The sequence below is a fragment of the Monodon monoceros genome, unplaced genomic scaffold, assembly GCF_005190385.1.
Source record: "Monodon monoceros isolate NGI ecotype Baffin Bay Population unplaced genomic scaffold, NGI_Narwhal_1 Super_Scaffold_15, whole genome shotgun sequence".
Classification (NCBI taxonomy): domain Eukaryota; kingdom Metazoa; phylum Chordata; class Mammalia; order Artiodactyla; family Monodontidae; genus Monodon; species Monodon monoceros.
In genome coordinates this window covers 45078165-45343188 of record NW_021703771.1, presented here as the reverse complement: position 1 = coordinate 45343188, position 265024 = coordinate 45078165, and the positions used below count along the sequence as shown (strand labels likewise).

Genomic DNA, 265024 nt, shown 5'->3' with positions numbered 1-265024 from the left:
TTTTTTTTTTTTTTTTTTTTTTTTTGCGGTACGCGGGCCTCTCACTCTTGCAGCCTCTCCCGTTGCGGAGCACAGGCTCCAGACGCGCAGGCTCAGCGGCCATGGCTCACGGGCCCAGCCGCTCCGCAGCATGTGGGATCTTCCCAGACCGGGGCATGAACCTGTGTCCCCTGCATCGGCAGGCAGACTCTCAACCACTGCGCCACCAGGGAAGCCCTGTTTGTATCATCTTTAATTTCTTTCATCCGTGTCTTATAGTTTTCTGCATACAGGTCTTTTGCCTCCTTAGGTAGGTTTATTCCTAGGTATTTTATTCTTTTTGTTGCAATGGTAAACGAGAGTGTTTCCTTAATTTCTCTTTCAGATTTTTCATCATTAGTGTATAGGAATGCAAGAGATTTCTGTGCATTAATTAATTTGGTATCCTGCTACTTTACCAAATTCATTGATGAGCTCTAGTAGTTTTCTGGTAGCATCTTTAGGATTCTCTATGTATAGTATCACGTCATCTGCAAACAGTGACAGCTTTACTTTTCCGATATGGATTCCTTTTATTTCTTTTTCTACTCTGACTGCTGTGGCTAAAACTTCCAAAACTATGTTGAAAAATAGTGGTGAGAGTGGACAACCTTGTCTTGTTCCTGATCTTAGTAGAAATGGTTTCAGTTTTTCACCATTGAGAATGATGTTAGCTGTGGGTTTGTCATATATGGCCTTTATTATGTTGAGGTAAGTTCCCTCTATGCCTACTTTCTGGAGAGTTTTTATCATAAATGGGTGTTGAATTTTGTTGAGAGTTTTTTCTGCATCTGTTGAGATGATCATATGGTTTTTCTCCTTCAATTTGTTAATATGGTTTATCACATTTATTGATTTGTGTATTATTCACTAGGTTTTCAAAAAAAAATGAAAGAGGTAAACAAATTAAACTTAACTAAAGTCTAACACAAACTTGCTTTAGCCTGATAACCGAAAGGGAGACCTATTTCCCATCTACCATCTTAAATCTGTCTAGGAAATTTCATCAAAAAGCCCCTATATCCAGGCTTTGGGTTTGGGTTTCCCCTTTAACCTTCTACCTTTGGCATTCTGTATATCCTCTCTGTAAAGAGAAGAGCTAAAATTAGGTGGACAAAGCAAATGACAGAGGAATAATCTCCAAAATATACAAGCAGCTCATGCAGCTCAATATCAAAAAAAACAAACAACCCAATCAAAAAATGGGCAGAAGACCTAAATAGACATCTCTCCAAAGAAGACACACAGATGGCCAAGAAACACATGAAAAGATGCTCAACATCGCTAATCATTAGAGAAATGCAAATCAAAATCACAATGAGGTATCACCTCACACCAGTCAGAATGGCCATCATCAAAAAAATCTACAAACAATAAATGCTGGAGAGGGTGTGGAGAAAAGGGAACCCTCTTGCACTCTTGGTGGGAATGTAAAGTGATACAGCCGCTATGGAGAACAGTATGGAGGATCCTTAAAAAACTAAAAACAGAACTGCCATATGACCCAGCAATCCCACTACTGGGCATATACCCTGAGAAAACCATAATTCAAAAGGAGTCATGTACCACAATGTTCACTGCAACACTGTTTACAAGAGCCAGGACATGGAAGCAACCTAAATGTCCATCGACAGATGAATGGATAAATAAGATATACTACATATATACAATGGAATATTACTCAGCCATAAAAAGGAATGAAATTGGGTCATTTGTAGTGATGTGGATAAACCTAGAGCCTGTCACACAGAGTGAAGTAAGTCAGAAAGAGAAAAACAAATACTGTATATTAACGCATATATATGGAATCTAGAAAAATGGTACTGATGAACCTATTTGCAGGGCAGGTAAAAAGACACAGACGTAGAGAACGGACTTGTGGACACAGGGGGAAGGGTAGGGTGGGATGAACTGAGAGAGTAGCATTGACATATATACACAACTATGTGTAGTGGGAAGCTGCTGTATAGCACAGGGAGCTCAGCTTGGTGCTCTGTGATGACCTAGAGGGGTGGGATGGTGGTGGGGAGAGTCGGGGGGGGTTGGGGGGGGAGGCGGGGGGGATTGAGGGGGATGGGAAGGCAGCTCAAGAGGGAGGGGGTATATGTATACGTATAGCTGATTCATTTTGTCGTACAGCAGAAACTAGCACAACATTGTAAAGCAAATACACTCCAATAAAAAAAAATAGGTGGACAGGTTTTATGCTAATTTTATGTACTTATTTCAATGTACATTAGAAAAAACTATAACTATCACATCAAACCTGAGATTTCAACAGATAAATTTCCTGTTTAAAATACATTTAAGTTTAAAAATAATTTAAAAAGAAAAGTAAATGGATAAAGCAAAAACCGTTGAAGGTGGTGCCTGAATGACTAAAGTTTGGAAGATGCTGAAAATGGTGAGTGAAACAACGGCCATTAAAGGCTAATGAGTTTACCAAAATGACCAACCCTGACTCTCTGGCTCCCCCTACCACAACACACACACACACACACACACACACACACACACACACACACACACACACACCCCTTGCACAAATTAAGTCTGTACTTTCAGATGTCTGCAGATGATCTCTCAAGCCATTCTCTCCCTAGTTCATTGTCCTGCAAACACGGCAGAGTGCTGCCACCTCCCTTAAAACTTTAAGCTGCCCTTGGCCCAGTTCAAGAGCACGGAACTCTCAATATGGCAAAATCGTGAGCTCCCCTCAGCAGCTGCCTAAGAGTACACAGTTTACCCATAATTCAATTCTCAGGATGGTTCTGAATGACCCTATTAAGGCCTCATTTCCCCTAACAGTCTTCCTCTTCTCTTCTCCACTAGTTTTTCTAATCCAGTTTTCCTTCTTATTTTTTGGTCTCACTCTACACAGCTTAGAGAGCAAAACATTCCTAAATTTTGACCTAATCAATGAATACAGTATAGTTGAGATAATTCAGATAGCAATTTAATCATTTCTCTGCTTGCATGCCCTACATATATCTGCAACAGCTCAACTGGCATTATGCTAAGGCCAAGCCAAATAATGCAAAAAGGACTTAACAAACTGACCGAATTCCAATTATCTTAAGTAGGTCCTCACAAAGCAACAATAAGCCTAAAGTTGTTTTGCTTTAATTCTGGTTCCAACAAGCCACTGCAGCTATTATGATTGCTGACACACAGAGAAATTTTGTGTGAAACGCTCTTCACGTATTTGATCTTTCCCTTTACAAAAACTCAATGTGGTAAAGCAGTATTAAGAGTTAATCTAACAACATCTTAGCGTAAACTTCAGAGGCAGAAAAACAACCTCAATCTCCCAAACCCTAAACCAAGGTTCTTTCCTTTAGCCAAATTGTTAACATTCAACAACATTAAAGGTTCCATTTTTGTCATCCTTACACAAAGAAAGCACAGAAAGAGTATGCTGAGAAGGATCAAGAACTGAAAGCTATACGAGTACATCGAGTTTCAAAAATGAAATGGGTTTCCAAACAGTCTGGGCGATTTATAAATGAAACATACAGTAGTACAAAAGTTCTTTCAATTCCTCTGGCTTTAGAAATATACAAAGTATAAGGATAGAGGAAATCACCCTATAGAAAGTAAACCATGTCCCAAATTAAGATGGATTAAAAAGCCCCTTATAATATGCGCCAAGTCTAAGGAGCACAGCATTATGATTAACGTTATGGGCGTGGAGTTGCGCAGGCATGAGTATCAGTCCCAGCTCTGCTGTCTACTAGCTTTGATCAACTGAGTCCTGCTCTCGGAACCCCCGTCCTCTCATCCGTAAAATGGTCCCAACTTCCTGAGGCAAAATAAATATTATGTGATGCACTTAGCATAGAACCTGACATGAAAGGCTTCATAAATACTTGTCATTTTTAATAAAAGGGAAGAAGTTTCAGACATGCAAGATGATACTCACCTACCCGTAAAATATTTTATTTGAAAGAAACTAAATATTATAGTAAAAGAATAAGAACTAAAGGTATCCACTGACTAGGGCAAGGTCACGCCACGTGTTAGAGACTTAGCTGAAACTAGAACACAAGGCTCCTGACCCTTTAAGGCATCATTCACAGTAAGCTCCACACTCACTAGACAGGAAAGCATATGACCCTTGAAATTTTTCAAGAATTTGTTGGGGGTTTTACCCCCAAAGAAAAGCATAAACATTAAATAAACTATTATCTGAATCTGATTGCCTTCCAAGGCCAGTTATTTATTCTTGGTGTACAAAAGGTGACCGCTGCTTACTGTATTCTTTGGAAAGAAAGGCCCAGTGATACAGTAAGTGCTGGGAAAAACAATCTCTGGCTGGGGAGCTGTTTCCTAGGAACAAGTTGATATTATGGAAGGAGTACATGAGGACTTGGAGGACATCTGCTGCCATTGCCAGAGATGATGATTTAAACTCAGTCCAGGCTCTGGTCTTGGGTCAGTCTATGTCATCAGCATCTCAGCTGATCACCCTAGGAGATGCTATCTGATGTTAATGAAACTAAAACCCTCCTCCCTCCACATATATAAAACCAGAATGTCAGTGCACTCATTTATGAGAAATACAACTATCAAGCAGATTAGGAAATATTTTCTGGCTTCATCAGAAAAATACAAAGGAAGTAAAATTATTAGACAATTGCCTGGTGTACAAGGAATCAGAACAAAGGCAGTGGGAAGGGCCCTGGGCCTGGAGCAACTCAACGAGTAGAGATCACCACCATAGCTGCCCTTGAAAGGAGTCTGTGTTGTCAGCATGTCACAAATGCCCCTGGGACATCATTAAAAATCAATGTCTAGGGGCTTCCCTGGTGGCGCAGCGGTTGAGAGTCCGTCTGCCGATGCAGGGGACACGGGTTCGTGCCCCGGTCTGGAAAGATCCCACATGCCGCGGAGTGGCTGGGCCCGTGAGCCATGGCCACTGAGCCTGCGTGTCCGGAGCCTGTGCTCCGCAATGAGAGAGGCCACAACAGTGAGAGGCCCGTGTACCACAAAAAAAAAAAAAAAATTGAATTGTAGTGAATATTTAGGAAAGAAGAGCAAAATGTATGCCCCCCACAGCTCCTGCCACCACCTCCACCAAGCCCAGCCCAACACCAGCTGTTATGGTTTGCCCAACCCAATGGATAGGCCCAGTAGTTAATAATATGACTAGGACAGCTAACCCTTCCACACTAGATCTGGATGTGCCCTTATCCATGAAGGGCTGAAACAGCCCAGCAGACCAGACAACTGAACACCCCTGACACTGTACCCTCTGCCCTGGAAAATGAGCAGACCCTGCAGGAGTTAGCAACTACAACTCCTCCCTCGTCATGCTTCCAGACTAGTGGAGTACTGAATTTTGCCTGCAAAAAGGCTCAAAGACAAAATGAAATGGTTATACTTTATAAGACAAGCTATGAGTAAATTCTAGTTTATCTAGCAGTCTAACAATTGCATATCTTCTGAATGGTACTTTTTGTTACAATTTTAATCAATTTTCTTAATGATGACATCGGACGATAATATCCTATTTTCTGAATTTTTTACTCATATTATTTTCAGGCTAATTTAATGAGTGTATTTCTTTTTTGGTATTCTGAATCTTTTAAAAAGCAGTAACTTATGCGTATTAAGTTTTCCACTGCATTGTTTTCCAGAATTGGAATATCAGTTCCCTATCGATATTGGGGGTAAGAGTTTCTTACAAATATTAATTAACTCAACTATGTATTGAGAAGCCATTAAATCCAGGAACTATATACTAGGCATGAGGATACAAAATGAAAATTCTTCCTTAGCCCAAAGCAATTTATTTAACTTATTGTACCTGGCCCCAAAAGACAGTTAGCAATCTTTTAATTTTTTTTTTCCAAAATTTTTCTAAATAGTGAGTAATCAAAGATTTTTCTAGAAGAGTCTGAAAAATCAGCTCTGGCTTTCTCAGCAATCGCTTTAACCATGAAAACACTCTTTTCTGGCATTACTGACTAAAAATATAAAGCATGAAAAGATGAATAAAGATAATGAAGCCAAGAGCTAAATATAACCTTATACAGTTTCTATAACAGTTAAACTAAACCATGAAATGCCCATGAAAACTAAAGTAAAATTTTTCTTCCTGCCATAGATTCATGAGGGCAGACCAGTGAGGTAGTTAGGAGTGCTGGCTTGGGGGTCAGAGTGGCTTTTTTCACGACTGTATGACTTTGGACAAGCTAACTCTCTAAACCTACTCCCTTACTTAAAATGAAGATAGAAATGATATTCGTCTCACAGACTGCTTGGGGGATTAAATGACATAACACCTATAAAGTACTTAACGCTTTCTGGTAAGTGTTCCCCCAAATGCTGGTTCTCATCATTCACCTCTGAACCTGATTAGCAATTGAGGGCACAAGCTGGAGCCAGACTTCCAGAGTTTGAAACCCGGCACCACCACATTCTTAGCTATGTTCCTGTTTCCTCCTCTGTAAAACGGATAAAATAATACCTGCCTCACAGGGTTTCTGTGATCTTAAATTAGCTTCAAGTATTAAAAGGGTTCCTGGGATTTAGAAATAGTTCAATAAATGCTAGCGGTTGTCATCACCTTGTCAACAAGAACACCAAAGTCAGTCCACATAAGAGGAAGTGTGCCATGACACTACGAGGAAGTGCTCACGAACTATCACTCACAGAAAGTTATTTTTAAAATAGGTACAATGCACCGGGTACTCAAAACCTTGCAGAATCTTCAAGAGCTTCAAGATTTCAATCTCTATTCGTTGGCTGTTTTAAACTATAACCTGATTTTAACAGCTTTTTGAGTCCTTCTAATGAATCACTGAGCCCAACAGTGGTCTTGGGGACTCCCTGACTTCCTTTTAGTTCAGTCATCTAAATTCCTGTTCGAATTCTGAGAGTCTCGTCATAACTCTTTGTCCCATTAGACAAGAAAATGTCGTGATACTTTTCACCAAATCTTTTTCTTTACTCAACTTCTATTATTTTTCCAACTTCAACCCAGAAAAATGACTCTGTCCAAGGATGTTGCTGTTAAAGCAAAGGACACAGCAGGATACACTGGACTCAGAAACTGCTTAAAAGCTTTAGATATTGTCTAAAAATGAAATACATGATGTTAGGCAAAAAGCTTAAAAGCCTTTCATTGGAAAGTAATTTGCTGGCATTAAACATACAATTCCAGTTCATTTGATTAAAATTAAACTTTCATTTATTGGATGGGTACATATGGAGTGACGCTTTTATCACAACACACAAGCTCTATTTTCATTTCTCACTTATATTCAAGCATTCTTCCATTTTTTAATCTTCAAATACTCACCAATGATAAATTTCACTTTCTTTGTTGTTGCCTTTCACATTCTCAAACATTTTTATGTGTACTTTTGTTGACTCTCATTTTTGTCTCAGATCATAGTTCTTTGGAATCAAAATCCCTGAGCACTTTCCAAATGTCCTCCTATGGATCATAATCAAAACTCAGAATACCACAGACCCGGTTTGTGAAACAATGATGCAGAGATGTAATTAACCCAAAGATGCAGGCACTGCCTCCTCAGACTTCCCCATCTCAGTTTCAGTTACTGGCAACCAATCAGGCCCAAACTACCCCTCCTTCCCTTCCCGCCTCTGTCTCCATATTCAATCCATCAGCAAATTATGTTGGCTCCATTCTCAAAATACATCCGGAATCCAGCTACTTTTGCCACCACCATAACAGCCTAAGCCACATCATGTCTTGCCCAAATTATTGCAATAGCTTCCAAACTAGTCTCCCTGCCTTCACCCTCATCTCCAGTAGACATTCTCAACATGGGAACCAGAGCCATCATGTTCAACCGTAACTCAGATTATGTCACCACTCTGTTTAAAACCCTCCAGTGTTTCTCCATCTCATTCAGAGTCAGCACCAAAGTACTGACAATAGCTCTCAAGTCATTACATGGCCTGACTGTGTTATCTCTGCCTTCACATCCTACAGCTCTCCCCACTCTTCCCCCATTCTCGCCAGGTGGCCTCTTTGCTATTCTTATACACACGGGGTGTGCTCCCTCCTCAGCACCTGTGTGCTTGTTCTTTCGCCTGGCATGCTTCCCCCAGACATCCACATAGCTCGCTCCCTCACCTCCTTTACGTATTTGCTCAACTGCCACTTTCTCAGTGAGGCTGGACGTGACCATCTTATTTAAGTTACATTCTTACCACGCACGACCACCACCATTCCCTAACTCCCTCCGGGGTTTTATTTTTCTTCATGGCACTTACAACCCTTTAATCTACCACACAATTTACTTATTTCTTTTGTGTGCCTGGCTCCCCCTTCTAGAATGTAAGCTCCGTGAGGGCACTTTGCTTTCTGCTATATCCCCAACATCTAAGAGTGCCCAGCACTTAAGAAACAGAATATTTACTGAATAGATGAATTTCATGAATGTGTTAAGATGTAAACCTTTAAATACTCAGAGATAACTATACATATAGTTAGATAGCTATATAACTACATAAAAAGAAGCAATAAAAATCTTTTGTGGGGCTTCCCTGGTGGCTCAGTGGTTGAGAGTCCGCCTGCCGATGTGGGGGACACGGGTTCGTGCCTTGGTCTGGGAGGATCCCACATGCCGCGGAGCGGCTGGGCCCGTGAGCCATGACCGCTGGGCCTGCATGTCCGGAGCCTGTGCTCCGCAACGGGAGAGGCCACAACAGTGAGAGGTCCGTGTACCGCAAAAAAAAAAAAAAAAATCTTTTGTGTACCAAGATAAGCATTTTGGAGGTAAACTATACTACAATGCTTGAACCTTTGAAGGTTGCTGAGGGCGATTCTTACGGAGTTTACTGAGAGCTGCCCCCTGCCCAGTGCCCTCCCAACCCTTGCTTAGGCACAAAGCTCCATGCCCACCCTCGGCTGTGGCTGGCTCCTGCACCCCCAAGCCTGCCATGCCCTTGTCAATGTGCCTGGCCCACCTCTGACCACAGTCCACTCCCTGAGCATCCCTTGCTGTTTCCTAGCATTCCATGAGTGGTTTTCATGGGTTTTCTCAGGGTCTTTCCTAAATGCCACCTCAAAACTTTCAGCCCCTCTTGCACAGGATTAGACATCCCGTCCCTCCCCTCTCTCCTCAAGCCCAGACTGGCCAGGCCACCCTTTCTGCGGGATAACTATTTCGGTGCCAAGACTTTTACTGAGGTTCTTCTGTTTTCAAATTTCAAGTGATTCCCTTCAAGTCCCCACTTTCAACCACATTCCCAAAGATTATCATCATTATTTAACGGTTTGGTTTAAGCGCTTTATTAGTGCTACTATTTGGAAATTTTTAAAAAATCCTCTGTACTGCCAACGTTTCTTTTATGTAGAGATGTCAAAATAATAAGGATACTTTCCAATGAATTATTCTTTCTTTCATACCTACACTATTCCTATTATCTTGTGCTAAAAACTTCTTATGATGAGCTTTTATATATCTGTCTATAAAATGTTACTAGTCGAGAAACAATTTTTAAGGAAAAGCTTCACTAGACTGCTGGAGACCATGCATGCTGTGCAGAACAAGACAATAATTTCTGAACTGATGGTCACAGATCCACAGGCCAAAAACCATGCTCCTGCCAGAAACACCCCAATTCAGGGCCTGAAATGCCAGATATTTAATATTTGTGTCTGTGTCTATATTCAAGGTCATGAACGTTTAACTTGGTGTCTATATCTGCTCATGGCCAGATTTTACCTAGCTATTTCTTTTGGTCAAACCTGACGGAGTTCTCTTCATCCATGCTGGAGAAAAGTCCTTTTCTACTAATCTTATGTCTTAGACTTTCTTCTCATGTCTTGTCCTAAATGAACATGGTGATGAGATGACCACCTGTCAGGTGACTCCTGAGTTAAATGGGGCAAGGGACGGTGCAGAGATCACTTGAGATGCTTCCAAATTAAAGATTTTGTGAAGCAACTTTGACTCTTTCAGTGATACATCCTCTGTTGTGCTCTCCCATGGAGACCGAATGCCGTTCTCCCCAAGCCATAAGCAAGATGGGAGCTAGCCTCTTCCATTCCTGGGGCCACCTTAGTTCTCTCAGTGACTCGCCAGAGGTGACTCTCCTGGCACTTTCATCACTTGCAATCACCATCTGTCTCTGTACTCTTTTTAATCTTCACAGGTCATTTTTATTGTTTGGCGATATTTCTAACTCCCTCAGTGATTCGGGAACCTCAATCATATTTGTCCTTTCTACCTCGATCCCTACTATAAACCTGGGAGGCATCAACTTCTATCTGACATCACTCAGATGCATATCTACCCACTTATTCATTTCCAGCTAACTTCTCAGTAAAATCTTTACTGTGATACTTTAGATTTTTGCCTCTTTCCAAAAGCATTCTATTCTTCCTCTATCACCTATACTTTGGGACGGTGACATATCATCCACATTTACAGAGAAAACTGAAATTATCCAGTGCAAGTATAATGTCCCTAAACTTCTCTTAATGTCTTTATCTCTAATCCTAAATGGAAAGAAGTCACAGAAAGTCCATGTTGAAAAGAAAGAAGAGGGCTTCCCTGGTGGCACAGTGGTTGAGAGTCTGCCTGCCGATGCAGGGGACACAGGTTCGTGCCCCGGTCCGGGAAGATCCCACATGCCGCGGAGCGGCTGGGCCCGTGAGCCATGGCCGCTGAGCCTGCGCGTCAGGAGCCTGTGCTCCGCAACGGGAGAGGCCACAGCAGTGTGAGGCCCGTGTGCCGCAAAAAAAAAAAAAGATGTAACTTGAAATCTGTAATGGGTTGAATTGGGTCCTGCAAAAATTCATATGTTGGAGTTATAATACCCAATACACCAAAATGTGACCTTATTTGCCAACAGGGTCATTGCAGATATAACTAAGATATAATAATTATAATTAAGATGAAATCTTATTGGAGTAGGATGGGCTCCTAATCCGACTGTTATCTTTATGAAAAGGGGAAATTTGGAGACAGAAACACATACACAGGGAGAGTGCCATGTCAAGATAAAGCTAGAGATCAGGGTGAAGCATCTACAAGCCAAGAAATACCAAAGATCGACAGAAGCCACCAGAAGCTGGGAGAGAGGCATGGAATGGATTCTCCTTCATGGCCTTGGAAGGAACCAATCCTGCTGACAAGTTGCTTTTGGACTTCTAGCCTCCAGAACTGTGAGACAATAAATTTCTGTTGTGTAAGTCACCCAGTTTGAGGCACTTTGTTACAGCAGCCCTAACAAACTATACATAGTCCTAGCTCTACAGTTTTCTCATTTCTAAAGAAGGGATCGTAATTCTTATTATATCTACACCAAAGGCTGCTATAAACAATAAACACATATAGTGCTTACCAAGTCCTAGGAACTATGCTAAGTACTTCATATGGGTTAACTCATTTAATCTTCACCACAGTGCCATAATACAGATACTAGTATCATCCCCTTTTCACAGCTGAGGAAACTGAGGCACAGACATAATAAGTAAGGTCACACAGAAAGTGAAGGAGCCAAGATATAAACCTAGGCAGTCTGCTAATATTACCCATGATATAACTATCTTTGTAAACCATAAAGTTCCTCCCAAATTAATCACCATCATCATATCACTTTCTTATTCAAGAGCCTCTATACACACAGCAAAATGAACAATTTTCTCCTCCAAGAGCTTCCACAGTCTAGTTCTGGCCCACCTTTTCAACATTATCATTCATTTCCTCCCTACACAAACTCTCCCTTCACACTTAGCTATTCATCCTTGCTTGAGCACAACTCATATTTTTGTCCTTGATTCCCTCTGTTACTCTCTCTGGGGGCTCCCTCTACGGGCTCCACTTCAACTGCATACCTTTCTCAAAGAACACAGTGCTATGTATGAGGCTTTCCCTAGCAACTCCATCCGTAAGTGGTCTCCCCTATGGCCCCATATATGCATTGCTCAATACTCTTTGGGAATTCAGGGATGATGTCAACCAAGAAAGTGCTTATGCCATCGTATAACATGGCAAAAGAAAGAAAATATTAACACAAACCACTAAAGAAAAAGGAAGTAAGGGAATTCCCTGGTGGTCCAGTGGTTAGGGCTCCGTGTTTCCATGGCAGGGGGCATGGGTTCGATCCCTGGTCTGGGAACTCATATCCCACAAGACAAAAAATCAAAGAAAGAAAAAGGAGGTAAGTTTGCATGAGAATTACAAAGTACTACTTAAATTTACAGAAGTTAATACTTCCGGCTGAGTTGAAGAAGGAAGGATGCACTGAGGAGGTGGTATCTGAATTGGGCCCTAAAAAGGAGTCAATATGCATACTGAGTTACTTGAAGGTACTTGTTATCTTCTTTTCCCACATTTATTGTCAGTCCTCTTTGGCTCCAAAAGGGATTTGAGGCAGATCTCACCTGCTCAAGTATAAGCTGGTAGAAGGCAGGGGTCTGAGTCTTCTTTGTCTTTCCTATGGTGCCATGCACCAATGATTACATGCAACACAGGCCTTCAAAAATATTTATGGAAAAGAATGAAAGAGTATACAAAGAAGGTAAGGACGAAAGGAGAGAGAATGTCATAAAAGGAGACAAGTGAATTCCCATGATTTTTCTAAGAAGTTCTCCTTGACCTGGCAGCCACCCCATTCCTTTGCTCACTCCTCTTCCTGTGCCTTTGCTTAGCTGGCGGGCTCTGCTTGCAATGCTTTCTCCCCTCCCCTTTCTGGCATAAAATCCTCTGAGGCCCAATTCACTCTCCCCTTCCTAGCTGAGTATTCTCTGCCCACGTAAGCCTCACAGACATCTTCCTTCCTGCAATCCTGCTGCATGCATTTGTCTCTGTTCAACACTTAATTGTTCTCATAAAGTTTCATATTTAGTTATCCTCCAACCAGATTTTATAGCTCCTGAAGGCTGGAAACCATGTCATATTTCTTTTGCATGCCGCCCCTCTTTGCCTCCACCCAGACGTCCCCTCAAACACAGAAGTACCTGGCAAGTACTTGCTGAATGACTAAATCCTTTCAGTATTTCTATTGCTAAAGTAGAACGTTCTTTCATCTGACTTTCCAGGTTCAAAAGTACATTGAAAAAAGTTATATATCAAAGCATTCATTTCTGATAACACAGATTTATCTTTTCTAAAACTTGCAATCACTGAAACAAACTTCAGTGGCTTCACCAAGAAAAAAGGATGTAAACACACAAAGAAGGGTCTGTTACATAACTACCCTAATACTTCTAGCTCCACTCAACTTCTTTAGGCACAGAATTTATCATTTTATGGCAATTTAGTAGTATAAATACTGCCAACAGATTTCTTCCCCAAGAAAGGGATACTGAAAGTGGTCCAACTTATCCTAAAACTTGCCAGATTAAATTTCACAAGTAGAGGTGAAACAATTTTTAAAGTTCCCACAGCAGATACTCAAATACCATTTGTTAATTTGAATTTTATACAGAATAACTCTATGCAAGTCACAGTAAATCTAAAAACTGTAATGGTGAAAATCTTAGAACCCTAGCAGAGCATGTGGTAAACAAGATGAATCTAATCTGAACAATACTGGTCTCCTTAGAAAAAAAGGTGGATCTTAAAATTTGACACTAGAATTTAAGAAAGGATAAATTGAACTATTGCATAAAAGTAACAGATCGATTCTTATCTTGCTCTCTACTCCTCCTGGGTTCTCATTAGAGCCAACAGGCTCTAACTTGTAAAAGACTTACATTAAAGACAGAGGAAGAAAAGAAATTAACCTCACAACTAAAGGAGACACTTTTACCTAAGTTAACTCTGCAGGCTTTTCAGTGATTCCAAGAACCAGTTTCCTCTGAGAAAGGTAATTGTGAAAAACATTTCAAAATTGCTTTAAAACTATGGGCTGTGAAACTAAGTAGAAACATTTAATTCCAGTTGCCAAAGACACTGACATTGTTGGGCTCCACTTCTTGACATCCCCCAAACCCACTGACCCAATATTGGCTAAGTGTGCATTTTCCAATACCTTTTGCAGCATCGCTATGAGCCTGCTTTTAAGATGATTACATCTTAAGTCCTATCTAATTTTCTTACTGAGAAAAAACACAACTGGTCTGACACCACAAATTAATTCTACTAGATCACAGTATGTCAAAGGGACAAAGGAGCCAACTGAAATAGTACCCAAATTGTTTGAATTTGGACCCAAATTCAGTCCAAAGCTGAAACAATGTGAGCAACAAAATAAATAAAATAGTTCTGGATTACAACCCAAAGTATAAAACAATATCCATGAGTCCATACTGGTATAAAAATGACTGAATAAATAAATACATGAGGGAGAAAAAACAAATCTTTTGTGCATAAGAATTCCAAATGTTCGGTGTAGATACCCTGCTCTTTCGGAAGTGGAGCATGACCTCCCCCTCCTTAAGTGTGGACTGTGTCTTCCTCCCAAAGAGGACAGTATGGACAAGGGGGAAAAGAATAACCTCACAGTAAGAAACCTGACAAACGCTATTTCAGCCGGGTGATCAAGGTCAACATCAGCCATGATAAGTCATATTTATGATCTGTACCCTTGATATGATGTGATGAAAATGGCACTTTACTTTTATGCTCTTCCTCCCCCAAACCTAAAACCCCAGTATTATAATGAGAAAAATACTAGACAAATCCCACTCGAGAGACATTTTACATATATATATATATATATATATATATATATATATTTTTTTTTTTTTTTGGTACGCGGGCGTCTCACTGCTGTGGCCTCTCCCGTTGTGGAGCACAGGCTCCGGACGCGCAGGCTCAGGGGCCATGGCTCACGGGCCTAGCCGCTCCGCGGCATGTGGGATCTTCCCAGACCGGGGCACGAACTCGTGTCTCCTGCATCGGCAGGCGGACTCTCAACCACTGCGCCACCAGGGAAGCCCTCGAGAGACATAATAAAAATGCCTGACCAGTCCTTAAAATTGTCAAGGTCTTCAAACCCAAGGAAAGTCTGAGAAACTTTCACAGAAAATAGGAGCCTGAGGAGACATGCTATTGTAACTAAATATAATGTGGTGTCCTGGGTGAGATCCTGGAACAGAAATGGGATATTAGGTAAAAGATAAGAAAATTTGAATATAATTTAGTTTTGGTTTGGGGATTTTTTTAACACTTCCTTATTTTCTGCCACTGCAAGATGCTCCAGAATCACCTTGTATATTTCCTGCCCAGTCCTAGAATCAGCCATTTCTCTAAGGAGCCCTGGTTACTTTTTTGAAGAATGATTTTAAAAACCAAGAACTGAGCGCTAGGTGTGCTCATTACCACCAGGGTATCATTGCTGCTTGTCCTTTGCAGCTGACAGAGTGAGGAAATACATGCGTGTATGCTAAACCATGTATATATAATACATGTATCTATAAACAATTCTAAATTTAACCATCTCTACTGATACTAAGCTAAACATGAGTTCACACTTAGTCTCCAGCTCTAATCCATGACAAGGATCATTCTGGCCTCCTCCCCTTCCTCTTCTGTAAACTACTTCACTGTAGAAAAACTGGCTCACTATAGAAAAAATTTTTTCTGTTTCTTTAATTTTGTATCTATATGAGATGCTGGATGTTCACGAAATTCATTTCATGATGTAAGTCAAATCATTATGCTGTATACCTTTAACTTTTATACAGTGCTGTATGTCAATTATATCTCAATAAAACTGGAGAGGGAAAAAAAAAATTCTACTAGAGAGTCTATCTTCCTGAACAAAAATGAAGCAAAGTTCACATTGTTTCTATAAATGCTATTATTATTTTTAACCAAAATAATGCTATAAGAAGTTTGGAATATGAGAGAAGTTTCCAGACTCTTTCTGATATGGGCAACCTCTATGTTTTGACCACATGGCTAATGAATGCCCCATACATTCAGGTGACCACTGTTGCCAGTCTAGTTCTACTAGAAAAACTGGGGCAGGGAAAAGTAAAATATATTGCTGCAAGTCCAAATGGAACACCATAGTCTGATGTCAAGACCTTTTTAAAGATTTTCTAAAATAAAAAAGAAATGTGGAGAAAAGTGACCTGTTTGGGGAGAAAACAGAACAGATTAAGCATAGAGGAGAGGAGTTTTCAGACACTGTAATGTGTATCTGTATGAAAGGCTGAAGCAGTCTTATATAGAATCAATATTTAACCAGTTAGCAAATACTTTGCTCTAATAAATAAAAATGCTAAGTAGAAACTATAAAGACAACTCGCATTTCAAACAATGAAACTGACCATTTCTTCTACATTCATATAATTAAGTCATTTTTAACTTCTAAGATTTTCAAATCCAGATGAGCAGAGGTCATAAAATTAGAACCCCAGAAGATAAATGCTAACATCCCTTCTGGACAACCTCACTTAAACCTCTCTAAACAGAGAAGAACTCAAAGGCCTCCTCCATAAATCCATTCTAAAGGTTAAAACATTCAGAAAAACTTCCCTGTATTTAGCATAAATCCCTCTTGATGCCTGCTCTACGGCGATTTCCTCTTCTTTTTCTTCAGGGAAGATGGAAAACAGCTGTTCAACATTCCCTTTCAGTCTCCTTTTTCCTTCCTGCCAGGCCCATTCCCCCCCCCTGGGAGCAGTGTAAACACTGCAGGTGATTCCTAAATCCAGCTGGCCCCTGCCCGATTATCCACGGGTCTGGTGAGCCTGGCCCCATCCATACCTCCTAGGATGATATCATTCAACTGCCAAGGCCCCAAGAAGAGCTCTTAACCAGAATTTGTGGAATTCCAGAAATCCATTACTTATAGTCTGTCCTCAGATATAGCCAAACAACAAAAAGAGCACTGTGTCAAGAAGAAAAGCTGACAGTCACAACTGTAAAGAAGGTAAGCGGTGTGATCCTGCAGCCAGGCCACCTTTACTACTGCTCTACCTGGTGTCAGGGTGTTGAGTGCACCTTGGCGTGAAACATTTTTAAACTACTTGATGATTTTTATCATGCAATTCTTGAGTTTCTTGTCACTGACACACCTTTCTGGGTGTAAGCTAACTTTAGAAATGCTATAACCCTTTCAATACTTCAATGTAAAGGACTACTCTAAATGAAGGTGTCAATTTGTAGTCTGTTATTTCTTTACATGAGTAATCTCTACCAGATTCACAACATAATCTACAGATTACTACATTTTACACTAAGACTTATATAACCAACCTAATGTTGTTATCTCCCACTTCAGGAATTGCTAACAAATATCTCCATTTTTCTTGCAATAGCAATTAGACTCCCACAGTAAAGCCAGTATATTGCCTGTGTACTTCATCAATAAAAATATTACAGACCCACAAGCTTGGTGAGCCCATTTCCTTTACAAGTTCTTTTTAAGAGTTATGAAATGCTGACTCAACTTTGTTGTGGTAGAACATCTGCACACATTAAATGCCTATTGCTTAGTAGCTAAGTTTGTTACACATGAGAAAAACGTAAAATCCTTGATTTAATCAACAAATTCACAACCCTATGGCATCTATGTATGCAATGAATATTTCAAATGGAAAAATTTAAATGACAGCTTTTTAAATGAGTGTGGACCTACTCAATTTCTTCTGAAAGATCATGTACACTAATTTAAACACACACAAGGAATTTTACTATGATTATCCTACTATTTTCCACATTTACTGGGGAGAAGAGAGGCACTATTAATTCCATAAATAATACCAAAAAATGTTTCTGGCATGCAGACACATACATACACTCAGTTGCAAACTCTCTCTGACTCTGTCTAGGACAAAGCAGATGGGCACAACCTACAATGGATACGTCACATATGTGTAATTGAGAGTTAACTGCATACATGTCTTTTGCTATATTTTTAAAAACAGGACTATACTTACCTAATGGTTATAACTATTCTCACATATAAAATGCCAAAACAAATCATGCTTATTATCAGGATGTTTATAGCTTCTACGTATTACTAAAGAGGCAAATTCTGTTCTTTCAGAAATTACCTACTAACATTTGATGACAACACTTACCAAGATCACGTGTATGGAACACCCCAAGGGAGTCGAAACAAATAGAAGGAAATTCAGCGGTAATCTTAAAGCACATCAAAATTCATAGTGTTATTCGGAATTAAGAACTGAACTCCATTCAAGAAATACACAGATGGCCTCAACAATCTTTTCTTCTCTTCCCAAAGTAAAATCATTCCCTTTTATTTTCTGTGATATTCAACAGATTCTCTGAATATTCTACCTCCTGCAGGTTTATACTCTTCTGGGCATCTGACAGAGGATCTGAAATCCACACCCTCAACAGGCTGGAGCTTGCTGAGACAAGCAGAAGGAAGCAACACAATTGGTAAAGCACCCAAAAACCTGAAGCCAGCTAATGAGAGCTGAGCAATGAGCCTAGGGTTTTGTGGGAATTAGAAGGGGCCCCAGGATGGAATCCTGACGAGGATGAGAAGAGATAGGCAGAGTGAGTGGAGAGAGCTGTGGGAAGAGGGTCTGTAAATAGCCAGTTTACGGAAGACTGGGAAGCACATAAGCATTCCAGGGAGCTGACAGTTCAGGGACAGTAATGAGTAGTAAGCGGGATAATAAATTAGATCTGTAGGAAAATGAATAAGAGTCTTTAACAACATGAATGTGGAGTCATAAAGGAGAAAAGTAGAATTACATACGCCATTTAGGTTAATCTCATGTTTAAGGTAGACCACTAATTACTTGCAAATGAGAGACAACAGGTCTTCCCTGGCGGCGCAATGGTTGAGAATCTGCCTGCCAAAGCAGAGGACACGGGTTTCGAGCCCTGGTCCAGGAAGATCCCACGTGCCGCGGAGCAACTAAGCCCATGAGCCACAACTACTGAGCCTGTGCTCTAGAGCCAGCAAGCCGCAGCTACTGAAGCCCGCACGCCTAGAGCCCGTGCTCAGCAACAAAGAGAAGCCACTGCAATGAGAAGCCTGTGCACTGCAATAAACAGTTGCCCCCGCTCGCCACGACTAGAGAGAGCCCGCGCACAACAGGGAAGACCCAATGCAGCCAAAAATAAAATAAATTTTTTAAAAAACTGAGAGATAAGTCTCTTACTTCCATGGTATTTCCATTTCTACACCCCTAAAATGAGGATAAGACACCTGCTCTACATCACTCTCCATTTCCACTAGGCTAAAACATCAAAATATTAGAATTATTTGAAAAAATATTAAATTACTAGGCAGTTTTAAAATGCAAGCATTCACGTAGCTGTATGATCTATCAAGGACTCTTCCTTCAATTGTCTAAATGTATATGAATTCATAAGAGTTTATTAACGCTAGTTTCTCCTCTTAATCGCGTCCACAATACTTCCTAATTTTCTTTCCAGTATGCTTCTTCCCTGCAATATCTCTCCACCATCCCCTAACCAAACCACTCTTCCATATGCAACTAGAAGTTGTGAAACAATAAAGTTAGATGGGTCAGAACTTGGGACTACATTTATTAACTCACATATATAGAAAGATTTTCTTTAAAGAAAAATTGCTTCAATTAAAAATATTATCCACTTAATGCAAAGTTTGATTTTTAACATCTTTCTTGGAGTATGATTGCTTTACAATAGTGCGTTAGTTTCTGCTGTATAACGAAGTGAATCAGCTATACATATACATATATCCCCATATCCCCTCCTTCTTGCACCTCCCTCCCACCCTCCCTATCCCACCCCTCTAGGTGGTCACAAAGCACCAAGCTGATCTCCCTGTCCTATGCAGCTGCTTCCCACTAGCTATCTATTTTACATTTGGTAGTGTATAGGTGTCAATGCTACTCTTTCACTTTATCCCAGCTTACCCTTCCCCTCCCCGAGTCCTCAAGTCCATTCTCTACCTCTGCATCTTTATTCCTGTCCTGCCCCTAGGCTCATCAGAACTATATTTTTTTTGCAAAGTTTAATTTTTTAAATATAATTTCCTATTAGAGTTGGGCATTAGAGTTGGCAAGACTTTGAAATTCATCCATTTCTAATTATTGCTATCACCAAATAGAAGCATGGATCAGTGCCTCTGGAATCTAGGACTTTAATCTCTACTTCCATTCTACCCTTAATTAATCATATGAATTTTACTGGAAAATAATTTCTTTTTGGTACTCTGGGCTTACACGCTTGCCTAATTCCCATGCTGGCCACTGACTCAGGTTTAGAGGATTACATTGCATCATCCAAACACCTACTGGTAATTTGGTGACCACCAAAGAGTTTTATTCTCCAAATCACTGTAGGTGAAGATAATGTAATTCCAAGATGAGAAAACCCTAAGGCATTTTATAATATAGTAATAAGAACTGTCCTGCCCTCCGCTTGGACACATTATTTCAGAAGGGTTGCTGGACATGGAATCTCTGCCTTACCCACTCCTTCATAATAGTAAAGATCCAGCCCCTCTCAGTAAATGGAATAAAAGTATCCACTATAATGATGGAGTTCCCTGGACCAGACATTCTTGATCTCCTCAATATCCCAGGACAATAACAGTATTTTTTTTTTTAAATGGAGGAGGGTGAAAAAAGGATAAGAAAATGTGTTATGTCTAAGACTCAAACATGCTAATGATTTAAGTAATATTTAACACATGCTGCAAATACAAAATGCTAGTCCTTTAGTAGTTTCTTTACCCCTTTGGAACACGAAGGTTACTGATATATTAAAACCCAAATTTAAATGTATCTTTCTTTATTCCTCTCCATTCATTTGTTGAAATCATAATAGAGCGGATATCATGTAATTACTTTCATGAACATGTAATTTCTTTCATGCCTTAGTGTAATCCAAGGCAAGTAGAAATAAATACCAAAATATTCTGCTACAAATAATATTAAGAAATGTATAAACAAATTTTTTTTTGTTTAATTGCAGAATGCATTTTCATCTATGATCTTAAAACACTTTTTCAGAGATTAAAAAAAATCTTTATAATGAGGTATTGGGAAGGGCGGGGCAACATCTGTGAAGCTAAGAACTTTCCCTCCTGGATGGCCACCAGATTAAGGCAGTACTGTGGGATACTGGACCGGAAAACAAATATCATTGAAAACCTGTAATTAGCTAATTTGTGGAATAATTTTATAAACACTAAAGTAGATGCACACACAAATATTAGGTATTAGGATGGTCCTGACCTCATGTGGCAAACGTAGCTAACTTCTTACCCAGTGTCTTTCCATAAGCAGGCCCCCAACCTCAGATGGAGGAACTTTAAACAGCTTCTACCCAGCAGGACCAGGAAGGTGCTAATAATCTCCTCAGTGACAAAGGCCTAAATCGTATTCTGTGGCAAATTTCCCTCTTTATCCACATTTCTTTTTTTTGAGAATTCCATTTTACTTGGTAACTGTACTATCGATACTTCTTAACCTGAATGTAAAAATGTACTATGTAGGCCACTGTCTTTATTTAACGAAAACTAGATGACACTAATACTGACATCATATACCAATTAATGAAAAATGATGCTTCCCAAGCCCAAACTCTCAGGTGCCGCTTATTTATGGTTTCTCCCTTTCTATCTTAAGAGCTTGGGGAGAGCCAGGGCAGTTTCTTATATCCTTCTGTATGTCTCCTAAGTAAACAGCACTGTCTTGCACTTACTGCTGAACCCACACAGAGGGGTCACTAGATGATGGAGGCATCAAACTCAATATTTTCTCTTCTCCATTTATACTAGAACACATCTTACCTGCACACTTCATAAAAGGACACATATCTGTATGGGACCTTGTAGTACATGACACACAAATACTCAGATAATGCTGTATTTTATTTTTTCCATGCACATTACGAACAATTTGGGGATCTCATTTTAGAAGTAGTGTCAGAATATTCTGTAAATCATTGCACATAGGGACTTCCCTGGTGGTGCAGTGGTTAAGAATCCACCTGCCAATGCAGGGGACACGGGTTCGAGCCCTGGTCCAGGAAGATCCCACATGCTGCGGAGCAACTAAGCCCGGCCACCACAACTACTGAGCCTGCGCTCTAGGACCCGCAAGCCACAACTACTGAGCCCATGTGCCTAGAACCCGTGCTCTGCAACAAGAGAAGCCACCACAATGAGAAGCCCACGCACCGCGACGAAGAGTAGCCCCTGCTCGCAACTAGAGAAAGCCCGCGTGCAGCAACGAAGACCCAACACAACCAAAACTAAACTAAAGTAAAATAATAATAAAAAACATTGCACATAATATTTCATTTCATACGGGTTATCATTTATTGAGAAAATTTTAAAAACTGAAGAAAAGGAAATTCCTGAAAGGTTAAGTCTATAATGTGAAAAATAAAATACTCCAAAAAAACCCTGTTTTGAAACTATTTCTCAGTGAGAACGTCCCTTCTCAAATTTAATGTAACATTAACTAAACCATGACTAATGAAAAAACGTTTTAAAAAACTTTATAACACGGAGATTCCCAGAAATTAAAAGTGGCATTTCCTGATCTAAGGAATTCCAGGTAAATGAGGCTCACCTACATTTTTTTAAGCAATGGATTCGGTTTCAGCTCTAATGCCCGCCAGCCTAAGCAGAGGCTGATGCCTCAAATGAGCAATGAAAATGAGAAAGTTCTCGGGTCACAAACTTAGCTCAGATTCCAGCCGCGACAGATCTTGAGCCCATGTGGCATTGCTCACAGAGCTTCCCAGCCTGTGAGTCAAGCACGTCCCAGCCCCACCCTACCACCAGGGGCTGCCAGGGAGTGAGGTTTACCAACAATTTCTCCCAAGTGTCTGCGGAGCCGGGCGGCTCTGGAATCCAGCGCCTGGGGGAGGCTCGGGACGTGCCTGCCCAGCTTCCACAATCGCAGAGGCGGGCTGCCAGCGCCAGCATCGGCACCCACGACCACTACCACCCCAATTAACGGAGACATACAGGGAAAGGAGGGCGCGAAGCTGTGCCAGGCTACCGGTCAGAGGGAAGCCGGAGCCCCCCGGCCGTCCAGGAAATCGCTGCTGGGCCGGCCGGACCCGACGCACCGAAAGTGATCTGAGTTCTTATGGTGCGCCCGGCTCTGCGCTGGGCGCTCGAGGGCTGGGAAGGGACTAAAAGCTGCCCCGCCGCCGGGGAAACCCACGGCTCCGGCTTCACGCCTCGCGCGCCCTCCAGGAGCCCGGCGGAACCGGGCTCGGGCGCGCAGCTCGCGGCGCTCTGCGCCCGGCGGGGGACGTGGCTCTTCGCCTGCCTCCCGCCGGCGCCCGGCCACCCGCCCGAATCTCCGGAAGAAAGTTGCGCCGCGCGGGGCCCAGAGCGGCGCCCGCCGCGCGCCCCTGCCCACCACTCGCGCGCCCCTCCGCTTACCGCTCCCTGCCGCGGCTTCGTCCTCTCGGGCGTCGCCTCCCAGCTTGGGCCCAGGCTCCGGAAGCCCTTCCCGGCCCCCCTCACTCCAGGGCGCCCGGGCCCCTGGCGCCCTCGGAGCCGAGCCCTCAGCGCGCCCGCCGCGCCATGGGTGCGGGTGGGCGCCGCGCCACAGGATGCGCCGCTGCAGCCTCGGGCGGCGCTACTGCGAGCCGGGCCGGCGCGGGCGGGTGGGGTGTGGGCGAAAGGGGAGGAGGGGGGGACGCGGCGGGCGCTGAGGCTCAGCTGCAGGGAGGAGGAAACCGCAACGTCACCAGCGCCCCGGGAGGCGAGGACGGGGAGGGAGAAACGGGGACCCCTTCCCGCCGCCGGACCCCGACCTCCGGCCCGCCCCGCTTTCTCTTCCTCCTCCTCTCCCGGGACTCGCGACTCTCGGCCTTCCCCTCCACTCGGGCCCCGACTCCACGCACCCCTACCCTGCCAGGCCTCTTTGGCTTCAACTTGCTCTAGTTTCTAATGACCCCACGCGCTTCGGGTTCAACTCTAGAATCGCCCCCAAGCGAAGGGTACTTTTGGAGGCCCGAGGGGAGGAGCTGATGCTTCCATAGAGCTCCGGGAGAGGAAACCGTTTTCCTCCAACGTTGAGAACTTTACTACCGAGGCTGTTACCCACTCCCCTCGCCTTTTCCAAAATTGTTACCCCTCCGTTTCTCCCGAATTCAGTTTTACTCTCTTCTCAGACAGAAGGGTGGAAATCACCTATTTAGAAGCGGTCATCGCCTTAACCGTACTAACAAAATACAGTAAAGCCAAAAGCACTGAACCCTGCAAACTGAACGGATGTTAATCAAAGGTAAAGGGTCAGGAACAGAACATTTGATATATACAACGCACAAGAGGAAATTTAATTTACCTTATCTCCTAGGCCTGGGTGGACGAGGGAGAGAAAGAGAGAGAGACCGACTCCCTTCATCCGTCTGAGTTTTTCAGGTGGAGGATTTGCAACCTTAGTAGTCACAGCCCCTTTGGAGACGTTTCCTGCCTTCTCTTCCAGCAGCCATTGCACACAGCCTGATCCAACCTGGCCTCAGGAAAGTGGCAGACAAGACCAGGGCCGTCACCGCAGGGCTTCCTCAGCCTTGGCTTGTAATTAACCTGCCAGAGCTAGGCGGTACAGTGACAGATGTTCATCCATTCTTTAGCACTAGAGATGTTTTACCTGAGAGCAGTGCTTTTCTCCCTTGCTTCTCCCATGCTTTGTTTGAGTTCTGAAGGGCCACCTCCTTCCATTTTCCCGTCCTCAGAGTATCTCAAGACCTACAGAGCAGTTTCCCTCAGGCCACATTAGAAAGAAATGTGGATGTCGAGTTTTATGCTTCTTTTTTTCAGAAACTGCATTTGGAGAGAAATTCCTTACAAAATGGTCAAGAGGAAGTGGTTTTGTTAAAATATTTTAAATGTTCACTCAAGTAAACCACTAATTTGTGTAAACTTCCAGATGTTTTAGAGGTGGACTGTGGAGGAGATAAGGGGCTCTAGAACTTAAAACTAGTTTAATCTGGTTTAAATCCTCATTTTGCAATTTACTACGAGGGTCCTTGGAAAACTAACCTCAGAGCCTCCGTCTTCTCATCTGTAATGTAGAGATATAATACCTCCATCGAACAGTTATAGAGAAGATACAATAAAAATATCGAATATTTGAGTTACTACATGCCAGATACTGTGCTAAGAGATTTACATATATTAATTCAATTATTAGAGAAGATTCATTGTGAAAGTGTCTAGCTGTGGTATATAACCCATAAGTGTTAATTTACACTTACCTTCTCAAATTTGGAAGAGACCTTAGAAAAAGCGTCTGGTTTGATTTATTTAACCTCTAGATAAGTAGTCATCTAACTCAGTGGTTCTCCAACCTAGAACATTAAATCAGCAGGGGAGCTTTGATAAAATACTTTTTAATGGGGACCCCACACCAGACCAATAAATCAGAATCTCTAGGGCTAACATGTAAGCATCAGCATTTTAAAATCTCTTCCCAGGCGATCAGAATGTGCAACCAGGATTAAGAAATCTTCAAAGGAGGGCTTCCCTGGTGGCACAGTGGTTGAGAGTCCGCCTGCCGATACAGGGGACACGGGTTCGTGCCCTGTTCCGGGAAGATCCCGGATGCTGCGGAGCGGCTGGGCCCGTGAGCCATGGCCGCCGAGCCTGCGCGTCCGGAGCCTGTGCTCCGCAACGGGAGAGGCCGCAGCAGTGAGAGACCGCGTACCGCCAAAAAAAAAAAAAAAGAAATTTTCAAAGGAGACAGTACTCACTGTCTTCTATTCCCCTTTGCCCCCAGCTTTGCTGTAAATTGACCTGGAAATCTGCTTCGGAATAACATCCACCTCTTGCAAATGGCCCCCCAAGTAGTGGGACTCAAAGATCTGCAGTCCTGCCCTCTGGGGTCTTCTAGGATGCACTTAGCATTAATTCCACAGGAGAGTGCTTCAATTTGTCTGGATACCTACCAACTCCATCAGCTTTTCCTTATCTTTTCTGAAAGCCCTTGGAAGGTGGTTTACTTTGCCATTGTTCCTCTCAAAATCTGATCCCCAAAATTGAGTTCAAGGTTTTATTCAAATAACACAGATGTTTAACGGCTTTGTTCTAATTACTGTATTTTCCCCAAGTAAATCCTAGGCACTATTATGGCAGCAATATTACCCTATTGACTCCTATATTACAATCTACTAAAATTCTGAAGTAATAATGTCTTTTTCTCACCCACTCCAAAACACTTCTTCCCGAGCCACACCCATTATAGTTTGTCCAACACTTAGCACAATAAAATTTAATAGAATCACATGTTAAGTTAGGCCTCTTCTTTTAGCTTATTGACATGTTATGTATCACTGATGTAACTGAGTAATTCTACGTCCCAGCTTCACATGTTCTGCAAATGCAGTCTGTATGCCATGTCAACATTCAAGTTCTCATTCTCAGATGCCTTCCACTGCTGACACTGAATTAGCATGCTGTTGATGAATATTCTCATCAGTTGAGGAACCTCATGTAACTTAATATTTTCTTCCCTTGTCCCAGAGCAGCTAATGCACATGGGTACGTGACATCTTTGTAGAAATTAAAGTACACCATCATTTCCCAGGCTGAGGGATTAGGGAAAAGTGACCTCTTCCCCCAGATACAGCCCCAAACAGCAGATGTGCTTTGTCTATTAGATGTCCTTGCTATATGGTGTTACAACATAGTCCAAAAAAGGAAATGACTACTTGTGAATTCTTGTTAACTTCTGAGTTTCTTCCTTTTCTAAGTGCCCAGATATTACCTTAATCATAGGTTTATTCATTTTGCTCAGGATCTGTGACAAGCTCCTTGTCTTGGTTTCAGGAATCGAGCTGCTTCATTTTTTTGAAAACTGGAACTCCATTTGTTCATCCCCAGTCTTTTAGTGTTCACCTCTGATGCTGATTCTAGATGAAAGTCCTTATTTGTAAACTCTCCTTGCTGAGATGTAATTTTTCTAGGCAAGAGACGTTAAGCTTTAGAGAGCTAGGCTTTCTTATAAGTTCTTCACCTATCTTAGCTTTCAATTAACTATTGCAAAGTACATTTTACTCTTTCAGGTTGAAGGGTTATTTTTTTCCATGATAGGGAAGAACAAAGGGAGTTAGTTCTGGTTTATCATCCATTTACCTTAAGTAGGTATATCCCTTCTATGATCTTACAAAATGTATTTTTGTTGTTGTTGTCCTTAGTTTATTTTTGGCTCTAGCCTAATGAACCCCAGTCTTACAGGGCTGTTACGAGTATATGGTTTCTGTTCTCGTTTAAGTTATTAAACCCAAATTTGCCCTTTAGGTTTTACTAACCAGCCAGCTGGTCCATGACTGTATACCTGCTTCAATCCTTGAAAAGCCTTTTTTCCCCCCTCAGACCAAATTAGTCTATTCATAAAACCACCTTACCCTACATCTAAAAGATACATTCTCGAGTCACCGAAGAGGTGTGATCATTTTGGTTTGCTCAAACCCTATTGCCCTATACTTGTACTAACTTCCTCAGTGATAATATCCTTCAGCTTCCCCTTCCATCTCCGGGCATTCAGCTCTGGCCAGACATCCACCACCAACTTCTCCAACCTTCCTTTCTCAGGCCTGTCACCTCCCTGACTCTTCCAGTGCTGACCTGCTCCTTGCCACTGCCTAGACTGTTCTGCTGCTACTGCTTCATCTCCAGATGATTCAAGCTTCCTGAACTTAGCTTTCATCATTAATACGAAAGGAAACATTTACCTACATTCTTAATCATAATTGAGTTGTAACCCTCCATCCTCAGTCACAATTTGAGGCATTTACATATAATTCTTCAGATACATGTTTCCTGGCCTCACAATCTTTTAACAGATCGATCATTACGTGTGCCAGGAACTTCCATCTGTGTCTCATTTTATCCTCACAGGCACTGGTGTCAGTATTACTATGTTCATTTGACTGATGAGGAAACAGAGGCTCAGAAAGTTGAAGTGAATTTCCCAAGATGTAATGGCTCAGACCACATATGATTACATTTTCTGTTATCAAATCCAGGCTCTTTCCATTAAACCACTTGGCCCATACTAACTTTTCATATCTAAAGCCCCACTTACAGTCTGTGTCCTGGTCTCAGATGAAAGTTATCCTCCATTCATGCTCCATTGACTTTTGAAATTGATGATTTTTACATATCCCCTGAGTTACCTTAAACTACTGTTGGCCTGCAAGTCTTGTAGTTGCCCAGCCTGGAGACCAAAGAAAGAGCTTGGAAACAGTGACAGAGACATCAATGGTTTATTGGACAGGGGATCTTAAGCAAAATGTCCTGGAGGGGCACCCCACAGCCTACAACAGACAACATGGCAACAATCTTCTCTACTCAAGGAAGGAGGCTACTATTTATAGGTGGAATTGACATCAGGTGGGCTCATCACTTACAGGGACTAATTAAGCCCTATAATTATGAGGTTGGATAGTTGTATGAGAGAAGCAGGGACTGGTCCAGCATGAGATGTACAGGGTGCCAGAGAACAGCCATCTTGAATGGCCTAACCATACAACTACCCAAGGTGTCCCTTACACCTACCAAACTATAGCACTATTCTCTGAAATTACAAAAATGATTATTAATTTTTGCCACATGAATGGATGAAATTAGAAGTTTGTTCTTTACTCAGAGTTATGGAATGGGTCAAAATTTTAAGCATTTAGTATTTTTATTAAACATGGCTTTTGAGAATTGTAAAGAAATCTGGACATCACTGAGGAATTTAGAAAATAAATATTTATTAAGGTGTTTTTAATTGGGTGATTCAGGTGCTTGGGTAGTACTTAATTCTCCTCTTTTTACCAAACTCTGGCTTTTTCCAGAAAAGTACAACTAGGGAAGAATTGTGTTAAGAAGTTTCTGAGGACAGGTTCACGGCCCAGGAATCTGATTGCCAAATGTCCGTGTATTGTTATGGTCTGTTATTTCAAGAAATAGCCCAACTTCTCTCTTCATACACCCCACTCGCAGCCCTGCTGAAAGTAGTTGAGTTCATGCCAGGTTTGCACTAGTTTGGAAGTCAAACCTTATGAGACTTTATGCTCATGTATTCGGGAGGCCATAAGAAGTTATTCAGGCAGTATTCTGTAGTAGAACTCTAACCCTAAGGCTGCATATTAGCGTCACCTGGGGGAGTACATAAAACACACCAATGCTCAGGCTTACTCTCAGAAATTCTTATTTAATTCTTTCTAGGATGACGTCCAGACATCCCATATTCTTTTTAAGATGCCAGATGGTTCCAGTATGTAGCCAAAGTTAGAACCAATACTCCATAGCAGTGCTTCCCAAACTTTGCTGTACTTTAGAACAACCTGTGGGCTTTTAGAACTTCTGATGCCCAGGCTGTAGCCTGTACCAATCAAAGCATAATAACAGGGTGTTTAAAGCCCTGTGATTCCAATGTATAGAAAGCTTGGGAACCACTGGTCTACAGGAGTATTACTCAATGGGCACTTGAATCAAATGAAGCATTAGATTTAGATGATAGGTTTATTTGCCACACTTGTACTGGTTTAATAATGATATAAAATATTGTGAAGATTGGTTTTCATTTATATCAGTTCACTGATATATTTATTTCTAAATACTTTTGTTGGATATGCAGTTTGGGGAAGTATTACTTGATTTCAGTAATGGCTGAACTAGTGAAGTTGCTTTCAGAATATAGGGTTTCATTTCACATTTCTGCTGCCCAAGTATTATAAATAATGAATTCCAATAGCCAGGCTATTCAGGCTTTTTCTTCTACTGGTGAGATTAACTGTATCAGGCAATGAAAATCTTGTCTGCTTTGCATTCGTAGTATCTTTTAGATAAGGAATAATTGACAGTTTGCTGATATTAAACCTAAGTTTGTGATCCAATGGCATTTTTCAATATCTTTTTCTAACCTGATTCCAAATAATACAGACTTGTTTCTTCTTCTGTTTTAATTTTTAAGACTTTTTAAAATGGTGCAATTTTTGAGTGGCCATTTTTACTCTTTGTGGACAAATGGAAACAAAATTTAAAAGCCCAAGTACAGTCTAACAGAAAAACAGCATTCCTTAGAGGCACTTATGATCTATGAAGCAAGGTAAAAAGAAACTTGGAATAATACCAACCCTTTCCTTTTACAAAGAAACTGAGGTTAACATAGGTGGTGATTGTTACAGTTCCTGCTGCTAATTACTGGTAGAGATGAGAAGTCAGTCCTCTTGGTTCCTAGCCAAGCTTCCTTTCTCCCACTTCTCCATGCTGCATCACTGGCCAAAAAAGTACAACTAACTTCTTTTGAGATTTCATATCTTACCTTAACTGTGGCAATTTATTTAAAAATGTCAAGATACATTTTTTTCCATTAACAAAAGGTCAATGTATAAGGAGAAATGAGCCTTATTTTAGGGAAAATCAAATGCCTACTCAAAATGTACACAGGATAGCGTGTTTCCTTTATCATTGTTAAACTTGATGGTGTATATTACTTGTGATATAATTTTCCACCGAGTTATGGGCAAAGTAAGCTCAGCACCACATACTTACCAAACCAAGCTCCTGTCCTTGAGGTGAAATTTCAGTAAACTTCTACCCATCTTGGTCATTTATCCTCATTTATGCCTGGGGTTTTTAAGGCATTCAAAAGTCTTAAATTTTCATCTTTTTATTGCATGAATCAATTTTCTAAGTTTCCTGCTATTATACAAGAAGCATAATGCTAGACAGCAGTGTTTCTGTTCATGGTGAGCAAATTAATATTGTGGTGTGAAGGTCAGCCACATGTATACTCATATACATGTATATGTATATATATAAAATATCACTTTCTATTCAGTCTTTAAGCATGTTGCAACAAATAACAACTGTTATGAAGCAGATGAAGGGCACAGACTACAACATTCTTGGATTGTACTATAATGGAAAAGGCACTTAAAATGAATCTGCCAGAATTAAACAAATTTTAATGTTGTTTGGGGAAAAATGAGTAGCTTAATACTGGAAACTGAGAGTGCTGGGTTCTAGGACTGTGTCTTTCAAATTCCAGCTGTGTAAGAAATTCTTTTTTTCTCCTATAAATTTGCAAAATTCAGCAATAGCATACATGATAACTTGGGCAAATCACTTAACCTGTTTGAGTCTCAGCATCCTAGTCATAAGTTGAAGAAGCTGGTCTTGATCTGTGGTTCTCAATCCTGTCTATACACTAAAATCACCCAGGAAATGTTAAAAAATAATGACGCCCTGCACTCCCCTCAGACAAATTAAAAAAGTTTCTGGGGTATGTGGCCTAGACTAGTGGTACTCAAAATGTGGTCCATGGACTGCTAGCATCAGCATTACTTGGTATATTAGTCAGCTTGGGCTGCCACAACAAAATACCAGAGACTGGGTGGCTTAAACACAGAAATTTATTTCTCAAAGTTCTGAACCCTGGGGAGTCCAAGGTCAAGGTGCCAGCTGATTTGGTTTCTGGTGGGAGCTCTCTTCCTGTCTCCTGTCTTCTTGCTGTAACCTCACATAGCCTTTCCTTAGTGCATGCACATGTAGAGAGAGAAACAGATCTCTTTCTCTCTTCCTCTTCTTTTAAGACCACCAGTCCTGTTGGATTATCACCCCACCCTTACGACTTCATGTAACTTTACCTCCTAAACACCCTGTCTCCAAATACAGTCATATCGGGGGTTAGGGCTTCAACATATAAATTAGGGTTGGTGGGGGGAGAAACAATACAATACATAGAACTTGGGATTTTAAAAAAATTTTTTAATTATTTTATTGGGGCATAGTTGATTTACAATGTTGTGTTAGTTTCAGTTGTACAGCAAAGTGAATCTGTTATACATATACATATATCCACTCTCTTTTAGATTCTTTTCCCATGCAGGCCATTACACAGTATTGAGTAGATTTCCCTGTGCTATAAAGTAGGTCTTTATTAGTTACCTATTTTAAATATATCAATAGTAGTGTGTATGTGTCAATCCCAATCTTCCAATTTATCCCTCCCCCCCCCATCCCCCAGTGACCATGGGATTTTTTAAAATGTCAGTTCCAAGCCCAGGCTCTGGGAGTAAGGACCAGGAATCTATGTTTTAACCAACTCTACAGGTGGTTCTTATGCACAGTGAGTTTGAGGGTTACTGGCCTAGACCACTTGTTCTTACACTAGGCTGCACATTGAATCACCTGGGGAATTTCTAAACATTTGATGCCTGGGGCCCAATCCCAGAAATTCCGATTTGTTACAGGATGCTCACTCTAAGCAAGTTTTAAAGCTCTGCAGGTGACTCCAATCTGAGAACCTCTGGTGTAGAAGGTCTCTAAGGGTCTTTTCAGTTCTAAACTGGTGTGGATTTTAATACAATGACATATACACATATATATGATATATGTAATATACATAATCTAGATAATGTACATCAAAATGAGGGTGATCAGATAGCTCTATTTTGTAGTTTCAGATACCATTTGTTAGCCTCTTTTCATTAATCACTTGATTATATGACACAATAAACAGGAACTTTTTTGAGAATTGCTTTTTTTTTTTTTTTTTTCCACCGTACGCTGGCCTCTCACTGTTGTGGCCTCTCCCGTTGCGGAGCACAGGCTCCGGACGCGCAGGCTCAGCGGCCATGGCTCATGGGCCCAGCCGCTCCACGGCATGTGGGATCTTCCCGGACTGGGGCACGAACCCGTGTCCCCTGCATCGGCAGGCGGACTCTCAACCACTGCGCCACCAGGGAAGCCCGAGAATTACTATTTTGATAGTACTATTTTGCTAGATATATGGTCCTTTATTCTTCATAAAAATCAAAGATCTATTTGATGGTCAAATGTCTTTCCACTGTATAAAACTAAATGAGGGTTTGGATAGTAGCCAGATGTTTATGAGATATTTTAAAAGAATCTTACAAATTTAGAGTCCAGGGGTAATTCTAAAAAAACAAACATAATGTGATTATTTTGTAAATCTCAAAAAGTTTATTCAACCATATAAATAAAGGAAATATGGGTATTTCTTAGTATTAAAACTTACATTCAAATATAAGTTTATATATATAAACTTATATATAATTTAAAAATCTCTTTTGATACCAGGGTATATATGGCTCTAGGATAAAAGTTGTATGTCATTTACCCCCAAAGTGTACAATAATAGCTGTAGAAAAGTGACATTTTAAAATATCTCAAATCACCAGAGCTCTGACCAGTGAATTTAATTGTAATACTGTCAGCATAAAAGTTAGCACATAAAAGTAGAAAAACACAACCCCCTAAAATACTGTCATTTCTCTTCAGGTACATGAATTATTTAAAAACTTCAAATTCATCAGAGAGGAACAAGTAACTAACGAATAAAAACTAATAATCTTCCTAATAATATTGGGGTTTAATAGAAGAGTTATTAAGAATAGTATTTGAGCACTTGGCTTAATTATAATTCTGTTCTGATGGGGCCAAGGGGGCAACATTTTCAAACATATGGACATGTTAAATATCCATACTAATGTTCACAAAGCACCTGGGGGAATTAACACTAAATTGGTACATCCACTCAAAAATTGATGCTCTATTAAAAGTGGGATAATGGTGTCACCTTTGTTTACAAGTCCTTCAAAAATTAGCTTTCAAGTATTTTCTGCATCTTTCAACGAGTAAAAACATTAACAGGTAAACTACAAATGAAATATTAGAAAACATGTCAAGATGTAACTTCCTTTCCACATGCAGATACACGACAATATTCCTTCTCTATAGGCAAGTTTATAAGTAGAAGATAATCTGCTGGAGAACTGTTTGAAAACAATGCTGCCGTATTACTTTTGCTTTTATTGGATACCAGTAAGAATGACTATGACCTAGCAATTTAACCTAAGAGATCTTGCCTCACAAGTCAAGAGATACCATTTTATGAAGAAAGCAAACTAAACCAACATTTAGAACCACAGATGAGCTGAGATTAACAAATGCTTGCAGTGAAAAGGAAGTATTAGAGTTCTGATTTGTAATAATAGTGCAAAACTCCCAGCTGTTTCCACTTAACCACATCATCTGTTATCTATACTGTATTGAAATGAAAGATCTGTATTACAGAGTTTCTATTCTGTGTGTGAAAGAATAGTACTAACTTTTGTAGCTCCATGATCTGTCAGATGTCATTCTCTGGAAGCCAAAAAGCTTCTGAACTTCATAGTTCAGGATTAAACTGTATTTGCTAAGTATTAAAATAGTATTTGCTATATATAGGAAATAAAATATATGAATATAGTAGCTTAGCCAAAATTATAGACAGGAAAAAAGATGTATTTAAATTTGATCATGATGGTTGACAATGACTACTGAAATCCATAAAATCCTGGTAATAATGGTTGTTAAATTGTATTTTATTACTAAGAATCTGAGTAAAATACACTGTTCACTTTCAGTGAGGAAACTGATAAAATGCCACTCTAAACATAAATTTTTTGTTTTATTGAAAGAAGCGTTGTCGGTTAGAACTATATGTTTTTTCTTAGTTCAGAAATAGATAAGAAAGTCTTATTTGCCAGCTTCACCAGGAACTGACAGCAGCGTCTGTGTCTTCCTTTCCCCAATAAGCAGAATAGTTCTAATGAAGGATAAACCAGAAAATATAAATTATTTTTGGCCTCTGTCTTTGTAGGTGACTTTTGTTGCTTAGACATTGAGATGACAAATGACAGCTCTATTATTCTGGATTGACAATCAAAGAAGTGCCAGATTCTATACCCAGAGTGGATGACTGAAGTGTCAAAACTGAATAGGGAAGCAATATTTCACATGATATCTACTCCTTTAGAAATTATGCTCTGCTTTTCATACCATTGTAAAGTTTTCACTTTAAATTTCTGTTTCTGGTTTGGTGTTCCTATTGCTCAGAAGTTTAAACAAGTCTCATTGGCTATTGACCTCCAAGTACATTCATGAAGAATGATACATGAAAGACTGTTTGAACAGGTGCCTGATTCCTCCACAACCTCTTTCATTTAATGCCCCATTGACAGCCAGTGCCCACCAAGACAAAGGCTTCAAGGAGCTGACATTTTACCTGCCTCTTCTGCTGGATGGCATCAGTGAGGAGGAACAGAAGCTGGATCTGGCCCAGAGAGCTTGGAGCCAGGATTCAAAGGCCTATAATAATTTTTCTAGATGTCTTTAAGAGTTAGTATTAGGGCTTCCCTGGTGGCGCAGTGGTTGAGAGTCCGCCTGCCGATGCAGGGGACACGGGTTCGTGCCCTGGTCTGGGAAGATCCCATATGCCACAGAGCGGCTGGGCCCATGAGCCATGGCCGCTGAGCCTGCACGTCCGGAGCCTGTGCTCCGCAATGGGAGAGGCCACAACAGTGAGAGGCCCGCGTACCGCAAAAAAAAAAAAAAAAAAGAGTTAGTATTAATCATTTTTAATGTCCCTACACACAGTTTTAAAAAGGCCAAAAAAAAAAGTCCCTGAAACTCCCCCCCAAAAATCCAACATGTAGCTCTGGGAGGAAGAAGTTATAAAAGGAGGACATCATCATATACGCCAACTCACAGGAAGTGTTCCCTATTTAGCATACTAAGAAATCATAAGAATTGTCACAGAATATAATAATCTATTTCTGACAGTTCCCACAAAACAGATTTTCTTCAAAACTCTTTTTTAACTAAAAACTAATATAGATAGAGAGATGACAGAAAAGAGATGATAGATAATAGACAAGCTAGGTAGATAGATGATAAAGATATAGAAATAGATATGTATAAAACAAAGTTTCAGAAACCAATGTTTACATTTTTTATTTTAGTCGATTTCATTAAAAAAGAAAGATTTTGATTGCTAAATAGATTTCAAAACTCACTAATGGGTTGCAACTTGCAGCTTTAAAACATTGCACTGGGGTTATTATGTATGTGTAGAGAGGGATTGTTCATGTTTAGTTTCAAAGTTTAAGGATGTAGACCTCTAAGAAATATGAAACTGAAACTGTGGCTTCTGCATTCTTTCTAACCTACGTAAATCTGGAAGATGTCTTGATGCTTTAAATAGAGAAGTAGAGACAACTCTGCTTAAAAACAGATACCTTGTGACATTGAGAAGCCTGCTCATAGTAGCAGGAGAAGAAGGAAACAGTAGCAACATAGATAAGGTTTAAAGCAATACACTACCTTTGAGATTTTCCCAAGGGTCACACAGATTTTTTTTTTTTTTTTTGCAGGACGCGGGCCTCTCACTGTTGTGGCCTCTCCCGTTGCAGAGCACAGGCTTCGGAAGCGCAGGCTCAGCGGCCATGGCTCACGGGCCCAGCCGCTCAGCGGCACATGGGATCTTCCCGGACCAGGGCACAAACCCGTGTCCCCTGCATCGGCAGGCGGACTCTCAACCACTGCGCCACCAGGGAAGCCCCACATAGATATTTTAACAGGAAGAGTGTGTGTTTTTGAGGTACATCAAGAAAAGTTGCGATTGTTAGAGCTGTAAGGCACCAGAGTTTTCCCACACCTTAGAAGTCATCAGTTCATCAAGGAGAAAGTCTACCTGGATGATCATAAATCATCAATCCCTGCCACTGGGAAGAAGGCTTCCAAGGACTGCCACATCCCAGACCACGCCCACCATATTCCCTCACTACCTCATCTCAGGTTTTTTATTACTAAAGAATAGCTCTTCCCCTCAACAAAGCTAGAGACTTTCAAAAACTCTTTCCACCTCCTCCATTTATAAATAATTGTATGGTAGCATACATACCAGCATAGGCTGCAGCCTGCTGTTGCAGATGGCGTTGATACTGTCATCTCTAAACATGTCATCCATTGATTATTATTCTTATTTCTTTTCACAGAGTGACTATCTCTATGGTCAGAAAGAATCAGCAGCAGTGAAAGACATCTATACGTCACGAGGAAAATAGAGCCATAACAAGAAATTTTTGCTGCCCCGCATACAAGGGCTTTGGAGTCAGGGAAGGAGAACTTGCCTGCTTTCTGCCAGCAGCAAGGATTCAACTAAATAGTAATGGACTGAAGTTAGAAATCATGTTGTGACCTAGTTCTCAGAAATTCTAAAACCAGATTTATTTACCTAGCTTTATTTTCCTGGGACATTTTAATTTATCAGTGACGTGGGTTAATTACTCTATAAATTCTACACTTGACAGCTCAGCTTAAACCTAAGGAATCCAGGAGAAAAGACATCAAAACGCAAAGACATCAGCCAGGTGTTTCTCTGTGTCTTCACTTTGACACACACATACACACATCTTGGAACATGTACGTACATGGACCTCAACCAGCTTGGAATCATCCGGGAAAGTGGGTCCCTGGAATGCACCATTCAGAGCAGCAAATATTCCTGTTGCAGGGCAATGGATTCTAGAAATATTTTGTATGCTACCTATTAACATTATTTGTTTACATTTCTCAAATAATTTATTAACAGATGAGAAAGAAGGAAAAATATTTTTTAGCTTAAAAAGAAGTCTTATATAAGCAAGGCTATGTTGATGTCATTAAAAAAAAAACAAAAAAAAAACCCCTTGTTTTTATGGCTAAAGGGCAGAAGCCAAGGAGTGGCTCACCACCCGTCAGCACTTCATCTTTCTGAAGAGTGAACTACTACTGGAGAAGGAACATTGTTTTGTGGATGCCAGAGAAAATCAAGATGTAGTAAACTTTGGGGGAAAAAATTATTAATGAATTTCAAAGGTTCATACTTCTCAATTAGTTAGAAGGGTTTGTTTCTTTGTTGTTGTTGTTGGTTTGGGTTTTTTGCTTTTGTTTTTCCCAGCCATGCTTTGGAAAGATATCAAGACTTTACTGAAACCACAGCTCCCTGTGGAGTCAAAGCTAAGAATTAATGTGAGATGATGAAAAGGGGAGACATTGACTTAAGGCCCATATATGGCTTTGTAGTAATGAATTTGGAAGTACCAGCTATGCAGACAGGATCTGGTGAGCAGAGACTGCAGCAGGGTCTGAGGGTAGTAAGCCTTTTCATGCCCCAGTATTGTAGGAACCCGGAAACACTCAGTGTGGCAACTGCAGCCAAACACAGGCAGCATGGGAGGGAAAAGCTACTGCTCAATGGAGATCCAGTTATGTACATCCTGGCTCTACCACCAAGTCAGGGACCTGAATAAGTCGCAGCAGCCGCCTTGGTGCCTGTATCCTCATTTATGAAATGAAAGGTTGTATCATCTACAAGATTCCTTGTATGACTCAAAATTCCTGAGCTGTGGTACAGATGCCTTCCAGATAAGGACAGTCCAGAAGAAATCTAATGCAAGTCACATATGTAATTTTAAATGTTTAGTAACTATATTAAAATATATGAAAAGAAACAGGTGAAATAAGGTTTTATAAAATTTTTACTTAACCCAATATGTCTGAAATTCTGTTATTTCAACATGCCTTTGAAATCTCAAGTAGCCATGTAACTTCAAGCGCTCAATAGCCCCATGTTGGGAGTAGCTGCCATCTACCATTTTGGACAGCACAGCTATAGACAGTAGTGTAAATTTTACAAGACAGAAAGGAAAGGAGCTACATTTCTCTTTGATGCTCTGAGTCATGATTCCAAAGCCTGGCTATTCACCAAGATTACTAGAGGAACTTAAAAAAATATTTCTGAGCCCATCCCATTCCTTGAGCATGGGTCATATCTGTAAAAATCTCCCTAGATAAACCTGGTGCGCAACCAGTACATTCCAGTCTGCAGAGCAGTGTTTAAAACCTCTTCACTGACCTAATTGAGGCTTCATGCTGTTCAGAGGTAGGTGGAATAAGGGAAGCAGTGATCATGTGGTTAGCGGCCCCTCCAGAGACTCTCCAGAGAGTGGGCATGAGGACTATCTTCTGTCTCCTATGTGAGCTGGAAGATTTCAACACTAATCCTGACAGCATGGGGTGCTTTCAGTTACTGAGGGCAATTTAACTTTTTCAAGTTAAAATGTATTAAAAACAAAAAACAACAGTGAGCTGATGTTGCAAAACAAAGGAAGCCAGATTCTATTCTCCCAGGACGTGTCCAGCTGGTGACTTGATGGAGCTGCAGCTGTGGTTATAGATCTATTTTTGAGCCACTTAACATTTGTTTGTAGACTGGTTGCCCTCGATCTAAGACATTATCACCTTCATATGTGTTCAACTGAGTGATAATAGAGTAGTTGGGAGAACTTATCAAAGTGAAGAGTCCCATAATATTTCCAATTTACTGACAGAAAAAAGAATGGGTATACGTATTAGAAGTCTCCCTTCTCGACTTCCAAAATCATTTAAGCATGGACAAAGGAGGCTACTAGGGAATTTTCAGAAAACATACGAGTTGAAATTAGGTTGAATGAGCCCTAGCTAATGTTATTCCAAAGGAAAAGCAAAGGGGTCTCAAGTGCATCAATAGATGAGGGTATCTGTGGCCTAACTGGAGCAGATAATTTAAAAGTATCAGCCAAAAAATAATAGGTGAGACCAAAATGGTGACGTAGGAGAATACAGCCTCCATCCCACCACAAAAATCAACAATTAGACAGCTATCCACAAACAAAAACAGCTCTGGGAGAGCTCTGGAGTCCACTTAAGAAACCCTAACAGCACAGTGGAATGAAACACCTAAGAATAACAGCACCAGAAGAGAATGAAGACAGCTTCATTTTGCCTGTTATCATCCCATCCCCTGGCTGGCATTGCTCAGCACCAAGAGTGAACTTCCCAGCTAGAAGGAGTTCCCTTTGTCAGGAAAGGAACAGCTGGGTGAGCAACTTGCTTACCCAGCCTTTTGGAACACTACACAAAGGTCCCACTTTGGTTCCCCCTACCTAGACAGGCAAAGTTGAGACACACAGAGACAGCTAGGAACAAGGAAAAAAAGCAGGGGCTACCAATAGCAGCTATGCAGTAGGAGCAATTGCAGTTACAGAGACCTGATATGCAGACAAACCCAGCTGATTTTGCCACTGAAGAAACTAATGGCCAGCACAGTCACAACAGACCCCCTGCAGATTTCACTAGCTTTCACCCAACAGATGAAAGGTGTTCTCATTCATTGACGCCAGTCACCTGAGTCCCTCCCTACTACCTCCCCTCCCCCACCCCGTCCAGAGCCCAGAAGGACACCAGCAACCAGCCTAGGCCTCTGCAACTCGTGAGTACAAGACTCCCACGGCTGCCTCCACTGCCATGTGCACATTCAACTCTAGCCCCTCCAGCCATGCACTTTCACCCACTGGCCTGATGCCCGTCACAAACCTCCTGAAGGGTGCATACCTAGGGGGAGATTTGGAGACACAGGAGAACATGCTAACAGCCAGGGACCCTGCAGATTCCAGTGAACCTGTCATTGGCTCCTGGCCCCCACCACTACACTACGTGTGTGTTTGCAGCCAACCCTTACCACTACACAGGTACCTGCAGCTGGCCCCCACAGCTGAGTGTGTGCACATCACCAGTTCCAGCCGCCACTGCTGCCTGCCCTGGTCCCTAGCCACTGGACCTAGAAGTACCACTGAGGACCCCAATAGCCCTTGCAGCCACTGTGGACCTCCTGCAGTACTCACCAAGTACCACACCATTGTCAGTGATGTGGACCCCAGCAGCCTGAGGCAAAGAGACATCATCTCCCCCTAAGAACCCAGTGCTGCTACATACCCTCATGCTTGGCACGCTGTACCACTAGACCTGGGGCCAGAGTACACTTCAGTGTGCCCCCACCCATAGGTGAAAGTCTTCCCTTAATGAAGTCAGCCCATAAAACACAGATAAAGTCAGCCCTTCTTCAAACACAGACACCTACCCGAGGCTACAGGGGACACAAAGAATTAGGGAAACATGACTTCACCAAAGGAATACAGTAAAAGCTCTAATAACTGGCCCCAGCGAAATGGAGATCCAGGGATTGCCCAACAAAAATTCAAAATAATTATCCTACAGACGCTCAGAGCACTATAAGGCAACACAAATAAACAATTTAACAATATCAGGAAAACAATACAAGAACAAAATGAGAAGTTCAACAGAGAGATAGAAACATAAAAAAGAACCAAACAGAGGTTTGGAGCTGAAGAATACAATGATTGAACTGAAGAACTGAATAGAGAACTTAACAGCAGCCTTGATTGAAAAGAAGAGAGAATCAATGAGTTAGAAGACAGATCAACTGAAATTATTCAATCTCAGGAGAAAAAGAAAAAAGAATAAATAGGGGCTTCCCTGGTGGTGCAGTGGTGTAGAGTCCACCTGCCGATGCAGGGGACACGGGTTCATGCCCCAATCCGGGAGGATCCCAAATGCCGCAGAGCGGCTGGGTCCATGAGCCATGGCCGCTGAGCCTGTGCATCCGGAGCCTGTGCTCCGCAACGGGAGAGGCCACAACAGTGAGAGGCCCACGTACCGCAAAAAAAAAAAAAAAAAAAAAAGAATAAATAGGAATGAAGAAAGCCTATGAGATTTATAGGACACCATTCCAAGAAACAACGTTCATATCATTGGCGTCCCAGAAAGAGAAGAGAGGGAGAAAGGGGTAGAAAGCTTATTTAAAGAAATAATGACTGAGAACTTCCCAAACCTGGGGAGAGATTTGGACATCTAAGTTCATGAAGCTAATAGTTCACACCAAAATTTCAATCTAAAATGATCTTCTCCAAGACACATTTTAAGCATCTAAAATCAAAGACAAAGAGAGATTTTAAAAGCCCAGCTAGGAAAAAAAAACTTCTCTCATATAAGGGAACCCCCATAAGGCTATTAGCAGATTTCTTAGCAGAGATCTTGCAGACCGGGGAGAAATGGAAGATATATTCAAAGTGCTGAAAGAAAGAAATTGCCAACCAAGAATACTTTACCCAACAAAGCTGTCCTTTAGAAATGAAGGCAAGGTAAAGACTTTTCCTAACAAACAAAAGCTGAGGGAGTTTATCTCCACTTGCAAGAAATGCTGAGAGTTTATAACCACTTGAAAGAAATGCTGAAACAAGTGGATACACAATATAAAAGTAATTTCTATTATAGGTAAACTATAATATCAAAAACATAAAAGGGTGGAATAAAAGGGTAGAGTTGTTCTATGCAATAAATGTTAAGTTGTTATTAGCATAAAATAGACTGTTATATCTATAAGCTGTTTTATGTAAGCCTTATGGTAACCACAGAGCAAAAACTTATAGTAGATTCACAAAAGGTAAGGAGAAGAGTATCAAAGCATACCATTATGGAAAACTGTCAATTCATAAAGGAAGGTAGCAAAAGAGGAAGCAAGGAACAGGGAACTAGAAAACAGTTAATAAGATGGCATTAGTAAGTCTTTACCTATCAGTAATTACTCTAACTATAAATGGAATGAATTCTCCAATCAAAAGACATTAATGGATTAAAAAAACAAGACCCAACATCTTGCTTATGGAAGACTCACTTCAGCTTTTTAACACACATAGGCTCAAAGTGAAAGAATGAAAAAATATATCTCATGTAAATGGAAACCAAAAGAAAGCAAGGATAGCTATATTTATATCACACAAAATAGACTTTAAGACAAACATGATAACAAGAGACAAAGAAGGTCATTATATAATGATAAAGGGGTCAAATCATCAAGAAGGTATAACAGTTATAAATACATATGCACCCAACATTGGAGCACCTAAATATATTAAGCAAATACTAACAGACCTGACAGGAGAAATAGACAATACAATAATAGTAGGGGACTTTAATACCACACATTCAACAATGCATAGATCATGCAGGTAGAAAATCAACCAGGAAACACTGGATGTGAAACATATTTTAGGGCAAATAGACTTAATAGATATATACAGAACACTACATCCAACAGCACCAGAATACACTTCTCAAGTGCACACAGAACATTCTCCAGGATAGATCACATGATAAGTCACAAAACAAGTCTTAGCAAATTTAAGAAAACTGAATTCATACCAAGTATCTTTCCTGACACGCATGGTATGAAATTAGATATGAATAACAGGAGGAAAGTTAGAAATTCACAAATATGTGGAAATTAATCAAAACACCCTTGAACAACCAATGTGTCAAAGAAAAAAATCAAAAGAGAATTTTAAAAATATCTTGAAACAAACTAAAATTGAAACACAACATATCAAAACCTAAGGAATGCTGAAAAGGCAGTTCTAACCTATATTAAGAAAAAAGAAAAAAATCTCAAATAAACAAGCTAACTTTGTACCTCCAGGAACTAGGAAAAAAAGAACAAACTAAGCCCAGTTTTAGCAGAAGGAAGGAAATAACCAATGGTCAGAGCAGAAATAAGTAAAGAATAGAAAAACAATAGAAAAGATCAATGAAATAGATTGAATTTTTGAAAAGATAAGATGGACAAACTAGACTAAAAACTAAACTAACTAAGAAAGCAGTCTAAGAAAGTAGACTAACTGAAGAGAGAGAGAGAGAGAGACTTAAAGGACTAAATCAGAACTGAAATAGGAGACATTACAATTGATACTACAGAAATATAAAGGATCGTAAGAGACTACTGTGAACAATTACATGCCCCCAAACTGGATAACCTAGAAGAAATAGGTAAATTCCTAGAAACATAAAACCTACCAAAACTGAAGCATGAAGATATAGAAATCTGAACAAATTAATGAGTAAGGAGTTTGAATCAGTAATCAAAAATCTCCCAACAAAGAAAAGCCCAGGACCAGCTGGTTTCACTGGTGAATGATACCAAACGTTTAAAAAAGAATTAATGCCAGAAAAATATTATCCTTCCTGAGGTGGAAAGAGTGAGTTTCTTGAGCTGCTTCCCATTCTGACAGAGTTCTAACTGAAGTTCTTGTAAGGCCTTATTGTACAGCAATTCCATACGCTTCATGGTTCCCTTATTGTGCAAACCTTCCATCCACTCTCTCTTAAAATAAGTTACCCCTTTTGAGATAGCAATGAGAGTGGCAACTCTGTTTCTTGCAACTGAAAGAGCCTGACTTGAGAATGAAAACTGGCCTGCACAGCAGCTGTAAGGTCTACATGAGGCTATGTTGTCTAAGACCAAAGCAGCACATAGCACACAAAATGCTTTCAATCAATACATAAAAATTTACTCATTGGTTGGAAATAAAAACGTTTTCCAATCTCCTTAATTTTTTAAAAAAGGGATTTTGATAATTAAATTTATATAGTCTAGGTTAACATTTACTTAATGAATCTCCAATCCTTACCTCACTTCTCAAGGACAAATATGAGGAAGACTGTTCCTGTGTAGACTGCACTAAATATTATATTCATTCTTTTTAAGGACTATATATCAGAAAATATTACCTCTACATATTGCTGTAAATATAGGTGTATATTTAAAAGCTATCTGAAGTCTACATTCTAGAAAATGACGTTACATCACTTTTTAAAAGCAGATAACCACTATGATTCAGTATCTAAAGGCTGCTTCCATATACTCTAAAACCTTTTCTAAGAATCTAAGAAAACGTATCACTATGTTTAGATTGACTCTAAGACTTTTTAAACTTAAAATAATAATTATCAAATTATTTTACATTAGCCATTAAAGTTCAGAAAAAACAAACATCTTGATAGAGAAGCTCTCATCAAAGGAGAAAAATTATAAAATAAGCCCCACATCTACCCGAGTCCCTCTATATCACAATGGCAAGTGTCCTATGGATAGAGACAATCAGATCTATGTTCAAGTAACAGCTGTACAATTTATTTGCTCTATAAGCTCAGGAAAATTACTTAGCACCCCCAAATCTCAGTTTTCTGGGGATATTAATGCCCATCTTGCAAGGTTATAAGGATGAATGTAAAGTGTTGGACACAATGCCAGACAGAGTAAATGCTCAAAGGTAGCTATTGTTATTAATGAAACAAAGTCTATTTAAAGATTTTACTGATAAACATTTATAAGATTTTCTGGAAATTAGGAAGGCCTCCATGAAGAAAGATATTTATTCAGAGTAACTATCCATGACATAAACAGGTTAATTTGGACTACTACAAAGGAAAATATCCCCAAATTTTCCATTAAATATTACCTAACACACACTCACACACATGATTCGACACCCCGCCACACACACAGCCTTAAGTAGTCTTTCCATTTCTCAAGAGGAAAAGTAGAACATAAAGTTCCTTCTGCTTAAACACAAATTAAAGGTCATTGTCAGGTCATTTGTAAAAATATCCATCAGTGTTTATACAAAGACAAACCCACAGAGATATACACTTCCATGTACACACATACACACAAACACATTTACTTATATGTATACTTGAACCATAAATTAGTAAAGACCTATGTTTTAGTGCTTAGATAACGTAAATGAGTAAGGTGGTGGGGAAGCCCAAACACTTATGATGACCACAAGACTCATGCCTCTCTTATTCTTAATCGTCCCGGATGAACTTGTCTGACGAACACATTCCACAATCCCACAGATTATTCTGGAGAAGGGGAGAGACAGAGAGAAGGAAGAGAGAAGGAGGAGGGAGAGGAAGTGGAGAGGAGGGAGCAGGGAGAAGGGAGGAGGAGGAAGAGAATAGAGGGAGGGAGGGAGGAAGGGATGAAGGAAGAAAGAACAGAGGAAAGGAAGGAGGAAAGAAAGGAAGATTCCATGTGTAGGGCATGTGCGTGGGTTGGCTTGGCAAGCCAGGTCAGTTTTGGGAAGCCAACTTTTTTGCCCAGACTTGCCCTAAGGTTATGTTGTAAAACGGGTAGTGATTTCTCTTCCAGGCATGTTATTGGAATGAGTGAAGTCCCAGACCTGACTAACATTTTCTTCTTGGCCCTCTTACTTCTTTAGCACAAACATCTGGGCTGTGGTGGTTTGAAGTGTTCTCCTCAAAGAATCCCAAAGTTCCTGCTTTTTGTTTCTCAATTTCCTACTACCCAGTTCCAAAGCTAGTGACCTCTACCCTGTCTAGCACTGACTCTGTAGATTTTTAAGTCCTTTTGCTTTTCAGAACCACCATTCCTGGCACAGCTGCCTCCACGCAGAGCCTAGAAATTAGGATCAATTACCCATGCCAATTCAGTACATATTGAGAGATTCTTCTAGGGCAGGTACTTTATCATCTGAGGCACACCTGTGTTTGGGGAACCTTTATGATTGAGCAAAGCAATGGTTCTAACTGGTCATTTTAGTTGAACTTATCCTTGGACATAGTAACAGGGTAAGGTAAGGTCTGAAAAAACTGGTTGTGCCCAGGAAGCTATGTGTAGATAGACAATGTGTAGTTAGATAATAGCTGACTCACACAAAGTAACATTCATCAAGGCACCACTGTTTATTGATACTGATTCCAAGAATATATAAACACCTAAAATCATGAAATGTTACAGCTAGACATCTAGTCTGACCCTTTTGTTTTACATATTTATGGACAGAATTGAGGTCTGGAGATTCTAACTAACTTTTCCCAGATGATGGGCAGAGACTGGAATGAGCTTTGGTTACAGTCCAGTGGAAACTACTTGTAACCAAGGAGGTTACACACAATTAGTAAAGGTTTAATGATGGGACTTAAAGTTCTCATAAACTAAAAAGCAGCACTCTGGGATAGGAGAACTGCAGTCACTAGAAAGGTGTGTGATAAAATGTAAGAGACAACTCTCCAGGTTCTACCAGAGTTGAGACGTACATTCAAGACCTTTATCTCATTCATAGCTTACCAGGGAGCTTTCTAATTACAAACTCAAATCCCTAAAGCCCTGAGATTAGAATCGGAGTACCCTTGATGACAGAGAGGACTATTTTAATCAGCAAAGACTGATCATTTGAATTAAACTGATAAATCTGTTTCTAAAATTATACACTTGAGGACACTGGATTCATGAAAAATTAATCCAAGATGGTCAATAACCCTTATTCTTTTTCTCTTTTTGTGGAACATTATTAAAAATTTCAGCATATATGTAGTTATTTCATAAGGAGGTAAAAATAATGAAGTTATTAATAAAGAACAAGCATTACTATAATAAAATTGTAGTAGAACGTAGTTGTGATATAATTAGCCAATAAGAATAATAATATTATAATCAGCTATAAAAATGGTTCTTAGAAATTTAAATGTTAATAAGGTTACCAACTTAACACTTTTCTTAAATAAAAAAATAAAAGTTTTAAAATGTGATATGAAGTATCAGATTTATTTTTATCTTCTACTATACTCAAAACACACTGTTTTCTCCCACAGGTACTAGCAAGGGTTACTCTGTTGCTGCCAGGAGATCTGGGTAAGGAACAGCCAAACTGAGATCAGATGACTTATTCGGTTAAAATAAGGGTTCTAAGACTGTGGATTCATGAGACTGGGGGTTCAGTGAGGAGAAAACATTCACATCTCTGTTACAGTAAAGTTATTAATGATGTTGACTATTTGGAAGAAAAAAGAAAGACAAAAAAAACCCCAAATTCATGCTCAATCACAGCAAATGTTCTACTAACCACTACGTAAAAACAAACTACAGTATTGGTAATATTAGCCAATTTGAGTAGCTTTTAACACAGGAATAAACATTCTTTTCTAAGACTGTAAGTTCTGTGTAAAATAATACAATGCAGAACAGAGACTGGGATGTTTCGTGGGACTTTCAGGGCTTTCTTTCTTTCCTTTCTTTGAACAGAAGACATGCCAGGAAAATCATTATACAATAAATAAAATAGTCTATCTTCATCATGTCTAAAGTCATGAAAAACACCCAGATATTGCTCTACCGTCTTCCTTTATTTGGAGGCTGATAGTAGTGTACGTGTTCAGTGAAAATACACATGTGGAACATAACTCCTCTTTGAGAATACCATGACAACAGTGAGGACTGGCCTGATGTTTACAGAGCCCTATACTTTGCTGTTTAAGGACAGTTTTAAATATCATAATCACCAATTGAATATAGTGTAAGACCTGACTGGATTCTTTGCTCTCTCTCAAAGAGGAGACAACTGTGTCAGTGGATATTTTTATGATTAATGGGCTAATGTGTGTGTGTGTGTGTGCATGTATGTGTGTGTGTGTGTGTGTGTGTTTGGGGGGTGTAGATACACTATATACATACATATATAACTCTGCTCAGTTTTAAAATATGTATATACATGTATATATGTATAAAACATATGTATAAAACATGTATATACATAAAACATGTATATATGTATAAAACATATGTATAAAACATGTATATACATAAAACATATGTATAAAACATATGTATAAAACATGTATATACATACATAGATATATATGATATATATAATGTATAGATACATTTTTATGTATTTTTATGATTAATGGGCTAATGATGGTCTGTTTAACACTTTTCCCTGAGAAAATGTGGGAGAAGTCAAGACCCTGCAAGTTCTAAAAGTGATTGGCTTATCCAGGCTTCTCTCAAGAAAGCTTTTGTGATATGAAAAAGAGATTCAAGTTCCTTTCTCTGAAGAATGAGTTCTGATATAATCATGCTTCTTTAAAAGAAGTTTTTTTGCCAGGAATTCCCTGGCGGTCCAGTGGTTAGGGCTCTGTGCTTCCACTGCAGTGGGCCTGGGTTCGACCTCTGGTCGGGGAACTAAGATCCCACAAGATGCATGGCGCGGCCAAACAAAAAAGTTTATTGCCACAGAAGTTAGAGAGTGGAAGGTCTCTGCTCTGTGAGGAAGTAAGTATATTGATACTACATTGACCTTCATGCTAGTCCTCAGCTAATCCCCTTGAACAGTTTTTATTAATGCATTTGAAATGGCCTGATCACTTTACAATTTTCTTATTATCCTATTTCTTTAGGACACATTAAATCACTTTGAGATAGAGAAAAAGTAAATTATAAAATTTTTAAATGAAACAGATTTGGGTGACTTAATCTCTTAAAGTTTATGAGCTCAGAGTAATCTTTTAAAAATTTTATTCATGTAAACATGAAACAGAATTAATATATAATCCATTCTTCTTAAGGCAATAAATAGGTGTGGAGCTTCTAGTAATGAACACTTGAGGAGACTGATAAATCCTCTCTCCAAAAAGCAACCATAGGGCTAGATAAAATCGACAAAAACCATCATTGTAGCAGCACTCTGAAAACTGACCAAAGGCATACAACAATCTGTGAAGTGTTTAGGTTTGAAAAACTGCTGAACTTAGAGTAAGAATAATTAGAATCTGTGCCATTCTGTCCTAAAGCTGCTCCCACCCTGCCCTGCTCTCCTATTCCTCCCCTGCCTCCCACTCTGCCCTCAGTAAGGACAGAAGTTTTGTAGAGGCAGGGCAGCTATGAGGACTGGCAGGCTCTCCGTCACCCTGGAGTGGTGGCAGACAACCACTCCCAGCAGCATTCTCAGTGAAAGTGATCATCTCACTTAGGTGGGTGAACAAAAAAAGCTAAGAGCTCTACCAGTCTGAGCTTGTGGTCACGGTTGAGGCACATTCTTGGCTGTGTATATGTGGTGACTAGAGTGGGCCAAAGATAGTCACCCACTCCTAGCCAACCCTGGAGCTGTGTGCATGCACAGAGGAGATAAGAAAAGGCCCAGTGTAAAGTAAAAGCTGGAGCTGGAGCAGACTTGGGAACAGCCTGAACTTTGAATGAGCTCCCCTACACACACAGAGGTTCACTGGCAGAGGACAGAAGTCTTATGGCTTAAGGTGTTGAACACAACCTCTGTCCAATCACTCAGCCTTTTGTAGACAAAAGGACATCCTTAGGAAACCAGGCTTAGAATAAAAATAACTCTGTGTGTGTGTGTGTGTGTGTGTGTGCATGTATGTGTGTGTGTGTGTGTGTGTGTGTTTGGGGGGTGTAGATACACTATATACATACATATATAACTCTGCTCAGTTTTAAAATATGTATATACATACATAGATATATATGATATATATAATGTATAGATACATATAGATATACATATATTCTATATTTGTATACATACATCTATATATTTTTTAAACTGAGCAGAGACATCAGCACACGCAAATGGCAGAGGAGAAAATTTTCATAAATTTAGCCCAGGCAAGTTACTTAAACAAGCAAACAAAAATCCACAGCAAAAACAACCTTCAGAAGTAAAAAAAAAAAAAATCAGAATCCAGACTCATTGAGATATATTGTCTAATACATCCAGTTATGTAGAGCTCTGTGGCACCATGGATAGAACATGGGACTTCTAATATGTCCAGTTTTCAACAAAATGATTATGAGATGTGCAAAGAAACAAGAGTGTGTGCCCTATATTCAGGAAATAAAGCAGTCAATAAAAACATTCTCTGATTGCCACCAAATGTTGAATCTTGCAAACAAAAACTACGAAACGCTTATTCTAAAAAGCAGCTATTTAGTTCAAAGAACTGAAGTAAACTATGATTAAGAGTTAAAGGAAAGTATGACAGCAATGAACCCACAAATAGAAATGCTTAGTAGGGTGACAGAAATTAGTAAAAAAGAACCAAATGCATATATTCTGGATTTGAAAACTAAAATAAAAAATTCACTAGAAGGGCTCAATAGCAGATTTAATATGGCACAAGAAAGAATCAGTGACAGATTGGTAGAAACTATCCAAACTGAAGAACAGAGACCTGTGGGACAACATCAAGTGTGCCATCATCCAAGTAGTGGGAGTTCCACAAAAAGAGGAGAAAGAGAAGAGAGCAGAAAAATATTTGAAAAAATAATAACTGAAAACATAACAAATTTGAGTAAAAACATTAATCTGCATATCCAAGAGTCTCAATCAACTCCAGGTATATAAACCTTCTGCATGAAGCTCTCCTCCCTGGTTTTTTGTGGTTGTGTACTCTCATGGGTCCCCTCACACATCCATGACTATTCCTCTTGTGTACTTGTCTTTCTCAATCCTTTTTGTCTCAGTGAATGTATTTTAAAACCCCATGCAACTTATCTTTCTATACTACACACTCTCACATAGAAATTCTATCCATTTCCAAAAACTATCAGTAAAGAGACTTTCAAAACTTATAACTTCTGTATTTCCACTGCCTGGTTAAATACCTCTTCTTGGGTATTTCACTATCTCCCTAACTGCAGAATGGATATTCTTCTGTTGTTCCATATTTCTATAACAGCATTAGCACTAAGAGTGGGCAACAGGCAACCTGAAACCTCAGTTACCTTTGACTTTCCATCTCCCCCAATTTACTCAGTTGTTAAATCCTACCAATTCTACTGACAATTGTCTCCTTCCTAGTCATTTCCACTACTACTTCCTTAGTTAAGGATTTCATTACTTTCTCACCCAGATTGATCCTACAGCAATAACTGGCTTTCATGACCCTGTTCTTTTCTCTTTAATCCATCCAAAACACAGTAGTCAGATTACTATTTCTAAACCATAGCTCTGATCATTTCACTCCATGTTAAAACAACAAAATGATGGTTTCCCATGGCTCACAAAATAATATCTGAGTTTGTTAACAGAACATTCCTTTCGAAACTATATTTACCACTTCCTTTCACCAACCTCCAATTCCAGTTGTGAAAAAAAAAATTTTGGAGACTGTTTTCAATTCAACTGAAATAAACCATGAAGTTTAAAAGAGAAAAAGGAAAGTTTATTTTTGAAAAAAACATGAAAAAAAGATTATTATTTGTGGGTGAGTGCATGTTCCCTGACAACTTGTAAATGTTCTAAGTTTTATCATTATGTAAGTTCTTGGAAGCGTAGAGTAGCCACATCAGCTATGGGAGAGGAAAAGTTTGGGACACGTGGCCATGGGATATGGTGAACAGATGGATGGGGCTGGGGTGGAGGATCCCATGCTGGGCTTTTTCAGCCAGTTATAGACAAGAAGACCAACTAATTTATCTACTGACAGGAGCAAGTTACTAGTAAATGGATACAGATGAACAGAGATTCTAGCACAGGGCACATGAGACAAATAAAGATTAGAGGAAATATTTCTGGAATACTCAGTTTTGCTATTTGTAATCATAGAGGAACGTACAGTTCCAGATGGACCTGGGCAAAGATGTCTAGGAAAGCCCTCAGAGGTCCAGACACACTAGACAAGGGGAAGCTGGAGAATCTTGATTAACTGGCAAGAAGCTGCTTTGTTTTATAAACATGCTGCTGCGTGTACAGTACTTTGCTGGAAAATGGAAAAAGCTTTCTATCACTCTACAGCTGTGTGCATAGAATAAGCTACGTGGATTTTGCAAATTAGGTAACAAAAACCCTGCAGATGCTGGTTGGGTGTGGGTCAAGTTGTTTAGCTAAGCTTTCCACTCTCTCTGTATTTATGCCAAAGGCAATTCTTCGTTCAGTTTACGAATTATAACGATTTCTGAATTTATAGGATCAAAATTTAAAACATTTCACTATGAAAGGATGCATGTTAATTAAAGATAAATAGAGCCAGAAAAGTAAGGTTAATCAGGACACAAAACAGAGGTGTGAAGAAAAACAAAGCTCTTGTTTTACAGAAAGGAACTGATGAAGTTTACTCTCTGTGGTTATTGTTGTTTCTCTTACCTGACAGGATCAATGTAATTATAAAATTTCTGCTGCAATTGCTGAAGATAATCGTCACGGTTATACCAAATTTTATGATGTCCCCCCAAATTGCTAAGGGTGTTATTGAATACAGGAGTAAAAAGTCTCTATAAATCAGAGCAGACTTAACATACTTGATATCTTCAGAGCCACTTCTAAAAAATAAACCAAATCACATGGGACATTTTAGCTTACAAATAGTGATTAAGAAGTATGTGAAACCATTTCTTACCATGGGGTATCTGAAATCTCAGACTTCATCGAATTTTGTAAATCTTTAGCCTTTATTTGACCTCAGGACTCTCTCTAATCATCAGTAATACCAATGCTTTTCATTTTTTCCAGATTAACTCTGCAATAAGAGCATTTCTAATCTTAAATGATGAATAATGACACTGTTGAAAAATTTAGCTAAAGTAAATCCTGCACAAAGCATCTTTTCTTATATATGTTTTCCTCATATATATGAGGTACTGCATAGCATGTCAGTAGGGAGCAGGGGTTTCTGAGTCACTTTATTTAAATTTATGTACCAGCTCTACCGCTTATCAGCTGTGTGACATTGAGCAAATATTTATTGTGTGTGCCTCAGTTTACTTATCTGTAAAACAGAGATAATGATAGTATTTACACCTCATAGGGCTACTGCATTAACAAAGACAAAATCTAAACTTCGACATTATCAATATATCACTATCATTAGCTTATTCGCTTTACAGTCATAAATATTCACATGTATCACATAGTCATTAATGTTTTTGCATCAAAGACTATGAACTTAGCATAAAATACATACATATTTTGAGCACAATATAACGACACTAATAGAATTTGATGTTATTCTTTTCTTTAAAACATGCAAGTAAATACAGCAGACCACATGTCACTCAGGCATTTTAATATTAGTTTTAAAATAATGTTTCTTTCTTTTTTTAACATCTTTATTGGAGTATAATTGCTTTACAGTGTTATGTTAGTTTCTACTGTACAACAAAGTGAATCAGCATATGCATACATATATCCCTATATCCCCTCCCTCTTGCATCTCCCTCCCACCCTCCTTATCCCACCCCTCTAGGTGGTCCCAAAGCACGGAGCTGATCTCTCTGTGCCATGCAGCTGTTTCCCACTAGCTATCTATTTTACATTTCGTAGTGTATATATGTCAATGCTACTCTCTCACTTCGTCCCAGCTTACCCTTTCCCCTCCCCGTGTCCTCAAGTCCATTTTCAAGGTCTGTGTCTTTATTCCTTTCTTGCCCTTAGATTCATCAGAACCATTTCTTCTTTTTAGATTCCATATATACGTGTTAGCATACGGTATTTGTTTTTCTCTTTCTGACTTACTTCACTCTGTATGACAGACTCTAGGTCCTTCCACCTCACTACAAATAACTCAATTTCGTTTCTTTTTATGGCTGAGTAATATCCCATTGTATATATGTGTCACATCTTCTTTATCCATGCATCTGTTCTGTTGATGGATACTTAGATTGCTTCCATGTCCTGGCTATTGTAAATAGAGCTGCAATGAACATTGTGGTACATGACTCTTCTTGAATTATGGTTTTCTCAGGGTATATGCGCACTACTGGGATTGCTGGGTCATATGGTAGTTCTATTTTTAGCTTTTTAAGGAACCTCCCTACTGTTCTCCATAGTGGCTGTATCAATTTACATTCCCACCAACAGTGCAAGAGGGTTCCCTTTTCTCCACACCCTCTCCAGCATTTATTGTTTGTACATTTTTTAATGATGCATTCTGACTGGTATGAGGTGATACCTCATTGTAGTTTTGATTTGCATTTCTCTAATGATTAGTGATGTTGAGCATCCTTTCATGTGTTTGTTGGCAATCTGTATATCTTCTTTGGAGGAATGTCTATTTAGGTCTTCTGCCCATTTTTGGATTGGGTTGTTTGTTTTTTTGTTATTGAGCGGCATGAGCTGCTTGTATATTTTGGAGATTAATCCTCTGTCAGTTTCTTCACTTGCAAATATTTTCTCCCATCTAAGGGTTGTCTTTTTCTCTTGTTTATGGTTTCCTTTGTTGTGCAAAAGCTTTTAAGTTTCATTAGGTCTCATTTGTTTATTTCCATTTCTCTAGGGGGTGGGTCAAAAAGGATCTTGCTCTGATTGATGTCATAGAGTGTTCCGCCTATGTTTTCCTCTAAGAGTTTTATAGTGTCTGGCCTTACATTTAGGTCTTTAATCCATTTTGAGTTTATTTTTGTGTATGGTGTTAGGGAGTGTTCTAATTTCATTCTTTTACATGTAGCTGTCCAGTTTTCCCAGCACCACTTATTGAAGAGGCTGTCTTTTCTCCATTGTATATTCTTGCCTCCTTTATCAAAGATAAGGTGACCATTTGTGCGTGGGTTTATCTCTGGGCTTTTTATCCTGTTCCATTGATCTATATTGCTGCTTTTCTGCCAGTACAATGATTCATTGTACTGGCAATCAATTACTTGATTACTGTAGCTTTGCAGTATAGTCTGAGATCCAGGAGCCAGATTCCTCCAGCTCTGTTTTTCTTTCTCAGCATTGGTTTGGCTATTCAGGGTCTTTTGTGTTTCCATACAAATTGTGAAATTTTTTGTTATAGTTCTGTGAAAAATGCCATTGGCAGTTTCATAGGGATTGCATTGAATCTGTAGATTGCTTTGGGTAGTATAGTCATTTTTCACAATGTTGATTCTTCCAATCCAAGAACATAGTATATCTCTCCAACTGTTTGTATCTTTAATTTCTTTCATCCGTGTCTTATAGTTTTCTGCATACAGGTCTTTTGTCTCCTTAAGTAGGTTTATTCCTAGGTATTTTATTCTTTTTCTTGCAAGTGGTAAATGGGAGTGTTTCCTTAATTTCTCTTTCAGGTTTTTCATCATTAGTGTATAGGAATGCAAGAGATTTCTGTGCATTAATTTTGTATCCTGTTGCTCTACCAAATTCATTGATTAGCTCCAGTAGTTTTCTGGTAGCATCTTTAGGATTCTCTATGTATAGTATCATGTCATCTGCAAACAGTGACAGTTTTACTTCTTCTTTTCCGATGTGGATTCCTTTTCTTTTTCTTCTCTGCTGTGGCTAAAACTTCCAAAACTATGTTGAATAATAGTGGTGAGAGTGTGCAACCTTGTCTTGTTCCTGATCTTAGAGGAAATGATTTCAGTTTTTCACCATTGAAAATGATGTCGGCTGTGGGTTTGTCATATATGGCCTTTATTATGTTGAGGTAGGTTCCCTCTACGCCTTCTTTCTGGAGAGTTTTTTCATAAATGGGTGTTGAATTTTGTCAAAAGCTTTTTCTACATCTATTGAGATTATCATATGGTTTTTATCTTCAATTTGTTAATATGGTGTATCACATTGATCAATTTGCATATATTGAAGAATCCTTGCATTCCTGGGATAAACCCCACTTGATCATGTTGTATGATCCTTTTAATGTGCTGTTGGATTCTGTTTGCTAGACTTTGTTGAGGATTTTTACATCTATGTTCATCAGAGATATTGGCCTGTAATTTTCTTTTTTTGTGACATCTTTGTCTGGTTTTGGTATCAGGGTGATGGTGGCCTCGTAGAATGAGTTTGGGAGTGTTCCTCCCGTTGCTATATTTTGGAAGAGTTTGAGAAGGATAGGCGTTAGCTCTTCTCTAAATGTTTGATAGAATTCGCCTGTGAAGCCATCTGGTCCTGGGCTTTTGTTTGTTGGAAGATTTTTAATCACAGTTTCAATTTCAGTGGTTGCGATTGGTTTGTTTATATTTTCTATTTCTTCCTGGTTCAGTCTTGGAAGGTTTTGCTTTTCTAAGAATTTGTCCCTTTCTTTCAGGTGGTCCATTTTATTGGCATATAGTTGCTTGTAGTAACTTCTCATGATCCTTTGTGTTTCTGCAGTGTCAATTGTTATTTCTCCTTTTTCATTTCTAATTCTGTTGATTTGAGTTCTCCCTTTTTTTCTTGATGAGTCTGGCTAATGGTTTATCAATTTTGTTTATCTTCTCAAAGAACCAGTTTTTAGTTTTATTGATCTTTGCTATTGTTTCCTTCATTTCTTTTTCATTTATTTCTGATCTGATCTTTATGATTTCTTTCCTTCTGGTAACTTTGGGGTTTTTTTGTTCTTCTTTCTCTAATTGCTTTAGGTGTAAGGTTAAGTTGTTTATTTGAGATTTTTCTTGTTTCTTGAGGTAAGACTGTATTGCTATAAACTTCCCTCTTAGAACTGCTTTTGCTGCATCCCATAGGTTTTGGGTCATCGTGTTTTCATTGTGATTTGTTTCTAGGTGTTTTTTGATTTCCTCTTTGATTTCTTCAGTGATCTCTTTGCTATTTAGTATATTTGGATCATCTTTACTATCATTACTCTGAAGTCTTTTTCAGGTAGGTTGCCTATTTCACCTTCATTTATTTGATCTTGTAAGTTTTTACCTTGTTCCTTCATCTGTAACATATATTTTTGTCATTTCATTTTTTTTTGGATGGGTGGTGCTGTATTCCTGTCTTACTGGTTGTTTGGCTTGAGATGTCCAGCACTGGAGTTTGCAGGCAGTTAGATAGAGCTGGGTCTTGGTGCTGAGATGAGGCCCTCTGGAAGGCCTCACTCCGACTGATATTCCCTGAGGTCTGAGGTTCTCTGTTAGTCCAGCGGTTTGGACTTGGAGCTCCCACCATAGGAGCTCGAGCCTGACCTCCAGCCTGGGAACCAAGATCCCGCAAGCTTCGTGGCGTGGTAAAAAAAAATACAAAAGGAAGAAAGACAGAAAAAAGAGCAGTACAATATCAAGAAGTAAAAAACAAAATAAAACCAGAAATATAAAAAATATATTAGGAAAAATAGAACTATAATTGAAACAACTGCAATAAGGTAAAATAAAACCACAGCAGAAAAAAGAAAACAAAAGGGGTGGGGGCAACAAGCCAAAAAGGGAGATCACTAACAAACTATAAAGAATAAAATAAAATTAGAAAAATAAAAGATTTATTAGGAAAAATAAAAATATAAAAGAATCAACAACAATGAATCAGCAAGGTAAAACAATCCCAATCTAAAAGAGGAAAAAACAAAGAAAAAATATGTCTTGGTTATGAGGGCAGAGTTTAGGTGGGGGTGGAACTTAGGCAGGGGTGGGGTTTAGGGTGGGGCAGGACCTAGGCGGGTGCGGGTGACGTTTGAGTGTGGGGCGGGGCCTAGGTGGGGCGACGTTCAAACGTGGGGTGGGACCTCTGCTTAGGACCTGCATGTAAGGGGAGAGGCAGCACGTGGAAAGGAGGGCCTCTGGAGTGTGGGGTTCCGGAGTTTGGAGGTAGGGCCATGAGTGAGGGTGTAGGTGTAGGGCTTCGGTTTTGCGTGGCAGGAGGGAGGCTCCGAGGGCACAGGATTAGGCCCAGGATCCCAACAGGCTTCCCAGTGCCTAAGTGGACAGGGAAAGCACTGCCCTGTTCCCTTCTGTTCCTTTGCACTCCTGCCCCACCGTCTCCCCATTTCTTTATTTTTAACACAACTTTTATAAGTTATAACATTCAGATGAGCAAGATTTTGGCTAAAATTAATTCTATCACATCATTTAGCATCTTGTAGCTTGTATATCATCTCCCATTCAACTGTTTATATGTTTAGGTCATCATGAACCTTTTCAACAGCAATGTATTTTCTGTTCATATACTGCAAGATACCTATTTTTAGCTTTTTCTCCTATAAAAAGTTGACATCTGAATACAAATGTAGGACATACGCTGAACATAATTCTGAGAGAAATGTTTATGAGTAGGTGCACACAGAAGAGAAGAAAACAAAACTTTCAGTAAACTCTCTGGGTATAGTTGGTGAAACTTAGGTAGTATATGAATGAATAGAGCAACAAGAAGTGGAATTATTTGTGAATCACTTCAAATGTAAAGATGAAGTAGAATCCTTTATCTTTCAGAACATGATTTAGCTTTAATTCTGCTAGAAGGTAGTAGAGTCATTTCAATCTTTCTTTAAAAGAGATAAAATGGGAATTTGCCCATTCTGAGTCAAAGTGTCAAGGATAAAATTTCATTCATTCATTCAACAGACATTTGTGTGATATGCTGGGAATATAATGGCACAAAGATAAGAGATTTCTCTCAAAAATATTAGAATCTAATAATGAGACACACATATGTAAACAGATTAGTGCAATAATGTTCACTAAGTAAATACAATACATTAAAAGAAAGCAGCAACCGTAGAGATCAACACAGCAAAGAAATGAACTTCTTTCACAGATCACACTATTTTCTAAACTGCATTGTCTTATCTCTGGGTAAGCAGAAAATGCATGAAATAATGTAATTAGAGTGATATTTTAAAATTTGTAAAAAGAGAAATTTATTTATTTATTTTGAAAAAAGAGAGGATAGCATTTTAAAAGGATGCTTTTATAGATATACTGAAAAGAATATGGCGTTGAGAGTTGCAAAGACCTGGTTTAGATGCTGGCTCTTCCACTTAGTAGATTTATAGATTTACTAAAGATCTTTAGCTTTCCTGAAGCTCACTTTTCTTTTTTGTAAACTAGATATGGTACTTGTCCTGAAGGACAGTTGAGACACAGCACAGGTCAGTGCTTGCCATTTGAATGCATGAATGATATAAATACATGTTAATTCCATTCTCTTTTTATGGACAATTTATCATTTTTTCATTTTAACAGTGAATGAGAATTCTTGTTGCTCCACATCCTCACCCATACTTGGGATTATCCGTATTTTAAATTTTAGCTATTCTGGAGGAAATCTAGTAACATTTAACTGTGGTTTTAATTTGCATTTAATTTAATTTAATATGCATTTGCCTGACTACTAAAAAAATTAAAGACTTTTCTTATATTTGTTGGCAGTTGGGGTACCCTACTGTTGTGAAATGTCTGTTCTGGTCTCTTGCTTATTTTTCATTGGGTTGTTTTATATATTGATTTGTAGATGTTCTTTATATGTATGCTGGATACAAGACTCACATATATAATATATTCTTCTACCCTGTAACTTGACTACAGGTAATTAAAGGTGTCTTTTGATAAACGGAGGTTCTTAATTTTAACATGGTATAATTATCAGTCTTTTCCTTTTATTGGTACTTTTCGTGTCCAGTTTAATATAGAGACAATTGATTTATTTCAAAGGTGCATCTCCTTCTGGACTCTGATTTGTGCCACTGATCTTTTTGTCTATTCTCACCCCAATACTACACTATCTTAATTATTACAGACATACAATAAGTATTAATACCTAGTAGAAAAAATCCTCCTACTTTTATCCTCCTATTTGAAGAGTGTCTTGCCTGTACCTGGTCCTCTGAATTTTCATATAGATATCTTTAGAATATTTTTAAAGTTCCTTTCTCTCTCTCCTCATATACACACACACATACAAATACACACACACTGGGGACATCTCTGGTGGTGCAGTGGTTAAGACTCTGCACTCCCAATGCAGGGGGCCAGGGTTCAATCCCTGGTCAGGGAACTAGATCCCACATGCATGCTGCAACTAAGAGTTTGCATGCCACAACTAAGGAGCCCGCAAGCCACAACTAAGACCCAGCGCAACTAAACAAATACACACATACTTAAGCACACATATAAACCTACTTGGATTTTTATTGAAACTTCATTAAACCTAAAGGTCAGTTTCAGGAAAATTAACATTTTTAAATGCTGAGTCTTCCAACATGTGAATGTGGCATCGGGCTGCTTTAATTTGTTTTTTATGTCTCTCAGAAATGTTTTATGTTTTTTTCCCATAACTCTTTAATATGTATTGCTAGATTTTAAACATTTTTTGATACAATTATAAATTTTTTCAGTTTTATTTCCTACTGTTACTTGTCATAGAACTGTAATTTTTAAAATCTACAGGTAGATATTAGAATTAAATGAGCTTAACAAAGACAACCTTGTTAAATTCATTTATTCTAATATCTATCTGTAGAACTTTGGGATTTTACTATATACACAATCATATCAAATAATAGCAGTTTTATTTGTTTCTTTTAGTTATTCTTCTTTCCTTTCTACACTGATTAGGACCTCTAGCATAAGGCTGACCAGAAATGGTGATAATTCTCATACTTGTCTTATTCCTGATCTCAGAAGGAAAGCTTTCAATATTTCCATGGTGTCTGCTATTGGTGTTTTGTAGATAACCTCTATTAGATTAAAGAAATTTTCTTCTATTCTTAGTTTGCCAAAAGACATTTTTAATCATAAACAAATGCTGACTTTAATCAACTGCTTTTCTAATAAGATGATCATATAATTTTTTTCCTTTTATTCTTTTAATGTGGTAAATTCTACTGATTAGTTTTCTAATGTTAAACTAACATTGTGTAATTACAACAAACTCAACTTGTTCATGACATATTATTGTTTGTACATGTTGTTTGGTTAGCTGAAATTAAGAATTCTGATATATATGTTCATGATTGAGGTTGCCCAGAAATTTCTTCTTCATAATTTCCTGTTCATGTTTTGATGTCAAGGTTATGCTGGCCTAATAAATTAAGTTGAAGAGTGTTACCTTTTTTTTTTTTTTCTGTTCTCTGAAAAAGCATAAAAGATGTCTATTTGTTAAACATATGCTAGAGTTAAATAATGAAACTATTTGGATGTATATTGGAAGGTTTTAAATTAGAGATTCAACTTTTTTCAGTTGTTATGAGATATTCATAATTTCTATTTCTTCATGTCTAAATTTCAACAGGCTGTATTTTTTTCATCCTACTAAGCTTATACGAAATAGTTAAGACATGAAGCATACATTTATTAGAAATGTAATTATTACCAAAATCTATGGTGCATGAGAGCTGTATTTAAGGGTACTTCTACTTCTTATTAAAAGTTTGCCTTAGTAAAATGAACTGCTTTCTGGCATAATTTTCAAAAACAAAGTTGTGTTACTAAAAAGATCAAGAATGTGTTTTATTTCTTTTGAGTTAAAATGAAAAGATGGTTGCAGTGTCACACCTAGTGTATTTGACACCTGAGAGGGACCATTTTTAACACCTCTCCCCCTAAAATATTTTCAGTAATAATCATGAAATGAAATGAACAAAAAGTATTATGTCCAGAAAAGAAATGCAGACAGTGCCCATTTTCATTTATTAAATTTTACATAAATAATAATGCTAATTAAAAATTAATAAATGCAAAAAAATTAAGTTTTAATACGTTTAAGTACATTGATGTGTTTTTTGGAAAAAGGAGAAAAATATTCATACTTACATTTTGGTCCCCATGGTGGTGGTGATGAATAACTCCACTGTGCTTTCCGCTTTAAGCCTTCACTTTGGCAAATTTGTCAGTGGCTTTGTCAAATTGATCTTCACATAGTCATGGTCAATAGAATTGGTGTGGCCTCACTCATAGTTGATTGAAGGACACTATTTTAATTTCAAATGTTTCTTTCACATGAAGAAATAGATACACAAGTAATTAGAAAAGCTTTAAAATAAAGATAAGTTTATCAGAGTTTCATAAAAATCCCACTTCATAGTAACTTCCAGAAACTGCAATACTGTCCAGGTCTTTGTTCTTTGGGATCAGCTCTAGCAGCTTTCAAATGTTTCTGCAGTTGAAAAATTTCCACTAAAATACCTTCACCAGAAAATTCATCATAAATTTCTGTTATATTCAGTAAAAGTCTCCAAAGTGTGTAATGGTTACAAATTATTTGAACTTGCTCAGGCTCAGTTCATATCTCTAACTGCTGTGGTACTACTATATAATCCTGTGTTTAAACATAGATTCAAACTAAATTATAGCACAGTGATTATGAAAATGAAAAAAACAGAACTTGGCTGCTTATTCTTGAAATAAACATGTGTAGCTGAGTCCATGTCCAGAGGAGTTAGGTTTATTTCCATGTAGACTACAGTGTTTGTTAAAGAACAGGTAACCAAAAAAATGGTAATTCTCAGCTTACATATATATTATTAACTTTCAGTAATGGCAGCAGTTGTTTAGAATTTAGACCAACAAAAATTTTTTTTCAGAGAGAAGTAGTATGATTGGCATTGGTTAGAATTGTCAGTGCATAGTGATAATAAAAAGTAGGCTGGGGCTTCCTTGGTGGTGCAGTGGTTGAGAGTCCACCTGCCGATGCAAGGGACGCGGGTTCGTGCCCCGGTCCGGGAAGAGCCCACATGCCGCGGAGCGGCTGGGCCCGTGAGCCATGGCCGCTGAGCCTGCGCGTCTGGAGCCTGTGCTCCGCAACGAAGAGGCCACAACAGTGAGAGGCCCGTGTACCGCCAAAAAAAAAAAAAAAAAAAGCAGGCTGGCTTTTTATTATTATTATTTTATTTTATCCCTTTAAAATTTTCTGCATACAAAGCACTCCCTTATTGCCTATACTAGGTGTGGACCACTTGCACCATCCCACCTTTGGTACACCACAGGATGGATGAGAAAAATAATGAGGGAAACTGACAAGGAACATTTTTTTCCTTTTAACTAGCAGGCCAAATATGTTTTAGAATTAAGAGATTCCATGTAATTATAAGAGTAATAAAGTGGCTTGTTGTCCTATTTCTGGAAATACTCATAAATATACAAATTATATTTCCTTTTGCTCTTTCATTAGGCTTGTTTCAATCATTACACTGCTTCAATTTCTTATCTGCTGTCACTGACAGTGAAGTAATAGAATTAATCTGACGTAATGGGGTGGATAACCAACTAATATACTGAGATTAAAAATTTTGGTAAGGCAAACAAATCTCTGAAGTATTTGAGGTATTTCCTGGCCTTATCAGTCATTTTCAGAACCCTATTAAAAACTGAAGGGAGGTAAAATTATTCTGCTCAATATATGCACATCCTCTTGGATCTAGAGAGGAAATATCTGGGAAATGTAATTAAAAACTTGAGAATCATAATGTGAGTCTCAGTAGGCTGCAGCAAATGTTAAGTTGCCGGTTCACAGTTTAAAAAAGAAAAAATAACTTAAGATATGGTAAAATTCCAACATCCTAAGAATGTAGTATTGCATAAATTGTAGGAAGCAAAATGAAAACCAGCATTAAATCATTTTGCAGTCAGACTTTAACCAAAATGACGACACCTTTTATGTGTTCTATGCGTTACTGACAAATTTTATTCAAAGAACTAAACTACATGTTTCTTCATAGTCACAAAATAAATAGAAGAAATGTCTATTTGGTGCTTCCTGTTTGGTTCTGTTAATGGACGAATGTTCCCTCCTGCTGTAGCAATTGAGGATGTTTGTATTCTTGACCCCTCCCACAGGGAAGCAGGAAAGAACCTGAACTCTGATGACTAGCTGTACTTCTGGCTTTGATATACTGCTCTGGCCTCCGTGGAGGAGGAACAGACTTGAACTTGTACTAAAAGAAGTGAAAATGCCAATCAAGAGTCTGACTTTAGCAGTCATGTCTCTAAGCTTCTTGTGTAAGAACATAAATTCTTAATAACACACATAATGGTTTCAGTTATTCTCAGAATTAGGCAGATAAAATATACAATAAGGCATTTTCTAAAAACTATGTAAAATGGCCAATGAGCCCATACACCAATAATGGGCCCATTGATAATAAATAGAAATACTTACTGGGATCATTCTGTAGTCAAGTACTATGAGAATGCTTTAAAGTCCTAAACTCTAAATACCCTGTAATCCCAATGATTTCTATCCCTTGGACACCAGTTATGGTTCTTCCAGCAAATCATTTATCCAAGATCCTGATGATAAAATCCATCTTCCTCGGATTCTACCTTTTCTACAACCCCAACACCATACACCAACTTCCAGGTCACATCTGGAAGTTTAAATGTTTATTCTAACCCTGTCCCTTAACCTAACCCTCCTCTTTCTTACCTGTTTCACCTTGTGATGGAAGAAAGGGAGAAATCCATGAAACACCTATTTTAATTTTCTACTAGGAGATAATCTCCTGAAGTCTTTGACTCACCTCTTTTAGTACCTAAGAGCTAATAGATTACTCTTTGTGTTGTGCTGGGTAACTAGGTAACTGAGGAAAACAGCGTCTGTTTTGGAGAAGATGGCACTATACCAGCTGAAGATACCTTTCCCTAACTTTTCCCTGTTCCTTCCTCTTCTTACTATCTGCACTGTAAACCCCTTTAGAATCCACCAATCCATTTTCCCTGGAGTGATAAAGGCCTACGTAGAAGGCCTGCATATTTGAAGATCATATAAATGACCTCCAACATGAGTCTCAAGGCTACAGTTTAGTAAATGTGAACCGTCATGAAAATCTAACTCCCTGACTGTCATCATTTTGAAGAGTCTACTTAGGGTTTTATTTCTATTTGGCCTTTCCCTTTTTCCACTGGAGTGGATTTAGGAAAATATATTTATTTTCTCACCTGTCTAGTAATTTTCTGCTTCATTTTGCTCTTACACCCTATTTCCCCCATTTAGATTTAGATATATTTTACTTTTCTTTCCATGAAGTCTCCATCCTAATTCATGCCCCATGCTCAGCAGTATTTTAGGGAGAACCCAATATCTACATTTGACAAATGAAGGGAGAATGTAACAGTTTCCTTGGCCAAGCAAGAGAGACAGAGTATGACTGTAGTGAGTCAGGATTTGGCCACCTCAGCAGCAGCCGAAAGACAGCTAGACTGCCATGGCACTAGAGGAAAGTACACGGCAGAGAGTGGGACAGATGGTCAAACAGTGTTATGTTGTCACCATTTAAATATTATCAACAAGATCTAAAGAAGTAAGAAGATCACAATAACTTCCAAAAGATTTCATCACATTGGCACAAGCAGCTCCTAAGATATTTCAAACATCAAAAGTTTTTCTTTCACAGAAAGAGTTGAAGAGAACCCTTACCTCAGATTTTCCTTTCTTCTGTGTAGGCTCTTGCTTCTCAGGCTTCTGCTTTTGTGTCCTCTGAGCTCCTTCAGGATGAGGACTCTCTCCCAGTTACTATAGTGATGGGCCAGGAAAATATCTGAATGCATGCTGTAAGTCAGACAACAAATAATAAATGGGTTGGCATTTGACAAGGCAGAACTATAAAAACAGAGAGTAGTGGTCTTTACTGCAAGGCAGAGGAAAATTACATAACACGCATCAGAGCATCACACTGTGACAAAACAGAAGTCGTATAAACATCTTAACTTTTTTTTTTGCGGTACGCGAGCCTCTCACTATTGTGGCCTCTCCCACTGCGGAGCACAGGCTCCGGACGCGCAGGCTCAGCGGCCATGGCTCACAGGCCCAGCCGCTCCGTGGCATGTGGGATCTTCCTGGACTGGGGCACGAACCCGTGTCCCCTGCATCGGCAGGCGGACTCTCAACCACTGCTCCATCAGGGAAGCCCTAAACATCTGAACTTTCAGGAGCCCATCTATCTCCCCCAGTTGCAACACAGTGCATTAGGTTTTATCAAAAATGATGAAAGGGGTAAGGAATTTGATGGAGCGTCAGAGACAGTACCCAGAAGAAGTCATGATTAAACTGAGATGTGAAGGTGGAGTAAGATTTAGCTACTCTATGAAAAGGTAGGGACTGACTATCAAGTGCAAAGGCCAGTGAACGGGAGAGAAGGACATTTTCAAGAAGCTAGGAGTTTACCAACATGTCTGGAGTGAAGAAGGTGAAGGGGAAAGAATCAAAAGAGGTTGAGAAGGTAAGTGAATCAGGCAGAGCCTTACAGGCCATGTTCAAGGTACTGCATATGCTCTAAGGGCCACAAGAAGGCATTGTAGGATTTTAAGTAAGACCAAGATATGATCAGATTTACATTTCACATTCCCCATTTTCCCTCTCCGTTTTCTGTCACGGGCTTTTACCCTAATAATTTCTTGCACATTTAATCCTAAATTGGCATCCACTTTTTGTATAATTTATACTAACATAAACTAACAGAATTTTTAGAAGTAAATGAGTTAAGATATCTGCACAGTACTTTTTTTCTTAAGAAGCTCAATCAATTTCACAGGCACTTTTAAACACATTGGTTACTGTAATTAGTTTCAGGAAGTCACCTACAGCACAATCAAATACCAGTCTTCCTGGGCTGGATGTTATTTCAGGTCATTCAGCTCTATATTTGATTGCACTGTTGTGGTAAAGATTATCTGATAAATTGAAGGGATAATGCTTCACCAAAAAGTACTTTTCAAAAATTCTGTTTATCTAGTAGAGCATGGATCATTAACTGAAAACTGTGTAAAAAACAATTTCTTAAGTCCAGCCCCAGGGGAGGGTTGCTGTCCATTTATTGTTAGACACAGATATCTGAAATGGAAGTACAATCTTGAAAATTATGAATCACTATTTTGATAAAAACAATGATAACATTTTCTATCAGAACTTTCCTTATCACTGTTACCTTCTTACTGGGATATTAGAGTAGTAATTTCATTCCTTTGCTGGTGCAAGATTATTGAATTCCTTGTAGACAAGACATAGTATATTCTATATAATAGGGTATTTAGGCAGATGGTTAAATCACTAATGGTTACACCACTGATTTTAAATCACGTAGATCATTATATGTTAATGATCAGCCTATAGAAAGTCTCTAGTTATGAGTCACAGGCCAATCTGATGTAACATTTAGGACCAGTTGGAAAGTCTTTGTAGAAAGATCCATGATCTCAACCATGAACCCAACCATGAGCCAGATAATGAACCTAACTCAGAAGCAGGCTTTGGTCCTACTGTCTCCCATTTGACCTTCTATTTTCCAGACTCAGTCTGAACTACTTTCAGAATAAATTTCAAAGATTTATAAAATTTAGAGATTATTGATATAAACTTTAAGCATTGAGTCTCAACTTTAGATGTAATTCAGTGCACTTGAAATTTTCAGACAGAATGTAGTGACTCCAAACCCACTAAAGGAGAATCAGAGTGTTTAATGGGGGATAGTGGCATCAGTATTTTTTAAAGCACCAGATATAATTCTGATGTGAAACCAGCATTATGAGACATGGCTTTGGAAGCTATCAGTTACCTAATTTTATGCAGTATAACATAGTGCTTTAGAGTATGGGTTCTGGCGATAAACAGCCTGGGATCAATTCCTCAGTCCCTTTTACTAGCTTCATGAGCATCAGTAAATTACTTAATGTCTCTGTACCTCATTTATTCAATATCCAGTGTATATTTGTTGAGTGCCAGGCTCTGTTCTAGAGGTACCAGTGAACAAAACAGATGGAATCCCTGCCCTGTGATGTTTACATTCTAGAGCAAGGACACTTTGGTGGGGGAGGGGGATTGAGAGAGTATGTGAAGATTAAACAGATCTTATATGTGAGGTGCTTGGAACCATGCCAGGCACAAAATGTTCAACAAATGCTATCTGCCATTTCCTTATTTTACCAATGAGGAAACTGATATCCAGAGAGGGGGAGGAATCTGCCCAAGTAACTAAGAGAGGAGAAGACAGGAGGCAAATCAGGCTCCAGGCTACCCTCACGTCACCTCCCTCAGCTCACTCCTAGAAGAATTTCAGTCTGGGGCTGCAAGACAGATGCTAAAACAATGGTGCCAGGACCTGCCTCTTGACACAGATTCCTGTACCTGAACGGAGCTCTTGCTGGTGCCATATATCAGAAGCAAATATTGCTAAATGCAACTTTTATTTGGCATCCCTGAGGACGTGGAAGGTAAAGGGCTAAAAGAACTCATCTTGTTTGTAGCACCAGCCAATTCTTTAAGAATCCTTATAACAGTCACTGAGGGGCTATCTACTGTTCTCCATTTATATTATGAATCAGTAAAGAATGACTAAGGAAAAATGTAAAAGGAAACTACAAAATGTATTTTTGATACCATTTAATATAAAACAATAATTATTAAAATCTCCCTCAAATAAAATGGTAATATCTTGTGAATAAAGCAAATCTGATGATTTCCCCTAATATATTTAAGCCAGAGCATTACTTTAAAGCATTTAAGAGTCAAATGGAACTTAAGAAGCTTACAGGAGACCAGAAGGAAAGCAATAATTGAAGAGGAGAAAATGTATTATTGGAATAACTTATCTGAGTCAAACTCTTATGAGACGTCCAAACATTTCTTCTAACCCTTTATTAGAATGACTAATATTTGTTTGCATTACAAGACAACTATAAAGATTAAAATCCATATGATGTGACTAAGCTCAAACTTGCTCCCATGACCCTCAAGTCTTAAAAAAAAAAAGAATTCAAAATTAATTAAGAATTAAATTTGAAGTTGAGTAAAGTAAGGAGGGGCAATCAATTTAAACATGTTGCAATTCATACTAGAATCTATTTGAAAAACCTAATTTGTTCTGTCTTATGATAACACAGCAAAATTTTCTTTTACCCTTATTATGAAAGCACATGAACTGGAAAAGAAAAAGACAAAATAGCAAATCTTGTTTTAGTATAAGAGATTACGTTGACAGAAAAAAATGGGGAAAAGGAAATCATCAAGGCAGTACCTGAGAGCCTTGAAAACAAAGATAAGTAAAGCGAAACTTGATATAAACCGTGAGAAAATTGCTCTGTACCTAGAAGGGTTTATGTATATGTATCATTAATTTCTCTATGAATTTTATCTCTAATTCAGGATATGAGTTAGCAAAGTTATTGGGATAGTAAGTCCTAAATCTGTTATTATAGTCAAGAGAGTAGGTATAATAAATGACCAGATGACAGGCATGTTCATGAACTTAAAGCCAAAAAGTTAGAGTCTGTGCTTTTTAAGAAAGCAATAACTAAATCATTTGATCGACTATACACAGAAATTAATGCTTCAACTAAGAGAAAAGGAAAAGAAAGCCTATTGAAGCTTGAGCTTTTCAACTAGAAAATGAAAACAGAAGGTCTATGTCTGAATCTGGTGGTTATTCACTCTTTGTGGCTTGAATTACTCCAACTCTGCTTGCAATTAATTTATAAAGGATTTATGTGCAAAGAGCAGTTAAAGACGCTCACACATTTATGGGTGTTATGTAAGCAATCATTATTGCTAACCAACAAAAAGATATAGGGAGAGCTCTAATCAAATTCACCAAGTGCTGCATAAACCCATTTAGAAAGCAGTGTGATGATTTACTATGGTTTGGCTTCATTTAAAAATTGGGTTGTAAAAGTACAAACTATATATTATTTTTCCAGGGCTGCCATACAAAGTACCATAAACTGGGTGGCTTAATACAATAAAAATGTATTGTCTCACAATTCTGGAGGCTAGAAGTTCAAAATCAAAGTGTTGGCAGGACTATGCTCCCTCCAAGCCTCCAGGGAGGATCCATTCTTTGCCTCTTCCAGCTTCTGGTAGCCCCAGATGTTCCTTGGCAGATAACTCCAATCTCTGCCTCTGTCTTCACAGGGCTGTCTCTTTATAAGGACATGAATCATACTGGTTTAGGGGCCTACCCTACCTCAGTATGACCTCATCTTAACTAATTACATCTGCAACATTCCACCTCCTAATAAAGTCACATTTGGAGGTACTAGGGGTTAGGACATGAACATATTTTTTTAACACAATTCAATCCATAATAATCTGTAACTGCTGTTTGGCATACATATTCTGTCTACAGAAAAGAAAAAAAACGGTTAATGTATATAAACCAGAAAAACATAAGAGAGTAAGTTTCTCCATTACTGGCTTTAAAGATTTATAGATTGATGTTCCAGTTCCTATTTCCAGAGTAAACCATATTACAGATGGCAATAGGTTTCTCCTCTTAGAGTCTCCCTCCTATACCTGGATTACCCCCGGCCCCCCACCAACCATTCCTTACTCCTTCAATGCTTTCCTGAAATGCTCCTTCCTCTTCACCATCAGATCCTTTCTGTCCTTTAAGGACCAGCTATGTCATCCTTCAGGAAGGCTGCTCTGACCAGTGACTGTGCCCATAGTGACTTATGTTCCTCCAAACCCTTACAGTGTTTATGCCCGAATTATTGAACTGGTTACCATCTTACTGATATTTTTCAAAATGTATTTATGTAGTTAAAACAAAAATGTAATACATTACATACTCCAAAGCTGAAAAAGTAAAAGAAAAAAAAGTCCTCTCATCCCTGAACCCCACATTCCCTGGACCTCCACACATCACCTAGCTCTCAGCTCAGTCATCTCTTCTGCAAAATCAAAACTTGGACTAGATGATCTCTAAGGTCCTTTTCAGACTGAAAGCACTAAGGTCCTAACACAGAAGATTTTAAGAATGAGGGGTAGCACATTGTGGTGGTTGATATACTCTAGAATCAAACAGAAACTGACTTAGAAACTCAGTTCTACCTTTTTCTATCTCATTTCTTGTTTCTAACTTCTGCCAGCCACTGTTCTAGGCCCTGACAATGCAGCAGCAAATAAGACTGTCAAGGTCCCTGCCCTCGTGATTACACTCCTGTAGGAGAGACAAACAATTTAAAAAAATACATAAATGTATGAGTAAATAATACGATTTTGGATGATGATAATTACCATGCAGAAAAGTAAAGTAAGGCAAGAGATTAATGAATGAGGGGGTGTAAAAGATATTTTAAATAGTTTGTTGGGGTACATTCTCTGGGAAGTGCTATTTGACAGAGAGTGAAAAGGTCTGGAGAAGTGCATTTCAGAGAGAAGCAGCAGCATGAGTAAAGGCCCAGAGACAGGAAGGCAGATGGTCAGAGCACAGGTCTGCTACTTACTCTTTTCATTTTATTTTAGAGATAGGTCATTGCGATCTTTTTCATTCTTTTATACAGGTGGCTTTTTTTTTCTATTGTATGCATGTTCCATGATGTTTTTAATAGTCCTCTATTGATAGGCATTTGGGTTGTTGCCAATCTTTTGTTGTTACAAGCAAAAAATTACAAACATGAAATTGTCAGCACAGCCTGCTGGAATGGAACAGACTCTGAGCTGGAAACAAAGCTCTGTCTTTCTCTCTTTTCTTGTCTCTCTCTTTATTTTGACTGTATTTCACTGACTGTTTTAGGCACTAGGAATATAGCAGTGAGCTAGATGTCCAGGTCCCTGCCTCAGGATACTTATATCCTGATGGGAGAGAGAGACATTATGAAAATGAACATACATGTAAAAAAGATATGGTTTGGATTGTGACAAATGATGTAAAGAAAATAAAGCAGGACAAGGGAACAGTAAATGGCAAGGTTGTGGGTTCTCTTCCAGATATATTGGTCAGGACAGACTTTGAGAAGGTGGTATTTGAGTAAGACCTGAATAATGTGAAGGGCCAGACATTCAAAAGCCTAAGGAAGAGCATTCCAGACGGAAGGAGCAGCACATGTAAAGGCCTGAGGCAGGAAAGGGCTTGGCACACTGGGGGAACAGCCAGAAGACACAGTGGTTGGGAGCACACCCAGCCAGATGGAGGGAAACTGGAGCGGAGGCTGGAGGCACAGGCAGGGTGGGGCACAAAGGCCCTGTGGCCATAGGGGACACTTGGACTTGTTCTAAGTGTAACGGGAAGCCATGGGGAGAGCCACTGTAAAAAAGAATCACACGTTCTGATTCATGTTTTGGAAAGCTCACTCTGGCTGTGTGTGGAAAGGAAACTATGAAGGGGATGAGTAGAACCAGGATACGCGTCTTGCTGAAGTCCAGGCAAGAGTTGATGGTGGTGTATCTTTATCTATCTATCTATCTAACTATCTATCATCTATCTATCTATCTTATCTACATCTATAAATAGAGTGGGTTTGATAAATATGGTGAGAAGTGTACACATTTAGGACAAAAAAAAGCTGTTGGTGGACTGAATGCCAGTAATAAAAAAAAAGAGGGAAATAAAGGATGACTCCCAGGTTTTTTGTTGTGAACAACTGGGTGAATGGACTGAGATCAGGAAAACTGGGGTAGGAGCACAGCTGCAGGACACGGGTGGGAATACCAAAAAGAATATAGTTTAGAGTTAGAAACCTATTAGGCATACAGATGAAGATTTTGGGGAATGGCTGGATATAAGAAGAGGACCTCGACAGTGGTGATCATTTCGTCATGGATAGAATGAGTACCCATAGGGAAAGGAAACAGTGAGGTAGAAAAGTAATTTGAGACCAGATTATAGGAAGTCCTGAGCATGATGCTGAGGAGCTTAAAATTTCTTTACATGGGCAGCGGGAAGCTGATGAAATTGTGTGTGTGTGTATGTGTGTGTTATCAATAAAGTTTGGTGTTTGGATAAAAGTAATACACGTTTAATATTTAAAAATTGAATTTTTATAAGTTTTTAGGATGAAATAATATCAAACTTAGAGAAAGCAAGAATAGTACAAAGAACTCCTGTATACCTTTTACCCTGATTTACCAATTATTACTATTTGCCACATTTGCTTTATTTTTCTCTTTTCTTTCTCTGTATAACATATATATTATTTATATAGACATACAGAAACAGACATATAGATATGCATGTGTATGTATACACACGTACACATTTATATATACTCACATGTATATACACACATTTTTTTTTCTGAACTAATTGAGAGTAGTTAATCCTTTTACCCCTTAATAGTTCAGTGTGTATTTTCCAAGAATAAAGGCATTCTCTTTTATTACCGAATTACAATCTTCAAATTCAGGAAATTTTAATCCATGTAATTCCAGTTTTGTAAATTGTCCTAATAATGACCTTTATAATATGACAATTTTTATCTTGTAGAACCAAATCCAGGACCATGAATTGTGTTTCATTTTCTTGTCTCTTTCATGTCCTTTAATCTGCAAAGTTCTTCAGCCTTTATTTTTCACAACATTGACATTTTTAAACAATATGTTAAAAATACTTTATTATTGAAAAGTCACTAAGGTCAATGAGAAGGAGGTGGATGGGTAAGAGACAGCATAAAATAAGGGGCAGAGAGGAGACCTGGAAACAGCTTGAGGTGATGAAGGCTTAGTGAGATGGGAGAGAAGGGGGCCCACATGGGAAATTCAACAGCATTTAGAGCCCATTATGTGTGAAAAGTAAATAAATGAAAGTTTGATTTTAGCTTGGGCCATTCAATGGATGGTGACAAGGATTATAAGTAATAGATTTTGTCCTTTGTTTGATTCTAGGTTGAAGGAGGATAACCAGTTTTGCTTTTGAGTGCTAAGTAGATCTATGTATTATGCAGTTGGAAATAAGACACAGAGCTCAGGTGAGATGTCTAGGATGGAGAAGAATTACCTAAAGAATAAACCTAAATAGTCTATCTTCTGCTTAGCTTCCCATCTCCCAACTGAGCCCTGTACACAGCAGATACTTAGTACGGATTGTAGACTGACAACCATCTCATAGTAGCTTAAGGGAAAGGGAAGGGGTGGCCAAGTTTTCTTCCAGGCAGATGAGGGCTGGGAGGACTCTGGGGATTTCCCTGCAGAAATGAGGAAGCCCTGAGCAGATCAGGTCGGCTCCTCCCCTGCTGCTGAGAATCAAACAGGAATTAACAGGGTGCCAGAGGAACGAAGCTTTGTACCAGGTTCACGATTCCCCATCCAGAATTTCCAAATCCAAAAAACTCTGAAGATGTTTTTGTATCTCATTTGGCAGCAAAACTTGACCTGAAGTGATCCTGAGGCTCTTGATAGTGTTTATTTATCCCACTAACTGTGAATATTCATACATTTGCCCACATGCCTATTAATGTATTTGATAATTAAGAAGTGCTGCCTCAGAACTCACTGTGTAGTACTCAATTCATGGTATATCCGCCCTATATACCTCCTTTCTAAAAACCGAAAAACTCTGAATATCAAACTTATGGGACTGTAAAGGTTTCAGATGAGGAAATGTGGAAGTGTATTTAAAAAGTAGGGGTAAATACTTTGCAACCTAGACTGACACCTTTAAATGAACATTCCACCCATGAATATGTGAGTGAAGCTCACAGAAGACTCCCCAGGCTTTGGCACAATTACATCTGGAACTACTGAGAGGACCTTGGTTTCCCCTGTTTTGACTCACTTCTCCTCACTTCAGCATCTTTGGCTCTTTGCTTGACTTTATCCCTTAGCAACCATTACAGGCCTGGCTCACCATTTAATCCAAAGCCCTCACTCTTCTTCAGGATATGGTTTTGGCTATTTGATCTCTGGCCCTCCTGAATTGTAACTGCCTCTAAAAAAAGGGGCTTAGACTTCCCTGGTGGTGCAGTGGTTAAGAATCCGCCTGCCAATGCAGGGGACATGAGTTCAATCCCTGGTCCGGGAAGATCCCACATGCCACAGAGCAACTAAGCTCGTGCGCCACAACTACTGAGCCTGTGCTCTACAGCCCGCAAGCCACAACTACTGTGCCACAACTACTGAAGCCTGTGTGCCTAGAGCCCGGGCTCTGCAACAAGAGAAGCCACCGCAATGAGAAGCCCATGCACTGCAACGAAGAGTAGCCCCCGCTCGACACAGCTAAAGAAAGCCCACGCACAGCAACGAAGACCCAATGCAGCCAAAGATAAATAAATAAAATAAATAAATTTATTTTTTTAATAAAAGGGGGCTTATCAGCCCCTCTCTGCATCAGCCCTCCTCCACCCTCACTGTTCTAAGCCTTATAGGACCCATCACGTACACCTGTCTCCTACTGTCCTGTCCCTCACATTGGGGGGTTGGGAGGGAGTGTGCAAAAAAGAATCAGACCATCCAGCTGGTCATTTGTTGGCTCATCATTTATTCATTCATTCAAGAAATATATATTGAATGTCTACAGTGTGCCAGATGCTGTGCTAGGTTCTTAAAGTTTGGCAATTAACAGACATATTTGATGTCATCATTGCATTTACAATCTTCCAAGGGAAACATATTAAATAAATAATTAACTACAATTGTTAAGTGCTACAAATGGGTATGCAGAGTGCAGTGAGGGTGTATAAGGAGGGGGAGGGCCCGACTTGGTGTAGAGGCTCAAGGAAGTCTTCCCTTCCTCACAAGAGGAAGACTTGTGAGTTGAGATGAGAGGGTGAGTAGGAGGTAGCCGGGTGAAAAGGGTGAGGAAGGCAGAGAGGATGGGATAGAGAGAATTCCAGGCAAAGCAAACTGCATAAAAAGGACCCAAGGCAGGAAGGAACTTTGCCTAAACGTGCAAGTGAAAGCCTTCACTGTAGCTAGAAGGGAGAGAGAGAGGGCCAGCAGTGAGGTCTTTATCCTAAGAGATAATCAGCCATTGGGCAGGTGTGGAGGCCGGGGGCGGGGGGGGGGGGTGTTGGTTAACTAGGGATGTGAACTAATCAGCTACTACTTATCAGGTCTCTCTGGTTGTGAAGTGGAGAAGAGACTGGAAAATCAAGGTTGAATGTATGAAGAACAGAATAATATAGTTCTTCCCTCTTGGGACACATAGACATTTAATAGAAGAGGTAACACAGAAACATATTGAATGAGCATGACCCTGAGCAGGACTTGACCTCCCTGCTCCTGAAACGGTGAGTTACACGGTCTAGCTCCACATGGCTAAGGCCAGGGATTTCAGGAAGGCCTGGCCATGTCCAGGGAAGAAGCGGAACAAGACTCCCTCTCCAGGTGGGTCCTCAGGACTGCCTTTGACCTCCAAGGGAGAAGCCTGCCCCAGAACAGTTTGTCTGCTGTCTCTCTCTTTATGCTGGCACTTACGGCCACTCCAAAACCTTCAGCCTGACCACTTCAGTAATCCAACTACCATTCTACAACCAAAGAATGCTCTATCTCTTAGGACCTTGCTCCATATTTTGTATTTGCACAGTATCTGAATAAAAATCATACTTGGGATGATTTCACCTTTAAGTTTGCTGCCCATAATCACTCATCATTTAACCCAAGAAAAGATGGCCATGAAGTTTGCATTAAGAATCATAATCATATGTTATCATATATAAACTACTTGACTCAAATAGAGCAGGATTTACTCGGGCTTACTTCCATATTCCAAGACTTTAATGCTGCCTGTTGGCAATAGGAACACTGCTGGAATTCATTCTTGAACAGAACTTTTTCTGAACTGGAACTCTACACTAAAAAGCAGTGAAGAAAACTTGTTACCATTCATTTACTTTGGACTTAAATTCAAAGGGTGGGAGGAATGGGGGAAGGACAATAGTTCTTTGACACTAGCAAGTTAGTAGAAGGCCAAAAACCTCATTTTTTTTTAGACTTGATAGCCTGAGGCAGAATAGTCAGGAAAACATTCTTGCAAAGTAGATCTTCAGCAGGAAGGGAAAGATAAGATAAATATATGTAATGAAGCATATTAAGCAATTGCAAATGGTGTACCTGGACCCTCTGAATTCTAAAAATTCCCAGCTCTTCACTCATGTGGAATTTGATCAAAAAGTGAAAAAATTATATATTCAGAAGTTAAAGGAACTTGCACATTTGAAGCTGGACTTTTTTGCTTTCATTTTTGCATTTGTATGAAAATAATATTCAAATATGGCATGAAATGAGTACTCTACTATTAAGGAATATTCAGTATTCCCAAAATAGTAACAGCCACTTAAACTACACTACTTGAAACTTGCTATTCAAACGTGACTCTATTACTTTCACTTGTTCTCTAATTGTGACTTGAGGTCCCAAAGGACTACAGCAACCTCTGCAGTAGTTTAGTCTGAATAAAATGTCTTTCTGAAAGATGTGAAGGCGTGTCTACACTTTCTTAATACTGTACACGTCTTCCTAAGAAAAATTTACACTTTTTTTTCTGGGCTAAGATTCAGGAATAACTGCCAAATTAAAAATAAATGGTTTGAACAAAAGCAAATTATTAGCAGACCAGCAGTTTATTAAAATTCCACAACTCGATTTCCATGTGATGTTCCACATTATGCCTGCCCACAGCCAACCACTGCCAAAACACTAGCAATCTCAGAAAACAGCAAAATGTGCTAACTTTCTTTTAGACCATGTTAATTTTACTTTCTCAACTTCAATATTCACAGTATACTATGGAACTTATTTCAACATTAATAACTATTAAAGATATCCACTGAAGGATTACCTTGGACCTCTTAGGTGAGAAAAAAAAGAGTTGTGAATGGTTTTGTTCAAATTTTGGAGATTTTATTCGGTACAAGTTGAATGAGAGGAACCTCCCTCATCTCTCTGTCTCTGTCTCATCTGTGTCTTTATCTCTACCCCTATCCCTATACCTAATCTAGATCTATCTAGATCTATATATTTATGAATTATGTCTTCTCTGCTTATAATGTCTTCTGACTCATTTAGGAAAAAGGAAGCAACCCACTCACATTCTAAAGTAACTTAAATACATGCTGCTGTAGCTGCTGCATTCGCTAAAAGACTTAATAACACCGAAGAAAAACCCCAGGGAAAAATGGTAACATCCCCAAATGATTTTTCCAAAGCATGAATCCAATTATGTCATCCTTACCCTACCAAAAACTCAGAGGTTCTCATCACAGAATAGAATCCAGCTTCCTTACAGCCGTCAAAGCCTTGCATGGTCTGCCTACCCCACCTCTCTGACTTCACCTCCTCAGTAAAGTTAGTTTACTACTCAAGACACCTACTCTTTGTTGATTAGACTTGTCTCAATCTTAGCTCTTTTGTTCCTTCTGTTAATAATGCTTTTCCTACCTTCTCACCATGCAGTTCTAACTCAAAAATCACCTCCACACAAAGGCCTCTTCTTACTACTTTAGCCCTAATCACTTTTTTTTTTTTTTGACTGCATTGGGTCTTCTTTGCTGTGCGTGGGCTTTCTCTAGTTGCGGCGAGCAGGGGTTACTCTTCTTTGTGGTGTGTGGGCTTCTCTTGTTGCGGAGCATGGGCTCCAGATGCGCAGGCTTCAGAAGTCGTGGCGCATAGGGCTTAGTTGCTCCGCGGCATGTGGGATCTTCCCGGACCAGGGATCGAACCTGTATCCCTTGCATTAGCAGGCGGATTCTTAACCACTGCGCCACCAGGGAAGTCCCAGCCTTAATCACTTTTGAACCTGACTTTCTTTAGAGCATTTAACAGTCCCCCCGATTACCTTTTTATATGTTTTTATATTTATTGTCTCTCTCTGCCCACCAGAAAGTAAACTCCTAATAGTCAGGGATTTGGCCTGCCTTATTCAAAGCTATATCCCCAGTACCTAGAACATACTAGAGATTTCAGAAATATTTCTTTACTGAAAAAATGTTTCCAAGATTGATGAGATTGAATGAAAGGGTTTATCTGTCTTATACATTGTAAGTATAACTCTAATATACCTTGTTTATCATTGGTTTACAATAATCATGAAGAGATGGTTTGCTAAGAAAAAGCAAAACTGATTAGATTATGGAAAATTTTTCATCAGTGGAGTCCTAGTTTATGGAATTCCACTTCTAAAGAGGTTTCTAATGATAATGTTCTAGCTATTTTTAGAATGAAAATAAAATGTAACTTCCAATTTTCTTATTCCCCTTAAGTAAATCCATTTGTAGCTTTGAGTTAAAATTGTTCTGTTCCAGGGTTTAGTCATGCATTGAAAAATAACTGAAACTAATGGTATCAAAAAACATACCAATTTCCAGGAGATAAATTACTGTTTTCTGAAAACCTAAAAGCTTTTCTTGTTTAAATATTTAAATTAAGGCAGTTATATTTTATTTTCCATGTGGAGTTTCCTGCCTTCCCTTTCTATACACTGGCTAATTTAGCCATTGAATCACATCTCATCTTATATAAAACCCTGAAATTAAAAAATGTTTGGGATAAAGTCAGCAAATTTTAAACAGGAAAAAATAAATGCATGCTGTCAGAGTTCAATAGGACGCCGATGGCAGAACACAGTACTTCACAGTGAGCCTCAAAGCCCCCCAAATACAGCACAACTCACATTCCAGCCTTCTTCCCTCCCCCTTCTTCCCCCTGCCCATGCCACTGAACTTTGTCTATACTTGCCCATTTCCCATCCTCTCCTCTAACACCTTTCTTCTTCCTTCAAGTCCCAGCTTGTGTCCCCTCTTCTATAAAACTCTTTCCAAACCCCCCAGGCAATCACTAGGTCTTTCCCCTGTGCTCAGCACTCAGACTGTACTTGGTAAAACATGCCTAACATTCACCTTTTCAAACTGCAGTGTAATGTCCTCCATCCCATTGGATAACCTCTCGAGTAGGAACAGTGTCTTTATCCTGGAAGCCTCCACACTTACACTTACTTACTGGGAAGTGCTCAATAAGTAGTTGATATTCAATTCATTTCAGCATACTTCCAGGTTCTGAGAGGGTATGTTCTGCATATATTATTTTATTCTGCATTGGTAGCTGTTAATAAAGATAGGGTGGGAGAAGATTAGGGGAGGGACTTGTTATGCTCCAGTCTCCTCTTTTCCTTATATTCTCCCTCTGGCCTCAAGATGGGGCCAGCGACCACTGAATAGACTCTGGGCTGAGGTTCTGACTTGCTCAACTACCTCTAACACCATGAGTAAGGTATTAGCTCTCAGGTCTTTTCACTGACATCTTACCTCCATTTACAAATACTTCTTCCATCTACTCTCAGTCCTCAAGGACTCTTGTACCCTAAAGCTTTTCAAGTCCCCTATTTAGGGCTTTCCTATTCCTTAACACTTCTATTAATACATTTAGACCCCAAAGTTCAATCTAAGAAGGCTGGTTTAGTTATTTATGTTACTTTAACTAGTGTATAAATACAGGAGCCTTTATATTTTATTATTATTATTTTTTTTTTGCGGTACGCAGGCCTCTCACTGTTGTGGCCTCTCCCGTTGTGGAGCACAGGCTCCGGACGCGCAGGCTCAGCGGCCATGGCTCATGGGCCCAGCCGCTCTGCGGCATGTGGGATCTTCCCGGACTGGGGCACGAACCCATGTCCCCTGCATCGGCAGTCGGACTCTCAACCACTGCGCCACCAGGGAAGCCCAGGAGCCTTTATATTTTAAAAGGAATCGGTTACCTGCAATGAAATTCTAATAAATAATTTTTAACTTGGAAGCTAGCTGTGTTTTTGCTAACTGCAGCATCTCGCTTCTAAGCCTTCCATATAAAATAACTTTTTATAAAAAATAGACATACTTATTAACTATTCACTAATTACTAACTTGCATATTGTGACAGTTAATTTTATGTGTCTTTTGACTGCACTGCTTGACTAAACATTATTTCTGGGTGTTTCTGTGGAGGGTATTTCTGAATGAGATTAATATCTGAATCGATGAACTCAGTGAAATAGATTGCCCTCCCTAATGTGAGTGGGCCTCATGCAATCCATGGAGAGCCTGAATAGAACAAAAGGGAGAGGAAGAAGGAATTCACTCTTTTTCCCAGGCCTCATGCTTGAGCTGGGACATCTCATATTCTTCAGCCCTTGGACTGGGATTTACACCATCCACTCCTCTGGTTCTCAGGCCTTTGGACTCAGACTGAATTAAGCAACTGGATTTCCTGGGTCTCTAGCTTGCAGATGGCAGATTGTGGGACTTCTCAGCTTCCATAATCACGTAAGCCAATTCCCCCAAATAAACATGTCTATAGCTACCTCCTGATGTTTCTGTTTCTCTGGATAACACTGACTAACATAGATATATTTTAAAAGATATACAGTACTTCAAATAAAAATTACTACCAAATAAATCACCAAGGTCACTTCTAGCTCATTGGTTAAAGCAACCAATACTCCATAATACAGAGGTTCATCTCAGCGAATTAAGTTTCTGATTGAGTTCCAGTTGTTTTAAATTACTCTCTAACCTATTATTGGCCTCATCTTCCAAATTTAAGCAAAAAAAAAAAAAAGTCCTTCATTTACCTTGAACTCAGTATCACATTTTGAGCAAGTGTTTTTGCTTCAGCCTTTAAACACCAATCCAAAAAATTATCATAGCAAATATGTTAGTTTATGGTGTTTTCTTCTTTTGAGTGAATACTAAACTCTGTATTTGATCATATAAAGTTAAATTATTTCATCATTTTATGAGAGGGTTTTCTTTAATGTTGTTTGAAAAATATTTTAAATTAAAAGTGCAAATGTTATTCTAATGTCACCACCCCTCTTTAAAATTGCAGGAAGCAAGGAGTTAAAGAACACTTTTCCTTTTCTCATCCCCATTTCCCTGGAGACCACTACTGTTGGCAGCTGGGTACACAACCTTTCCAAATATTTTCCATGTTTATATAGATATATGGGTATCAACTTATATTATTTATTAAAATACAATTATGATATATTTATCTCCAATGTTTTTTGTATCTTTCTAATTTAACATGGATACTTTTCGAAGTCACTGCTTTGGATCCACTTTATTCCTTTAAAGGTTATGTAATATTCAATTATTTGAACATGCCATAATTTATCCAACTTTTCTTCTACTGCCTTTTAGTTTGTTTCCATTTTTGTGTTGAGGGGGGCTGATGCAATGGATTGAATGTTTGTGTCCTCCAAAATTCATATGTTTAAATCCTAACCCCTAAAGTGATGGTGTTAGGAGGTGGGGCTTCTGGAAGGTAATTAGGACATGAAGGTGGAGCTCTCATGAATAGTCTTAGTGCCCTTATAAAAGGGACTCCAGAGAGCTCTTGCCTTCTTTCCATCATATGAAGATACAGTGAGAAGTTGGCAGTCTGCAAATGGGAAGAGGGCTCTTACCAAGCTCAACCATGCTAGCGCCCTGATCTCAGACTTTCAGTCCCTAGCACTATAAGAAATAAATTTCTGTTGTTTACAAGCCACCTAGCCTATAGTACTTTGTTATAGCAGCCTAAATGATTAAGACATCTGGTCTATCCCTACTTTAGTAAGGATATATGATTAGGACTTCCTTTAATTCCACTTCTTAGAAACTTTCTTCCTTCAACCCAACATCTCCCTGAATCAATCACATAGTCTTTCTCCTTTTCTGAACTGCCAATTATGAAAGAACTGGCCTCGCATGCTAGCTATATTTCTTCATTTCTCATTCACTCCTCAACTCTGTAACCATCCTGCCCCTCCACTCTTCTCAAACTGTCCTCCCTAAAGACACCCATGCCCACACGGTTGCCCAGTTCAGGAACTTTTCTTCCCAGTCTTCATCTCACTCAACATGGCTGCATCCTCTTAACCCTGGTTTCCTGAAGTCCATTTCTCCCTTGCCTTCTGGGACAACACTCTCTTCTGGTTCTTCTCCTACCTCTAATAGCTATTTCTCAATTTTTCTCTGCTTGTTCCACCTCACCTGTCTCTCTCATGTTGGTGTTCCAGAGTTCTATTCTTGGCTCTCCTTTCCTCTCCTTCTACAAGTCTTTCTGTGTTCTCATCCTCTCTGATAGTTTCAACTATCACCCATACACTGAGGTCCCAATCTACCTGTAGAACACACTCTTCTCCTGACCTACAAATGCCCGAATTTATCTTCCCGTATCTCCAAAGGGCCACCTCAGATTGACAACAAAATTCTCCTTGTCTATAGCTGAACTCATGATTTCTCCCCTCTCGTCAAAACCTGACCCTTTGCCTATATTTCATAACTTACATTTCCACCCAGCCCTGTGGTCCAAACTAAAACAAATCATTCTTCCTCAACTCCTTGCCCACCTTCATATCTAGTTTTTTAATCAGTTCTTTTATTTATTTCTCTGAAGTCATCTGTTCTGTTACTACCACATTTCTAAAGATATTCATTAATCCTTGTCTGAATCATTTCAACATTTCACAACTGATCTCCCAGCCTTTAACCATACAACCTTCAAGCCGTTTTCTTGGCAATTAAGTTATTATCTGATATAATGTATGTTAGTCCCTGTTTAAAGACCTCCAATATCCTCTAATATTCACAGGGTTTTAAAATGCATATATACACTATATGCATATAATAATGTATATTATACACACAAGTATATAAGAGACTGTTAGTCATTAGACTCCATTTTATTGAATCATCACCCCCACCCCCAACTAATTGCCCTCTCTTTCAGCCATTCCCCAAGCTGTCTGAGCTCCTACTTGAGTCCCAGGTCTTTGCTCAGGGTATTTCTTCAGCCTGAAATTCTCTCTCTCCCTCTTCTTGTTATAATCCTATTTTTCTATTAGGACTCATCTCAAAACTGTCTCCTCTGTGAATTCTTACACAGCTCTCTTGTCAATTACAGGAACATAAACTTCCTGTTATGTGAATCCACAGCCCTTGGCTCACACCACTCTTGCTGCATTTATCATCTGGTATTATAATTATCTACTTCTCTATCTTCTCCACAATGGCATAAATTCCTAATGAACAAAGTTCACGTCCTTCAGATCTTTGAATCCTATCACACAGTTCGGTGTCCTGCATATAGTAAACACCAACAAATATGTTTTGAGTTTACAGTTTAGAAAGACCAAATAGAGTGGTCAGGTCTCCAATCTATGCCTCCAATCTACTGTGCTCCAAAAGACAATGCAGACCAAAATGGTGACTAGAAAATTTAGCAAATTTAGATTGGGTGCTCTGTTTACTTTTTTGTATTAGTAACACAGTAGGATCAGCATTTCATCAGCAATTCCACTGGGGATAAACCCAGAACACTTTCTCTCTTTGGGAGAGAAGAAAGCAGTTAAGATGATCCTGTTTGGTTTTTACAATCAGGGAAATGTTTCCAATAAAGAGAGACTATATATGGGCAGATGAAATGCTAAGTGGGAAGGATGCAGATTACCACTCTTTTCTCAGGGTAAGTTAGAATTATTTTCAAACTGGACTTCATGCATTTCCTGATAACAAACCTTTACTTTCAAAATTTCCCCCTGAGTATAGGACAGTGAAAACTAATGAAATATTTACAGGCAGAGCTCTTTTTACCCTTGAGCTCATTTATTGCAAATGAACTCTTTGAACCCCACGTCTAAGAATCTGGAAATGCTGTTAAGTTACAAATATCAGCAGTAGCAGGCGGTACTGTTTCTTAAATCTGTCCCACATTTAATAAATGCTTCCACTGAGGGCACTTGTCTCCTAAAAGCCGTATGATCTGTTTAGATTAATACATTACAGTTGCCATGGTTGTTAAAGCTGGATTTCAGTCTGTAATCATTCAATCAATGCAGTCAACACTGTAGGATGATACTCTGGGTGGTGGGCACTAAAAATATAAACCCTGGAAAAAGCAGTTATCAGGAAAGAGCCAATAGTCCTTGAGTTCCCTGGTTACCGTCAAAGATTAAAAAAAATCAGAAAAGCAACATGGCATAGCGGAAAGAGCTTGGAAGTCAGCCAAACTGGGTTTATATCCACACTACATTACTTACTAGCTATATAACTTTAGGCAAGTCACTTGATGTCTCTGAGATTTCCTGATCTTTCCAATAAGGTGAATTCTACCTATGTCATACAGGAAGATGAGATAATTTCTATTAATGATCAAATGAATGAATGATGGTCTCCTTCCAAATCAACCATTCACATTTTTAAGACAGATGTGCATAGAATGGATTGCTTACAAACTCAAGGAAGTTGTAATATAGTCTTAGAGCCAAAGAATTCACAAGGCAGAGTTCTCAGGTAACAGATGAAGTGTTATGAAAGAAAACCAAAGTATCAAGTTAGACACTATAATACGATCTTTTCATATTGAATTAATTTTTATGTGCAAAGTATAAATGACCTTGATGAAACTTGCTTTAAAACAAGAGGGCTGTTTTTCATCATGACAGTCTGGTTGTTCCAATAAGGTTCTTTGACCGTGGGACTGTACTTTAAAAAATTACTGATATTTTTGTAACTTATATATGAGCTCTGGAGTTTTAATTAACAGCCACAGCACAAATTCATGGGAACAATGTTTAAAGAGTTTATCTAGAAAAGGCAAAGAAATATTTTCCCTTGTATGAAATTTCTTAACCTTAGGAGTTTGAGATGCTTTCAAATATAAAAATCATGTTTATTCAATGGGCTTTACTGTCAATTTTCGGTATTGTACCAAACAAATCCCTAAGATTCATAGTAAAAATTTTAAAATCTACATAACTATTTCCATTAATTATTTTTTTCATTTTATTAAAATTTTTTTCATCTTACTAAAAATACAGTAGGAGTTCATTCACCAAGAACACATTTTATGGGTTATTTAAATGTAATTACACAAATTTTTCAACTAACTCTTTCTGAATTTGATTCATTTAGCTTCAGTCCTTTCTCTGAAGGGTAATGGCTCACTTTGGTAAATTATTTTAAATCTGTAAGGTTTATACTGAAGGATGTGGGTTGCATAATATTTGGATGATCTTTTTGATATTAAGTGAGCCAGTAGATAAGTACTTCCAGTGAGAATACTTACTCCCAATATAAACACACACACTTTTTGCTAAAAAAGTTAACTGAAAGCATGAATTTTAATAAATAATTTTTTTCTAAGAACTTTATGAAGCATAAGCCTCTCTCTGTGGTATGGCATTTTAATTCTAGCAAGCCTTTTTTCTACCACCCGACGGTGCTGTATGTCTAGTACAGCATTGTCCAATATAACTTTCTGCCACAATGAAATGTTACACACTGTCCAATACAGTAGCCACTAGCCAGATGTTGCTACTGAGAACTTGAAATGTGGTGTGACTGATTAAATGAATTTTTTATTTTAATTAATTTAAATTTAAATAGCTACATGTGGCTACTGACCATTATATTGGACAGTGCAGGTCTAGAATGTATGTTGAAATAACTGGAGTAGTGGACAAGTATGCTTACTATGTCCTAATGCCCCATCTCCTTCTCAAGCCCCTCAGCTCTTACCCATAGCAGGATACAAGTCAAGTGTGGTTTCTTCCATGAAGCTTTCACTGACTACTTTAATCCACATGGATGTCTTTCTCCTCTGAACTCCTAAACACTTATCTGTTTTATAATGGAATTTAGTACCCAGTTATTATACCATGGACAATAGTTTAATGTATGTAAGTTTTAGCATAAAAACAATACAAATAATAGTACCAGCTTCTATTCACTGAAAGCTTATAATGTTAAATATTTTACAGTATCTTATTTCATCTTCTTAATAGGCCTCTAAAGCATGTATTATAATCTCTATTTTATCCATGAGGAGACTGTGACTCAGAAAGATGAAGTTACTTGTCCAGGTCAAACAGCCAGATAGTGGCAGAGCTGGAACTTGAAACTGGGTCCATGACTTCTGTAATACAGGGTAGGGGCCTTGTCAGAGTAGGCAGGGTCATATGAGATACTTTGGCCTGATTTGATTATGGGAAGCCATTATAACAAACCTAAGCCTGTGTGAGAAAACTAACTTGTAACAATTACAGCTTAGAGGGAATAAAAGATTATGATTCAATTTCAATTACAAGAGTATTTCATTTATAGTGAGAGACCATTCCAAAGTTCTTCCATCATAGACTACATATACCACTTTCTTAGAGACGAGTTGCTCCCTCTAGTGAAAAGCGATGGGAATACCGTACCCCCAAGTATTCAAAGGAGAAAATCTCTGTAGAAGCGATACCTTCCTAAGGGGTCTCTTGGAAATTTGTGGAGGTGAGTTTTAGATATTACAAAGGATGGAGGTTGTTATTGGCTTTCATTAGGTGGGCCAGGGATGCTAGATATCACGCAGGAAGTCCTCATCAACAAGACACTAGTCTATTTCTGGGAGGGAAACCCATTTATATTTATCTCTCTGAGCCTGGAATTTAACATAATTTTACATATAAAAACAAAATATGTTTGCACTGTTTTACTATGCAATGAATTTTCCAGGAAGGAAACTATGGCATTTCATCTGACAAAACACTGTCAGTTGTAAAACATAATATTACTTAAATATCACCAAGAATGAGAGGAAGACAGAGAAAAGGGAATAAAAACATTGCCAATTAAGCTATGATACAATGCGTACTTATACATAATTTTATCTCTATTTAAAGGGCTCCTTTAGACATATTTAGACACAAGTCAAACACACCTGGACACATATAAAAGAAAAAAAAAGCAAAATAAATTATTTCTAAAACTTCTTTATATTCAGAAAATTTTTGACTCAGAGTTGTCAACATCCATGTTTTTCAAAACAAAATTATTTTTTTGCTAGCGAGTATTTTGATGATGCTGTATTTCTTAAAACAGTGCTCAACTCGTGTCCAGGTTTTCTTCAAAGCCACTGACACCAATTTCGTATGTTTTGATTTTGGCACTTTTTGAGCCTTCCAAAGATATTGATGGAAAGTTTTCAGAGGAGAAAGACATCCATGTGGATTAAAGTAGTCAGTGAAAGCTTCATGGAAGAAACGACACTTGACTTGTGTCCTGCTATGGGTAAGAGCTGAGGGGCTTGAGAAGGAGATGGGGCATTAGGACATAGTAACAACTAGCGGTTATAACCATTCTTCACATGGTCTTCAAAGAGTCTGTCTGGAAATGAAATCGGTAACAGTAACCCGGTTTGCATATGTTCAGGCAATGACAGTAACAATGATCATTACTGACATCTGACTGACAGTGCTTATAAAACACACCCTGCTTTCAGAGATGTGAAAACGTATTTCTTACAATGGAAGAACTACAGAGCTGGGCAAGCGAGGGGAACTTTTCCAGAACTTAACCAAGATTTAGTCACCATTTCAGAAAATCTCATCACCAAAAATAATGCTACTGATGATATCTGAGCCACCAGGAAAACCTACCTGTATCAGTCTCCATCCATGGTGATTAGAGCAACAGGTGTAACTTTCTAACTACTTTGTCATTTCTTATAGCTTAGGCATGTTAATGCCTTTACACGTTGAAACAGATACTATTATAAATTACTTTTATTTCTCTTTTATATCAGGTCATCATTATACTGATGTTTTTCTATTTATATGTGTAGGTGGATTATATTATCCATGAAATTCAAGAAAGTAATGACTATTAGAAAATATCTGTTATAAAAGGGTGACATTGGGTCTGATAGGGTTTAGAAAATACTGAATTTAGGTATCACGAATAACTGGTTTTCCTCTAAACAGAAATCAAATTCTTGGGCACTTACCTAACAAATATTAATATGCTTGTGGATAAGGAAATGGGGGAGGAGGCATAAAATTGCATATTAATTTAACACTAAGAGAGGACAGTTTTATGCTCTTATTTTAAGAAGTGACTTCGCATTTTGTTCAGAGAGCATGATCTCTTGAGTCAAACTACCCGGATTTAAATCATGGGTCTATCATTTTGTAGGTAATTTTGAGCGACTCAGTCTCTGCCTCATTTCCCTAGTGGGTAAAATGAAGGTCATAACAGCATTACCTCACAGGGTTCTTATGAGAACTAAATGATACAATGGGCTGGTGTTTACAACAGTGACTGGTACATCAGAAGCAGTAAATATGTGAAAGCTTCATTAATTACAAGCATAAAATATATCATTCTGCAAAACAAAGATGTCTGAACTTCTGTTAAAATCATTACCAACCGAGAAATCTTTCCTGAAGAATCAATGATTCCTTGAAATATGGAGAATAATTTCATAGTTGTGTGAACGTTTCCTCACAGAACCATATTAGAATATATTAGATTCCTTGGGGTAATGGGGTTTATTGCCAACTGCCCCACAACTGCTCTGTAGTGTACAAATACATCTTAGATTCCAAAGTGCAAGAAGGTAATATATGAAACATAACCAAAATATATTCCCTCATCAAGTAAAATGTAAAGCAGTACAGACACACTGTTACGTTTTTGTAAGATCATCAAGGTTTTAATTTATTCAAATCAACAAATATCCTTAAGAATCTACCAAAATCTCAGCTCCATGCTATGTTGAGTAAATACAAAGGAAGAAGCAACTGGGCTCCTATCTCATGGAATGATGCTGGGATGCTGGGATGATGAGACTGACATGTATGAAACAACCAGGGTCACTAAGAGGAAGAGTATAATTACATCTAAATTGCATGGCACAGCTCATAAGAGTTGCAGGAGTTCAGAGGAGGAGTGGTAGAGTGGTAAAGGAACTCTACCTTAGGGGAAGAGTTAGGGACAGGGAGACAAAATGTAGCGTATGACCTTGGTTAAGGCAGTTAACCTCTCAGCATTATTGTTTCCTCTTCTATAACGTTTGACAATCTAATGCATGTAAAATGCCTAGCACGATCTAAAGCAAGAAAGGTTTGTGGTGAGGTCTTACAGAATGGGTAGTATCTGCCCAAATAGAGTGTGTTTCAGAGAGCAGGATAACCTGCCTCATATAAAAGAGACACATATCCCTTTTAAGGTTTTAGGTTAAAAAAGGAAGAACTCACAAGGAATAGCCCTACTATAATAAGTACAATCTTCTGTGGCAAATAGCAACCACATTTTTTTCCCTGCATGGCAAAGTAACTCCTTTAGCATGTGAGACTTGGTGCAGGTTGAAATGCTAGACAGTTCCTTCTGACAAGCAGACACTTTCTTTAAAAAAAGAAATGGCATAGAACACACATATCTGCTTTTCCTTCTAAATCCTTGCTTCTAGCTGCCCCTTCTCTTATTCAAAAGTGAGCACTTACTCCAAAGTGATCATAACCTCGGCCCTCCATCTTCTATAATAAAGAGTTATAATCACAATCACTTCTCTACTGTGATTTTCAGATAATTAAAATTAGAAGAAATTTAAGTTTGTCCTCATTCCTGATTCATTCAACCAAATAGCCCATATCATGGCCTTTTTCAAATGTACTGACAATAAGAGAAGGAAGGGTTCCCCCAAAGTGTCTCAATACTTTTGGGGGAAATTACACTCACCACAGTCCTGATTACATTTACATGCACCACCTATCACTGGAGTCTTTCCTAACATTATCAGTTAGAGTACTAATTAATTATACTTTCGGACATCATAATGGTGACTTGGACAAATAAAGCCACATCTTCTAGTACTGGTCAAAGCCTGATACTGTCTTCCGCTCAAAAACAGAAGGCATGTTAGTAATAAAAGCTTCCACTTTAGGCCAAATTAAATTATTCTAGTTCCAAGACAGAGGATGATTTCATAGTAATGAGGAAGAAGTGGGCCTTGTGGAAAATTCCATTATTCATTCTTATCTATACAAAAGCAATTTCAGCCATGCATTACAGGCTCATATCCATTTCTTGCAGACAGAAATGAAGTAAGGCTTGGAATCATTACCTTGGCTTGTTCAGAAATGAGAGAAGAAGTGGAAATACAGTGCTGGTGGTTTCAGGCTTTGCTATGTAAACTCACCCAAATATGTCAGTCCTTTCAGTGTTTGTTTGTCATACAGTGTGACCACACAAATATACATTATTTGTAAAACAAAACTGTTTTCCCTGTGGTTTTTCTATGCTTTCTGAGGCTTTGATGCATATGTCCAAATTCATTCTGACTAGGATTTCATTACTGAAGACAGTAGAGCAGTCCTCCGGTTTGCTGGTGGCTGACAGGGAGGAGAACAGGGTGACAACCCATGTGCCCCTTACTTCTGCAAGCACCAAGCTGCAGGCAGAAGAAACCGTATTCTGTGCATCTGTTCCTTTGTTTAACATTCTAATAATCTATGCAACACTGTGGAAGGCAGTGTACCAGGCACTAGGTAAACAGTACTAAACAAAACCATGACCCTGTCCTGGAGTTCACAGTCTTTTCAAACATATTTTATGGTAGGTTTTGGGTTTAACTTTGCCCTTCTGTGTACATATTGCCTAAGCATATTTCTTGACTTGATAGCCAAAAAGAGACTCAAGATATGATACATCGTAGCTGTTGGGAAAGACCTCAGGGGAAGCAATGGTGAGGTTGAAGGGGATGCTGCCAGGAAAAACTTGAGCCACACATAGACACAACCAAACCTCAACCCAAGGAGTGTTCATTTCATACTGTTGTAACAAATTACGACAAACTTAACAGCTTAAAACTACACAAATTAATTATCTTACAGTTTTGGAGGTTAGATGAAATCAAGGTGCTGGCGCAGTTGCATTCCTTTGGAGGCTCTATGGGAAAATCTATTTCCTTCCTTTCCAGCTTCTAGAGGTTACCTTTATACCTTGGATCTTCGTTCCTTCCTTCATCTTCAAATCTGTTTTTTTCTTCTTTCTCTTTCTCACCTCTGCTCTGGTCATCACATCTCACACTTGACACTCCTGCCTCCTTCTTATCATCATAATTACACAGGATCCATCCACCCGAATAATCCAGGACAATCTTTCAATCTCCGGCTCCTTAACCGAATCAAATCTGCAAAGTCCCTCTTGCCACCTAAGATAACATACAGGTTCTGAAGGTTAGGACATGGACATCTTGGGGGGGCCATTATTCAGTCTACTATACAAGGCAAAGCAAATAGAAAAAAAACCGTTTGCCTCTTTTACACCTTGAGGCAACTAACTGAAAGCTGGCATTATGCAGTTTCTTTTCTACTTACAACCATCTTGGTTACCGTTTTAACTGGCTTTTCTTCATAAAAATGGCAGTGGGTGGCCCCTCCACCGGTATTCCTCTGAGGCCTCCTAACTCTCTCACACCAGTTTTCCTCACAAGTCAGAGACACTGACATCCCTCTTAAAGTTAGCTTTATGAACTAATTACCATGAATAGATACTTCACCAAAGCCAACCTTTCCTACCTCCTTGCAGAACTAAACTCGTTAATAGATTAATAGTTTACGGGGCTGGAAATAGCTTTTCTATTTCCTGCAGTGAAGGGCCATGGAGCAAGATTTAGCAAATTGATCCTGACTTAATTCGTGCAGACATTACGCAGGACAAGCTCTTCTTTGATGCAGATTATAAAGGTAAGACTAGCAAGGAACAATATGCATCAGTTTCGTGGTGAAAAGTCGCTCAGTAGCTTTTTCTCCCAGTGATGTCAGAGGCCAGAATATTTTCATTTCACTTCTACTTGAGAAAAGGGAAACAATTTGCTATTCAACTTAGTTTAGAAATAAAGAGAAGATTTTTGCTCCTGGCCATTATGGAATAACAGGGAGTAGATTCACCTTCCTGCCTAGAAAATACCAAACACCAGAAAAACATGTTTTCAGACGACAGCAGGCAGTGTAGTACTGGGATCCCTACCTCTGGAGAGGTACTCTCCAGATGCATCGCAGGGAAGGTCCTCACTGCTTCAGCCTCTGAGTGCGAGCCACATTTATTTACGTAAGTCAAACTACCAGTCCACCCAATTAAATTCATAGGAATAAAACTAAGAAAACACGCTCGGATCGCACGGTACCAGGTAAGCCACGCCAGGACTTGCCAATTCTCGCGTCAGGGTGAGATCTACAGCCGTGACGTCACCCTCACGGAGAGGCTCGCGAGACTAGCGAGTGGGTGGAGAGAGCGGCGAGTTTTCCGTGAGAGCGGCGGGTTTTCTCCGAGCGCGGCTTCTGCGGGGAAAAGCAGACGGTAGCCTGACGTTTGTCTGGCTGCTGCCGACATGAGCGGCCCGGATGGGGTCGAGAGGATGCCTCTCCCTGAAACCCCCAGTCTCACCGTCCCCGACCGTGCCCCCGGAGACCTGGATTCTCCCAGGTGCCTGAAGCTCCGTGAGGAAACCGAGGCGTCACAGGTGATGGCGGAGACGGGTGAGGGGAGCTTCGAAGCCGTGGCGCCCGCACCGTCCCAGCTTCCAGAGGAGCGGGGCGACCCCCGCGCTGCTCCCGCAGATCCGGTCTGTGACGGTAAGCCCCAGATCGGAGGCGGTGGGGATGGCGGTTACGTAGCGCCCGAAGCGGGGCAAGAGCAGGCCCCGCCTCCCAGTGAGAGACTGGAAACGGCGTTTGTATCCCTGGCGACGGACGGCAGCAGGGTAAATGGCTGCCGGCGGGGAGAGCCGCGGGGCCCGGGTGGGGAGAAGGCCCTAGAAACCTGTGGCGCGGAGAGGTTCGGATCTGAGCTGATGGCGGAGGCGAAGGCTGAGGAAGTGAAGACTGAAGAGGGCTCCCTCTTCTCAGTCGCAGTGGATGAGGAGGTGGCGGAGAAGGAAGGAGTGAAGGAGGGGGAGGGAGTGGAGCAGGAGATGGAGATGGAGGAGAAGCCAGTAGGTGAAGAAATAGAAATGGTGGAGAATAGAGTGGTGGAGGAGTCAGGGCACCGGCCCCTGCGGATGGATCTCCGCATGAACCCTCTGGAGGCCATCCAGCTGGAGCTGGACACTGTGAATGCTCAGGCTGACCGGGCCTTTCAGCAACTAGAACATAAGTTCGGACGGATGCGTCGACACTACCTGGAGCGGAGGAACTACATCATTCAGAATATCCCGGGCTTCTGGGTCACTGCCTTTCGGAACCACCCCCAGTTGTCCCCCATGATTAGGGGCCAAGATGCAGAGATGTTAAGATACATAACCAATTTGGAGGTGAAGGAGCTCAGGCACCCTCGAACAGGCTGCAAGTTCAAGTTCTTCTTTCGAAGAAACCCCTATTTCCGAAACAAGCTGATTGTCAAGGAATATGAGGTCAGAGCCTCTGGCCGAGTGGTGTCTCTTTCCACTCCAATCATATGGCGCCGGGGCCGTGAACCCCAGTCCTTCATTCGCAGGAACCAAGAGGTCGTTTGCAATTTCTTCACCTGGTTTTCAGACCACAGCCTTCCAGAGTCTGACAGGATTGCTGAGATTATCAAAGAGGACCTGTGGCCAAATCCACTGCAGTACTACCTGCTGCGTGAAGGAGTCCATAGAGCCAGACGTCGCCCAATAAGGGAGCCAGTGGAGATCCCCAGGCCCTTTGGGTTCCAGTCTGGTTAAACTTTGCCCTTGGTAATGTTCCTGCATAAAGTCCCTTTCCGCCCCTTGCTGGACCTGTGCCCCTTGCTGGACCTGTGCTTGGGCAACAGAAATGGGTATGCCTTCTACTTTTTTTTTTCCCCCTTTCTTTTTCTGACATTTCTGCAGCCTTTTCCCCTTGGACATTCTGTTCTCTCAGCCTCAAGATTGAGACCATCATGACCACGCTCCATCACTTCCACATGTGCATTAATATCACATGCTGCATGGCCATGATTCACACCACTCCTAAGCCAAGTTTGTGATGATGTAAACTGCACTGCCTTTATCTGCACTACTTGGACCCCGTTTGTTCCCAGGGCCTCCGGTCTGCCTCTTATACCTGGAATTCTAGATTTGTCTAGGAGCCCATTCTACCCACTTCGCTCTGCAGTACAGGCATATGGCCTGTGGACAGTTGCGGCTTTAATGATATCAAGGGAGAACAGCAGTGGACCACTTGGCCTGTATGATTTATGTGACTCCATTGCTCTTCTTGTGCCTCTGGTCACCACCTGTCGCTGTCTGCTACTGGCTGTGCCCTTGGCTGCTACCTACTGGATGAACATCATCTAGACTATTGTCAGCCCCACTCTGGTTTCTGGTAAACAGTCTCCAGGTTTCCTGCCGGCACACAAAAGACCTTCCATTCTTCTCCCCAAAAGACCTCTCCTCTATTCCTCACCCCCACCCCCGTTCCCTCCACTCCCATCATCTAGAACCCTATTAACTGTCAGGCAAGTGGTTGAGGTGACAAGTTAGACTTGTCCTTGTGGCAGGATGGTCTAAGGCTGGTGTCCATTCAAAGTACCAGGATTTCTCAGCCTCAACTAGTGAATTCAGCCAAAACCTAGGTACCTCTGTGCCTCCTTTTCTCATCGGGAGCGTGATTAAGTGCCAGGGTGGCAGTACACTTTCTCCATTGTCTCTCTCCTGGCTCTTAAAAGAAGTGATAGCTCATAAACATCTGCAGAATCAGGTCTTTTAGTTTTAATTTGGCTCTCCGTTATTTCCAGAGGCAGGTTGTCTTGTGTAATAGACTACCAGAGCTCTTACTTCCCTCTGCTTTCTTCCCTATCCTCCACCCACTTTAGCAACATCTAGAGGGTTTAAAGGGAGACAGATTTATTAGATTAAATGAAAAGCGATATCTAGGCCCTAATGGATGGAAGAACCAAAGATACTGTGATGGGTGCCCAAAGCATGGGAAACTAAACAGAAGACCACAGGCAAAAATGAGCCAGGTAAAAATTGGGCCTAAAATTAAGACTGAGAGCCTTCAAGGAAGGTTCTTGCTCTGTCAGTGGTGATGAGAGAAGTTATTTTTCTCAGGATAAACATGGGAGAATTGAAGGGGGTTGGAATGTTAAATATGTTGTCTAGAGAAGAGATCTTTAAAGAAATGCAACTCAGCTTTGAGTGCTTTCTCTCGTTTTCATTTGACTGACTTTATGAGGATGATTAATACTGTGTCTTTTATTTCACTAGTATTTAGTAAATCTTGTTATGTTATTTCTGCTTACTGGGAAAATTGAGCTGTACAGGCTTTATTTTGCTTTTAGTTGGGAACATTTGGAACAGTCTTATTTTCTTGTATGATACAGAGACTTAAATGAATATCTATAGCGGATTTCAACTTGTTTCTGTTAAAACCGTATCCTTAGAAATATAATTTGAATAACTAGTTCTTGTCATATTATTAAGACTTTGGAAATTGTTGCCTTCGTGGAAAAATAACTTACTAAAAATGTGTGGCTTGATTGTCTTGATAATTTCCCAGTTAACAACTTAGTAATTGATGTGTCTCTTTTCCTAAGTAGCATAAATACTCGTGAGGTTGCTCTGTCTCATTGAAAGTATACCATTGATATATCTGTCTTTCCTTATATGCATGATGGTAAAATAAAAGCATGTTACTCTGCTAGATTTCTTATTTCTCACCCTGCACATAAACACACATGAAGAAATTGTTCTAGGTGATGGCAGGTTATGGAATTATTAAAGTTCTTAAATGGATACAATAGGCGTTATCCCAAAATTAAGAAAATGAGGAACACTACTGTACTTTCAGTAGGGAGGTTTGTTGTTTCTGTTGTTTTACTTTAAAATGGTAACAATTTCAACTTCTTCCTCATGATTGCATTCTTTTCCATACTGCTTGTGTAACACTATCCCCCCTTCACTTCCTTAAAGCCTCCATTTCTGTCTCTATAAATGATATTCTCAGGTCATTCAGGCTTTCTTTATTCACTTGTGCATTTAGTAAGCAAACATTCATAGAGTTCTTATCATGAGTGATACACTCTTCTATCCTTATACTTTCTCAACTGTAGAAACTTGTTTTCTTCAAACCTCACCACCTTCTGTGTCAAATCCTTTAAGGCCTGTCATAGATAACTCTTTTGCCTTATAGTTTTTCTATTTTTCTTAGGGAAGATGAAATATTTCTTTTTGTACTTAGTGTACTTTGTAGGGAGCTCTGTTCTAGAAAATAACATGTAATAATTCATTATAGTGAATTCCACAAATATTAAGGCATTTTGTCAGGCCCTGGGAAGATAACAAGACCATTCCCTTTGTTGTTAAAGAATTGGGGAAAGACTGATGTCCAAATAATTGACACAGTGATACAGTAAAATAAAGAGATATACTTTCACATGTTTTTCACTCTTTCCCTTTCTTTCTAATTTGAAAGCTTTGTGAAAGCAGAGGTAGGGTGTCTTTTACCCTCCTTGCTGCATCAAGCATAATGTTTTGCCCGTACTTGTCACCAGATAAATATTTATTGAATGACAAAATGAATAACTCAAATGGAAAAAAAGAACAAAATAACTTAGTACCCAGAAAAGACTTTTGATGAGGTAATGGAAAGAAGAAAACAGTTTTCAAGGCATTTGTAAAAGTGATTGTCAACAAATTTGCAAAGCCTTTCTTAAATAAATTTCTTGTTTAATAATTAGAAAAGGTTTAAACACTATAACTTTTCACTTGCTATTTTAACAGGGCATTAATTTTGGATCAACTTTTATGTGCTTTGTTTTTGTACATTTTAAGGTGACGATCACACTGGAGATAGAAAGGGGGTTAGACTCTATAGACGTGTTCTGTCTAATACAGTAGCCACTTGTCACCAATGGCTATTGAGCACTTGAAATGTGGTTAGTCCAGATTGAGATCTGCTAAAGTATAAAATACATACTTGATTTCAAAGACTTAGTGTGGAAAAACAGAATGTAAAATGTCTGAATTTTTATATCGATTGCATATTGAAATATTTTTGATATATTGGGTTAAATAAATATATTAATAAAATTAATTTCCCCTACTTACCCATTTTTAAAAAGTGGCTGCTGGTAAATTTTATATAGGACAGTGTGGTTCTAGATTTCTTGATGAATATGTCAAAGCATATAAAATATCTGTAAAAGTTTAACATGTTAATCTTTTCTCGCCATGAAATTTTTTGTGACTTTAGGGCAAGGTTTATCTAGCTAAAATTCAAGATGCGTAAAGTATAGCTAGAAGCCAATGGGTAAAAGGTAAAATGATATGTCTTTAATCAATTTGTTTTTGAGTACCTAAGATATACTCAGTACTTCATAAAATGTATTGCGTAAATTAATTTGGGGTATAAGTAGGGTAGATATGGGTGCCAAATTTGCACTGATAGTTACATTGGTTATTTAAGGTAGTCTCGGGCTTCCCTGGTGGCACAGTGGTTAAGAATCCGCCTGTCAATGCAGGGGACACGGGTTTGAACCCTGGTCCGGGAAGATCCCACATGCCACGGAGCAACTAAGCCCGTGTGCTGCAACTACTGAGCCTGTGCTCTAGAGCCCATGAGCCACAACTACTGAAGCCCGCACGCTTAGAGCCCGTGCTCCGCAACAAGAGAAGCCACTGCAATGAGAAGCTGGCGCACCGCAACGAAGAATAGCCCCCGCTCGCCGCAACTAGAGAAAGCCCGGGCGGAGCAAGGAAGACGCAACTCAGCCAAAAATAAATAAGTAAAAAATAAATAAATAGTCTCTAACAACGTTTATGACCTACAGCTTTGTATTTTTCTAGAATAAAATGGTCTGTATTTCTTGGTTTACAGATGTACATGAAGCTCAGAAAATAATTTCAGTCAGTAAACACACCATTTTGTGTATGTTATGTGGGCTCCAAATTTTAACAATTGGCCAGCAACAGAAAGAAAATATCCCAAGCTAGCTTTGGACCAAGTCAATTCAATGCTCACCACTTGAAGAAGTATATTTTATTTTATTTTTTAATATTTATTTTATATTTTTATATTCTCTGTACCTTCCTGAAAAGTGCATTTTATTTTTGAAAATTAGTGTTGTCTAAAGTGTAGTGAAAATTACAATTTGAAGCAATTACTATTTTGTATTGGATACTATATTAAGGATTATATGGGATAGTAAAGTAAAGGTTGTCCTTGCCCTTGAGGAACTATCTCATTAAGGGGGTGCCATTCTTTGGATGTTTCCTCTTCAGCAAATTCACATCCTCAAACTAGTTATGTGCATAAGAAAACTCGGGGGCTTAATGTGGCCAGGAGGAGGTGTCAGAGATGATCAGGACCATACACCCTCAGGGCCATCTTCCTCTCCCTCAATGTTAGTATATAATTGAAGTCCTAGATTGTATAGAAGTGACAGATAACAATCTTTATCCATTCATCAGAATGGGAGGTGTTTCACTTGTGAACAGTACCATCTCCATCTCCATGTTTGCTTGAAGTGAATTGTTTGAGCTCTGTAGGGTCACCTTGATCTATTTCCTCTGACTTCAGAGGTTCTCGAAACCTACAGAAGAATTTCCATGGGGCTACGTTAGGAAAACAATGTCTACTTCTCGGCTTCACTTTTTCAGGATTTGCATTTAATATAATTTCCCTGAGAATAGGCCAGGAAGAAATGGTTCTATTAAAAATGTAAAAGGTCAATTAGGTAAATTGCTAATTTTTATAAATAACCAAATGTCTTATTAGCAACTTGAAGAGACAGGGAAGACAGGCTGGTTTTAAATTGGGATTAACTCAGTTTTACAGTCTACCACCTAGTGCATTAGCCAAAGTAAATACCTTCCCTGAGCCTCGGTTTCCTTGTCCGTAATGCAGGGATGATAATATCTTTATTATAAGCTAATATTCTCCCAGGATATATTTGGAGAATGGATTATATGGTTATAGAGAGGATAGTAACAGCAACCAATTGGGAGCTTACTATGTTCCAAGCACTGTGCTAAAAGATTCCAAGTATTAACATAGTTAATAAAGGTTAGAGTGTGAAAATGCCAAGCACAATGCCTGGCATATAATATAACTAAAAAATACTAATTTTCATTTACCTGCCTCTCATTTTAATTTCTTATTTAGTTCATATCCAGACAAGCAGTCATCTAGCTTAATATTTATCAAACCTGATTGCCCATTATTAATAGCTGGGGAGCTTTGAAAAAATCCTGATGCTTAGGCTCTCCCTGAAACCAATTAAATTAGATCTCAAGGTGCAGACAGGTTTTAGAATCATGGATAACCTTTCCTTGGACTCCTGAAGTGAGGGAGTGCTCACTCGTTTTCAGTTTTGTTAAATTTACTCAGAAATCCACTGCCTTACAACATCTAGCTATTGCAAAGGGCCCGGCATATAGTTCCCTCACAGCACATTTGCTCCATTGTTTTGACCCCTGTAGTCTTGCAGACTGGAATTAGCCTGATTCCACCAAAGAGTTCTAAGTACTTGAAGATCTTCATTACATCCTTGTCAACGTCCCCTCACCAACCTGGCTATATATCAGTTCCTTCAATGTTCCTCCTCTGTTTTGTATGCTAATTACACAAGATTTATTATGCCAGTGCTCTTACTAAACTCGGTGCCCAGAACTGAACAAAATAACATCCAAATAAAACAGAATGAGATTTTTTTTTTCTGCCTTTATTATGAATAGTATATTTCTTTAAATGGATCCTGGGAGAGCATTAGCTTTTGGGGCAGCAATATTACCCTTTTACTAAACCCTTAAGTTTTAAAGTATTCACATGCTGCTGAGTTTGGCTTCACCATCTTACTGCATTTTATTGAACTTTGTGTCCAACACTTTACACGTATCTATACTAAATTTTATTCTGTTAGGCTAATTCTCCTAACTTATTCACATTTGGAGGATTCTTTCTAATGAGTAATTCTCCTTAATTTCATGTCGTTTGCAAATCTAGTCTGTAGCCACCTCATTGTTGAACTTCTCCCTCCCGGGATCTTCCTTTCAGAGTGACATAGCATCTTCAAGACACGATCTTTCCATCAACTGTAGATCCACCTGTTATCCTGTGTGTGTGGGGGGTGTGTATGTGTGTGTGTGTGTGTGTGGTTTAACTTTGTTCTAGGGCATCAGCAAGCATACTTGGCACCTCTTAAGGAATTAGGGAAAGATGCCCCCTCCAGGCAGAGGGGTTAGAAAAGTGTGCCATTTCCTCCCAGATGCAGTCCATTATAGCAGATGTGCTTTGTCTTTCAAATTTCCTTGTCAAAAAAGAAAATGACTTCTTAGTGATCTTTTTTTTTAACCTCTATTGATCACTCTGCTTTTTTTTTTTGAAGGCAGTATTAATAATATTTTAATATTACTACTTCAACTTCTGTGGGTTTGAAATTTTTCAAAATAAAGTTGGAGAAATATTAAAAATGATGTTATAGAGCTTATTTTTAATCAGTCATCAAAATTAGAAATCAAATAACTACAGAAGTGCACAATTAAAAGCCTAGTTTATAGACCTGCTCAATTTCCATCAAAGTAATAAAAATAAATACTCATATTTAAAAGATTGTTCTATAATTAGAGACTATAAGAAGTAAGTAGGAAGCATATATTATTGTGAAGAGTTATTGGTGAAGGTGGGTTATTTCATACAGCTCTAGATAAGACACAACATTGCCCACAATTGACCATATATCTAGAAACTTATTTTGGGATTCATGTACTCCTTTACAAAGTTCTAGAAATATGGGTCTTAATGAGGGCTTCAGCACACATTTCTTGAGGTTGAGACCCACTGATGGATCAGAGATTGGCATTGCAGAATCAGCCACAGCTACTAAAAGCATGATTTGTACACAGAAGCCTGTCAATGTCTTCATTTCCAAGTCTTCATTTTTTTTTAAGCTTCAGACTCTGATTCCAGAGTTCAGGAAAGCTTAGTATAGGAAAATAGTGTGTTCTCCGCTTGATTTCTAGTCAGTATACATATCCCATTTGAATCAATTTGCATTTCCGTGATCACACTAATAGTGGTTAACACTGAGTTTCAAATATTTAACCCCTACCACCTCACTGTTGTTTTTGCCTCAGCCATTCTCTTTGCTATTTTAAGTGACCAAAGATGTTACCTAATAATAGATTTTGTTTGTTTGTTTTTGGTATTTGTCTTTGTTTTCTTTCTTAAGGTATGATTTACACAAAGCACAAGAATGTTCACAGCAGTTTTATTCACAATAGCTCAAAATTAGAGCAAACCAAATGTCCACCAACAAGTGAATGAATAAATTATGATGTATTCATACAGTGGAACACTACATGTAGTGTATACTCAGTAACAAGAAGGAACAAACTTGATTATGCAGCAACATAGTTGAATCTCTAAATCATTATGTTAAGTGAAAGATGCCAGATAAAAGAGTACATACTGTATAATTCCATATATGTGAAGGTCACTAGCCCAGGAAACTTACCTATGGTGACAGAAATCCAAAAAGTAGATTGGGGAGAGTAACTAGAAAGAAGCATGAGCAAACTTTCAGAGGTGATAGTAATGCTCCCCATCTTAATTTGGGTGATGATAACACAGATGTATCCACTTGTCAAAACTTGTCCAACTGTACACTTAAATTTCATGCACTTTATGTAAGTTATAACCTCAATAAATAGCACATTTTAAAATTGTTGAGAATTCAAAAACTGGAACTCCATTTGCCCATCTCCAGTGTTTTGGCTTCTCTCCTTCTTTGCTTAAAAGTTGCTGACTCTACTTGCAAGACTGTATTTGCAAGTTGTTCTCATGCTGTAGTATAATTCCAATTTTGGAATTACTTTTTTTTTTTTTTTTAACTTTTTCTCCCTTAATTTCAGGCCAAAATTGATCTCTTTGGAGATTCCCTTAACTTACAAACTAAGAGGTTCTGTTATCCTCTGGTCACTGAAGAAGTCCAGTCTGCTCAGAGTATATTGTTCTGTAGGTAATACTGATATACTCAATAACAGTCTCCCTGGGGGCACCCTCAAGAATCCCCCTGAGCTTCCCATTCCATTTCTGCACATTCAGATGACTACAAGATGCTTCTCTGACCTTCTTTTAATCACAGTTGAATTCCTTGTCCCATGAGTCACAATTTGAGCCTTGGGGATATCCAGTTCTCCTTCAAGTATACGTCTCTGTCTCCGTAACCTTCTCCACAGATTGTTAGAAATATCATGAATTTCCATGTATGCTCTTGTTTTAGGTTTCCATACCACTATTCCCATTTACTAATAAATAGGGAAGTAGAGGCTCAGCAAATTGAAATGTATTCATCTAGATGTAAGCAGCACAGGCTGCATTCAATTAGGGTTTCTTATTTCAAGCTAGGGCACATTCTACCACATTGCAGCAGCTTGCAACTTTGGCATAAAAACATACATAAAATCCTAGTTAAGTACAAGTATCTTGGCCTTAATTGAAAGTTATTCCTAATTCATTCATAAATGGTTTTAAAAAGGATATGTTTATTTATCTTTATATATGTTTATTTTCATGTTAAACAATAGAAGGTATCCAAACCCCATCAGATATCTATTTCCTGTATTTTAAAATATAATTTTTGATATTTACTGAGTTAAATGCTTAGCTTTACTTTTCCTCAGAAGAACAGAATGGGCCAAATGTCAAATGTTTTAATATCATTCTGGAATTTGGCAGCTGAGATGTAAAGAACTGTTGATATCACTAAGAAATGTAGAGGATGTATATTTATTGAGGTTTAATTGAGTCAACAGAGTGATTACTTAGATACTTAATACTTATCCTTTTCACCAAGCTCTGCCTTCTCTTAGCATGGTGCAATTACGAGTTGTGTTGAGATGGGCCTAAGAACTGGTGGGTACCTGGTAGTCTAGGTACTGTTGTAGTCGACTATTGTTAGGTAATGGCCGAATTTCTCAAGTTTACTCTTGGGTCAGTTTTGCTGAATCCTCTCCAATTAGCTATTAAAGGTATATATTTTACAAAATTTTTTTTCCTTAAAGTATTGTATAAAGTAATATTATGTGGAAGAATGAGGTAACGCATTTAGTTCCAGCAATAAACTTTTTCTATGAACTGGAAATATACTATATGTCTAGAATCATTTAGAAATAACGAACATTGCAGACAAGTATTATTACTACATCCTAATGTTTCATGTTTTTCTCAGATTATTCCAATTATATTTACTTTGTCCAATTCAACTCTCCTTTCTTTCACTTACTGCTTCACCCTTTGTGGATTTCTTTCATCTTTGAACTTCGATATACTTATTGTTTCATAACAGAATTTGATGTTGATTTTGTACTGTCTGCAGTGTATTCAATATACGTAAAACAACATAAAAATAATAAAAATTACCAAGTCAGCTTTTATTTATTGAAAGCCCATTGGGATAAATACTTTACACATATTTCATCTTCACAACAGTCCTGTAAATTAAGTTTTATTATATTCATCTTATACATAAGGAAATTGTGGCTTAGAGAAGTCAAGTGATCTGTTCAAACTGAACAGCTAGTAAGTGGCACAATTGAGACTTAAAGCCAGATCTGTCTGATTCCAACATATGTGTCTTTATTCAGCGTATTAGTAGGGTTTGCCAGAGAAATGGAAACAACAGGAAAAGACTTATTATGAGGAATTGGCTTGTGGGGTTATGGAGGCTGAGAAGTCTCACCATCTGCCATCTGCACGCTGGAGACCCAGGAGAGCTGGTAATGGTATAATACCCATCTGAATTCCAAGGCCTGAGGACCAGGGGAGCTGATGGTATGATTACCAGTCCAAGGGCAGGAGAAGATTGATGTCCCAGCTCAAGTACTCAGGCAGGAAGTAAAGGGCAAATTCTTCCTCTACCTTTTTGTTCTATTCAGGCCTTCCCAGATTGGATGACACCCACCCCAACTGGGGAGGGCAGTCTACTGACTTTCCTGAGTCCACCAATTCAAATGCTAATTCCAGAAAACATCCTCACAGACACCCCCAGAAATATTGAATCTGTCAAATTAATCCTGTCAAATTGACACACAAAATCAACCATCACACCCAGCATACAAAGGCATGAGGTCACTCAGGTCAGGGACCTTGTCTCTGATTTCCTTTATGATTGGTAAAAGCAAGGCTTTTTTTTTTTCTGGTGGGGTGAGTGGCTAAATGCTGTCACAGGAAGCCATCGGAACCGAACAAGCTTGTCTGAGAAAATTTTAATTTTGTAACAGTGATAGCCTAAGTATAAAAAAGATTATGATTCCATTTGAAAAACATATAGAGCATGAAACATTTGTTGAAAACTCATACCTTAGTTCTTTTAATGAATGTGTGGTTTATAAAATTGGCATATTCTCTTTGGAACGGTTTAAACTTTAAAACCAACGACAAACTAGTCAGATTATTATTAACTTTTTGGTTCATTATTTGTTTTTTTTAAAGTAATGAAGCCAGGTATTATATTTAAAATTGTCCTATAAAATATTTTAAATATAATAGATTATTTTATAGACTACTTCCTCCCTCTAGTGACCAGGAATGGGAATACCACATTCACAAGCATTAAAAAAAACTGATTCTCAATGTGTTTGTGTAACTCCCCCTAGAGGATGCTTGGGATATTTGCCAGAGTTATTTTGGTTATTATCAATACAATGAATGTGGGTGCTATTGGCATTCATCAGGGGCATTAAGGACGCTAGCATCCTGCAATGTGATAGACGGTGCCCCATATAAACTAATGATCCATTGCTGAATATTCATGTAGATGAAAAATTTATTATTTAAGCCTAGAACCTACCACTATCCTACATATGAAAACAAAAATTTTTTCCGCTGTTTATATATTCCATTTTTAAAAGCAAATTATTTCATTTACTCTAAAACATTGATTGTAAGATACATCATTGCCTAACAGTAAGAGTGAAAAGAACTGCCAAGTAAACTCTGACACGAAGCTTTTTAAGACTTTTATTTTATCAACAATCAACAGCGTGGAAAGGCAACCTATGGAATGGGAGAAAATATTTGCAAACCATGTATCTTAAAAGAGGTTAATTTCCAAAAAATACAAGGAACTATTGATTCTATATGTATAGCCATCTAACTACTTCATCATGTAATTTAATATAGGCATACCCAAGCATTTACAAATTAAAATAGATATTTTAAGAATTACTTTCTTTTACTTGCCCAGATTTCCACAGCTCATGAAAGGCAGAGCTGGAACTCCAGCCCATGCCTTCTGTCCTCCTCTAGTAAGATGGGGTCTGTAGAACACCAGTAACAAAAGAGGAATGTTATATCTAATGGGTTGAGAACTGTTGATTTAAGGCATGAAGTGAGGATCATGAATTCTTGTTTCTCCCCTTAGTAACTTAGTCTCCCCTTAGTAGTATTGTTGGGGCGCTTCCACAACAAGAGTCACTACTTTGTGGATGTGGATGATTTAACATTAAACTTAGATGGCCATATGATCTTATTTCTAAGAAAGTGCCTTCTCATTTTATATGTTGTGTAGGGTTGAAGAATAATATAATGAATGAGTCCACAGGTTCCTGAGTCAGATTACCTGGGTTCAGATTTTGGCTCTATCACTGCTGTGTGACCTTGGATAAACAACTCAATTTCTCTGTGCTTCATTCAATTCCTTCTGAGGTAGAGTCATTAAATGGAGGTGATAATATTATCATCTCTCAGGGGTGTTGAGAGGATTAAATGAGATAACACATTTAAGTGTGTAAGTGTCTGGTGTATAGCAGATGCAAAATAAATGTAAGCTATGATGAATATATACAGGCATACCTTGGAGATATCGTGGGTTCAGTTCCAGACCACCAAAATAAAATGAGTATCTCAATAAAGTGAGTCATACGAATTTTTTTGCTTCTCAGTGCATACAAAATTATGTTTACACTATACTGTAGTCTCTAAGTGTGCAATAGCATTATATCTAAAAAAACAATGTACATACCTTAATTTAAAAATACTTTCTTGTTTAAAAATGCTAACCATCATCTGAGCCTTCAACGAGTTGTAATTTTTTTTTGCCAGTGGAGAGTCTTGTCTCGATGCTGACGGCTGCTGACTGATCAACGTGGTGGCTGCTGAAGGCTGGGATGGCTGTGGGCAGTCTCTTAAAGAGATACACCAGTGAAGCCGGCCACACAGATTGACTCTTCCTTTCATGAACAATTTCTCTGTAGCATGTGATGCTGTCTGATAGTATTTTACTCACAGTAGACCTTCTTTCAGAATTGGAGTCAATCCTCTGAAACTCTGCTGCTGCTTTATCAACTAAGTTTCAAGTCTTTTGTTGTCATTTCAACAATCTTCACAGCACCTTCACCAGGAGTAGATTTGTCTCAAGAAAGCACTTTGTTTGCTCATCCATGAGAAGCAACTCCTCATCCATTAAAGTTTATAACAAACTTAATAAAGAAAAAGTATGAAATATTTCAAGAATTACCAAAACGTGACAGAGACACCAAGTGAGCAAATACTTGTTGGAAAAATGGCGCCTATATACTTGCTTGACATGGGGTTGCCACAGACCTTCAATTTGTAATACCATCATAGCCATATTATACATTTTGGTAAAACATGTTTAAAATCTTCATTTAGATCATATCATTAAGTTTCACTAAAATCTATGAGATTGTCACCGGGCTACTGTATATATAGAGTAGATGCTAAAGAAGAAGCCACTATGCAGCCATCCTGTTTAGCTGGGATGAGGAGACTGATCTGCATGAAACAGCCAAGACAGTTAAAGACAGAAGATAAATAAGTACAACTGGATGGCAAAAGCAACAAGAGCTATAGAATGGTAAGGTGGTTAAGGAAGGTATAGGAGATGAGAGGAGACAATCTGCCAATTAATACATGTCCGACCATGGATGAGTTAACTTCTCAGTGATTCGTTGGTCCTTATTTATGAAATTAATTCATTTAAAATGCCTAGTGCAATCTACATGAGGTAGGTTGAATGGAGTTTTAAAGAATGGGCAGGCTGTTATTAGTGGAAAATGATTCTATTGACAGGAATAATCAGAGGCAGGGATGTTTCAAGTAGTGGAGATACAAATCTTTTAAAAAATTTGATATGTACTATACACTCCAATGTTCATAGCAGCAGCATTTACAATTGCCAAGATATGGAAGCAACCTAAGTGTCCATCAACAGATGAATGGATAAAGAAGATGTGGTATATATATATATATATATATATATACACACACACACACACACAATGGAATACTACTCAGCCATAAAAAAGAACAAAATTTTGCCATTTGCAGCAATATGGATGGACTTGGAGGGCATTATGCTAAGTAAAATAAGTCAGACAGAAAGACAAATACTGTATGATATCACTTATATGTGGAATCTAAAAAATAAACTACTGAATATAACAAGAAGCAGATTCACAGATATAGAGAACAGACTAGTGGTTACCAGTGGGGGTGGGGGGAGGGGAAATATAAAGATGAGGGAGTGGGAAGTACAGACTATTGGGTGTAAGATAGGCTACAGGATGTATTGTACAACACAGGGAATATAGCCAATATTTTGTAATAACTGTAAATGCAGTATAACCTTTAAAAATTGTATTAAAAATAGTAAAAAAAAAATTCGGTACATACAACAAGAGCAAAAAGTTCACATGTAGTAGCCTTATGTAATTTTCTAATTTTATGTTCCAAATAGCAAACTCTTTCTTTCCTGCATGGCAAAGTAACTTTCACTCAGCATTTGCTTCTCTGTCTATTGGCTCATGTTATAATCCAAGAGAATTAATCCTTCAACAGTGAAAAGATTCTTTAAGAAAAGAAACAAGGCAGAGTAGTGTCAAAGAAAAACACAAAGTCACTTAATTGTAGCATGCCGTTTCCTTGTTTATGAGCAGGATAAATAAATAGATTGATTTCACCCCACAAAGGCAAAAACAGGATTTATTAAAAGAGGAAAGAGGAGAGAGAAAAATAATTATAGTCTGGGAAGAGTGAACCTTGTTTGCACATTTTTTTTTTTAATGGCATAACTGATTAGCTGGCAGCAGTCAATATGGACAGTCTGTCCTTGAATATCTTAAGTGTTTATGGACTCTCTGGAAAACCTTTGTGAGCTAAACTATGAAGCTGGATGCCAGGCTGTTTCTCTGTAATGTCTGCCTGTATCTTTCCATCAGCACCTCATTATTAGCTGTACAGGTCTGCACTACTTCCTTCACCAGAAGTCTCAATATAACTGCTGATTTTCTCGAAATCCTTTGCCCCTAAATCTTTACTTCTAACGAATCTCTTCTGAGTCCTTATTTGAAAGTGATCATAATCTGGGGTGCTTTGTAGTGGAATTTCTATTACAAAGAGTTATAATCATTTTTCTAATATGAATTTAAAAGTTTAAACAAAAATATGCAAATTTAAGTTTTCCTTTTTTTCTTGCATTTTCCTAAGGATTAACACCAGTATTTTCACACTTCAACAAACAGAGCAGATAGTAGTGATAACACTATCAAATGAAATGTATGAACGAACTGACCCGAATAAACAAGTTTTCTTTCTCAAATATTTTAACATTAACTTTTTAAATGTTACTTAAAATATTTTAATTAAGACAATTAGTAGCTCCGGTGCCTGCAAACAGTTGATCATGGCTTCTGCCCTGCAGTGAATTATCACAGAAGAAAAATTCGGCAAAATTGCTGGCTTCATGCCCACAGCCATTCTGAAGCAGGAACTCTTCAGATTAAGATTACAACCCGAGAGTAAGCACTATATAATATGTATACTTTCAGAAATTAAAATCTCCTTTGATTACGTTTCTTCCAGTAATGCTTAATGGCTGAATTTGCACCCTTGCACGTGTGTGCGTCACCTCTAAGTGAGGAAAATACATTTTGCTACTAACATCAGTTGAAAGTGAAAATATTGTCCAGTTGCTTCAAAGGTGTTTGCCAAAGTACATATACTTTAAAATCTGTAAGGCAAATTGAAATAATCCTTTATTATGTCTTCTTAGGATGAGAGAAACTTCCCTTTTAGCTGCTCCTAATTTTTTAAAATCATCACATTTAACACGGCAACACTTTTCTTAGAAATCAAAACCTGCTCATCTCAATTCTTTGGTAACAGCAATGAATCCGTACGTTAAAGAAGGGCTGCGAATTGCTGAATCCAGTTTACTATACAAGAGAGGCCCCATGAGCTGAACTGAATAGACAATAACTAACCTTTCTTAACAGTTAAGTATTTTAAAAGACAGTAGGTGCCTTAGAATTTCATTCAGGGCCTTAGAAATCCACATTCACACAGTTCTCACTTGCTCGAGTTTGGTCTGTAACCATTTATGCAAGCCAAATCTTTTCTAGACTCACGAAATTCATAACATTTTGTAACAAAGACAAAGAAACATCCCTGACAGACTAGCAAAATCATAAGACGCAACGAACTCTCGCGCGATGTTGAGACGCTACCGCCTAACGTCACCGGTTGCCATAGCAGCATCCCGCAGAGCGGAAAAGAGGGGTGGTGCGAGGGGCGGAGCGCGGCTTCGGCGGAGGACAACGGACTTTCTCCTCCTGCAGGTCTGACTTCTACCAAAATGAGCGGCCTGGATGAGGGCGACAACCTCCCTGTCGCTAAAACCTGCGGTCTCGCTACTCCCGACCATGCCCCGGGACATCCAGACTTAAAGCAGTGTCAGGGCGAGGAAACCGGGGCCACCCTGGTGATGGCGGACACAGGTGAGGGCGGCTTGGAGACCGCCGCAGAGGGAGGCGCGCCCCGGGACCCCGCGGGCTGTGGCCTTGCGCTCCGCATTCGGGTTGCTGGAAGTCGCGGCCGCGTTGCGACCAAAGCGGGCCAGAAAGAGGCTCCTGCTTCCACCGAGGGCATGGAAGCAGCCTCTGCCTGCACCTCGGTGGCAGCCGACAATAGCCAAAAAAATGGCTGTCAGCGTAGAGAGCTGTGCAGCCCTGCTGTCGAGAAGGCTCTAGAAGCCTGTGGCGCAGGGAGGTTGGGGTCTCAGATAATGCCTGGGGCGAAAGCCAAGGAAATGACGACAAAAAAGTGCGCTGTTTCAGCAGCAGCGGAAAAGGAGGGAGTAGCGGAGGTGGTGGTGGAGGAAAAGAAGGTGATGCAGAAGGAGAAAAAGGTGGTAGGAGGAGCGAAGGAGGAGGCCCGGGTCAGGGCCCCGAAGATCAATAACTGCATGGATTCGCTGGAAGCCATCGATCAGGAGCTGTCGAATGTAAATGCTCAGGCTGACAGGGCCTTCCTTCAGCTGGAGCGCAAGTTTGGCCGTATGCGAAGGCTCCATATGCAGCGCAGAAGTTTCATCATCCAAAATATTCCAGGTTTCTGGGTCACTGCCTTTCGCAACCATCCCCAGCTGTCACCTATGATCAGTGGCCAAGATGAAGACATGATGAGGTACATGATCAATCTGGAAGTGGAGGAGCTTAAACACCCCAGAGCAGGCTGCAAATTCAAGTTCATCTTTCAGAGCAACCCCTACTTCCGAAATGAGGGGCTTGTCAAGGAATATGAACGCAGATCCTCTGGCCGGGTGGTGTCTCTTTCCACGCCAATCCGCTGGCACCGGGGCCAAGACCCCCAGTCCCATATCCACAGGAACCGGGAAGGCAACACTATTCCCAGTTTCTTCAACTGGTTCTCAGACCACAGCCTCCTAGAATTCGACAGGATTGCAGAGATTATCAAAGCAGAACTGTGGCCCAATCCCCTCCAGTACTACCTGATGGGTGATGGGCCCCGCAGAGGATTTCGAGACCCAGCAAGGCAGCCAGTGGAGAGCTCCAGGACCTTCAGGTTCCAGTCTGGCTAACTCCTGCCCTGTGAGAAGCTCCTGCACAAGTTTCCTTACCACCTCCTCTTGGACCTGTGCGTAGCCAACAGCATGCAGTCTTCCATTTAGTTTCTCTTCACACTGGATTATTTTGTCCTTTTGTCCTCTAAATCCTCAAAAATCAGTGGCAAGATAATCGCTTATATGCCCATGCTCTTCTTCCTCTGAGCCTTCCTGCTGTTCTGCATCGTTACATGTTCCAAGTGCACGGCCTTCCACTACTTCTATGCCAAGCACATGATACTGTAGATAATGCACTCCCTTCTTTTGCATGCCCTTGGCCCTGTCTGACGATAGCCTTCTCCCAGTTTTTAAAGTGGCTGTCTACCACAAAGAAGCTTGATATACCTTTGCAAATACTTAGCTGGTGTACTTCATACTTTATGCAAGCTGTCCTCTTGATACCCATGTACTCTGTGGCAAGATCTTTGAGTTTCACTGCCTCAAGATGAAGCTTATGTAGATGATGCCAGTCATCAACCCAAACTGAACATTCCAGGCTACCAATAACTGGTTTCCAACTGTCTTCCTGGGTCCATGCCATCCACGCTGCTGGTTATCGCAGAATCAGCAGCTGGCTGGTGGGTGGCTACTAGGCATGAATGAGGTAACATGACAGGTGTCTATGTTATCATATTGGTCGTCTTATGCCTTTGGGCACCCTGCATTGTGATCACATACTGGTGAGTATGAAGGCCTGTGATATGGCCCACCCGAACCTGCACTCAACCTTCTGAATGAGCTTTGCACAGGCACCATCGCCTTCCTCTTCAGGAACTATCTGTAGACTTAAGCTCCTGGGTAGCACACAGGAACTATCCCCTTCCCTGCCCCCCAAATGGCTACCCATAAACCCAACTGGCTGTCAGGCAGGTTGGGCAGTCATAATATCACAGCGTCCAAAGCAAAGCTGGTGGGGGGTCCCTTCAAGCAGTTAGACTTTTTGAGCCCTAGCTGACAAACCACCCTTAATCAAGGCAACTTTATTAGGCATCCCCTTCTCAACCCCTCCCGCACCCATTCTGAACATGACAAAATTTGCCAGGTTGGGGGCACCGACGAAGAGGTCTTTCTAGTCTGTGGCGCCTGTTATACATCTGTCTCTGTCTGCGTCTCCCTCCCCCCCCCCCCCCCCCACCGCTTCTTCCTCTCAGAAGCAGTTACAGCTCAGAAACGGAAAAGAAAACTGGCAAAGCAGGCTTTTTGTTTAATTTGCTCTCCCTTTGATTGTGTCCAGGAGAAAGGTACTGTGCATCAGACTCCAGGTCTCTTATTGCTGTCTTCTGCCCTCATGTCTCCACCTCACTTCCTTTAGCAAAGTCTAAACATTTCAAAGGAAAACCTGTAGGTTAATTGCCTACTTATGGGCATTGTTTTTTGGGGCCAACTCTGACAACCCCATCCTCTTCCTCATCCATTTACCAAAACCTTCTGTGTGTTTTCTTGAGCTTTAGTGTGAGAAGCTGAGAGGAGACAGAAGGGCCTCACAGTAATGGCTTCAAGACAGACCCAGAGCAGGCTGTGATCCAAGGCAATCAAAACGTAGTTTCACTCCACCTTTCTAAGCATGGAAATTCTTTTTTGGGCCTTGGACCACTTAGAAATAACCCCAAGGCAGCATTTTGAGGGTCACTCGTGTCCTCTGTACTGTTCTTTGACTGCCCTGATGTCCCACAGCCTCCATCCTACTGCCTGGCCTTCTTGGCTCTCAGTCCTCAGCTTCTGCATTTCCTTCCCTGCTTCTGACCTAACAAATGAGGGAGCGGGCTGCAGACTGCATTGTGGGAGCTGCCAAGCCTCTCTCCTGGGGGTAAGGGTGTGTGTGAAAGTCTGCTCCGCGGGGCTTGGGATGTCTGGACACAGAGCAGTGGGAAAGGTGTCCTAGGCTGTAGAAACTGAAAGCTCAGAAAACAAATGAGCTTGCTGTGGATTGGGCTTGAGAAGGTAAACAGGAAAGGCTGGAACCCTGTAGGGTCAGGGGTAGGAGGGGAGGCCCCTGAGGTTTTTCCCAGGAGAGGTGGGAGAATGAAAGTGGTTGATGTTTAAAGAGGATGGTGGGAGGAGTTGCGTTTTCCTTCAGTTTTTCCTAACTCCTCGAATTCACCAGTAGTTTTTTGTACACAAAAATGCAAGTCTAAATGTTTTGTATTATTTTAGAATATGTGAACGATTAATGATGTATGCTCCTTATTTCACTGTGTTTGAGTAAAGTCCTGTTAATTCCTTTCTCCATTTATGCTTTCTGGCAAAATTGACATTTACAGGCATGCTTTTTGCTTGTAATTGAGAATGTGTACAAAAATATCAGGCTTGTTTCCTGTGCAGTATGAAGACTTCTGTGAATATTCCCTAATATATCAGCTTGTTCTGTTCTCTCTTCTTATATAGCTCTATTCTTAGAAATATAATTGAATGTGACCTTTGAAACTGTGCTGTCTTGTGGAAGTATTCTCAAACAGAAAAACCTGTCGTCTTGATATTTCTTGGCCTAGCAGTAAATATTGTACTTGACATCCTATGTTCCTAACCAGTGTAAGTACTTGTAGAATTGCTCTGTCAAACTAAACAAAGATAGTACTTTAGTCTTCTCCTATGTGCTCAAAGGAAAAATAAATCTGTTACTCTGCTGTATTTCTTGTTTTCACCAAAAAATAAAAATAAATAAGGCTTGTCTGTTTTGTCTAGGCTAATAAGTGGTTGGAAAATCATTAAAGTTATCAAGTCGTCACAGTAAGTATCATCCTGAACCTTAAAAAAAAAAGGCAATAGTGCACCTTCCAAGATTTTTTGTGTGAAAAATGGTAAATAAGCCCAAGTGCATACTCATAAACATATTTCCTATACAGTCAGTGTAGGTTTTGGTAATTGAAACACCATATATTGATTTTTGTCACTCACTTAAAATACTGTTTTCAGTGGAAAACTGTTCTCTATGCCCCATAATAGTTTACTTATATATTTATGTTAACTATGTCCCACCTTGGGCTGATTCTTTTATTTAATGAGCTTAAGATAGACTTTTGGAAGAATTAATCATTGGATATTCTTTAAGTACTACTTAAATTGTTTTCCTACAACAGTGTGGTGCTCTAAAAAGAAAGAAAAACAAAAAAGTTATGACAAATATAAAGTCTAGAAACATGATATCAGACATCACAATGTCAATTACCAGTAATGTTTTGCTTTTCAGCAGCTATTACATGAAGAATACCGCATTCTCTGTAGCACAGAGAACAATGAATGCTGCAAGGTCTCCATAAATGAATCACTGAATATTTTTAGCCATCTAAACAAAGATTTGACATAAATGCCCCCAAACTACTGATTTGAATTAGAGATTGTTAATTAAACATACAGTTAAAACAGACTTGCTGACTCTTGGTGCAATATTTATTTGCAAGCTCTATTTGCTGAAGTATAATTTTTCTAGGCCTGGAGAACTTTAAGTATTAGAGAGCTAAGTTTTCTTTTGCATGTTTCATACCTATCTTAGTCCTAAATTCCCTATACAATGTTCATTTTACCTTTTCAATTCAGTGATTAATTTCTGCCTTGTCGACCATCTGTTTCAAGCATATCTCTTTATCCTGTTCTGGATGTAATCAGAAAATCATTTTTGTTGGTTTACTATCAGCTTTAGTCTAACCAGTAGTACTCATTTTTCTAGTAGGCTGGTGCTACTCGTTTGTTACAGATTAACATGGTTTCTGTTCTGTTTAGTCTAATAAAATTAGACTCAGTTAACATTGTCTAGGATTCACGTACCACCCGATCGGTTAACTCATATAGCCCTGCTCCATTTCTTTGCATTGCCTTTTTGTTTTTCTTCCTCAATTCTAGACCCCAATTATTCTTAAATCAGACCTCCAAACCAGTTAAAGAGTTTCTCTCATCCTTTTCACCCAAGAAGTATTACCATTTTGGTCTGCTTGGGCCATTATTGCCCTATGAGTAATAGTGACATACTTCATAATTTCCCTGGCATCCTCTTCTATTTTTCTGGGTATTCAGCTCAGGCCAGACACCCACAAAGTCTTCTCTGACCTTCCTTACCAGGCCCCCTACTCCTCCACATCACTCCTCCTGCTGCTTTTGCTTCTGCTTTACCTCCAGTTGACTCACGTTTCCTTACATCAGTTTTCATCATTAAAAACAACCCCCCCCATAAATGACCAATATTCCTAATCATTGAGTTCCCAGTCTCATTGAGTCACAAATTAAGCCTTCGATACCCAATTTTGCGTCAGATATGCATTCCCTGGCTTGACAATCTGAAGAGATCTGAGGTGACAGTAGGTACTTCCATGTTTGTTCTTATGTTACCTTCATAATCCTGACAGTTTTACTGTCCCCTTTTAAACAGTTGAGAAAATAGGCTCAGAAAGTTGAACTAAATTGCCTAAGATACAAATCACAAATTGTGCTTTCAAGCTAGGGTACTTTCCACTGTATCACAGCCATCTGTACTAAATTTGGCATAAAACAAAACAAAAACCCTATTTATATGAGTATTCAATTGAAGGTTATTCTTAACCCATTCATGATGGTCTTTGAAGGGTTTTTTTTTAAATCACTTATTTTAATTAATACAGAATTCCATAGTTACAGATTAAAATACTCCTGAAGTTACATATGTAATCATGATGTTTGCTGCATAAATGAAATTAGCAGTTTGCTCCCTTCATTGAAGGGAGTAAATGTACAAAAAGGACTTTTATTTATTTAAAACATTTTTAAAAAATTGTATATTTTATTTTATTGTACTTAATTTCTGCTGTACAGCAAAGTGATTCAGTTATGCATGTACATTCTTTCTAAAAATTCTTTTCCATTATAGTTTATCACAGGATATTGAATATAGTTTCCTGTGCTATACAGTAGGACCTTATTGTTAATCCATCCTATATATATAATAGTTTACATCTGCTAACCCCAACTCCCACTCTATCCCTCCAACACACCTCCATCCCTTGTCAACCGAAGGTCTGTTCTCTATGTCTGTGAGTCTGTTTCTGTTTTGTAGATAAGTTCATTTGTGTCATATTTTAGATTCCACATATAAGTGATATCATATGGTAGTTGTCTTTCTCTTTTTGATTTACTTCACTTAGTATGATAATCTCTAGTTGCATGCATGTTGCTGCAAATGGCATTATATCATTGTTTCTTATGGCTGAGTAGTATTCCATTGTATATGTATACACCCAATCTCCTTTATCCATTCATCTGTCAATGGACATTTAGGTTATTTCCATGTCTTGGCTATTGTAAATAGTGTTGCTGTGAACATAGGGGTGTATGTATCTTTTTGAATTATAGTTTTGTCCAGATATGTATCCAGGAGTGGGATTGCTGGATCGTATGGTAATTCTATTTTTAGTTTTTTTGAGGAACCTCCGTACTGTTTTCCATAGTGGCTGCACTAACTTACATGCCCACCAACAGTGTAGGAAGGTTCCCTTTTCTCCACACTCCAGCATTTGTTGTTTGTAAACTTTTTAATGATGGCCATTCTGACCGGTGTGAGATGATACCTCATTGTAGTTTTGCTTTGCATTTCTCTAATAATTACCGCCATTGAGAGTTTTTTCACGTGCCTGTTGGCCATCTGCATGTCTTCTTTGGAGACATGTCTATTTAGTTCTGCTGCCCATTTTTTGATTGGGCTTTTTTGTTGTTGAGTTGTGTGAGCTGTTTGTATTGGGTTGGCCAAAAAGTTTGCTTGGGTTTTTCTGTAAGATGTTACGAACTTTTTGGCCAACCCAATATATTTTGGAAATTAAGTCCTTGTCAGTCTCACCGTTTGCACATATTTTCTCCCATTTCGTAGGTTGTGTTTTGTTTTGATTGTACTTTCCTTTGCTGTGCAAAAACTTGTAAGTTTGACTCTGTCCCTTTATTTCTGCCTTTATTTCCATTGCCTTGGGAGAATGACCAAGAAACACTGGTATGATTTACATCAGAGAATGTTTTGTCTATGTTCTCTTTTAGGAGTTTTGTGGTGTCATGTCTTAAGTATTTATTTTGAGTTAATTTTTGTGTATGGTGTGAGGGTGTGTTCTAACTTCATTGATTTACATGTAGCTGTCCAACTTTCCCAACACCCCTTGCTGAAGAGACTGTCTTTTTCCCATTGTATATTCTGACCTCCTTTGTCGAAGACTAATTGACCTTAGGTGTGTGGGTTTATTTCTGGGCTCTCTATTCTGTTCCATTGATCCATTTGTCTGCTAATGTGCCAATACCACGCTGTTTTGATTACTGTAGCTTTGTAGTACTGTCTGAAGTCTGGGTGGGTTATGCCTCCTGCTTTGTTCTTTTTCCTTGTTTTGGCAACTCTGGGTCTTTTATGGCTCCATAAAAATTTTAGGATTACTCTAGTTCTGGGAAAAGTGCCATGGGTAACTTGACAGGAATCACATTAAATCTGTATATTGCTTTGGGTAGTATGACCCTTTTAACAGTATTAATTCTTCCAAGATCATGGGATATCTTTCCATTTGGAATCATCTTCAATTTTCTTTATTAATGTTTTATAGTTCTCAGCATATAAGTCTTTCACTCCCTTGGTCAGGTTTATTCCTAGGTTTTTTTTTTTTTTTGATGTGATTTTAAAGGTGACTGTTTGTTGACAATCCCTTTCTGATATTTCATTCTTAGTGTAAAGAAATGCAACCAATTTCTGTATGTTAATCTTGTATCCTGCTACCTTGCTGAATTAGTTTATCAGCTCCTGTAGTTTTTTTTTTTTTTCTTTTGCGGTATGTGGGCCTCTCACTGTTGTGGCCTCTCCCGTTGCGGAGCACAGGCTCCAGACACGCAGGCTCAGCGGCCATGGCTCACGGGCCCAGCCGCTCCATGGCATGTGGGATCTTCCTGGACCGGGGCACGAACCCGTGTCCCCTGCATCGGCAGGCAGACTCTCAACCACTGCGCCACCAGGGAAGCCCCAGCTCCTGTAGTTTTGTGTGGAGTCTTTAGGGTTTCCCATATATTATATAGTATTATGTCATCTGCATGTAATAACAGTTTTACCTTTTCCCTACCAATTTGAATACCTTTTATTTCTTTTTCTTGTCTGACTGCTGGTGCTAGGACTTCCAATACTATGTTGAATAGAAGTGGTGAGAGTGGGCATCCTTGTCTTGTTCCAGATTTTAGTGGGAAGGCTTTCAGCTTTTCACCATTGAGTATTATATTGGCTGTGGGTTTGTCATAAATAGCTTTTATTATGTTGAGATATTTTCCCTCTATACCCACTTTGGTAAGAGTTTTTATCATGAGTGGATGTTGAATTTTATCAAAAGCTTCTTCTGCATCTATTGAGATGATCATGTAGTTTTTGTCTTTTCTTTTGTTGATCTGGTGTATCACATTGATTGATTTGCGTATGTTGAACCATCCTTGTGACCCTGGGATGAATCCAACTTGGTCGTGGTGTAGGATCCTTTTTCTGTGTTGTTGGATTTGGTATGCTAATATTTTGTTGAGAATTTTTGCATCTATATTCTTCAAAGATATTGGCCTGTAATTTTCTTTTATGGTAGTGTCTTTGTCTTATTTTGGTATCAGGACGATGGTGGCTTCATAGGCCTGTATGCTAATATTAAATTTAAGTCCTCTGTCCGTTAACACAATTCTCCTGCTTTCTTATTTCATGTAACTTTATTAAAGAATATACAGCTTTTCTTCTCTAATATCCTCTTTTAAATTTTAAATATACCATTTTTGATGATTATTTTTACTCTTCATATACAATTAGAAACACTTTTTAGAAACAAATAAAAAATTTTTAAAGTCTAATTACAGTCCAACAGAAGCACTGACTGACTCTGCTAGAAAAGTGGGAGGAAACTTGGATATAAACTCTTAACCATCTTTTTGACAAGATGGAAAAAACTAAGGTCAGATTAGGTGGTAACTTGTTCAGATTTCTTTGGTAGCTACTGGTAAAAAGTAGGACTAGAACTTCTGACTTGAGTGAATTTTTTTCACTCTTCAGTGGCCAAAAAAATGCAATTAACTTCTTACCTTGGAGTTCGCGTTTTTCATATTAACAAGAGCAGTTTATAAGCATTTAAAGATGTATTATTCTTTGCCATTGACAAAATAAACATGCATAAGGAAAAACAGCTTTATTTTTAAAAGAAATCAAATGTCTACTGAAAGTTTACATGAAATAGCATCTTTCACTTCAGCCCTAAGCTTGATTATGTATGCTCTTTATTATATTCCAATAAGATTTTGGAATTCAATTTCAAAGACAATCACATTTATTAGTAGATATTGAAGAAAGCTACTGACTTTGAGGAAAAAAAATCAGTAACTGTTTACCTACCCTGAGATACTCATCCCCACAATATATTTGGGATTATTTGAGCACTTAAAAATTTAACAAAATACTTAACTTCATTGCATCCATCAATATGTTAAATTCTCTGCTACAATCCAAGTAAAATGATGGTGACCAGTGTTTTCTGATATGTCCATGATGGACAGGGTAAAATTACAGCATAAAGAGTAGCCAAGAATTTATATTGTAAACATTATCTGGGTCCAAACATCTTGCAGCAAACAGCTACTAATATGACTATACATTAGCACATCGAACACAATAATCCTGGATTGTAGTATAACTATAAAACCTCTTAAAGCGATTTTTCTCAACTTCTCTTTTCATTATCCACCCCCCCGCCCTAGGAGAAAAATATTTAATAAATTTAACTTTAAGAAATTAATACTAAGGAATAAGATTTTATTGACTAGGGTTGAGATATGGAGGACCATAATCCATTGCGTTACACTAAGATTTTTTTCACCCCAAGAACCAATTTTTGCCCCACTGAGAATACATGCCTTAGAGTGAAGTAAACAGCCTTTAACATTATTAGGGAGGAAAAAACCCTAATGGGTAACATTGGAGGCTGAAATAGTTGGCTTCTCTATCATCCCTGTCCCATTATGGCTGTGTAGTCTCAGAAGACATCATGTCTACTTCCTTGCTTTGGTAACCACAAAAATAGCATAGTTAAAATAATTTAATCTTACTAGACTTGGTGTTCTGAACTTTAAGTTGAAACAACAGGTGTAGATCAGTTGTTCTCAATTCTGGCTGCATTTTCCTGGGGCATATTAAAGACATCAATGCTCATCTGTATCCCCAGACCAATTAAACCAATGTCTGGAGGTTATGGTCTAGTCAATGGTTCTTGAACTTTAGTAGTGTGAACCACACTGTAATTAAGCACAGATTGCTGGGTCCCATTCCCAGAGTTTCTGATTCTGTATGTCTGGGATGGGGCCTGTAAATTTGCATTTCTATCAAGTTTGCAGGTGCTGCTATGCTAGTGGTTTGGGGAACACACTTTGAGAACCACTGGTCTAGGCAAATGTGTAAATATGCATGTGTATGTATATATATCCCCAGGTGATTCTAATCTCAGAACTGCTAGTATAGAAAATATTAATAAGATTCTTTTCAGTTCTAAGATATTGAGATTTTAACATAATGAGAGTTGTTGGGTATCAAGATGATCTCTATAGAAAGGAGACCTATGGAAAAACATACCAATTTCTTGGTCACTTCATTAAGAATTTGTTTCTATAAAGCATTTTACAGTAGTTTTTGAAAATTAACATTTTTACAGTACATTTGCTGTACATATGGTTCTTCACTTCATTTTTCAGTAAACATAGTTTATTTGGTTTTCAGTTTCCCATCATTTGATAAGACCAATGGAGGGTTTGGATAATAGCCTGCTGTTTTTGAATTGTTTGAAGAGAAACTTGTAAATTTGTAGTCCAGGGGTAATTCTGGGGAAAAAAAAAAAGATTCTGCATATTTCAAAAGAACTTTCATAAATATAAACAAATCGAAATTTGATAGTCATTGATAATAAAACATTTTTAGTTTCATAATTTTAATATTTCTTTTGTCACCTGGATAGGTTGCGTGCTGTAACTGGTAAATGAGAACTAATAATCTTCATAGCCCTTAGTAATAGTTACTAAGAATAATCTTTGAATGCTTAGCTAAATAAGAATTCTAATATGCACAATATGGCAACTTTTTCCATATGATAAGCATCTCACACACACACACACACACACACATGCACATACACAAACACACAGCCACAAGAGGGGGGAGAGAACATAAAATTCATACTTTATTGATGGTGGGACGCTGTGACATCTTCAATATAAGTATCTCAAAAGCTAGCCTTCAGATATTTTCTTCCCAAGCTTCTTCAAAGAACCATTACCAGAAATATTACAAGTGAAACGTTATATGTCATGTAATGATAGTCATTCCACGTGCAGATACTGGGTAGTCATCCTTATTTCACAAATTTCACATGTAAAACATTATTTGGTAATACTCAGTATTTTGAAAATGATACTAACATAAAAATTATACTTTATATTAAATGCCAGTGAGAGTTATTAAGACCCAAATAGTTAATCCTTATGAGGAGAAAACTAGTGCTAAAGATTGGGCAGAAGGAACACTGCCTTTCTGAGGCCAGAGAAAGCTAAGATTACTATAAACAGAAAAACATTTGTATTAGTGAATTTCACTGGTCTTCACTGCTTCAAATTAGCTGGAGCATATTTTGAGCCATTAAAAAGGCTCATTAAAAGGCATTGGAAAGTACATTGATAAAAGCTGAGTTTCTAAAATAGTGCATCTGAGGTCCTGGATTTCTTATAAGCCACAAAAATGATACAGGCTGCGAGCTGACCCAGCCACCTCTTTCTCTGTATTTCCTACACACATCCTAAAGTAAATGTTTTAAAAGCTGTTATAAGGTTAAAATGATTACATTATCAAAATGATTATAAACCAACCATCATGGTAATGTATATTGCAAACTTTTATAACATCTATAAAAACACCTCCTAAGCATTTAAATGTCAATGAGAGAACCACATCTAACAGAATATTGACGAATAAAGAAACATTACATGAATACAAAAAAGGGGGAATATCAGGTTTGTTTTTCATTTCCTATCTCATTTAAAACAAAAATTTTATTCTCTCAGGTAGCAGAAAAAGTCTACTAAGGTTAAGAAATCTGGGTATGGAATAGCCAAACTGAGATCAGATTACTATTGTGTTAAAACAAGTACGTCCAGATTGGGGATTCAACAAGAGGGAGACATTTGCATGTCTTAGAAAAGTCACTGTTGGGTGCTTTTTGGAAGAAAAGAGAATGGTAGACAAAGAACCAAATTCTTGTTTACCACAATGATGTTCTATTAAACTCTGTGTACTAAATACACCATAATATCAACCACATTATCTAATAATTAAATGAAGAGAACCAAAATGAACAAATATTCTTAAACAGTAAGTTCAGTGTAAAACAACACAGAAACAGAACAACTCTCGGGATTTTTTTTAAAGATACTGGCAGGATAACATTTATATAAAGATCCTATCTTCAACATGTCTGAAGCCATGACCATCACACCATTTTTCTTTCAGCCATTTTTCTTACTTGGAGGTCAATTACACAGTACTATCCAAATTTACTGAATATGTTACTGAAATAATAAATTTCAAATTCTGTGTGAGATATAATTTCCTTATGAGAATGTGATCGTAAGCAACGAGTGCTAAGTTAAAGAGAGACGAACACTTTGCTTTCTGAGGCAATGTCTTGGACCTCAAAATCGACAATCAAATATAACTTACCAACCCTCTAACTCTCCCCCCACCCCAAATCGACTCCTTTAGCTTTGTTTGACTACTGGTGAGTCCAAGTATTTTGTCCTAAGAGAAGTTAGAAGACAAAGGCTCTGCCAAATTCTTTTCCAGGGTGCTGAGGAAGAAAGCTTTTGGAAAGTGAAAATGGGAGCCACACTGATGTTACTACTGCTTCCTTAAGGAGAAGTGATTACCCCAGAAGACAGACAGGGGATTATTTTTTGAGAAATATTTAAATCCCGGAATAATGGAGAGTCACTTTTCCTTGACTCTTTTACTATTTCACAACTATATCCCACTGAACAGTTTCTATCCAGGTATTTTAGAATAATTCAGTGACTTCTATTATCACACAACCCTACTCTCTCACTATAAATTTGAGTCACTTTGAAGGAAAGAAAGAGTGAAATATAAAAAATTGAAAATAATAGTTTAGTCCTGGGCCAGTCCCTCCCTTCAAGTTACAGGGTCCATTTCTTTAATAGGAAAATTGTATGTGAAAGGAAGAAATATATTCTTTAATTTTATGTGTGTAAGCATGGAACAAAATGAAAAAAAAATCTTTTGAAACTGGTGAGAATGAGATATTATTTCAGTGAGTAAGATATATTGACATACTGGATTTGTATAATGGCATAGAGGATGGACCTTTTGGAAGGTCACACATATCTTAGGGTCATCATCATCCTACCAATAAATATCAGATAAATATCTTACTTTACTTTCTCTCATATCCACCCTGTGAGGGTGGTATACCCAGTTTAAGGAAGAAGAATCTGAGGTTCAAAAAAAAGTAGACTTCCACTTCTGAATTGGAGCTGAGACAATTAGAAAAGCTGGATAAAATAAAAACATCAGAGTGAAGTTATTGGAGAGTTGAAGAGGCAACTAAGACCCGAGGACAAACACTTCCTGGGAAGGAACAAGCAGCAGTGAAGTGAGCCAACATTCTGCCACAGCTTTTCCCTTTAGGCACCAGAATTCTGGCTGGGGGCAGGGCAGAGGCAGTTACTAGCAGCAGAAAAACCAGAAGAGATTTTGGCAGTCTTGAAGGGCTACAGAGACAAAAAGTGAGGGGCTGGAACCTGCTATAAACAAAGGGGTGGAGAACCGGATTCTAGACTCAAGCCCTTCAAGGGAACTTCAGGAAACTAAGAAGCAAGCAGAAACATACCCCTCTAAAGCACAGTAGACTTTTCAGCAGTCTCTTGGTATTGAGAAAACAGGGAGGGATTAAATTCTGACCTGAGAGAAGAGAGGGTGAATACCTCGGACTTTCAGTGACACTATTTCTGAAACCAGAATTTATTATTATGAAGTGATTCTCTTTCATGTTAAGGGATTTTTTTTCCTTCACATTAATAGAGCTAACTAACTTTCTTTTGGTTACCATTAACATGGTATTGTCTCTTTCTATCTTGATATTCAAACTTTATGCATCCCATTCTCCCCATTTTTCTCTCCATTTTTGTTTTTTTTTTTGGGGGGGTTAAAATTATTTTACATAATTAGTTCGGTACATGTATCATTACAATGCTTTTGGTAGTTATCTTAGAGATTACGAGATGCATTTTTGACTTAATATCTAACATACTCTCATCTTTTGCCATATAATAAAGGATGTTAGAACACATTTAACTCCAGCTGTCCCATTTTGTGATTTATATGCCATTGGTGTCATATGTCTTAAAATTCTTTATTTAAACCCCATAGGATTTTAAAAAATTGTTTCTAACTGTAAATATTCATTTTAATTTATTCATACATCCTTTTGTTGCTGTATATTCACTTCTTCTTTCATCTCCAGTCTTCCAAGAGGGATCATTCTCACTTTTGCATGAAGAACAAGACCCTTTAGTATTTTCTATATAGTGCAGGTCTTCTAGAGATACATCTTCTCCATTTTTGTCTAAGAATATTTTTCTTTTATTCTTTAATGATATCTTTACTTGGTATAGAATTCCATCAAGACTGACAAGCATTTTCTTTCAGCAATTTAAAGATATCATTCTACTGTCTTTTGGCTTCTTTTGTTTCTGGGAAGAGTGAGATGTCAGATGTCTAACACTTATGAAGTACTCCTTTGAAATCAATCTGTCTTTATTCTCTGACTGCTTTTAATATTTCTTAATTATCTGGTCTTTAGCAGTTAACTTTGGGATTTCCCTTTATGTATTGTGTTTCAGTTCTTTGGGCTACTTAAACCTTTGGCTTATTTTCTTTCATCATTTTTGGAAAGCTTGTTGTAGCTATTGCTTTTGGCTTATTCTCTCATCTCCTAAGTTTCTAATTATAGGAATCTTATTCCTTCTCATTATATCTCCTGTGTCTCTTAGTCCCTCTTCCGTATCTTCCATGCTTTTTTCTCTTCAGGCTTCATTGTGGCTATTTTCTTTTGGCCTATTTTCCAGCGTACTAATTCACTTTTCCTGTGTCTAATCTTCTGTTAAACCCATCCATTAAGTTCTTAATTTTTACTTTTTAATATTTCAATTTTAGAATTTCCACTTTTTACTAGTTTTTATATAGCTACCAAATTTCTCATTCCTTTCTTTTCTGTACTTGAACCTGGTTATTTCTCTTAGTGTAGTCTCGTACCCTTGTGTGCCTGGTTATTTTTCATTATGTGCTGAACCTTGTATTAATTGTTTTTTGAAACAATCTGAGTCCTAGAATGATGTTATCTTCCTCAAAAGAGAAGAGTCATTAATTCTTACCAGGTGCCTTGGGGCACTACCAATCTAGAATCTCCTCAATCCAGTTTTAGGGATTCAGCTGATTTAAAGCTGAGCTTCAGTTCCTGTGAATGCCTACTTCTAATTCATCCTTCAGAGTCTCAACAGAGATTGAGAGAGTCCACCAGGCCCACCCCTCCTTTGGCAGGCCCTACCTTCCACTTTCTACCCCTGTAGGTTCATGAAACTATGCAAAGGCCACTCACTTCTTTGAGTGCCTTCTCCTGAGTTAGCAAATGGGGGGAAAAGTAGCCCCCAAAGTCAGGTTCACCTTACGTGGCCTCCTTAGCATCCTGTCCTGGTAACTCTTCCCTAGCTTTCTCCTATGACTCCAGGCAAACTTAAAAAAAAAAAAAAAAAAAGTACAGCATTTGTAGTTGGCTTCAGCGGACAGGCAGGTCTTAATTACCTAAACTGCCATATCTAGGTGTTACCCAAGAAAAATCTATAAATGCCATGGGAAAATTTTCTTCTTTTAAAGAAAAGAATTCTAGGGCTTCCCTGGTGGCGCAGTGGTTAAGAATCCACCTGCCAATGCAGGAGGCATGGGTTCGAGCCCTGGTCCGGGAAGATCCCATATGCCGCGGAGCAACCAAGCCCGTGTGCCACAACTACTGAGCCTGCACTCTAGAGCCCGCAAGCCACAACTACTGAGCCCGTGTGCCGCAACTACTGAAGCTCGCGCACCTAGAGCCGGTGCTCCACAACAGGAGAAGCCACCGCAATGAGAAGCCCGTGCATCGCAACGAAGAGTAGCCCCCAATCGCCACAACTAGAGAAAAGAACGTGCATGGCAACAAAGACCCAACACAGCCAAAAAAATAAAATAAATTCATAAAAAAATAAATAAAATTAAAAAAAAGAAAGAAAAGAATTCTAGTACTTTAGGTCATTACTGTCCAGCAGCAGGTAAAGCTTTATAAGTATTATCCACCTTACCTGCTATTGCTTCAATACTTGGAATTGCAATAGTGCTGTAAGCACTGATTCTCTTACAAGACCATGTATAAACCAAGGAATCTTCTGTATTTTCCAGTCCGGAAACTGAATCAATAAAAAAAGAGCCCCATTTTTTAGATAATCTGTTTAGAGGCTTTGCCTTCGGTCCCTGAAACAAGAAATAGAATAACGAAACTGTGATTAATTAGTGTTCAACCTCATTATAAGTTTTTTCCACCAATAAGTAAATCAAAATAGAACTGTGTAGGAATTTCAGTTGTTTAACTTTAACCAGACTATATACTGTATAAAAAGTAAAACAAAACTTTGTAGTCCTTTAATGTATTCTCCTCTGGCTTTGTTTGGGAACCCCTTTCTCATCCTTTGGGATCTGGCTTGGATGCCACCCAGGATATTTTCCTTGATTTCCCACAGTTGGGTTGGATTAGGTCTCCTCCATTTTCTCACACTCTGAGTTTAACCCTAATATGGTACTTCTCATAGTATCTTGCAATTATCATACTATTTACTTTTCGCCCTCGACAGATTATAAACTACAGAAGGTTAGGAACTATCTCATGTATTAGTGTATCCTTAAAGGCTTAGTGCCTAGGACATAGCAGGCACAGAAATGTTGTAGACTAAATAAGACTCATTCAAAAAATACTTCTCAGTGTTTTATGGGTATAGTATAAAACTAAGAATTAAAAAAAACCCTATCACGTCCATAGAATTTGGATTATAAAATCTGTCATCCTTTTCTGATGAAAACTTCATTTTGGAGCAGCAAAGAGTCCCAAATATGCCTTTAGATTCATGATTCTTTGCGCTGGAACTCACTTTGTGAAGCAAGATGAAAGTATGTGTTTTTCACGTGATGGTGTTTAGAAATCACTTAGCAAGAATCTATCTGGATTTCACCAAAGATATTTAAGAGCAGTATGGAATATAAATATCTATGCTTCTGTGTGTACATTTAAGGTGTATTTAGATATAATTTCTCAAGGTGTAAAGAGAAGTTTATAGTGTCACTTTGATTTACTTCATTGTCTTTTCTAAAATAATGAGTGTGAGAAGAAATGACTCACATCTCACAGGCTATATGTAGATAATGGTTCTGCCAACACTGAGTGGTAATCTGGGCTGCACATTATTCCTTTGAAAAGAGGAAAACAGACCTGTTTACCCTTTCTGGTTCAATGTATTATGGATGCTGTTATTGTCTAAATGTTTGTGTCCTTCTAAAATTCGTATGTTGAAATCCTAACCCCCAAGATGATGGAATTATGAGGTGAGGCCTTGAAAAGGTGCTTAGGTCATGAGGGTGGAGCCCTCATGAAGCCCTCATGATTAGTGTCCTTATAAAAGAGATCCCAGAAAGCTACCTTCTCCCTTCTGCCATGTGAGGGTACAGGGAGAAGATGGTGGTCTTTGAGGAAGTGGGCCCTCACCAGACAATGAATCAGCTGGCACCATGATCTTGGACTTCCCAGTCTCTAGAACTCTGAGAAATACATGTTTGTTGTTTATAAGCCAGCCAGTCTATGGTATTTTGTTACAGCAGCCAAAATGGACAGATGCTAATCTTTGTTTATTCTGATGCTAAAGTTTTAATGACTCATTTTCTCAAATATAAAATATATATATCACTAATCAAAAGAAACATGCCATTTCTTGAATATATCAACAAGGAGCACTCCTATTTTCATTGAGCCTTTATCTTATAGATTTCATCCCTTAATGGTAAGTGTTCTCACCAAGTTTCTATCTTCTCTTCTTCTCTTTCTCTCTTGTCTCTCTCCCTTGGACATCTCTCAATTTTCCTCGCTTATCCTAACCTATCTCCCAAACCAGTCTGATCTCATCCTCCAGCTATTTCAAAGAAATGGGATTCAACATTAAACCAATCACATCTCTCTCCTCACAAAAACGTCTCTCCCCAAAAAACCAGGTCTTTCTCATGACTTCCATATTTATATGAATAAAACCCACCAATTCCAGTTGGCTGCGCTTAAAAACCATCGATATTTTCTGTCTCAGCTCCCACCACCAGCACCCAGCTAGTTGTGCCTCCAGAACATCCGCCATGTACTCTCTCCATCTCTTTCTCACTAGTGCCCACTGTTCATGTTTGTATCGCCTCTAGCTGGGCTGCTGGGACAGCCCGCCACAGCATCCCTTCCCACGTGCTGAGCCCATCCTTCACACAGCTGCTAAACGAAAGCTTCGCCCCTGTTGCCTGAACATCCAAACACTGCTAGTGATGCCTTTGGCTGACAAACCTACACATCTGCTATTTTATGGTCAAAACTGTGTACTGAAGCCTGGACATTACAATCTCTGTACACTTATTCATGTTACTTCCTGAACCAAGAATGTTATTTCCATCAGTTGAAAATGTACCTGTCCTTCAATGTTTACCTCACATTCTACATTTTTTATAAAATTTTGCCTAATTCTCCTCAACGAAGTATCCATCCTGTCTTGTTTGTAATTCTTTTATAATTTGTACCCTCTGGAGGCAGTTATGCTTTATTTGTACACTCAAGCTCCTTGACCCCTTTTATCCACAGACTAATATGTTCTGTTAAAAGGATCTGTGTATGATTCTATTATAAGTCCCTGATATTCATAGTAGGGAGGCTTGCACAAATTAAAAACTTAGTATATGTTGAACAAGACAATGGTGTCAGACTGGTCATTTAATGACTGGCCTTATTAAGATATCTCTGCTAATCCAATAAGCTCTTACTTATGTCTGATAGTTGTGATGAAAGTTTTGAGTACTCTTCTGAAATATGTGTATGTGTGTGTACACCCAACAGAGAGCTACCAAATCCTGTCTCTTCAGTCACAGTGGGTGGATTTATTAAGGACATATATGTTCAATGGAGCAGGGCTGGGGTGGGGAGGTGGGGTGTGATGATGAAGGAACATTATTTCAATTCTATCTTGGGAAATAAAATCTTCAAGCTGTTGACTCACTGTTTCCTGTCGAAGAGCCAATTATTAACTCTTTGTTCATGATGTGTTTATAACTAATTAACAAGAAAAGGGGTCTGTGGGAGAAGGATGGAGCTACCGTCTATGTAATGCTAAAGCAAACATTCCCACTGATTCTTCATTTCCTTATTACTGTCTGTGCATTCTCAAATCATTTTGAAGAAACCAAATCTCCTTATTTCTCTTTAGGGGAAACCTCCTCCCAAATCCCTCGGATTAGAAGCCCAACCTCCTGGAAGGTTATTTTAAAGCTCTTTTTAACTCAGTCCACAGAACTTCCAATGTCACACTGAAGACCAAATGCTACTCAGTGGAAACCTTGTAGAAACCTGACCCCTTTATTCTAACATTCAGTTGCATCTACTTATAGCTATCTTTTTTTTTTTTTTTTTTTTGCGGTATGCGGGCCTCTCACTGTTGTGGCCTCTCCCGTTGCGGAGCACGGGCTCCGGACGCGCAGGCTCAGCGGCCATGGCTCACGGTCCCAGCCGCTCTGTGGCATGTGGGATCTTCCCGGACTGGGGCACGAACCCGTGTCCCATGCATCGGCAGGTGGACTCTCAACCACTGTGCCACCAGGGAAGCCCTCTTTTTTTTTTTTTTTTTTTTTAAAATAAATAGACTTTACTTCTTAGAAGTTTTAGGTTTCCAGATAAATAGAGCATCTCCTTCCCCCCGAGCCCCGGGGCACCCACTGGTCTTTTCCAGGATGTCATATAGTTGTATGTAGTATGCAGCCTTTTCGGAACTGGCTTCTTTCACTTAGTAATATGCACTTAAGGTTACTCCATGTTTTTCCATGCTTGATAGTTTCTTTTGATTGTTATTTTTTGATTGGATATTTGTTTTTTGACTTATGTTTTCCCTTCTTTTTAGATTGTTCCACTGGAATGAATTTAGGAAAATGCATTTTATTTTCTGACCTTTCTTCTTTTCTGCTTATTTTTGCTTTTATACACTATTTTCCCTTTCTAGATTTATGACGTATTTTACTTTTCTTTCCCTCAAGTCTTTACCTATGTTCATTTTGGGTGGCTCAGGAGTAAGCTTAAGGGAGCTACCAATTTTGTTAAGTTAGACCATGAAGTGAGAGCACAAGGGCTTTCATGGCCAAGCAAAAGAGGTAGAGTATAACCGCAGCGAGTCAGGATCTGGCCGCCTCATCATCAGCCAAAATACGGCCACGGTGCCACAGCACTGGATGAAAGTAGAGAACTCGGAAGACAGACATTACAGACCATTACGTTAATGGTCAACAGCATTTATCTTGGCATCATTTAAGAACTATCCACAAGATCAACTGTAGAGCTGAGATGGCATGAAGATCACAGTAAGTGCCAACAGATTTCATCTCTCTTGGCACAAACAAGCACTTTCTAAGATACGTGAAACACAAGGCTTTTCTTTCAAGGAAAGAACCAAAGGAGACCCTTACCTCATATTTTCCTTTCTTCTCTAGAGGCTCTGAGTCCTCAGGCTTCCCGTCTCTGTCCCCTCTGAGCTCTTCCAGGATGAGGACTGTCTCCCAATTACTATAATGACAGGCTGGGAAAATATCTGAATGCATGCTGTCACCAAAGTAAACAACCTGTAAGTCAGAGAGCAAATTCTGTTTGAGACATGAGAATTGTGAAAGAGTAGTGTTCATTTTATAGAAGGCAGAAGAAAATCCCTCAACAGGTATCAGAGTTAAGTGATGTAAAAGTTGCAGAGACGTCTTAAATTTCTTTGAATAACTTCACAGGTGACCTGTCCTATTTGATTCACAAGGGGTCAGGTTTAAGAAGTTACACAGTTCATCTGCAGATAGAAGAAAGGCAGAAGATAAGTGAATTCAATTTTCTAAAATGAAAATGAAAAAGCCCATATGGTTACAGTTAAACCTGCCCCTGGAATTGAAGAGCTGGTGAAATATTGGAGACAACCTGTTACAGAGGGTTAGATTAGCAAGAATGCACAACACAACCAATTTACCAGTTTCTGGGCGCCACCCAGACCTGCTGAAACAGAATCTCTGAGAGTGGGTGGGCTTGGGCAAGTGGACTCTGGGACCCTTCCCAGGCATTCTGAGGCAAAGCCTCATTGATCTAGTCCATGTCTCTTAATTTACAGATGAGGAAACAAGGTTAAGGGAACATGAACTAGAACCTCCAAGGCAGGAGTCCCCAGGGGGCTGTGACAGTGTACGAGCCAGTGGAGTAGGGCTCAGTGACCCACTGACCCTCCTTCTCATGGGGCTCCTGGCAAACGTTTTTTAGAAGAAAGCATCCTGCTGTTAAAAATATACCAACGTCCAACATCAGCCATGTGGCCAGGATGTGAAAAGCTAATGTGTCTTCAGTCTCTAGTATAATCAGTTACTGCTTGTTTTACACATAAAAATGTTCCTGATGGACAGTTATCAGGATAACATTCCTCGGTAACCCACACACTATTCCACTGTATCTCTCAGGTCTGTGGCCTCCTACTTGGAATATCTGTTTTTCTCTGTTACAGAGAAAGACTCAATGTACATGAACAAAGGAAAGGCTTATTTAAGCAGAAGAGGTAGGCAAGGAGGTTGGCAGACAGGCAGGGGCAGGTGATTCCCTCACAGATAACTATGCTGAAGGCATTTAGAGTTATGGTTTCAGTTTACAAGGGCGTATATCTCCAAGCCCTTGTAAACTGGGCTCAGTCAGAAAATACCTTGGGTTCAGGTTTGCCAGTCATTTTCTTCAGAAGTTCATAAAGGTGGACCGCATTCCCTTGGGAGTACCAGCCAGGTTTATCCAGAGATGGCAGGGCCTCTTGTTCCTCGTCATTCTCTGAAAGCACAGTTGGACAATCACATACTTTTTAATCAAGTGATAGCACCCAGCTGGACAGACCACACTCTGGCATGGCTGTAGGACACGTACAAGAAGGAACCATGTGGGGATGGGAGCTAGCATTCAGTGATCACCTATATATCATGAGCACTTCATGGACGTAAATATATATACTTTTCAAAGATTTTTTTTTAAGAGCGGTTTTACGTTCACAGCAAAATTGAGAGGAAGGTACAGAGCTATCCTACACACCCTCTTCCCTCACAAAGGCAGAGTCTCCCCCATTGTTGGTGATGAAAAATGAGTCCAACATATCACAATGATACGAGTGAACGCCTCCAGAACAAGGAATTCTAAAACCACATTTACACATAATTAAAGCCATATCACAGCAACTGCCAGTTTAAGGTCAAGAGACATTTATGCCTATTTGGTTGACATTTCAGCAGCCATGTTTTAATTCTTCTACACAATCAAATGAAAACCCTACTATTCTCTAAAGAGTAGTTAAAAAACCAACCACGTATTAGCTTAACATTAAGAGTCTAATGCATATTAGACTCAGCATATTCCTGGAGAAACACAGTGAAAACCAGTTATTTCTCACGTCTGTCTGTCTGTCTGTACTTAGCACAGAATGTCTTACCATGTAAATAATGTGGGTTTGATGGCAACTGGGAAATGAGTAATTTACGCAAATATTTTTGAAAGCAAATGTACATTTGATATGTAGAGGCCCACTGTACAGGAACAGTGGGAAGGGCATCTTTCCATTGCTTATTAAAAAAAAATCTACAGAATCATAATTTCTCACATATTGGGACTCAGTAATTAACAAAAAGGAAAAAAAACCTTCTTTATACAAAGACCAAAACAAAATACTCACTTTACACAAACCCCTCCCTCCCCCTCCCCGTTTCCAGCTCCCACACTGGAAGCTGCTCTGCAGGGTACTAATTCATGCAGGGCAGCTTCCAGGGCTCTGGTAGAACCTCCATAACTGGGAAGCTGTGGGACTCAGAAAACTATTAATTCCAGCAGCAGGGAGCCAGTGTGGGCTGTGAAAGCACCAGAGCCGAAGTGGAAGCAACACAGTCTAAGGGAATAAACTCAAGGAAGCTTCAAGCACAATCTTTATAAACCCAAACATTTTCACACCTCTTTTCATGGTCTATGGGAAACAGTTATATGAACTTTCATTTTCACATAATATAAATAAATGTGCCCTGCAAGCAGTACAATGATGACACTGATTTGAAATAGTTTACTTTAAAAGTATATTAGAAGATAATAAATACAATAGATAAAAAACAGAGGAGGACAAAGGGGATAAGAGAGTGACTGTGATTTGTTTCCTCAGTTTTAAAATGGGATAATAACAGTACTTCCCTCACAGAGTGAGTGTATAAGTGAATTAATACAGATGAAGCACATGGAAGAGTGTGGGCCACGTAGGGTTGAAGAAGTCTTAGCTGCTATCCCTTCAATTCACAGGCGCAGAAACTGATATCTGGAGAAGCTAAGGAATCTGCCCAAAGTTACCAAACTGCTACAATCACCCCTCAAAGGACTTCAAATTAGGGCTAGAAGACAAGGAGTAAGACAACAATCAATGAAAGCAAATAGTAAATCAAACTAAAACTCTTTTGAAAACTATAATTTGCTTCTGGATACAGCTGTGTTTTACAATAACAAAGTAAATCTCGTTTTTAACTGTAAGACCATACGGACAAGTAAAAACAAAAAAACAAAACAGTACGTTTTTAGTCAGCATAATAGTTACAAAATTAATATGGGGAAATGACAGTCAAGGCTATGGCTGACAGCCTTGAAGAAAGCAAGCTCCATGACTCAGATAAGACAGAGAGCCAGAGAACTCATGTGCCTGGGCCTGACTGGTGTGATGTCAGAACTGGCTCCTGCGGCAGCTCCCAGCAGCTTCTCCCAAACTCCCAGAGCCTTTGGTGTTATTACCTTACCAATGTTTTAAAAGTATGTATTTGTGTGATGTTTTTGAATCAGTAATACATTTAAGTATTTTTAAAAGACTCAATTTTGAACTCTACCTGCTATGTGCTCACCTCTTCTGCAAAAGGTAATCATTCTTTTATGCATATAAAAGCAAATATAAATATATATTCTCTTTCTCCACTTTTGAAATACATTTATTGAGGTATAATTGACATACAATAAACTGAGCATAAAGCATACAATTTGATTAGTCTGGGCACATGTATATATCTATTATGAGCTGAACTGTGGTCCCCTCAAATTCATAGGCTGAAGCACTAACCCTGTTCCCCAGAATGTGACTGTACTTGGAGACAGGGCCTTTAAAGAGGTGACTGAGCTAAAATGAGGCCATGGGGTGGGCCCTAATCCAATACTATTGGCGTCCTCATAGAAAGAGGAAATTAGGACACATAATTACGCAATTAGGACACAGAAGAAAGACCATGTGATGCTACAGGGAGAAGATGGCCATCTATACGCCAAGAAGAAAGGCCTCGGAAGAAACCAATCTTTTTGACACCTTGACCTTCAGACTTCTAGCCTCCAGAACTGTGAAAAAAGAAATTTCCATTGTTTCAGCCACTCAGTCTGTGGTATTTTGTTACAGTAGCCCTAGCAAACTAATACAACACCCGTGACCCCTCCTCCCTTTTAAATGCAAATATCAGCATATTCGGCACACTGTTCTGTAACTTGATATTTTAAAACCTTATTTTATTGATAATATGTTGTGATCTGCCTGTTTTTAAAAATTCCATGATTTATTTAAGTCTTTTTTTGATAGACATGTGAAATGTTGTTACAAGGAAAAAGTTACAAACATGACAGAATTCGCCTGGTGGGATCAAACAAAATCCCACCAGGATTTCTTTCTTTTCTTCTTGCACTCTTTATTTCAACAATCTTTCACAAACCAATTTACGTAGAGGGATATGGCAGTGAACTAGATGGTGTGAGTTCTTGAGCTCAGAATATTTTCTAGGAGCGACCTCTGACTTGCTAGGGGTTTACTTAACAGTGCTTTATGATTAAAATATAATTGTTTTGATTTCTAGGACTCCTTCTAATATGAACTTCACTAAACAGTTCATATTTGCTTTATACATCTCTTCTTCAATTTTGAGCTAGAAAAATTTCTCACCAATTACGGATTTTCATACACACTTTCTCCATTGTTTTTGGAATGGGCAGTAAGATACTTTTCAAGTAAAATACCTCCTAAAATGCCTGCCTGTGTTGGGGACTATAAAATGGAAATTATACTATTAAAGGAAATAAATACTTTACCAGTGAGCTGGAGCAAATTTCATAAACAGAAAGTGAAACTCCTACTCTTACCCTTTATCTACTTTGGCTTTGGTCATTTAGTTAAATATGCTTAACTAACTAGCTCATTTCCACACCTAAAATGATAGGAAGTTTATTTCTTTTCAGAATAACAACCTTCAATTAAATGTACTCACTAAGACATTCTCTTGGTCTTACTAAAGTACGTCTTGGTGATCTGACCAGTAGCATCTGTTTCAACAGAAAATCTGTTTAGAAATGCAAATCGAAGCCTTTTGCCCAGCCCTACTGGATCAGAATCTCCATTTTAACAAGATCCCTAGGTGATTTGAGTGTAAAGTCTGAGAAACACTGATGCAGAAAGAACAGCAGGAAAATAAAACAAAACAAAAACCTGATAGAACAATAAAAGGCATTCATTTCACCAAGGAGAGAGTAATGGGCACCTGTGGGGAGCAGTGAGAATGAAGATGAAAAGGTAACCTAGCAACCAGATTTAGCCTTAGGGTGCTATATGGAGTGGGGAGCCGATGAGATTCTGTGTGTGATAAATATATTAAATATATTGTAAGTCTAACGGTAATAAGTGAGCAATACAAAATATATTGAAATTAAAAGCAAATGACAAATAGAAATCTATGCCAATGAAAAGTATTTGAGGGCAGTGGGCAAGAGAGAGAACCAGAGGTATAAAGGGAGGCAGAGGGACGAGGGAGAATGGGGAAGAATGATCAAAGCTTAACGGGAAGGGAGGGGACGGCAGAGATGAGATATTTCTGAGGTAGATTAAACAGGACTTTATGAAAAAAACAAGACAAAACAAGAAACAAACAAAACCCCCCAGGACTTGATGCACAGCCTCCTGGATGTGAAAGGGTGAAGATGATGAAGGTTTCCAGCTGGGTTTATTCAGTGGCTGGTCAAGGTGACCAGCATATTTGGTGGTTGTTTGCTTTCAAGGTGGAAGGAGAATCAAGTTTGATTTCAGAATACTGGGCGGAGGTGTCTGGTGTACAAGACAAAATATGGTGTGAGGTTCTGGCAAAGACAGCTGGGGCAACATCTGGGAGTCAGTGGATAGGTGAAAGCTGAGGCCAAGACACCAAAGACAGCAAGTTGGGTCATGATTCCCAAATTGGGCGGCGCGGGGGAGGGGTAGTTGGTAGCAGGACACTGGCGTGGTCCCTCTCCCCACTGAATTTACAATCTTGCAAGGTGGACGGACTCCCTCCCCGCACCAAGCCTTAGCTCTGCTGAGGAGCTGAGTCGTGAGATAACAGATTTTGCCTAGAAGAGGTTCCCCGCCCCCGAACAGTCCTTAAGCCCCTGTAGGGATCAAGCTGAATGGAGCTCAGCCCCCCACCTGCCGAGTCCCCACCCTCCCTTTCGGCGCCTCGATGACAACGGCTGCCATCAGTCCTGTACAACTGCGCAGAGGATGCTGCAGTGCTGGGGTCTCTGGGATTGGCTCACCGTGCCTTCCATCCCAACAAGCTTCTTTGCCTTAATTGTACTTCTAACTTTAATCATTTGGAGCAATGATCTGATTTACAAAGACACTGGACTGTCATGTAAGGGCCAACTGACGTGACTTGTACAGTAACATTAACTGCCGTATGTGGGATGTTTGGCGGGTTACAAGGCTGAGAGATCAGTTAAGTACTGTAATAACCAGGACCTGATGTAATACTGTGCCAATTCATACAAGGGATGATAAGGGAGTGGCAGGTGACAAACTTGAGAAAACTGGAGGATAGGTTAGTTGTTAAGGGGAGAGAGGAGCTGAAGATGACAGATTTCCCTAACTTGGGCAAGATCTGTGGTTCGAAAAGTTATAACAGAGTTATGGAATATGGGAAATGAATAAGTTGTTATAGGTATGTAAAGTTTCATGTGATGCCAGGGCTCTGGGGCATGGAAAGCTTAGAAGACAGATAGAAACAGGCCTCTGTAAGCCAGGGAAAAGTGAAACCAAGAATTAAGGAATTAGGAGTCATTAGCGAACAGGTGACAGTTAAAACCAGAGGGTGGTAGACAGCTGACAACAGCAGGAGAAGAAAGGAGGGTCAATGCAGAACGCTAGAGAGTAGCAACAACATTTAACGAGAAAGGTGAAGGGAAACCAGCAGTGGAAACAGAGAGCAGTTAGAGGTAGAAGAATCAGAATCAGCAGCAAAATAAACACTGCAACAGAACACAATGTATTAGGGATGCTTTAATATGAGAAGTATGAACCTCTTATTAATAATAGTTCTGGCAATCCTTTTGCCCTCTAAATGTGAATAGACTATTTTGTATCAGCTCCAGAAACTGCAGGATTCACTGTGTCTTACACCAAAATATTTTAAATCAGAGGACCAGAAAACTAAAGCTGGAAAGTACTTTAGAGATCTTCTAGTCTAATCCCTTCTGGATGTGAAAAAACTAAGACAAGCTCTACATCTATATAAAAGCATGAAATCCCATACATTCTGAGGTCCACAGGCATTTTATTCTAATCATTATAGACAATGGTGATAGGACTTTGGGTCCTATTTCATCCATCCAGACTTTTCAACTCTTAAAGTTAAGACTTATAACATTTTCATACTTTAAATTCAGCCAAGATGACTATCAAGTCTTTTAATGAATATAATATCTGAAAATATAGTTTGGATAACTATTATTATGTCAGTCCTCAAATCCAATTTGATAGTGTAAAACCAAAAGAAAATACTGCACAGAGGTTATAAGATAGATACGTCTACATGGTTATAGTTTTTAAAAGCTTACCCTTATATCTCTGAATACTCCTCAATTAAATAGAAATACTGCACAAAGTACAGTAATTTGTCAGCATAAGTTGATGCGTTTGTGGTCTCCAATATGTTAAAAAATTTGGTATATTTTTAATGTGCATTGTTTTCTGTTACTGGTATTTGTGTGTCTGAGTAAAATTTTAATAAAAACCTTGGTGAAACGGCATAAGTACTACTGTAGGTATAGAACAGACACGGATTTTCTTGGAACAAAATATGAAAACCTTGAAGATAAAAGTAAAAATAAACATCTATTGAGTACTTAATGTATTTAAATATAAGTTTGTGAAGAAGGGAAAAACATTGAAATTTTTTTCCTGGTTTAATACAAAGAGTCCTATTTGACGCCTTGATTATTTTTTTTTTAAATTTAATTTTTATTTTACATTGGAATATAGTTGATTTACAACGTTGTGTTAGTTTCAGGTACACAGCAAAGTGACCGAATCCCTGATTATTTTTTTTAAATCAAAGATTTATATAAGACATTAAACCAATATATAAAAAACACCATCGATCCCTGCCTTTCTACTAGGCCAGGGTTTCTTAACCTTGGCACTACTGAGATTTGGGGCCAGATAATTCTTTGTTGGTGGTGGTAGGGGTGCTGTCCTGTGTGCTGTAGGTTGGTTAGCAGCATCTGTGGCCTCTACCCACTAGATGCCAGTAGTATCCCTCCTCCAAAGTTGTGACAACCAAATGTCTCCAGACGTTGCCAAAGTTGCCCTGAGGAGCAAAACTGCCACAGCTGAAAACAACTGTACTAGACCATTCTCATCAGCATAATGCATATTCGAGTGTCTTCAGTTAAAAACAATAAACTACAGGTTTTCCTTGATTTACGATGGAGTTACAACCCGACAAAACCAGCATAAGTTGAAAATATCTTAAGTCAAAAATGCCTTTAATACACCTAACCTACCGAACATTAGCCTAGCCTACCTTAAACATGCTCGTAACACTTACATTAGCCTATAACTGGGCAAAGTCATCTAACACAAAGCCTATTTTACAACAAAGTACTGCATACTTCATGGAATTTACTGAATCAGTGTTCAATTAAAACAGAGTGGTTGTATGGGTACAGCATGGTTGTAAGTGTACTGGCTGTTTAACCTCATGATCTGAGGTACTGGCTGACTGGAGCTGTGGCTTGTTGCCCATTCCCAGCATCAAGAGAGAGTAACAAAAGGCATATTGCTAGCCTGGGAAAAGATTAAAGTTCTAAATTTAGGGCTTCCCTGGTGGCCTAGTGGTTGAGGGACACGGGTTCGTGCCCCGGTCTGGGAAGATCCCGCATGCCGCGGAGCGGCTGGGCCCATGAGCCATGGCCGCTGGGCCTGTGCGTCTGGAGCCTGTGCTCCGCAACGGGAGAGGCCACGGCGGTGAGAGGCCCGCGTACCCCAAAAAGAAAAAAAAATTCTAAATTTGAAAAAAATTCTAAATTTGAAGTACAGTTTCTACTGAATGTGTATTTTGCTTTTGCACCATCATGAAGTCAAAGAATCTAAGTTGCAGCACTGTAAATCGGGGACCATCTGTATGCCCTTGATCCTACACTGTCTTGCACCTAAAACCTCAGTTGTTTGACTATTTTCATAGCTAAAATTCTAGAAAGAGTTGTTTATACTCATGGGTTTCACTACCTCCAATGAACTCTTCAAGATACTGCAGTCTGGTTCTGTATCTATCAGTGCTCAAGACACCAGTGATCTCTGTCTTGTCCACTACAATGGACATTTCTCTTTCCTTTTCCAATTGACTTTCAGTAGCATTTTCCCTAGGTGACCACTCTCTCCTCTCCTCACCGGTTTATGAATGTTGTACTCTATTTCCCCCACTATAATCTGTCTGCTCCTACATCACACTCTTTCTTCTCTATCCTTAATGTTAGAGTGTGTCAGAGCTTGGTCTGGGCCTTCTGCCTATCTGTATTCTCCCTCTATGTGATCTGATGTAAGCCCAAGGCTTTAAATACCCCTCTATGACCTGATGAATCCCAAATTTATATCCTGAACCTACACCTGTTCTCTCGGACTCCAGGCTCATTTATATAAATTTCCTAATTGAGAGCTCCAGTTAGATAATTCACAGTCATTTCAAAATTAGTACGTTGAAAAATGAGTTCTTAATAATTATATTAAGAACCACCCTGCACAAACTTTTCCTCTGTATTTTTCCTCATGGCTGTAAATGGTCTCACCATTCACCCATTTGCTCAATTCAGAAAAAAGAAAAATCAGCAACCTGAAGTCATTTTTGATTAACTCCCTTTTCATCTGCTGCTTCTAAAGCATCACCAAGTCTTGAGTTTTCCATTTGCACAATGTATCTTAGATATGTCTACCTCTCTCCATTTCCAGCACTACTGCCTCAGACCAAAGCACCACAATGTCTCACTTGCGACATTCAATTGCCTGGTCTCCCTCTTTCTCTCTATCCTTCCCCACATCCAATCCATTCCCCACCCAGCAGCCAAAAAGGTCTCTATGTCACTCGTACATCTCAACTGAATAGCTTCAGGTTGCTTTTGGCATAAAAATTAAAACCATTTCCACAGTGTATGAGGCTGCCTGCCTCCCTAATTTCACCCCTTCTCTGCCCATGACTGTGTGCCAGAGTCACAGGTCCCTTCTCTGTCACAGGAACGAGCCCAAACTACTCTCACACGGAGGCTTTGCATTTGTTTGTCCCATTGCCAGGGATACACTTCCTCTGCTCTTCTCATTACTCATCCCGCAGGTCCCGCCTAGCAAGTCACCTCACCTGACCTTTTCAGACAGGCGTCCCCTGGCCAGGCACTCTACGGTGGCCTCCCGGTTTACTACCTCACCAGGCAGTCATTTCCATCTCAACAGGTAACATGACCTGTAATCATATCCCAGGCATTTACCAATTTGCTTACGTGCTTGTTTATGCATCCCAATGAGGGAAAAGAACACCTGGTATCTCTTTTATTCCCCTTGTTGCATCTAACACAGAGCTTTGTACATGGCTGTCAGCCAACAGGTATTTATTGAGTAAGTGAATGAACAAATCTTAAATAGGAGAGTAAAGATACAAAATGTTAACTTACCAAGTGTCCGGAAAGGCCTCTGACTTGGTAAATGAGAGAAGAAACCAGGCTTCAATGCATTTGTAATCACAATGTCAAAAAGATATTCAAAATCATTCCTAAAAAGCAATGATATTTTTCATACATTGATTTTAAGGAATTAGAAAAGGTCCATATAAAACAGAACTTAACCTTTGCCTATTTGACCACAGCATCATTTCTGATCTTTTGATTAACTTCTCTATGCTTTCTATACATTCTAAGGTGAACCTTACACTGGAAATAGAAGGTAGTCAGGCACTAATCATCCTGACACCACCCTGAAGTATCAATACAAACATAAGGGGGAAGAAAAGCATATTAACTCATTAACTCTAGGTGCTAAGCTGGTTTTCTCACTATGGCAATAATTATAGTGTGTAAATTCAATAGTTTCTAACACCTAAAATACTCACGAGCTATGTTTTCAAATTTGGGGCCTGAAATTTGTCTGGATTTATTAGCATCAAGAGTTATTAATAATTTTGTGTGTTACATGGGTCCTACAGAAAGCTAGCATTGTAACAGGTCAGATGACATCTTTCAGAGAGTGTTCAAAATGTGAAGATACCTTATTTTGAAAATCAGGGTAGTATTACAATATGGTAATTTTTAGGCAACAATAATAATTGTTTTTTAGTCTGTATTTAACACTGTATTAAGGATTATTTGGGACAGCAAAGGAAAGATAGTCCTTGCTCCTGACAGACTCACTATTACATTGGGGAGATAATATTTACCCAACATTCCAGAATACTTTTACACAGCAAAATGACACTGCAGAGGAATTAAGATATGAAGAAAAAGTTTGGTAATCTATGCTAATGAAAAAGAAATTAAGACTTCCAAGTGTTTATTCTGAAGCATGGTCCCACTACCAGGACAGCAAATGTCTCTACAAAAGGCACTTTCCAAGGCATACAGGGCTGCAGCCTTAATTCACTTCAAGGATCCCAAACCTATACATTAATCAGAAAGCAGAAAACCACCGATAGACCGTAAGTACACCATAGGCCAATCTGAATCCACATGTGCTGAGGAACATGGAAATCAGGAAGCTAAACAGGTTGGCAAGAGGTCAGTTTTGAGGCTAAAATTTGCTTCATACTCATGGCAATTCAGTACAGTATCTGCTAAAATTTGAGGAAACAGTAGGGGAGATCTAACAGCTCATTTTAGAATCTGGCTCTGACCATGGATATTCCCTGGCATTGCCCGTAAGAATGCCATAGATAAGTATTAACACTTGCTGAGCCTTACCAACTACTCTCATACTTTTACCTGTATTGTGCTATTTAAACTTCCTGTCACGCCTATGAGATACTACTGTCCCATCTTTAAGATGGTGAAATTGAGGCTTAGAGAGGTCATACAACCTACCCTAGGTCACGGGGTGAGTTGCAAGGCAGGGCTTGAGCCCACGACTGTCTTATTTTAAGTCTATGCATTTATGCTGCCTCGATGTTCATGGATGTCAATCCCACCCCTGGCCGTGTAAATGGGGAAGTGCCTGGCTCCACACGGAAATGGCTACAGAGGGATTGTATTCCATGTCAGGGGCTATAATCTACAACTCAGTGCCCCTCAATAATCATCCAAAGCTGAGAAACCAAATTCACGGAGGACTGCCCAAAGGACATGCGGTCCATCCACCTTTCAGAAAAGCTAAAGCCCAGACTATGAACGGGCTCTGAGCATACTGACCCGGTAATACTGCTTTGCTACAATGTACTTGGGGTGTGTTTCTGTCAGGAGATGTTAAGGGCTGTTATGAGGAACAACCACTTGTCACTCAGCATTGTTTAATATAATGATATGGTCATGGCTAACACTTTTAAAAAAGCACTGGTGTAATTTGTTATCAGCATTTTATAAGATCATGAAAACGAAATGACTCATCACTTACCCAAGGATATATTCACAGAGGAGTCTACAGTAATCACTGTGAGAACTGGTAATTAACATAAGAATTTTCCCAGCATTTTTTAGCTGTCGAAGCCACTTTTTAACAGATTCCGGACAAGTGTGTAAATACCTGCCTGGATCTCTTTTTATTTCTGGAAAATATATTCCACAGTTTTCTGAAAAAAAAAAATATCAAGGAGGTTTTTCTTTATAAAATTTTTTGACTCAGTGTATTCTCGAACAAGTTCCTCTCTCTCAAAGCTATAGATAAAACTAAAAGGATAAAAACTAGGTTCGAATAATCCAGCAACGACGCCATTACTAATTGCTTTTTAAGAATATTTTTCTTGTTCTTAAAAACATGATGATTGAGAATGTCAGTTGAAAATACTTTTTGGTTATGTGACAAGGACTGATAAAGTGTTAAAACAGATAACACCATAAACACAATACATCAGCATTTTCAAATCAAAGAAAATCTTACTGCATTTGCAATGTCAATTAATAAATATTCTTTCAATCATTCAACAAATATTTGCTGAATACGGATAACAAACAAATACATATTTAGATAATGCACCAGGAACACGTCTTTGGCATGATGCAGTGGAGAAGGGAGCTGGGTTCCTGAGTCAGTGTTGTTTCAGATGAAAGTGAGACTAGAGGCCCTGGTCTATTACAGCCCCTGGGAGGTGATGTGATGTTAAATGGAAAAACAAGTCATAAAAGGCAGGAAGGGGACTTCCCTGGTGGTGCAGCGGTTAAGAATCCACCTGCCAAAGCAGGGGACACGGGTTGGAGCCCTGGTCCAGGAAGATCCCACATGCCGTGGAGCAACTAAGCCCATGCGCCACAACTACTGAGCCTGTGCTCTAGAGCCCCCAAGACGCAACTACCGAGCCTGCATGCTGCAACTACTGAAGCCCGCGCCCCTAGAGCCTGTGCTCCACAACAAGAGAAGCCACTGCAATGAGAAGCCTGAGCACCGCAACGAAGAGTAGCCCCCACTCGCTGCAACTAGAGAAAGCCCGCACAAAGCAATGAAGACCCAGCGCAGCAAAAAAGTGAATAAAAATTATTTTAAAAATCATTAAAAAAAAAAAAAGAAAAAGAAAAGGCAGGAAGGCAGTGCAGTTGACAGTGAAAGCCGAAGAACCTGAGTCACTGAGCTGGGCTTGCCAGCTCTGTCCCTTTGGGTCTTTAGAGCCCAGGGGGTCAGCCTGAGCTCCGAAGCAGCTGGTACCAACATTTCCAGAAGTCCTGGTCAGATGCACCCACTATGTTTGATATGATGCCTTAAAAGTTATGAGTACTTAGGCACATAATTGCAGATTTGGTTGAAATGCTACTAGATTCATAAAGCACTTTAGAGATACTGTTCTTTGGGCATGATAGCAGTAGTAAGCAAATAAAGAGAACCTGAGTTCCTACTTTCCTTAACTGCTAGGAAAAAGACACAGGCATAAACAAAACAAGAAGTGAACGAGCTTGTAGTGAATTATAAACTCTGCAATAGATACAGGCTATAACTGTAATTCTGTACAATGTCATGCACTTGAAATAAATGAAAGTTATATATCAAGAATGTCAGGACAGAAGAGTCTCTTAAGAAAAAAAAAAAGAAGAAACAAAAGCAGAAATGGTAGCAAATACTGTTGTCTGACTGCCCAAATCCACTCCCCTCCTTCTTTGCTAAAGAGTATTCTGATTTTGTTTGAGGTTTCATCCTCCTCTGAGGGGCTAGGTGCTCAGGGAGGGTGGGTGTCTACCAGTCTAACCTAACAGGATAATTCCTTCCAATGTCCTGGTCATGTAAAACAACCCAATTTAATGAGCTTAAACATTAAGGATATCTATTATTTGCAGCCTATAGCATCTCTGTTCAGAAAATAATACATTGTAAGAATTAATCATAACCCGATTAAAAAAATTACTTAACAAAATAAAGAATGTTAAAAAGTGAGAATAATATTCAGACATCAGAACACCAAGAACAAAAACAAAGTTTGTGCTCTTGTATTTTGCCCTACAGAGAACACATGTGTAAATCTCTAGGATCTCTTAATATCCCAGAAGCTATGTAATGGCCCTTAAAAAAATTAAAATATACTTTGTTTTTCAGGAAAGAGGAGGTACTAGTAGTAGAGGACTAATTTAAGGAAGACAAAAGAATAAAATTAAATAACTAAAAATAGAATAGTTTGATGAGTGAGTGGCTATCAAAGCAATGGCAGAAGCTGTGTCTTTCCCAGAATTTATCTAAAGGAATCATATGTAAGATTATTTCACCCAGAAAAACAAAGCTTTTGTAGCAACAGTAATATTATGGGCTGGATAACAAAAGATTTGTAGTATGTAATGCTGAGAACATTTATATACTTAAGCATCTGTATTCAAAAACAATTGCTGAGAAAAGGCTATTTTTTCCTTAGCTATATGTGCTTAGTGCCATCTAGTGATCAAAATATAAGTTACTGTTAAAAAGCTACTATTTCATTTCCAAATGAATAAAACATATACATTTAAATACTATATTTAAAAATTCTTGCCTAGATTAGTATTAGTTTCCCTTAATAAGCCTAATCTAAAAGAGTGCAAACATAATAGCCTAGTTGGAGAAAATTACTCTCTGAGGAAATAATGGGGTTGTCCTCCTTTTGTTCACAAGCCAGAGTGAAATGAACAAACTAAAAAAGACAAGTCCTGTACAAACAGATACCCCATGGCAAGTTATGGGTCGCTCTTGCTATAAAAGATCACTAACTGTTGTTGGGTAAAATATTTTCATTCCCATGTAACCTTAAATCATTAAAGAAATAGGAGGTATATTAATATAACTATACTCATCTTTTTAAATTCTATTTTTATTGATATAACTGACATATAAACTTACATACTATGTAAGTCTACGGTGTACAATGTGTTGATCTGACATGTACATATTGCAATATGATTACTACTATAGCATGAGCTAACATCTCTATTATGTCACAAAATTATCATTTCTTTTTTTGTGGTGGGGACATAAAGATCTGTTCTCTTAGCAATTCTGAAGTTTATAATTTAGTATTGCTGTCTCTAATACACGCTCATATTTTGTTGAAATAAATCAAGCTATTAAACCAAAGGAATTTATGTTAAACATACTACACTGGAATAATAACTGCCTATTAAATTATTTGCCTAAAGGTAGGGAGTCTGCCTTTTTGTTCAGCAGGGAGCAATAATTCAATGAATGAATATTTAAATTAGTTCAGGGACAGATACAGGAACATTTATGTTTATTTAAAATCAAAGTAATAATATGATTTGTAACATATTACCTAACTGTGACAAAAAAACTGTATCAGTCATGTCCTATCAAAGTCATGCTATCTAAAGTACCTTCTTTTTTTACCCCTATTGATAAAAATAATCGTGTTAATTATACTTTTATACTGATAGATTAACACTGAATAGACAAGGAATTGAGACCTAAGGTGGAAAGAAAGGAATGGTCTTGTTTGTTCCCAACTCACAAAGCAGACTGTGTTTTCACTTAACCTCAAAGGAATCCTATTTCACTGCCATTTTATTAACTCATTTTCCTGTCCTTTCCATACCTCTTCTCTCCTTAGATACTGGTATTTTCTGTACCCAGATGGGATTAAAAGTATAATTTTTAAAAAGCTAGTTCTAAAAATAAAAGTTTTGTCCTTTTATATTAAAAATTGGGTTAATATAGAGTCATGGAAATAACAGCCAAGGGTTGCGACAGTCTGACAGGCACTGAAAACGGCCTGCATGTATCAAACATGATTAAGGATTGAGGGACCTCTAGTGGTTAAAAAAAAAAAAAGTACAACTTGAATAATAAAAATACCTTTTTTAGTCTAATAGGTAATCGTGCCACATCATGATTTCTATCATCATGGCGTTAGTAAGCATTTTCCTCACTTACTGTATCACTACTGTTTGTGTGATTTGTGGCTACAGTTCTCAAAGCTGTTGTGCAGGGGGATTAGAGATGCCAGGATGCTAATAACACCTCCACCATCGGCCTCCAAATAAGGTCTGTTGTTATTTCCAGTGCAGAACATAATTTAGGAGAGACCGAAATATTTACAACCTTTATAGGTTATAGAAGAGCATGCTAGTGAATAGCTAAAATGTTTAGCCATGAACTGTTTAAAAGTACTTGCTGTAAGAGATGATATAATTTTCTGAAACATACATATACTATATGATTTTTTTGGCCAAGAGATACGGAAATAGTTTTTGAAGGATGAAGGAAATAAACAATAGATTAAATATGTTCTAGATTTCATTTGTTTATTTATAGAAGGCAAAAGATGAAACTGAAATTTAATATTAAAACAGATTTCTTGTTTATGGTTCCTGTATGATTTGTTTCTATCTAATATATTTGCAAATTAAGAAATCTTGAATGTCTAGATTGGGTAAAGTGAGTATCTATGTGCTAAATATAATGCTTGGAAAAGGACAACAAATAAGAATTGAGAAATGAAGTATAAAATGTACTGAAAAACATAATTTGTAAAATTTTACATTAATAGTATTTGACTTTCATCTCTGTATCTGTTACCTACTCCAAAGATTCTGATTTAATTGGTCTGGGCTGGGGTGATGCCACTGATATTTTTTTAAAGTTCCCCAAGTAATTTCAATGTACAGTCAGGATTAAGAATTATGGCTCTAAGCTATAAGAACTAGAACTTTTGCTATTATTATCTGTATATCTTGCATGCATCATTGTACAGGGGTTTCTTAATTTTACAGTATCTGATTACCTAACATACAGCTTTATACATAAGAGGCAACCAATACATATTAATTACTGGTGATGTGCGATGTCACACATGGGCATGAACACTGCCTGATAAAGAGAAGACTTGTGTTGGAGATGAGATTGGAGAGAAGGGAAAGCATATGAAATTTAAACATTCAAATGCAAGAGCACTGACAGCTAAGGGACACTGACTTGGTCCACAAGACCTGATAGAGGAACTAGGGGGAGGAAGTAAGTTATAATGCCTGAATCCATGATTCCCAAACTGAGAGCAATATGAATCTGGTGTAGCACTTGTAACAAATATCAATTACTGTGCCCCACCCTAGAGATCTCTGGTGGGTCTCTGGGGCTCCAGAGACTCACACCTGGCCAACAAGACACTTGCAAACCTGTGAAACAGATGGCTTAGATGGACTATTTTATAATCTTAGGATTGCCTGAGTCTACATCTCATGGTGATGTCACAGGCAGATAACTCTTTAGTCACAATGAACACCCATTTCCACAGTGTTTCTCCTCCTTAACAGACCACAGTAAAGTAAAAACAACTTTTATATGCACTGGGAGACCAAGAAATTCATGTGACTTGGTTTACTGTGATATTTGCTTTATTGTTGTGGTCTGGATCTGAACCCACAATATCTCTGAGGTACGCATGTATGCAATCTCCCCAAAACAGAATTTCTGTAGAGTAGTCGTTGTTAAAATACTCTGAGAGTTTCGGATTCAAGTAGATTAGGGGTGGGGCCTGAATATGTGCATTTCTAACAGTTTCCCAGTTTAGGTGATTAGTCCAAGGACCACACTTTGAGAAACACTGCTATATAACACCCTTATAAAACCAGATAGCTTTCTGAAAACCATTTCGCCCCCCCCCCCCAGAAAAACTTGATTCTCACTATTCTGGCTAGAAATGCAAAACCAGATTAAGCATGTTTAATGTTATCTGATGAAAATTCTCAAACCTATGTCTTATGTTAAAATGGATCTAAACCAACAAGGTTTTAAGTTTTAAAAAATTATTTTTACTTTATAAGGGAAGAATATATGTGAGGGTGAAGATGTAATGGAATGTTTTTCATAGTATTATTTTACATTCATTTTAATTTATCAGTCCTGAGAGCAGTAATTTTGTAGGTAAAGCAGAAAAAGCCCAGGTTTTGGAGTTAAACTGGCCTAAGTTTGAAATCTAGGTTTGCCACTAACTATATTGGTTATCTGATTCTTGAGGAAGTCTAGAAACAGAGTTAATTTTTAGTAATGCTCGTTGTAATTGGAGGGACATTTTCGCCGTCTTCTGCATGTGATTTGTATACAGAACGCATGTTCAATTTATTATACATATTACAGTATAGGAAAAATGTATGGGGAGCTCCCAAGATGGTCACAACACTATCTCCCATCGCACATGTGTCTGGAGTCAGAGTCTACTGCCTCACTCCTTTGAATCTGGGCAGGCCCTTTTATTGCTCTGACCAATAGAATGGGGTGCAAGTGACATTGTGTTACTTCCATGTGTTACCCTTATCTGGCCTGGAAACTTCAATTTCCTGTCTCTAGGAAGCTGATCCCATGAAAAAGTGCAACCAATCTGAGACCACCATGCTGTGAGGAGCAATTCAGATGAACTCATTAGGTGCAGGTGCTCCAACTGCCAGATTCAGCTGAGCACTGAGCTGACAGCTTCAACTGCGAGACCCGTGAGTGAGCCCCTGTAGATATCAAGCCCAGTCAAGGCTTCAGGAGACTGCGCCCCCAATGACACCTGACTTCAACCACATGGGAGACACCAAGTGAGAAGCACTCAGAGAGTCCAGAATATAAGTGACAATAAATTGTGGCTTTAAGCTACCAAGTTTTGCGGTGGTTTCTTATGGAGCAATAGATAATTGAAACAAGATGCTTTGGAATGGAGTCACAATTCCAATTATTATCTCTAGGCAATTCAAAATAAATTAAGAAAACATTGGTAAATGCTTCCAGAAACACCTGAAGTAAAAGTAAATAGGCTTTAAATTGTTGTTGTTCACCTCTGAAGAATAACTCCAAGGTTTCTACTGTATATACATTTACAGAACATAAATTTATGTATAGCTTATGACAACATAAATCTTTTGAAGTTACAGTTTAAAGAAAACCCAAATTAACAAGTTATTGAAGGTAAATTCTACACAGTACTTCCGACCTCTCACGTACTTCAAATGTGAGTTACTCAGAAACGGAGATGATAATAACCAACTGCTGAAACACACAGTGATTACAGCAGAAGAAAGGAATCTTTTGAGATGTTTACCTCCCATTAACCTCAACTCAAAATTTGAGATTTCTTCAAAAACTAAATTGGTCTTCAAAAAAACATGCATTTTAAATATAACATTTCATCACAAGAGTGTACTTTTTCCTTAATTACCTTAGTTAAAATGTCCTCAGTGTCTCCAGAAATATCTTTTCTTACTAATAAAGCCAAAGTATGCAGAACTAGGACTAACTTGGAAGAAATCAACTTCGGAACACACACAAAGATTATTGCCACAAAGGATTATTTATTCAATATCTGGTCTCACAGTGTAAAATATAAACAGGAAAGCCCTATTTAGCTATTAGGTCTGTGTCACATCTACAGCTAGGCCACATAGCATTTAGTGAAGCAGTTATTTTAATGAGGCATTACTCTGTTTTTCACCACACTTTTCCACCCAAATCTGTATCGTATCAGTATACAATTGACCCTCTGTATGTTTTGGTTTCTTTTTTTTTTTGGTAAAACACCACCTGGTCAGTTACCCCATGTTGACAATAAAAAAAAAATACTAAACTTTTAAATTAGTGATATTTTAACTCAGTTAATTGTTTTGGCAGAGGTCTTAATTTTGTAATATAAAATTTGAAATTATGGACTCGATAAAATAGAAAAGTGTTAATTTCTCTTTGATGTAACAGACATAGAAATTATAGCATCTATGTGTGTAACGCCCTGTAGCATTGTTTGAGGAACGGTAATGCCCTAAACCAGAATTCTTAACCTAAAGTACATACATGGGTCTCAGTGGGTGAATGGAAACCCAACACTGTTTACAACATTTTGCTTATCAATGTATTTGTGCATTTCTTGGGGAGGAGAGCAGGTGCATACCCTCTAGTTTCCATCAGATTCCCGGGTCTGCGGTCACATGACTCCCAAGGGGTTAAGAACCATAGATTTTTATTTTCCAGGTTAGGATAGGCCAACTAAAAACACATTCCAGGGCTTCCCTGGTGGCGCAGTGGTTGAGAGTCTGCCTGCTGATGCATGGGACATGGGTTCGTGCCCCGGTCCTGGGAGATCTCACATGTGGCGGAGCGGCTGGGCCCGTGAGCCATGGCCGCTGAGCCTGCGCGTCGGGGCCTGTGCTCCGCAGCAGGAGAGGCCACAACAGTGAGAGGCCTGCGTACCGCAAAACAAACAAACAAACAAACAAAAAAAAACACATTCCATCCTGAAGGTCCAGTGGTTAGGACTCCAAGCTTCCACTGCTGGGGGCCTGGGTTCCATCCCTGGTTGGGAACTAAAATCCCACAAGCCACGTGGCATGGTCAAAAAAAAAAAAAAAAAAAAGAAAAGAAAACCCCCAAACCAAAACAGACAAAACCAAAACACATTCCAATATACCCCCTTTGTCACTGTCAAAAAATAATCTTATAGATATGTTTTAGACAAAGGTGATTCTCTACAACAGGTGACACAGAATTTTTACACAAATAAATATAATTCCTAGACTATTCTGTGATTTTGTACACCTATACTCATCCTAAGTCTGATAAATTAACGTTCATTTAGGATGGCTAATGAATGGTTGCTCCTGTCAATTTAATTTATAGGTTAATTGAAAATTACCAAATACAAAACCTAAAAACATATATAAAACATAAATACTCAACACGGAAAGTATTTTGAAATAACATTATTTGAAGAGATTAAATTATTGCTTTTCTTAACAAATACGATACATTCCTGCTATAGAAAATTCACTGAATTGGGTTTACTATTTTTGGATAACAAACCACCTCACACAGAGAGGCTTAAAACAGTATATTATCGTATCTCATAATTCTGAGGTTTGACTGAGTTTAGCTGGGCGGTTCTCCCTTGGGGTGTGCCAGTCAGATGTCACAGTCTGGCACCTGGGGCTGGGATGGCTGGAACAGTGAGGGCTGATAAAACATCTCTCCACTTTGCTAGCCCGGGCTTCCCCATGACATGATGGTTTCAAGGTAGCTTGATTTCTTAAATGGCAGTGGGTTTCCCTCCAAAGCAAGTGTTCTAAGACACTAAGGCAAAAGTTGCAAGGATTCTTACGACCTTGTCTTAGAAGTCTATAGAGTCACTTCTGCTGGATTTTACTGATTATATGGGGCCATTTCATTTTCAAGGAAAAGAAAAGAGGAGTATAAATTCTGGGAGGCACACTTCATTAAGAACTATTATCTTTTCAGACTAGCTGCCCAACACACTAATATTTTGGTGTGATTCTTGCCAGTATGTTTTCTATTCATATATAACTATATGGGAATTTTAAGTATACCACATACAGATTTTTACCTGTGCATTTTGTTCAGTGTCATATTTGAGCAATTTCCTAAGCATTAACAGTAATTTAAAAACATTTTGATAAATTTGCCTTAGTATTTTGAAAGGATTATTTATAATAATTATTTTTACTTATAGTAATAACTGACATACTTTGAGTGCTTATTTTTGCCAATAACAGAATTGCCAATGCAACTATAAGACCTTTACAACTATTAATGTATTTAATCCTTATAACAACCCTGCGAGGCGGGTCCTGCATTATTCCCATTTTGCAGTTGAGGAAACAGATACAAAGAGGCTGAGGAACTTGCCCAAAGTCGCAGAGAGAGAATGTAGTACAGACAGGATTTGAACGCAGCCCGTCTGCTTTCAGAGCCTGTGCAATACCACCTCTCTACTGATACAGCATTTGAGTACTGTAGAACAACTTCAAGGATACCATAAATCCTTACTTTTTTTTTTTTTGGCATACGGTGCATTACTAAATAGTATCATAGTTCAGGGACTTCGGGATTGATTGGAATTAGAATAAGTGAGAGTTTGAAATTTGGACAAATCAAATTAGATTTCTGCAGAGGAAAAAAGTATCTATCGATATGCACTCTGTCTACTTTTCTAGTCACAGCATCTAGAACTGGAAGGGGCTTTAGAAATCATCCACTTCAATGCTGTCCTATTAAAGAGGAATTTGTAGAGACCACAGATTTTGCACACAACTATAAAGTTAGTAATAAACTTGGGAATGGAATAGAGTGCTCGAGAATCCTACCCCACTAAACCTTACATAACCTCATATGTAATCTTAGCAGTTACACGAGATATGTAACCTCATTGTTTACATGTCTAAATCTTTGTGTTTTAAATCGAACTTATCTGGTGATCAGTGTCTGTTAAAGAAAAATAATGCATTCAGAAGCAGCAGAAGTCAAATGCTTAAATGCTATCCCTATTTTGCTCTGTAATTATTGAATAATGTGCTTTTCCTCAGAATGTCTACAGAAGTTTTTTGTAGTGACTGAGCTCATGTTATATATGCTATTTTCTGGGAACTGAGCTTTTATAATGAGACAGGCAAAAAACCCAGAATAAGTGTCTCACATTAAGGTGTAAATATTATCTTCCTTCCTGGAATGCACTGTCCTCTCTTTGCTGCTTAGAAATGTTTGCGGCTTGTCTGTGGAGCCCTCTCCAACCCCCTTGCCCAGTCACACCACCTCTGGACATCATTCATCACACTACATGATAATAAACACTCGTAATAAGTGTGTTTACGTATTTTTCTCTCTCCTGAGACGGAGATGTTTTAGGAAAAGAACTGTCTTTACGTTCGTATTTACATTCTTGATGTCAGGCAAACGGTAGAGGATTAATAATTGCAGAAGTAAGTGTGAGGGGAGAGCGGTATACCAAATGAGATTTTACCAGGTGATCATAAAAACCAGAGGTTGGCAAACCACAGCCCGCAAGCTAAGAAAGGTTTTTACATCTTAAAATGGTTATATAAGTATCTACATAAAGCCTATAATCCTTATGATCTCTGGTCCTTCGAAAAAAGTTTGCTGATTCCTGATATAAACATAGTATTTCATAACTATAGGACAGTAACAATAAGCAACAGTTATAACTCAGTTTTAGAAAGTGCCAACAAGATTAATGAAATTGTTCATTTGCGAGATTCTGTTTAAAGGTTACGCAGTCTCTCAGCAGAGTGAATATTAGAAGATCATTTGTGATAAAACTGCTTTTTGAAAGACAATATAAATACTTTCATGTATTTTTTTCATCACAGTGGGTCCCCAGCCATGATATACTTGCCCCTCAGTTATTCTCCAGCCCGGGTCTTCTAACAGTCTATTCTACGGAGCCAGAAGAGGGTTCTCGTCATTTTGCCACCTTGTTAAAACAAATCTAAATCTGCTTTTGCCATTGCCTTTATGACTCTGATACACTTTATTTTTAGTCTCTGAATAAAATGTTTCCAGGCTCATTTGCTCTGCTTGCTGATACAGCAATAATAGCAGGGGCCACAGCAAGACACTGCCAAGTCCAGGCTGAAAGCTAACAGCTGGTAATATTTTCTCTTAAGGTCAGAGGAAGTAGCAAGATCCAAAAAATGCACATGATGACATCATCAGAAGGACCTAAAGAGCTTGTGGCTTGGGATGAATCAAGGCACTATTGCCTAGACACACTCTTACATATTAGCCGTATAAGAAACAGGAATGTCTTCCTTGGTATAGCAAAATCAAAGATGCCTCCAGGTAAAACCTTGGACAAATTTTAGGGGTTAGCTTCGAAGAGATGCACTGTAAATTTCGTCTCAAAATAGTTTTTAAATCTATTTGCCAGGCACAAAACCATCTTGCAAGGTTTTGTTTTCACCAGAGGAAGTGGGCCCACATATTATCCTGACTTGAAACCTCCCACCTCCTCCAGAAGAAAGAAGCGGGAAAAAATTAGAACTAAAACGGGATAGTTTGGGGCAAAGCAGGCTCAGAGAGGTGCCATTGCTTACTCCTTTAAAAGAAAGTTATAGTTGACTTCTCTAGCTCCGAGGCACAGAGATCAGAAACAACAACAGGAACAAAGCTGACTCAAACACCAGACATTAGGGCTCATTTACTATAAATGTCTTAAGGAAACCTGCCTCCTACTGGAGACTCAAATGCTCAGTTATTTAACAATTCTTTAAAAAACAAAAAACCTAGAGTAGAACTTTCACCGAGTTTCTACCAACCTGGTTTTTCTTCCGGGGTCCATAGCTTAACAGAATGCCAAGACAGCATTTTAGCATGTACACACTATGCTCAATTCAGCTCCCCCCAAAATATAAATAACTGAAAAGATCCATTATGAGAACCCAGTCCTCATTCGACAATAATCCATTATGAGGCAGAAAGGGGAGAAAGCCGGGGTGGGGGGAGGGGGTGGTACAGCTGTCCCAGCCTCAGTACCTAACACAGCTTGCAACCTCTGCACGGAGTGGGCCGGGTCTCAGGTAGAAAACGGTGGGAATGGGCGGGAAGGGTTCCCAGCTGAATAATGCTACGTTCGGCTGGCTTCCAGAGAATATTCTATGCTAAGCAGGGCTTTTAATCTTCTCAGTTTCTCTTTTTTCTTCTTTGGCCTGATTCCTTTCACCTCTTTCACTCTGCCTCCTTCCAATTTGCTAATACAATAAGTTTACATATCTTGGGTATTTTTCTGAACTGATAAACATACAGTCATATTAAGACGACAATCGCATGCATTTGTAAAATACTTAAATATGAAAGACTTCTAAAACCAAAAATCAAAAAACAACTCTGCCGGGTTAACATGAAAAATATTAAAAATAATGTTAAAAATTCAGTAATACATATATAATTAAAGATTTTGAAAGGAAGGTATTTTTCTGCTTTCTCCATCCCACTGTCAATCTTAAGCCATTACCTCAAAACCGATTCTTTCTCTGCTTTTCTAAATTCCAGCCTGCTTTTAGGGGTCAGCATAATTTCCATTTTTCTAGTTTTCTCTCTCCTTTTGAATATGCCAACTACTATATGCTAGTTCACATACTCCAACTCTTGTTCATATATTTTTCTATATAGTTTATTAATTGCATAAGAGATTTTTATCTTCTATTTAAGCTCTATAAATCAAATTTCTTTGTGCGATTATAGTGATTAGCATTACAACGATTAGATTCTGGGCACAGAACACATTCAAAAAAGGTAGTGTAATTAAACTTTCTCTTAAGGATGTTAAACATACTTGCTTGAAATCTCGGTGACTATAAAGTACTACATGGTTTAATGAAATAAACCATCTCTTCTGTAGTCAAAGGTGAACTTTATTTCTGCTCAATCTAAATGAGGCCTACTTATAAATTTTAATTAAATGGAACCTCAAGGCTAAAGTTCTTAGGAGCAGCAGTGCATATCTCACTGTTGGTGTACATTTAGTGAATATCTTCAGTTTTTCAGAATAAAGCACAACAAACCCGCTACATGCATACAACAGTTCTAGTTATTAAGGCAGGGATCCTACAAGTTCCCAAAAGACCTGAATAAAACAACACTGTCATAATCAAACTATTCATTATGAAAAATTATATTCTGACTTTCTTTTGCCCTAAGAAGAAATTTGTTAACAAAGCACATGACACAAATGATCAGACTATTTCTTTCTAAAGGAAAGGAGCTGGCAACATAAATCCAGAGAAGCTGAAAGCTTGGAATTACTCAATAACCAAGAATGAAACATTCAATATTCAATTTAAGTGAGGCAGATATCTGCATTTTACTTACAGTGTTTAGCAAATGTTAGCAATAAACACCAAAATGAGCTATGTGTACTCAATGAAGAAAAATGTGAATGAAAAGGAAACTGCACTAGACCTTATAGATGCCCAATAACAGTTCCATTTATCTGAAAACCAAGACAAAGAAAATGTTTTTCCCTCCAGATAAGAACTCCATTTAAAACTTCAAAAGGAGTTAGTTAATCTAAATGTCTCATGTCAGCAAATTAAATCATTATAGAGCAGAGGAGGGAAGAGAGAACGGAATTTGTGATTTGCAGACGACTTCATTAAGTAATGGCCGTTGCTACTGATGTGAAGAGAGTGGCTACTCCATTCATGCTGAAAAACCTTCAAAGGACAGAGAAGGGGACTTCCCTGGCTGTCCGCTCTTCCAATTCAGGGGGCACGGGTTCAATCCCTGGCCGGGGACCTAAAAATCCCACATGCCGTGGTGCGCCTTAAATAAAGCAGTTCTGTGTGGAGCACATATACATACATAAGCACATTACAGGATGCAGTCCTGGGTGATCCTGGGTGGCCTGAATCTGGATCAAACAGTCCTGATTCAAATCTCAGTTGTACAATTTGCTTGGGCAAGTGTCTCAGTCATTCAGACACTTTGTTGGCTTATCTGTGAAATGATGATAATAGAACCCACCTGATAAGATTATTGTGTGGATTAGACACAATATATGTGAAACACTTGCACAGTGCTTGGCACATAGTAAACACTCTCTGTGAGTCACCCTGGCTTAAACATACACAGTTAATCAACTGTGAAATCACCCTATGGGCTGCATTGCATCAGGAAATTGCCCTGCAAGGGTTCAAAATGCAAGGCTTCACTTATCAAAATGGCACTTAACTTCAAAACATATTTGGAAAAAACTTCAAAAGTTCTACTGAGGGGGATGCAGGGAAGTGTCTCTTCTTGCCACTTCCATGGAAAAACGCAGGGCTGGATTGCCTACTGCTCCATTATTTAACGTTTCTCACAGCACTGGGCAGAGAACCTTGGGGACCACAAAACCCCATCTCCTCACTGTGCAGACATGAAAGTGAGGCCTAGACAGGTTGAGTTACCTATCATCACACAATGACGTTATTACACCTTGCATGCCCCTGTCCACTAATAAAGTAGAGGATCTTTATTAGTCACCATCTTTCATTCCTTTTGCAGTTCTATAATATACAAGATTGGGAATGAAGCACTCACTGAAGGAGAAAAAAGTCTGTTGACTCCAACTGGGTGAACTGAGGGCTATTTATGTCAAATTACTTTATTATAAAAATTCAGCAAACCCACCTGGAGAGCACTTGGCAAATTCGAGTATTATTAACTCAAGTATTTCTTACTCCACCAAAAGCCTGTAGGCTCACATCAGTGCATCATTCTCTCTTATCCAGCTGTTTCCCTGCAGGACCAAAGGCCACTGTCTTCAAGGTGTTTTCTGGATGGGCCTACAGAAAGTTGCAAGTGGGTACGTTTGATGATCACTCTGTGTGTGTGTGTGTATGTTTGTGAATCTAGGTGTATCTGTGGCATAAAACTATTGAGCCAGCTGCTCCCTACTGGCTTTTTCCAAAAGTTAAATTATGATTATCATTATAGATATTCAGTGGTCCCACCAAATCCTGACAGTATCATGTATTGGTGAGGATACTGAGAATATAAAGCATCTGGAACTCTCCTACACTGTACAAGTATTCTGGAAAATTGTTTGGTAGATCTACCAAAACTGAACACACACACACACACACACACACACTTACACTATAATGCAGCAATTCCACTTCTAGGATAGATCTAACAGGAGCATGTAAACAGGTACACAAAACACATGTACATGATGTTCATGAAGCATTATTTGTGATAGTCTCCAATTTAAATTTATCCAAGTGTCTATCAATTATGTAGAATAGATAAATAAATTGTGATAGAGCCATATAATTGTATACTGTACAGTAATGAAAAGGAACGAATTACTGTTACATTCAACAACAGGGATGAATTATAGAAACATAATGTTGAAGGAAAAAATAGCCAGATATAAGAACATACATACAGCCTAATTCTACTTATATAAAATTAAAAATCAGGCAAAATTAATCTATGGTGTTAGATATCCCTCCAGGCAAGGGATTGGCTGGAAGGGAGAATGAGGAGGGCTTCAAGGGGACTGGAAATGGTTCTATTAGCTGAAAATATGTTCATAAAATATGTTCATATGTTTAACAGTATTTAACAACAGTAATTATAAAGAACTGACACAATATTTTCATGGCCATAAAAATTAATCCAAGAAATTAAGTAGAGATAAGTGCTATATCAGAAATTCAAGAGTCACATCAAATGAGAATCTATGTAACCCAACACTGTAAGACAGTTCAGTATAGAAAAGCAAGCATTTGGTAAATTAGTTTGTTTAAATTTTCATTAAATAACATTTTAGATTAACTTTACTATTTCCTGTCTCCCAGCACAAGAAGTGTTTTTCTAATATCATAATCTGTGGGAGACAGTTGTCTATTAAACTTCATTAAAAAGCGTTGTATTAAGAAGTCAAAAGCCATGTTATAAGGAAAAAAACTTCTAATAAGATAGGACCCCACATTTTTGGGCATTTTATATTACTCCTAATAATATCTGTTACCTTTGTACTTTCCTCAGTCTTTAAGAACTTCCAGCCAAGGAACTGTCAGGTAATCAAGAACTGTCAATCTTTCTAATTTTCTCTACGGAGCTTCTGAATTTACTTGTTCAATTCAACAACAGTAGTAATGAAAACAGCTGTCACTGTTTTAATATTTTAATGTTTATCTGCAGTGCATTTTGAATTTAAAAACAACAGTTCCCCCTTTCCCAGACTATAATCTCAGAATTCCATTCTTAGCTTAATGGAAACATCATGTCACTGGATTTTTGTCTGGCTCTGTAAATATCACTCAATCCTGATTTAATGCGTCACTGAACTTTGCAGGCTTCAAATAACAGATTTGTATCTGTAAAAGAAAATAGTTCTTTGTTTTTACAATTAAAGAAATAAACCTCTTGCCAATAATAATTTTCTAAAGGTTCAGACTCTTAAAGGTAGAATCAAGGACATATGGGCTCACTCTCTCATTTCCCCCAAAAGAATATGTAAACTAAAACTCAGTGACTTTTACTTTTTTAGGGTTGATTTAAGATCTCATAACTTTCAATCTAAATGGGTCAAAATTTAGTAGGAACTTTGTTCTGCCAATGGTTATATATTCCAAACATCCTAAGCACAAGAAAAAAAAGTTTCTCAAAAAATAATTTTTCTCTAAAAGAAGGGCCAAATGTGCACAAGCAACTCTGAGAGCTAACAGATGAGAAGAGCCTGCATCAGAATGGAGGATTCCTATACTGTCTAGACCTGTGTTGTCTAATATGGTCATTAGCCACATGTGACTATTTAAAGTTAAATAAAATTTAAAAGTCAATTCCTGCAACACCCTCACCACATTTCAAGTGCTTGACAGCAACATGTGGCTAGCGGCTGCCACACTGGACAGCACAGATATAGAACATTTTATCATGGGAAAGTTCTATTGGTCAGCACTCCTCTAGGTTAACTTCAGCCCATGATTCCTAAAATTTATCAGCCGTGGCTGCATAAAGCTACAGTTTGGCATTTGGGTCAAAACAGCAAGCAAATGTGATCTGGTCCAGAAATAGAGCATTTTAAAAAGCAGAAATAATAATTATAACCATGAAACCATGCCAAGGCTGCAGTTTGGGCTTGTAGCGGTAACAGTCTGCCCAGAATCAGGTGGCTCAGGCTTTATACCTGCATTTCAGCTGTGTGTCCTTGTCCTCACCTGTCAGATGGCAGCCATATGTTGCCTTCCCTACTTCCTGGGTGGGATGGATGACAAACAAACCTAAATGATGGGGGTGCTCTGGAGAGTGGTAAACACTTGTTGTTTTATTGTTATTTTTATGTTAAACAACACTATTTTTTTTATCAGCAGTAAACCTGACTATGGCAAATGTTTAGCTCACTGAGGTACTTGAAACCAAAAAGGATTACTGGGGTGATTTCATAAGTCAGTGGTCATATTAGGGAAACTTGATGGATCAATTATATAATACTAAGAGATTACAGAACACTGCTCTCTATATAATGGAATGATTCTGAATTCAGTATTTATAATGAACCACATTCATATATATACCTCTACACAGTGCCACACACCCAGAATGAATAAACAATACTGTTCACTGAAATAAAGATGGTGGAGTAACTTCCAATTACACAGTTAAGTATCATGGCTAAAGCTGGAAAGGTGAGTATCACAGAGAAACTAGGCACCTACATTAAACTCTTTTATCTTGTAATATAGTGTCTCTCCAAGGTTTTACTATTCTGAAGGATCTCCCCATCTTCCATTCTTATTCTGCACACATCCAGGTACATTACCTGTTGAGCAGGTCTGTGCTTCATCCCATAGCTGTAAAGGGGTGCTGCCATGGACCTACTTTCCATTCCCCTTTGAGAAAACAGAAACCAAATAGGGAAACTTCCAGACCTTGGTTAGAAGAAAGAACCTATAAGCTGTAAAAGGCAGTTGTATCTCTGACAAGGGAATAAGGGAAGAAGGCAGCACATGTGGATTTCCTCACAACAGAAAGTGAACCTGGTCTGCCACAGGATTTATGCCAACACACTAAAGATTGCTATGTGATACATAAGTATGACTGATGAGGACATTAAATATCACTGTGAGAATGATGTCAGTGAGAGACTTCATGAACAGACTTTTAAAACTAAGAAAATCATATGCTAGAGCCTGATAATATCCTTCTGGATAAAATAACCATTGTTTATAATAGTGCCTTAACTCTACTTAGCTATACTTTTAAAAATAAACTTTAGGGGCTTCCCTGGTGGCGCAGTGGTTGAGAGTCCGCCTGCCGATGCAGGGGACACGGGTTCGTGCCCCGGTCCGGGAGGATCGCACATGCCGCGGAGCGGCTGGGCCCGTGAGCCATGGCCGCTGAGCCTGCGCGTCCGGAGCCTGTGCTCCGCAACGGGAGAGGCCACAGCAGTGAGAGGCCCGCGTACCGCAAAAAAAATAAATAAATAAAAAATAAACTTTAAACTTCAGAATAATTTAAAATCTACAGAAAAATTGCAAAGACAGTACAGAGAATTCCCATCCTTTACACTCAGTTTCCCCTATTATTTTTTTTTATTTTTTAGTTTTTTGCGGTACGCGGGCCTCTCACTGCTGTGGCCTCTCCCGTTGCGGAGCACAGACTCCGGACGCGCAGGCTCAGCGGCCATGGCTCATGGGCCCAGCCGCTCCGCGGCATGTGCGATCCTCCCGGACCGGGGCACGAACCCGTGTCCCCTGCATCGGCAGGCGGACTCTCAACCACTGCGCCACCAGGGAAGCCCCAGTTTCCCCTATTATTAACACTTTACAACATTATGATACATTTGTCACAATTAATGAACCAATACTGATACATTACTAACAAAGTCCACACTTTATATTTCCTTAGTTTTTATTTAATGTCTTTTTTCTGTTCCAGGACCCCATCCAGGATCCCATATTACATTTAGTGGTCATGTTTCCTTAGTCTCCTCTTGGCCGTGACAGTTTCTCAGACTGTCCTTGTTTCTGATGACCCTGACAGTTTTGAGGAGTACCGGTCAGCTATTTTGTAGAATGTACCTCAACTGAGATTTTTCTGGTGAGACTGGAGTTATGTATTTTTAGGAGAAAGAGCCCAGAGTACAGGTGCCATTCTCATATCATATCAAGGGTACATACTATCAACATGACTTGTCACTGTTGATGTTGACCCTGATCACCTGGCTGAGGCAGTGCTTGTCACTGTAAAGTTACTCTCTTTTGCCCCTTTCCATACTGTACTCTTTGGAAGGAAGTTACTATGTGCAGCCCTCGATTACGGAGTGGGGAGTTATGCTCCATCTCCTTGAGGATGAAGCGTCTGCCAAAATTATTTGGAGTTCATCTGCACAGGAAGGTAGGCTCTTCTCCTCATTTATTTATTTGTTCAATCATTTATTCATATCAATAGATTCACTGATATTTATTTTATACTTAGGGTCTTTGGGTTATAATCCAACACTATTTTGTTCTTAAACAGTTCCAGCTTTGGCCATTGGGAGCTCTATTATTTGATTCCTGTGTCCTTTTGACATACCCTGTCATTATGTTTTTTTTTTTTTTTTTTTTTTGGACCACTTCCCTACTTTCTGGCACTACAAGATACTCCAGGCTCATCTTGTATATTGCCTACACCAGTCCGAGAGTCAGACATTTCTCCAAAGAGCTCTGGTTCAGATTATTGGAGAATGATCTGGGCACCTTTTTAAAAGTTTTTAAAGGTGTTTTCATACACACACTTCTCTCACATCCACAGCCTCTCTGACAGATGGGTAAACTAAGGTTCAGAGTAGCTGAAGGATTTGCTCACGATCAAGACTAATAATGGCAGTGGTGGGGTAAAATTCAGTCTTCTGATGACAGTTCAGTGTCTTTTCCATCATGGGTGGTTTTTGGATGAGGACCTAGACTCAAAGACCAGATTCACAACTTGTAGGAAAAAGCAAACAGGCATTTCTAGAACAGTCTTTCCAGGAGGGAAAATATAACAGAGGTATGTGACAGACTCTATCTATCCAGAAGAAACAACTGGAAATTCTGTCTTCTATGGAAAGAGGTCTCTAACTATATTACAGCAGTGGTTCTCAACTGGGGGTGATTTTTCCCCTCCCCCCTCCCCCCCCCCGAGACATTTGGCAATGTCTGGACACATTTCGTTGGGTAGGGGGCGTGCTGTAACTGGCATCTAGTGAAGAGATGTTGCCAAACATCCTATAACGCATAGAAGAGCGCCCACAACAAAGAATTATCCACTTCAAAACGACAGCAGTGCTCACACAGAGAGACCCTATAGCCAGAGACCACTGAAGAACTTCATCCAATTTTACGCTGTTTCTACTCTTGCTGAATTTTCTTCCCTTTGGTGGCTATGATGGATAATCATGGAAGATTCTGGGGGATTCTGTGACCTCATGAGCTGGTCTATTAGAAGAAAAAGCCCCCCATTTTGATTAAGGAGTGTGGCTCACAATCACATAAAAGAGACTCACCTGGTTCTTATGTGTGGGCCAGAGAGCAAGTAGGGGCGCTCTTTAAAGTAAGCTGCCTGAATCAAGCAGGGCATGAACAGAGCGATCATTTCCGCAAGGGTGAGCACAGTTATATGTCATCAGCCAGAAAAGGGAAGGCCTATCTCCATATATGCCATCATTTATCGGCCACGCATCTGCCGTCTTCTAGTTCAGGAATGAGTTGTGCAGAACAATAAGGTGGCTTGGAAAATCTGCCAGTGAATTGGTCAGGCTTACTAAGTAGATGGCAGTTACCCAGAAACTGCTGCTCACTGCTCAGTGACCTCAATTTGGAGAGGAAGTAGGTGACTGAGTCCCAGCGACCACCCAGCAGTCTGACAGAAGAAAGAACACTTTTTGTTTACCAGGACCTCTCCTGCAAGCTTTAGAAAAGCTTGTTCACTTTTGGTGCTAACAAGTCAATGATGGACATTTTCTGAGCAAAGCTAGGTGTGCCCTGGGACCACCAACTGCCACTGCCCTTTTTGAAAAAATATAGAAAGCTTACAGGGGCAGTATAATTCGGGGTGATCCTATTTGGGGAGATCCTGATAATGCAGACACGTATATGTAAAAATACTCAATGCACCATAATGTCTGGTACATAGTAACTGTCAGTGGTAGCAACAATAACAGACCAAGTGTTTACTTAATGTTTTCTAAGTGTCAGGCCCTGTGCAAAGTACTTTACACATTATCTCATTGAATACTCATAACTAGCCTATGAGATAAGTACCATGATCACTATTATTACCTAAGCCATCAAGGAAGTCAGATGCTTATGGAATACATGATGGGTAAGGAAAGGTTGAAATTGTCCTTTCGTGAGACAATCTGACGCCTGGAGATGACATGAAGTCAGGAGATCACAGGGATAAACAAATGTCAGGTTTAGCTCCTTAACATCCCCACACTACCAACCACAGTCTTACAGTAGGTGCTGAAACAAACACTGGATGGACGGGTGGAAGGATGAATGAATAAGTGACCAAAATGCTTGTTATTAAACATGGTTATAGAGTAGAGACTCTCTCCCCATCTCAACTTCCCCCTTCTCAAATTATGTTTCAAAATGACTCTTTGCAGTCTCTGAAAGCTAGTGCTAGAAAAGAACTCTCTTTGGTCTTCATCCATGATGTCAGAGTCTGCTCTGTGCACATCACATTTGTTTAGTCACTATTACTTGCTACTGTTGCTCTAAATCTACCTACACTTTCAATCTTAGTCAATGAATACATTTGGCTGATTAACAACAGAGTCTACTGTTTGCTAAAGATGTGCCTTCTTCAACCAGAAATCTGGAAGATAGTTCTGACATCCATCTCTCTAACCCCTGATTATTTGGAGGAAGTGGCAGGGAAAAATCTAAGCAATAATTTCAAATGTGCTCATATCTAAAGGCAGAATATTTGGATTATATTTGGCATCACTATAGTGAACTATTCTTAAAAATAAATATTTCTGGAATGATTTGGTCATAATCTGGCCATGTTCAAGCCAATCTAGTACACTACCACTACTTCTTTAATAGAAAAAAATGTGAATTTAATAAAAATTTAAGATAAACAATAGAAATATACTAGAAAATTTTAAAAAGTGCTTCCATAAAACTGCTAATATTTTGGACAATCAACATACTCCTCTTCTGCAAGATTTTTATAGTGAAATCTTGGTATAAAGTCCTGGCAAGCCATTTTCTAAGCAGCAGATATACTGTTTCATTTACTAACACATACTTGCACTGTGCATTGAATCTGCTTTGTTTTATAGAAACTTACTATCCTGGCACTTCAGTGAACAAGACAGCTAAGAATTTCCACTGATGATATAACATATAGTATGACATAGGCTAACTCTAGGTTGCAAAGCAAAAACACTCCATGCTACCCAGGTATAAAAGCAGGACACAGAAAGTTTAGAAGGAGTGGTGAGCAGGAATAACAGGGAAGATGACTTCAGGCTTGAAGAATTACAGTGTATCTTCTAGATTTGAGGGTGAAAATGAGATATGCCACAGCATCCATGCACGGCTTTTTGCTATCACTATATTTTAAAAAATGCTTTAATCAAACATGGACATGGTCAAAAACACTAATTAGAAGAGATATATGCACCCCTATGTTCACTGTAGCATTATTTATTCATTGTAGCCAAGATATGGAAGCAACCTATGTGCCCCAAAATAGATACATGGATAAAGGTATGGTATATCTATCGATTGATCGGTCTATCGATTTATCTAGTGGAATATTAGCCATAAAAAAGAATGAAATCCTAGACCTAGAAGGTATTATGCTAAGTGAAATAAGTCAGCTAGCAAAAGACAAATACTGTATAATTTCACTTATATGTGGAATCTAAAAAACAAATGAACAAACATAACAAAACAGAAATAGGGTTACAGATACAGAGAACAAACAGATGGTTGCCAGAGGGAAGGGGGGTGGGGAGAGGAAAGAAATAGGTGAGGGAGACTAAGAGGTACAAACTTCCAGTTGGAAAATAAATGTTCACAGGTATGAAATGTACAGTGTGGGGAATATAGTCAACAACTATGTAATACCTTTGTATGGTGATACATCATAACTAGACTTACTACAGTGATCATTTTGAAATGTATAAAAATAACAAATCACTATGTTGTGCACCAGGAACTAACATAGTGTTATAGGTCAATTATACTTCAAAACCAACTGACAAACAAACAAACTCACAGAAAAGCGATCAGATTAGTAGTTAACAGAGGTGGGGAATAGAGGATGGGGAATCGGATGAAGGCAGTCAAAAGGTACAAACATCCAGTTGTAAGATAAATAAGTACTAGGGATGTAATATACAGTATGATAAATCTAATGAACACTGCTCTGTTATATATGAAAGATGTTAAGAGAGTAAATCCTAGGAGTTCTCATCACAAGGAAAAAAGCTTTTTCCATTTAATTTCATATCTACGAGATGATTTATATTCACCAAACTGTGATAATCATTTCATGATGGATATAAGTCAAATCATTATGCTGTACAACACCTTAAAACTTATACAGTGCTGTATGTCAATTATATCTCAATAAAACTGGAAGAAAGAAAAAAACAACAAAAGGTTCTAGCCCTATACATGCCCCTCTTCAGTCCTGTGCTCAAAGGTCACCATCTTTAGCCATTTGTTCTTAACTCTTCTGATAATTTACATTCACAACTCTAAGTAATATATTTAAGTTCTTAGTTCATAAGCTTTAGACAATATCCACTGACTTCTTACTAAGAAATGAGGATTTACTTAACTCACATTATCCTTTATTATCCTTCTCCTTCCTCTTTACAATATTTATAGTTATATTTAGTTTTATTCTTTTACTGGTCACTTTTTAAATACTGCACTTCAAGCTCTTATTTGTTGTTCCATCAAATTTTAACTCCCCACAACGTAAAACAAGCTATTAGTGACTCTGCTTCCCACCAACTCTCCACCCTCCTTCTACATCCTAACTTCTGACCATCATCTTATTTTTTTCAAATTACCAAGAAACCTTTCTATGCTTTGTTTATGAATTGTTTCTAAAAATTAAAGGTAAATAATCTGTGTTTACTGTATTGTGATCTATAAATATTATTCATAGCAGAAACAAGTAATGTTTTAGAATTACATTTCTATTTCCAGAGATCCATTTTTATGAACTGTCATTCAAAAGAACATGTTACTAGAATAAAGGTCAAATAGATTTCTTTTTCTCAGTTTTAATAAGTGCTCAAAATCAAGCCACATTTTTGTGGAATTGTGACTGGACAATGACCTTATTGTACACTTTTTATCTGGAGTTTCTAATTGCCTTTACTTTTCTATTGTTCATCAAATCATCAAATTTTTACAGCAAAATTATGTTTGGGTCCAACACATAAAGATCAAAATTTCAAAGTTTATTACAGCAGACTTAAAATGAAAATAAACTTTTGAAAACACTATTTTGTTTTTAAATACTTAAAGATAACCTTTTGCTTATGCGTCCTTTAACATGAAGATGAGATATATTCTATGTATATTAATAAGCTCCATTTATATGGTACTGTCAGTTTATAAAACACTGCTTGCACATATTATTTTATGCTCTCAACCCATGAAGGAGGCAATATCTTCTCTGTTTCACAAACACAGCAACTTTACATCAGAGAGACTGAGAGATTTAGCTAAGACTGGACAGCAAGTAAGCTGCAAGTTCCAAATTTGAAAACAAGTTTTTTTTTCTTTTCAAAGTTCAATGTTTTTTGCTTCTACCACAGCTGCCTACTACCTGGGCTCTTTCTACCTTTTGTTTAGAAATAAAACATCATGATTTTTGGTTTAGAAGTTCTGTTATCAGTTAGAGCACTCCTATGGAAAGCAACATAATACTTTCACTCCTTACTTATTACTAGATTTTTGGGGCAGGAATTTTGTAAATAAACAATGGAAAAGCTGGCAGAACTAAGAGAAAAACACAAATAAACCAAAAGGACATTACATAAAGAGATGCTACAATAATAAACTGAATAGTCAAGGAAGGCCAAAGATTCATAAGCACTAGCCTTCTCAAGTAATAAATGAGCATCTATAAGGCACTGGAGTTACTACTCCAGCAATATAGCACTGTTATAAAAATGGACATTGATCCCAATCATACTCTGACAAGCCAAGTACATCTCACACAAATAGCTTCTTAGGAACAACTCTGGGTACTGATTCAGAAAGATCAAGGACAACCAAGGAGGAGAACTGGGGTATGGAGAAGATGCCATGTGAGGAACCAGGGGAAGCTGAGCATAGAGAAGTAGGCTCATGTTACAGTCATATGAGCATAAAGAAGCAGGTTTCAGCTTAACAACAGGAAGATTCCAACAGAAGAAACGTGCCCTCAGAAACAGACAAAATATTGGTATTTGGACCAGGTGGATTTCTGTTAGTTGAAGCTTTAGACTCTCTACACAGGTATAAGGCAAAAGCTGAAAATTCAATTCCAGAATTTTGAATTTCATGTTTACCTTTTATAATAAACAAAATAAATATTCTTTAATGTTATTTAAGATCTTATTTTTGACTTTACATCAAAAGAAAATAGTTCAGGAAAAAAGTTTCTTAAAACAAGAACCTACTTAAAGATTAACAGAAACACAGAATGCAATTTGAGCAAGAAGAAATGTCCAGGCTTTCATCTGTATATGCTTAAACTCTAATATGTCAACTTTCTTTTTTCAGACTGATGAGGGAAAGTAGTCCAGTTTGTTTCTTTTGTATGTAGCTGTCCAGTTTTCCCAACACAGTTTATGAAGTGACAGTCTTTTCCCCATTATATCTTCTTGTCTTCCTTGTTGTAGATTAACTGACCATGTAAGTGTGAGTTCATTTCTGGACTCTCTATTCTGCTCCATTGATCTACAATTCTGTTTCAGTACCACATGGTTTTGATTACTGTAGCTCTGTAGTATAGTTTGAAATCAGGGAGCATGATACCTCCAGTTTTGTTCTTCTTTCTTAAGATTGTTCTGGCTGTTTGGGGTCTTTTGTGTTTCCATACAAATTTTAGAATTATTTGTCCTAATTCTGTGAAAAATGCCATTGGTATTTTAATAGGGATTGTACTGAACCTGCAGAATGTCTTGGTTACTATGGTCATTTTAACAATATTAACTCTTTTAATTCATAAGCATGAACTAACTTTCCACTTGTTTGTGTCATCTTCAATTTCTTTCATCAGTGTCTTATAGTTTTCTGAGTACAGGTCTTTCACCTCCTTCATTAGATTTATTCCTGGATATTTTATTCTTTTTGATTCAATTATAAATGGGATAGTCTTCTTAGTTTCTTTCTGATAGCTCATTGTTAGTATATAGAAATGCAACAGATTTCTGTATATCAATAATGTATCCTGCAATTTTACCAAATCAATTGATGCATTCTAGTAGTTTTTTGGTGGCATATTTAGCATTTTCTATATATAGTATCATGTCATGTGCAAACAGTGATGGTTTTACTTCTTCCTTTCCAATTTGGATTCCTTTTTTTTTTTCTTGTCTGACTACTATGGCTAGGACTTCTAGTACTATGTTGAATAAAAGTAGTGAGAGTGGGCATCCTTATCTTGTTCCTAATCTTAGAGGAAATGCTTTCAGCTCTTCACCATTGAGTATGATGTTAGCTGTGGGCTTGTCATATGCCCTTTATTATGCTGAGGTTAAGTTCCTTCTATACCCAATTTGTTGACAGTTTTTTCATAAATAAATGTTAAATTTTGTCAAAAGCTTTTTCTGCATCTATTGAGATTATCATATGATTTTTATTCTTTGCTTTGTTAATGTGGTATACCATGTTCACTGATTTGCGGACACTGAACCATACTTGTATCCTTAGAATAAATCCATATAAACTCAAAATGGATTAAAGACTTAATAAAACTTCTAGAAGAAAGCATAAGCAGTATGCTCTCTGTTAGTCTTAGCAATAGTTTTTTGGATATGTCTCCTCAGGCAAGGGAAACAAGAGCACAAACAAACAAACAGGACTACATCAAACTAAAAAGCTTTTGCACAGTGAAGGAAAGTATCAACAAAATGAAAAGGCTGCCTACTGAATGGGAGAAGATATTTGCAAATGATATATCTTATAAGGGGTTAATACCCAAAATACACAGAGAACTCATACAACTCGACATCAAAAAAACAAAAACAAAACCCAACAAACAACCAGATTAAAAAATGGACAGAGGACCTAAACAGATATTTTTCCAAAGAAGACATACAGATAGCCAACAGGCACAGGAAAAGATGCTCAACATCACTAATCATCAGGAAAATACAAATCAAACCCACAATGAGATACTACCTCACACCTGTCAGAAGGGCTGTTATCAAAAAGATGACAAATAACATGCATTGGCAAGGACGTGGAAAACAGGGAACCCTTGTGCACTGTTGGTGGGAATGTAAACTGGTGCAGCCACTATGGAAAAGGTATGGAGATTCCTCAAAAAATTAAAACTAGAACTACCATATTATCCAGCAATTCCACTACTGGGTATTTATCCAAAGAAAATGAAAACACTAATTTGAAAAGATATATGCGCTCCTATGTTCATTACAGCGTTATTTACAATAGCCAAGATATGGAAGCAACCTAAGTGCCCATCAATAGATGAATAAAGAAGATGTGATATATATATATATATATATATATATATATATATACACATATGTATATATATGTATATACACACACACACACACACATATATATATATCTATATAGGAAATATACAGGGGTTTGGGGGGATGAGAGAAGCAGGTGAAGGACAAATCTCCAGTATAAATGAGTTACAGGTATGAAATGTACAGTGTAGGGAATATAGTCATTAACTATGTAATATCTTTGTACGGTGACATGCTATAACTAGACTCTTTTTTTGTGTGGTGATCAGTTTGAAATGTATAAAAATACCAAATCACTACATTGTGCACCAGGAACTTACACAGTGTTGCAGGTCAATTATACTTCAAAAACAAACTCATAGAAAAAGAGGTCAGATTTGTGGTTACCAGAGGTGGGGGTTGGGGGGAGGGAGAATTGGAGGAAGGAGGTCAAAAGGAACAAACTTCCAGTTATAAGTAAGTACTAAGGATATACTAAGAATATAATGCACAACGTGATAAATATAATGAACACTGCTGTATGTTATCTATGAAAGTTAAGAGAGTAAATCCTAGGAGTTCTCATCACAAGGAAAAATATTTTTTTCTTTTATTTTGTATCTATAGGAGATGAAGGATGTTCACTAAACTCACTGTGATAGTCACTTCATGATGTTTGTAAGTCAAATCATTATGCTGTACACCTTAAACTTATACAGTGCTATATGTCAATTATATCTCAATAAAGCTGGAAGAAAAAATTCAAATGACAGGGGGAAACGAGTATAAATCTCCAAAGCAGAAATATATTTCATAAGAATATTTGATTACATACAAAAAAGGGAATCACCCCTTTCATCAATAATAGTATTAGCTGATATTTATTGAGAGCTCACTACATGTTAGGCACTGTGCTTAAGACATCATATGCATCATCTCACTAATAATAATACAATTTATCCCAATTTTAAATATTTGCAAATGAAGATTTATAGGGGTTAACTTGGCAAAGTCAAAGACTTAAGTCCAAGCTCACATCCATCTCTTAAACATCACATACACTACCACTAACTACCTAATTCAGTGGATTGGAAGTCCATGTGATAAATTCTTACCATGATATTAATGATTATCAATTTTCATCTGAGTAATGGGCAAAAGGGAGATTAATCAGATGTATTTCATAAGCCCAAATTCTCATTCTCATGTTTGTTGATAATTTCTATTATGTTTATTCTGTCCAAAAAAAAAGGAAAATCAATGTAGCTCAAGAGTAGCAAAACTAATTTGAATTCATCTCTGATAATGCTTCACTCTCCCTTGCTGGTGAGGACATTAATAAACAATGAGAATCTGGCAGCCTTAAGGTCTAGGGAGTACAAATACTGCATATTGATGATATACACACTTTTAAGAGATAGGTCTTAGGAGAAACATGTCAAATTTTGATGTTGATTGCAGAAACTTATCTAACCTACATTACTACATAATAGTTAGACAGTTTTGTAGAATATTTTCAGCAACAGGAAGATTTTCTTTACAGATGGTATAGACCAGCAGTCCCCAACCTTTTTGGCACCAGGGACTGGTTTCATAGAGGACAATTTTTCCACGGACCGGGGTGGGGGAGGGGGGATAGTTCAGGCGGTGATGCCAGCGACGGGGGAGCAGCAGGTGAAGCTTCGCTGGCTCGCCCGCTGCTCACCTCCTGCTGTGCGGCCTGGTTCCTAACAGGCCACAGCCCGCGACGCAGTAACGATCCACCGCGCAGGGCTTAGAAACCCCTCGTAGACTGACTATTTTCCTACTGCCCTTCATTCCATGTACCATGCAAACTGAATAATCAAGACATGGTTATTCTTATGTATAATTAATCAAATATATAAAAATCTTTTTGAGTTAGACAGTGATTGCTGAAGGCTATTTCATCTTATCAATAAACTATAATCTATCAGTAAATATTTATGAAGCACCTATGAAGTGGAAATCACTTGCACCATAAGACCTTTTTCTTTCCTTCTGCAGAGAAACAGGAGCTATGACAGTAAGTACAGCAGGGTTTTTTGTTTACTTATGGTTATTTTTTGAAGACCTCAGATGCTCTTCCTTGTTTTGTATCTTGAAGCAACTGGTCTTGTTTCAGGTCACAGGTATAAATTCTTGCTAAACTACAGAAGAAAAAGCCGGAGTTGTTTATTTTCTTTCTTTTTTTTTTCTTTACCATATTGACTTGCAGGACTGAGTAACATTAAATGGGTAGAAGCACACATTACATTTCTAAAGAGTGGTTTCTCCTATTATTAGCATTTAGCCCAGGAGTTCAGAGACAGGTTGTGGCCCTAGTTCTAACACTTACTCACTATGCAGCTTTGGGGAGGTCACCTTAAGGCCTCTCAACCTCAGTTTCCTTGTTTAAAACAAGGAACTGGAGTTGGATAATTCCTCAACTCCATTCCAGCTCTGTAATCCTAGCATTTCCTTGTAATGGTCTTTATAAATAGGGGTAAACTACTAATGAGGACCCATGCAGAAGCCCCACACAGAGCCCAATCCAATGAAACCGAGAACAAGTCTCTGGCACTTCCTCGGATTACTGGAATCCAGCAGACCTGTCACTTGCTCCCCAGCAGAACGATTCTTTCCATACCACATGAGTCTGGCAGTTCAGAGACCACCACATTTTTGGCAGCTTTGCAGGCCTAAAATCTGTCCTATTTGATTTTATTCAAGACCCAGTAAAGCAAAGAATTGTGCAAAGTCGATGCTTTCTGCGCTGGGGATGTATCCTATAACCACTGTCACTTTTATTGCTCTTAAATTTAGCATGTAAAAACAGCAACTAATGTGATGGGGGGTTTGTTTGTTTTGTTTTCTCAAATTGCAATGCTACTAGCTCCTTTATCCTGCCTACTGTCTCCCTTAACTCTCACCCTTCCTCCAAGTAACTATCCATAGCTCCTCCTTGCTATATCCACCAATATAAGAACCATCAGAAATTACTTCCTTTTATCTTGTAGCGACCACCTCACTTTTCAAGGAAAAATCCCCAGTATTTCACCTAATAATGAAAGAAAAAACAGGAAGATAATTTTTAAAAATACTGTTTTGGCTCAGGGAGTGCTGGCTTTCCCTCACTGAAAATGCAGTGATAGGAAAAGAAAATAAACATATACTATCTACTACGCGCCAGGCACTTTATATACCTCATCTCATTTAACATCCACTACCACCTCTGTGATAGGTATTGTTACACTCTTGTCACAGCTGAAAAAAGTCCTGAGGTTGAGTCAGTGGGATGAAATAATTTGCCCATATTTAAACAGAGGCCATGCAGTTTCCATTATACCATGCGGCACATATTACTCTGACACTCTCTGAAAACTATTAAAAGAAAAGCATATATTTCATTTCTCTTGTGAAATCAGTTTAAAAATCTTGAAAGGCAAATGCATAGATACAGCAAAGTATACAATAAAATAATTATGTACTTCCTTTGAAGGGATGCTAATAAGCACTTAGCATTTAATTATCTGCTCTGCCTACCATTACTTCATTTTCCCTACCTTCTGCATATGAATGGATTTTTGTATCCATCTCTTTAAGGATACAGTTTTATTAAAATAATTTTATTCACCCTCAAAACATTTCACCATAGCCAACTATAAATATTTACTCTCACTTGACAAGCAAGAGGCTTTCCAAAGGAGAGAAAAATAGTCTGCACAGCTGGTTTAAACTTTTGAACTCGATTTCATCCACAAGAATTATAGAGAACCAGCAGTCTCATGAGCACAACTCAATGTCATCCAACATGAGTTCATCTGTTTGTACGTACATTCATGTGTCCTTAACGTAAAAAGGATCTCAATTACTTGCACAAAATGTTTAGGAATAAGATCAAGATACAGAAGACAGAATAAACATCACAACCAGAGGAAATCAGAGTAAAATGTCAATACCAGAAAGACACAAAATAAAACGCACACAAACAACAATTCTGGACTACATATAAGTCACCAACTGGACTCTGAACTTACTGGCACTCAAAATGGGGAAAACTACATACATACAATTCTAATTGTCTATGAGAGAGAAAACTTCTAGTTAATCGAGGTAAATCTTTTACCACAATTTACACCTGAAAGAAATTTCTCAAGAGTGAAACTAAAAATGAGAGCAAAATTTAAGTAGAAGGGGATATATGTATACATATAGCTGATTCACTCTGCTGTACAATATAAACTAACACAATATTGTAAAGCAACTATATTCCAATAAAAAATTTTAAAAATTTAAGTAGAAGAGATATTCCTAAAAATCCTATTTCAACCAGATTCAATGAATCTTTGGAAGAGTCATTGTAATGATGAGTAAATCGACAGGTGAAGACTTTGCTGTAAGTTGAGAATATGCAAGGCTACAACTTCTAGGATTTATAAGGTCTGTTTTAAATACAGTAAAGTTCTACTGTCTGAATCAATGTTAATGTTTTATTCATTGCAATTACAAACTTAGACTCCATACTTTAAAAAGATAGAGCTATTTAATTAATTTTAAACAAATAAAAACAGAACAAAATGAGAAACAGTTCTGTTCTGATTACATATTTATTTCAAGAATTCAAATTGGGAGCCAAAATAACTAGTTTAGAATGTTTTCTGTTCAAAGTATACCACATGTCTTAACTTGGTTATGTGAATTAAATTATGGTTATGATTTCTTTGTTATAACAAATTCTTCCTCCAAAAGAGATATCACTTTTCTACACTTGTAATTACATAAATATTTCCCAAGAGAAATCCCATGAATGATACTAAGATGTATAAAAAATATTAAACTTGAGAAAGTCATTAATACCATGGTAAACCTGTTAGCAAAAGATATTAGCTTTGTCTTATATTGCATGGTGAGAGAACTTCATGGTGGAAGTTCTATCTTAAAGCTGCGCTATAAGGTTTAGTATAGATCTAAGGAGATGCTAATATATATAATTTTCCTATAGTAGGTACTTCTTAAGAAAATATCCAAGGAAGAATTCAAATAAAACAATGATTCTGTTAATATCCAAAGATTAAGAATGAAATGACCAGAAAAAAAGGATCTACCTTAAAAAAAGCCACTCCCTCTTACATACTACTTTAGTTGATAAAAAGTAAGGAAAAACTAAAAATAATAGAATATTTTAGAATAAGTACAGTATAATAAATTAATTTTCCTCATGACATACCTGAGAGATACTGATGATCAGTAAAATATGGAGGCAGAAACTACAGGGAAGTTTCAAAAAACAGCACCGATGAGAGGGAGTAAATCCTCTTCTTTCACTAAGCCTACTGTGCTTAAATCTGCAAAATTCTTGCTCTTCCTCAAAACACTATAAATCTTGCAATACTTATTCATTAGAGAGCTCCTATCCAATTTTAATAAGAAAACTAATTTTATGTTGCATCATCAACACTGAGTAGGCATTTTCTAAGAATCCACATAATTTGCAAATGAGTATCTTTATTTAGCAGAAAACTTTAGGTAAAATATGGAGTAGCTGAAAAATCAACATGCAAGCTCTGCTTCTGGTCTGGATGAAGAAGGATGTGGAAGACCTTTGCTCCTGCTGAAAGAACAACAAATCCCCAGATAAACCTCAACACATTTCTTTCCATAGAAGAGCTGCGAACACACAGAATGTAAAAAGAAATGTTAAAGAATTAAACGGGAAGAGGCCACTTTCATATCTTGGGCCCATCGCTGAGCTTGGAGAGGTAAGCCCACCACAGAAGGACAGTTTGTCAGGCAAGAGGAAACCAGACAGAATATGGATGTATCTGTGGACTTACTGTTAGGATTTAAATCTGTAGGGGCTCCAAATGCAAAGATAATCCTCTCTGCTAAGTCGCTGTCCTACACACAGGGATTTTAAGAATCAGCAGAGGTTGGGCATAGGACACATGAACTAGCTCCTTGTGGCACCGCATTGGGGGAAAGGGGTCAGCCACAATGAAAGGTGGTAAGAAGACACTGGCTACAATTTTAAAAAGCTACCCTAGCTAAGTGTGGGACAGCATGTCATCCTGAAATAGCTCAGAGCACCTGACAGCAGGGGTCTCTGGATTCACTCACAAGGCTTTCCACAGGCCCCCACCAGGTACTCATGACAAGATTGGGGGTGGGGCAGGAGACCTGACAGAGCTTTGGTACAACAAAAGCAAAATACAAAGCAAAAAAGTTATGGGAGCTAGAAGCAGTCCAAATTTATCTGGATAAAAATTCAAGATGGTTTTCATTAAAAACAAAGACAAAAAAAAAGCTTACTGAAAGTCATAAAGGGAAGAAGCCAGAATTCTCTAGTGTGTCTATTCGTCATACAAGTTCCATCACTTCTATCATGAAAGCAAGCAAGAAAAAGGAATACTTCGTTCACTACACATTTGTATCTGGTCATGGGCATAATTTGAGTTAAATGTTTCACTGAACATGCGTAACATGTTTTGCATCAGGAGAGAGGGAAAAAATTAACATTGGAGAAGAGTCCTATTAGTAGGGTCAAAAGAGTCTGTTTATAATGTTCTTACAGAAGAATTCCAAATAAGTATATTTTCCCCTGTTCCAAGCAGGGGAGTTTAATTCCTGTCTCCCAACCTTGCGTGTGGGCTGGACTTAGTGACTTGTTTCCAAAGAACAGAGTATAAAATGGGGGAAAATAGCAATTTTACAGTAGACAAACCTGGAAAATGCTATGTTGGCTATCAAGGTTAATATCATCAGTAATATTACATTTATAGTATATATCCCAGATATGATGTGATGAGAATACCTTTTCACCTCTATGGGAGTTTCTTCCAAACCTGAAACCCCAGTCTAGTCATGGGGAAAAAAAAATCAAACAAACCCAAATGGAAGAACACTTTACAAAATACTTGGCTAGTACTCCTCAAGACTGTCACGGTCATGGGAAATAAGGAAAGACTGAGAAAGTGTCACAGCCAGAAAAGACTAAAAATTAGACATGATGACTAAATGTAATGTGGTATCCTGGATGGGATCCTGGAACAGAAAAAGGATCAGTGGAAAAACTGGTGGAACCCAAATGAAGTCTGGAGTTTAGTTTGTAGTAATGTATCAATGTTGTTTTCCCAGTTTTGACAAATGCATCGTGGCAATGTAAGAAGCTAATATTAGAGGAAAATGGATGAGGGCTAGACGGCATCTCTTCATATTATCTTTGACACTTTTCTGTAAATCTAGGGATTATTATTGTTATTATTTTTTTTTGCCGTACGCGGGCCTCTCACTGTTGTGGCCTCTCCCGTTACGGAGCACAGGCTCTGGATGCGCAGGTCCAGCGGCCATGGCTCACGGGCCTAGCCAATCCACGGCATGTGGGATTTTCCTGGACTGGGGCACGAACCCGCGTCCCCTGCATCGGCAGGCGGACTCTCAACCACTGCGCCACCAGGGAAGCCCTAGGGATTATTTTTAAAAGTTCATAAAACAAAAAAAAATTTTTTTTTAACCCACAAAATGTAGTATGTCTAGGAAAAGAGAAGACCAGGGGATTTCTCTGACCTGTGCCTTGCTTCCAGGAGCACACTTACCCTCATACACCTTTCCTGTCACTGTTGCTGGAATGGAACACTCCACGTGAATGAAGCTCACTTCTCTAAAGTGGACTGACAGACTGCCTATCCCCTCATACCACAGCACTAGAATATTCTTTTCTATTATCTTAAAAGCACAGAAGTAGAAGACACCTTCAGTGTTTTCACTAATGCTCCACATCATTCCACCACCATCCCAGATAGGTGCAGGTATTTTGGTTTCAGGCTGTTAAAGGCAAATGCACCAATTTCTTCCTATTTTTTAATCATAATTTTTAAAGTTTCAATTTTGCTGCCCTTTAAAACAAAATTTTGAGAGCTTCAATGTGTATTTCAAGTGAGTGGTAATGAGCAGCCTTGAACACAGTTGCAGTCAGTTGATCACTCAGATGGACACTGCTAAGGGCTATGGTGTGACACTTACATAGTGTCTTTAGTTATTTTTAATACACTGTGTTTAATTTACTCACATAATGGGCCACTGGAAAAAGATCAGAAGCATAAAGACCACAAATTTTGAACTTTAACAAATTATGGAAGACTGTAAAAATGACTAATTCTACAGGCTCACCCCAAAATAATAATATCTATGAACTACAGTCATCTGGTCAAATGTCTTATGTAACAAATCAAAATATCTCTGGTATTTCAGTAAAAAATGTTAAAAGAAACAATATAAAGATGATTTTATCCTAATTGGTCATCCACACCTGCATGAGAAATTGTAGAAAAGTGCTTGCAAATAGAATCCTGAAACATTCTTTCTTATCTCATCATTTAGAAACCAAATAGGAACAAAGAGATTTTCCTAAAGGTCAAAATTCAAGAATTCCAAACATCAGATATGAAAACAGTTTTTGACTATTTTTGATGTCTTAACACATAAAAAATATAATAAACACTTTAAAAATTCTCAACAAATAATTTTTCTTACATTATAGTATAAATATTACCAAGGATTATCTTAAAATGAACTTTACAGCATAATATTTAATAGTATGCTAATCTAATAATTTTTAACTTTAAATCATATCCTACACCATGTAAAAATGAAAAAATAATTTTCAAAATTTCTATGAGGGAATCAAGGAATCATATTACTTAGGAAAGGGTTCACAAATACACAAAAGGCTACGAAATGTTCAACAAGTTCAATTATCTTGATTTACAGATGGAAAAAATTAACATCCAACATTTGTTTAAATTTCTATAGAGTTTGGAAGAAAGTGATAGTGTTCAGGGAAGAACTGACTTCTCTCTGTTCCTCACAATCTTTCCACAAATAACTTCTCCTTTAAGAAACTGCAGCCTTCATCTGGCTGCCATCCATCAAAAAGATCCTCACCGCTAAGCAAAGTGGGTCAGAAAACTCTCCCATCCTTGGACTTCTCTGTGTGTCGGAACTGGATTTAAAAACTCTTTAAGCACATCGCCAACATCAAAACACAAGGCTTAGAAAATATACACTCATACCAATGGTTATCCCAAGGCTTCTCACTGAACCCCAACTGCCCAACACAGCCCCACTATTCCTACCATGGGAGGAAAGCTAAAAACTCAGAGTTCTAAAATGATCTGTAAAATCAAAAGCAGAATAGAAAATAGCAGAGAAAAGCAGAGGGGTACAGAGGATCTCTAACAGAAAATCCAGCCAAATCAAATGTGGAATAAGCTTTCTTCTTGCTTTGCCCTCCTTCCACCTCACTGCCTGCCCCATTCCAGGTCCCTCCCAAAAGCTAGTTCTCAAGTTACATGACATTTGTGATTTAAACAAGTATTTTGTAAGTACAGGTCTAAAATCTGATTATTATGATAATCATCATCTTTACCACCACTAACACTTGCACAGAATGACTTGTTTTTGAAAGCATATTCCAAATTTCTGATGGCTAGAGCATAAATGGCCTTTTGGAACAGGGTCTATTTGTAATTCCCTTTCACAAAATGCTCTTCTAAGCCAGAGCAAAAAAACCACATCTTTATTTTTATTTTTTTTTCGGTATGCGGGCCTCTCACTGTCGTGGCCTCTCCCGTTGCGGAGCACAGGCTCCAGACATGCAGGCTCAGCGGCCATGGCTCACGGGCCCAGCCGCTCCGCGGCATGTGGGATCTTCCCGGACCAGAGCACGAGCCTGTGTCCCCTGCATCAGTAGGTGGACTCTCAACCACTGCGCCACCAGGGAAGCCCACATCTTTATTTGATTTTATGACTTGTATTCTTTGTAAAATAATAATCTTGGCAAGTAATTAACAAATAAATCAAGTGATGAAAACACTAAAATATGCAAAACCATACAAGTGGTGACAACTATATTTTAATGGTTCACTCACACATCTATTAATTTATTCAACAATCATTCACTGAGCACTTAACTGTGGCTCAAGGATTGTGCTAGGGATAAAAGAAGATGTTCACTACTTTTAAGGATATTACAGGGCAGTAAAGAGAGACAGCTGTGGGAACCAACAAGTTCAAAGAAGAGTGGTAGGGTAATCAGTGGGTAGAAGGAGGCCGTCGAGGAGAAAGGGTAGGGGTCAATCACAGAATTACGTGGAACAGGATAAGTGTCGGGAAAAGCCTCAGGGAGGGGGTGACCCTGGAGCTGAAGTCTGAAAGATCAGTTGGCCCTGGTAGATAATGAAGATGGGATACCTGGAGGGTGGGGGTGGGATGCTGACCTTCCAAGCTGATGCACTGAAGTACAGCGTACAGTTCTATGAAACACACTGGAAAACAGCAAGCAAGCACTCGGCAAGGCTGGAATTTGAGGGAGTGAGGTCCAACAACATCCAAGGCTTAGCTCTTGTGAAGAAATATAACTCTATCCATAAATTGTTCTTAATTGTGTCTGGACACAGATCCTTTCCAGAATTTAAAGGTAAATAAAAAACCAACAACAACAAAACTCAAGAGCTAAAGCGTACTGATCCCTTACTATGAGTCAGGCATTTTACATACATTTCTCATCTAATATTATATTCTCAACAACCCTAGGAATAGGAATGATTGAATTGTTTCTGAACACAGATATTTTTCAGCATTTAAAGGTAACAACAATAAAACTAGTAGCCATAGTGTATTTATTACTTACTATGGGTCAGGTACTTGACATACATTTCTTATTTAATTTTATAATTTCAACAACCATAGGAATAGGAATTATTTCTGTCATTAAAAAAAAAAAAGATGGCTAGGTAATTCGCCCCCAAGCACCCAATTAAGTGGCAGGATGGACTTCAATCTCAGTTTAACTTAAGCCTGTGCTCTTTGTGCTCTTAGGACACTCTCTCTGAATAACAATTTTTAAAAAGCACATGTATCTACACCATTATTTTCTTCTTCACATTCAGACTGAACTCCCAATCATGGGGCAGGGGAGTGAGATAATCTCCTTTGATTTCACATCTTCCTTTAGCTACCACTCCCTTTTACCGCTTCACAGCAAAACCAATAAAAAGTTGTCTACACCGGTCATATCCATTTTCTCACTTCCTGTTCTCCTTTCAAAGTAGTCTTCTTGCTGAAGAAAGTAGGAACCTGTTCTGGACAATGCCAGCTACAGCCTCCATATTGCTAATTCAATGGCCAACTGACTGTCCTCATATTACCCCACAGCTCAGCAGGTGATTACTTTTCTTCTCTTAGCTCCTGGACACCATTCTCCACTATTTTTGTTGTTTTCCTTTTCTCCTTACCTTATCTGCCCTCTTCTCAGCAGCTCTTCTGCCCTCAGGAACTCTAAATGTTGGACTGTCCCTTGCTCAGCCCTGCATTTTTTCCCTCCTTTTATGAAGTTAAATACCATCTATATGCTGATAATCAGTACATTTTTTAAAAATTCATTTATTTATTTTTGGCTGCACTGGGTCTTCGTTGCTGTCTGCGGGCTCCTCATTGTGGTGGCTTCTCTTGTTGCGGAGCATGGGCTTCAGTAGTTGTGGCACGCAGGCTCAGTAGTTGTGGCACACGGGCTTAGTTGCTCCACAGCATGTGGGATCTTCCGGGACCAGGGCTGCAACCCATGTCCCCTGCACTGGCAGGCAGCTTCTTAACCACTGCACCACCAGGGAAGCCCTAATCAATACCTTTTTATCTTTAACCCTGAGCTCCAACTATCTGTCCAGTTGTCCACTCAGCCTCATTTCTAGGACGTCAAATGGGTATCTGAACATCAACAGAACTTAAAAGAACTCTTCACTCCTCATGTTTTGTCCATTTAAAAAAATTTCCCAATGGAAAAAAATAAAGCTTAGCATACAAGGATACTATACCCTTCCCCATGGCTACAGAGGTTATGCAGTGCTGCATGTATTCCATCAGTATGCAATATGAATAGCCAGAATCCCCACAACTGCGTTTAGATATATATGTTCCTATCATGTACACTTTCATAGAGGACTTAGGGTGCCTATCATGATACTCTGGATAATCACTTTGCTTATTGTACTTACAGAAGTGGAAATTTAATAAGCAATGGCTATATATCAATAATCTTAAACAGGAAATTATAACATGTTTTATTTTTTTTAAATGTTCAGAAAATTGGTCTCCTGCTGCTCATGGTGGAAGACTATGCAATTTGAACCAAGAGGATAACTAGAAAAATAGGACAAAGTTTTAAAATTATACGCTGAAAGGCACTGGAAAGTCAAAAAAAATCAATGAAGATTTAAGGGGGCAAGATGAGAAAGACCAGAGAGGTGAGCCTGATACCTGGGGCCTTTATGATTTCCCTCTTAAAGTCTCTGAAGTAAAATGTGCCTTTCATCTCTCCACCCATGTTCACTTCAACATCCTAATGCAGTTTGACTTTTTTGTCTTGTTTTGTTAAAAAATGGGCCCTAATAAGGGGAGGACAGGGAGATACCCTCTCTTGTGGTTCCATATGCTTTTTTGTTGTGGTCTACTGAAAAAGAGTAACTTAAAAAAACCCTGCAGTTTCACATACAGTTGATCTCCCTTTGGAGTCAAATCTCTCCAACAATTCACGTCAGTACTTTTCAGATGTGAAAAACTATTTAGTTTTAAGACTTCAACACTGTTTTTTGGCAGACAGCTTTTCAAAATGGTTTCAACTCTTTGAACCTGTCCCCAGAGTTCACTTCCACTGTCTGGGCTTCCAAGATAGCAGTGACTAAAGGATTTAACTGAGTGTGGATGCCCATAGAAGTTATTTGTCTAGGGTTCCCCTACACAAGTTACACTAATAACTGACTGGTCCCACACAATCTGACACTTTTACAGAAACTTAGAGCACTGCAATTAATTCAAGAGATGGAGTGGGGGGATCCTCATTCTTAGACTAAATTAATCAAGAAACCACGAGACAAAGGGAAAAGGGGCAAAATATCTGGGATACAAATAAGTAAAGTTTCATTTTGTTTTTCCCCACCCCACCCCAAATAATCCAGGTAATTGCAGCCCAAGGTTAATCTCCTCCCTTCCCTCTCTTATTTGGTTAAAGGGGAAGTGGTGTTATGGAGTGAGTATACTTAGGCAAAGAGAAAAAAACAAAACAAAGCAGAATGAACAAGGTGTAATGAGGAGAGATGCAGCAACTGTCTTCTCAGGGAGTAAACGGCTCCTCCGTGGACCAGGGGCTAGATGCATAGATTGGGGTCCTGAGAACACAAGGAATTGTGTTGTGACAGGAGGCTGGAGTGGGGTAGGGTGGGGAGAGGACTGGAAGCACAAAGTCACTGTCATCTAACCTGTATTATCTTCATATCCATAGTCATCTTTGATAACAATTTCAAATGTAGTTTTTACTCAAGATATACTGTTAAAAGCAAATATTATCAAAGAGTCATAAGAATATCTTTAGTGTCGTCCTACCTGACTTACCCCACGCCTCTCTAGTTGATCAAATTCATCTCTCAAGGCAACTTTAAATTACCACTGCTTCCAGGAAGGCTTCCTTATGCCACCCTTATCCATCCCCAATTAGGAAATAGTAATCTCCCCCTCTCTTACTTTACCCACATCTTCTTTATGACAGGTTCCTTTCTGCTTTGTATTATATACATAGCATGACACTCCTTTAACAGACAGACTATAATAAGCTGATTTAATACTTCGGGATTAAAAAGCAGAGATCACATAATACTTCTTTTCAAACCCCCAAATCAAAGCTCATTAATTTTGTCAGAAACTTAGAGGGACAGGGACTAAGGAAAACACTACAGAAAGTAAGTGTGAAACAGGAAAGCAAGAGGCAAATGGAAAATACTCTTTATTTTACTTATTCCTCCCCAAAATAAAGGACAATGGGGAACAAGAGGCCAATAATATTGTTTTTTCAAAGTAAACAAATATTATTGACCTTAACATAACTTCAAGATTTTCATGCAACGGCATAATCAGAAAAGTATATTGGCCACTATCATGAAATTTCATTACAGGAGATAGTTCATTACTCAACTTGATTTAAGTCAATGTAATTTTTTCTAGCCTATTCCCAACCCTAGTGCCTTTAGGTAATTGCTAATTTTAGTTTCTTGCATATTCTTCCAGTCTTTAAAAAAATAAATACTCAGGTGTCCACCCTCTACTTATGTTTATACAAAAGCTAGCATAAAATATATAATACAACTCTGTACCTGGCTTTTAAAAAACCTTATGTATCCTGGAAATCCTTCCATTTGAGTACATGCAGAGCATCTTCCTTCTTTCCCTCTCTCTCTGTCTTTTTTTTTTTTTTTAAGGAGAAGCACATTATTTCTCTGTGTGGATGCACTGTAGCTTATTTAACCAGTCCCTTTTATGGATATATGCCTTGCTTCCAATCTTCTGCTTTTATAACAAATGTTGTAATGGAAAACCTCATTTGTATGTCCTTTCACTGATGTGTAGAATACTGATAAATACACTGGTAATTTTTTATTGATTCAAAATCATTTAAAACTGTTCACTTTAGCCTTTAAAGGACATATTCAAACTTCTTAAACTGGATTTAATGTATATTATTTAATCCCCAAATATGGTCTTGGGCAAAGGCTGACTTACAATAGTCTTTTAGGTGACTAAGCAAGTGCCACTGATTTCCAGAAGAGGTGTCTGTGCTGATAAGTGACAAGAACTATAAATGTGCTGGTAAGTGACAAACACTATAAAATGAAAACTACCACTATAAAGCACTAAATCAAAGACTGTTATCTTTCTCAGATTGTCCCAGACTGCATGGAGAGGTTTGGAGAGGTTAGGAAACTCCATAATACACAGCCATCATGACTGTATGTTTCCTATAGCTCTGAAGCTTATATGCTAAATATTTGTACCCTTAACTAATCCAGATGGAGAAATATTTCAGTGCCATATTAAGTTGGACACATATAAAGTCTATATAATCCCTATCTAAATGAAGTTCTATTCTATCATAACAGCCTCACTTCAAACCTGCACAGGGAGTAAAAACAAAACAGATAAAGAATGATGTGACTGTAAGTTTCTTTTTTTAATCCTGAATGATGTTTTCTATTTTTATCTCATAAAGAAATATTATATTTTATTCTCAAAACAATTCATTATTTTTCCTCATTTACAGGACATTATAGCCAAATCAAGAAATGTAATAAGATGCCCCTGCTAAGAAGCACCGCTTAATTATTAATCCTGATTTAATAAACCATATCAAACATTGCTTTGAGTTTGATGGCTAAAATAAAACAGAACAAATACGGAATTATTTAATTCCATCACCAAAAACATCCAAATACTTCTCAGGGAGGATCTCTCCCTTTCATAATTAAATTAACCTGTAAGTTTACCAAATAAACACCATGAACAGGGTACTTTCAAATGGTTATAACACTGCCTCACTGTCCTAGCATTTTTTAAAAAAGCAAATACAAAGTTTTGTGCATTTTTTAAATCAACATTTTGCTGGAAGACTTAAAATAAGGTTGACATAAAAATTCCAAAACACCAGTCAGATCACCTGTAGCAAGGAGTACATGTTTGGGTGAATCTGGTGTCAGAGTTCAGGGAAGAAAACAAGTCACAAGCATGCCTGCCCTGAGAGGAAATTGGGTTACCATGGACAGTGTTAGGATATAGGAATAGGAAGAGATACAAGGCCTCAGTGACAGCAACTTAATTTAGCCCAAAACAGCACTTCAGATGTTTTGCTCTTTTGTTAAAGTATTAAATGCATTTACCAACTACTTAAAAATTTCATATAGGGGCTTCCCTGGTGGCGCAGTGGTTGAGAGTCGGCCTGCCAACGCAGGGGACACGGGTTTGTGCTCCGGTCTGGGAAGATTCCACATGCCATGGAGCGGCTGGGCCCGTGAGCCATGGCCGCTGAGCCTGCGTGTCCAGAGCCTGTGCGTCCAGAGCCTGTGCTCCGCAATGGGAGAGGTCACAACAGTGAGAGGCCCACGTACCGCAAAAAAAAAAAAAAAAAAAAAAATCATATATTTTAAATGTTAACACTACCACTAGGTAACCAAAAATAAAATCATTGGAGTATTATATTAATTCTATTCCAAGGGAATAGGGAGAAGATACATTGCAAATCAATGTTGATCCGAGACCCACGCTTTAATATCATTTTGGTTAATCACTTCAACTAGCACATAACCAAAACAAACCTAGAAATAGTCCCTTTAGACATGTATTGCACATCCTAATTTCAAAGATGCACCCTGTACTTTCTGAGTGCAATAAATATAACTTTACACTAAAACGGTCCTTGGAAACTCTCTTTGGCATTTAATAAGATCTACTGTCATCCTGAAGGTCTCTGCCAAACTGCATTTCTGTGCATGTAACTTCCGCAAAATGCCACAGAGAAGGTGAAGAAATAATCCTGTCAAGGTCACACCTTTCATTTACCAAGGCTTAACAGCCCCCAAATGACAGGAAGTATTCAGTAATGCATGAAATGTAAGAAATAAAAATTACTGGGAATTCCCTGGTGGTCCAGTGGTTAGGGCTCCACGCTTCCCCTGCAGGGGGCCCGGGTTCGACCCCTGGTTGGGGAACTAAGATCCTGCAAGCCATGTGGCGTGGCCAAAAAAAAAAGAAAAAAAAATAGATTGAACTACATGAAACTGCTGATATTTGACTGGTTTTGATATACAAAAATGGCAACTTCATGTGGTTCAACTTAATATATTCCTAAACCCTGACCAAAAAGAGAGACCAAGACTTGATTTAAGGAGACTTAAAAATTGGAACAAAGTGTTTTACAACTTAAAATTTAAATGAAGACATGGAATATTATTTTTTTTGTTTCATTTTGAACTCTAGTTGAACACAGACTCTACAAAACACTATGCTTAAACATAAACTGAATAATATACTCATCTGACAACAGATATTATTGAATATTTCTCTAACAGAGTTAAATTCACTTTCAAGGTATTTGTGAAACTTTTAGAGCTGATGTTTGTGGATATTCTGTGCAAGAATATGATTTTAAAATATACTGGCCTTTTAAATATCTTACCAAAATATAACATTTTATAAATTAAGGCTAAAATCATACAAGGTCATCATTTTTACAAGTTTTTAAGAAACAATCCTTAATTCCAATTAGGTCAACTATTCAAGATTAAATTATTTATGTGTGTATATATATGTATGTATGTGTGCATATGTGTAAGCACATATACATATTTATGTACCACACACATTTTGTTAAATATTACATATTAGGCTACTTCAAGGGATTAAGATTTTACTCCTTTTCCAAAAGTAATGTAATTCAGCCATCTAGTGGTAAAGTAGAAAGCAATCATTTCTCTGTATTTTATTATGCTATGAAAATAAGACTAGCAGTATGGAGGGGGATTATAGGTTATTTAGATCTGCTGTTTCTTTCCTCTGGTGAGGCCACATAGCCTAATCAAGAAGTCAGAAGCATTTTCTTTGTAGACCTTAAAATGATGTTTAAACATTAACATGGCAAAGCATCAACTTTTATTTTTTATTGTACTGTAATGAGCCACATCTTTATAAAATATTCTACCAAAAATTCTATTACTTTGACAAGTAGATTTGGCCCGAAACTTGCTGACACAAGTCTTAAGGCTATAGAAGATACAGTCTAGTGGGAATGGGATATATGTGTAAGTCACAGGAGAAGAGAGATCTTAAGCAGAGACCAGAAAAGGGAGAAATAAGCATCCAAATAAATGGTGAAGTTATGACAATGAGTGTGGCCATCCAGGTAGCCCCTGCAGTATAAAGAAAGGACTAAACATATAAACTTTAGGAATCCCAACATTCATGGGTGGAGCAAAGCAGAAGAAAAAAATTAATAAAGCAAAGAAGAAAGTCAGAATTGATGGGGGAACCAGGGAGAGAGGTAGTAAGAAAGTCAAGAGGAGAGGGTTTTGAGGAAGAGTGATTTATAAGAAGTCAGATGTTTAGAAGGTAATACGACTACTGAAAATAGATCACTGGACTTAGCAAGTAGGAGTTTCTTGATCTTATTAAGAACAGTGGAATGATCTTACTGATCTTATTAAGAACAGTGGAATGGGGCCAAGAACTGTATGTGTTGTAAAAGGAAACAGAAAAGTATAGGACAATTATCCAAGAAGTATGGCTGTGAACGGAGAGAAGGGAAGAGAAGAGAAGGAATTGTAGGCTGTAGGAAGGTTCCTCTTTTTATTTCATAGCATTCAAAGTCTTGAATATGTTAAGGGGCTTTCATAAGACTACAAAGAATAAATGGCAAAATAAAAGTCCCACTGAGATAGAGGGAGATGAATCCAGTATATATAGGAGTTGGACTGCCCTGAAGGAAAAGCAAGGCACCTGATTCTCTGACATGGTAGTATGGGTTATTAACATAATAGAAGAAATTAAAGGTAGAAGAGTTGAAGAAGTTGTTATCTCATGTTTTCTTTCATTTATTTATTTATTTTTTGCGGTACGTGGGCCTCTCACTGTTGTGGCCTCTCCTGTTGCGGAGCACAGGCTCTGGACGCGCAGGCTCAACGGCCATGGCTCATGGGCTTAGCCGCTCCGCGGCACGTGGGATCTTCCCAGAACAGGGCACGAACCCTTGTCCCCTGCATCGGCAGGAGGACTCTCAACCAGTGCACCACCAGGGAAGCCCATGTTTTCTCTTATTTTTGAGACAAGAGGCAAAGGGATCTATCTCATGGTGTAGAAACAGGGGCCAGGATAAACGGGATGGAAGGTAAGTAGTAAAAGAAGCTGAAGGGTCAACTCCTGTGTGTAACTTTAAGGTGATAAAACCCAAATCATTAACAGACAGAGAAGAATCAAACAGTTCCTATATTTGCCAATCATATATGCCCATTTCAAGTTCCTAATCATCAAACTAGTTTAACATTTGCATTTCAAAATTAACTGAACTGAAAGTATAATGAAGACAGTGTTTCCTTTTAAAGAAGACTATGAAACACAAACCTCACAAACTCTATCTCCTCCAAAATTTCCATTTCTCCTTCTCCTTTGTAAGGAATAGTGTACCAGAATAAACCAAGTCACTGTAATCCTGCATCTTAGTCAAAGAAGTAGCTTAGTAAAATAAAATAGGTGTTTTCGATTAAGTTGGCATCAATTACTCCCCAAATAACAAGTCCTTATAAAGCTTCAGAAGCCAAAATAAACTCCTCAGTGCTCCAGAAACAAAAGAATATTTCATGAGACAAAATGATCAGATTATGAATGTTTCAGTCATCAAGAAAAGAGCTGTTATTATTCACAGGCTACAGTGAAGTATTTTATTGCTGCCTTTTTATTATTTAAAGTTTTATTTGCTGTGCTAGACTAAACTGGTATTTATTACAGAAAAGCTAAAATGGCCAGACTTTATTCCCATTATAAATGGGAAGTAGAAATAAAAAGTAATGTTTTCTAACGTTTATACTATCTATATACCTAACCCTAAATTTAACAGCCTAATGTCACATTTTTCAATATTTACATGTATTGTTTTCTTGATTAACACTGTGAGTTCTAAAAGCATACCAAGAGACCACATATAAATTATTTACATTTCATAGCCCTATATTAACAAACTTAAATAATGAACAGCATGCAAGAAAGTAAGGTGATGGAAAAAGATCTCTCATGCAAATGGAAATGACTAAAAAGCGGGGGTCATAATACTCATAAGAGACAAAATAGACTTTAAAACAAAGGCTATGAAGAAAGATAAAGAAGGACACTATATAATGACAAAAAGGAACAACATGCAAATGCTCAATATATTTCAAGTGAATAAGCAAATTAACAGAATAAAAGCCTGTTCTACAAGGCTTTTAATCATATGATAATTCTGGAGGGCATAAGCCCAAAACAGTGTAAGTTGAAAACATTTAGGATTTTCCTTCTTGAGTAATTTATTTTGAGAAAAAATTAGCCAGGAAAAATATGCATAGTAAAAGTGTATTTGCACATATGAATGGGGTTTATGATGGCTGATACACTCACTGAAAGGTGCACACATTCTGACACGACAATCCTTCATTGTGTAGGGGGAGGGGAGAGAGAAGAGGGATGGTGCAGGCACTCAGGGCAGTGGGAAGATAGGCAGGATACTGTACAGAAGCAAAAAAAAGGGATGAGCAAGTGATACAAATTACAATTAGGAGATGCAAACCCTACTACCTGATCAAATTCAGAAACACAGGTAAATCCAGAGATGCCAAGACTTCTGCAGACGAAAGATAACATTTTTAAATGCCGTAAAAAGTTGTCAAATGTCATGTTATCAAAACTCCTAAAATCACATATAACCTGAAACTGTTTCTATTCAAAAAATTTAAGTGCCAATCATAGTACCTAAATCAATTTATGTAATATTTAAATGAGAACTCTGTATATATTACATATAATTTTAAGTGATATTCCCAAACTCACATTTGATGTTTACTAAATATAATATTCCAAGACTCTCCAGTTTCCCTACTGATATTATATTAAATGACAAGAATATATGACAGAGAACTACAATAGCAAGCAACATGAATAAAAATAAGCTTATCAAATACTGCAAGATGACACTCCAATCTCTCAAAAATAGCATTTAAATATCACTTTTACCCAGCTACTTCACTCCAGCCACACCACACCATTCTAGTCCAAGACACCATTTTCTTAATGACCTCCCAGTGACCACTGACTCCCCAAAATTCTGCATATTGTAGCCAGAGTAATCTTTTTGAAACACATATTTAATAGGTCACTTTTCTGCAAAAAAATCCTTCAAGCCTTGGCCTCTCACGGCCTTTGTCAAAGACCAAGCTCTTTGGGTTTTCACAACTACATGATCTAGCTTCTTTGCTTCTAGTCTCATCATTCATGGCCCACAAGCCTTCTTTCAGGTCCTTAAGAGTAGTTTGGGGGCAATCCTCAAAGGGAGCTATCCTAGGAAATAATATCCCTGTGAGGGGGTACCAGACTTTAGATAAAAAGCCACGGGCCCTAATCCTGATTCTCTGTATAAATCAGATTCCTTCTCAATTTCCTCATCTCTAAAGAAAGGAGGCTGGTCAAAAAGATCTCTAAGAATCTTCAAGCTCTCCAATTCCATAACTCTTTCACCACTTACTTTACAGAGAGCACTTATTTTACAGAGAGATTGCAGACTCAAAGGTTCTACCCCAATCTCTATACTGGTTTGATGCATTGAGATTAAGTTCAACTATTTCCTTTTTAATTCAGTGACTGTACTAAGCAATGGGACTCTTGTGGAAAACAGCTCTCTCTCCAGTTACAAGTCTAGCCACCCTTTTTGACAGCTGTCCTTTGGTTCACTTTTGTTAAAAGCAACTGTGCTATATATTTCACTATTCAAATAGCACTCTGTTTGGAGAGCTCCATCTCAGACTCAACTTACTTATCCTACTAGAGCAGGCTTTGAATAGGTCAATGTTCTGTTAATATTGGCAAGGAAATCATTTAGAAGACTATAATCCTAAAATGCAAAGTCAGTCTAGTATAGAAACACACTGTCTATTCGATTTCCTGTCACACATAGTGGGAAGAAACGTAAGTTAGTATATAGAAGTGGTTTATAAAGCTCTGAAATTTTGCAGTGACGAACACAGCTATTTACGCTTTTAATTATGAAAAAGTTCTTAATGTTTTAGAAGTCACTGAGTAATTTAAATTTGTTGCATATGCTAATAATATCACTTACACCTTCAAATTCTGACCCAAACGTGTAATTACCCTAAAATGTCCTGCCAGGAAAAAAATATTTTGAGAACTCTGTTGGTTTGCTGCCCACCTGTGTTTGTCCTTGGGCTATGTACTTGTCTTATAAGAAAGAAAGAAAAACTTAAGAAACTTGTGAAATAGAATGAAAATCCAAATGTCTAGGAAAGTCTGAGAAGAATGGTTAATTTTCATCACTTAAATTTTCAGTATGTTCTAGTGATAAAAAGGATTGGCTCCTTCAAATAAGCTGTAACTTATAAATCCATGTCATATAATATATATTTACTGAAAATATTTCTTTGGCTAGATTCTTATTTTCCCTGTTATGCTTTCGGTTTGATTTACTTATAGAAATGACTGCCTATAAAGGTACCCACTCAAAATATGAGTTTAAAAAGTCAGTACATTTAAGTATATCTTAATAGTAAACATTATTTTCCTAATTATTTTGCTCAGTTTTCCCACAGAGAAAAACAAAAAAAATCTCAAAATTTAGATAATAATGACTTTGTTATACGAACCATCTAACTTCTAACCATTTCTTCCTTAACAAAAAAACTAATGTACTGAAAAAATACATAAAAAATTCTGTTATCATCGTTAATACTTCTATTAATTAACATGTCCATATTTTGAGAGTACAATGAAACCTGATATTCACAAGGATGGTCCTAAGGCAATGTAAGATTCAGTAGTATTAGTAAAAAAAAAAATTAACTATAACTTTAGGATTATTGTTATCTACTACTGTATTCAAATGCTCAGAAATGGAGGAAAGGAACTCTTTGGATGGCATGTACAGTAAATTCAATGAAAACAAATGCTTCATTCTTTTCTCTTTTGCTTTTTGTCTTTTTAAAAGATGTATTTTGGAATATATTATACTTTTACATGTTACAACATTCAAAAGGTAAAAATGGGCATACAATGGAAAGTCAGCCTCTCTCCTACCCCATCCAATTCCCCTCCCAAAAGGCAACCACTCTTACTAGTTTCTTGTCCATCTTACATAAACCGTGATAGTCCGTGATACATATACAACAATTATATGTATTTTACACAAGGGCTGTTTACAATATATTCTATACACATTTTTTTCTACTAAATATATTCTGGAGGTCCTTCCATATCAGTCCCTAACAAGGTGGCTCCAACTTTTCAATGACTACTTAATGTTCCATTGCACAGATGTATGAAATTGTAGCTTGTCTTTATTAATGTATATTTGAGTAGCTTCCTTCTTTTGCTATTGCAAATGGTGTAACAAGTAACCTTATATATATACGTCCTCTGCACACATGCAATTATAATTATCTGTAGGATAAATTCTTAGAGATGGAATTCTTGAGTGAAGGTCATGTGCATTTAAAAATTTTAAAGTATGTATTAATTTACACTTTGTGCAGCAGTTTCTATTTGCAACTTCTTGTTATGAATGAAACTGAACATCTTTGCACAAGTTTAAAGCCATTTATATTTCCTTTTCTGTTAACTGTTTATATATTTTGTCCATTATTGAACTTTTTTTAGTATGTTTTTAAAGAAACTTTTATATTTTAAGACTATTAGCACCTTGTCCATTACATGAGTTGGAAATTTTTCTCCTGGTTTTTCATTTGTCTTTAATTTTGCTTGTACTTTTCTTCACATGCAGAATGTTTTTTAAATGTTATCAGATTCATACACCTTTTCTTTTATGGCTACACTTAGAAAGGTTTTCTGACTCCAGGATTTAAAAAAATACATATTGGTCTTACATTTTTTAATGGCAATTTAATGATTTCTTTTTAATGGTCAGACCTTTGATCTCTGGAATATATTTTGGTGTTAGATATATTTGGAGGTAGGGCACAACTTTACTTCCAGAAAGCTACCCATGGGTTAAACAGCATTTACAGAGTAAACCATTTTCCACTGATTTGAACTGCTTTGATCGTATACTAAATTTCCTAATTCTTTTGGGTCTATTTCTGGACTATCTGTTCAGTTTTAATAATACTATGATTCGTAAAAAAATATAGATCAGGAAGAATTTATAGTACACTAAAGCTTAAGAAATATGCTATGTTGTGTCATAATTACAGGATACAGGATAAGATACAGATAGTATAAATATTCTTCTTAACCCTAATTCTTACTTGTTAATTCATTTATCTTTCTTCTCCCCCCGGCAATTCTTTCTTTCTTTAAGGAGAAAATTTCCAAGTGGCCATCTGAGAATATTCCTAGCTTTAACCCAAAGGGATTTCTTTTCCCCATCTTGAGTGAAGCAACTCCAATTATTTACTTATGCCATATAGCTGCAGAGATATTCCCTTTCCCCCCCTTTTCTGAACTTGAAAGGTCAAAGTATGATCAAGTCCATTTAGGAAGCTACCTAGAATCACAGGATGATGCCACAAAATAAAAAATTTTTTCTACAGCCTGGATAACTTTTTATTTGCTTTATTTCTTTTTAATTATATACTGGACTGGAATCTCAGAATATCCACACTGCTTTATCATACCTTAGGGACTCTCTCTGTCCCAAATTCTATCCACCCACACCCACCTCAACTTCTGTCCACTACAAAGTATGAAGCTCTTCCTTATCAGTGCTAACTATAACCATAACCAACAAGCTGGGCTGTGCAACATGTGGCTGGTACCTGGGCAGAGTTAGGAGGAGGAGGGCTTCTCTCCACTTTTGTGCTGCTCTCCAGAAATAAGAGAAGACTTCTGCCTGGTACAGTGCTCTGTGAAAAGCCTAGATTGCATACTAAATTAAGATAATTACCAAACACAAAATTCTGTGCAAGTGTTCACTGCTCTTAAATACTGTTGAATAAATGTTAAAAGAAGGTGAGAAGGTACCCCAAACTCTATTTGGTTGGTTTACAAATAGAATTTTCAACTCAGCCACATAACAGCTACTGGTAAAAATGAAATCGTATTCTAAATAACAGAATGTTATTTAGAAAATAAAATATAAAGTGGGAAAAAAAAGAAACAAACCATTTTCATATTTTATTGGATGGAAGACACAAATTTGGTTTTTAGATAGATCTCTGGCAATACCTAAGACAAAGCTCTGAAACATTAAGAGTAGAAGAATGTATAAAATGGTAAATAAATAAATATTGGGTAAGAGATGAAGAGAAAATAGTAAGATGACAATGACAGGACTTGTAATAAAGTAACAAAGAACCCATTTTAATGTCTTAAATGAATGTGAAGCTTGTGGATTTATTCTCAAGCAATGATGTAACCAGTCTCCTTACTAAGAAATAATAAAGAACAGAGAAAACTGCATTTTGAAAATCAGCATTCCTTTTTAACCATCAATTTAATACTATTGTTTAATTTTTTTTAGAATCTCACAATGGAGAGTTATTGAACTCAGATCTTATGATGTAGAAAATCCAAATATTTTGTTGCCGACTCATATCATCATATATCATCTTTCAAAACAAATTCATTTGGAGACATTTAATGGTAAGCAGTTATCAGTATCCTTTGTATTATAACACACTTTGCAGAGGGAGGGGAAGATCCTAAAGAACCTTCCAGTCTATTACAAAGCTTCAAACCCACAGGAAGCTTTTACGTCCTATTACTTTGCTCACATACTAGACTTAAAAGGCACTCCATTTCTCATGTGTCAATCTGATACAAGAATCAAACCTAAGAGTTCATTCACTCTGAGAATATTTCAACATCATACTCCAGCTGAATCCTTTTCCCTTAGATCACGTCCCCACTGCTGGCACATTTTAAAATAAATCCAGGAACTTTCAACAGAGTTGTCCAGACAAGTCAATGCTGTCAGTCTAAGATCCCTGGGTTAAAAAAAGTCTCATTTTGAACTATATGCCGAAGAGAGGTCTTATTCTCCTATCATGCATATTTGTGGCTGGGATATGGTGAACTAGCTCAAAGTTGTCAGAGACAACTGCAATCACACCCAGTCCCTCTCAAGACTGTATTACTGCTGTGAAGTCTAGGAAATAGTCTGGTGTGTCCCAAAGTCTGGTGTGGATTAAAATTAGCTCTAAGAGTCCATTTACTAGCTTATTGGAAATCAATGTTAATTCAAATACACCCAAATATTTGTGTTCTAAGCTTAGAATCCTATATTTAAAGTAATATAGAAAACTAGAAAAGACAAGTTCAACAAACATATTTAGCAGCTCAGTGTATATGAATGGAAGTTGGTGTTCTGTAAGTTTACATTTTAACACTGTAACAAGAATAAATGTTCATTTTCATATTTTCTGTTATAAAAATGGATTCCAATTATATATAAAACCCTAGAGGTTCAATAACGTTCAAATGTAGAATGGCCAATACCAGGAATAAATTAGCTCTGGATATCCTCTTCATTAAAAAAATCAACGACCATACTTATTTGGCAATGACTGTGAAAAATCATAATGAAAAAGCTCCTATCTCTCTAAAATTTTCCCCAAGTTGTAAAAAAGGCTTAAGACATCCCATTCACACCTGCATTTTTATAAAGGGTTAAAAATTTCTTACTGTTATAGATTAAAATCTAGTAGAGAAAATACATCACAACCAAACACTGATATAAATTCAGCCATGCTGCAATTAATGACAAAGTAATAATCCTTCTTGATTTGATTACAACAAAACAAATCATTATAGTTAATTTTTAAGTTAATGACTTACTTCCTTATAGACTTATCCATAAAATGATCACTTGTCTTAGGAAAAAGGGCACACTCCCATTCCTTATCTACAGCTAACAAGGATAGTGTAACTTGTTGGCAGTTTTCATAGGGAGAAAAAAACTATAAGTAGTAGAATTAATTCATTCTAAACAAAAAAATCAGAAAAAATATAGCAGAAAAATGTAGCACTATTCCTTCTAATGTTATTTATGTTGGTGGAAATTCCTTTAATTATTATCTATGCCAGAGGCAAATTTAGTATGAGTGAAGTATCAGGCATTTTGATATTACTCCTAAATATTATACAAAATAACAAAATCATGTCTCTGGAATTTCACAGTAATAGCAAAATGTGTATGACAGAACCAGAGCCTTCTTCCAAATAAGATAAAACCATAATATCTATGCTTTTATCTACCAATTTTCCCACCATAAAACATAAATAGAGAATAGTTAACCTAGGTTTTTTGAGGCATTTGCTTGATTTCCATGTATTCAGACTGACACATGTGTGAAGAGCTGAAGCATCTGAAACAAAGGCCTTTGAATAAGAAAATATCTCCTAGAGCTAGTAAATACAGAACCTTGCATCTTCAGCATCTGAAGAAGACAGGTGACAAGAAATGAAAAGAAACAAGAAGAGCAGTGCCAAATTATTTTTCAAGGTTTGAAGAACAATATACATTTATTTCACTGATTCCACTGCCATGAGCCTCTTTGAGTTATCATTCTATCAAGATGCCCAGATCGCTAAAGACATTTCTTATTATAAGCACAAAACTTAGTTTTCACCACACACTATAATCTCATTTTCCTGTACATGTTTGTTTTCAGGTTCCAACAGATTTCAACAAAATTACTGGAAACAAGTTACAAGCTCATTGAACATGTTTTAAGAGTAAAAAATGAGTTTGAGAGTGGAATTGGCATTGATGATATATAAAATCCTTAAATATAAAATATGAAACCTGAAACTAAGCAGGAGATACTTTTTCAGTAGACAAATTAGGTTGTGGTTTTGATTTTTATGTTAGTAAATTTTTTTTTTCAACTCAATGCAACCTCTACTACTTTTTCTTAAGATTTTTCCAGGTTAAAAAAAAAAGCAAAAATGATGTTTACTAAAAGAGTTTGTGGTATTCTTGTCTTTTAAAATTAAATTGCTAAAATCGGTGCCCAAAATTCTAAAAAATAAAATGGAACACCTGTGAACTGTACTAACATTAGTTTCATATTTTGAACGGGTATCCATTTAGCCCCCTTAAAATGTTTTATAATTCTATTTGTATCATGCATTACAAATCAGCTATGAAGTGAAAATAAGGTAACAAATATTTTTTTGATTTTTAATCCAAGTAACTTCAAAATTTTCCTGTAAAAGGAATTCCTCTTTATTTTTCTAGACTACAGATATACCACATTTACAGTATTTTTCTCAGAAAATCACTTACTAACACAATTAGGACCTGTATGAGGATTTTCGGTAATTAAATGCTGATCATAATCCTCAATCAGAAACATTTTCCTGTTGGAAATCCCGATAACACAAATGTGGTACTAGTTATTATTGCATGAAAATAACTTTTCCTTGAATTCAAATGTCGAATATAAACTTTTGTTAATGATTTATGTAGAACTTTTTCTAGTAAGCCTAGAATTTCAAATTCTGTAAAGAGAATGATCACCTATCTCTATTACAGAAAAGAAAGTCATCAAAAGAAAAATTTAGTGAAACCTTCTCTACCATCATTCAAAGAGGTGCCAGGTCTTTTCTTGAATATACAATGGCATAGAGTCCCACTGGAAAGTTGGGAAAAGAATAACAACAATTAATTTACTGCATCTCAATGAGCTATTTTTTAAAATAGAGTTTTTCTTGGCTAGATAGCTGTAGACAGTATATAAGATGCCATATATCTGCAAAACACATAACTAATGAAAATCAATATTCAAAATATGGAAGGAATGTCAAAAAAACCCAATGACAACAACAGACAACTCAATAAAATATGGGCAAAGATACAAACAGGCATTTGAGAGATGAGTAAACACAACCGGCCAATAAACATATGAAAATATGCTCACCCTCATTAGAAATCAGGAACATGCAAATAAAAATCTAATGAGACAGCATTTTACAACTACTGATTGATAAACCTTAAAATTTAGATGACACCACGTGGTTGTAATTCTTATGCTCTGCTGTAAAACATAAAATTACTTTAGCAAACAATCTGGCATTATCTAGTAAAAGAGAAAATATGTATATTCAGTATTATGCTCCTAGTGTACTCCCTAGAAAAATTCTTTTCTGGGTAGCTAGGAAATATGTAAAAGAATGTTTAAAACAGCATGATTTTTAACAGCAAGCAAATAAAAATAAGCTAAATATCCATCAGCAGACGAACAAATAAATTCTGATATACCACGGGAAACTATATAGCAGTAGAACATGAACAAACGACAGCCACACACATAATATAGACAAATCTCAAAAATCATAATGTTGCATCAGAAAATCAAGTTGCAGAGGCTCAAACACAGTATAGTTCCTTTTAAACAGAATTTAAAAACATGCAATAAAAAAAGTTATTGTGGGCTAGGTACGTGTGTTTTGGGGGGTGGGATGTGGGAGGCCATCCTTTCTATGATGACAGAGGAATAATAGGCACATAATTCAGCAGAGTTACCTACAGGGGGAACACAGGGAATAAGTCAGGGAGGTAGGCACAGGTGCTTCAAGAGTAGCGATAATGTAGGTTTCTTCAGGTGGGTGGCAGATACATATATGTCCACTTTGTTAATATTCTTTGCTTTTTGTATAAAAGAATTATATATACTATATATACATCAAAATTTTCCCAATTTTAAATATTAAAAAAAGGGGTCCTTGTTCTTGAAAACTGTGGAAAGCAATGATGTAAGGCAGGAAGGGGAGACAGGCATAATGTGGCCAGAAGAACAAAAGAGTTGCTTCTACCATGAGAAAGTACAGCAGCCAAATGATGTAAAACTGCTACATTAGCATTTCAGCTAGCTTATAAGGGATGGAACTTTATTATAAGCTGCTTGATTTAAGTAACCATCAGAGGAAATTAAACAAAAGAGGAGTATTTAAAAATACATGATTGCATGCTCTTATGGAAAATGCCAATGTAGCATCCGAACCTGGCGTCCAAACTCTCTGCTCTGCCACCTACTGGCTTATTGAACCTGTGCAAGTCCTTTACCTGCTGGGCTTCAGTTTCCTTATGTTGGAAGAAAGAGTGATAATATCTGTCACATGAGGTTCCGTGGGTCAAATGAGAAAAGCGAAGTACATGACACACATAAGATACAAAACAAATTCAAGGCCAATCTGACGACAAAGTTGAATCAGATCTAATTAGAGTGTTGATCAGGGAATGCTATTTAAAAAGGGACTGACAAACTCTAGGGCTTTACTAGGGTCTCACAGACAGACAACATTTATACAAATGGCCCTTACCTTGAAGAAGATGACTTAATATTTATAATGTCTCTTAAGAAAAACAAAGTTAAATTCTTATTTCTCACTTTCCTCCCATGACAAGAAATATCTAAAGAACCACAGCTCATTAAAGTGACCCACATATTCACTTTTCAGTTGAAAAATCAGATCCTAGACTAAAGTGCTATGAAGTTAAATTTAAAAAGACACATGGGCTCTTTACTGTCATATGCAGTGTTTTAAAAAATTATGATAAATTTATCAACACTGCAAGTCAAGTACATTTTAAAAGGAGTTCAACACTGTTATACTGTAGCACACAATACGCATTAAAATGTACAAGAATTTTGATGTATCAGTACTGAGGGTAAAATAAAGTCTAAGTATAGATGGCTCTCAAATACAATTATTTCTCAACATTACTGTGAAGTCAGCTTTTAAATGGTATTATCCAAAACATAATAATTGTATTACCCAAAATCTACATGAGTTTAATCAACATTTGTACCAGACAACAAAATTTTAAGTCTTTAAGTTAATCACTCACAAATTGTTACTAGTAGACTGAGCACTTTTCCCCTCACCAAAAAACATACAGTATTTCGTAAGGTTGGTTGTTTCCCACAGGCCACAAAACTCTTAACATTTCCCCCTTAAATTCTCCTACCAGAATTTTTGCCAAATAATTCTTTTCTCATTATACCTGTATTTTTTTATAGTAGTGCTACATAAGCATACATCTATTTTTTGTAACTGTACTATTTTATCTGTCATCTATGATCAATATGCCTTTTACTAAATTAATCTTTAAAAGCTTTTCTTGGTTACAATACACAAATCCTACTGGTTGCAAAGCTAAAAAGCAATTATAAACTAAATTTACCAATGTGAGAAAGAAAGGTTTATGGGGAAATCAAGCGAAAAGTAGAACTGGAGACAAAACAGAAAATATCCCAATATCTACTCTTACTCTCTTAACATCATATTTGTAGTCAGGTGCAATTCCCCATCATTTTTACCTCAGCCTAAATAAAATATTTTATACAAATATGAAGATCAAAAAATGAAATTCTAAACGTATCCCATTAGAGTATGTAAATTAGTGTACTCTTTACAAAACCAAGCATAGATTCTAATGCTACTCCACCAGCCCCACTCAAAAATTATATCTAAATATTAAACACAAATAGTGAAACTGCTATGAACTCAAAATTAAGAAGAGGTGTTATATCAATGAAACTGTATACTGGAATACAACTTTCTATATACACAATAATGGACTTACCTAAATTTGAAGAAAAAAAGATTATTTGATGAGCATGTTAGTCCCAGTTCAAATAGGGTAATACTAAATTTAAAATGTATTTTAAGGTTCCTGGCGCCAATACAATCACATGACACTTGAGTTCTTTATGTTGTATTTGACAACTCAGAAATAATTTTTCCATTTGAAGGGCAGGAGTGAACTAACGACAGGACTTCAGTTAAGCTTTAGCTCAGAGTTGAGTTATTCTGAGCATATTAAATCTAAAGAAATAACAGCATTTGAAGAAGTAGGTCAGCGGTCACCTAGGATATATCAACAAGAGAATTCAAATAGTAAGTCAATTCATAAAAAGCTCTCTGCCTTTTCTTTCTTTCTTTTTTTTTTTTTTTGCGGTGCGTGGGCCTCTCACTGTTGTGGCCTCTCCCGTTGCGGAGCACAGGCTCCGGATGCACAGGCTCCGGATGCACAGGCTCAGTGGCCATGGCTCACGAGCCCAGCCGCTCCGCGGCATGCGGGATCTTCCCGGACCGGGGCACGAACCCGCGTCCCCTTCATCGGCAGGCGGACTCTCAACCACTGCGCCACAAGGGAAGCCCTCTCTGCCTTTTCTTTTAAAAACCATCAAACTCTCTGAAGTTGAGAATCCCACACTAAGGTTTCCCCATTTAGGGATCTCTTTTTACAGAACAAAAAGCCCTCACAACTTTTACTACAGCTTATCCATTGTTAGGATTAAAATATTAGTAATAATTCAAACATCTCCCAAAACATTGAGAATTTTTTAGTAATGCCACTCTGCCTTTCAACCATTATAAAAGACCATGATGGGCTAAAAATAACCATATTAGACACTTCTTCAGGATAAAAGCAAACATATTAACATTAGCACTATTTGCTTTTTAATTAGCTTCTTTTTTAATTAGCAAGTTCTAAACTAACCAATTCTAGAACTGAAACAACATGCTCTTTCAATGGCAAAGAATGAAAACAGTTTCCTTAAATTTGAGAAGCTGATCCGGAAAGCAAGCATAATGAGATTACAGTCATACAGTGTAATTCTTGACAAAGAACAGCCAACACAGTAGTTGTGAATTAAACAGTGCTATACTTAAAATTATACTGGGTTCCCTTGTAAATCCTTAAGAAATATATCCATAGACAATAATAACTTTACCATCACCTACTGTGTGATCCTGGCTAGGATGCTTAACCTCTCTGGGCCTCAATTCTTCATGTCTAAAGATGGGGATAATAATAGTACCTACTTCATGGGGCTGCTACAAGGAGTAAATGAGATAAATAATGCAAAGTTCTTAGAACTGTATCTAGCACATGATAAAAGCTTAATATATGTTAGCTATTCAGATGGACACTTTCTAACAGATTTCAAAATTCTAAAAGACACTTGATCCTCCATACAAATTTCAGGAGCAGTAAATAAGAGTATTTGTAAAAACATGACCAGGGATGAGTGTAGAGCTAAAGCAGGGCCTGAAGCATAGCTAAAAAATATCTTTCAACTGAATTAAAGTATAATGAAGCTAGAGTAAATATTAAGTATAACTTGTGGAAAATATGTTTGGTAATATGTTATATTACCAAAATTATATTACATTGTTCATTAAATAATGGAGTGATACATTACCTATGGTTTTAATGGAAAAAAGTGAATTCTGCTCAAACATACCTTTGCTAAATACAGGTGTGTGTGTGCATGTATGTGTGTGTTACTGCTACCCAGAGGACTTAACTAGAGTCATAAAAAAATGGGTTTATGTCCGCTTCAGACAAAACTTAAATATCAGTTTCTGGTACTTACTAAGATTAGCATTTCTTGCAGCTCAAATATTCATTTTTTTGTGATACTGAATGTGATTCTCCAATTTTTCATCTTATAAATTCTAATGTTCTAAAATATCTATCCACTGCCCACCTTCCAAATAATAACTTATTTTCCCTTTAAAGGTCACATATTTCCATTCAGGAGAGAAGATGCTAACAGGTAGTTTGGGCAGGGAACGAATTAATAAATGCTGTCAGTAGTCTATGAGCCCATTTGTATTTCCTGGCAATGTGTTTAATACAGTGAGGATTTGAATGAACGGATATATCAACAAGTAAATGAGGTATGGATGGGTGAAGAAATTTGGAAAATGAAGCACAGGCTTGTCTAAAAAGTTATTCGTTGCTCTAAAACTGTACAGTTCGAGTTTCAGAGACATTTAAAGAAATCCCTTTAAATTCTCGAGAGTATGGGCTCCTCTTCTTTTTCTTTCTCTCTCCATTCATCCCCTCTCCTGACCTATCCACTTAACTCTACACCTCCAACCATGGCTACCTTGAGAAACAGTCTTTGGAAAATCTTACTCTGAAATTCTAACTCGATTACCAATAGGACACTGGAAGGTACACAGTCACTAGAACAGGAGCCACAGTCTCTTTTGTGAAATGGCTTTGGAAGCAGTTGTTGATGCTGTGACTTCTCCAAGAATTCCGAGTTATTTTAAGGTAAGACACAGACTGAAAATACCCCAATTCAAACCAACACTGCGCAAAAGGACCCACCCCTGAGGCCCACAAGTGTGAGGCAAAATGCCCACACTCAATAAATATTGAAACCTGGTCTCCTAAAGCTCTTAATTCATTCATTCAGCAAATATTTACAAGGTCCATGCTTTGTACTAGGCACTACCTGTACAGAGAGGAGTTTCACTGGTAAATAACCAACAGTCCTTGAATTATATTCAGGAACAATTAAAAAGTGTGATAAGAGGACACCATTGATGATTTGAAAGACCGTTTCACGCTAGAATCCACGACTTCTGCATTCTGAAGAAGCCAGAGTTTTGCTACCTGTCTCCTCCATTTCACTAAGATCACCAGTAGCAGGTTAGCAGCATCTAACCCAGCAAATGGCACACAGTAGAGACTCAAAGTTTGGCAAACATTTGGGAAGACTGGTGCTATAAAGAGATTCAAGTATAACGTCAGAGGTGTACACTCCTTCAACATCATGGTGGTCATCACCATCACTCACATTTACTGAGCATTCCCCGACACTGTTCTACCACTTCACATATATCTTATTTCATCTTCCAAGGTTCCTAACAAATAAAAATAAGAGAAAACAGGACAGGACCATAGCATGTCTACATTTCAGTCTTACTGGTATCAGAAGTGGCAAGATTTATTTTGACATAGGTGATTAAAGATAATTGATAGAAGCTTAGCACTAAACAGATCATTTGTGGGGAAAATACCACTATTAATAGTTATTATACCTCCGTGGTGTATAAATTTTATTTTCTATTTCCTACATTTTCTCTAAGTAGTAATTACTTTAAAAATCTGAAAGCAAGTAAGCAGACTTTAGGGATTTTACTAATGAGGAAACCAGGTGTAAGAAGGCAGGAGCCAGAGATGGCAGGAAGAGTAACCCTTTAGCACTTGTCCACAGTCAGGGGCAGAGTCTGCCGGCCAGGTAACAGTTGATTGATTAAAGGTAAGCAGACTGGGGCCCAGCATTACTTAAACTAAAAACACCAGGATGTATTTTAATTGTTAATATGAGTAAGTTACACAGCTACAGGGCATCAGTCTTGAAGGAAGGTTTCTTGGTGGTCTGGTTGCCACCCACAGAAACTGTGCTTCATACCCTCTAGGTAGGTAGTGATAATGGAGTTGTTCTATGTATTATAATAAGCAGGGGGGCAAAGAGATTTAAATAAAAAGCATTACCCCGTGACTACTCCAATTAATACTTTAATTCTCTAATTTCTCCTTCCAACTTAGCAGACTGCACATGAAAAGCTGAACTTGTTAATAAAGTAGGAATGTGTCTGAACGGCCGAGACTCTGCTGGATGGCCAAGATCCTTGAAGACCTTAGGTCAAAGAGCCAAGGAGCTCTATATATTTTTTTTATTCTTTTTTTTTTTTTTTTGCGGTACACGGGCCTCTCACTGTTGTGGCCTCTCCCGTTACGGAGCACAGGCTCCGGACGCGCAGGCTCAGCGGCCATGGCTCACGAGCCCAGCCACTCCACGGCATGTGGGATCTTCCCGGACCGGGGCACGAACCCGTGTTCCCTGCATCGGCAGGCGGACTCTCAACCACTGCGCCACCAGGGAAGCCCAAGAAGCTCTATATTTTTAACTTGGCAGGTTACTATGGAAAGACGGTGATGTCATTAAGCACCTGAAGCACAAAACTATGAATTCTTTAAGTAATGTGGCAATTTATTGTGCAACAGGAAATAGAATATAAAGCCCTTGTTCGAACTTTCTAAATGACTGTTTTTCTTGACCTGGCCTGAAGTTTCAGGGGTTTTCATCAACACCTGTTTTTTGCATGAATTTCTCCTTTCAAGCCCTCAGCAGGTATCTAACCACTAAACCACATTAGGTTATTTACACAAATAGATCATTTTTAGCTCTTGGGTTCTGTAATAGCACCTATGAATGTTCTTTTAAAACCTTTTCAAGAGGAATGAGGTGCAGCTAGGTGGTGGTGGAAGCTGTGGGCCTCCAAGTGCCCTAACTAAATTTCTGGGCACCTTCCTCATTTCCGCTGTTAAAGACTGAAGGATGATTGGAACAGGAAAGTCAGTATCCTGCTAGGGTAAGGAGATGAACACATCAGCTTAGTCTGTGGAGTGTTCCCTCAATGGGCTCCCTCACCAACAGGTCTTTACTTCATAAATTTAACGCAATTAAACATTAGGGAATGAGACATTCATAACAGAGGAACTAGTTTCCTCCTCTGAAGAATGAAATGATTGATCCAGATAACCTTTAATGTTCCTTAGAGCTCCGAGTCTGAAAGAACAATAACATTCTGAATCAACAGTTTATGTACCTTAAGAGAAAATTTTAAATGTTAAAAAAACCCTCATGGGTAAACTAAACTGGGAAAAACATATGCAAACTATATCATAAAAAAGAGGTTTGTTTATAGGATACAGAACACTTCTAGGAGAAGTGGGCTAGAAATAAAGTCTTAACTATATGAAAAGATGCTCAACCACACGCTTAGTAAGAGGAATGAAAATTACAAGTAGACCAAGATTCCAATTTTCACTCTAAAATGAGCAAAAATCTAAATGTTCAACAAAAATGAACAAAAATCTGAAAATTCAACAAAATCTAAACAACACATCCTGTTGGCAAGGCTGCAGGGACAGGCACTCTCACATAGTGCTGGTGGAAATGCAAAATGATACAACACCTATGGAGGGGGATTTAATAATATGTAACAAAATCATATATGTATTTACCTTTTGACTCATGAATCCCAGTTCCAAGAATCTCTCCCAAAGATTCAGGCAAACATATATATGTGTATGTGTGTGTGTGTGTGTGTGTCTACACATATATACACACACAGTAGAAGCAACTGCATTAGCAAAAAAGAGGAAATAACACAGATGCCCATCAATAGGGAAATGATTGAAAATACTACAGTATATTCATATAATAGAGTACTACGCAGCTGTAGAAAGGAATGTGGACCATCTTTCTGTAACGTTAGTCAATGATCTTCAAGATAAACTGTTACATTAAAAAAGTTTAAATGAAGTATATATATTAGGATGTGACTTATCAAAGAAATTGGAAGGGGATATGAATGAGTACTTATTTTTATTTATTTATTTTTGCGGTAGGCGGGTCTCTCGCTGCTGTGGCCTCTCCCGCTGCGGAGCACAGGCTCCGGACACGCAGGCTCAGCGGCCATGGCTCACGGGCCCAGCCGCTCCGCGGCATGTGGGATCTTCCCGGACTGGGGCACGAACCCATGTCCCCTGCATCAGCAGGCGGACTCTCAACCACTGCGCCACCAGGGAAGCCCGAGTACTTATTTTTAAAAACAATTGAAAGATAAACCAAAAACTTTTTTTTTTAAAAAAAGCTTACTTACAGAAGGAAGGTTAAACACAGGGTGGGTAATAGGTCAGTAATGGAGACCAGATTTCTCTGAATATTCCTTGTTTTGTAAATTTGACTTGGGAAATATGTAGTGCATGTCGGAGCTGGCTTGTACTGGCTCTTGGTAAAGGTTCAGGTGTTTTGTGAGCTGGTTGTCTTTACCCTTGTAGTTTGCAATTGGCCATGGTGGGAGTATCTACACCATTGATTACAGCACACAGACCTCCCTAACCCCCAAGAAACATTTATCAGCACACTACAGGAACTTTAGGAAATTACCAAACAAAATTAAATTTTAAAAGAGCATTCCTAAAAACTGAAAGCAAAACAAAACAAACCTAACAGTGAATTGACTGGGTAGCATTACTACATTGAAATGAGCCATTTCAAGGGACCATAAGGCACAGTGATTTGACTATACAGCTATAATGGAAATACCAAAAGAATTAAAAAATAATCCTAAACCTTTTTCAATACTGTGGTGTGAATGTTGGTATTGTCATTCTAAGAAGTCAAAGTGTTAAGGAATAAAAAGCAAATAAATAACTACATTACTGTCATGAGAATGAGATTTTTAGTGTAGTACTAAGGAGCTAGAAATACAGGTTGCAGGTCACTAAGAAAACACCCTGTGCTCCTCAATCTGAATTAGATGTATTAGTATGAAGTTATGATGTCTAATATTTAATTAACATTACATGAATGAATCCCCTAGCTCTCTCCACTAAAAAAGCCCAGAAACAATCATTGAACCAGGAACAATGCACACCCTTAGGACCCAGGCACCCAGATTGTGGTCTCCAACTTCTATTTCCCACAAAAGGAACCAAGACTCCCCAATTACAGTTCTGGGTCAGGGCAAGTACAAAATATTGGACAGAAGAAGCTATAAAAGACTCCTCGATCATACCAAAAGGATTCAGAAGCCAACATGAAAAGGTTCCTGCTAACCAAAGATGGAGGAAAAATCTGAGCAATAATAACAACTGCCATGGACTGAAAAACATAAAATGCATTTAAATCCATGAGTTTATAGTGATACTCAAACACCTCACTGTGCCACCTCTGAAGAATGCTAGGAAATATGCTTATTGTTTTATACACTGGTAAAGGTATCTATCCTGCTTTTTCTATACAAACTGTACTTCAGGGTAACCAAATAGTTGGAGTATTTTTCTTTACAGAAGTATTCTAGCTAATAAGCAAAGGAGCAATGGTAGAATTAAGTAATCTAGGTAATGATCATTCCTAGTAATATCACAAAGAGAAACAACCAGCAATAAAAGGTCTCCTGATTGAAATACACCATACCACTGTCTATAAAGTATTCTTGGCCAAAAAGTATTTGTGTGTGTGTGTCTCAAGCCTGAATCAGATTAAACCTCTAGATCTAACTACCAATTTACAGGAAAAACAGGATACAGAGAAGCATGTTAAGTGACAACAAAATCCACATTGTAGGAAACTGTACAGGAAAGATGACCCAGTTTCTCAACAAATAAGCTGTAAAGGGAGAAAAGAGACATGGATAAGAAACCTACATTAACAGGGACATATCAATTAGGGGAAATTCATGAATTTAAGTTGAACAAACAATAAACAATCAGTAAAAAAGTATGAATATGTATGTATGCTACACATGTGCTTGTATATCTCTACATATGTTTGAGTATATATATGTATATATATGTGTATATACGTGTGTGTATATACACTTACGTGTGTGTGTGTACACACACAATTGGGGAAATCTGAAGTGAACTAAAGCATCTGATAAAATTAAGAAATAACTAATTTTTTATGTTTGATGAAGATACTATTTTAAAGAAAAAGAACTTATCTTCTGGAGAAATATACTGAAATTTCACAGGTGAATTGGTACAATATATGGGATTTAAAAATATGGGGGGTGATGAATGGAAGAAGGATTGAGTGACAGTGATTTGAGATTAGTTTAAGTTGGGTAGTGGGCACAAAGGCATTCACTGTAACCATTCTCTCTACTTCTATGGATAAGACTAAATTTTTCTATAGTAAAGTTAAAAACCATATGAACAAAAACAACAAAAATTATGTATCTAATATGAACAAGCTGGTAACAGAACACTGACAGCAGACTAAGACATTCCAACTTAGAAGTCCCTCATGATCACCTGAGAAGCTTTTTCTAAATATCGTCTCTGAACCACCATGATCTTTAATGAACCCCAAAGACAGAAGGAACTGTGTCATGTACCCCAGGACTGTGGAAAGAAGGTTGAGAACCACTGTTTAAACACTGTAAGGGGGGACGGCTGTACATCATTCGTCCAGTTTTTTATCTCCATGCCTGACATGCAGAAGGTACTCAAGAAATATTTGGTGAATTAATGATACCCTGGGAAGTGAAAATGAACATGCGAGCTTAATAGCAGCTAAATGCTAGATGTGCAAAAAAACACTGATATTTGATATTAAAAAACCACTTAGGTTACTGAGCTTAAAGAGCATGACTTTCTGTTCTTTAAGTAGAATGGGTTTCCATCATAAAGCCACAGACTAGTCACTTCCAACAGCTACAAGTAAACTCTTAGGATAAAAATAGTTTTAAATACACAATTGGGTGGGGTGAGGCTAGCAAATATTCTGATTCTACAATCTGTTTTGGACAAGACAGTGTTTCTTATGTGACTAACAAAGCAAACAGTAGTCAGATTCCCTGCGCTGAAATAAGTACACTATTTGCAAAAAGGGTTGAGCATCCAAGGCTTATTCAATAAAGACACCACATTTTCCAACGTTAAATGGGAATATAGAATGACAAATACCCACATATATTTACATGCCCCCCAAAGAAGGCATATGACCACTTGGTATGGATTTTGTCTCGTAATTACTAAATGGAGCCAAGCACACTGTCTCACCACAGGAAACAGCAAAATACCTCAAGCACAAGAATAATCTAATTTTAAAGCTGGGAGGAGCTTAGAAACCTAATACAACCTTTTCATTGTGTTGAGAAAAAACAGACACCTAGAGAGGTTAAGGTGAAAAGTTCTGGAAATAGAGTAACCACAGAGGAACACTTGGTCTACACAGGTGCACAGAATGAAGGGCCAAGAATTAATCTTTGAACTTTCACATGAGTGATGTCTAACAGGGTATCAGTCTCAATTACAAACAAATAAGTGTATGCGTGTGTCACCATATATACACACAAAAATACTAGAATATGCACTTCTAATAAATACTTTTAAAACAAATTCTATAGCCTAATATTCAAGGGCATCCATAATGTTACCTCACCTACTTTTTCAAAATCTTTTCCAAATGAACCATAGTAGATAGAAGGCAGCCACTTCTCTCACTTATCTTTGTGGTCTCTTACAGATGTAGTAGAGTAATAGTATAATTACAAAAACTATTGCATAGATCATTTTCAATGATGAAAGAATGATCAGAATATATAGAATGGATAAACAACAAGTTCCTACTGTATAGCACAGGGAACCATATTCATTACCTTGTGATAAACCATAATGGAAAAGAATATTAAAAAAGAATGTATATATGTGTATAACTGAATCACTTTGCTGTACAGCAGAAATTAACACAATACTGGAAATCAACTATACTTCAATAAAAAAAGAATGATTAGAAAATATGATCTTTCCAATTCTTCGGTAAATCTGAACTAATATAAAAGCCATATTTCATATATATCTGTGAATATTATATAGAGACATATAGGACATTGTAAATTTTTAAATATGGCAACCAATAACATTGTAAGTTTTTAAATATGGCAACCAATAAAAGGTTTAAAAGTGAGAGAAGAAAGGAAGGCAGTGAGATGAGTTATCCACTTACATTTCTACAAGGTGCTATACAAGGCTTAGTTCAAAATATATACAGAAAATTATATGCAGGGGAGGAGGAAGGGAAGAAAAAGAACAAACCCTTATTTCACCTACTGGTCAAACATTCAATTACTGATCAATCCTGAATCCATACCACTTTAATTCTGCAGAGATTTTTTAAAAAGACGTATCTATACCTATTATGGAATTTTCCTTCTCATCTACTTTACGTGTACAGTTGATGTGATTTAGCTCCAAAATGATGAAATTTAGTAAGAATCAGAATTTGGCCTCTCAACTTCCTGTTATTAGACTCTTTAGGATCCTGAAAGCTGATTTAAAGAGTCTCCTAACATTGTTAAAGAGAATACTAACCACTGAAAATTACAATGATAACATTTACTTTCATCTTTGGGGGAAAAAACGTTTCTAATCGGGCTGATTCAAGATCCCTGAACGAAACTGCAAGGTAAACCAATAATACTTTTAAAAAGCCAAAAGCAAAGTCTGAAGATTATTTTTCTTATGAAATGAATACAGCAACCTTATTTAAATGGACATGATAGGACCTTATCAAGTTAAGGGTTTTTGTAATCTCCACTGCAACTCTAAAGTAAAACCCAAAATTAAGCAATAAAATCTGAAGCCATTTACTGAACACAGTATAGTGTTGTAAACAATGAATTTAAATCCTTCAGGGTGCAATACAGCAGCTTCCCACTAGCCATCTATTTTACAGATGGTAGTGTATATATGTCAATGCTACTCTCTCAATTCATCCCACCCTCCCCTTCCGCCCCGTGTCTACAAGTCCACTCAGCTTGGTGCTCTGTGATGACCTAGAGGGGTGGGATGGGGGTCGGGGGGGGGGAAGGGAGGCTCAAGAGGGAGGGGATATATGTATACATATAGCTGATTCACTTTATACTACAGCAGAAACTAACACAACATTGTAAAGCAATTATATTCCACTAAAAAAAAAGTCACACACTCAGAATAATAAATAAATTCTTCAGGGTAATTATTGCTAACTCTACTATCAAATTCATGGATATTTTGCCTCTGTCTAAAAAATTTTAAATAGTATGCAAACATTGAAACATTTATATGCTAACAGTTAATATTTCTCTTATTAATGGCTGAGGACTTATATTAAAATTCTGAAATACAGGACTGCATATCTACATTTTCACCCGTGTGTTTCTCTCAAGCCTAAAAATAAGAATTGGAGTAAGCTATTTTCACAGAAATTTAGAAACATTCACGGACACATTAATGGCTTCATGTAATAACCGAAGTAAATTTAGATGATGGTTTAAATCCACACTCCCCTCCAAAAGACTTCTTCCCCTACTTTTATATACTACCAAGTATTTTCAACCAACTAACACAAGAATGTGCTTTCTAAAAATATAAAGGGGATAGGATCATCCCATTATGAACTAACCTAAACATCTGAGTAATAACTTCTAAAATAAAATCACAGAAAAAGATGGTGCATGGTTAAAACTATTAATATATATTTAAGACAAAGAGTTTATTTTTCAATAAGAAAACAAGGAAAAAGAGAGCCCAACCTGACCTTGTATGCCTGCCCAATAGAACTTTCCATCATAATTTGTGCTTTTCACCTCTGGGGCAGGGGGAGGAGCTTAAACTCTGGGTAACCTCATGTAGTAAGGGAAAAGCAGCATAAATACTGCATGACAGCTCCCCCCGGGGCACAGAGGAAGGCACAGAGAGCTGGTAAGAAACCAACTCCAGGAACTTCCAGCATCCAGGTAAGTCTATGACTGGTGGACTTCCATGTTAGCTTATTTGGAAACAAGCTTCAATTAATTATTTGGTTTTTGTGATTTAAAAAAATGGCTTTCCACTAAAGTGCACTCAGAAAGTTTAATTTGAATCAGTCTATTAAAAATAGTCCTAATTAAACTATATTTGTAAAAACATGTCCTAATCTGAATTTCAGTGTATTTGAGACTATTGGTAACTTCAGTCTATATCAAAGATCTTGAATTATTTAATACAGACATCCAATTACAGTTTCTGTGTTTCTTTTATTTAAATAACTTTATTTTCACTTGATTACCTGAATGTGGTTTTCAAAAACAACTAAGACATATGCTTGTATAATTAACAAAATTATAACTCTCATTAATTTATGGAATATATTCAGAATATATAGGATAAGGTTAAAAAAAGTAGATAACTATTTAAAGAATTCATCTGTGAAACATCAGAAAAACGAAACAGGTCAGTAATGAAGCTATATGAAATTATTGTTTTTCAGAATCCAACTGAGAACATGCTGCCACAGATAGCCCTTCTGCTGCTAATATCCTTGAACTTGGTCCATGGAGTATTTTATACTGAGCGATACCAAATACCTACAGGCATAAAAGGCCCACCATCCAACACCAAGACACAATTCTTCATCCCTTATGCCATAAAGAGTAAAGGTAAACTGACCTATATGTTTTGCTCTATTAACTAGTGGGTTTTTGTTTTCTACAATCTTAATGATCTCTTTAACAAAATGTTTTAAATTTTATTTGGCGTTAAATTTATCTTCAAACTCCTCAATTAGCCCAAAAGGATTTATGGAAAAAGTAGGTCTATTCAAGAACATTCATATCCTTCACACAAGTATAGCAGAAAGATATACCTGAAGAATATTAGGAAATTTTTTCCCTCAATGATGCTTTTGCACAAATAACTACCCATAATCTAGACATATTAATCCAATCAAATTAATGTTTAAGATGTTTTAACTAAAAATAATTGCCAATTATATACAAAAAGAGTAGCAGGTTTATATATCTAAATGCTTACACATATTTACTTTTAAAATTCATTTTGCTAGCTTACAAATACATACAAAATTGAGTCTTAATTATCAAATAAAATGAGATGCTCTCCAAAGAAATTTAATAGGCAAACGAAGCAGCAATTCTCCTAATTTTTAAATGCATTTTTGTTAAGTTTCGTAGTTAAGTGCACAGACCTAACTGCTTCAAACTAGCTATGCAACCTTGAGTAAGTTATTTATCCTCTCTGTGCTTTAGTTCCCTCATTTGTATAACAAGGAGCACCTCTTTCAAGGGCTGTTCTGAAACTTAAATGAGTTAATATGTAAAGTGCTTAAGTGTTAGCTATTACTTCTACTACTACTATTACTACTACTTCTACTTCTCATACTACTTCCATTACTTCTACTTCTATTTCTACTTCTCTCCTCCTCCTCCTCTTACTACTACTATAGTACTGGTGGTGTAGCCTTAGACAAGTTTTAACTTTGTTCTTGAATCTATCCTTCACCTGCTCAGCTTTCTTGGCTACTATGAAGAGTACTGATATAATGTATGTAAAGTACTAACAGATCCTCAAAGAAGGGCAACTATTAGGTTTCATATTCACTAATTCCATTTAACAGCTATCTGGCACAAACTGCCCGTTACACTACAGAATTACACCGAGTAATATGAACTGATTGTAGGATTCAAATTTCTTTTCCATAGTATTTTTTCATTATGCTTACATATTTTACACTGTAATTAGCAAATTCAATGTATCGCATTGTCTTTTTAAAAAAGAAAGATGAAATTTTAAATGTTTCTTGAAAGGTAGCTTAATGATCAAAACTAAATGCACAAGTACTCAACAGATTCTCTTGAATGTCTCAAAATACAAATAAAACATAAGAAAGAAAAAAGTTAGGAAAAAAGAATAAAAAATAAGAAAACATGATACTTTACTCGAAGCAACAAATGAAATTTGAAATGCTATGACAAACATACACTCTATGATCACAAATTCAGACTCTTTGTAGCTTACAAGACCATAAGGAACAGTTGTGAATTAAAATAAAATGCACCACCACTTTTAGAAGGTTAAAATATTTTCTATCTTTTCACCATAATGTACGGCATCATTTTTTTTGTAGAAAATGAAAATGTATATCTTGTTAACAAATGAAAAGTTTAGAAACTATTTTAACTATGAAATCCACCTTAGTCTACTTGACAATACAAGGTGGAAACTCAAAAACATTATTATCCACTGGCAGTCAAACGAAGATAAAAGCCCACAATTTACACAAGCAAAACACTGAGTTGATAACAGATGTACAAAGAACTCCTGTGCAATTCCTAGGCACATCTGTTCAAACAGGTTAAAAGAGAACTCAGTCCAAAACACACTAAATTATGCTGCAGAGGGTTCCACAACTGGTGGACACACAAGTGCCATATTCTGACACAATCAACCACTTTGTGTGCATTTAAGAAACTTCTCTAGTGGGTAATCGTTATTCTTTGAGGATAGTGCCACCCTATCAAGCTACAAACAAGGGCTTGTGTCCCTCAAGGATACAACAGAAATCACATTCTTTCATGTACTGGAGAGGTGGAGAACCTATTAGGGTAACATTCTAAGTGATAGAGATCACTGTCTTTGGAGTTCCAGTCTCAAATGGTGCTCAATGCAGTCATTCTCAGTAAGACTTGCTTGCTTTTCCTCTCTACTTTAACAGTTGAACAGATTTCCAACCAGACCAAGGCATTATTTTTAGTACAGACATGATCTTTATAAGATTCTGAAGCAAACCCCAATTTAATATGGTGTGCATTTTAAAAAATGTCCTATTTTATTCCAAATCATTAAAAGAAATCCTTTACTTATTCATTTATCCTATTTGCAATGTATCAATGCTCATTTATACATACAGACATATCATATAGGTACACTAAAGTCAACCAACAATACATGTGTAAACACATGGAAATCTCTTCCGTAAATTAATTTTTTCGTAGTCTTTTTCCTGATGTCATTTTCTTACAATCTATGAGTAAATAAGACTCCACACATTTGTTTGCAAATGAAATATAACTTCTAGTTAGTACAAAATATAAAGATACCCAAATGAATTTCCTATTTCAGTATATCTGTTTTAATGATTCTGCTCTGTATTTTGTTTCATTTGTTATCAAATGTTTTTCAAATATCATGAACACCTCTACCCAAGAGTATAACATTCTCAACTACTGTTGGCTGACTACTTCTTACATGCCAGTTAATTAATATGAAAGATTTTAAATGTGCCAACAACTAATAGTTAAAAGAAACTATATCCATGAAAATACATTTTCAAAGGCAATTTACAATTCAATTCATTTAATATTAATTCCATTTTAGTCTTCATTTTGATATTTAAAGCCATTAAAGATTTAGTTAAATGGAGTTTAAGCATATTAATACTTTCTGTACAAAAAAGATGTAGCTCAAAAGTCACAGTTATAAGTCATTTTCAGGGTTTTGACCAAACTATTTGACTACTGCGACATCTACTAAAACTATCATTACTATGAACTGTTTTCTGACAGCATAAGAATCTAAATAGTATACACAGGCATTCTAACTATATTTCTGAAAATTTATTAAACATTAAATTAATTTTAATATAAATCCTGCAAGTAGATATTTAGAAACATAAGCAATTTCATTACCATCTTTGCTAGCTATCAAAGAATTTCTCTGAGAAAAAAAAAGACTATTTTATCTAGAGGCTTATGATAATGCTGCCTAAAGATTCTTTGACATAGTAATGCTTCCGTAATGGTATATCCTAATGCCACAAATGTCTGTTACATCCCACCTTAGACTGACTAAAACTAAAACCCTGGACACCTCTTAAAGCACTTATCAGATAGACACTTGTTTTATTCTCTTTGTGATTAAAGCTCTTATAGGTGTTTTGAGCTTTTCCTATACTTGTCGCTCAATAGCATGCTTCGCATCACAGGCACTGAATAAGTAATTTTTTAGTTTAAATTTATTATATCAGTATAAGTACTCAGCTCAAATGAACACACAGATCTATGAAATCAACAATATTTGCATTAATCGAAAACTTTATATAAGTGCTTTAACACTACTGTATGTACCTTGCCCATTAATTCTCTAATTCCTTGTTTCAATGTTAAGTCAATAGCGGAGAATGTACGAGCTCACGGTATATACTGAGGTTAAAAAAAAAAAAAAAAAAAGTCATCCTAAATCTAAACTGTTCAGCAGGGTCATGGCAGACGTAAATTAAAACAGACTGCATCTGTCCCTTATCTTATAGGATAGCTTTTTTGAGGGAAAGTTGTTATAGTTCTTAAACTCGTTCCCATTTATTCTGTACTTGCCTTTTCCTTCTTTATCTGTCAAATGCCTTTTTTTCCCCCTTCCTTTCTAGGTAGATGATTTTCCTAAAATAAATGTGATAAATTTACCTCCAACGCACTCTTATTCTAAATGAATTCTTCAATCCCAGCTTATTTTCATGGATCGTTAGGACGCAATGGAAGTACCACGGTAGCCATGATCTTGTGAAATCATCTTCTCTAGCAGTGTTTTTTAAAACAATATAAAATGTATTGTCAAACCATTTAAGACCAGTCTTCCAAAATGGTCTGACTGATACTGCAATGTCCTGTCCTCATTTATATTTTGAGAAGCAATGATTCCTTAGCATTACTAACCACCCCCTACCCGGACCCGGTATGTGTACTGGGCATGTCTTGTAGGTATATCAGTAAGAGGAGAGGAAGGTATTCCTGGTCCACCAGGCCCTGCTGGACCTCGAGGGCACCCAGGTCCATCTGGACCACCAGGAAAACCAGGCTATGGAAGTCCTGGACCCCAAGGAGAGCCAGGGTTGCCAGGACCGCCGGGACCATCAGCCACTGGGAAGCCAGGTCTGCCAGGACTCCCAGGAAAACCAGGGAAGAGAGGACCATACGGACCAAAGGGAGATATTGGACCAGCTGGTTTACCAGGACTACGGGGCCCGCCAGGGCCACCTGGAATTCCCGGCCCAGCTGGAATTTCTGTTTCAGGAAAACCTGGGCCACAGGGACCTCCAGGAGCCCCGGGACCCAGGGGCTTTCCTGGAGAAAAGGGTGCACCAGGAGTCCCTGGTATGAATGGACAGAAAGGGGAAACGGGATATGGTGCTCCTGGCCACCCTGGTGACAGGGGCCTCCCAGGTCCTCAGGGTCCCATGGGACCACCGGGCCCCCCTGGAGTGGGGAAAAGCGGTAAAAATGGGTTTCCAGGACAGCCAGGTATCAAAGGTGATCGAGGCTTTCCAGGTGAAAGGGGGCCAACTGGCCCACCAGGCCCCCAAGGTCCTCCTGGGGAACAAGAACCAGAAGGTACTGGAAAGCCAGGAGCCCCTGGAGCCCCAGGCCAGCCAGGGGTTCCAGGGACAAAAGGTCACCCTGGGGCTCCAGGGATAGCTGGGCCCCCAGGGGCTCCTGGCTTTGGGAAACCAGGCTTGCCAGGCCTGAAAGGACAAAGAGGACCTGTAGGCCTTCCAGGGGGTCCGGGTGCCAAAGGGGAACAAGGCCCAGCAGGTCATCCTGGGGAACCAGGTCTGACTGGACCCCCTGGGAATATGGGACCCCAAGGACCAAAAGGCATTCCAGGCAACCACGGGATCCCAGGCCCTAAAGGTGAGATGGGGCCAGTCGGGCCTGCAGGATACCGTGGGGCTAAGGGAGAAAGGGGCTCCTCTGGGTTAGATGGAAAACCCGGGTACCCAGGAGAACCGGGTCTCAGTGGTCCCAAGGGTAACCCAGGGTTGCCAGGCCCAAAAGGTGACCCTGGAATTAGAGGACGTCCTGGCCTCCCAGGCCCTGAGGGCCCAACAGGAGCTAAGGGAGTGCCTGGGCACAATGGTGAGGCTGGGCCAAGTGGTGCCCCTGGAACTCCAGGTACTAGAGGTCCCATCGGGCCACCAGGCATTCCAGGATTCCCTGGATCCAAAGGGGATCCAGGAACTCCGGGTCCTCCTGGTCCAGCTGGCATAGCAACTAAAGGTCTCAATGGACCCACTGGGCCACCAGGTCCAAGAGGGCTCGCTGGAGAGCCTGGCCTCCCAGGGCGCCCGGGGCCCCCAGGCCCCCCAGGCCAAGCAGTCCTGCCAGAGGGCTTTGTGAAGGCAGGCCAGAGGCCTTTTGTTGGTGCCAACCAGGGAGTAACAGGAATGCCTGTGTCTGCTTTCACTGTTATTCTCTCCAAAGCTTACCCAACTATAGGTACTCCTATCCCATTTGATAAAATTTTATATAACAGGCAACAGCATTATGACCCAAGAACTGGAATCTTTACCTGTAGGATTCCAGGAATATATTACTTCTCCTACCACGTGCATGTGAAAGGGACCCATGCTTGGGTGGGCCTGTATAAGAACGGCACCCCTGTAATGTACACCTATGATGAGTACATCAAAGGCTACCTAGATCAGGCTTCAGGGAGCGCCATAATCGATCTCACAGAAAATGACCAGGTGTGGCTCCAGCTGCCCAACGCAGAGTCGAATGGGCTATACTCCTCTGAGTATGTCCACTCCTCTTTCTCAGGATTCTTAGTGGCTCCAATGTGAGCATATTCCCACCGAGCTAATATGAATCTGCCTGAAAAGGCATTCCCCAACTCCACCCCACCCCACAAAATGCATATGGAGGTAGGCTGAAAAAAAGTGACTAATTTTAGTTTTCCAAAATACAGATCTGAGCTTTCAGACATAGTGTACAATATGTGAAAACCCTCTCGAGTTCCTAGTCAGCAATCCTAAGTCTCTCTAAAGTTTTCTGTGAACTCCTTCAGTATTTAAAAATTCTACCATAAAAGTACTGCTAAGCTAAAAAAATAAAATGATCTTAAAAAACCCTGAAATGTGATGCTAAATCATGTTAAATTTGATTTTAGAAATTCAGCATTTCCTTTTAAAATAAGCCTGTTTCTAACGATTAACAGGAGAATTTCTAGGAAACATTCAGGAGGTGTCATGTATATATATGGGACTTAAATACTTGAATATCCAAATTTCAAAGACATTGTATACCCTAAGATCTTTCTGATGACGCATTACTCAAAGGCTTACGTGGTCCCCTTCATCAATATCTATTCAAGTATACAGGTGCATATAGACTTTCTACAGCTCTCATAAAAAACCCAAAATATTATGTTAAAAATAATCTGAAATGCAAGGTGCTTTAGTCATGAACCTTTTCGAACTCTTCTGTGGTTGCAGGAAAGCTTTCTGTATACCCTTCACAACTTGGGTAGTGAAGGGTATACAGACGATGTCTGTATGAATAGGATAGGTCAAACAAATGATGTCTGACCTATTCTATTTATTTGACAGAAGTGTGATTAATTTGCTTTAATTCCTTATTCAGTCTTATGTAATATGATTTTGTGGGTTTACAGAGCATTAGCATATGTATCTTGGGCCTTCCATTCCAGTGAAATTATAATTGATGTGAAGGATTTCAAAATGTGACTAGAAATGAAACGACGTTATTTATTTATGCTCTGTACTGTATTTTTATGTTGCTGTTTAAAACTTTTAAGCCGTGCCTCACAAAATGTTTTATCTACTCCTTATTTACAATGCAATAAAATAACATGAATAGGTTATTATGCTGAATTTATCTGACACCAGCAATTTGCTATTCTCAACCGTTTTTGTAAGGCTTTTCATTTTACAAAGTTAATAAAAAGTAAAATGATAAAGTGGTGGGTAGCTTTTATAGGTGTCATGGTTATGCCCTCCTACCGGAGATGGGCATTCCCACACACCCAAGCACTCAGTGTGGACTGTGAAAAGCTATCAAACAACCATAAGTGATCTACAAGCCAGGGTGAAGGGCTGGTGGCTGGGATTAGAAAAGTAAGACAATCACCCAAATGTAGTGATGTTCTTCTGGGAAGGAAAGAAGCAGGCAGCAGAGAAATATGTAGTCTGAACAAATATTCTGTAGTTACTATTGATTGCCTTGACATGTTTTTAGTCATAATATTTAGGATTATTTTGATGGCTTACACTACATTAAAAGGAAGGCAAGCAATTTTTATGTCCATCAAAAGGCAACATTTTTCTCAGCTGAAAAACACTGCTCTTGAGCATCCATAGGTCCACTGGCTGAATTAGGGCAGTCTGGTTCAAGTCATCAGGGTAACATACTATAAAGGCATCTCTTAATTCCTTAGAAGCAATCTCTCTGTGTAACCCAAGCAAACCTGTGGATGGAACCGTAAAACCCTAGGCTTGGGTTGGTGATATCTCTGCTCCCATTCTAGGTGAGCCGGTCCTGTTTTTAAGCAATAAGAATAGAATTTTCACTTTCCCTATCTGTCTATAATTACAATACTAATGATTACAAGTGTCACCAACCTTCATTCCCAAGCCAGGAAACAGCAAATTCTGGGGAACCCACAAAATGACCCTACTGGTAAGCATGTAAAAGACGGCATATCTTAGGATACTGGCCATTATGGCCACAAAACAGACATGAATAAAAGAAGCTCTTAAAATATAACCAGTATCAACTTTATGGCAATATTTAAAACCAAATTAAATCTTAATTAAGGAACACAGAAAAATAGGTAACTTCTAAGTAATTCATTAGATACACAGCATTGAACAAACATCTAAAGTCTCTCTTCACGTTACTCACCTTTAAAAGCTGACATTTTATAATTATGTTGTATACCAGCAACTATGTCCTTCCAAAAATCAAATGGTTTTTGACCATTGTTCTGCTAAAGAAAAAACAAAATCCAAATGTGATACATGTAGTAATTTTGTTTTTAAGCATAACAGAAAACACCTGACAAACAACAACTATAATATCACTGTATTCTAAAATAGGGATTCATGTTTTAGAAAACATAACATAAAAACTTCTCATTTTTCTAAATGTGATTTTAGAAAGAAATTTTCCATGAAAATCACTGATACAGAGAGATATATACATATGACTAAATATTAATATAACTCACATAACCCAAATAAAATAAAAATTTCCACTCATTATAAAATCTAAACATTATAGAATATTTTTAACACATGAGAAAATCTACAATGTTATAGCCTGTGAGGTACCAGAATGTGTAACTTCATGTACCATGGCATCAGTGGAGCTAAGAGGCCTGAAGCCTTAAAACCTCAAAAGCTGGTTACTGTAGAATTCTGTGCACATTTCCTTGAGTTTCAGTATAAAAGAGGAGCAAGTCTCTATTATTAAGGAGGTTCCTAATCCAAAATTCAAATCATTTTTACTAAGTTTTTTTTAAACCAGAAAGCAAGTAAACAATTATACAACGTTATAACCCTGTGCTTCCTTGGAAACATTAACCAGTGTCCTTCTATCTAAACAAAGACCAACTACTATATATTATTAAATTATATAAAGTCCAATTTAAAGACTGGTGCATTTGTATATAACCACTATAAAATGAGAAACTGACTCCATCTCATAATAACTTCTATAAGCCAGAACTATTGCTCAACAGAAACTTTCACAAGCACACAAATTAATTCTGATTCAAAAATAAACCATTATCTAGTCCTATCAGAAACATTATCATTGTGATTTTTAAAGACAATATATGCAAAAAGGAAAGTGATTCTGCCATAAAACCAGTTTCTGTTCATAGGTCCTAAACTCTAGGTATAAACTGATATAACCAGAGATCTATTTAATCCTGATACATAGGACAAGGAAAAAGTCTATATGCATTAAACTATGCCCAGAATGATGAATTTAAAAATTTCACCTCATTTTTCTGGTTTTATACTATTTACAATGCTTAAAAGGACACATGGAATTTCCTTAAATTTCTTTTATTTATTTTCAAAAATTCTGCTAATGAAACCAAGAAATATTCTTCCCATACGCAGGTTTGGTATTTTCTTTTTCTAGACTATCGCACCCCCTGCTGCTGAACAGGTTTATCATTGGTGGGGTCGGGGAGGGAGAAGGGATGGTCGCTATTTAATTTTCCAAAAATATTTTGACCAAATTCTCTATGTTTTTCCTCCTCAGTCACCTCTGAAACCACAAAGAGGAAACTAAGTAAAATCCCAACTCAAAAGACATATATAATTAAGTCCTCTGATTTATAGCTAAATACACTGCGCAGTTTCTAAAAAATGAGTCCCCACTCACCTTTGTTAAAGAGTCCACCACTCTGGCACACAGAAGAGCTCCAGGCAGGTCAAAGTAGTTATCATAAAAATAATATTTTCCTAAAAAGAACAAAAATTTAAACTGGGAACAAATTGATGCCTCGTTTATGTGACATACACAGAAACTTGTCTGAAGAGAGACTAGATTTTGGTTTCGCTACTTAAAGCGGCTTTTATTTCAATTCAGAATCACTCCACTACAGCCTATCATCACCTGTTAAAGAAGGCTTCAGCTACAAGGCTACTACAAGAAAGTTAAAAAAGGATATCCATAGTTAAGCACTTTATTAAAAAATATTTATTTTTTAAAATGTGAAAATTAGACCATATCCCAAATATGAAACAGATTATGAAAAAGTCACAATTTAAATTATCAATGTCACTGAATTTCAAAACCATCAACCTGACACTGGAATACCATGAAGTGCTCCACACAATAGTGCCTTTGCAAATCTGTGCTCTGGTTCCCTAGAGCCCCGCATTCAATCTTCATACAATTTCAGACAAACTTCAGTACAATGTTAAGAACAGCCAGGGTGAAGAGAAGAATAAAAAAATCAGATCACGTGAGGACACAGTGTACTTATCTTAGAGAAACTCGGAAGCACAGGCCTGGCACACTCTAGGGTCTCTGGGGGGAGAGGGATTTGATTAATCCTGTTTGGCCCTAGGGTAGAATTACACTTGAGCCCTTCCTTGGCACCGATGTCATTTTTGACTCTGCTGTGCCCGGGCAGACGCTTTTGAGGACCCATGTCACATCCCCTTGGTCCACGGCTGATCCCAGCCACAGCTGTGCTAAACAGCAGCATCCTACCTCAAGCTCACCTGTGCCATTCCCTTTCTCTGAGAGCCTCTGGAGCCCACATGGCAAGCCTCAGTCAACAGGGTCAGGAGCCAGTGAACGAATGCCCCAGCCTCCCGTCCCTTGGACTGACAGCTCTGAGAGGTGTTCTCTGCACTTCTCCTCAGGAGTCCCGGTGGAATCCAGCTCCTGCTGTTCTTTCCTTCCACGTCACACCCTCACAGCTATATCACTCCCTATCTCACTCCCGCATACTGCGATCAGGAGCAACCGCTCTGCTCTGAGGGGGAACGTAACCTCAGAGTCCTCTAGAGAACCCTCGGTACAAGGAGGAATCCAACAGAACCAATACATGGAGTCAGATTTCAGTTTAATGTTAAGAAAGTACTTTTCAAATGGTCATAATTACTCTTGTGCAGAGTATTGGTAACTGCCTGATTCTGAGTCCCCACTCCTCCCGTTTGTAAGTTGTGTATGAGGTTATGCAACACAGCTGCCTTGTTCCTTAGTGTCCACTAAGCACAATGTCCAGCATACTGCAGGCACTCAATTAATGTTTGTTGAATGAATGAATGATCTAAAAATAGAGCGGATTACTGTCAACCCTTGAGCAACATGGGTTTGAACTGCATGAGTCCACTTATACAGGTATTTTTTTCAATAGTAAATACTATAGCAGTGCATGATCTGTGATCTGCAGTTGGCTGAATCCACAGACGTAGAACCTCAGATGGGGAGGAACCCCAGGTAGGGAGGGCGACCATAAAGTTATACTCAGATTTTTGACTTCACGAGGGTAAGTGTCCCTAACCCCTGAGTTGTTCAAGAGTCAACTATATTTTGGAATGAAGAAGTGTCACGGGTGAATTAGGAGAAAACTCTCTGCAAGGGCCAGATGTCTAGCCCTTTAAATGCTACTTAATGCCCCTCACATCTTCATGTCAAATTATTAAGGATATATAAGGAATAAAGTCAAAGTTCTGTTAATTCACAAAATGGTTGCATAGGTTTGTATGTCCTTTCCCTCAGTTAAGAATATTTTGGTTAGCACAGTCTTCCTGTTTTTTACTCTCTCACAGCTGAAATTGTTGTGGGAACATCTCAGACTCATTTTCATTCCCAAGAAAGGTTAAGATGTCTTTGTCAGCGTGAGGAAAAGCGGGAATTTGGAGGAAAGGGAGAAGCTATTCCATGTACGCTTCTGCCCACACTGCTATGCTATGAGACCAAACACTCCAGTGCTGCAGGGACCAGGACAGTGGGCACAGGTTCCCAAGGCTCACTAACCTGCACTGTATCTAACCTCTTGGCCCGTGACACCAGAGTGACCTGCCTGAACCAGACAGCCAGCTCTCTTGGGCACTGTGGGAGCAGGAGGTGTGTCATCGTTGTACCCTTGCTTTTCCCCTCCCCTTTTTCTCCTTTTGTGGGCATTAATAGATGAAATTCAGTTTATGAGTTGAAATACAGATTATGAGCCTTGGTTGAGGATCTAATCAAATAGCTCAGGGGTTGGATGAGAAGGACTCATTGACTTCCACCCTCAAGGCAAGGGGCTGATGTCACTCGACTATCAAAAATGGGCTAGATGACCACCGCGTGGACATAACAGGGTTTGTGCAGCTGTGACATGTTAACAGTGCCAGGCTGCTCTCGATGTCTCTCCCAACATCAAACTCACAGACTGTGCTCATGAAAGCTTTGGCCCTCCAAATCCTTAGAGGGCAGACAGCTCACTGGGACTGAGGTGATTACTGAATTTAGTTCAAGAGAACAAGCCTCTGAATCAAGATCGAGTCCTATAATCATTAAGCTTTACACACAGAAAAACTGTTCCACCAAAACCCACTGCCAACACCTCAGCCTTGCAAACCTGTGTACTCTTAGTGATGAAGGAACAAAGGCATATGAATGACTGAGGGGAAGAGAACAATTCATGATAGTGTAAGTTCCCACTTCTCCTGCAGACAAGTGATATCATCTCCATTTAAAGATAAGGAAAGGGATGCTAAGAGTGGCTTAGTAATTGACCACATCACTTTAACCAGCAAGTAACTGAGTTACTATCAACCAGGACTGTCTGGCTCCAAGCGCCTTGTGATTTCCACTAGACCAAGCTGTTTCTGCATAATCTACCAGTATGGGAAGAAAAAGATCAAAAGGACTTGCTCTCTGGAAATTGGCTGGTAAGAAAAACCATACTCATGCCAAGGCAACCACGTGAGAAGCGCTTATCAAATAACTTGTCAATAAAATGTCTGTGTCCATCAATGCTTTAAATTCCCTAAGTGTACTGGTAGGGATTTGTACTTTACAACTCTCTACTTAACTCTGAACACGAATATACTCATTGTAGAAAGAAGTAGCCCATAAAGAATCAATTGGAGTTCCTGAAAATAAAGGCCTTATTTGGCAATATTTTAAACCCACATATTCGTAGAGCAACTATATTTCTAAAAACTTACCCTGGATATATTTACAAAAGTGCAAATTATACATGTATGAAAACGTCACTGCAGGCTTGTTTGTAATGGTTAAAAACCGCTCACAACATAAATGTCCAATGTGAGGACACTGATGAAATACATCATGATGTAGGCCCTGGATGGCAGAGCATGCCTGCATCGAAAAGAATGAAGTACATCTGTCTTCGTGCTATTGTGACGGAATCTCCAAGATGTAGATGAAAAAAAGCAAAGTACAGAAAAAGTATGATCCTTTTTGTATACTTAAAAAAATAAGCTTCGGGGAAAGGGGATTGTGGGGGACAGGGGTTGGAAATAATTACTCTTCATTTTACTTCTTTCTATAATATTTACATTTCCTGATCATATGCTCCCATTATTTTTTTTTAGTATAAACAAAGTTTAACTGGAATCACAGGCCGTTTTTTCCTTCTTTTATGTCTCTACATTAAGAAAAAATGTGTTATGTTTCAAAAGCATTAGCTTTCTCTTACTATTTTGCAGAAACAGTAGGCTTCTATTATGTGTCACAGCCCCATCACTGGGCACCTGGAGTGGAAACACTTCCCTAACCAGCCCAGTTAGGAGTAAATAAACTCCAAGACCATACTCAGAGCAGCGCTCCTGCGTAAATTACGCACCACAAGGAAGTTTTGATCCTGCGTAAATTACGCACCACAAGGAAGCTTTGGATTCTAGGAGGCAGTGCTCTCTAGTGGGCAGAGCAGTGGGTAAACAGGCGTGACGTGTTGGGTGAATGCTTTCTTTTGTAGCTGGGAAATACTTTACTTCTTTAAAATACTCCCGATTTCTGAATGGATGTCAGAATAAAACACTTAGCTGGGTGCCTACCTTTTCTGGGAGAAGGGAAGAGTTTATAGTTAACCCATGAACAATGTGGGGAGGGGAGGTTCGTGGCTCTGACCTCCACGCAGTCCAAAATCTGAGTATAATTTATAGTTAGCTCTCCTTACCCGCAATTCCACACCCACGGATTCCATGAACTGTGGATCGTGTAGCACTGCAGTATTTACTATGGAAAAAAAATCCACGTATAAGTGTATCTGAGCAATTCAAACCCGTGTTGTTCACGTGTATTTACAACTGCCTACATCTGGACAGACAACAGGCATTCCCTATCACTTGAGTAAAAAGGAAATCCATCCATTTAACTTCTAGCTATTCTGAGTTGAGATGTGTGAAAGCATTCTATACCTAACCCCAAGGTGAAACCTCAGTTTTTCCTATCAACTTATTTTATCAAGATAACACACATTTCCTGACATTTTCATCTCACTACAATAATAATAATAAAAAAAAAACCCCAAAAGATAGCAAATATAACAAACAAAAACACAACAGTAATAAGGAATAACTCCAACTGTTTTCCGGTTACTACATTTTCTAAATGAAAATAGGTGCATTTCAAAACTGTAGTTCAGGAGAAAATGGCAAAAAAAAATTAGAACAAATGAAAAACTAACAATCAGGACTTTTAATAAGGTCCATCTGTTTATAATAATGTTTTAATGATTCTTTACTAATTTATGCACATCTGTGTTTATAAATAATTTTTGAAAAATCTTTTCATGTTTACTCATGGTGAAGCTCTTTAAAGAGATTTGGAAAAATGTGTAAAATCACTTGGAATAAAGGGGAAAAAAAAACAAAGGCAGAAGGTACTAGAAATGGCAGTAAAGAAAAGAATTCTAGAAAACAGGAGAGATGAGTAATGTGGGGAGAAGTGGGGGACAGAGAAACAAAAGTAAGGATTGTGCATGTAACAAATTGATAAAAATACAGAATAAGGAATGTATTATTCCTTGTTCTTTACTCCAGAACAAGTGCAACTAGAAAGGTGAATCAACAGAACATTAAATACAACAGAACCAACCGCCAAAGAGAAAATCAGACACGTGGGAAAAAATACATCCTATTCCTATGAAACCATAGCAGGTCCTTTGTGGGTCCTGCCCAGCAGGGTGCAAGGAGGGTCTTCTTTGTGTCCTGACGTCCCAGGCTCAGGGTCCAAAACAACAGGGGAGGGAATGGCAGTGCTGCCCCACACATGACCCATACCTGACCGGCAGGCCATTCCCGAGTCTGGCGTGAAGTGCTTCCACTCCTTCCTGCCGTACTCCTCCGCCAGCACCTCTGGAGCCAGCATCTTTGTGCCGTGGCTTGCCCTGGTTTGGGGAGATGAGGCACGTGACTCATCAGTGGTTCTCCTGAACACCCCCTCCTCCAGCCTTGTTATTGTTAATTCACCCTGATACTATGAAAGGATTTTTACAAAAAAGGTTTTCAACTGGATGACTTCCCCATTTACGGTCCTATACGGCATTTCTCTTGACAGCTCTTATTCTTCTCCATGTCACCCATCAACCAGCAAAGTGATCAGGGGCAGCTCACTCTGAGGTCAACGCTGTGGCAGTTGCCCTGGACCAATACTATAAACCACAATTTCTCTGGAAGAAATATGACGACTTCTTGCCTAAGAAGCTGTCAATTAGCTACGCAGATAAGATTAGCCTAACTGGAACAATGAGGAAACACTGCAGGGACTGGGTGGGAAGCTGGGCTGGCAGCAGGAGAGAAAGAGCAGCAGTCAGAGCACGAGCTGCGTCAGGCCCGCAGGAGCAGGGAGGTGCCTGGCACCCAGGGCCGGCGGCTGTGAGCACAGGGGACTCATGAAGATGAAGGTGGGGTAGTAACATGCCACTCAAGGACACCACAGAGCTAAAAACACAATGGGAAACAGCAAGACGAATGGGGCAAAACTTGGAACAGGAAGACAAGAAGGTAGCTATTTTTTGTACTCAAAATACTGCTTTTGCATCCGTTGGGCCTGGTTAAGAGAATCTTACCCTGTAGAGAAACAGTTGATATTTTACGTTGTTTACTTTGAGAAATTATAATGCTAGGGAGTATTATTAGTCTTCTCTTGGTGTTATATTGTGGTAGCAAAGCAAAATGAAGGAAAAGGAAATGAAATAAGAAGGGCAAATGGAGGAAAATCATAATCGGGATCCTATTTATAAACAAGTTAATATTTACATAAAAGCTACTATATGTAAGGGTGGAGGAACCTTGAGCAAGAAATACGATCAGAAAAGGAATCTACTATATTGTTTGAAAGCAGGCATCAAGGACATAACCTTGTAAATTCAAGAGAAGCTGCAGGTTGGCCAGAACTTGAATGGAGATGGTCAGACCTTGGGAAAAGGGTTTTGGGAGTGGGGACCAACAGACAGATGTGACAATAAAAGAAAGAAGCGAAACTGTGGAATGTTTTCTATTCTTTTAACCATGATTGAAGACAGCCAAGTACACTGTAAGAATCTGAAAGTGGCATTTAAGGTCATGGTCAAAGCTGCATTGTGTGTGTGTGGTGTACACACACAAATCAATACACACACTCTATCTCTAGTTGCCTGAGAAAAAACATGCAAATGAATTATAAAATAATCAGAAGTGGAACCACACCTGGCCTTGCTAGCTACACCTTAGGGGCCGGTCTGGGGTAGAGTGTGAGTCTGTACTGTGCAAAAAGAATGATGTACCCAAAGGGAGAGTGTGTACAAGGGGTAACCTGTGCTGAGCATCCTCTTCGTGAACTCTGACCACGTCAGCATAAATCATAAATCGTACAACTGCACAGCCACGTTAACTGCCTGTACTGTCAGTACTGGGGGAAAAATAGATGCTCACTCCATGGTACCCTCTGTAAGACTAAGAGCAGCGATGGCAGCTGCTTCTCAACTGCCTGCCCTACTCTTACTAATACTCAAAGTGTTGGACTCACCCTAGGAGGAGGGAAGGAAAGGGAGTCAGCACTAAGTTTGGGAGGGGGGGAGATACTTATGAAAGTTGGAACAATCTAGAAACACTTCCAGAAGGAGCTGAGACACAACATGGGTCCTGCATGATGGGGGCGAATTTGGATAAATGGGGGAAGAAAGAGAGGTGTGCCTAGACCACCAATCCCCACCCAACATCCATTCTCTCCTTCTTCCTTAATAAAGACAGCTTCAATTTTACTCCAGGTTAGCACAATATAATTCCCAGGCTCTGTGGTCAAAGAGATAAAGGAATTTATTAACATTCTACTGTATTTCCTGAAAATATTTCTGATGAGCTAAATTTAAAGAATTAGACCTTTCAATCTAATGCTTCCAGATTTATATTTAAATGGCTCAAATGATCCACATAAAGACATGCAGGCACATAGATAATCTGCCATCTGATTGACTAAAGTAATAATCTTCTTTAACCCATACCTTAACTATCAAATGCTATATGGTAATAAAATGTCCTGGAAAGAGTGAAGTTTTGACTTCACAACTAAATTTTATTACCTGAGCACGGTGCCATTATCTGCAAGTTTAATGAAGTTCCCGTCTTCCAGATCCAACGCCAAGCCCTTGCAACTGAAATAGAAAATTCTGATTACCAGTCAATTCACACAGTTACCTAACCCAAGAAATAAAAATTTATATTTTCAAAAAAATCACAATGCTAAAAAAGGACTCTCCCACCCAAGTGAATGCTATGTTAATCAAACAAGTAAGAATATCAATTCTAAAATTAAATATCATATCCTCAGAGACGCAAGAGGGAAGACATATGGGAACATATGTATATGTATAACTGATTCACTTTGTTATAAAGCAGAAACTAACACACCATTGTAAAGCAATTATACCCCAATAAAGATGTTAAAAATATATATATATCATCCTCAGAGCAAGTACATAAAGAAAACTGTTATGTGGGCAAACCAAGGACAGCATATTCAGTGTTTAAAATCTTTGAGCTTTTAAAAAGAGGAATAAAAAAACTCACAGAGAACAAAGAATAAACACCATTGTATGCCTCTGTTAAAATGTACAAATGCTTTCCATTAAATAAAACACACACACAAACACACATTTGTATTCTACAAGTTAAGATCTTGGCCAGAAGCTTTTCTGTACTCTTTAGAATCTGCCTCAATTTAGGTCGGGTTATAAGAACTAGCCCTCTGGACTGGGCATACTCTTGAAAACCGCTACAACAAAGTCAAATACTAAGTCTGGGGTTCTTCACTGTAAAACACTTAGGGATTTGGGAAGAAAAATGGGTACAGATTCATTATCATGAGTAATAAAAGCAAGAAGGTAAAACGGCCACCAAATACCAAGGGAATTAAAAAGAAAACGACAGGGTACTTTAGAAACATTATTTACTTTGGTCCACAGTATAATTTCCAGAGTCGGTGGTTTCATACAGTAAAATATTTCTGTTTCTTCGTTTGCTAAAAGGGGTAGATCAAAAAGGACTAACCAAACACTGGAAGAATGTATAACAGATGAACTCTGTTGTTCTAGAATTATTTCTGTATGTATTTTTCATGCGTTTCAGGACTACTGTTATTTTTCAACCGAACAATTTAAAGTGGTTTAATAGGACTTTTGTTTGTTTTATTGTTTAAATGAGGAAAAAGGACAAAGGAAGCCTTGGAAAGTTGAGACTCCTAAGCCAGGAAGGGAGTAAGCAGTCAGAGTCTCAGACATAGGGGTATCTACCCAATTACAGAAAAACAAATGTCCCAATTCAGACACTTATTCAAAACATGATGATTTCCTCTTTTCTTACAGTTCTGTATTTGAAGGGCAATAAAAGAAAATTTTTTAACAAAAGATGTAAATTTTAGACAGCTCTTAATAACCTCTCAAACTCTTAATAACGACAGACTTAAACCATGTAAAAATACTCAAATTAGTCACATATGCTCTTAGCTTATTTTCATACTTAAACAAGTCTTAAAGTAGAAAGGACTTTAATTCATCAAACGTAAAACTTTTTAATACAGAAGGCATTTTGTCCTTTGACTCAACTTCACATTTCACTTTGTTTCCATAGAAGAGGAAGCATTAAAATTTTATCCACAATAATTAAAAATCAGAAGGAATGTGCTGACCTTAAAAAAGCTGCTTACCAGAAATCCCAGTCCTCTGGAGTCACAGTGAGCAATTCCTTGTCATACCCTTTCTCCTTGACCAGGAACTGAGCAAAGCTATTATAAATGAGCTGTTAATAAAAAGAAGGAAAAAAGACAGATTAAATGTAAAATTCACTATTCATTCTTAGCTTCACAGACCTGAAAACCTAATGGAATCAGTCATGAGACAGGTGGGAGGGAATCTGTAGTATCTGTAATTGTGAAGCTCTGCAGGTTAACACTCCGTCCCAAGCAATTTACCCACTCCTGAGAGCCCCAGGGAGCTGCTGTGTCTTTTTTATTCCATCAGTATACAATTATACCACCAAGGACAATTATTAATCTTACTCCCAAAGCCTAATGGGCTGGAGATCATTAAGACTTGACAAAGCTTTGTAAACTGATTTAACAGATCTCCAGAGGATAAACATAATGACCACTCTATCATCACATCCATCCTCCATCCACCCTTGCTAGAAAGGCCCCATGGCGGCTGATAATGCTAATTCATACACTGGGCCCCCCAAAATGGAGGCCACCCCACTGGCCCAGCTCTGGTCACAAATCTAAACCTAAGACAGTGTGCGCTTACACAAAACCCCTGTCAAGGAGACCTAACATACACCAATCACAATCCTCCACGTCAGCTTTAGCTCGCTTACCTCACCCTAGAAAACAGGACCTAAAGTGCCTATCAGGGAATCCCTGACCTCTTAGCCAATCATGCCCTATTTCTGTGGTGCCTCTTCTAACACTCTATAAAACACGGTCTTGCCCAAAATCTCTGGGGGAGAGTACTCCACTGCTTGTGGGGCACTGCACTCTCCCAATCTGTGGATTATCTTCTCCAAAGGAAGGACATCAAACTCATTACTTACTACCTTATTTTAGTTTTGTCATCTGACACAGGGGAGTCTCAAAGAGAAACACACATAGGGACCAGGCAGGTAATCTAAAGAAGGAATCATGGTGCCTCCATCAGACAAAGTGAGTATCTTTTTTTCCCCACCATAAGAAAAGCTAAGGAAACAGGAAAAAGGAAGCCTCTGGAAGCAAGCACAAAGATAAATGCTCTGCTGATGGCTGACAGATCTTTTCATTCTCAACAACAACAAAATGACAGGTTTTCTGAGACTGAAGAGTGTCCAAGGAGACACACTGAGCAAGCTGACCCTCCTTCTCCAGATGTTAACCCATGGCAGGTTTTGATAGCATTGGAATGGCACAAGGGGGAAGCGAGAATAGATACAGGAAGAGTTGTAGGAGGGCTTCCCTGGTGGCGCAGTGGTTGAGAGTCCGCCTGCCGATGCGGGGGACATGGGTTCGTGCCCCGGTCCGGGAAGATCCTACGTGCCGCGGAGCGGCTGGGCCCGTGAGCCATGGCCCCTGAGCCTGCGCGTCCGGAGCCTGTGCTCCGCAACGGGAGAGGCCACAACGGTGAGAGGCCCACATACCGCAAAAAAAAAAAAAAGTTGTAGGAGAAGGCCTCCCTGAGGAGGTGATGTACACACTGACACCTGCAAGATGGAGCAGTTAGCTGGGCGAATCCAGTGGGGAGAGGGCAATCCAAGTCCAGGGGGGCACACAGCTGAAGTTGGGGATTGGGGTTAGTCACTCAGGTACAAAGTACTACGAACAAAAAATACACATCATGATCCTGCCTGCAAGGTACCAGTGCCCTGGGATTAAGAGATGTAAATCCCATGTTAATGAAAATCCTCAGATGCTTAGAGCAGTGCATGGCATACAAGTAAATTCAATTTAAGTATTGCTATTATTATCAGTCGGGCGCTGGTTAAAAAAAAAAAAAAAAAAGGTCCTGACTTGTAGCATTTGCTCATTTCCATGGTATAGTTACCCCCACCATGGCCAGTTTCAAGCTACCAATGGTTACTGCACACCATCAGACTTGCCTCTGGTCAAAGTATTTATTCAACCTTGGACAACTGGAGTGTCTCATCCCTTGGCAATACTGATTAACATATGGGCATGTGATTCCAATGAGGTCAGATTCCTTCCCAAGAGAAAGGGCCCTTTCTAGCAGGGATGCCACCAGGGGCGTCCAGAGCTGTGTTCCTTACCTCTCCAAGGAGATGGTTCTGTAATAGGAGAGAATGGGGTCAATGTGTAAAGAGGAGCAGAGAACAGAGGTGCTGAGAAAAGCAGGGAATCTGTGCCTTTGAAAGCCCCCTTCTTGGGGTTTCCCTGGTGGCACAGTGGCTGAGAGTCCGCCTGCCGATGCAGGGGACACGGGTTCGTGCCCCGGTCCGGGAAGATCCCACATGCCGCGGAGCGGCTGGGCCCGTGAGCCATGGCCGCTGAGCCTGTGCGTCCGGAGCCTGTGCTCCGCAGTGGGAGAGGCCACAACAGTGAGAGGCCCGCATACTGAAAAAAAAAAAAAAAAGTCCCTCTTCTAGTCCCAAGGCCTTGGTCCTTGAAGCTCTTCCTCAAATTATGTTGAGTCACCACAGAAGCCTTCATGGCACAGGGCCTCCACCACCCACCCCCTTGCTCTCCCAGCCTTAACTGCCACTTACTTTCTCAACAGTCTCACCTGACTAATAACCACACACAATCCACAGCGGGTGCAAACTGGTGCCCTGTGGGTCCTACGCAGACCACAAATTATATTTGGTTCCCACTGAAGGCTGCCAGATAAAATATGAAACACCCAGCTCAATTTGATTTTCGGCTAAACAACAGATAATTTTATAGTATGAGTTTATCCCATGAAATATCTGGAACACCCATATACTAAAAATGTTTTTTTATTTGAAATTCAAATTGAACCGGTGTCCTGTATTTTTCTTTGCTACATCTGGCAACCCTATAATCCTGCTGTGTTCGAAAATGAGCTAGCGTTTAAAAATTGAAAGACTTCTCATACAAGCTTAGATTTCTAATTTGTCTTGAGAGAATTAGATCTGACAAGACTGAGCCTTTACCTATGCCCACGGCAAATGCTGGCAGGAGTTGAGCACAGCTGCGCTTGAGGAGGGGCGTGCGCGCACTCTCCCAGCCGCACATTTAAGTTAACTGCCTGGGTCCAAACACTCCTGAGTCAGCAACTCCAGGACAGCACAGGTGTCATCATTTCTACGATGCTTTTCCTGAGGCCCCCGGTGAGGCGACGCACCCAGTTTCACGTTTGCACGACACTCTGCACTTAACTAAATGCCTATGAGACCGATATGAGAGGCACGCGCAGTGATCCATGATGCAGCGCCACTGCCATCTCCGGCATCTTCTCCTGCAACGCCCCACCTTCTGCTTAACACCCAGCAGATCCAGGCGCTGTTTCTCACCTTTAGGTCCTTGCACTGGCCATACTTCCTCTGCCAGAAATGCTCCTCTCTGCCTCCTCACCTGCCACTTGTAACTCCTGTGCTGGGACCCAAGCATCACTCACTCCAAGGACTCTCCTCTGAGATGTGCAGCACACATAAAGCCTGGTGGGAGGTAGCAGAGACCTGCCAGCTGGACCACCTTGCTGGGTGACCCTGGATAAGCTACTAATCCTTTCTGTGACTCAGTGTCCTCATCTCTAAATGATGATAATAACATCTAACTCACATGGTTGTAAGGGTCAAACCAGTTTATATAGCAGAATGCTTATTAGAATACTGGCTGTTAGTGCTATTTTCAGTTACTAAAATACCTATTATTTATGCAATTGTTCCACAATTATTTATTGAATCCCGTACGTGCACACAGTCAGCTTGGCACACAGAACACACAATAAACTGTCACAGATACTGATGTCAAGGGGCCATGGCTCTAGGATCTAGGGAAAGATTCCAGCAAGTAAACAGGAAAATTTAATGCAGTGTGTAAGTACTGTGAGAAATTAAGGTTTTTATGGAAAACTGCAGATGGGATAGGGACAGAAAGGTAAACTTTAGGGGGCCAGGCTACTTAAGATGAGACCTGCCAGCTGAGGAGTTTGTGTGATGAAGGGAGGAGGGCCCCAGGCACAGGTAACAGTCAGTCAGCAGCAAGGACCAGGCAATGCTGCCCTCAGCACAGGGGACCAGAACTAACCTTTCAACACCTTTACCCATTACAAGGCCACCTGAAGACCTGTGTTATCTCTGTATCCCTAACTCTATTATGGTGCTCAGCACATTGCTGGTACTTAATAAAAGATTTCTGAACCAAACAGGATATAAAACGCACTAGGTTAATGTTTTCAACCTTTAAATATCACTTATATTCGAGGTTTATAGCAAAGAACTCTTGTCTTTTAACGATCCTGTATTCTGAAATTTTATGCTCACTCATGCACAAAATTGGCTCTAATGACAATGGTTTTAACAATATTTCCTTCAGATGAAAGTGACTAGGGAGGAAATGCAAGAAAATGTTAATCAGGAGAAGATGTGAAAGGCAAAGGGAAGGAAAATATGAGTCAAAGACCTAGAGGAACCAGTGGCCAAGGATCAAGAAGTAAAGTCTCCTCAACTCTCTGCATGACTAAGGAAGCACCTGTACAGCAGGAAAGCAGGAAAGTATAACAGAAGGAACAGTACACTTCTTTTTTTCCACCATCTGTACATAGAGAACATGAGTAATTCACTGTTTTGACCTTTGAGGGGTACCTGAACTGCTGATTGGAGCACTGACCTCACCATACTGAGGAGCAGCCCTGGCTGATGCCTGCACCAGCGGCCAGGAGCTCTATTCATAAGTGGTCAGGCTGGGGAATGATATGGGTGGTGACTATAAAAGCAAACACTTGTATGTGTCCAACACAGCTCTAAGCATTATACATCCTTTACCCTTTTAATCCTTTCAACAACCTTTCCAGGCAAATCCAATTATTAGCCCCATTTTACAGATAGGGAAACTGAGAATAGACACGGGTTAAGGAACTTGCCCGAGGTCATAGAGCTAGGAACAGAGGAGCTGGTGCCCTCTGTCTGCAGTCTGGCTGCAGAGTCCTCGCTTTGACTACCATAACCAGCTTATTCTGCTTGGATACTTACATATTTGACTAAAAAAAAAAAAAAGTTAATTTTTCAAAATTAGTTTCCTTGTGAAACCAAAAGAATGGGGGAGGGAGAACAATTCACTTCAGGGTACAGGTGTGGAATCATACACACCCCACTTCCCCCTCCCTCCTTAAGTGCAGTGATGACCCAGGCTGTTGTCAGGATTAGACCTTACTCAAGGTGCATGGAGCACGCAACAGGTGAGCAAAATTTATTTCCTTCTCTTGGCAAAAGGCAAAATTAGGGCTAACATGTTAATGACTTTTCGGTTAGTCTTCCAATATACCACACAATTTCTCCCGGACTGCAGTGTTTAAAAATTGACAGGCGGTCTCATGGACGTGCAAAAGAAAAACGCAGCCAAAGAAAATACAAGTCGTTAACCAGGTGGCTGTATCGGCGCTCTGCTGGTGGCCAGAACGATTTGCTGAGAAGTTCCAAGGCTGGGGATATGCAATGGACACCCCGAGTTCCCCTAGCCCCACCCTTCCTCTGACCCAGGAACCGTTTCCCTAGCCCAGTCTTGCACGACTTGTTCCTCCTTCGCCCCTTTTCTTCCCTACCCATCTCTCAAACTTGGCTAAGGGCTGGGCTAAATAAGCCGGTACCCACAGCACGGGCGGGGATGGGGGAATGCACACTTCCTTCCGCCCCGCCTCGCCGTGGGAGGCCGAGTTCTGCGCAAAGGCGCGGCGGCTGCAGGGCCCCGGCGACGCTCGCCGCCGCCTAAGCCGGGAGGAAACTCGAGCCCCAGCCGCCATGAAGACTGCACGCCGTGCGCCCCGGCAGCCCGCGCCACTCACCCGGGCGCTCTCAGGCAGGTTGTAGCGACACAGAGTGTGGTCCAGGTCGAAGCCGACCACGTCGCAGGCGGCCAGGGAGAAGTGCTGAGCCATAGCTGCGCGCGAAGCACCAGAGAGCTCCTAGACGCCGAGAGGCGACGAAGAGCGCACGGGCAGGACGTTGCGGGACTACCAGGCAGGACGCGGCGGGGCGGGGCGGGGCTGCGGCCGCCCCCTGAACGCCGCACCGCTGCCCCTCGCGCTTCCCGCGCCCGCCAGCCCCGCCCCCGGCCGCGCTTCTGCCCGCCCCTCGCGGCCGGACTTCCCCGCGCCCCGACTGGCCGGTTCGCTGCCTGGCTTTCCGCTGACACTCCCAGACCGGCTCCTGCCTCACTGTCACCACCCTGACCCCCGCCCCGAAGTCCCGAAGGCGGGATGTGACCAGGAGCGGAGCCGCTGCTGCAGGAATTGGAGGCGGCACTAAGCCCCTGTTGGCGCATCGCCTTCGCCGCAGAATTAACCGGGCCTCCCCTTGGTTTTCAAGGCGCCAGGGAAACCAAGAGAATGTCAAGGTACACCTGACCCTTTACTCTTGTGTGCGAAATAATATAAGATTATGGATAAAATTTTATCCACTAATATTCCCCTGACCCAATTAGCCTATAATTTGGAAGATTTTTTTTGCCCATGAGATCTCTAACTATGGATTCAATCAAAAACTTTATATTCTTTAGTAAATTCCTAAGTGTATTTGTAAGTAGAATGGGAGACCTTTCAACATTTCACCCCCTGGAGCGCGTTAGAAAATAAATTTATTAGAAATCGTGAAGGACCATTTTGCAAAATGACAATGATTAAGGAAACCAATACTGGTTGTTATTTGATTATCCTATTTTTTATTGTAATGCATTTTTTCTATGAAAGGATATTAGAAACTTCATAGAACATACTACAGAAGAGAGAACTTTATGCAAACAGAAAGGTTTAAAGTTTATAGAACACAATAATTTGAATGACAGTATTTTCAATTCTCTCAAGGACTGTTTATAGCTAGTATCATTTTAGATGGATGAAGGGCTAGGACTTTGAGACCTTTAAAATAATTTAAAAGAGAAAATACAAATTATTTAAAAGAGAAATACAAGTCATTTACAAGAGAAAATACAAACATTGACGTTAAAAAGAGAAGATATAAATGTATTATCTTTGTACTGCTTCTGTTTGAAATTTAAAGGAACACTTTACCCAATAGAAAAAAATCAATAGTCATGACATAATGAAAATATAATTGGTTGAGAATTCCATTTAACCCTTACAAATACTAACACTTGTGGGGCTAATAGACAAACCAAGGAATTGATTTAGTACAGTAAATAGTTCAATCTAGTAGGACACTTATTATACGTAGTAGATCCATTTGAATAAATTGATAACTTGTTCCATTATAACTTGTAAAAGCCCCAAACAAATCTCTCTGGAAGAGGACAGGAAAGAATCCTCAAGAAGATTGAGTGGGGACTTCCCTGGTGGCCCAGTGGTTAAGAATCCACCTGCCAACACAGGGGACACGGGTTCGATCCCTAGTCCGGGAAGATCCCATATGCCATGGAGCAGCTAAGCCCGCGCATCACAACTACTGAAGCCCGGGCGCCACAACTACTGAAGCCCCGGTGCCCTAGAGCCCATGCTTCACAACAAAAGAAGCCACCACAATGAGAAGCCCCCTCATTGAGACGAAAAGTAGCCCCTGCTCGCCACAACTAGAGAAAGCCCATGCACAGCAACGAAGACCCAACGGAACCAAAAAAAAAATTTTTTTATTAAAAAAAATAAGATTGAGCTGTTCACTGATTAGAGCCCAACACCATGTCTTTAATGTCTGTGAATCAAAAAAGACAAAAGCTGGATTGTATCATAGCTTGTACCTATTTCCCTTTTGTGAGTCTATTGGCCATAGAACTGACCTTAGCATTCCTCTTTGGCCCCTGCAGTAGAGTGCCTGCCAAGGTCAAACTTTCAGGTAGACTACACATTGAAGGCCATAAGTCTCCTTGGAGGATATCTTGTTTTATTGTGCGATTAGGCACTTTAGGGACTTCCCTTAGTAATGTAAATGTACAAGTGCACTCATTGTTAGAAGGAAGAGTATGAAAGGATGTTTTTTTCATGGCATAAGTGTCCCTTGGACTGGAGAGTTGGCCCTTAGACCTGAACATGCTTAACAACAGTTGTATCTCTGCTGAGAAACAACTGTTATACATCTTATATTCCTCACGGTCTTGTGCTAGACAGCCTACAACATTTACACTTTGTAGGAGGGTTTAGAAAATTATCGGATCCCATCATCCTGAAAGATCTGCCACTCCTCCTGGAGCTCCACTCACATTTCTTGGCCACTAACCTCAAAGCTCAGTCTAATTCCTCTAAGAACACATGGGATGGTTTCCCTCTTTCCCTTCACTCCTTACATAACCCTGAACTTAAATACAGACATTAGCTTTGTTTCACAGGCTTATTTTCAAATGAAGATATTTTCTTTTTTTCTGTACATTAAACTTTTATCAAATGTAGTGGTATATCACCTCTTCTATTGTCAACCAAAAGTTCAATGTTCTACTCAGATTCCAATTAATTTCTGTTTCTTTGAGTGATATATAAAATATGCCAGTGTTAGGGACTGAATTGTGTCCCCCAAAGTTCATACGTTGAAGCCCTAAGCCCCAATGTGACTACATTTGGGTATATGGACTTAAGGAGGTAAGTATGGTTAAATAAGGTCATGATAGTGGGGACCTATCAGTATGGCTGGTGTGATTATAAGAAGAGGAAAAGACACAAGGGATGCACATACACAAAAGAAAGGCCACGTGAGGACATGAAGAAGGTTCAGCCTGCAAGCAAGAGAGGTTTCATGGCAAACCAGCCCTACCTACACCTTGATCTTTTTTTTTTTTCCCACATCTCTTTTGGAGTATAAATGCTCCACAACACGGCGTCAGTTTCTACTGCACAACAAAGTGAATCAGCCACACGCATACATACATCCCCACATCCCCTCCCCCCCCGACACCCCCACCCTACCCACCCCATCCCTCCGGGTCCTCACAAAGCACCGAGCTGAACCCCCTGGCATCACGCAGCAGCCTCCCACCCTACACCCAGTACTGCACATTCGTCAATGCTACCCTCTCACTTCCTCCCAGCTTCCCTCCCCTACCCCCTCCCCTACCCCACCCCCCTCAAGTCCGTTCTCTACGTCTGCGTCTTTATTCCTGCCCTGCAACTAGGTTCATCAGTACCCCTTTTTAAAATTCCATATATATGTGTTAGCATATGGTATTTGTTTTGGGGTTTTTTTTTTCTTTTATTTATTTTCCCAGAATTTAATTAGGCTTATTTTTTGTTGCAACAGCTTTCAAATTCTTTTTTTATTCTTTTTTTAATGGAAGTGTAGCAGATGTACAATCATATAAGTTACAGGTGAACAATAGTGATTCACAATTTTTAAAGGTTATACTCCATTTATAGTTATTATAAAATATTGTTTATATTCCCCGTGTTGTACAGTACAACCATGGAGCTTATTTTATACCTAAGTTGATTTGCATTTTTTTAAACATCTTTATTGGTGTATAATTGCTTTACAATGTTGTGTTAGTTTCTGCTGTATAACAAAGTGAATCAGCTATATGTATACATATAACCCCATATCCCCTCCCTCTTGCATCTCCCCACCACCCTCCCTATCCCACCCCTCTAGGTGGTCACAGAGCACCAAGCTGATTTCCCTGTGCTGTGCAGCTGCTTCCCACTAGCTACTTTACATTTGGTAGTGTATATATGTCAATGCCACTCTCTCACTTCGTCCCAGCTTACCCTTCCCCCTCCCCATGTCCTCAAGTCCACTCTCTATATCTGCCTCTTTATTCCTGTCCTGCCCCTAGGTTCTTCAGAACCTTTTTTTTTTTTTAGATTCCATATATATGTGTTAGGATATGTTATTTGTTTTACTCTTTCTGACTTATTTCACTCTGTATGACAGACTCTAGGTCCATCCACCTCACTACAAATAACTCAATTTCGTTTCTTTTTATGGCTGAGTAATATTCCATTGTATATATGTGCTACATCTTCTTTATCCATTCATCTGTCGATGGACACATAGGTTGCTTCCATGTCCTGGCTATTGTAAATAGAGCTGCAATGAACATCATGGTACATGACTCTTTTTGAATTATGGTTTTCTCAGGGTATACGCCCAGTAGTGGGATTGCTGGGTCGTATGGTAGTACTATTTTTAGTTTTTTAAGGAACCTCCATACTGTTCTCCATAGGGGCTGTATCAATTTACATTCCCACCAGCAGTGCAGGAGGGTTCCCTTTTCTCCACACCCTCTCCAGCGTTTACTGTTTGTAGATTTTTTGATGATGGCCATTCTGACCGCTGCACCTTGATCTTGGTCTTTCAGCTTTCAGAACTGTGAGAAAATAATTTCCTGTTATTTAAACCTCTCAGTCTGTGGTACTCTGTTAAGGCAGCCTCAGCAGACTAACATATAGATGTTGTTGTGTCCAGTGTAGCAAATAATATGTGTTGTTTGAAAGATCTTTGCTTAAGTTTTTTGCTTATTTGTTAGTTTATAAAATCTTGGTACTTTTATTTGTGTGTAATATCAATATCATGCTGTGAAGTTTTAGGGTTTCTTTAGTACTCCTTGTACGTATACATTTTTTCTTATAATTAGGAAGTTATAAAATAATTTTGAAAAGCTCAGAAATAAGTTATGATTTTTTTTTTTTTTTTTTGCGGTACGCGGGCCTCTCAATGTTGTGGCCTCTCCCGTTGCGGAGCACAGGCTCCGGATGCGCAGGCTCAGCGGCCATGGCTCACAGGCCCAGCCGCTCTGCAGCATGTGGGATCCTCCTAGACTGGGGCACGAACCCATGTCCCCTGCATCGGCAAGCGGACTCTCAACCACTGCACCACCAGGGAAGCCCAGAAGTTATGATTTTTATTGCTGATTTTCTAGAGTTGAATTTCATCATTATAACTGACCTACCTTTTAATAAAGCTAATACTGTAATTTAGGAACTTTAACCTTAGGTTTGGCTTTTACTTAATTTGTTATTTACCTAAATAATAACTTTGTGATCAGCTAGCTTAAGTTTTAGACACTAAAATAACTCACTAAGTGATATTTTGTGGATTTATAATACTGTATTTTAACATCTACATTGTAAATGTTATTTACCAAACATTTGGGGGTGGGGGGAATGGCCTGATTGTTTAATCTTTCATTAGTTTAAAATGTGCTTTTCTAAATACCCCAAAGTAAACATAATGTTCAACCTTTTATATAGTATAAGCCAATCTACACGTCTTCTCTGGGTCATATAATTTGTTTAAGGGGAAATAATAAAGACTATTTAGTACTTTAAAAAAATGATAAAATGTACAAATGACTAAAAATTAATCTCTCTAAACCATTTAGCTAAATAGAACCGAAAGCTGATTTATAATACTGGGCTGTGGCCTTAAGATGGCAGTAGTTCTGCACTAGGAATATATTTCATTTAATTTCTTTAGTAACCTTACAATTTTTTAATAAAAAAATACATCATTTTCTACTCTCCATTTCTGCTCTTGCCACAAGAAGAGAAGGCTACTAAGAAATTTTAGTGTGCGTTTTTTTTGTGAGTCTAGTTATTTTTGATGGTGGAGAGGGAAAATGTGATGGGATGAGGTCCTTTGGTAGAAAACTTCTTATTAAGGTGTGTGTGAATAAAAAACCAAAATGTTTAAAATGTGAAATGAGCTCCTCTTGGAGAGAGAGCTAAAATACCAAATGGCAAAATTGTGATTCAAAAAGATCTCAAACAATGTAGCAATGAATTGAAATTTAATTGGGACAAATGTTGAGTTTTGGGTTAGGGTCAAGTAATTAACTTTATCAGTATATTATGGAGCATCTTGATTTATCAGAAGTTAAGTCAGAAAAAAATATGGATAAACTCAAGATGAACTCTGCTAGTTATGATTTGAACTCAGTTTCTCTTTAATTGGCTGTCACTTCACAATACTTCCCTTTGCCTTGGCTGTCCTTCTGGGGTGTGAATGTTCTACATTGCAGAAGGGCTAACATGTTGTCAAGGAGTCTGGGAAGAGAGTTTAGGTCCTTGGTTAATAGCATCCATACAACTGCTTTTCCTCAGCTAGACCATCCCTGTCAGTCTTTGGTTGCCTCTGGTCACACTGGCCACACCATCAGCAGCCATCCCTGCTGCATAAACTCTGAAACACCTCTAGTTACAGTGTCATCAGGAAAGTGTTTAGTTTCACCCAAACCATGAAACCATTCCACACTCAGCCAACCTCTGTTCCTCTCTTGAGCAGTTCCAGGAAACTTTCACAGGAGACTTTTGGTTTCGTTATGGTGGAGTCTGGCTACCTCAGACCCTTTTTCTACCTAGTTGTGACCCACCATTCCTATTCTAGTGATTGTCCTGTGCTGTCATAGGACATTCTGCAAAGCTTTTTTTCTCTTAGAATTTCAAATGAGAATTAAGACTCGATTCTCTCTTTGGGACTCTCAAGCTCATGTGGAAGGTTCTGTTGCCTTCCATACAGGGGATTTAACCTTGCAGTGGGACAGAACGTAGGGTTCCTTTCTCAGAGACCCATACAAATGGCCCTCTCTCATGCTCTCCATCCTGTTTCCCTGGGACTCACATTGTCAGATAAGGTACAGAATGCCTTTCAAGTACTTAGGTGAGTAAAAGTTTCGATTCTTCAAAGGCATCCAAATATGAACATATCTCAGAAACCCCTTATGAAGTGTGGTCCAGTCAATGTGGAGTTCCCCATGGCTCAGGCATGAATCCATAATTTCTTTATCTCCGAACCTCTTAAGCAGGATGTTCACTTTCATGACAAATACTGAATGCATCTTATCTGTATATTTTCATTTTTGACCTTTTATCTCCTTCCAATCATGCATTTTTTATGATGTACAAAAAGTTTCATTAAATGAGTAACACCTCTCATAACTTAATATAGTTTGATTCTTTACTTTGCCACAGTTTCTTCATCTGTAGAATCAGATATTTGAAAGTTTTTTTAAATATAGTATCTATTTATTATTTTAAAAAACGACTTTCAAAATTGATTATTTTATTGCTCATCCACCCTTCTCTACCAATGTTTTTTCGTAAACCCCTGGTAACAAAAATATTCCACACCAACCCTTTTGAAAAGCAGTATACAAATGAGTATCAAGAGTCTTAGAAATGGTTTATATGTGTTGACATCTTTAATCCAATTCTAGACATCCATCCTAAGATCTCTATCCCAGAGAAACATCAGGTAACAGGGTAACTGGGTAATGGTACCGATATACTCTTCCATAATTTGACCCACTCCTGTGTTTCAGCTGAACATTCCAACCACTATTCCTCTAAAATGGATTCTTAAAAAGCATTCAATTAATACAAAAGAAGGCAGACAAAGAGAAAAAAATAAAAGGAATGCTGAACAGTTGGGAGCAATAGAAAGCAAGTAACAATATGGTAGATTTAAACACAGGCATAATGATAATTATATTAAATGTAAATTATCTAAAGACTGCAATTAAAAGTCAGAGGTTATCAGGTTTGTTCAAAAAGCAAGATCTGAGTACGGCATCTAAAGAAACCAACTTTACACATGAAGCTATAAATACCATTTGAAAATATTGGAGATGCACCATGAGGTATCTGCCATCATGAAAGACTTTAATATAGTAATCCGCTTTATTAGTTTTCTCTAACATATTTCTATATAAATTGACTTGTTATAAACAAAAATAAAAGATATAAACAAAGAAGGACTGTTGCTTAGATTTCTAAATTTCTGGATCTTAAAGCAAAATCAGTTTAGCAGTCAAAAGATTTGTTAGGCAGGAAGCAAAAAGCAAATCATGTATTATCTCCCCTATCTTTGTTTTTGAGTTGCTTTTAACCTCTTTTCTCTATACTTCATACCTACCTACCCACAGAAACTGGTATTGGGATTTGTGGAAACACAATTACAAACATATCTGGTTGGCTAAGGTGGGTTTCCAGGCCACACCTGTCCCCTTCTCCATCACCACAGTTCCCACTCACAAGTGGCTTACAGTCCTTTAAAAACGTGGCTGGGCTTTTCAGGATCGGGGATGGGAAGTACAATGAGCAATTCTGTGGTCGTTCTGTGGTTGCTGCTTCTTAATCCTTTCACCTTTTTTGTTAGCATAAAGAAAAGCTCTACTCATTTTGACCATATTAGCTAGTTCTGCCTCATAATAGGAGCACTAGTTAGAAATGGAGTTGAGTAATAGGAAATCCTCCCACTTCTGTAAGGTACATGTTCCCCATTACTGTTAAGTACATTAAGTATTTTTTCTTTAGGGTTGTTTTATTATTACCTGTTTTTGTGTCAGGCTTCTCTACCAGCTGTAAGTTATTTCAGACTGGGACCTGTGTCTTGTGCGTCTTTGTATCTCAGTCCGTAGCACACAGCCTGGCACATAATGCCCATTGAATGAATGTATGAATTTCCATTTCCTAATTTCCATCTTCATCCATTGTGAATTTTTGAATGGGTTCAAAGAAGCTTTTACTTGGAGGCAGGAGACACTATATTTCACTGACACTCTAAATCCATGTTCTCAGTAATCAATAAATCAGGATTTCATAGATTTATAATAAAGATTTTAATCTCTTGGAGCCACAGTTTCAGGCAGTGTTCTGACAACCATTAATTTTTAGTCCTGTCAAATACTAGTATAAGTGTATCAGGCACTAATTTTTCATTTGACCTTTGGTAGACTCTTCACTGTCTACATAAGAGCTCTCATGCAGGCTGTATAAATTATCATAGGGTAAAAATAGCCTATGCTAACATTTTGGGAACCTAAGAATTAACTTCCCCAGTCACACTTACTTTTTAACGGTGCATCATGTAGAAAAATACTCATTTTAAAAGCTTTAGTTTATAAAATTTATTGTGAGGTTCACAGAATTTTTCTAGTTTCTATTAATAGATGCTGCCTATATTAAGATAATATTGCCTATTAAACTCTTCATTAGAACTGTTGACCCTTGGAAAATAGCATTTTTTTATACACTGTAATTTATTCTTGTTCTTAAAGCTGTATTTTAAAAATGTCATTTGGACATGCAAACAGTTCTTAATGAGAACGGTTGAATAAATTCTGCTTTTGGCTTGCAGTGGAAGTGTCAATATATGCACAATTTATTATTATTAGTTTCTTCTGGAAATTAGCCAGGTAAGCAATATAAACAATATGCCCATTTTTTTCTTTTTTCTTTTTTTTTTTGCCCCCAAATATGACAGTACTCCAAGGAGAGTACACAAGTGCTACAGAGTCTCTGGGTGCACACGTGACCTCTGTCCTCTCTCTCTCTCTCTCTCTCTCTGTGGCGTATGGGCGTGTACACACTCACATGGCGCACTTGCACGTGGGTAAGGGGGCTTGTCAATGAGTGGAGGAATAGCAAACAATATTGAGCTTCTTCCATGCTCCAGTCATTGTGTTAATAAGAACATTAAGTAATGACCTCACTTGATCATCACAACATAGAGGTAGGTAAGAGCATACTCATTTTACAGATGAAATTCAAATCCAGATCTGTGTGACAAGAAGTCAGCCCCTTCTTTTTTTAAAGCTCTATTTCACTATAGTTATTTATGCATAATACATGTGTGTGGTAAACAAAAATGAAGCCAATAGAATGAAAGTGAAAATTGTCTTTCACCATTACTCAACAAGTTATAATTTATCTTCCTAGAAATAACTGCTGTAAGTTGAATAAATGTCCTTACAGACCTATTCCAACATACAAAAATGTAAATATTATATATTTTTAATATTTAAATATATATATATATATTTATCAACCTACTTCAGTCCCTGCCTTCATATTTCCCATTCCTGAAGATTTTAGTTCTTAGCTCATTGTAATTTTTTCCATCTCCACTTCTCTCTTAATTTTGAATGTTTCCAATACCCTAGCCTCTCAATTCCTTTAACTTCTCTTCTACAATGATCTTGTCACTCACACCATTTCAGTGGCCCACTCCCACCTTCTTTATCATCTCAAAAACAAGCATCCCACTCTCTTGCTACTCGCTTCTGTTTTCCAGCTCATGTCTTCAGGTTTCCAGCTCCAACAATACTTGAGTCCACTGATAACTACAATCCAATGATTCCCATCTCCTCTCCTCTGTCCTTCACTGCCATTATGTTCTCGCTTCTTTTTGCCAAGCTGAATATTCATGGAGAATCATTATCACCACTTAGTTGATACATCCTTAATTCCTATATTGTTTTTTCACCTCTTAAAAAAAATCACAACACTGGTTGTGGTAGATTTCAAAAACAACCATAATTCTTCTCTTCTTGTATCTATGCCCCTTGCAATATGACTCTGCAGACCGTCTCAGTAGGGGTCACATAAGTGTTATTTTCCAACAATTCATTAAACTGCAAGTTTAAGTTTTATGCACTTTTCTGTATGTTTGCTATACATCACAGTTTTGAAAGTTTAACTAAATAAGGCATTTATTTCACATGGAGTGTTGTGTGTATTAAAATACATAACACAGGGCATTCCCTGGTAGTCCAGTGGTTAGGGCTTCCACTGCAGTGGGCATGGGTTTGATCCCGCAAACAATGCGCATGGCTAAAAGAAAAAAAGAGAAAGCAGGGGAGACTACCGCATATCAGACAAAATAAACTAAGGACCCAACCCAAACTAACTCAAGAGACAAAATACATTAAAAAAAAAAACCTAATACAAAGCCTGGAACCATAAAAATTCCTCAGCAACATTTGTTTTTAGGAGTCTGTGTGTCCATCCCAAACTCTTTATGAGTCCTCCTATATCTAATAACTGGATTCTGGCCTGTTTAGACTCATTTTTCCAGATTGGTCAAGAGGCATTAGAAGCAGAACAAGATTGTCCCTATGGGAGTGTTCTTTTGTCTTTGATCTTGGGAATAAACAATAATGGTAGCCAACAAGTTAAATACCTCTGTCTAACAAATCCTTGGATGCCATGCTCATAACTGTTGGAAGATATTGAGGGTGTCCAGAAGATGTGATACTCTACTCCTGGATCAAAAAACCATCTCCTCCAGTTTTCATTCTCCAATGTACATTCTCTTGTAAGACATGTCAGTGTCCAGCTTTGTGTAACTGCTGTAAGAGCATGAGTTGATCTGGCAGGGTCAGAACAAACGAAGGAATCTGGTCATAGGCAGGATTTGCATCAAGATCTATGACCAAGTGAAGGTGATTCTCCATCTTCTTTGAAAGAAAGAAGCACAGGCTTTCTCCAGTGCCAGCACAGTCCCTGGAATATAGGAAGTAGTCAAAAAATGTTTGTTTAACGAGTAAGGGAATGTACAAATAAATACAATAATCAGGAAAGAAGTTAAGGGGTAATTACAGTTTAAATCAGAGGAGAGGAGACCATAACTTACAGAAAGATCATATTGAAATAGCACTGTGAACCTACTACAAGGATCAAATTACAAATCTGAATGAGGTAAGAGGTGAGAAGAAAAGCGTTGTTATTAGTTTCGTAATTCTAAAGCTTGGATTTAAATAATCACAAGAAGATAAATAATATTATTAACTATCTTTTATTGAGGGCTTACTTTGTGTCAAAAATTTTATAAGCATTTTACATCTATTATCTCATTTAATCTTCACAATGATCCATGTGGTGTAGATACTGTAATTATCCTCATTTTTACAGATGAGGAACTGGGCATCACAAGATTAAACAAAGAAAACCTCAAACTTGCTCATAGTCACGTAGATAGTAAGTAGCCATAGAAACGACAAAAACCTCGTGACCTAGCAGTCTATTCCATCCATAGCAGAGAAATGAATGGATGATGATGTTAAGAGCCAGTTTTTCTCCCAAAAGGAGAGAAGAGTTCAGCGAGCAGGTGGAAGAAGAGAAGCAGAGGGGCCTTGGTGAGAGCAGAGACCCCCGTGGGTGGTTGAAATGAGCCTAATCTCTGCGCCTCCCCTTCTGGCTGAGCACTCACGAGGGAGAGGATGATGGGGGCACCCCAGTGCAGTGAGTGTTCCTTGATTCCCAGGTTGTAACCAGAGAAGACCTCACCTAGAAAGTCACAGCAGGGAGGAGCCGTTGCAGATAAAACAGGGCAGCAGCTCAGATTCTCTTGTATCCTGGAGAAGAGTAGGAACTTTCCTTTGTCCCTGAATAGAGCTCTGAGGTAAGACTGCGGAGAGCTACAGATGAGAAGAGGCCTTGGGATGGGACAAGGGGACTTAGACCTCTCCAGTCTGACTGTTATACAAGGAAAGAATCTTAAGACAAGTTTTCAATATGGCTTTTTATGCCTACTAGTGGTCCCCATGGCAATTTGAATACTGTATATGAAGTTTTGCTATCTATGAAACTTTGACCATAATGCAATAAAAAAGTATTTTAAAAAATACTTTAAAATTTTTCCTCAAATTTAATTTTGCCCCTTATATATCTGATTACTTGCAGAAATAAAGCAACTGGATAAGCAAAGAAGAACCAGCATATTTCATTACCGAGAGGTAAGCTCATTAACTATATGGATTTGCCTGAGACCTCCCCAGTTTTAACACAGATAGTATTTTGTGCCAGGAGATCCTCAGTCCTTGGTAAACCAGGACTGTTGGTCAGCAGCAGCTGCATACAAACCACATCTCCCTAACATTAAAGGAATTCAGATGAGTCAGTCCCAGTATGACTGGTTGTAGCTCTGCACAATATTCCTTCTTAAGCTCTAAGTAGACTTTCCTCATTCGGACTCATTGAGGATTTCTTGAGTCGTCAGCAGCTCTCTGAATTGTGGATTTAAAATTTTTTTAAATATTTTCTAGGGAGATGTGAGATACCTAACTCTATGAAACACCAAGGACTAGGCTAGAAGAAGCATCTGTGATAGCTTTGCTGACCAGGCAGGTGTAATGTGGGAGCAGGTGCTTTTGACTTCTGTGTCACTGGAAGATAGGAGTCAGGACAGGACAAGAAATTCTCTGACAGTCTTCTTTGCCCTAGCAACAGCCAGGAGCCAGGATTCTGGACTTTGTTGTCAGCTCTTTTATTAATTCCCTCAGCAGTCCTTGGCATGTTGTCAGCTCTTTTATTAATTCCCTCAGCAGTCCTTGGCATCATAGCCAAACATCATTTTAAGCTCTCAGTCCGTCAACTCTGGATAATTCTTAGCTATCTCACAGTGTTGTTGTGGGAACTGATTAATATTTATGAACACATTTAAATGGAAAAGTGCAGTAGAAATATTATTGAATGAATTGAAAAATTGTTTCCTATATAATATTATGCACAGAGGAAAATAAGCCATGGACTGTAGTGTCTTCTTGGAACAGTTTTAAAATAATGATCAGTTATCTGCCACTTCCCCTTTCATCTTTAATAAGCTTAGTGTTTTGTTTTGTTTTTTGTTTTTTTTTAGTGTTTTGTTATTTAATGTTCTCAACAGTGATTTCTGCTAAATTTATTTTTATTATTATTGTATTGATACATTTTGTTTCCTGTTAAATTCAGTACATCTCTTTATTTCCAGTTAAGATTTTCTAAGTCACTGACTATGATTTTCCTCCACTGAAATTTGTCCAGTATACAAGGGACATTTGTCATTACTTAAGAATAACTATTGAAACCCACTGCTTAAAAGAATAGATATTTCTCTAGCCAAGATCATTGCATCACATTTCTGTTACATGAATTCTTGCCCCATCCTTACATTCTTTTGAATAAAATTAAAAGTATATTTAACTGGAAGAAAATGGGATTTTCAGCATAAGAAAATTATACTTAAGGATTTGGTTAAGCTCATGAATTATGTAAAATAGAGAAATAATACCTTTCTCATAAAACACGTATTAGTAACAATTCTCAAAATATTTGTTTTGATAGTATTTTACAAATGGTAAAAAATAAATACATTAACTGTGAAAAGATAGTCCAGTTCAGAAAGATTATTTAAAAAAATTCTGCCTCATGTGTTGTGACGGCAGGGAAGTAGCAGTCATTTTAACAATTTAGCATTTAACAATTTAACTTCTGTATCGTGTTTAAGACCAAAGTTATTGTAAATGTTTCTCTCATTTCTCATAATTTCAACCTACGTAACTCTTTCCAGCCACAGCTGCTATTTAGTTAAGACGCTGACAATGTTGTCTCCAATCACCAAATGTTGGAAATTGTTACCAAGCAGATGAGAACTTCACTCTAATATGTCTTAGAATGGGAGCCTTTCTCATTCTTACCAAAATTCTATAATTATAACCAGTAACTAAAAGCAGAGTACATACAGTAGAGACATATTGAAATGTTCTTTTTGTCTACTCTTTTCTTTCAATATTTCTTATTGGTAACATACACAGAAAATCCTTCATAATTACATAACGAATTTCCTCATGACAAACATATTACGTTTACTAGGATCTATTTCAAAGGGATACTTCCTTTTTCAGGGAGTACCCTAAGCCTTTTGCTGAGGTTTGAGAATTGCCCTAATCTTATCAGCAGTTTATTTAATATGCTTCTAGATGTCTTCCCACTGCCCAACCCCCAATCCCTGGTACACTTTCTGCAGAAGTCTAACTTTTATCAGTCAGTTAGCGTTAGGTTAAGCTCTATGAGAAACAATACTTAAAAACTCTAAAGCCTAAAACAACCAAGGTTATTTCTTCATTAGTTTATATGTACCTGGCTGGTAGTGAGGCTCTGTGCCATGTTTTGCTCAGCCAGGGATGCAGGCTAATAGATCACCTTTCATCTGGAACATTGTTGTCATGGTAGGGAAAGGAAATGTAGTTAATTGCACACTTCCTCTTAAGTGTGCAATTAACTACATTCTTCCTACTTGGAAGTGATACATACTAATTCTAATAACCGTTTTGTTGGTCAAAGCAAGTCATATGGTCATGCTTATCTTCAAGAGGATAGGAAAGTACAATTTTACCATGTGCTTGGCGGAGGAGGACTAGAAATGTCCTTGAACAGTAATAATAAATACCACATCTAGTTATTTTGATTAATATTTCCATTTTTAAGGAGTGCTGTTTTCTGACCTGGTTCTCAAATTAAGGGCTCAGTCACTCAACAAATACTTAAGTGTCAACTTTTTCAGTTTACTTTGCCAAGCTCTGTGGAAGATACAAAGATGAAACAAGTATAGATCTAAAGACTGGTATATAATAGAGTACAACAGTCTTCTTAATAGCACTTGGTACTTCTGCTTCATAGTCCTTAGCAAGTGGTGATTAATTATTTCTATAACTATTTGTGTAATGCTGTCTCATCCACTAGATTATAAATTCTATATAGGATATGGGCTGTATCTCTTTTCCTGTCTATATTCTCAAGAGCAAGCACCACCATGCCTGATACCCAGTAGGTGATGTTTCAATGATTATGTACTGAATATATTATAAAAGAGGAAAATTCTTGTGGAAGTCAAAGAGGGAGACATTACTTCCTAACAAACTTATTCCTTGTTTAGATCTTTATCTCCCTTTGTACTGGCAGTATTGATCTGGTCACATTTTTGATTTGCAATAATGCCCTTACACAGGACAGACTATGCTTTTTTTTTAACTTAATGTTATAACCCCAAGCACTAGCCCAGTGCCTGACACATGATAGGAGCTCAGTAAATATTTGTTTACTCAGTGAAGCAAAGGAGATAAGCCCTGAGGATGCCTGAAATAAATAATTGCCAATAGGCAAGCCACAGTTTTATAGCAGTCACTAGAGTGTACTTCCTTCAACCAGTCCATTAGTAACATATGGTTTAATCTTCTAAAGTGTGAGTGTTACACACAATTGCTTCTGATAATTTAGCAGATGAGTGTTTTTGTAATTGAACAAAATTCTGATTGCATCGAACACTAACTGGGCAATGGAGCTTTAGCAGATGACCTCCAGTGGCTGGAGACAGACCCTCTGCTGGAGGCCAGAGTGATGGGTGATAAGAGGGAGGTTTGTCACATTCTATACATTTGAGGCTAGGTTTGTAACATGGATTTGTAACTCAATTCATATGTACTCTTTTTAAGTTTTGATATTCTGTAATTTCTCTTAACTGAGGAGGTGTAAAAATGTTTACAGTCAACCATACTGTAATGAATACTCCTTTCTGAAGATGAGCATAGCACACAGATTATAGGCTTTTCATGCTAACATGAAACAAATGCATATATCACTCTGTACATGGGGGTCAAGATGTTACTTATGGTTTAAATTCAATTGAGGAAATGCAAACTACCTTCTAATAGGCTTTTATAATATGTTGAACATATTTACCTTGATGATTCTCCAAGGAACATTAATCCTCTAAGACCTGGTTACATTTCCAAGATGATCAACCATTTTTCAAGGTCCAGGACAGCAATTACACCAAGTACAAGTCTGTAAATTGTTGTGCCATAAAAACCTCTACATATTACCTGGTTTAACAAGAGATTTTCAATATAAATTGTTAAATCATCATTATTATGAGCTTAGTTATTAAAATTCCAAGAGCTGAAAAAAATCTAACCATCTAAAGTCTTTTATTATTTTTGAAAATTTATTAGAGGTATTTATCTGAAGTCAACCAAAATATTTTTTTAACCTTGACTTTAAATAGTAGGAATTTATGAAGATAATAGGATTGATTTTTCTTTTAAATCAAGGAACAAACGAAAAGAAATGCTTAAAAACATGAGACAATTAGACAATAACCATTTATATGAGCAGTGTAAACCTGAATGTGGTTACTTAGGAATAGTTCAATATCAAAATAAAGAATGCCAAATATACTACTTATTTATTGAGACACAAAAAAAGGCCTAGCTGAACAGGAAATTCTTGAAGCTCTGCCCGATTGCTTGGCATGGACATTGGAAAATTCTAAATCTGGGAAGTTTTGTATAATAGTTTTTTAATATAAATAATAATTTGTTTTTATATAAAATAATTTGTTTTTATATAAAATCATGTATATATAAGTAAGAACCAGTACATTTGTTATTGTTGCTAATGACTAACAGAAATAAATCTATTACAATCTCTTTCAATTGGAGAATGCCTATTAGACGTATGGCAATATTCTTTTCACCCCTTGGGTTAGGATTTTGAAAATACTCTTGGAATCTTGCAAATACTAAAAAATACTAAGAATGCTAAAAAATGCTACTGGGATTTATTGTATCATAAATGCAGCATTATAAGAAAGGGAAGCCTGGGTTCAGGCTACATGATTCATGGACATCATAATTAGAAGGATACAAAATAAGCTGTCCAGACTGAAAATCAGGAGATTGGAGTCCTACCCCAAAGCTCACATATACCTCTTCTGGGATCCTGGATAGGGTCATATCAAAATGATCCTTGGTCCTTTCATCTTCTACTCCTTAAGTCCTTTTTCCCCCAACTATGACAACCACAGATTGTATGGAATCATCTTTTGACTGGACTTCTTGAAGAGGACTGCCGTGTGGTGGAGAGGAAGGATCCTCCCGGGCAGGAGTGCTGGGTATTCCTTTATCATCAATATAGTAGCTCAGTGACCTGAAGCAAGTCACTTCCTCATTTCTGAGCTATTTCCTTCATTCTTAAATGAGGTAATTGGACTAAATGGTCTTTAAAATCTCTTTCAGGATAGAAAGAGACTAGACAATAGCATTACTTTCAAAGGTAAATGATTGTCAGCTGAGCATTTGCTGATGTCCCACTCAGAGAAGCAAGCTGTCACTAAATTCTGCTACACAAACTGTGGTCTAGAAATCAGCAGCATGGGCATCCTCTGGGACTTCGCTGGAAATGCAGACTCCCAGGCCTCACCCCAGATCTACGGAATCAGAATTTATGTTTTTGCGTGATCCTCAGATGGTTCACAAGCGCATTCAAGTTTGAGGAGCAGCTCGATCAGGTTTGTGAATGTTGATGCCTGCTCAGCTCTGCTTTGTGTCAAAGGTGAGAGAGAGAGAAGGTAGCCCAAAGCCCCAGCCAGTTTCCCTTAACCATCTGCAGGCCTCCCAGCCTGAATCCTTTCTTGTTTGATGTGACAAATTAAGCAGAGTTGAGTCTGCTCTGTACCTGGATAAGACCTTCTGGAAATGTCAGGTGAGGGTGGCCTTTAGTTCTCAAAAGACACCAGCTCTTGTCTTTCCTCTGGATCTTTACACTTGCTTTCCCTCTACCTGGGGCACTTTCTTTCACTCCCCTTTTCACTTGAGTAGCTCATATTGTTTCTTCAAGTCTCAGTTTAGATGTCATTTCTTATTTCTAACTGCCCTCTTTTCCCACATGCCCATCTGGGATAGATTTCTCTTCTGTATGTTCCAACCTATCTCATTAACAGAGAAATTGGGGTGCGTGCATGCATGCGTGCACACACACACACACACACAATCTATTTACTAATGACGCTGTTAACTTACATGGCTCATACAGACCTACTCTCAGAGTTTTCAGAGGTCCTTCCATGCTGAAAGCAAGAGCAAGAAAGAGACTCCTCCACCCCATCCATGGGGCTAGGACATAATAGATGGAACCAAAGCATCCTAGTGTTCTATAACATTATTTTATCATTTAAAATTTTATAATAAATGTTGGTATTTTGGAATCTTTTAATGCCAAATCTTAACATAAAATATAAGATTGAAACATACTTTAGTTGATCTACTGGGGGTGATGCAGGTGTAATTTTATTTTATTTTATTTCACTTATTACTATTATTATTTTTGGCTGTGTTGGGTCTTCACTGCTGCACATGGGCTTTCTCTAGTTGTGGTCAGCAGGGGCCACTCTTCATTGCAGTGCGCAGGCCTCTCGTTGCAGTGGCTTCTCTTGTTGCAGAGCACAGGCTCTAGGCGTGCAGGCTTCAGTAGTTGCAGCACGCGGGCTCAGTAATTGTGCCACGTGGGCCCTAGAGTGTGCAGGCTTCAGTAGTTGTGGTGCGTGGGCTCAGTTGTTGTGGCTCACGGGCTCTAGAACTCAGGTTCAGTAGTTGTGGTGAACGGGCTTAGCTGCTCCGTGGCCCGTGGGATCTTCCCAGACCAGGGATCAAACCCATGTCCCCTGCATTGGCAGGTGGATTCTCAACCACTGTGCCACCAGGGGAGTCCTGTAATTTTAATTTTAGTTCATACAAACTTATAAGTTGATATTTTCCTGAAAGAAATATGCGAATGAATGGATGATGAGAGATGGGGAGAGGGATACAGCTGCAGAGGGTGAGAACTAAGAAATGATGGGTGGGATAGCAGTCATGTGGAGAAAATTTCTGTGGAAAACCAGAGATTTTAAAAGAGGTTTTAAAAGGATGTTTTCCCATGCAGTGTAACTGTCTCCTTCACATCCTCACAGATCCATAGTTTTAGCTATGTATGTAGCAGTGCTTTTGGAATTGGATATGTTGCCTGCATTTTGCTTTTGTTTGAAGTGGGAGTGAGCTGGGAATGTGATAATTTCCTACAACTGTTTTTAGTAGTACAAGGAGAGGGCACAGGTACCCCAGGGGTGGCCCAGTTACATATTTTCATAATAATGGCTAATATTTATTGGGCAGCTACCACGTCCTGGACCGTGGGCTAAATATTTTAATGCATTTTCTCATTTAATGCTTATAACTCTACGAGGTAAATGTTAGTGTCTAGGAATTGTCAGCATTTTACAGATGAAGAAACTGAGGCTAGGCGGTCAATAATTTATCCAAGACCACAGAGCCAAAGAGTGCCAAGGGAACAGGAATTCTCACCCCCAAGCCATGCTGCCTCCTTGTGATAGTGCACCAGAGACCTCCACTCAAATGACATCGATTAAACAAGCTATGCTATTTGGGTTCATTTCTTCAGCCAGTTGTGATTCTATCTAACTTTCCTGTTATCTCATGTGCATTAGAAAAGTCTTTTCCATAGCAATATTGAGTAAGGGTTAACCTTTTGAGAGGAGTTAAACCCCAGCAGAGTCATGGCTCTACTAATCTTATTTTGCACGTGGAGTTTGGAAATAGCCAAGAAACTTAAAAGATTAACCCTAGGAATCATACTTTAACACTATATATGCTCATGCTCTGTCTACCCAGCCACAAATTTTCCATCGCAGGTTTGTCAAAATATCAGAAGGGCTTAAGGAAAACAAACAAACAAACAAACAGACTTCTAGGTGTTTCCGTTTTCTATCATTTGGGGGAATTGTGATGGTCTTTAACAGACTAGAGAGAGTCCTCAAGATTACTAGAATAATTTTGCTGCTAGATAGATGAGAACCTTGATTAATGAAGTATTTGTTTAACAGGCAAGGACAGACCACCTGGGTGAAACATGTTTACTTATTTCCATTTTAGAAAAGGCTTATCAGCTGCTTCTAGGAGATTGTACACATGAGAATATTCAGTCCTTTTTGAAAGCAAGTGGGACTTCCCTGGTGGTCCAGTGGTTAAGACTGCGCTTCCACTGCAGTGGGCACAGGTTTGATCCCTGGTCGGGGAACTAAGACTCTGCATGACGTGCGGTGTGGCCCAAAATAAAAAATAAAAAATAATAAAAAGACAGCAAGTTCTTTATCCCTTTACAGATACCTCTAGAATATTTTTCTCAGTATCATGCTGAAATCTAGACATAGTATGCCTATTTCATGTCTTTGATAGTGCCAAAGAAAGAAGCAAAGAGCTTTAACCATTTTTGAATTAAAATTTTTTAAAATTTTTTCTTCCAAGCTGAACTGATTTACTTGCAAGCAAGAGAACTCATATCAGTAAAGAAATTCACTGCATAGTTCACTGAGGGGAAATGTCATGGTTTCTGAAGTGTTAGAAATGGAGTTTCCTGGTTATACTCTTTAAGTATTGAAAACATACCCTTTGGATAGGACAGAATGAGCCCCGCGTTGGCTGATATTTAAAGTAGTCCATTGTCATTGGTCAGGAGAAATACTTCAGTTACGAACAGTAAGGATCTAACGTGCAACGGCTCCTCAAAGTTCATATTCTTCAACAGTTTTAGCTTGTTTCAACTAATGCATTTGGCTTTGATATTCCCTAAGTGCTGCTGTAAGTGAAAATTTTCCCCTTTATAATAGCAATTCCTATGACAAAAGAAAATTGAGGTTAATTTGGCATCTTTTTTTCTTTTTTCAGTTTTGAGTCCATGTTGGCTTCTAATAATTAAGATGTCTGCTGGAGGTCCAGCCATCTCAATTGAGTTTCAGGCAAGAGGAAAAAGAAGAGAGGGAAGGGAAAGAGAGTAGATCCTCCAGCTGAGTCTCCCTTTTTTAAGGGACTTTCCTGAAACCCCACCCAATGACTTCTGCTTACTTTCTTCTTGGCCACTTCTGGTTGTAAGAAGTCTGCAGCCTTTCACTTCTATAAAAGTAGGGTTCTGTTAGTAGGAAGAACAAACTGGACATTGGATAGGCAAGTAGATGTTTTTGTCTCAGGGAGAAAGAAAGTGCAAGGATTTGCAGATATGGATATATTTTTTAATGTAAGAAAAGGACATTGAATCGGTTAATATTGAACAGATTTGGAATTTCTGTGACAAGTTCATCATTAGAGAAAAAGGATATCTGCAGAGTCTAAGAAGAATGGTGGACGATTTGGAAGAGTGCTACTAGAAAATGAGGAGAACCGCATCTAAGTGGGCCGGCATGTAAAAGAATGTTGAGCAGAGCTAAGGGCTTAGCAGGAGTTGGAGATCATTAATTTGTCCTGGTATAAAACTGAGTAGCTGTGGGATTTTTTCTGTTGCAGTGCTCAGCAAATCAGATACAGGAGCATGGCTAAATTCATTTAACGCTGTGTGTATGTTGGATGTGGGGTTGCAGGAGCTAGTAAAACTCAAGGAAAAGAAAAATTATTTTGGCAGAAATGGACAAGGAGGTTCTAAAGGAGGTATGGGATTTTTATTCAGGCCTCAAAATGCAGGCAGAAGTCTGTTGGGAGGAGAAGGAATACCTAAAAAGCATGGCAAAGGAGACGGGATCAGAGGTGGGAATGAACAAGACCTATTGGAGACACAGTAAACCTATTTGGCTGAGTGGGAGGGTTAACATAAGGCAGTAATGGAAGGAGGATGTTGAAAGGGTACATCTGATAAAGATCGGATAAAGTGCAAATTTTTCGTCTTGAATTCCAAGCTGTATCTTCCAGGCAATGAGGATCTGTTGAAGGTTATTGTGCAGGAGAGTGATTTAAGATTAATGTGGTGCCAGTGTGCGGTAAGGATGGGAAGGAGAGTGGCTGTAGGCAGGAAAACCGGTTTAGGAGGCTGGCAAAGGAATCTAACATTTGGGAAACAATGCGTGGAAAAAAGGGGACTAAGAGACAACAGACAGAAAGTCACTATCCTTTGTGGTCCCAGCTCTTTTCACGCTCTTTGCTCTCATTCGTGAACACTTGTACACGTGTTTATCTTACCCCAGTGGCTCCTTCCCTTTCCTTCCCTTCCTTCCCCTTCCCTTCCTTTCCCTTCCTTCCTTCTTTCCTTCCTTCCTTCCGTCCTTCCCTCCTTCAACAAATACTTATTGAGTATTTACTGCTTACATACTGGACACTGTACAAGGCACTGAAGATTCCAAGAAGGAAATTTTATTCTCCTGGGGAAAACAAACAAGTAAGGGTATCAAGTGGAATTTAATAGGAGACCAAGCAGAAGTGTGTGTGCCAGGTTTTAGGGGCACACAGAGTAGAGGCCCCTAATCTATTATGGCAGAGAAGGTGCTATTTGAACCTGCCTGGAAAAATCACAAGGAAGTCACCAGGGGAGCAGGTAGAGAAAGGAGCAAAGGTGCAGCAGGAAAGAGGACCTTGGGCTTCAGGGGCGGCTGGTGGCTTGGTGAGCCTGCATCACAGTGTGTATATGTAGGAGTAAAGGGCCGAGAGGTTCGAGAAGTTACCAGAGCCTTGTGTGTCCTGATAAAGACAGCAGGTTCTATTCCAAACATGTTGGAGATCCCTGAAGGATTTTACACAGAAGAATATTAGCCTTTTTTTAGAGTCATTGAAACACAGGAGTTAAAACCTCAGACTCTGGAGTCAGATTGAGACCAGGGTGTTACTCATGGTTCAGCCACATGGGGGCTGTGTGACCTTGGGCAAGTTACTTAACCTCTCTACTTTAGTTTCTTCTTCACTGAAATTAAAAAAAATACTACCTGCCTCACAGGTATTGTTGTTTTTTATTTTCTGAGAGTTAAATGATGTATCATTTGTAACATTCTTAGCACAGTGCCTGGCACATAGAAAGCCCTCAAAACTGATAGCTACTTTTACTAGTACTCATATCACCTCTGGCATTGTTACTATTATAAAAACTGCTCTGGGAGTGGTGTGCAAGATGAGTCAGAAATACGAGATAAACTGGAGGAAAGGGGATTAGTTACGAGCCCTCTGGAATAATCTAGGGAAGAATATTTGTTTTGTTCAACACCCAGCTGTCATTCAGAAGGAATAAAAAAAAATGTAGAATAAATGGAAAGACAGACAAGTGGAATTTAGTGATTGATTAGCTCAAAGAAACCAGGGAAAGAGTAAAAGATGACTGCAAGGCTTCAAGCTTGGGTGACTGTAGAATTCTGGTGCTATCGACACAAGGAAACCCTTTCTCTCCCCACCCCTTGCCTCAGGTTTCTCAGGCCATTGCTTACCTGATGTCTTTGGATGGCTGGTTTCTTTTTTCAATTTCATTCACTAGCTCAGTGACTGTGCTGTACAGGTCTGCCACTCTGTCTTTTTCTGGAATGCCTTGTCATAACAATAATGGAGGCATATTTGAATTTAGAAACTTCAAATTTCTTAAGTCTTAAACTCCACTTACAAATTGGTTTTGAACACATCTCTCTAGTTGCTTCCAAATCTTATTTCATATTCTAGATCATGTAGATATCTCTGGAAGGACTTTAGCACCTATGCCTCTGTTTAGGGGCATTAATAGGATCCTACACTTTTTACAATTAATATTGTGTTTGGAACAAAATATTCTTATGGCTTCTCAATATTATATAATCATTATTTTCTCTTCTGTTTTATATTGGAATTATATTTTCGGTCCCATATCACAAACAAACCTGGCTTGGCTTTTGGCTTTTCTCTTCCTGCCAAATTAGTACTTTCTACTCTGACTCTGAAGACAGTTGGAGAAACCTAGAACATGAGATCTTGTTTTAACCAAATGATCTGTCTGCCATGAATGCCTGATTTTAGTACAAGGAAATAGCAGGAGGGGCTAAGGCCATGGTCCTCTGGTTGTCTTTCTTTTCTTCTTTTTTTTCTTTTTCTTGAGTTCAGTTATTCTGATTACTAAAAATGCCTTGCTATTTGACAAAGAACAGGAATTTTGAGTTTGTACTGGGGTTAGGTTAGCCAGGTCCAAGGCTCCAGCAACATTTAGAGAAATTGTTTTTAAGAGAACAACTTGGTAATAAAGGCCTTATACAAAAAGAAGTGACACATCATAAACAAGTCTGCAGTGTTCTCTACTAGTGAAAATGGCCTTGTGTTGGCCCATCTAAACTTACTGCCTAGGTGTTCTTTGGGATCCAGGGCACCCATTTGTGAGACAGCTGCCCTGAACTAAGGGAAGTAGAGCAAAACTCACTGCCTATCGCGATGGCTGCGCTGATGTCAACTTCATTAGTTCCTGAGCTCCTGCCAGCGAAGTTAGCAAGAACTAGTGCAGCCCTGGAGTCAAAGTTGAACAGAAGGAGCTTCCACAGCAGCTCACATGCAGCCCTCCTACTCTTTCTCTCCGCTGGTCACCTAGTCTGCGCGTGTGTGCGTGTGTGTGTGTGTTTCTGAAAAAGTACATGAAGGATGGGAAATTACATGTCTTTGTGGGAAAATGCAGTGTTTCGGTTTCTCACCGTTTTAGTTAGCTGCTCTTGTAATTTTCTAGACTGTAAATGTATTTTGAGGCTATTAAAATCTATTCACAGTGATTAAAAAAAAAGGTAGGAACTCAATGGCTCTTTCCCAATTGCCCTTTTGTCCAGTAACAAATACCCAAACACTTTAATTTTCCATTTTATTCTCCTTAGTGGTGGCAAAACTATCCTACTCGTTCTTATGGAAGAAAAATATCTCTGCCTTTAATTTCTGTGCTGGTAGCATAGCAGGACAAAATGTTCCCTATGCTGGCCTATCTGTCCAGGAGCATGATTTTTTTTTTTTTTTTTTTTTTTTTTTGCAATACGCGGGCCTCTCACTGTTGTGGCTTCTCCCGTTGCGGAGCATAGGCTCCGGGGCGCGCAGGCCCAGCGGCCATGGCTCATGGGCCCAGCCGCTCCGCGGCATGCGGCATCTCCCCGGATCGAGGCACGAACCCGCATCCCCTGCATCGGCAGGCGGACTCTCAACCACTGCGCCACCAGGGAAGCTCAGGAGCATGGAATTTGACAGCTGCTTTTAAGAGTTTGGCTCCCTGGTGAGGGCGCTAGTCTCTCGGGTGTGGGAGAAGGGAGAGGTAGAGAGGACGGGAATCCCATTTAGATCACAGACACAAAAGAACCAGGAAGTAAGAAGAAATTATTACAGTCTGTTCCTAGCTCAGGATGTTAAAGGCAGAAGGCTGGGCCGGTTGGTTATTCATTGGCAAAAAAGAAAGAGCAGTGGGGGTCAGGACTGGTCAAACCACAGACAGACCTGACGCGGGAGAG

The 265024-nt window shown here is 38.6% G+C and overlaps 5 protein-coding genes across 13 annotated transcripts in view; 3 read left to right on the top strand and 2 right to left on the bottom strand.

Annotated features, from left to right (window-relative positions):
- Positions 1 to 92440, bottom strand: part of DSE (dermatan sulfate epimerase) — a 135275-nt gene extending 42835 nt beyond the window's left edge. For 2 of the 8 annotated variants that reach the window (XM_029223723.1, XM_029223728.1), the window contains exons 1-4: positions 92231 to 92420; positions 91091 to 91412; positions 65193 to 65324; positions 61592 to 61770 (exon numbers count right to left, since the gene is read on the bottom strand). The gene's annotated coding sequence lies outside the window, so the exon portion shown is untranslated. Of the gene's footprint in view, positions 1 to 23292; positions 23573 to 56813; positions 57064 to 61579; positions 61771 to 65192; positions 65325 to 91090; positions 91413 to 92230 lie in introns of those variants that run through there. The other 6 variants (XM_029223727.1, XM_029223729.1, XR_003793692.1 and 3 more) reach the window with 5 other exon arrangements.
- A 62-nt stretch (positions 92441 to 92502) lies between these two features.
- On the top strand, positions 92503 to 97758 carry TSPYL1 (TSPY like 1). Its single transcript, XM_029224162.1, has one exon. It carries the CDS (start codon positions 92592 to 92594, stop codon positions 93900 to 93902), a length of 1311 nt encoding a protein of 436 aa, XP_029079995.1. The 5' UTR covers positions 92503 to 92591; the 3' UTR covers positions 93903 to 97758.
- Positions 97759 to 109593: 11835 nt separating this feature from the next.
- Positions 109594 to 113735, top strand: TSPYL4 (TSPY like 4). The gene has a single exon (XM_029223520.1). It carries the CDS (start codon positions 109799 to 109801, stop codon positions 111041 to 111043), a length of 1245 nt encoding a protein of 414 aa, XP_029079353.1. The 5' UTR covers positions 109594 to 109798; the 3' UTR covers positions 111044 to 113735.
- Positions 113736 to 118496: 4761 nt separating this feature from the next.
- On the bottom strand, positions 118497 to 239494 carry NT5DC1 (5'-nucleotidase domain containing 1). Of its 2 annotated transcripts, none has more exons than XM_029223518.1 (12): positions 239326 to 239462; positions 233529 to 233620; positions 231907 to 231978; positions 229628 to 229734; positions 224259 to 224338; positions 222765 to 222846; positions 143363 to 143537; positions 141439 to 141536; positions 132143 to 132261; positions 130890 to 131042; positions 126452 to 126620; positions 118497 to 120877 (listed from the first exon to the last, which is right to left on the bottom strand). In XM_029223518.1, the coding sequence occupies exons 1-12, from the start codon at positions 239416 to 239418 to the stop codon at positions 120762 to 120764; spliced, it is 1356 nt and encodes a 451-aa protein (XP_029079351.1). In that variant the 5' UTR covers positions 239419 to 239462; the 3' UTR covers positions 118497 to 120761. The 2 variants fall into 2 exon arrangements, with proteins under 2 accessions (XP_029079351.1, XP_029079350.1); XM_029223517.1 differs by having other exon boundaries at positions 120553 to 120877; positions 222765 to 222849; positions 239326 to 239494.
- Positions 213966 to 220847, top strand: COL10A1 (collagen type X alpha 1 chain). Its single transcript, XM_029223516.1, has 3 exons — positions 213966 to 214031; positions 214544 to 214712; positions 218823 to 220847. Exons 2-3 carry the CDS (start codon positions 214559 to 214561, stop codon positions 220682 to 220684), a joined length of 2016 nt encoding a protein of 671 aa, XP_029079349.1. The 5' UTR covers positions 213966 to 214031; positions 214544 to 214558; the 3' UTR covers positions 220685 to 220847.
- Positions 239495 to 265024: the final 25530 nt, after the last annotated feature.

Bases quoted from the DNA above. Each gene is read 5' to 3' on its own strand.
- TSPYL1 (XM_029224162.1), top strand. From the start codon at position 92,592: ATGAGCGGCCCGGATGGGGTCGAGAGGATGCCTCTCCCTGAAACCCCC.
- TSPYL4 (XM_029223520.1), top strand. From the start codon at position 109,799: ATGAGCGGCCTGGATGAGGGCGACAACCTCCCTGTCGCTAAAACCTGC.
- COL10A1 (XM_029223516.1), top strand. From the start codon at position 214,559: ATGCTGCCACAGATAGCCCTTCTGCTGCTAATATCCTTGAACTTGGTC. The intron at 214,713-218,822 runs GTAAACTGACCT...CATGTCTTGTAG, and splicing joins TTATGCCATAAAGAGTAAAG to GTATATCAGTAAGAGGAGAG.
- NT5DC1 (XM_029223517.1), bottom strand. From the start codon at position 239,418: ATGGCTCAGCACTTCTCCCTGGCCGCCTGCGACGTGGTCGGCTTCGAC. The intron at 231,979-233,528 runs GTAAGCAGCTTT...TTTCTATTTCAG, and splicing joins CCAGAGGACTGGGATTTCTG to TTGCAAGGGCTTGGCGTTGG. The intron at 229,735-231,906 runs GTAATAAAATTT...TCCCCAAACCAG, and splicing joins GATAATGGCACCGTGCTCAG to GGCAAGCCACGGCACAAAGA.